This window comes from Ranitomeya imitator, chromosome 1, assembly GCF_032444005.1.
Source record: "Ranitomeya imitator isolate aRanImi1 chromosome 1, aRanImi1.pri, whole genome shotgun sequence".
NCBI lineage: Eukaryota > Metazoa > Chordata > Amphibia > Anura > Dendrobatidae > Ranitomeya > Ranitomeya imitator.
Window position 1 is genome coordinate 334,571,461 of NC_091282.1, and position 288,358 is coordinate 334,859,818.

General features: G+C 43.2%; 1 protein-coding gene across 1 annotated transcript; it reads right to left on the minus strand.

Moving 5' to 3' along the window:
- Nucleotides 1-98,008: 98,008 nt before the first annotated feature.
- Nucleotides 98,009-232,404, minus strand: FAM222A (family with sequence similarity 222 member A). The gene is made up of 3 exons (XM_069759377.1): nucleotides 231,822-232,404; nucleotides 148,705-148,825; nucleotides 98,009-104,430 (listed from the first exon to the last, which is right to left on the minus strand). Exons 2-3 carry the CDS (start codon nucleotides 148,784-148,786, stop codon nucleotides 103,190-103,192), a joined length of 1,323 nt encoding a protein of 440 aa, XP_069615478.1. The 5' UTR covers nucleotides 148,787-148,825; nucleotides 231,822-232,404; the 3' UTR covers nucleotides 98,009-103,189.
- Between the last annotated feature and the right edge of the window lie 55,954 nt (nucleotides 232,405-288,358).

Below are 288,358 nucleotides of genomic sequence, written 5' to 3' on the forward strand. Positions count from 1 at the left end.
CCTGGTCGGCCTGGGGGCTCTGGTGAGGGTTCGGTGACCCCTCCTCAAGGGGGGGGTACTGTTGTGAATTCTGTGGCAGAGCTCCCTCCTGTGGTCACAAGTGGTACTTCGGCTGATTCTCTCTGTGAGCTTCTGTTGGTGGAGGGAAGTGGTACTGCGGCTTCTGAGTTTCCTCCCTCAGGTGATCTGGTGAGGTCGTTAGGTGCTTCTCTACTTAACTCCACCTAATGCTTTGATCCTGGCTTCCTGTCAATGTTCCAGTGTTGGACTTGCTTTTCCCTGGATCATTCCTGTGGCCTGCTGCTCTGCATAGCTAAGTTCTTCTTTGCTATTTGTTTGCTATTTTTTCTGTCCAGCTTGTCTAATTTGTTGCTGGAAGCTCTGGGACGCAAAGGGTGTACCTCCGTGCCGTTAGTTCGGTACGGAGGGTCTTTTTGCCCCCTTTGCGTGGTTTTCTTTAGGGTTTTGTGTAGACCGCAAAGTTACCTTTTCTATCCTCTATCTGTTAAGAAAGTCGGGCCTCACTTTGCTGAATCTATTTCATCTCTACGTTTGTCTTTTCATCTTAACTCACAGTCATTATATGTGGGGGGCTGCCTTTTCCTTTGGGGTATTTCTCTGAGGCAAGGTAGGCTTATTTTCTATCTTCAGGCTAGTTAGTTTCTCAGGCTGTGCCGAGTTGCATAGGCAGAGTTAGGCGCAATCCACGGCTGCCTCTAGTGTTGTTGGAGAGGATTAGGGATTGCGGTCTGCAGAGTTCCCACGTCTCAGAGCTCGTTCTATGATTTTGGGTTATTGTCAGATCACTGTATGTGCTCTGACCGCTATGTCCATTGTAGTACTGAATTGCCTTTCATAACACAGGACCTCCCCCCTCACTGAAAACAGTATCCTCACAGAAATAAAATATATCACAGCAGTGATAATATCCCTTAATTAGCCTCTACAGTAATAATGTCCTACATCCTGGCAGCTTCCTGTAATAACGTCCCCTATCCTTGCCCCCATGTGTCTCATTCCTGGCCACATATGTCTCCATCCTGCTCCGCATATGTACTCCCATCTTGGCCAATGTGTCTCCATACTGGCTCCATATGTCTCCATCCGGCCCTACATATGTCCTCCCATCCTGGCCCCATATGTCTCCATCCTGCCTCCCCATATGTCTCTATCCTGCCCTCTACATGTCTCCATCCTGCCCTGCACATGTATAATCCTGTTCCCTCTAATCTCCTTATGTATGCCTCAATTCTTTCCCATATATATGTCTCCATCCTGCCCCCCCCCCCATATTTTTCCATCCTGAGACCCCATATGTCTCCATCCTGGCCCCATATGTCTTCATCCTGCCCCCCAATATGTCTTAATCCTGCCCTCCCATATGTCTCCTCATATTGTGGATTAAAGCACAAAAAAAACTTCTCATTACTTGGCCGCAGCAGCATCCTCTTCTCAACCATTTGAGGTGCGGACGTGCCAGCACATGACAATGATGTCATATGCTGGTGACGTGTGCGCCGACATCAGCTGCCAGCCTTTCATTGTCTGGCAGTACCTCGGACACACATTCAGTTACTGAGTGGAAGGTCGAATCCTGCCCCACTGAGCGAACTGCCGAATCCTGCCCCTCTCCTGCGCCCCTCTTCACCGGTCCCTATATGCCAGTAAGGGCAGGGGTTCCCATGACTATGTTATTATTATAAGGATTCAAGGTGGATTATTATTATTATTATTATTATTATTATTATTATAACAAGGCACAGGGGGACATTATTTCTGTATGGTGCTATATAACTGCAAGGAAGCATAGGGGACCATTATTACTGTAGGGACACAGAGGGGGCACTATTATTGTGTGGGACACAAAAGGAGAGTCGTATAACTGTACAGGTGTCATCATTGGCATTATTACTGTCTAGGGAGCTGGTTATAGCACTGTATTGTTTTTGCTGAGGTAGGGGAATGTGAGAAGGCTACTGAAAAAGTTGTAAGCCAAAATAGTCTCTCTTACATTTTGTAAGGATGAGTTATAGTTGGATCAAATGGTCATGGTAATCTGGGCCAACTGGAAATGAAAAGGTAAAATTATTGTGTACAATCAGAGAGAATATCCCTGGTGAGAACTTATACAGTATACACGTATTTGATCTGCAGAGCACTGGTGTGGAACTTAATACCATTATATGGTCACTGCATGGTGGTAATATCATTCCTAGTACAGTGGTTTAGGTTAATGACCAGTATTGTGGTATTATCACTACTATGCTGGTGATATTTTGCTATGGTCTTATGGCATTTGTCTGCTATATTGCATTATTATTTTTATGGTTTAATTATTATTAAATCTTATATAGCAATATTATTGGAAATATTGGTCTTGTACTAAATCGTGAATTCCTCCAGGCGGTGTAATATTAGTAATATTATATAATGAAGAGCCTGTAATCCAGAACTAATAACCACATCAATAAAAAACAGTTGTCATATGTAATTTATATGTAGCAGTTTTATGATATGTAGAACATTACAATTTTATAATTGGATTTCTCATGTTTCTCATATTTGTAATGTTTATTTGGTTTCATGTATGCACATTGTTTTTTCTATATGTACATTTTTTCTTGGAATGCCCTTGGACAATTTAGGGAGTTTTTATATTATGTAAGTGCAGCGCCCCAGAGACCTGGTCGTTGCAGTAGTATCGCTCTGCCACTAAGGGGAGTGATGGTACGTCTGATGGCACTAAAGGAGTTCATCTGACCAGGTATCACAAGCACACACTACACTTCACACTCCGGCCACTAGGGGGAGCAAAAGGTTCTATTTATTAGGCCACTCCTCACACTGGTAAAACTAGGGGTTGGATAGGAAGTTAGTCAGAAGCTGATTGGGTTTTGTCCAGGCAACATCCCGTGGCAGGGGGTGTTGCGGGGAAGATTCAGGGGGGTCCCTGTCAGGCGTGGGAACCTGGCAGGTACATAGCGACAAGGCAGAACGTTATGGAGCCGCGCCTGCACTACCTTGCGGCGGCATCTAAAGAAAGGACACGAAGCGAAGGATATTGTGGACAGTGAGAAACGAGATCAAGCACAAAGGAGAGCCAGTAGGAGTCGTGCCCGGAGAACGGCAACATCCTACTTAGGCGCGAAGCCGGTGCCCGGAACACCGAGGAAGTAACTGACTTTATGCCTTACTTCAAATACCGCAGGACAGTTAATTATAGGTTGGCTGTCTACCTTACATCACCTAAGCAGACATAGGGGGCAACCGTGGAGAGGGGCGTCTCTAAGGTCCCGGAAGAGCTACGAGCCTACCCGTCAAACGGGTGCGTCCTAGCCATAACAAACCTGGAGGACGGAGAATAGAAAGAATGAGAAAGAACTAGAAAGAACGAGAATAGAAGTTGTGAGGACTTTCCCGAATGCTCAGCATGGAAGCACTACAACACACAGGCGCTAGTGGTAGGCAACGATTTCCACCTGCAAAGGGAACTCTGGATGTGCCTTCGGACTGGCCGGTCTCAGCCAGCCCTGTTAACAGTGCTCTGGATTGAGGATCCTGAAGTCATCAGTAAAGAGGTAAAGAGACTGCAACCCTGTGTCCTCGTTATTGACTGCACCTCACACCATCGCTACCTACACTACTGGGAAGCCCTGGGGACATACTTCACCTGTGGGAAGGTATACCATCTAGCTGCCATCACATCACCCCAGTGGACCCCAAGCAGCGTCGGTCACCCTGACTGAACACCACAGGTGGCGTCACAAAACCTTGACAGACTCGTATCACCTTTTATTGGACGCCCCTTAGCAGGGTCACGGACCGGGTCCAGCCACCGTGGCATCCCCAGAACTGAGCCAGCAGAGGACCGCTACAGAGTAACCCGCGGCCCTGCGTCTGGGGGCACTCCATAATAAAAATTAGTCAATTTTTTTATCCCTCTGTTTTTATTGGGTTGCTTATTAGTTCTGGATTATTTGTTCTTCTTTCTTTAATTTATTTAATATTATATATGCCAGAAAATCACCCAAATAATTCATTATTTTTGATACCTTAAAAAATCTAAAATTTCCATAGGTGTGGCTCACCATTCTTTGTTTTATTTTTTTTTTTGCATATTATTAATAACAGGTGGTGGGGACAGCAAGGGCCTGTGTGCTTTCAAGACTAGACTATGAATCTAAAAATTAATTTTTTAACATGCCTTTTATTACCATTATTACTCTCTTTTACATGTCTCATGCATTTTCATATCAGTATACCCTTGAGTCACCCACAAGTGATGGCGCTTGTCTTCAACAATGTCTTGTCTACCTTTCCATTTTTGCTCTCTGTTGTCTCTTGCATTATCTGACCCATGATATGTGTGTCTGCTATGTTTCCTGATGTCTACTGTCTCCTGTCTGCCTCTTGACTGTCCTATTCTTGAAAAAAATTGTTAATTCTTCAAATTTGTAGATTTATGCAGAGACCGCAGCCTTATATGTACATTAAAAGACACAGGGGTTGGGGTCTGAGATGTGTCTAAGTCCCAGTAGGATTAGATACATACAGTAATTGCTGTTTTGCTAACTCCATGTCATTTGAATCCCAGCTGCTTGACCTATATTCCTATGCCACTGGGCATGTCAAGTATAGAAGATTGAACTTTCTTTACTTACACTTGTGTGCTGCTTCAGACATAATTAAAGTACAGATTGTTGACCCTTTAGAAGGACAACCTGCACATAGAAAAACAGTCTACGGTGGAAAAGCAAAAATATTAGTAATTACAGGTACTCAGTACACAAGAATCTCCGTTATGCTCCGTGCATACTAGCGTCACTGTCTCTTTTCCTCAAATGGATCCAAACTGACATTGATAACCTTCACTGACTATTTTTAGAAGCGAGAATAGCACTATTTTGTCCTAAAAATAATATAGGAATGTCCACGAGAACCCAGAAAGGAGTGTGAACAGAGCCTACTTTGTATTAATGTACAACTAAGTAATAAAGAGTGAGTATGTAAGTTAACCCCTTCACCCCGAAGCCTGTTTTCACCTTCCTGACCAGGCCAATTTTTTCAGTTCTGACCACTCTCACTTTATGAGTTCATAACTCTGGAATGCCTCAATGGATCTCACTGTTTCTGAGAATGTTTTTTTCCTGACATATTGTACGTCCTGATGATTGTAAACTTTCTTTGATATCACTTACAATTATTTGTGAAAAAATTGGAAATTTGTCAAAAATGATGAAAATTTTGCAATTTTTAAACTTTTAATTTTTATACCCTTAAATCAGAGATGTGTCACACAAAATAGTTAATAAATAACATTTCCCACATGTCTACTTTACATTAACACAATTTTTGAAGCATAATTTTTTTTTTGTTGGGAAGTTTGAAGGGTTAAAATTTGACCAGTGATTTCGCCTTTTTACAACAAAATTTACAAAACCATTTTTTTTAGGGACCATATCACATTTGAAGTGACTTTGAGGGGCCCATGACAGAAAATACCCAGAAGTGACACCATTTTCAAAACTGCACCCCTCAAGGTGCTCAAAACCACATACAAGAAGTTTATTAGCACTTCAGGTGCTTCACAGGATTTAATGGAATGTGGAAGGAAAAAATAAATGTAACTTTTTTTCACGATGTACAATAGCAAATTATATTGTGGTATCGTGTTAGCCAGAAAAATCTATGTGAATATTTTTCTGCCCAATGATGACAAAAGTATTTTCAGAGTGCTACCTTTATTGACTAACCAGAAAATATATCTGAAAGCTTGCAGACATATATTATTTTTTAGTTAGCCAATAACGGTATCACCCCGAGAATACTTTTGTCATCATTGGGCAGAAAAGTATTCATATCAACTTTTTTTCCTCCAATTTTTCCTTTAAACCCAATTTTTTTTTTACTTTCACAAAGGAAACAGGAGAAAATCGACCATACAATTTGTTGCACAATTTCTCCTGACCATACCGATATCCGATATGTGGGGGAAAACGACTGCTTGGCCACACAGCAGGGCTCGGAAGGAAAGAAGTGTCTTTTGACCTTTTGAATGTAAAATTTGATGGCATAATTATAATAATTAGTGGATACCATGTCGTGTTTGGAGAGCCTCTGATGTGCATAAACAGTGGAACCCTTAAACTCCCAGGTGCTTCACAGAATGTTGAGCCATGAAAATAAAAAAAAAATCACATTTTTCCCACATAAAATGTTTTCTTAGCTCCAAACTTTGCATTTTCATAAGGATAACAAGAATAATTGCACCATACAATTTGTTGTGCCATTTATCCTGAGCATGCCAAAAACCACAGTTTGGGGGCACGACAGGACTCGGAAGGGAAGAAATGCCATTTGACTTTTTGATTGTAAAATTAGCTGGAATAATTAGCATACACCATGTCACGTTTGGAGAGCCCCTGATGTGCCTAAACAGTGGAAACCCCCCACAAGTGACAACATTTTGTAAACTAGACCACTCAGGGAACTTAGTAGATGAGTATTAAGCACCTTGAAACCCCAGGTGCTTCACAGAGGTTTATAACATTGAGCCAAGAAAAAGGAAAAAAAAATCAAATTTTTCTCACAAAAACATTTTTAGCTACAAAATTTGTATCTTTATGGGGGTAACAGGAGAAATTGCACCATACTATTATTTTGCAATTTCTCCTGAGCTCGCAAATACCCAATATGTGGAGGAAAACTACTGCTTGGGCGCACGGCAGGGCTTGGAAGGAAAGCAGCGCCATCTGACTTTTTGACTGCAAAATTTGCTGGAATAATTAGAGGACGCCATGTCACGTTTGGAGAGCCCCTGATGTGCCTAAACAGTGGAAGCCCCCCACAGGTGTCTCCATTTTGGAAACTAGACCCCTCATGGAACTTATCTAGATGTCAGGGCAGCACGGTGGCTCAGTGGATAGCCTTGCAGCGCTGGGGTCCTGGGTTCTAATCCCACCTTGGTCAACATCTGCAAGGAGTTTGTATGTTCTCCCCGTGTTTGCGTGGGTTTCCTCCGGGTACTCCAGTTTCCTCCCACATTTCAAAGACGTACTGATAGGGAATTTAGATTGTGAGCCCCATCGGGGACAGTGATGATAATGTGTGCAAAACTGTAAAGCGCTGTGGAATATGTTAGCGCTATATAAAAATAAAATAAAATAAAGATATAATGATAAAGATGTGTGGTGAGCACCTTGAAACTCTAGGTGTTTCACAAAAGTTTATAATGTTGAGCAGTGAAAATTTTAAAAAAATCATATTTTTCCCACAAAAATGTTTTTTAGCCCCCAATTTTTTATTTTCACAAGGGTAACAGGAGAAAATGCACCCCAATATTTGTTGTGCAATTTCTCCTGAATTCACCTGAGGCACAGTGCAAAGTTCAGCACAGCGCTGCGGAATATGTTGGCGCTATATAAATAAAATTATTATTATTAATATTATTAAAGAAAGGAGCGCCATATTACAATACAGATTTTGCTGCACTTGTCACATTAGCAGAGACCCCGAGGTGCCAGAACAGCAGAACCTCCCATAATAATAATAATAATAATAATAATAATTTTATTTATATAGCGCCAACATATTCCGCAGCGCTTTACAAATTATAGAGGGGACTTGTACAGACAATAGACATTACAGCATAACAGAAATACAGTTCAAAACAGATACCAGGAGGAGTGAGGGCCCTGCTCGCAAGCTTACAAACTATGGGGAAAAGGGGAGACACGAGAGGTGGATGGTAACAATTGCTTTAGTTATTCGGACCAGCTATAGTGTAAGGCTCAGGTGTTCATGTAAAGCTGCATGAACCAGTTACCTGCCTAAGTATGTAGCAGTACAGACACAGAGGGCTAATACTGCATAAAGTGTATGAGAACATGATGCGAGGAACCTTTTTTTTTTTTTTTTTTTTTTATTATAAATAGGCCACACAGGGATCGTTAGGTTAATGCATTGAGGCGGTAGGCCAGTCTGAACAAATGAGTTTTTAGGGCACGCTTAAAACTGTGGGGATTGGGGATTAATCGTATTAACCTAGGTAGTGCATTCCAAAGAATCGGCGCAGCACGTGTAAAGTCTTGGAGACGGGAGTGGGAGGTTCTGATTATTGAGGATGCTAACCTGAGGTCATTAGCGGAGCGGAGGGCACGGGTAGGGTGGTAGACTGATACCAGGGAGGAGATGTAGGGTGGTGCTGAGCCATGGAGTGCTTTGTGGATGAGGGTAGTAGTTTTGTACTGGATTCTGGAGTGGATGGGTAGCCAGTGTAATGACTGGCACAGGGTAGAGGCATCGGTGTAACGGTTGGTGAGGAATATGATCCTGGCTGCAGCATTCAGGACAGATTGGAGCGGGGAGAGTTTTGCAAGAGGGAGACCGATTAGTAGAGAGTTACAATAGTCCAGACGAGAATGAATAAGTGAAACAGTCAGAGTTTTTGCAGAGTCGAAATTAAGAAAAGGGCGAATTCTAGAAATGTTTTTGAGATGCAGGTAAGAAGAGCGAGCCAGTGATCGGATGTAGGGGGTGAATGAAAGGTCAGAATCAAGGATGACCCCAAGGCAGCGGGCATGTTGCTTTGGAGTAATGGTACTCCATTAAGGGACTCAATTTTACAAACTACACCTATCAATGAATTCATGTAGGGGTGCAGTGATCGTATTGACACCACAGGTGTGTTACAGAATTTTATACCATTGGACAGTGAAGAAAAAATAATTTACATTTTTACCACCAAGATTGTGTTAGCCCCAAATTTTACATTTTCATGCGGGGAAACGGGTAAAAATGGCATTAAAATTTATCCCACAATTTCTGGTCAATGTAGAAATACCCTATATATGGCTGTAGAGTACTGCTTAGCCACACAGAGTGACAATGAAGGAACAGAGCGCTATTTGCCTCCTGGAGTGCAGATTTTCCTAAAATAGTTTGTGAACTCCATATACAGAGTGCTAGGAAAGCACAATCCCCCTCAAGTGACCCCATTTTGGAAATGTTATTATTATTATTATTATTATATTTTCCAGAAACAAGTAGTGGATATTGCTGAGTGAAACTTGCAAACAGCCATTATAGTGGCCAGTATGTTGTAGTGACCAGTACGTTGTAGTGACCAGTACGCTGTAGTGACCAGTATTTTGCATTGACCAGTACATTATGCCCAGCTCAAGCTTCTGGACACATGCACCCGTAAATTATGCAGGCTCTCATCGCTACAGAAATGCCAAACATGTGGGCACTAAATGTGGTTTAGACACACTAGGGCTCAGAAGGGACGGGGCATTTGGATTTGGAGAGCAGAATTTGCTGAATATCTCTTGAGGAACCATTTTGCTTTTCCAGAGCCTTTGTGCTACCAGTAACGTGGAAGTCCTATATTTTCGTTAATAGATGACAGATGTGAGTGGGGACTTGCTTTTTTGTGGATTATTTAACATTTAGGATCACATTTATCGGGTGCTCAACGCTGAGAACTTACTTTGGGGTTTCCATATAATTCTCCGAGTGACGTGGCAGATGAAACCCCCAAGGGATCCATTCACTACAATGAGGCAGCAGAGTTACTCTAGACTCCGTTTGGCCTCTGTCCAGCATTGTCCTTTTCAGAAGTGCACAGAACTATAGATGAATGACCCTGGTTTTATGCATGCCTAAAAAGACAGACATCGCCGGATCACAGGTCCTATGGCATCCACAGTGACTCAATCTGCCTCATTATAGGGAATCTTTCACCAAGTGGTTCTGTCTAAATCACGTATTTCAGAGATATACATGGAAACCCTGGTGTAAGCACTCAGCACAGTGTGCAGAATAAATGTGAGCCGAGTCTTACTGAGATTTTTTGGAGACACAATAAACAAATAAATAGAAGATGAAGAATTGGTTTTAATTTATTTTTTTATGTCATGGCGCTTTTATACAACAATAACTATTTATAGAAAAAATAATTATTTTTGCATTGCTTACTTCTGAGAGCTATAATTTTTTTTTATTTTTCCGCTGATGGAGCTTTATAGTGACGTTTTCAGCTATACCATTTTTATTTACATTTGTCATTTTGATCGTGTTTTATTGCACTTTTTGTTTGACTGTATGATGATAAAAAAAACTGTTTTAACAGTGTTCATTGAAGGGGTTAGTTAGGGACAGTTTCACAGAGCGGGATGTTCCGGATGTGGTGATACCAAATACGTGTACTTTTTGGTTTAGTTTTTTTTACATAAATAAAAATATTTATTGGAATAACATTTTTTCTTTTTTTTTGTTCTTTATTTGCAGATTTTAAAAAAATATTTTTACACTTTTTTTTTACATTGTCCCACTATGGGACATCATCCTTATATTGACAGATCGCTGATCTGATACTCTGCAATGCAGGACATCAGAGCAGCTTCTCACAGGCAGGGGAGCTCAGTCCCTGTGCGATGCTCCTCGATGTTGTTGTCACTATTGACATAAGAGGGTTTAAACATCTGCAATGGGTGCTAGCATCAATCATGGGCTTTGCTGCAGGTTGTCAGCTTTCACATTGAGATGACACTCACACCCGATCGCCACGGCGCTCATCGTGAGCCTATGCGATTGCGGCACTATACATATACTGAGGTTTGCTGGAACACCCTGGGCAGGACGTTGGTGGGACAGGGTCTGGTCAGGTCGTAGCCACTAAAGTGACATATTTTAATCTAGAAACGTATGCCAGCCCACCGGGTAGCGTACATATTTTCCAAGCAAAGCAGATAAGTTACGTAGTGAATTCCTGTGTTATCTATGGTATGTAGAGGTGTTTCCTTTAATTTCTATCCTGCCAGTTATGACGATAAAGAGTGATCTTTACAGATTACAAGGTATAACCTGATACACTGATGGCGCATTTAGATGTGCTAATAATCCCAGCACAAGTGTTCATGAGAATGCTTGTTCCTGTCTATCAGGCTATGAAAATATGCTGGCATTCACCCAATGAACAAGAGTAACGCTAGTTTGTAGGGTGCAATGATAATAATAATTTTATTTCTAGAGCACCAACATATTCCGCAGCACTTTACATTTTAGATGGGACTTGTACAGAGAATAAAGGATATTACAGAATAACAATAATCACATAAATCAGAAGCCAAAAGGAATGAGGGCCCTTTGTTATGCATAAAATCATCACTATTTGCAAACATGGTGTCCGTGTAAACCGGAGCAGTGCTGCCAAAAACATGATATTCTAGGCACACAAAGCAATCTTTAATATGATTGATTACTCTGAAGTTCTATTGTAGAATATTCACTTTCTCGTTTAAGAATCTGGATTGGCTTATCTATAAGGCTACATTCCCAGGATGAGTATTTGGTGAGCTTTTGATGCTGCAGTTTTTCTGCACCTATTAGCCAACTTAGGTTACTTGCATTCTTTCACTGCATTTTTCTGCATTCACTTCTTCAACTGCGTTTTATTGACTCTTTTTGGTGTCTCGTGTTTTAAGAAAAAAATGTATTGCTTTGAATACATCTTGTTTCTTAGCTCTGTTTAACTTTCTTGATAAAGTCATGTACGGGTTAGATGCATTTATAGGTTGTTTCCGCTACGCAATTTATTAAAAACGCATAGTTACCTGTGGATCCGAAAAATCAAATGCATATTTATAGCAAGCGAAATTGATACAGTGGGTACGGAAAGTTTTCAGACCCCTTTAAATTTTTCACTCTTCGTTTCATTGCAGCCATTTGGTAATTTCAAGAAAGTTCTTTTTTTTCTCATTAATGTACCTCTGCACCCCATCTTGGCTGAAAAAAAACCCAGAAACGTAGAAATTTTTGCAAATTTATAAAAAAAAAACTGAAATATCACATGGTCATAAGTATTCAGACTCCTTGCTCAGTATTGAGTAGAAGCACCCCTTTTGAGCTAGTACAGCCATGAGTCTTCTTGGGAATGATGCAACATGTTTTTCCAAATCGGGATTTGGGGATCCTCTCCAGTTCCATCAGGTTGGATGTGAACGTTGGTGGACAGCCATTTTCAGGTCTCTCCAGAGATGCTAAATTGGGTTTAGGTCAGGGCTCTGGCTGGGCCAGTCAAGAATGGTCACAGAGTTGCTCTGAAGCCACTCTTTTGTTATTTTAGCTGTGTGCTTAGGGTCATTATCTTGTTGGAAGGTGAACCTTCAGCCAAGTCTGAGGTCCAGAGCACTCTGGAAGAGGTTTTCATCCAGGTTATCTCTGTACTTGGCCGCATTCATGTTTCCTTCAATGGCAATCACTCATCCTGTCCCTGCAGCTGAAAAACACCCCATAGCATGATGCTGCCACCACCATGTTTCACTGTTGAAGTTGTATTGGGCAGGTGATGAACAGTGCCTGGTTTTCTCCACACATACCGCTTAGAATTATCACCAAAAAGGTCTATCTTTGTCTCATCAGACCAGAGAATCTTATTTCTCATAGTCTGGGAGTCCTTCATGTGTTTTTTTTAGCAAACTCTATGAGGGCTTTAATATGTCTTGCACTGAGGAGAGGCTTCTGACTGGTGGAGGGCTGCAGTGATAGTTGACTTTGTGGAACTTTCTCCCATCTCCCTACTGCATATCTGGAGCTCAGTAACAGTGATCTTGGGTTTCTTCTTTGTGTGTCTCACCAAGGCTCTTCTCCCACGAATCGATTGCTCGGCTTGGCTGGACGGCCAGGTCCAGGAAGACTTCTGGTGGTCCCAAACATCTTCCATTTAAGGATTTTGGAGGCCATTGTGCTCTTAGGAACCTTGAGTACTGCAGAAATTCTTTTGTAACCTTGGCCAGATCTGTGCTTTGCCACAATTCTGTCGCTGAGCTCCTTGGCCAGTTCCTTTGACCTCATGATTCTCATTTGGTCTGACATGCACTTTGAGCTGTGATGTCTTATATAGACAGGTGTGTGCCTTCAAATTAAGTCCTATCAGTTTAATTAAACACAGCTGGACTCCAGTGAAGGAGTAGAACCATCTCAAGGAGGATCACAAGGAAATGGACAGCATGTGACTTAAATATGAGTGTCTGAGTAAAGGGTCTGAATACTTATGACCATGTGATATTTGTTTTTCTTTTTTATTAAATTTGCAAAAATGTCTGCATTTCTGTTTTTTTTTAAAGTCAAGATTGGGTGCAGAGTGTACAATAATAGGAAAAAATGAACTTTTTTGAATTTACCAAATAGCTGAAATGAAACACAAATGAAAAATGTAAAGGGATCTGAATACTTTCCGTACCCACTGTATGTTGCAAATCTCAAAAACGCATCATGGGTCAGTTTACGCTTTGTAAAAAAAGAAAGCCCAGTGAGCATGAAACGTCTGCACAGTGGCACGTAAATTTTGGCACACCTGGTCAAAATTACTGTTACTGTGAACAGTTAAGCAAGTTGAAGCTGAAATGATCTCTTAATTCCTAAAATTAAATATGGCACATCTCCTTTGTATTTTAGGCAAATATATATATATATATATTTTCATTTTTACATTTTAAAAATTGCATAAAGAAAAATGAACACATTTAAACATTTGGGCACCCTGTGTGGTTAGTGCCTAAAAGAGCCCAAAGGACATGCCAGATAAATAAGATAAAAGGTACAAAAACGTTTTTTGTCCCTTTTATCTTATTTATCTGGCATGTCCTGTGAGTTCTTTTTGGTGTTTAAGGCCCGTTTCACACATCAGTTTTTTGCCGTCAGTCACAATCTGTTGGCTCGACGAATCGACTGATCCGTCGCAGATTGGAAAAAACTGATGCAACGGATTCATTATTTTGATGGATCCGACTAGCAGATCAGGTTAAATTGGATCCAAAATAAATTGGAGCATGCTCAGTTAAAAAAAATGGAATCCGTTGCTGGATTCCATCATTTGACAGAGCCGACGCCCATAGGCTTCCATTCTAGTAAACGACGGGCAGCGGAGGATCCGTCGCTGTCCGTTTTTTGATGTACACAAAAAATGTTACTTTGCCTGTTGTCTCCGGCCGCCGGACAAACAATTTTCGACGGATCCGGCGAACAACGGGTGAAACGTGAGGCCATCCATCGCAATCCGTTGCTAATACAAGTCTATGAGAAAAATCCAGCGGCATCAGTTGCCGGATTCGTTACTTTCAATATTCGACGGATTGTGACTGATAGTAAAAAACTGATGTGTGAATAAGGCCGAATTCGAATGGTCTGCCATTCAAATTACTGGACATAGTCGCCCACATTATTTTATATTTATTTTAAATAGGTGTTCTGATTTGAATTTTGTTTTTATGAGCTGTTACGTCTACTTTCTTTTTGATGTGGTTAGTGCCTAGTAGCATCCCCTCTGAAAGTATCACAGTTTGTAAATGCTTTTTGTAGCCAGCTAAGAGTCTTTCAGTTCTTGTTTGAGGGATTTTCATCCATTCTTTCCTTGGAAAATTCTTCCAGTTCTGTGAGATTCCTGAGTCATCTTGCATACACTTGCTACTTTGAAGTCTAGCCACAGATTTTCAATAAGATTAGGGGACTGTGAGGGCCATTGTAAAACCTTCAGCTTGTGCCTTTTGAGGTACAAGCCATAACCCTAACTGGCTAAGTAATAGAATGTGATAGCAACTGTTTTTCAAGTAAAGGTATCAATATTCTATATAAAATCAAATACAAAATAGATATTGTACATAATATACCGAACTCCTGTTGCTAAAAGAAAAAAAAAAGTGGCAGACCACTCAGAACTTGTATGAAAATCAAAAAAACGTCACCTGGACACTCAAACCTAACAAATATATAATATATAAACAATATACGGTATATATATTATAAAAAAGCCACAATAGCCAAGATTAGGACTAAGCCTTTATTATTATATTTATATTTATATGGCAGAAACGGCACAACAGTGCACGTACTTGGGAATATATAGATATATAGATTAAAAAATATGAGGAATAGACAATATACAATATAAAAAATGAAATAGACAATCCCATGATCTTTATATGCTGCCATATAAATATAATAATAAAGGCTTATTTTTTATTAGTCCTAATCTTGGCTATTGTGGCTTTTTTATAATATATATATATATACATATATATATATATACTGGCTAATTAATATCCGGAACATTGGTCACAGTTATCTGAGCCAAAACAAATCTCCAAGAGTGCCGAAAAAACTTTTAAATTGGCCCTTTTTGTATTTTTAAAGTAAAAAAAAAACCAAAACAACCAATATATATATATATATATATATATATATATATATATTTATATATATATACACAGACAAAAAGTTTGGACACACCTTCTCATTTAAAGATTTTTCTGTATTTTCATGACTCTGAAAATTGTACATTCACGCTGAAGGCATCAAAACTATGAATTGACACATGTGGAATTATACACTTAACAAAAAAGTGTGAAACAATTGAAAATATGTCTTATATTCCAGGTTCTTCAAAGTAGCCACCTTTTGCTTTGATGACTGCTTTTCACACTCTTGGCATTCTTTTGATGAGCTTCAAGAGGTAGTCACCGGGAATGGTTTTCACTTCACAGGTGTGCCCTGTCAGGTTTAATAAGTGGGATTTCTTGCCTTATAAATGGGGTTGGGACCATCAGTTGTGTTGTGCAGAAGTCTGGTGGATACACAGCCGATAGTCCTTCTGAATAGACTGTTGGAATTTGTATTATGGCAGGAAAAAAGCAGCTAAGTTAAGAAAAATGAGTGGCCACCATTACTTTAAGAAATGAAGGTCAGTCAGTCTGAAAAATTGGGAAAACTTTGAAAGTGTTCCCAAGTGCAGTGGCAAAAACCATCAAGCGCTACAAAGAAACTGACTCACACGAGGAACGCCCCAGGAAAGGACGACCAAGAGTCACCTCTGCTTCTGAGGATAAGTTTATCCAAGTCACCAGCCTCAGAAATCGCACGTTAACAGCAGCTCAGATTAAAGAACAGGTCAATGCCACACAGAGTTCTAGCAGCAGACACATCTCTACAACAACAGTTAAGAGGAGACTTTGTGCAGCAGGCCTTCATGGTAAAATAGCTGCTAGGAAACCACTGCTAAGGACAGGCAACAAGCAGAAGAGACTTGTTTGGTCTAAAGAACACAAAGAATGGACATTAGACCAGTGGAAATCTGTGCTTTGGTCTGATGAGTCCAAATTTGAGATCTTTGGTTCCAACCACCGTGTCTTTGTGCGACACAGAAAAGGTGAACGGATGGACTCTACATGCCGGGTTCCCACCGTGAAGCATGGAGGAGGAGGTGTGATGGTGTGGGAGTGCTTTGCTGGTGACACTGTTGGGGATTTATTCAAAATTGAAGGCATACTGAACCAGCATGGCTACCACAGCATCTTGCAGCGGCATGCTACTCCATCCGGTTTGCGTTTAGTTGGACCATAATTTTTCAACAGGACAATGACCCCAAACACACCTACAGGCTGTGTAAGGGCTATTTGACCAAGAAGGAGAGTGATGGGGTGCTATGCCAGATGACCTGGCCTCCACAGTCACCAGACCTGAACCCAATCGAGATGGTTTGGGGTGAGCTGGACCGCAGAGTGAAGGCAAAAGGGCCAACAAGTGCTAAGCATCTCTGGGAACTCCTTCAAGATTGTTGGAAGACCTGTTGTGAATTCTGTTATCGAACTCCCTCCTGTGGTCATGAATGGTACTTTGGCGAGTTCTGTCCATGGACTCCCTCTGGTGGCTGTGAGTGATGCTGCTGCTTCTGAGGTTCCTTCCACAGGTGACGAAGTTTATTCATTGGCTGGCTGCTCTATTTAACTCCACTCAGATCGTTACTCCATGCCAGCTGTCAATGTTCTTGTACTGGTTCAGTTCTCTCTTGGATCTTTCTGGTGACCTGTCTACTCCAGCAGAAGCTAAGTCCCTGCTAGTAATTATTTGTTCATTGTTTTCTGGTCCAGCTTGCTATCATGATTTTGTTTTGCTAGCTGGAAGCTCTGGGATGCAGAGTGGCACCTCCGCACCGTGAGTCGGTGCGGAGGTTTTTTGCACACTCTGCGTGGTCTTTTTGTAGTTTTTTGTGCTGACCGCAAAGATACCTTTCCTATCCTCAGTCTGTTTAGTAAGTCGGGCCTCTCTTTGCTGAAACCTGTTTCATTTCTGTGTTTGTGACTTTCATCTTTACTCACAGTCAATATATGTGGGGGGCTGCCTTTTCCTTTGGGGAATTTCTCTGAGGCAAGGTAGGCTTTATTTTCTATTTCTAGGGCTAGTTAGCTCTTAGGCTGTGAAGAGGCGTCTAGGCCGTGTTAGGTACGCTCCACGGCTATTTCTAGTTGTGTGATAGGATTAGGGGTTGCGGTCAGCAGAGTTCCCACTTCCCAGAGCTTGTCTTGTGTGAGTTTAACCATCAGGTCATTCCTGGTGCTCCTAACCACCAGGTCCATAACAAAGACCATTCCCGGTGACTACCTCTTGAAGCTCATCAACAGAATGCCAAGAGTGTGCAAAGCAGTCATCAAAGCAAAAGGTGGCTACCTAGAATATACAACATTTTTACTGTTATTTCACACTTTTTTGTTAAGTATATAATTCCACATGTGTTAATTCATAATTTTGATGCCTTCAGTGTGAATGTACAATTTTCATAGTCATGAAAATACTGAAAATTTTTTAAATTAGGTGTGTCCAAACTTTTGGTCTGTACTGTATATATATATATATATATATATATATATATATATATACAATGAGCGGTACCATGAGCGTATATACTCGAGTATAAGCCGAGATTTTCAGCCCATTTTTTTGGGCTGAAAGTCCCCCTCTCGGCTTATACTCGAGTCATACTTGGGGGTCGGCAGGGGAGGGGGAGCGGGGGCTATCTAATTATACTTACCTACTGCTGGCGCGGTCCCTGCAGGTGCCTGCTTCTTCCAGCGCTGCATCTTCTTCCTGTACTGAGCTGTCACATGGTACCGCTCATTATGTGATTTTTTTTTTATCGCAGCAAAAGCATAAGGGGCAAGTGACTATATGCAGCATCTTATGGGGCCATAACGCTTGTGCAGCACTATAAGGGGCAAGTGACTATATGGAGCATCTTATGGGGCCATAACGATTGTGCAGCATTATAATGGGGCAAGTGACTGTACGGAGCATCTTATGGGGCCATAACGCTGGTGCAGCATTATAATGGGGCAAGTGACTGTACGGAGCATCTTATGGGGCCATAACGATTGTGCAGCTTTACAATGGGGCAAGTGACTGTACGGAGCATCTTATGGGGTCATAACGCTTGTGCAGCACTATAATGGGGCAAGTGACAGTACGGAGCATTTTATGGGGCCATAATACTTGTGCAGCACTATAATGGGGCAAGTGACTGTGTGGAGCATCTTATGGGGCCATAACGCTTGTGCAGCACTATATGGGGTAAGTGACTGTATGGATGATCTTATGGGGCCATAACGTTTGTGCAGCATTATATGGGGCAAGTGTCTGTATGGAGCATCTTATGGGGCTATAACGTTTGTGCAGCACTATATAGGGCAAATATCTCTATGGAGCATCTTATGGGGCCCTTATTACCCTTTATGCAGGATTATATGGGGCATATTTTAATATGGAGCATCTAATGGGGCCCATCAAACTTTATGGAGCTTTATATTAGGCTCCTGATTCAATATGGATATTTAAAAACACTTAACCTACTGATGTCTCAATTAATTTTACTTTTATTGGTATCTATTTTTACTTTTGAAATTTACCGGTAGCTGCTGCATTTTCCATCCTAGGCTTATACACGAGTCATTAAGTTTTCCCAGTTTTTTGTGGCAAAATTATCAGGGTCGGCTTATACTTGGGTCAGCTTATACTCGAGTATATACGGTATATATATATATATATATATATATATATATATATATTGCCTAAAATACAAACGATATGTGTAATCTTTAACTTTAGGTCATTTGGAGATCAATTAATCTTCAACTTGCTTAAAGGGAACCTGTCACCCCGTTTTTTCAAGATGATATAAAAATAGCGCTAAATAGGGGCAGAGCTGTGCTTTAAATTAGTGTATTTTTGGAGCCTTTATTCCCCACCTATGCTGCGAAATACCTTTGTAAAGTCGCCGTTTTGGGCTGTCACTCACGCTGGTCTGGTCATATGGGCATGGTGACAGCGCTGTTTCTCCCCCAGATCTCCGTTGGTGGCGTAGTGGTGTGCGCATGCCCAGCAGGCGGATCCAGTGCGCAGGTGAAGGAAAAATGCGAACTCGGCTTCAGGAAAATGGCCACCAACGGAGATCTGGGGGAGAAACAGCGCTGTCACCACGCCCATATGACCAGACCAGCGTGAGTGACAGCCCAAAACGGCGACTTTACAAAGGTATTTTGGCAGCATAGGTGGGGAATAAGGGGGGGCTGCTGATGAGCGCATGAGAAATCTTTTTCCAATTTACTTCTGATTTTCATCCGTGTGTTCGTTTTTTTAAGTGTGATGTCTATGTGACATCTATGCGTGATCGGTTTTCATACCATCACATCAAAAATGTGCATGACAAAATACAGTTTGCTACCATTATAATAGAAACGCATCTATAAAAATCGGAAGCCACTTGGATATTCCGCGTGAGATCTGTTTTTTTAGGTGCACGGATACTTGAAAGTAGAGTATGCTGCAATTTTTTTTAGTCAGACCAAGAAAAAAGGGTAATTACACCTACTGGTAATTGTATTTCCAGGAATTCTAAATCTATTTTCTTTATCATTTTTTTACATTTTCCACATCATGACAGCCATTTTTATTCTAAAAAAAATCTTTCGTACTGGTCACTAAACTTTAGTCTCTTTGCACCTTTAAGGCTCATGCAGATGCGTGCATAAATCGGACACATGCTGTCCGACTTTTAATCAAACAGACAGCCTATGGTCAGCTCACTTACCTCTGTTCTTCAATAGTTATATTCACATGAACGATTTTTTCAAGGTCACCACCTGACAGCACACTGGAGGGCGTCCTTCTTATCGATCATGGGACAGGAAACACGAGAGGTTAAAAGGACCCTCCCCCTACCACCCTTTAGTGCTTTTCAAAGTAACACATCTGGATGGATGCAAAAAACAAGGTTTATTCGAACAAAATAATCAATCATACAAATGTTACATCACATGAGTATAAAGATCATACAATAGGGAGGGAACTAATAGTGCTATCAGGATGGATTCCTGGAAATACAATTATCGGTAGGTCTAATTACCGTTTTCCAGGTCACCACCTGACAGCACACTGGAGAAATACCAAAGGAGAATGGTATTTAGGGTGGGACCACTGCTTGAAGTACCTTTCTACCAAAAGCCAATTGAGGCGATACCACATCTAACTTATAATGTTTAGAAAAGGTACTAAGATTAGACCATGATGCAGCCCTGCAGATTTGATCTGCCATAGCCCCCCCTTTCTCTGCCCATGACGTGGCCATGGCCCTAGATGAATGGGCTCTAAGGTTAACCGGGGAACTCTGCCCTTTAGCTTTATAAGCTAAACTGATTGTGGATTTAATCCACCGTGCAATAGTCGGTTTAGATGCTTTTTTCCCTTTATTCAGACCCCTGAACTGAATGAACAAGTTGTTATCCTGTCTCCAGGGCCTAGATAAATCAAGGTACTTGAGTACCATCTCTCTCACGTCCAGATTATGGTAAAATCTTTCTTTTTGGTTTTTATGGAACTGGCAAAATGACGGTAAGACAATCTCCTGATTCATATTAGTATCTGAGACGACTTTTGGGAGAAAAGCCGGATTGAGTCTTAGCACTAGTTTATCCTCAAAGATTTGTAAATACGGGTTCTGCACTGATAGAGCCTGTAGTTCCCCCAACCTTTTTGCCGACGTGATTGCTACTAAAAATGCGGTTTTAAGGGAGAGTTTGTTAATCTCTATGCCCCCTGTTAAGTCCCACAGCTGTTCACATAGAAAATTCAGGACCAGATTAAGATCCCACGGCGGGACCGATCTCCTAATTAACGGTTTTAGCCTCTGGACTGCTCTAGAAAACCGACTAATCCAGGGGTGGGTAGATAGAGGAAATTCAAAAAACACACTCAGGGCCGCTATTTGGACTCTCAATGTACTAGTTCTAAGGCCTTTTTGGAATTCTGACAGCAGGAAGTCAAGGATCTTTGGGATATTTGGTTGGTCAGTATCAACTGTCACCTCCCCGCAAAACCCACAAAATCGTTTCCATATTTTTGTGTAGATAGCTGATGTCACTGGTTTTCTGCTGGCTTGGAGGGTAGAGATGACGTCATCTGAAAGACCTTTCGCCTTCAAGACCTTCCGTTCAGGATCCAGGCCGCCAATTGAAGAGCTCCTGGATTAAATCTCCGGGTCCGGATGGCATACACCCACGAGTACTAAGAGAACTAAGTAATGTAATAGATAAACCATTATTTCTTATTTTTAGGGACTCTATAGCGACAGGGTCTGTTCCGCAGGACTGGCGCATAGCAAATGTGGTGCCAATATTCAAAAAGGGCTCTAAAAGTGAACCTGGAAATTATAGGCCAGTAAGTCTAACCTCTATTGTTGGTAAAATATTTGAAGGGTTTCTGAGGGATGTTATTCTGGATTATCTCAATGAGAATAACTGTTTAACTCCATATCAGCATGGGTTTATGAGAAATCGCTCCTGTCAAACCAATCTAATCAGTTTTTATGAAGAGGTAAGCTATAGGCTGGACCACGGTGAGTCATTGGACGTGGTATATCTCGATTTTTCCAAAGCGTTTGATACCGTGCCGCACAAGAGGTTGGTACACAAAATGAGAATGCTTGGTCTGGGGGAAAATGTGTGTAAATGGGTTAGTAACTGGCTTAGTGATAGAAAGCAGAGGGTGGTAATAAATGGTATAGTCTCTAACTGGGTCGCTGTGACCAGTGGGGTACCGCAGGGGTCGGTATTGGGACCTGTTCTCTTCAACATATTCATTAATGATCTGGTAGAAGGTTTACACAGTAAAATATCGATATTTGCAGATGATACAAAACTATGTAAAGCAGTTAATACAAGAGAAGATAGTATTCTGCTACAGATGGATCTGGATAAGTTGGAAACTTGGGCTGAAAGGTGGCAGATGAGGTTTAACAATGATAAATGTAAGGTTATACACATGGGAAGAAGGAATCAATATCACCATTACACACTGAATGGGAAACCACTGGGTAAATCTGACAGGGAGAAGGACTTGGGGATCCTAGTTAATGATAAACTTACCTGGAGCAGCCAGTGCCAGGCAGCAGCTGCCAAGGCAAACAGGATCATGGGGTGCATTAAAAGAGGTCTGGATACACATGATGAGAGCATTATACTGCCTCTGTACAAATCCCTAGTTAGACCGCACATGGAGTACTGTGTCCAGTTTTGGGCACCGGTGCTCAGGAAGGATATAATGGAACTAGAGAGAGTACAAAGGAGGGCAACAAAATTAATAAAGGGGATGGGAGAACTACAATACCCAGATAGATTAGCGAAATTAGGATTATTTAGTCTAGAAAAAAGACGACTGAGGGGCGATCTAATAACCATGTATAAGTATATAAGGGGACAATACAAATATCTCGCTGAGGATCTGTTTATACCAAGGAAGGTGACGGGCACAAGGGGGCATTCTTTGCGTCTGGAGGAGAGAAGGTTTTTCCACCAACATAGAAGAGGATTCTTTACTGTTAGGGCAGTGAGAATCTGGAATTGCTTGCCTGAGGAGGTGGTGATGGCGAACTCAGTCGAGGGGTTCAAGAGAGGCCTGGATGTCTTCCTGGAGCAGAACAATATTGTATCATACAATTATTAGGTTCTGTAGAAGGACGTAGATCTGGGGATTTATTATGATGGAATATAGGCTGAACTGGATGGACAAATGTCTTTTTTCGGCCTTACTAACTATGTTACTATGTTACTATGTTACTATGATTCTGGTGTAGAACTGGACCCTGTAGAAGAAGATCCTCTCTTTCTGGTAACAGGAGGGGTTCCTCTACTGATAACCTTCTTAACAAAGGAAACCAACTCAGTTTCGGCCAGTGAGGAGCTTTGAGAATGACATTGGCCTTGTCCTCACAGATTTTCCTGAGTGTTCTTGGAATCATTGCCAGAGGAGGAAACGCATAGAAGACCGTTATTCCAGGGTTGTGAGAAGGCATCGATAGCAGCTGGGTTTTCCCAGGGATTTAGGGAGTTAAAGGTTTTGACCTTTGCATTTTGCTTGGCAGCAAACAGATCCACAACCGGCTTCCCCCAACAGTGACAAAGACTTTTGAAGACCTCGTTGTTCAGTTCCCACTCTGTAGGGGATACGCTTTTCCTGCTGAGGAAATCCACCAACTGGTTCTTGGACCCTTCCAAATGCACCGCCGAGATTGACAGTACCGAATGTTCTGCCCATTTGAAGATCTGTTCCGCCAGACCTTGCAATGCCATATGTCTTGGGCCCCCTTGATGCCAAAGGAAGGCTACAGTTGTCATATTGTCTGAAAGGACTTTTACATGTTTGTTTCTCAGTAAGTGTTGCGCAGCCGTTAAGACCTTCCAAACTGCATGTAGTTCCCTGTAGTCCAATGATTTCTTGCTGTCCTTCCTTTTCCAACGACCTTGGAAATATCTTCCTTGAGCATGACCTCCCCAACCTTGCTGACTTGCATCTGTCGTGACTGACACACTCAGGGTTTGAAGCCATGGTACCCCTAGCCGAAGGTTCCTGGAGAGAGTCCACCATTTCAAGGATCTTTTGATCTGGAAAGAGAGTTTCAGCCTCTGATTTAGCGAGTTCTGTTTTCTGTTCCAGCTCATCAGAACTTCATCTCTTCTCTCTCTCTACACAGCCCCAATTGGACAGACCATCCGCATATTTGGCTTTCAGTACCATCTTTATGACGATGACACACAACTATACACATCCTCCCCTGACCTTACCCCTGCTGTACTACAGAACGCCACTGACTGTCTGTCTGCAGTCTCCAAAATCATGTCTGCTCTCTCTCTGAAACTCAACCTCTCCAAAACTGAACTTCTTCTGCTCCCGCCATCTACTAACCTCCCTAAATCTGACATTTCCCTCTCCGTGGGTGGCACCATAATAACACCCTGGCAGCAGGCGCGCTGTCTGGGTGTTATGTTTGACTCTGATCTCTCCTTCACCTCCATATACAATCTCTTGCCCGCTCGTGCCGCTTACACCTAAAGAACATCTCTAGAATCAGACCTTTTCTCACCATGGAAACAAAAAAAACCCTCACTGTCGCCCTGATCCACTCCCGCCTGGACTACTGTAATGCTCTACTAATTGGCCTCCCCCTTACTCGACTTTCCCCTCTCCAGTCCATCCTTAATGCAGCAGCCAGGGTCATCCATCTGGCTAGTCATTACTCAGATGCATCCGCTCTTCGCCAGTCTTACACTGGCTGCCCATTCATTACAGGATACAATTCAAAGTACTTGCTCTCACCCACAAAGGTCTCCACAGTGCGGCACCCCCATACATCTCCTCCCTCATTTCGGTCTATCGGCCTAGCCGACCGCTGCGCTCTGCAAATGACTTTCGATTAAACTCTGCACTAATCCGTACCTCCCGCTCCCGACTCCAAGACTTCCCCCGTGCTGCGCCAATCCTCTGGAATGCTCTACCCCAAGATATTAGGACCATCCACAATTTGCATAGTTTTAGGCGCTTGCTCAAAACACATTTGTTCAGAACGGCCTATCACATTCAGTAATCAAAGTCATGTTATGTTTGTGTGTGTGTAGCCCATTCACAATCTCTGTCTATCCCTCACCCCCTGAAGATGGCTGTACCATCAATGTAAATACATCATTGTAAATACACACCTGTACTTTGTATCTCCCCTACCTCATTGTAGATTGTAAGCTCTCACGAGCAGGGTCGTCTTGTTTCGCTTTAATTATTGTATTGTTAACATTGTTACTTATGACTGTTGTGTTTGAAACTGCGGAATATGTTGGCGCTATATAAATAAATATTATTATTATTATTATCAGAACTCCCTGCTGAAGCTGCAGAGAATGAAACTGGCTCCAGCTCACGCAAGGGATGCAGGCCGTCATTAATCCCAAGATTTTCATCCCGTCTCTGATAGAATTCTGGCCTTGGGAAAAGTGATGGACTTTTTCTATTATGCCCTTTAGCCTGTCTTCTGGTAGGTAGGACATTCTTGTCTCCGAATCTAGCATGACTCCTAAGAATTTTATTCTGGACTTTGGTATTAGATCCGATTTTTTCCAATTTACAGTATGATCCATCCTAGACTCTCTAGTGTGGAAATGAGGGATTGACAGTTGATCCTGAGCTGGCCTACGGAGTCTGCCGCTATTAAAAAGTCATCTAAATAAGGAATTACCATTATATCCAGATTTCTCAGATAGGCGACCACCTCTACCATAAGTTTTGTAAAAACTCTGGGAGCAGATGCCAGGCCGAAGGGGAGACAGCGAAATTGAAAATGGTAGATTTTTCCTTCCATATTTACTGCAAACCGCAGAAACTTCTGGTGACTTAGATGAATGGGTGCATGGTAATTTGAACTCTTTAGATCTAGAGTGCACATTACCATACCCCTTCCTAACAGAGGGATGGTTGACCGAATTAACTCCATTTTGAATCTCTTGTATAACACCCAATTGTTTAGGTGTTTTAGATTTATTATTGTTCTTTATTCTCCAGATGGTTTTATTATTGAGAAGAGATTCGAGTAATGACCTCTGTACTCTTCCTGAGGGGTTACCGGAACAATTGCCGCCATTTTTAGGAGGTCCTGTATATCTGACCACATGGGGGACAACGATTTTAGATGGGAGCTGGAAACTAGGAATCTTTCGGAAGGGAGAGATATAAACTCTATTTTGTATCCCTGGGACACAACCTGTAAGGCCCAAGGACTTGTCATTATTTCCCGCCATCCTTCTAGGAACTCTGCTAGACGACCCCCCACTCTGATGGCGTCATTTTCTCCGGTAGCTAGAAGCCGAACCCGAGTAGCTTGAGTCTTTGGTTTTAAGCCTGCTATCCCTTCCTTTTTGATAACTCAATCTACCCTGTTTCCCTTTACCCCTGTAATCAGGTTATTGATTATAGCGGGGTCTACAAAAGGGCTGGAATTTTTTAGGCTTTTCTTCAGGGAACCCTTTCTTTACATCTGAGGCTTTCTCTAAGATATCATCGAGGACCGGTCCGAAGACCCTGCCCCCGGAAAAGGGTATCGAACACAGCTTATTCTTAGAATGCATATCTCCCGACCAGCTTTTGAGCCAGATAGCTCTTCGGGCTGCATTAGATAGGGATTGACCCCTAGCTGCGAACCTAACTGATTCTGCAGATGCATCTGCCAAAAAGGTGGTTGCCAATTTTAACAGAGGCAGGGATTTCAGAATAGTTTTCCTAGAAGTATTGGCTGTTAATTGATCCTGAAGTTCATCTAACCACAGGTGCATGGAGTGAGCAACCGATGTCGCTGCTATATTTGCTCCAATAACTGCTGATGAACTCTCCCAGGCCCTTTTTAAAACGCCGTCTGCCTTTCTATCCATGGGCTCTTTTAGGTTGGAAGAGTCCTCAAAAGGAATTGCAGTCTTTTTAGACACTTTAGCCAACGGTATGTCTATTTTAGGAATGTCGACCCATTCTTTAACTTCGTCTGGATCAAACAGCAAGCGGAGTCTGAAGTCTTTAGGAATAGTTAGTCTTTTCTCCGCTTCCTCCCATTCCTCCAGAATCATGGATCGGATATGGGAATTTACCAGAAAAACCTTAGAGGTCTGAGAGCGTAAGCCACCAAACATCTCATCCTGAACAGAACAGGATGGCTGAGGCTCCTCAATCTGCATAGAATGTCGTACAGCCTCTAACAGTTCTCCCGTGTCTGCAGCTGAAAATAAATATCTTCTCCCTTTCTCCGGAGGTTCTCTACTTTCTTCCTCCTCCTCTAGATCTGACACGGAAGATGATGAGTCTCCTGATGAATACTCTTCCCTCGTCCTTTTCCTAGATTTTTCTGGAAGTGAGGCCTGAGGAAGTACCAGGCGTGATACGGAAGCCTGAACCTCCTCTCTACTAATGGCTCTCATATTTGTCATAAGAGAAGCCTGCTCCTCTCCTGTGATCCTGCAGGTGCACACTTCACACAGGGGTTTCTACCAGGTATCCTTCATCTTAGCCGCACAGATGGGACACTTTTTATTCCTGCTGGGCTTCTTTAAGGATTTCTCAGGAAAGGAGGCCGCCTATAAGAAATACATAGCGATCGCTAGTATGGTGCTCTTTTTTTCTTTTTTTTTTTAGGGATCCATATAATACAGGGTTCCTGCCCCACTTACTTGGTGCCATGGTCTCCTGCCCCTCTGATCTAGCTGCGTCCTCCATGTTCCTCTGGAGATCGCCTAATGCCCCAGCGCATACCTTTTATTCTGTTCTTCTTGGTGGAGCGCTTTCCTGCCATCTGACCGCTCCGAACTTCCTGCAGCTGCAGAGATGCCACCCGCCCCCCTCGGCCGCAAACCGGAAGTGACGCATGGAAACGCTGTCATCAACAGAGGCTGTCGCCGGGATCGCATGCACCAGGGGGCGCGACGGAAGTTTCGAGAGCCCCCGGCAGTGAGAAGCGATCCTCATACCAGGAGCAGTGCTACACTGGTAGGCAGAGGGACCCTCGGGCGGGTGTCGGCCAGCGAGTGCCTCATGGTGGGAAGGGTGAGGCAAAGCTCCCCGATCCACACCTCCTGCACAGAACAGTCAGTCCTCTCGACCGTTCCTATCCTTAATGGGACAGGAAAAACACTGAAGGGTGGTAGGGGGAGCGTCCTTTTAAGCTCTCGTGTTTCCTGTCCCATGATGTGCTGTCAGGTGGTGACCTGGAAAAAATCGTTCATGTGAATATAACTATTGAAGAACAGGGGTAAGTGAGCTGACCGTAGGCTGTCTGTTTGATTAAAAGTCGGACAGCATGTGTCCGATTTATGCACACATCTGAATGAGCCTTAAAGGTGCAAAGAGAGTTTAGCGACCAGTATGAAAGATTTTTTTAGAATAAAAATGGCTGTCACGATGTGGAAAATGTAAAAAAATGATAAAGAAAATAGATTTTCTATTAATAATAATAATAATAATAATATTTAAACAGTGAAAAATGACTAACCTATTTTCCATCTTTCTAAATATTGTATACAGAGATTGCATAGAAAATGAATTCAAGCCTGATATAAAGAGTTAAAAGATTGAAATTTGAGGCCTGGAATTATTGCAAGTTCTAGACATGTTTAGGAGATGAAAAGAAACCTCTTCCTGATTGAATTTTATCCTCAAATGAGCACAAGCCTCAGCAAAGTGGATCTGTTTGCTTGAGCCTCTCTTGCTCTCAATAGACTGAATCGCCTGTTTAACAAAACAGCAGTAACAAGATGTGAAATGTGGAACAAAGGCTAATTTGCAAGCAACCCTGTTTAAGTCTGATTAACCCTTGAAGGTTGCCAATCAACGCCACAAAATGCTGTTTGAAGTATTAATCTACAGCAGTATGCTTAGTTTTAAATAGCTAACCTTCAAAGCCCTGGTAAGGCCTATTCAACAGCTTCCTTATCTACACACACATGGTCCAGACGCCAGATCCGAAAAACACTTTCTGGGAAACTTCGAAGTGCCGAGTGTTAGAAAACATATGCATTTCACATACAAAGTTAATGTATTTTGTACTTTTACACAAGTGTTTCTTCACAGTCTGCAGTCACCATATTTAAAACATACACTATGCACCAGATTCATCATTTGTGGGGGGGTTTATGTCACTTTCCCTTTTCTGTCTTGTAGAAATTGTTGACTTTTTTGTGACAAATTCTTTAAAATGGTTCACGTATATTGCTCAAAAGAGAAAATGCTCTTTATTTTTGTCTTTAACGTTTTTTACAACTTTTTAGCACAAAAAGTAGCATGTCACGAGAAAAATGTAGCAAAGAAATGTGGGACTATCTTAGACATACTTTACACAAAGTTACTCCAGGGAGAATTGAAATTAACTTTGTGACTGTCCAAAAAAGTTTCAATTGATAAATCAGACAAAACATCGGAAAACACCAAATCCTGTCCATAGTGCCAAACATAAAAAATATCAGGCGAGCACATGCAAAATAGACTTTAAAATAGTGAAAACTAAGAGTTTATTTGAGAGCGTTATTGCCCATTCATCCAGAAGAGCACATTTGAGGTCAAACACTGATGTTGTATGAGAAGGCAGGGCTCACTTGTTCATTTGATGAGGTTGAAGTCAGGGCTCTGTGCAGGTCAATTATGTTCTTCCAAATCAAAGTCAGTCAACCAAGACCAGGGCACAGTCCTGCGGAAACAGAAAAGGGTCTTTCCCAAACATGGAAGCATATACTTGTCCAAAATATATTGGTATGCTTGGTATGCTGAAGCATTAAGATGTCCCTTCACTGGAACTAAGGGGCCAGGTCAATGCCACACAGAGTACTAGCAGCAGACACATCTCTACAACAACTGTTAAGATGAGGCTTTGTGCAGCAGGCCTTCATGGTAAAATAGCAGCTATTAAACCACTGCCAAAGACAGGCAAAAAGCAGAAGAGACTTGTTTGGGCTAAATTACAAAAGGAATGGACATTAGACCAGTGGAAATCTGTGTTTTGGTCTGATGAGTCCAAATTTTAGATCTTTGGTTCCAACCACCGTGTCTTTGTGCAACGCAGAAAAGGTGAACGGATGGACTCTACATGCCTGGTTCCCACCGTGAAGCATGGAGGAGGAGTTTGATGGTGTGGGGGTGCTTTGCTGGTGACACTGTTGTGGATTTATTCAAAATTGAAGGCATACTGAACCAGCATGGCTACCACAGCATCTTGCAGCAGCATGCTATTCCATCCGGTTTGTGTTTAGTTGGACCATCATTTATTTTTCAACAGGACAATGACCCCAAACACACCTCTAGGCTGTGTAAGGGCTATTTGACCAAGAAGGAGAGTGATGGGGTGCTGCGCCAGATGACCTGGCCTCCACAGTCACCAGACCTGAACCCAATCGAGATGGTTTGTGGTGAGCTGGACCGCAGAGTGAAGGCAAAAGGGCCAACAAGTGCTAAGCATCTCTGGGAACTCCTTCAAGATTGTTGGAAGACCATTCCGGGTGACAACCTCTTGAAGCTCATCAAGAGAATTCCAAGAGTGTGCAAAGCAGTCATCAAAGCAAAAGGTGGCTACTTTGAAGAACCTAGAATATAAGACATATTTTCAGTTGTTTCTTACTTTTTTGTTAAGTATATAATTCCACATGTGTTAATTCATAGTTTTGATGCCTTCAGTGTGAATGTACAATTTTCATAGACATGAACATACAGAAAAATCTTTAAATGGGAAGCTGTGTTCAAACTTTTGGTCTGTACTGTGATATATATGTATATATATATATATATATATATATACATATATATCACAGTACAGACCAAAAGTTTGAACATATATATATATATATATATATATATATACTGTATATAATGTATTTTCTGGCATATAAGACTACTTTTTAACCCCTGAAAATCTCAAAAGTCGGGTATCGTCTTATACGCCAGGTGTCGTTTTATAGGGCAGGTGCGGAGTAATCTGCGGTCGCCGCATATTGTGGGGGGAGCAACCCCAATGATGAGGTGAGGGGGCGCCTCACCAGGAAGGTGTAAGTGAAGCAGAGGCAGAGAAGGAGATAATAGGATACAAGGGTGAGCCAGATGACTGAAAGAGGAGTGTTTTTCTAGGCACAGCACCGCTCTCTCTTTTTTGCATACCCCTGGCATCCCAGATGCTGACAGTTTGCTTCACTTACAGCTTCCTGGTGAGGCGTTCCCTCACCTCGTCATCGGGACCACTCCCCCCCACTATATACGTCGACCGCAAATTGCTCCGCACCCACCCTATAAGACGACACCCGGCATATAAGACACCCCACGACTTTTGAGAAGATTTTATATTTTAACCCCTTTCTGCCATTGGACGTAATATTCCGTCCATGTGGGGTGGGCCTTAATTCCCAAGGACGGAATATTACGTCCAGCGCGATCGGCCGCGCTCACGGGGGGAGCGCCGCCGATCGCGGCCGGGTGTCAGCTGCTTATCGCAGCTGACATCCGGCACTATGTGCCAGGAGCGGTCACGGACCGCCCCCGGCACATTAACCCCCGGCACACCGCGATCAAAGATGATCGCGATGTGCCGGCGGTGCAGGGAAGCATCGCGCAGGGAGGGGGCTCCCTGCGGGCTTCCCTGAGACCCCCGCAGCAACGCGATGTGATCGCGTTGCTCCGGGGGTCTCCTACCTCCCTCCCTGCAGTAAGTCCCGGATCCAAAATGGCCGCGGATCCGGGTCCTGCAGGGAGGGAGGTGGCTTACCAAGTGCCTGCTCAGAGCAGGCACTTGGTAACGCTGCACTGCTCTCAGACAGATCGGTGATCTGTCAGAGTGTTGTGCAAACTGTCAGATCACCGATCTGTATTGTCCCCCCCTGGGGCAAAGTAAAAAAGTAAAAAAAAAAAATTCCAAGTGTGTAAAAAAAAAAAAAATATATATATTATTCCCATAAATACATTTCTTTATCTAAATAAAAAAAACAAAACAATAAAAGTACACATATTTAGTATCTCCGCGTCCGTAACGACCCGACCTATAAAACTGGCCCACTAGTTAACCCCTTCAGTAAACACCGTAAGAAAAAAAAAAAAAAAAACGAGGCAAAAAACAACGCTTTATTATCATACCGCCAAACATAAAGTGGAATAACACGCGATCAAAAAGACGGATATAAATAACCATGGTACCGCTGAAAGCGTCATCTTGTCCCGCAAAAAGCGAGCCACCATACAGCGACAACAGCAAAAAAATAAAAAAGTTATAGTCCTCAGAATAAAGCGATGCAAAAATAATTATTTTTTTCTATAAAATAGTTTTTATCGTATAAAAGCGCCAAAACATAAAAAAATGATATAAATGAGGTGTCGCTGTAATCGTACTGAACCAAAGATTAAAACTGCTTTATCAATTTTACCAAACGCGGAACGGTATAAACGCCTCCCCCAAAAGAAATTCATGAATAGCTGGTTTTTGGTCATTCTGCCTCACAAAAATCGGAATAAAAAGCGATCAAAAAATGTCACGTGCCCGAAAATGTTACCAATAAAAACGTCAACTCGTCCCGCAAAAAACAAGACCTCACATGACTCTGTGGACTCAAATATGGAAAAATTATAGCTCTCAAAATGTGGTAACGCAAAAAATATTTTTTGCAATAAAAAGCGTCTTTCAGTGTGTGACGGCTGCCAATCATAAAAATCCGCTAAAAAACCCGCTATAAAAGTAAATGAAAAAAATGTATTTATTTCCATTTTCCCATTAGGGTTAGGGCTAGGGTTAGGGTTAGGGCTAGGGCTAGGGTTAGGGTTAGGGTTAGGGCTAGGGCTAGGGTTAGGGCTAGGGTTAGGGCTAGGGTTAGGCCTAGGGTTAGGGTTAGGGCTAGGGCTAGGGCTAGGGTTAGGGCTAGGGCTAGGGTTAGGACTAGGATTAGGGCTAGGGTTAGGGCTAGGGTTAGGGCTAGGGTTAGGGTTAGGGCTAGGGCTAGGGTTAGGGCTAGGGTTAGGGCTAGGGTTAGGGCTAGGGTTAGGGCTAGGGTTAGGGTTGGGACTAGGGTTAGGGTTAGGGTTAGGGTTAGGGCTAGGGCTAGGGTTAGGGTTAGGGTTGGGGCTAGGGTTAGGGCTAGGGTAAGGGCTAGGGTTAGGGTTAAGGCTACAGTTAGGGTTGGGGCTAAAGTTAGGATTAGGGTTTGGATTACATTTGCGATTGGGATTAGGATTAGGGGTGTGTCTGGGTTAGAGGTGTGGTTAGGGTTACCGTTGGGATTAGGGTTAGGGGTGTGTTTGGATTAGGGTTTCAGTTATAATTGGGGGGTTTCCACTATTTAGGCACATCAGGGGGATCTCCAAACACGACATGGCGACCGATCTCAATTCCAGCCAATTCTGCATTGAAAAAGTAAAACAGTGCTCCTTCCCTTCCGAGCTCTCCCGTGTGCCCAAACAGGAGTTTACCCCAACATATGGGGTATCAGCGTACTCAGGACAAATTGGACAACAACTTTTGGGGTCCAATTTCTCCTGTTACCCTTGGGAAAATACAAAACTGGGGGCTAAAAAATAATTTTTGTGGGAAAAAAAGAGATTTTTTATTTTCACGGCTCTGCGTTATAAACTGTAGTGAAACACTTGGGGGCTCAAAGTTCTCACAACACATCTAGATAAGTTCGTGGGGGGGTCTAGTTTCCAACATGGGGTCACTTGTGGGGGTTTCTACTGTTTAGGTATATTAGGGGCTCTGCAAACGCAATGTGACGCCTGCAGACCATTCCATTTAAGTCTGCATTCCAAATGGCGCTCCTTCCCTTCCGAGCCCTCCCATGCGCCCAAACGCTGGTTCACCCCACATATGGGGTATCAACGCACTCAGGACAAATTGGACAACAACTTTTGGGGTCCAATTTCTCCTTTTACCCTCGAGAAAATACAAAACTGGGGGCTAAAAAATAATTTTGAGGGGAAATTTTTTATTTTATTTTCACGGCTCTGCGTTATAAACTGTAGTGAAATACTTGGGGGCTCAAAGTTCTCACAACACATCTAAATAAGTTCCTTGGGGGGTCTAGTTTCCAATATGGGGTCACTTGTGGGGGGTTTCTACTGTTTAGGTACATTAGGGGCTCTGCAAACACAATGTGACGCCTGCAGACCATTCCATCTAAGTCTGTATTCCAAATGGCTCTCCTTCCCTTCCGAGCCCTCCCATGCGCCCAAACGCTGGTTCTCCCCCACATATAGGGTATCAGCGCACTCAGGACAAATTGCACAACAACTTTTGGGGTCCAATTTCTCCTGTTACCCTCAGGAAAATACAAAACTGGGGGCTAAAAAATTATTTTTGTGGGAAAAAAATTTTGTTTTATTTTTACGGCTCTGCATTATAAACTTCTGTGAAGCTCTTATTGGGTCAAAGTGCTCACCACACATCTAGATAAGTTCCTTAGGGGGTCTACTTTTCAAAATGGTGTCACTTGTGGGGGGTTTCAATGTTTAGGTACATCAGTGGCTCTCCAAACGCAACATGGCGTCCAATCTCAATTCCTGTCAATTTTGCATTGAAAGGTCAAACGGCGCTCCTTCCCTTCCGAGCTCTCCCATGCGCCCAAACAATGGTTTACCCCCACATATGGGGTATCAGAGTACTCAGGACAAATTGTGCCACAACTTTTGTGGTCCAATTTCTTCTCTTACCATTGGGAAAATAAAAAATTGGGGGCGAAAAGATAATTTTTGTGAAAAAAAAATGATTTTTTATTTTTACGGTTCTGCATTATAAACTTCTGTGAAGCACTTGGTGGGTCAAAGTGCTCACCACACCTCTAGATAAGTTCCTTAGGGGGTCTACTTTCCAAAATGGTGTCACTTGTGGGGGGTTTCAATGTTTAGGCACATCAGTGGCTCTCCAAACGCAACATGGCGTCTCATCTCAATTCCTGTCAATTTTGCATTGAAAGGTCAAACGGCGCTCCTTCCCTTCCGAGCTCTCCCATGCGCCCAAACAATGGTTTACCCCCACATATGGGGTATCAGAGTACTCAGGACAAATTGTGCCACAACTTTTGTGGTCCAATTTCTTCTCTTACCATTGGGAAAATAAAAAATTTGGGGCGAAAAGATAATGTTTGTGAAAAAAAATGATTTTTTATTTTTACGGTTCTGCATTATTAACTTCTGTGAAGCACTTGGTGGGTCAAAGTGCTCACCACACCTCTAGATAAGTTCCTTAGGGGGTCTACTTTCCAAAATGGTGTCACTTGTGGGGGGTTTCAATGTTTAGGCACATCAGTGGCTCTCCAAACGCAACATGGCGTCCCATCTCAATTCCAGTCAACTTTGCATTGAAAAGTCAAATGGCGCTCCTTCCCTTCCGAGCTCTGCCATGCGCACAAACTGTGGTTAACCCCCACATATGGGGTATCAGCGTACTCAGGACAAATTGTACAACAACTTTTGGGGTCCATTTTCTCCTGTTACCCTTGGCAAAATAAAACAAATTGGAGCTGAAGTAAATTTTTTGTGAAAAAAAGTTAAATGTTAATTTTTATTTAAACATTCCAAAAATTCCTGTGAAGCACTTGAAGGGTTAATAAACTTCTTGAATGTGGTTTTGAGAACCTTGAGGGGTGCAGTTTTTAGAATGGTGTCACACTTGGCTATTTTCTATCATATAGACCCCTCAAAATGACTTCAAATGAGATGTGGTCCCTAAAATAAAATGGTGTTGTAAAAATGAGAAATTGCTGGTCAACTTTTAACCCTTATAACTCCCTAACAAAAAAAAATTTTTGGTTCCAAAATTGTGCTGATGTAAAGTAGACATGTGGGAAATGTTACTTATTAAGTATTTTGTGTGACATATCTCTGTGATTTAATTGCATAAAAATTCAAAGTTGGAAAATTGCGAAATTTTCAAAATTTTCGCCAAATTTCCGTTTCTTTCACAAATAAACGCAGGTAATATCAAAGAAATTTTACCACTATCATGAAGTACAATATGTCACGAGAAAACAATGTCAGAATCACCGGGATCCGTTGAAGCGTTCCAGAGTTATAACCTCATAAAGGGACAGTGGTCAGAATTGTAAAAATTGACCCGGTCCATAACGTGCAAACCACCCTTGGGGGTAAAGGGGTTAACTGGAAAAGTTGGGGGTCGTCTTATACGCCCAGTCGTCTTATACGCCGGAAAATACGGGTATATATATATATATATATATATATATATATATATATATATATATGCCATGCCTGGAATATGCTATGTTAGAACGTTTAAATAATTGTGTGTCAAGGCGCTATAGAAGTTTTTGCAATGTATGGCTTTTGTCTCAAAGATCTTAATTTATGTAGATTGCAGCTGGGTGGCCCAACATGTGATCTATAATGATACATCATGTGGCATTCCATTATCAAATATATTTAGTGGTGAAATTAGAGGTATGTCTGCTGTATTCCTTTACAGTCTGATTATGAAATAAGTACATTTCAAACTGCGTTTGACAGTGAATTCTTGTCTATTTGCAATATGAACAACTAATTCAAGTGCTGACAACATGTGATTATAATTGGTACTTTATAATTAAAGCTCAGTGTTAAATCTTTGTGCTAAATTATATTTTACTTAATATTAACCAGAATTGGATTAAAATAACAGGAAGACTAAACTTCATAGCTTAAACCCTATTATCAAATAACTTTTCAGATTAAGTTATTTTGTGTGTACATGAATAATAACACTATTTCTAGCATGACATCTATAAAGCCTTTTCACTGTATTTGTTCCTTTTGCTTGCTTTACCTCTAAAGTGCAATTCATTCTGAGTTGATGGGAGGAAACTAGCTACTATGATGTCTCCCATATACAACACAGAGACAGGAATTTCTGCTCCACATCCATTTTTTAGCACACAGAAAGAAGCGCAGCGGTATGGAGGAAATTCTACAACAGTCCTGAGTAGTGTTGAGCATTCTGATACCGCAAGTATTGGGTATCGGCCGATATTTGCGGTATCGGAATTCCGATACCGAATTCCGATATTTCCCGCGTATCGGATACCGGAATCGGAAGTTCCCAGAATTCAAACTGAACGCAGCAGCCAATGAGGAATGATTGGAAGTGTGGGCACATCCTGTTTAGCATGGTGGGCATGTAAGTACTGGCAAGGCTTGGATTGGCTGCTGAAATGATGTCACTCTGCACTATAAAAAACGCTGCCGCCATTTTGCGCTCACTCTGCTGTGATTTCAGTTAGGGACAGGACGCTGTGTTCTAACTGAGGGCCAGTCGAGCTAGCTAATTGCTTTATTTTCCTTTCCAAAGGCTAATTTAGCAAAACGCTGTGTGTTCTTCACTGTTCACCTTGCTCTTGCCTTGCAGTGCTGTTTTAACAGCGTTCTGCAAGGTCTCTGTGTGTGTGTGTGCAGCTCACTCTGTAGTCTGTGTGCAGCCATATACCCGGTTGTATTCAGCTCAGGGGGGGTTCACACTGCCTCACACAGTTGTCCTTTTTTGCTCTTAGTGCAGCCTGCTGCACATTTTTTCTCAAATTTCCTATTAGTGTTTTTCCACCAGTCTCCAGCTCTATTGTGGAAAAACACTACATAGGATAACCTAGAGGGGGGTTTTTGGGCCTTGCAGCGCCGTTTACGGCTGTCTGCACGGTCTCCGTGTGAGCCCAGCTCGCCCTGTAGTCTGTGTGCAGCCATAGCCGGTTGGATTCAGCTCAGGGTTCGTTACTGGCTCATACCTTGAGAAAAATTTTACTTTTTTTCAAATAGTGCAGCCTGTTTAAAATTTGAAAAAAAAAAATTCCTATTAGTGTCTTTCCACTCGTATCCAGCTAAATAGTGGAAAAACACTATATAGGATAACCTAGAGGAGGGTTTTTTGGCCTTGCAGCACCGTTTACGGCTGTCTGCACGGTCTCCGTGTGAGCCCAGCTCGCCCTGTAGTCTGTGTGCAGCCATAGCCGGTTGGATTCAGCTCAGGGTTCGTTACTGGCTCATAACTAGAGAAAAATTTTACTTTTTTTCAAATAGTGCAGCCTGTTTAAAATTTGAAAAACAAAAATTCCTATTAGTGTCTTTCCACTCGTATCCAGCTAAATAGTGGAAAAACACTATATAGGATAACCTAGAGGAGGGTTTTTTGGCCTTGCAGCGCCGTTTACGGCTGTCTGCACGGTCTCTGTGTGAGCGCAGCTCGCCCTGTAGTCTGTGTGCAGCCATAGCCGGTTGGATTCAGCTCAGGGTGCGTTACTGCCTCATACCTTGAAAAACAATTTCCTTTTTTTCAAATAGTGCAGCCAGTTTAAAATTTGAAAAAAAAAATTCCTATTAGTGTCTTTCCACTCGTATCCAGCTAAATAGTGGAAAAACACTATATAGGATAACCTAGAGGAGGGTTTTTTGGCCTTGCAGCGCCGTTTACGGCTGTCTGCACGGTCTCCGTGTGAGCCCAGCTCGCCCTGTAGTCTGTGTGCAGCCATAGCCGGTTGGATTCAGCTCAGGGTTCGTTACTGCCTCATACCTTGAGAAAAATTTTACTTTTTTTCAAATAGTGCAGCCTGTTTAAAATTTGAAAAAAAAAATTCCTATTAGTGTCTTTCCACTCGTATCCAGCTAAATAGTGGAAAAACACTATATAGGATAACCTAGAGGAGGGTTTGTTGGCCTTGCAGCGCCGTTTACGGCTGTCTGCACGGTCTCTGTGTGAGCGCAGCTCGCCCTGTAGTCTGTGTGCAGCCATAGCCGGTTGGATTCAGCTCAGGGTGCGTTACTGCCTCATACCTTGAAAAACAATTTCCTTTTTTTCAAATAGTGCAGCCAGTTTAAAATTTGAAAAAAAAAATTCCTATTAGTGTCTTTCCACTCGTATCCAGCTAAGTAGTGGAAAAACACTATATAGGATAACCGAGAGGAGGGTTTTTTGGCCTTGCAGCGCCGTTTACGGCTGTCTACACGGTCTCCGTGTGATTTAAACTAGCTCTGTAGCCCGATCTGCACCAAAAAAAAAGTTAAGTTCACCAAACACAACTTAACACTTGTGTAGGCCACATTTGAAAAATAATAAAGTTTAGTCCACAATTTACAACATTAGTGTTTCTTACACCTGTTAGGAGGAGCATTTCAGGAATAAGCACACTAAGGCCTTAGTACTTTTCTGCTTATCTTTATCTGTCAACCAAGATGAAGAGAGCAGGGAGTAAGGCACGTGGGCGTGGGCGCGGAGCAGGGAGAGGAGCAGGGAGAGGACGTGGTGATTCTGTGCCTGCTGCGGGCGCCGGTGACTCGTCGTCACTCAGTTTCAGCAGGGAACAGTCCTTCATGCGCAGCTTTGTCGGAGAGCGCTGTGCACCGCTGCTACGTGAAGACCAAATTGAAGCCGTTGTCGGGTGGATGGCAGCTAACGCCTCGGCATCGACTTCAGTTAGTGCCACATCCTCTCAGGCACAGAGCACTGGAGAGCAGCCATCTGTCTCTTCACCACCTGCCAAATTGGCCAGGCAGTCAGAGAGCCCAGGACAGGAGCCGTCTCTACTTCTGTTCTCTGAATCTCTTGGCTTGGAAACAGGGGGCCAGCCAAGCAGCATTGGAGAAATGGAAGAAGAGGCAGTGTGCAGTGATGCCCAAAAGCTTTATCTCTCTGACTCTGAAGAGGCAGGTGGGCCAGTGCCTCCGGTGACCACAGCGCAGTACGCATCTGATGATGAAACTCAGGTGCCGCTTTCTGATGCGTACTGTGCTGCCGAGACTACCCAGGAGGAGCAGTTGGTGGCAGAGGGTAGTGGAGATGATGAGGTCCTTGACCCATCGTGGCGTGAGGAACAGGAAGGTGGTGGGAGCAGCTCTGAGGAAGAGCTTCCCCTTACGGGCCAAAGAGGGAGAGGGAGGGGGAAGACTGCGGAGCCTGTAGCCTCCACTTTGGCACCCGTTAGGAGCCTGTCTCTTTCCAAAGCCAAAAAGGGCGCTCCCAAGACTTGCAGTGCCTGGTCCTTTTTTGACACAGTTGCAGATGACATTTGTTTTGTCAAATGCAAGCTGTGTCATCAGAAAGTAAAAAGAGGTAAAAGTGTCAGCAACCTCAATACCACAAATATGTGGAAACATGTGCGGAACAGGCACGCGGTGGAGTTACAGAAACACAGTGAAGACGTAGGCCAACCAACAGAGGCAGCTACCACCTCTTCATCTCGTGTTGCCTCTTCCTCCACTGTTGTCCAGAGACCTAGTGTAATTCCACCCACAGCACCACCTTCCCAGTCATCCTCACACTCCCAGTCTACTCTACAGCCATCGGTAGTCCAGGCATGGGAGAAAAGGCGGGCATTCTCGGCCAACCACCCCCGAGCACAGGCTCTGAATGCAGGCATTGCCAAACTGTTGTCCCTGGAAATGCTCTCGTTCAGGCTGGTGGAGACTGACAGCTTCCGTGACTTGATGGCATTGGCAGTCCCACAGTACAAGGTGCCCAGCCGCTTTTACTTCAGCAGGCAGGCTGTCCCTGCCCTGCACAGGCATGTTGAGGCAAACATAAAACATGCACTACTGAACGCCGTCAGTAGCAAGGTCCACCTCACCACCGATGCGTGGACCAGTCAGCATGGACAGGGGCGATATGTTTCCCTCACTGCCCATTGGGTTAATGTTGTTGAGTCAGGTACAGATCGTGCGAGTGGCGCAGGACGTGTCCTGCCCACTCCAAGGATTGCAGGAATCCAGTCTGTACGCATTGACTCCTCCTCTTACACCAGTTCCTCTGATTCCTCTCTGCAGGATCCGTCACAGTCCACCTCCACATGGACCCGTGAACGTTTACCTATGACCGACATGAGCACAGCCATGGCCAAACGTCAGCAGGCCGTCTTGAAACTAGTTTCATTGGGGCATCGAAGCCACACAGCGCAGGAGCTCTGGAATGCCATCAAGCAGGAGAGCGATGTGTGGTTACTGCCAGCGAATCTCCAGCCAGGCATGGTAGTGTGTGACAATGGCCGAAATCTGGTGGCAGCTTTGGCCCTTGGCAACCTCACTCACATCCCATGTCTGGCACATGTGCTCAATTTGGTTGTGCAGAGTTTTCTGAGGGACTATCCGGATCTTGATGCCCTGCTGCACAAGGTCCGCCTAGAGTGTGCTCACTTGCGGCGTTCCAGCTTGGCCAGATCCCGCATTGCTGCTCTGCAGCGCCGATTCCGCCTTCCGGAACACCGCATCATATGTGACCTACCTACCCGGTGGAATTCCACGTTACATATGTTGGAGCGGTTGTGTGAGCAGCAGCAAGCAGTTATGGAGTACCAGCTGCATCAGGCGCAAAGAAGTCGCAGTCAGCGCCGATCAGACTTCACAACCACAGAGTGGGCCACTATGAAGGACGTCTGCCAGGTTTTGCGTCCTTTTGATTATTCCACGCGGATGGCAAGTGCAGATGATGCACTAGTCAGCATGACTGTCCCCCTTATCTGCCTGCTTCAGCAAACTTTGCAAGGGTTAAGGGATGATGTGGTGGAAGAGGTGGAGGATGAGGAGTCACCTTTTCCATCAGCTTCTGGAGAGTCAGCGCCACGTGGTTCCTCACAAAGGGGTACGCAGGGGCCAATTTGTGAGGAGGATGAGGAGGAGTCAATGGAGGAGGAAGAGCTCCGTCCAGAGGAGGGAGCGACACAATTGTCCAGTGGTCAGTGTGTACAGCGAGGGTGGGGTGATGACGAGCGGGCAGAGATCATGTCTCAAGCAGGGGACAGCGTTTCTGGGCCAGTTGGCACTCTGCAGCACATGGTGGATTTCATGCTGCAGTGCCTGAGAAACGACCGCCGCATCGACCACATTCTCAACATGCCTGATTATTGGGTGTTCACCCTCCTCGATCCTCGCTACCGGGACAACGTCCAAAACCTCATCCCTGCGTTGACCCGGGAGCGTAAATTGCGGGAGTACCACGACACACTGGTGAATTCCATCATCTTCTCCTGTCCAACTGAGAGGAGTGCTGCTAGTGCTTTACAAAGCAGCTCAGTGCGTCGAGGCAGTGGGGGAGGCTCTGCCCAAAGAGGGAGCAGAAGCAGTGCCTCTGCCCAAGGCAAGCCCAGTATGGCACAACTCTGGCACACTTTTGTGTGCCCGCCCCTAATGTCTACACCATCACCGGCGGCTCCAGTCAGCAGGAGGCAACGGTTCCGTCAGATGGTGACAGACTACATGGCTTGCCCTCTTACTGTACTCCCAGACGGCTCTTCCCCGTTCAAGTTTTGGGTCTCTAAGCTGGATACATGGCCAGAGCTAAGCCAGTATGCATTGGAGGTGCTGGCTTGCCCTGCGGCTAGTGTCTTATCGGAACGTGTCTTTAGTGCCGCAGGTGGTGTACTAACAGACCGTCGCATGCGACTATCCTCCGATAACGTTGACCAGCTTACTTTCCTGAAAATGAACCAGGCCTGGATCTCGCAGGAATTTGCCACTCCTCTGCCTGATTAAGTAATTGGGTGTCATCCAGGTCTCCTGCTGTGTTCATCTTTCTACCACCTGAACTGCTATTCCTGGGCTCCAACACCGCCAGTTGCGGCTCAGAAGTGCAGGCTGCACAGTAAAAACATACGACCCAGTGTTATTGGGTTTCAGTAACGTCAGCTGATCCCCAGCTGTGTAGCCGGCAATGTGTCCTGCGACCGCCACGCTGGCACAACAACCTAAATGTAAGGGAACCTGTCCCCCCCCCCCCCCGTCGTTTGTTACTGAAAGAGCCATCTTGTGCAGCAGTAATGCTGCACAAGGAAAAGGTAGCTCTTTTTTTTTAGCTTTTTGCACACGCAGAACTTAACACTTATAAAATGTGTTCACTGATACCGTTATACCGTCCCGGAGCTGGGACTTTCCTTCGTAATGTGACGCAGCACAGCCGTCATTCCTACCCCCTTGGTGCCATGCGCTGCCTCCTCAGTGTTGTTTTAAGCTGTCACGGAGCCTGCGCTGTTCTGTTATCCCTTGGGCATGCCCTATTTGCGCTGCCTGTCTTCTGACATAATTTGGTGTCAGGCTGGCTGCGCCTGTGCGGCTGCGCTGCCCGAGATCCCGCCTCGCAGTGTCTTCTGATTGAGTCACACTGCGGGCCTGGGATCCATGGGCATGCGCAGTGCATATCTTCCCCTCGGGCTCTCGCTCATTTCCCTCCGCCTTCTTTAGACTGTGCGCCGTCAGCTGATCCCTAGCATGCCACGGCCGTGACACCGCACAGTCTGAAGAAGAGGGAAGGAGGGGAGTGAGAGTCGAGGTTATGCACTGTGCATGCCCATGGTTCCAAGGCCCGCAGTGGGATTACGTTAGACGAGACTGCGAGGTGGGATCTGGAGCAGCGTGGACGCACAGGCACTGACAGCCTGACACCAAATTATGTCAGAAGACAGGCAGCGCTAATTGGGCATGGCCAAGGGCTAACAGAACAGTGCAGGCTCCGTGACAGCTTAAAACAACGCTGAGGAGGCAGCGCACGGCATCAAGGGGAAAGGAATGACAGCTGTGCTGTGTCCCATTACGAAGGAAATTCGCACCTCCGGAACGGTTTAACGGTATAAAGGGACACATTTTTAGTGTTTACTTCGGTGTTTGCAAGGAGCATAATTAAAAGAGCAACCTTTTCCTTTTGCATCCTTAGTGCTGCACAAGATGGCTCTTTCAGCTACAAACGTCTTGGGGGGGGGGGTTAAAGGTTTCCTTTCAACTTGCTCCAATCAGGCTTCGGCCTACACTCTGTTCCTCTGCTCCTCCTGCTGTCCCTGGGCTCTAACACCGCCAGTTGGTGCCTGGAAGTGCTGTGTGCACAGTCAACAGTCGCTCCTCTGTTATTGGGGTTCAGTAACGTCAGCTGATCACCAGCTGTGTGTGCGGCAATACCTCCAATCTGCTCCTCCTGCTGTCCCTGGGCTCTAACACCGCCAGTTGGTGCCTGGAAGTGCTGTGTGCACAGTCAACAGTCGCTCCTCTGTTATTGGGGTTCAGTAACGTCAGCTGATCCCCAGCTGTGTGTGCGGCAATACCTCCAATCTGCTCCTCCTGCTGTCCCTGGGCTCTAACACCGCCAGTTGGTGCCTGGAAGTGCTGTGTGCACAGTCAACAGTCGCTCCTCTGTTATTGGGGTTCAGTAACGTCAGCTGATCCCCAGCTGTGTGTGCGGCAATACCTCCAATCTGCTCCTCCTGCTGTCCCTGGGCTCTAACACCGCCAGTTGCTGCCTGGAAGTGCTGTGTGCACAGTCAACAGTCGCTCCTCTGTTATTGGGGTTCAGTAACGTCAGCTGATCCCCAGCTGTGTATCCGGCAACGTGTCATGCGACCGCCACGCTGGCACAACTAAAATGTAAGGGGACCTGTCCCCCCCCCCCTAGGCGTTTGTTACTGAAAGAGCCACCATGTGCAGCACTAATACTGCACAAGGGAAAGGTCGCTCTTGAAATTATGCTCCTTGCAAACGCTGAACTACACACTCATGTAATGTGTCCCCTCACACCATCCAACCGTCCCGGAGGTGGGACTTTCCTTTGTAATGTGACGCAGCACAGCCGTCATTGCTACCCCCTTGGCACCGTGCGCTGCCTCCTTAGCGTTGTTTGATTCCGTCATGGACCCTGCGCTGTTATGTTATCCCTTGGCCATGCACAGTTTGCACTGCCCGTCCTCTGACATCATTTGTTGTCGTCCTGGCTGCGCCTGTGCGTCCACGCTGCCCGAAATCACACCTCGCAGTGTCGTCTAATGTGATCCCACAGTGGGCCTGGTATCCATGGCAATGCGCAGTGCATATACTAGCCTCTCACTCCCCTTCTTCACGCTTCTTCAGACTAGGCGGCGTCAGCTGATCCCTAATAGCATGCCGCGGCCGTGACGCCGCACAGTCTGAAGAAGCAGGAAGGAGGTGAGTGAGAGGCGATGATATGCACTGCGTATGCCCATGGATCCCTGGCCCGCAGTGGGACTACATTAGATGACACTGCAAGGTTGGATCTCGGGCAGCTTGGACGCACAGGCACTGCCAGCCTGACACCTACATGATGTCAGAAGACGGGCACCGCTAACTGTGCATGGCCAAGGGATAACATTACAGCGCGGGCTCCGTGACAGAACCAAACAACGTTGAGGAGGTGGCGCCCGGCACCAAGGGGGTTGGAATGACGGCTGTGCTGTGTCACATTACAAAGGAAAGTCCCACTTCCGGGATGGTTTGACGGTGTGAGGGGACACATTATATGAGTGTGTACTTCAGCGTTTGCAAGGAGCATAATTTTCGGAGCCACCATTTTCCATGTGCAGTATTACTGCTGTACAAGATGGCTCTTTCAGCAACAAATGCCTGGGGGGGGTTAAAGGTTCCCTTTCAACTTGCTCCACTGCAGGCTTCGGCCTACACTCTGCTCCTCTTTGATTCCCTGGGTTTCAACACTGTCAGTTGCCACCTGGAAGTGTTGTCTACACAGAAAAAACACTAGGTGATGTGTCAGTGGGGTTCAGCACCGCCAGCTGTTCCCCTGCTGTGTAGTCGGCAACGTGTCCAGCACAAGCCACGCAGGCACAACAGAACAAAAGCTGCCACCAGTGCAGGCTTCGGCCTACACTCTGCTCCTCTCCTCCTCCTGCTGACCCTGGGCTCAAACAACGCTAGTTTTTGCCCGGAAGTGCTAGCTGCACAGAGAAAAACACCAGCCAATGTGTTAGTGGGGTTCAGCAACGCCAGCTGTTCCCCTGCTGTGTAGCCGGCAACGTGACCTGCAAACGCCACGCAGGCACATGAACTGAAATTAAAGGGAACCTGGCCCCACCCCCCCAGGTGTTTCTATGTATAACAGCCACCTAGTACAGCAGTACTGCTGCATTTGTACAAGGTGGCTGACTTTTTCTCCTTGCCCACGTGGAACTCAACACGTACAAAATGTGTCTCATTGAGACCATTCCACTGTCCCTGAGGTGTGACTTTCCTTTCTAATGATACGCAGCACCCCCCTTGGTAGCGTTTCCCGTCTTTTGTCATCATGGTTAGCTGGCTGCGCCTGTGCATCCGCCCTGCTAGAAACAACGCCCCTCGTTGTCATATTTATTTTGTCAGCGAGGGTGTGGTTTATGGGCACGAGCAGTGCATATGTTCGCCTGTCTTAACTCATCTCCTTCCGCCTTCTTCAGACTGTGCGGCCTCCTGGCCGTGGTAGGCGATAAGGGATCAGATGAGGCCGCCCAGTCTGGAGCAGGTGTAAGGACATATGTAAGCGGCAAACCTATTTACTGCACAAGGCCACGAATCCCAGCCACGCAGTGTGATTTTTTGAAAACACACTGTGGGTCTGGGATTCATGTCCATCGCTAACCGCAACGGCCGAAATGAAATGAGGTCAGAAGACAGGAAGCGCTCACAGCGCATGGCCAAGGGATCACAATAGCGCAGACTCCTGTACAGCAAATAACAACGCTCAGGAATCTGCGCCCAGTACCTAGGTGCAAATTTTGACACCTGTGCTGCGTCTCCTTAAAAAGACAAGTCACGCCTCCACAACTGTTTGACAGTATAATGGGCTAAATAGTGTACGTGTTTTAGTCAGCGTGTGCAAGGAGCAAAACAAATAGAGCAACCTTTTACTTGTGCAGCATTAATGCTGCACAAGGTGTGGCTCTTGTACCTTGCAACACCTGAGGGGGGTTAAAGGTAACCTTTGAAATTGGTTCAACTAGGCTTCGGCCTACACTCTGCTCCTCTCCTGCTGACCCTGGGCTCAAACACCGCTAGTTTTTGCCCGGAACTGCTAGCTGCACAGAGAAAAACACCAGTCAATGTGTTAGTGAGGTTCAGCACCGCCAGCTGTTACCCTGCTGTGTAGTCGGCATCGTGTCCAGCACAAGCCACGCTGGCACAACTGACCAAAAGCTGCCACCAGTGCAGGCTTCGGCCTACACTCTGCTCCTCTCCTCCTCCTGCTGACCCTGGGCTCAAACACCGCCAGTTTCTGCCCGGAAGTGCTAGCTGCACAGAGAAAAACACCAGCCAATGTGTTAGTGGGGTTCAGCACCGCCAGCTGTTCCCCCGCTGTGTAGCCGGCATCGTGTCCAGCACAAGCCACGCTGGCACAACTGACCAAAAGCTGCCACCAGTGCAGGCTTCGGCCTACACATTGCTCCTCTCCTCCTCCTGCTGACCTCTAACACCGCCAGTTTTTGCCCGGACATGCGAGCTGCACAGAGAAAAACACCAGTCAATGTGTCAGTGGGGTTCAGCACCGCCAGCTGTTCCCCTGCTGTGTAGCTTGCAACGTGACCTGCAAACGCCACGCAGGCACATGAACTGAAATTGAAGGGAGCCTGCCCCCCACCCCCAGGTGTTTCTATGTAAAACAGCCACCTTGTACAGCAGTACTGCTGCATTTGTACAAGGTGGCTGACTTTTTCTCCTTGCCCACGTGGAACTCAACACGTACAAAATGTGTCTCATTGAGACCATTCTACTGTCCCTGAGGTGTGACTTTCCTTTCTAATGACACGCAGCACCACCCTTGTTAGCGCTGCCCGTCTTTTGACATCATTGGTTAGCTGGCTGCGCCTGTGCGTCTGCCCTGCTCGAAACAACGCCCCTCGGTGTCTTATTTTTTTGAACAGCGAGGGTGTGATTGATGGGCATGTGCAGTGCATATGTTTGCCTGTGTTCACTCATCTCCTTCCGCCTTCTTCAGACTGGGTGTCCTCATGGCCGCGGCAGGCGATAAGGGATCAGATGAGGCCGCCCAGTCTGAAGCAGGTGTAAGGACATGTGTGAGCGTCAAACATATTTACTGAACAAGGCCACGAATCCCAGCCACGCAGTGTGATTTTTTGAAAACACACTGTGGGTCTGGGATTCATGTCCATCGCTAACCGTAACGGCCGACATTAAATGAGGTCAGAAGACAGGAAGCGCTCACAGCCCATGGCCAAGGGATCCCAATAGCGCAGACTCCTGTACAGCAAATAACAACGCTCAGGAATCTGCGCACAGCAGCTAGGTGTAAATTTTGACACCTGTGCTGCATCTCCTTAAAAAGACTAGTAGTCACGCCTCCACTACTGTTTGACAGTATAATGGGCTAAATAGTGAACGTGTTTTATTCAGTGTGTGCAAGGAGCAAAATTAAATAGAGCAACCTTTGACTTGTGCATCATTAATGCTGTTCAAGGTGTGGCTCTTGTACCTTGCAACACCTGAGGGGGGGGTTAAAGGTAACCTTTGAAATTGGTTCAACTAGGCTTCGGCCTACACTCTGCTCCTCTCCTCCTCCTGCTGACCCTGGGCTCAAACAACGCCAGTTTCTGCCCGGACATGCTAGCTGCACAGAGAAAAACACCAGCCAATGTGTTAGTGGGGTTCAGCACCGCCAGCTGTTCCCCTGCTGTGTAGTCGGCATCGTGTCCAGCACAAGCCACGCTGGCACAACTGACCAAAAGCTGCCACCAGTGCAGGCTTCGGCCTACACTTTGCTCCTCTCCTCCTCCTGCTGACCCTGGGCTCAAACAACGCCAGTTTCTGCCCGGACATGCTAGCTGCACAGAGAAAAACACCAGCCAATGTGTTAGTGGGGTTCAGCACCGCCAGCTGTTCCCCTGCTGTGTAGTCGGCATCGTGTCCAGCACAAGCCACGCTGGCACAACTGACCAAAAGCTGCCACCAGTGCAGGCTTCGGCCTACACTTTGCTCCTCTCCTCCTCCTGCTGACCCTGGGCTCAAACAACGCCAGTTTCTGCCCGGACATGCTAGCTGCACAGAGAAAAACACCAGCCAATGTGTTAGTGGGGTTCAGCACCGCCAGCTGTTTCCCTGCTGTGTAGCTGGCAACGTGTCCTGCAAACGCCACGCAGGCACATGAACTGAAATTGAAGGGAGCCTGCCCCTCACCCCCAGGTGTTTCTATGTAAAACAGCCACCTTGTACAGCAGTACTGCTGCATTTGTACAAGGTGGCTGACTTTTTCTCCTTGCCCACGTGGAACTCAACACGTACAAAATGTGTCTCATTGAGACCATTCCACTGTCCCTGAGGTGTGACTTTCCTTTCTAATGATACGCAGCACCACCCTTGTTAGCGCTGCCCGTCTTTTGACATCATTGGTTAGCTGGCTGCGCCTGTGCGTCTGCCCTGCTCGAAACAACGCCCCTCGGTGTCTTATTTTTTTGAACAGCGAGGGTGTGATTGATGGGCATGTGCAGTGCATATGTTTGCCTGTGTTCACTCATCTCCTTCCGCCTTCTTCAGACTGGGTGTCCTCATGGCCGCGGCAGGCGATAAGGGATCAGATGAGGCCGCCCAGTCTGAAGCAGGTGTAAGGACATGTGTGAGCGTCAAACATATTTACTGAACAAGGCCACGAATCCCAGCCACGCAGTGTGATTTTTTGAAAACACACTGTGGGTCTGGGATTCATGTCCATCGCTCACCGTAACGGCCGACATTAAATGAGGTCAGAAGACAGGAAGCGCTCACAGCGCATGGCCAAGGGATCCCAATAGCGCAGACTCCTGTACAGCAAATAACAACGCTCAGGAATCTGCGCACAGCAGCTAGGTGTAAATTTTGACACCTGTGCTGCATCTCCTTAAAAAGACTAGTAGTCACGCCTCCACTACTGTTTGACAGTATAATGGGCTAAATAGTGTACGTGTTTTATTCAGCGTGTGCAAGGAGCAAAATTAAATAGAGCAACCTTTGACTTGTGCATCATTAATGCTGTTCAAGGTGTGGCTCTTGTACCTTGCAACACCTGAGGGGGGGGTTAAAGGTAACCTTTGAAATTGGTTCAACTAGGCTTCGGCCTACACTCTGCTCCTCTACTCCTCCTGCTGACCCTGGGCTCAAACACCGCTAGTTTTTGCCCGGAACTGCTAGCTGCACAGAGAAAAACACCAGTCAATGTGTTAGTGGGGTTCAGCAACGCCAGCTGTTCCCCTGCTGTGTAGTCGGCAACGTGTCCAGCACAAGCCACGCTGGCACAACAGAACAAAAGCTGCCACCAGTGCAGGCTTCGGCCTACACTTTGCTCCTCTCCTCCTCCTGCTGACCCTGGGCTCAAACAACGCCAGTTTCTGCCCGGACATGCTAGCTGCACAGAGAAAAACACCAGCCAATGTGTTAGTGGGGTTCAGCACCGCCAGCTGTTCCCCTGCTGTGTAGTCGGCATCGTGTCCAGCAAAAGCCACGCTGGCACAACTGAACAAAAGCTGCCACCAGTGCAGGCTTCGGCCTACACTTTGCTCCTCTCCTCCTCCTGCTGACCCTGGGCTCAAACAACGCCAGTTTCTGCCCGGACATGCTAGCTGCACAGAGAAAAACACCAGCCAATGTGTTAGTGGGGTTCAGCACCGCCAGCTGTTCCCCTGCTGTGTAGCTGGCAACGTGTCCTGCAAACGCCACGCAGGCACATGAACTGAAATTGAAGGGAGCCTGCCCCCCACCCCCAGGTGTTTCTATGTATAACAGCCACCTTGAACAGCAGTACTGCTGCATTTGTACAAGGTGGCTGACTTTTTGTCCTTGCCCACGTGGAACTCAAAACGTACAAAATGTGTCTCATTGAGACCATTCCACTGTCCCTGAGGTGTGACTTTCCTTTCTAATGATACGCAGCACCCCCCTTGGTAGCGCTTCCTGTCTTCTGACATCATTGGTTGGCTTGTTGCGCCTGTGCGTCCGCCCTGCCTGAAACAATGCTCCTCGTTGTCTTATTTTGACTGCGAGGGTGTGATTGATGGGCACGAGCAGTGCATATCTTCACCTGTCTTAACTCATCTCCTTCCGCCTTCTTCAGACTGTGCAGCCTCATGGCCGCGGCATGCGAGAAGGGATCAGCAGAGGCCGCCCAGTCTGAAGCAGGTGTAAGGACGTGTGTGAGCGGCCAAAATATTTACTGCTCAAGGCCACGAATCACAGCACCGCAGTGTGACTTTATGAAAAGGCACTGTGGGTCTGGGATTTATGGCCATTGTTAACCGCACCGGCCAACATGAAATGAGGTCATAAGACGGGCAGCTCTAACAGGGCATTGCCAAGGGATAACACAAGAGCGCAGACTCCTGTACAGCAAATAACAATGCTCAGGAAGCTGCGCCAAGCACCAAGGCGTTATTTGGGACACCTGTGCTGCGTCTCCTTAAAAAGCCAAGTCACGCATCCACTACAGTTTGACTGTAGAATGGGCTAAATTGTGTACGTCTTTCATTCAGCGTGTGCAAGTAGACAAATTAATAGAGCAACCTTTCACTTGTGCAGCATTAATACTGCACAAGGTGTGTCTCTTGTACTTTGTAACACCTGAGGGGGGGTTAAAGGTTTCCTTTGAAATTGGTTCAAATAGGCTTCGGCCTACACTCTGCTCCTCTCCTCCTCCTCCTGCTTCAACACGGGCTCTAACATCGCTAGTTTTTGACCGCAAGTGCTAGCTGCACAGAGAAAAACACACGCCATTGTGTTAGTGGGGTTCAGCAACGCCAGCTGTTCCCCCACTGTGTAGCCGGCAAAGTGTCCTGCAAACGCAACGCAGACACAAAGCTGCCTCCAGTGCAGGCTTCGGCCTACACTCTGCTCCCCCTGCTTACCCTTAGCTCCAACACCGCTAGTTGGGGCTCTAGGAAGACAATCTTTAATAGGCAACGCATCTGGGTTCCAGCACCGCCAGCTGGTTCTCGGCAGTGTTCTTGTCACAGGTACTCCCTCGTGCCAAGCCTGGTTTCAGCACTGTCAGCTGTTTCCGGGTTGTGTCAAGCTCACTGAGACGCCTATGCTTGCCCCGTCGTGGTGCGGTCGGGTTAGCCAACTCCAGGGTGCCTCCAGTTTAGGAGCTTCCTATGTGGGCTGCGTGAACTGGTAGTCAAGGCTGGTTCTGTAGTGCCAGTAGGCCCAGCTCCCCCTGTAGGACTGTTGGGGTTCGGTAACTGCGGCTGCCTCGCGGCCTAGCTGTTCTCTCCTCTCCTGTGGGCCTTGGGGTCCACCACCTGGTTCCAGCACCGTCAGCTGGTTCCAGGCCGAGCCATTGGCTTAGGTGCCTCCTCCTGGGTATCCGAGTTCCGCCAACGTCAGGCGGTCCTTGGTAGTGCTTTTAAGTGCGGGCACCTACAGCTTAGTAACCGGGTTCCAGCACCGCCAGCTGGTCCTCGGTCGTGCCATTGGCTCTTGCACACTGGGGCAACGCATCTGGGTTCCAGCACCGCCAGCTGGTTCTCGGCAGTGTTCTTGTCACAGGTACTCCCTCGTGCCAAGCCTGGTTTCAGCACCGTCAGCTGTTTCCGGGATGTGTCAAGCTCACTGAGACGCCTATGCTTGCCCCGTCGTGGTGCGGTCGGGTTAGCCAACTCCAGGGTGCCTCCAGTTTAGGAGCTTCCTATGTGGGCTGCGTGAACTGGTAGTCAAGGCTGGTTCTGTAGTGCCAGTAGGCCCAGCTCCCCCTGTAGGACTGTTGGGGTTCGGTAACTGCGGCTGCCTCGCGGCCTAGCTGTTCTCTCCTCTCCTGTGGGCCTTGGGGTCCACCACCTGGTTCCAGCACCGTCAGCTGGTTCCGGGCCGAGCCTTTGGCTTAGGTGCCTCCTCCTGGGTATCCGAGTTCCGCCAACGTCAGGCGGTCCTTGGTAGTGCTTTTAAGCGCGGGCACCTACAGCTTAGTAACCGTGTTCCAGCACCGTCAGCTGGTCCTCGGTCGTGCCATTGGCTCTTGCACACTGGGGCAACGCATCTGGGTTCCAGCACCGCCAGCTGGTTCTCGGCAGTGTTTTTGTCACAGGTACTCCCTCATGCCAAACCTGGTTTCAGCACCGTCAGCTGTTTCCGGGGTGTGTCAAACTCGCTGAGACACCTATGTTTGCCCCGTCGTGTTGCAGTCGGGTTAGCCAACTCCAGGGTGCCTCCAGTTTAGGAGCTTCCTATGTGGGCTGCGTGAACTGGTAGTCAAGGCTGGTTCTGTAGTGCCAGTAGGCCCAGCTCCCCCTGTAGGACTGTTGGGGTTCGGTAACTGCGGCTGCCTCGCGGCCTAGCTGTTCTCTCCTCTCCTGTGGGCCTTGGGGTCCACCACCTGGTTCCAGCACCGTCAGCTGGTTCCGGGCCGAGCCTTTGGCTTAGGTGCCTCCTCCTGGGTATCCGAGTTCCGCCAACGTCAGGCGGTCCTTGGTAGTGCTTTTAAGCGCGGGCACTTACAGCTTAGTAACCGTGTTCCAGCACCGTCAGCTGGTCCTCGGTCGTGCCATTGGCTCTTGCACACTGGGGCAACGCATCTGGGTTCCAGCACCGCCAGCTGGTTCTCGGCAGTGTTCTTGACACAGGTACTCCCTCGTGCCAAGCCTGGTTTCAGCACCGCCAGCTGTTTCCGGGTTGTGTCAAGCTCACTGAGACGCCTATGCTTGCCCCGTCGTGGTGCGGTCGGGTTAGCCAACTCCAGGGTGCCTCCAGTTTAGGAGCTTCCTATGTGGGCTGCGTGAACTGGTAGTCAAGGCTGGTTCTGTAGTGCCAGTAGGCCCAGCTCCCCCTGTAGGACTGTTGGGGTTCGGTAACTGCGGCTGCCTCGCGGCCTAGCTGTTCTCTCCTCTCCTGTGGACCTTCAGGTCCACCACCTGGTTCCAGCACCGTCAGCTGGTTCTCGGCAGTGTCTTTTGCTCTTGTACCTTCTGCTCCCCATCCTGGTTCCAGTACCGTCAGCTGGTTCCGGGCAGAGCCTTTGGCTTAGGTGCCTCCTTCTGGGTATCCAAGTTCCACCAACGTCAGGTGGTCCTTGGTAGTGCTTTCGGGCACGGGTACCTCCTGCTTAGTAACCGGGTTCCAGTAACGTCAGCTGGTCCTCGGTAGTTCCATTGGCTCTTGGACCTTCGGCTACCCATCCGGGTTCCAGTACCGTCAGCTGGTTCTCGGCAGTGTCTTTTGCTCTTGTACCTTCTGCTCCCCATCCTGGTTCCAGTACCGTCAGCTGGTTCCGGGCAGAACCTTTGGCTTAGGTGCCTCCTTCTGGGTATCCGAGTTCCGCCAACGTCAGGCGGTCCTTGGTAGTGCTTTTTAGCACGGGTACCTCCTGCTTAGTAACCGGGTTCCAGTAACGTCAGCTGGTCCTCGGTAGTTCCATAGGCTCTTGAACCTTCGGGTAGCCATCCGAGTTCCAGTTTCATCAGCTGGTTCTTGGCATTTTCTCAGCCTTCTTGTACCTTCTGCTACATTTCCAAGTTGAAGACCCTAAAGTCGACGACCCGGAAGACCACCCCGATGACGACGACGACGACCCGGAAGACCACCCCGATGACGACGACGGCGGAGACGACGACGGCTGAGACGACGACGGCGGAGATGACGACACTGGAGACGACGACCCTGGAGACGACGACATGGAAGACCGAGAAGCAGAAGAACAAGAGGCTGCAGAACAAAGAGCAGAAGAACATTAAGCATAAGACTTAATATCAGAGCAAAAGATATTATCTAAATTATATGCAGAAGAAGACTAAGCAGTGTATGGGGGTGAGTCCGTTCCTCCTCGTGGTGCCCCTGGATAAAGCCTGATGCTGCAGGCCAAACTGAACGCGGACAAATGTAACTTTTGTGACTGGCAGAACGGAAGGTGTAATCTTCCAACTTTTATAGATAACAACTACGGGAATGCCTGTCACAAATGAGAATATGATGAAGAAGTAGAATAGGAAGAATAATAACAGTGGAATAAAAAGAATATGTAGAATAGGAAGAATAATAATAGTTGAATAAAATGAATATGAAGAATGTAATAAAAAAAAAAATAGGTAGAAGATGAAGAAGAAGATGAATAAGGTGAAGAAGAAGTTGATGTCAAAGATGCTGATGATGATGAAGATGAAAGTGTGGGAAAAGTAAAAAAAAAAAAGAAAAAAAAAGAAGGGGAAGGGCGTGGAATAGTGAAACATCAATATCTGACAAAATAAAAAAAAATTTACATACTCAATATCTTTTTCACTCCGAACGTCTTAAAAAAAAAAAAAAAACATGCTATTCTATTTGATTGGGCTAAACCTCATTGCCTTTAATGTCTCCGCCACCTCCCACAATACATCCTACATTATTCTTAGTTGTTTTCCTTCATGTAGAATGAACCTACAAGGCAAGAAAGGGTTTATTTTAATTCCGATATTTTGGTCCCATTGACTTGCATTGGGATCGGGTATCGGTATCGGCGATATCCGATATTTTTTGAATATCGGCCGATCCTATCCGATACCGATACTTTCCGATATCGGAAGGTATCGCTCAACACTAGTCCTGAGCTGTCTGGATGTGCATCAACCTTTGGTGTTTCATAAAAGATTTGTTAGAAAGCTCATCTCAATCCCTCTGTGCAGGGGCGTAATTACCGTGGTTGCAGTGGTCGCAACCAGGGAGACACAATCTCCCTGCTCTGCCGCCCGGCCGCTGTGCGGCCCCTGAGGAGGGGGTGGGGGCCCTGTGCTAGCAGTGGGCCCCCTGCATGACATCACAGGGTCAGCTTGATGAGAGAGGGAGCGTTACGCTCCGTCTCCCATCATCCCCCTGTCAGCATCTGACTTCACCAACGCCAACACTGACTGGGGGTAGCGACGACGTCAGTACCCGGCGCCCACTGTCAGGAGATGAGCAGACGCTCAGACCACAACGGGAACAAGGAGACTGCCTAATGGGGGTGCATTATACTATATAGGCTGCCTAATGGGGTGCATTATACTATACAGGCTGCATAATGGGGGTCCATTATACTATACAGGCTGCCTAATGGGGGTGCATAATACTAAATAGGCTGCCTAATGGGGTTCATGATACTATACAGACTGCCTAATTGGGGTGCAATATACTATACAGGCTGCATATGGGGTGCAATATACTATACAGACTGCCTGATGGGGGTGCATTATACTATACAGGCCAATGGGGAGTGCATTATACTATACAGACCTATGGGGAGAGCATTATACTATACAGGCCTATGGGGAATGCATTATACTATAGAGGCCTATGGGGAGTGCATTATACTATACTGGCCTATGGGGAGTGCATTACACTATACTGGCCTATGGGGAGTGCATTATACTCTGCGGGCCTATGGGGAATGCATTATACTATATTGAGGACTATTTGGCACATTATACTATATGGGGGCTATCTAGGGGGCCGTCATACAGTGTGGAGATTACAGCCCCTGATGGGTATAATGGTTTATTTTCTTTTATACATTACAGAACAACGGCAGTATGGGAGATACGGATTAAAGCAGTTTCTACATTGTGGATAAGTTCAGGAGGCAGGTGGCAAAGGAAAAAGTGGCTCATAAGTGGAAAAGGAAACAGATTTTTTTTATATTACTTATTATAAAGTTTCTTAAATTTGCCTGAACTATTGATTTATTCACAGTTTGTTGAAAGCAAAGTTCCAATTTAAAACCATATATTATTATTTATTGTTATAGCGCCATTTATTCCATGGCGCTTTACATGTAAGGAGGGGTATACAAATTAAAAACAGGTACAATAATCTTAAACAATACAAGTCATAACTGGTACAGGAGGAGAGAGGACCCTGCCCGCGAAGCTCACAATCTACAAGGGATGGGTGAGAATACAGTAGGTGAGGGTAGAGATGGTCATGCAGCAGTTTGGTCGATCGATGGTTACTGCAGGTTGCAGGCTTGTCGGAAGAGGTAGGTCTTCAGGTTCTTTTTGAAGGTTTCGATGGTAGGCGAGAGTCTGATGTGTTGTGGTAGAGGGTTCCAGAGTAGGGGTGATAAGCGAGAGAAATCTTGTATACGATTGTGGGAAGAGGAGATAAGAGGGGAGTAGAGAAGGAGATCTTGTGAGGATCGGAGGTTGCGTGTAGGTAAGTACCGGGAGACGAGGTCACAGATGTATGGAGGGGACAGGTTGTGGATGGCTTTGTATGACATGGTTAGGCTTTTGTACTGGAGTCTCTGGGCAATGGGGAGCCAGTGAAGGGATAGACAGAGGGGAGAGGCCGGGGGAATAGCGGGGGGACAGGTGGATTAGTCGGGCAGCAGAGTTTAGAATAGATTGGAGGGGTGCGAGAGTGTTAGAGGGGAGGCCACATATATATATATATATATATATATATATATATACACACATATATATAGTACACAGTTATATTTATTGCTCACATGTGCATGGAAATGTTTTTGTGATTCTCAAAATTGGAGAAAAGTGAAAAAAAATGGATCATTGGAGAATTCATGTTCTGGAAGACGTTTACATCACACTGTCTTTGCATGGTTTGCAAATGGAAATAATTAGTAAAAAAAAAAGTCATCACAATACACATAGAACACCTTGGAGCTTGGAAAGTATTAGCAAAACAGTACAGACCACGCTTGCAGTATATGGTGGTAAGTCCCTAACATGAACATACAACAAAAGAACAAAAAAACAAAAAGCTGAGTCAATAACCACTGAAGTTCATATAAAAATCATACATTTTATTACAAATTCATGTCAAAATGATATTTCAAAATTCAATATGAATATCAAAAAGGAATTCTACAAAATCAAACTTTTTTCCACTGTAATCATATATGTCATGAGAACAGTGTCAATGACTAAATATATCTGCGCATAAATGAATGGCACCCATATATAGCAGGAAAGCGCCAAAACAATCCACCCTTATTGTCTTATATCTAAGCCATTTATCACATAAAATTAATGAAACAATACATCATTAAGAAATCTTACACATATCGGAAATGGAGGTTAGAGCTCTGTCGTTGTGTTCCACAACACACGTTTTGTTACCTCAAGGGGTCACTTACGGAAGCTGTTGCGAAATGGGTAGATTGATTTGAAACATTCCTGCTATATCCTAGTACCATTAATTTATGTCCCGATTTATTTAGTTATTGACACCGTTCTGATATCATATATGGTTATGGTGGAAACGTTTTTTAGCAGCATTTAGCAATTCCTTTTTAAGTCCAATCATGAATATGAGACAATGTTTAATGTGAATTTTTATATTAAAAATTGTAGAATTATACCCTATAATGCCCTTTATAAATTACTTTATTTAAGCCTTAACAACTTTTGTAATTTGCTTGATTATAAAATTCCCTACCATTCTCCATATCCAGCAAGTCCCTATATGTGCTTTTTAGTCTTCATTTCCTCTGATGTTTCGTTTAAGAGGAGTCTCAAATGGGACTTCAAAGGAGGATGGCCCTTAAGTTATTTCTCCAGATTTTTTCACCCTCACTGAAATGGGACATCATGAGAGGACAGCGCTGCAGTCACAGATAAAAGTTTCTGTCACACAGTACCCTGATAACGTCATGTTTCAGGTGGGGTGATGGAGAAGAGATTGCAGCTTCTGTCACCACTATCCCCACCGCATTATTATTACAAATGGTTACTCCTGGCGGGCATGGTTACTTTAAGGGGGCTATCTGGATGCACTATAACCCTCAGTGAAGCACACTGTACATTTTTAGTTTTAGTCTATCCTGTGTTCCAGAACCTGACCAGTCTGAACCTGTTCCTATACCCAAGTCCAATTCTGAATTTGTGTAGTCTGAACTGTGTCCAATTCTGTTATTCTGTCCTGTCAGCGACTCTGAGCCCAGTCCTTGTCAGCATGCGGCGATTTTAGGTGTGTGGCGCCTGCACGGGAAAGCAAACATTTTGCGTTTCCGCGCAGGTGCCGAACACCTCAAATCGCCACATGCAGACACATCCGCATACAACGCATGTCCCTGCATACCCAATGTTAAAGATAGGTACGCAGGGAAACGCTGGTTGCAGCTGGCAGTAGGCAGAGCCTGGGCGGAGATTGACGGAGAAAGAAAGGAACGCACAGGAACGCAAGTCTGAAACCAGCCTTCTATTTGCATCAATAATTTTTTAAAATTTAATTTAATCCATTCTTCCTTCTACTCGTAAAATGTTCCCTGTGCCATTGGCTGCAACACAACCCTAAAGTATGAATGATCCACCCCCCATGTTTTGGACCAGAAGCCGTCTTCTGAACTTCTGGTCATGCGCACTGTGTTTTTGAAGTTGAAGAACCATACACCCAGATTCTGAGGCGCTCTGCGCAATAACGGGAGACCATAAGATGGCTTCCGAGGTGCAGAGGTGCAGTGATGCACAAGATTTTCAGGAACTGGCAATGACAACTGCTCCTCCAAATTATATTATCACATAGGTGTGTGATAATATGGAAAGAGAGCTGACTAGTCTGTGGCAACTAACGCCCCATGGACTAGTCAAAGCTCTAACTAGCATAGGATACACTGACAATATAAATGCTTTTTTAAACCTCAATAGTATACAGGGATAATTAGTCAGGGAATCTACTCATAAATAAGTGAATGCTGCTGGGTTGGAGGGCATGGGGGACCTGACAGGTTCCCTTTAATTGCACCTGTTTGAACTTGTTACCTGTATAAAAGATACCTGTCCACACTCAAATCAATCAGACTCCAACTTCTCCACCATGGCCAAGACAAAAGAGCTGTCTAAGGACACCAGTTATAAAATTGTAGACATTCACAAGGTTAGGGTGTGCTAAAGAACAGTAGGCAAACAGCTTGGTGAGAAATGAAGGCTTCAACTGTTGGCGCAATTATTAGAAAATGGAGGAAACACAAGATGACAGTTAATTTTCCTCTGTCTAGGGCTCCATAAAAGATCTTGCATCTTGGGGTAAGGAAGACTCTGTGAAAGGTCAGGAAACAGAGATAAACTACATAGGAGTACCTGGTCATGGACCTGAAGAGAACTGAAACCACAGTGTCAAACATTACATTCCGGCCTTTCCTATAGTACGCTTGTATTTACTGGTGATGGTTTTTGTCAAGTGCACACGTATGTTTTTAATATATTAAATAAAGGTTATATTTTATGGTTATTTTGGAAATTGCCTTTTGGGGATTTTTCTGTGAGTTGAGTTTCAAGCTACCCTAAGCGTTTATATTATAGACTGTGAGAGACAAACATTACCGTTAGTAACACACTACGCCATCATAGATTAAAATCCTGCAGAGCACATAAGATCCCCCTGTTCACACCAGCGCATGTCTAGGCCCATTTCAAGTTCGCGAATGACCATCTGGATGATCCAGAGAAGGTATAGGAGAAGGTCATGTGGTCAGATAAGACACAAATATAACTTTTTGGTATCAACCTCACTCGTCATGTTTGGAGAAAGAAGAAGGATGAGTACAAAATCAAGTACACCATCCCAACCGTGTAGCATGGTGGGGTATACATCATACTTTGTGGATGCTTTTCTGCAAAGGGGACAGGATGACTGCACTGTATTGAAGGAAGGATGGGGTCATGTATCGCGAGATTATGGTCAACAGCTTCCTCCCCTCAGTAAGAGCATCGAAGATGAGTCATGGCTTGGTCTTCCTGCATGACAATGATTCGAAACACAGAGCCAGAGCAATTAAAGAGTGGTTCTGTAAGACGCTTTTCAAGGTCCTGGAATGGCATAGCCAGTCTTCAGACCTGAACCCAATAGAAAATATTTGGAGGGAGCTGAAACTCAATGTTGCCCAGTGACAGCCCGAAACCTGAAACCTGAAAGATCTAGAGAAGATCTGTATGGAGGAGGGGCTCAAAATCCCTGCTGCAGTGTGTTCAAACTTGGTCAAGATCTACAGGAAACGTCTGACCTCTGTAATTGCAAACAAAGGTTTCTGTACCAAATATTAAGTTCTGCTTTTATTTTGTATCAAATACTTAATGCAATAAAATGCAAATTAATTATGTACAAATCATACACTGTGATTTTCTAGATTTTTTTAGATTCTGACTGTCACATGTGAAGCATACCTACGATAAAAATTACAGAACTCTCCATTCTTTTTAGGTGGACAACAGCGGCAGTGTATCACATACTTATTTCCCCCCACTGTACTTATTGTAAGACATGATTTTGTGCTATGAAGGTGCTGCTTCTGGCACTGTTAGGATGAATGATCATGTTCCAGATCTTGTTTGCAGAAATTTCTGATATTGAAAATCAGTTACATTAATCTGAATGGGGTTGCTCCATATGAAAATGTCAGTTGCAAAAATATCTGTAGCAAAATATGCAGTGTTTAAAACCATCCTTATTCGGCAATGTTGGAAAATATGCCTACCACTAGTCAGGGAGGTGAAGGAGGATATAGAACGTTGCTCAGGAGACAGTGTTGACCGAAAGAACTTTCCATTACATAATATTCTGTGTATCCTATATTAATGGAGCTACATGAACTGCTTTCCCTCATGGGCAGCTGTGGTAGTAACAAATCATTGCGCTGGAAATGTGAGAAGTGAAATGAGCCTCAGTTGCAATCTCTACAGATACAAGTCTTGGTTAGAAGAAGACTTCATGGTGGTCTGGGCCAGGTAGACAAATGGACAACTCCAATCAAAAAGGACTTGAGTTGTAAGATGCTATATATAACTGTACTGTAAATTGTCTACTGATATCTGCCACTGAATGGGTAGTAGCAATATTAGTCTTTAATGGTTAGTACCAGTTTGGTGCTGCAATTTAAACTCTGTATTTCATATATTACAATATACGGTGTGGGCAGCAGGCTGACGTAGTAATGAACTATGGGTCTATCTTCCATCTACAACGGGTTACGGACTTCATTAACTAGAACAAAATGCCGTCTTTTCAGAAGCCTGAATAATAACAAATCTAAACAAATTCCTTCTAAGATAAAACATTCTCTCTAATGAGCAAAGAACCTTCAAATGCATCTGTTTGTCTTAGTGTTAAGCTTTCTTTATTTTCTGCTAGGCCCCGGGCCCTGGTAATGACACACCATATGCTACTCTCTTTAAGGCAGCTGAGATAGACAAGCCCCAGAGTGATAGAGGCAGTGAGTATGTGTGGAGTTTACTACAATTATACTAATGCAAGCTTCTCTATTGTTCAGGCTCTGTATGCTTTGCCAGTGCAGGCCAGGTCAGTATTACTCTGGATTACCCATGTTGTGAGGGATCTAATGCAGTCAGCAACTCAGAGGATTTTTTTTTATGCTGCGGGTATTTAACTCTAGAAAGCTCTCTTTTCTTCTTCTGAGTTTACTGAAGCATCACATTCTGTCATGTACTTGGTACACACAGAAGAGAAGAAAAACACCTATATATGCGAGCAAATTATAACTTTCCCACATTGTTTAGTGAATATATGACCTTAGATTAGCGATCATAATTATTAACTAGCATCGAAAAGTACAGATAACTTCACAGGCATTAACACAACATAACAATGATCCTTGTTCCCAATAAACATTTGTACAATTGCCCCCACATCTACTAAATTTTTTTTATAATACTGGCGGCTTATTACAGTTTGTGGCAGGGTGCCCTGTGCACAAGAATTTACCCTATTCCAGGGAATTCAGATGGGTTCACAACATGAGTCTGTTGTTTGATGGATCTTACAAAGACAGTCTTGTATAAGTGGTGATCGTTTGTGAACATTTTATAGATGGCTCTATGATATCCAACAGCTGCACAGAGTATCAAATTAAGCACCAAGTTTTACTATACAGTTTTGTATAATTGTGTTATAGCTGTCCACTACTTAGATATTGATGATTTATCCCACACACAGTATAATGGCCCCCCACATAGGATTAAGGATAGATCTTCAATACCTTGCACCCCACTGAATAGTTGTGTCAAGCTTTGGTGGCATCCAGATGTAAACAGTATATGGAGCTCAGCTCCATACACAATGTGGTTACCACTCCAGGTACTGCAGCTTAGCTCTTATTCACTTCAACAGGAGCGGAGCTGCAGGACCATAGGATGGACACTACACACTACTGAGCTCTGGTTACATCTGAACTGCTAACAGTAGTGTTGAGCGATACCGTCCGATACTTGAAAGTATCGGTATCGGATAGTATCGGCCGATACCCGAAAAGTATCAGATATCGCCGATACCGATATCCGATACCAATACAAGTCAATGGGACACCAAGTATCGGAAGGTATTCTGATGGTTCCCAGGGTCTGAAGGAGAGGAAACTCTCCTTCAGGCCCTGGGATCCATATTAATGTTACCGCGACGTCATTCCTCAGGTCCTAAATTCCTAGAATGAGGAGTTTAGTGCCTGAGAATGACGTCGCGGCTCCTGATTGGTCACGTTGCGGTCACATGGGCGACCAATCAGAAGCCGCGATGTCATTCCACAGGTCCTAAACGCGCTCATTCTAGGAATTTAGGACCTGAGGAATGACGTCGCGGCATCTGATTGGTCGCGTCGCGGTCACATGGGCGGCACGCGACCAATCAGAAGCAGCAACGTCATTCCTCAGGTCCTACGCGCTCATTTTAAACAAAGAAGCCTGTCGGTTACCCGCGATGATGTCCAGGGGCCGCCGGAGAGGTGAATATATCAATATTTTTTATTTTAATTCTTTATTTTACACCTCACTATGGATCCGATACCGAAACCCGATACCACAAAAGTATCGGATCTCGGTATCGGAATTCCGATACCGCAAGTATCGGCCGATACCCGATACTTGCGGTATCGGAATGCTCAACACTAGCTAACAGCTGATCAGTAGGTGTGTCAGGTTCCCACAATCTAGTATTGATGACCTAAAGATAAACAAGCCCTTGGTGCTAATTAACGTACATGTGCATCAACGCTGGGGTTAGTGTCTGGAAAGGGCTCAGGAGCAGAGTTCCCTCCACACGTGGTAGATGCTGGCTATGTTACATAGACGGTACTTGTATCTAACAGAAGTGGCTGGGGCTGAGCTCTGATTGCTGCTTAAATGCAGACAGGTTTGTCTAATTTTTCCCCAAAGTTTTGTGCTACTGGCAGCAGCAGATTTTGGGGATTTCCCTGTCCAAGTGTATTCAACGTGGTGGAACATTCCTTAGACAACCATTGTAGGATCGCTGCTTCAAACCGGTGCCACAATAGAGTTCAAGTCCTCTTTCTATCTGAAGAGGTAATTTGCTCATTGATAGTAGCATGCCAAGTCATGGGTATGTTTTCCTCTACTTGGCACTCATGCTTGATACTGAATAAACTGAGATGATTTGAAAATGTTGATTTTATTTTTTCATTCTTTGCATATTATTAACATGTCTACCAATCCTGTGATTTCTATAATTCCACAACTCTTCCTTATTGGGGTCGCAATTTCAATGTTGAGGAGTGTGTCCTTTGTAAACAGCACCATATCCATGGGACCTGGGATCTTGACTGTACAGGGCAGAAGATCATGTGTGTACTAATTGCTTTGAGGCAGGGCAGAGACAAAGTGATTGTATGCTCTGAGATTATATCAGGGAGGCATTTGCTGCCATGTGAAGATGGCCATCTGTTTGCAGCAAGGAAAGAGCTTCTCCTGATGTTGGAAAGATGTGAGCCAAGATGAAAAAGGGTATCCGTGACTCATGCGAGCTTCAAATAATACCCCCTTACCATACCCCCCAGCACACAACCTCAGAATTAGCCTATCTTCTGTGACCATCCCCAAATAAACTCAACAGACGTAGGTTGGATTAAATGGCCACAGCAGGCTTTATTAACATTTAATACACAACAATTTAAAGGGAACCTGTCACCTGAATTTGGCGGGACTGGTTTTGGGTCATATGGGTGGAGTTTTCGGGTGTTTGATTCACCCTTTCCTTACCTGCTGGCTGCATGCTGGCTGCAATATTGGATTGAAGTTCATTCTCTGTCTTCCGTAGTACATGCCTGCACAAGGTAATCTTTCCTTGCGCAGGCGTGTACTATGGAGGACAGAGAATGAACTTCAATCCAATATTGCAGCCAGCATGCAGCCAGCGGGTAAGGAAAGGGTGAATCAAACACCCAAAAACTCCGCCCATATGACCCAAAACCAGTCCCGCCAAATTCAGGTGACAGAGTCCCTTTAACAATGAAGTCCCAGAAGGGGATGGTCCTCGAAGCAGAAAACATATAAACCACAAATATCCAAAATCCCACTTTCACCCCAAGTTAACTCTTACCCCCAGCCGCCATGCACCAGCTCGGAGGCAAATAACTAACCTGACTGAACCCCAAACCGATTAACGGGTCCCTTGATTATCCCTTCCATGGGATTGTATAGACCCCGTCCATTATAATTCACCCAGGGGAGTCCAGGACCTCTTGAGATCCCCCCCACCAATCCATCATTTCCCAGTTCCACCAACTTCGAGGACCTTCCCACATGCCACCAACATAAATGTTCTGACTCCTCAAACATTTATGTCCCTCCACACTCTTAAAGCTGTTTCGATGCCATCTTGTATAGCCGAGCACTAAATATCCGTGCCTACCGCGTTCAAATGAACTCCATCCATTCTCAAAAAACCTCCCTCACCTGACTCCAAATCTACATGTCATACTACCACCGCCCCATTCTTTGCCATGAAGCGAGAACCAGCTTTGTTCTCCTTTATCTTTGCTTTATTCACTCCCTGCACTGACCACGCTCCCTGCCATACTTTCCGGGCAATAATATCTGACCAAATTAACAAAACCTTCGGAAACATTGCCCATAGCCTCAACATATCAAACTTAATATCTTTTATTAACTCTCTACAAGGCCTCTTACCTAAATCATTCCCCCCTTAAATGTATAACAACTATATCAGGGACCCGATCCAAACAAACAAAGAGATGAAATTTGGGCAGAAATTGACTCCATACCATCCCCCTTTTACTAATCCACCGCAGGGTTGGTGACTCCCACCCGTCTGGACGAACTGCAGACCGCAATGCAGCGGAGAAGATGAATGAATGTCGCATTAACCAAATTAGCTGCTGACCAAGCTCTGTAACAGAAAAAGAAAAACAACACCCTGTTTAGACCACACATGCTGTTCAGTCTCAAACCAGATTCGGGCAAACATACGACCGAAATCTCTCCGATTCCCAACACCCAATCCTCATCATGACCTCCCCGCCTAGACCCATCCTGGCTGCTTCTGTCGCTGTCTCAATTCTAAAAGAATGTCCGCTGTAATCCACTGCTGAAATGCCCCCCAATTCCAAACAACTCCTGAATATCACAATAAACTGGAAGCAAGACAAAAAAGAGCCTTCCACATGGACCAGCAACGACTCCCCTAATACACCACCACATTTCATAAAATTACTCACGCAAACCACCGGACATAAAGGGGGACCACGAACACTAAACAACACCACTCTACAACCCTTGCCAGTCACATCCGATTTAGAAGAGCGAATAAACACCACCACCCTGTCATCATAAACATCCACTTCTTCCCTCAGTAAGTCCCCTCTGTTAAACCGGGATGGGCTGACCAATTCTCCAAGCTGAAAGGCCCAGAAGAACGCCAATGGGAAAGCTGCGCTAAACAAATCCACCTCCCATTCTGACGAACATACCCCCAATAATTGCCCACCAATAATTAATAACACCTTGTAAGAAACCGGCCGCCTATTATCCAATGTCTTCCACCCCCTCAAGCCCTTAACCACCTGAAGCACCAAAAATGATTTTGTTTCGTCTCTAACACCTCTAACCTTAAAACCAAAGATAAGCCCGCCAAAAACGTATTCAACTTTGACACAGACCAGCCTGACTCCCAAGAATGACCTACCAGCAACAATAGCTTACTCTCATCTTCTATTACCACCCCTAACGATGCCTTCCAAGTTTCCCAAATGTTCCAGGCCTGACCATATTGCTTCTAAGACCTGTCCGACAGTGACCTACAAAACAATTCCTTGACGGCCCGCAGGGCAGGTTCCACAACTCTGGACACTCCAGACCTGACACATCTGATCGAGGTACCAACTCCAGGGACCGATCCCACTGTGATTGAAAAAGAGCATCAGCAACTGGATTAAATGCACCCGCCCTAACTTCTGCTACAATCCACAAATTAAATTTTAAGCTCAAGAAAACCAAGTGCTGTAGTATTTTTACAGCCGCTGGAGTTGCAGCCGATAACATGTTAATAGTCGTCGCCACACCCACGTGTTTGCAAGGAAAATGAATCTTCCTATTTTTCACCATTTTCCCTACAATGCCAAGACCCTGGGAAATAACTGAAGCAAAATCCAATTAGCCAAGAATCCTTGATCAATCCACACACGTGGCCATTCAGCCACCAACCAATTACCTTGAAAATATAGACCATAACCACATTTTTCATCAACACTGATAAAGAAACCCAGAGCGTCCGCATCAACTACTGGCTGAATCCAAATGGATATGCCATTGTACTCATGTAGAAAAATTGACCATACTTTCAAATCCTCCCTCATTTCCTTTTTCAATCTGATAAAATGCACAGGGGATTTCACCACGCCGACGCCAATGATAATCGCCGACAAAAGGCACACCCCATTGTCAAAATCCTGCAAGTAAAATTCAGCTTGCCTAGCAAAGATTGCAAACCACGCAGTTATTTTCTTTGAACTCGCCGCTTTTCCGACCTCTTCCCTTAAAGCCGTTACCTTGTCATCAGATAATCTACACTTCATCGCCATAGTATCGATCTCTATTCCCAAAAAACTCAACAAAGCCACCGGCCCCACCATTTCTTCAGCCGCTAACAGAACCCCAAATCTTTTTGCCACTCTCTCCATTGTATGCAGTAAAATCGAACAATCGGCGACATGAGCCGGACTAATAAACAGGAAATCGTTGAGATAATGTATACAAGAATTCAAACCAGACACATACTTAACAACTCATTCCAAAAAGGTACTAAACATTTCAAAATAAGCGCACAATATCGAACAACCCATAGGAAGACACCGATCTACAAAAAAAAAAACATCCCAAAAACAGCCCGGCAAATGCATGCTCTCAGGGTGCACTGGTAACAAGCAAAATGCTGCCTCTATGTACGTCTTAGCCAGCAACACCCCTTTCCCGCATAACTGAATCCAATCCATGGCTGCATCAAATGACGTGTACAAAACCAAACACAATTGAGGGTCAATCCTGTCGTTCACCGATGACCCCCTTGGAAAAGATAAATGTTGAATAAGCATGAACTTATTGGGCTCTTTTTTCGGAACGACACCAAGTGGTGATATCCTTAAATTACTGAGGGGAGCCACCGCAAAAGGACCGGCCATCCTGCTTAAAGCTACCTCTTTCTGTAACTTATCCGAAACCACATCCGGAAACTGCATTGCTGAATTTTAATTCTTTTTTAGTAACTGAACTTCCTGTTCAACAAACGGGATTCTAAAACCTTCCCTAAAACCGTCCTTCAATAAGACCGCCACCGCTGCATCAGGATACCTATTTAGATAACCCTCCATCTCGCCCAGACGTACCGGCATCTCCCCTTTTTTCAATCGCGTCCCCTTTCTGTTTGCCCCCTCTGAAACATTTTGCCGCCCCATGTGTGCCCCGCATGTTGAACACTCATGCTTGAACTTAGATTTGTTCCCAAATCTACAGGTACCCTCACTGAATGAAAAACACAGTCCCTTCTGCACTGCCGCCAAGTGTCCTGACTGTCCCGAACCCCTGATGCCCCCTTAAAAAGGCAGACCACCCTGACCCACCCTAGATGAGACCATTACCCTCATCCACAAGGCTATATCCTTATGGTTCCACAAAATACTAGACCGAAGCGCCTTCCACTGACGGAATTGCTTGTCATATCTTAACCAACCCTGACCGCCTATCGCATCCATATAGCAAAAAAGACACTAACAATTTTCTCCAATCACGCTAGCCAAAATGGCAAACGCTTGCAGCCAGTTAGAGAAAGTTCTTGGGATTAAACAATATCTCCTTCTTAGAATCCTCTCTCCTCACCCTATCGAGATTAAAGCGCTCTAATGGCAGTAGCGAAAACATTTCAATATACTCCCTTTTCCATATTTTCTCTCTCACCTCTTGCTTCAAATGAGCCCTCAGCGGTCCCTCGAAGCACACATACACCTCACCCTTTGCGGTATCATCCAAATGTATGCATCTTCCTTTTCTTTCTCACCACCAGCCCCCGCACTCTGACCTGATTCGTCTACTGTCTTTGTAACCCCAGACGCCCCACCACCATGCCCTGAAGAAGCTGCACCACCAAAAACTAAATTGCCTGAACCTCCCCCAGCTCCCAATGAGCCCCCTGTACCCATAAACAACCTAGAATCTCCTAGTCACGGTGCTGACAGTGACACCCCTCTTGTAAACAACAGACCCCAACAACATAGCTAAATCCCTGAGACCATTCATTATTACCCCCATGCACCAGAAAATGCCTCCTGACCCCTAAACGTAGAGGAAGATAAGCAGAGGTTAAAAGAAGGAACATGATCACTCTCACCTGGCTGCCTGGGTGCTGTGAATCCAGCAGCCAAAGAACCCAATCCTGACTAAGCTGCTCTGCTCCCATCCTGGAACAATTCACAGATAATTCCGCAGCTCCTGGGTCTCCCTGCCTGCCAGGCAGGAAGTTTCCCTAAGAAGTTGCTGGTTGTAGCTCCAGTATCCTGCAGCCAGAATTGAGATTGATCCCTAGCCTCCTATAGTGGGGTCGCAGCGTGGCTGACCGAGGCAGCCGGTTTCTGCCCACATCCTCCTGGTGTCTTGTGTGCAGCCCCCCTCGGGCCAGAGCTGCGCTGCATGACTTCCTCCCGCACTGCCACCGGCAACTCGCTGTTAACAGAGCCAGCTGCCGTCCACTACCTTCCTGACGCTGAGGGGCCACTGGGTAAGGCCCCCGCCTCCTAGACTCCTATGTTCCTCTCTGTTGAGCAGGCCCTGCTGCCGTGCAGGTGCCCGCCGCTCCAGGTCCCGACATCCTCTGCTGCGATGACTCCGATGAGAAGGAGGCCAGCTCCCTGATGTAGGCCCCGCCTCCTAATTGGATTCCTCCCGGCCATGTGACGTGACACCGCCAGCCTGCGGCCTCCGTCTTTAACCGGAGGGTCCAGGTCCCTGGAGGGGCTCCTGATTTGGCACCGGACCCAGGGAGTGACATCGGGACTTAAGCGTGCCAGAGGCCTAGACCTCCGCTGCCAGCGTCCTTCTGATGGAGCCTGGGAAGCTCCGGCCACTGACCCTTGCAACAGACTACTGACCAATGTCTGCAGCCATTCTGTGCCCTGAGTGCCCGCCGTGTTACTCAATCATTGCAGCAAGGCCTCCACCTCCATCACAATGCAAGGTACTCTGCAGTTTCTTATCTTGACCGGTGGGTACCTAAAATGTTTGCCCCACTAATATGGCCTCTTTTAATATCGTCCCCTTAATCCCACCTCTAACCCGTCCTACCCCTCCTACGCCCATGACCTCGTCTCTGCCCTCACTTCATGCACCATAAACCCCATAATCTCTCTCCTAACCCTGCCAGCTTCTATATTCCCAACGTCACTCGTCATGTCGGCCTCCCTCGAGGGGCCGAGGGCCCAGTGCAGCCTCTCTTATCCATGAAACACAGACTCTGCTTGGATCAAAATCCTTGGCCCAACCACCAGGTCTCCAGATTAGGGCTAATTGCCTCATATATGCCTATTGACGGATGAGTAAAACTGACCTTAGATGCAGATGTAACAGGTGACAATTTGAGGCTGGTGGGCGAAGTGCTATGCAAAACACTAAAATGAAGTAAGTTAGGAAAAAGACCCAAGATAGGGAGGTGTGTGTTGTTGCTGTAATGTTAAAGTGAGTCTATCAGCCCAAAATGACAGTATAAACTAAACACATAGCCATGAAGGGGATATAGCCCCTATAAATATTGCACCTTTAGTATTCTAATTGCTGCCTCGGTTTTGCAGAAACTAAAGTTTAGTCAAACATACTAATTATGGTGCTTTGTTCACCCTTGTTGTGGCCAAGAGGCTCAGTGCACTTTTCCACGCACGGGATTGGCATGCCCCTGCCCCCCTCTCTAATGATTGACCTCACTAGTTGACTCAGCTTTCCCTGCAGTGAGGGAGATGGGTACATGCAAAACCAAAGGGCAGAATAGTGCACTGAGCCTCCTGACCACACCAAGGACACACCGAATATGTAGATTGTCATGCAGATTAGTGTTTGACCCACAGCCTTGAACAGCTCATGTACATATTAAAAATATGGATTTCTCTGGAATAGAACATTGAATCGCAGATATCAAGGTATCATTATATTCAGCTTCCTAAGAACTATATGCCCATATAGACAGCTTAGGAGGGTTGATCCTACTGACAGACTCCCTTTAACCCCTTTACCCCCAAGGGTGGTTTGCATGTTATGGACCGGGCCAGTTTTTACAATTCTGACCACTGTCATTTTATGAGGTTATAACTCTGGAACGCTTCAACAGATCCTGGTGATTCTGACATTGTTTTCTCGTGACATATTGTACTTCATGATAGTGGTAAAATTTCTTTGATATCACCTGCGTTTATTTGTGAAAAAAATGGAAATATGGCGAAAATTTTGAAAATTTTGCAATTTTCCAACTTTGAATTTTTATGCAATTAAATCACAGAGATATGTCACACAAAATACTTAATAAGTAACATTTCCCACATGTCTACTTTACATCAGCACAATTTTGGAACCAAAATTTTTTTTTGTTAGGGATTTATAAGGGTTAAAAGTTGACCAGCAATTTCTCATTTTTACAACACCATTTTATTTTAGGGACCACATCTCATTTGAAGTCATTTTGAGGGGTCTATATGATAGAAAATACCCAAGTGTGACACCATTCTAAAAACTGCACCCCTCAAGGTTCTCAAAACCACATTCAGGAAGTTTATTAACCCTTCAGGTGTTTCACAGGAATTTTTTGAATGTTTAAATAAAAATTAACATTTAACTTTTTTTCACAAAAAATTTACTTCAGCTCCAATTTGTTTTATTTTACCAAGGGTTACAGGAGAAAATGGACCCCAAACCTTGTTGTACAATTTGTCCTGAGTACACCAATACCCCATAAGTTAAGGTAAACCACTGTTTGGGCGCATGACAGAGCGCCATTTGACTTTTTAATGCAAAATTGACTAGAATTGAGATGGGACGCCATGTTGCGTTTGGAGAGCCCCTGATGTGCCTAAACATTGAAACCCCCCACAAGTGACACCATTTTGGAAAGTAGACCCCCTAAGGAACTTATCTAGAGGTGTGGTGAGCACTTTGACCCACCAAGTGCTTCACAGAAGTTTATAATGCAGAACCGTAAAAATAAAAAATCATTTTTTTTCACAAAAATTCTTTTCGCCCCCAATTTTTTATTTTCCCAATGGTAAGAGAAGAAATTGGAACCAAAAAGTTGTTGCACAATTTGTCCTGAGTACGCTGATACCCTATATGTGGGGGTAAACCACTGTTTGGGCGCATGGGAGAGCTCGGATGGGAAGGAGCGCCGTTTGACCTTTCAATGCAAAATTGACAGGAATTGAGATGGGACGCCATGTTGCGTTTGAAGAGCCACTGATGTGCCTAAACATTGAAACCCCCCACAAGTGACACCATTTTGGAAAGTAGACCCCCTAAGGAACTTATCTAGATGTGTGGTGAGCACTTTGACACACCAAGAGCTTCACAGAAGTTTATAATGCAGAGCCGTAAAAATAAAACAAAAATTTTTTCCCACAAAAATTATTTTTTAGTCCCCAGTTTTGTATTTTTCCAAGGGTAACAGGAGAAATTGGACCCCAAAAGTTGTTGTGCAATTTGTCCTGACTGCACTGATACCCCATATGTGGGGGGGGGGGAACCACCGTTTGGGCGCATGGGAGGGCTTGGAAGGGAAGGAGCGCCATTTGGAATGCAGACTTAGATGGAATGGTCTGCAGGCGTCACATTGCATTTGCAGAGCCCCTAATGTACCTAAACAGTAGAAACCCCCCACAAGTGACCCCATATTGGAAACTAGACCCCCCCACGAACATATCTAGATGTGTTGTGAGAACTTTGAGCCCCCAAGTGTTTCACTACAGTTTATAATGCCGAGCCGTGAAAATAAAAAATCTTTTTTTTTTTCCCACAAAAATTATTTTTTAGCCCCCAGTTTTGTATTTTCCCAAGGGTAACAGGAGAAATTGGACCCCAAAAGTTGTTGTCCAATTTGTCCTGAGTACGCTGATACCCCATATGTTGGGGTAAACTCCTGTTTGGACACACAGGAGAGCTCGGAAGGGAAGGAGCACTGTTTTACTTTTTTCAACGCAGAATTGGCTGGAATTGAGATCGGACGCCATGTCGCATTTGGAGAGCCCCTGATGTGTCTAAACAGTGGAAACCCCCAAATTATAACTGAAACCCTAATCCAAACACACCCCTAACCCTAATTCCAACTGTAACCCTAACCACACCTCTAACCCAGACACACCCCTAACCCTAATCCCAACCCTATTCCCAACTGCAAATGTAATCCAAACCCTAACCCTAACTTTAGACCCAGCCCTAACTGTAACCTTAACCCTAACTGTAGCCAAAACCCTAGCCCTAACCCTAGCCCTAGCCCTAACCCTAGCGGGAAAATGGAAATAAATACATTTTTTTAATTTTTTTTAATTTTTCCCTAACTAAGGGGGTGATGAAGGGGGGTTTGATTTACTTTTATAGCGGGTTTTTTAGCGGATTTTTATGATTGGCAGCCGTCACACACTGAAAGACGCTTTTTATTGCAAAAAATATTTTTTGCGTTACCACATTTTGAGAGCTATAATTTTTCCATATTTTGGTCCACAGAATCATGTGAGGTCTTGTTTTTTGCGGGACGAGTTGACGTTTTTATTGGTATAATGTTCGGGGACGTGATAATTTTTGATCGCTTTTTATTCCAATTTTTGTGAGGCAGAATTACCAAAAACCAGCTATTCATGAATTTCTTTTGGGGGAGGCGTTTATACCGTTCCGCGTTTGGTAAAATTGATAAAGCAGTTTTATTCTTCGGGTCAGTACGATTACAGCGACACCTCATTTATATAATTTTTTTAATGTTTTGGCGCTTTTATACGATAAAAACTATTTTATAGAAAAAATAATTATTTTTGCATCGCTTTATTCTGAGGACTATAACTTTTTTATTTTTTTGCTGATGTTGCTGTATGGCAGCTCGTTTTTTGCGGGACAAGATGACGCTTTCAGCGGTACCATGGTTATTTATATCTGTCTTTTTGATCGCGTGTTATTCCACTTTTTGTTCGGCGGTATGATAACAAAACATTGTTTTTTGTCTCGTTTTTTTTTTTTCTTACGGTGTTTACTGAAGGGATTAACTAGTGGGACAGTTTTATAGGTCGGGTCGTTACGGACGTGGCGATACTAAATATGTGTACTTTTATTGTTTGTTTTTTTTTATTTAGATAAAGAAATGTATTTATGGGAATAATATATATATTTTTTTTCATTATTTAGGATTTTTTTTTTTTTTTTTTACACACTTGTAAAAATTTTTTTTAACTTTTTTACTTTGTCCCGGGGGGACAATACAGATCGGTGATCTGCCAGTTTGCACAGCACTCTGACAGATCACCAATCTGTCTGAGAGCAGTGCAGCGTTACCAAGTGCCTGCTCTGAGCAGGCACTTGGTAAGCCACCTCTCTCCCTGCAGGACCCGGATCCGCGGCCATCTTGGATCCGGGACTTTCTGCAGGGAGGGAGGTAGGAGACCCCCGGAGCAACGCGATCACATCGCGTTGCTGCGGGGGTCTCAGGGAAGCCCGCAGGGAGCCCCCTCCCTGCGCGATGCTTCCCTGCACCACCGGCACATCGCGATCATGTTTGATCGCGGTGTGCCGGGGGTTAATGTGCCGGGGGCGGTCCGTGACCGCTCCTGGCACATAGTGCCGGATGTCAGCTCCCCCCGTGAGCGCGGCCGATCGCCTATGACGTACTATTCCGTCCGTGGGAAGTAAAGCCCACCCCACATGGACGGAATAGTACGTCTAATGGCAGAAAGGGGTTAAACTTTAGTTTCTAAGAAGAGGGGCAGTGAGTAAAGCACTAAAAGTGTGATTTTTATAAAGGCCGTATCTAATGATGGTGCAAGTCGATAGGTGATGAGAGACTCCCTTGGTAAGTGTATTGGTAGCGGTGATGGAAACTTAGTAATGGTATGGTTAGTGGGGAAGTGGTCAAAACCAAATTTTTTGAGAGGTAATATATTGGAGTCAAGGATATGAATGCACACATGGATTCTTCATAGCCATAAAACATATCAAATTGAAAAAATGTACTGCAAACCGCATTGGTATGCTATAAAAAAAACTTTTTTAATGTATGCAATTTCTTTTAGATACAATTTCAACAAGTTCATATTTCATATATTAATCCATATACAGTTGAAATGTACTTAAAGGGATTTGCCCTGAACAAAGTTAACTTTAATCAACACTTTAATCAATGGCTCTTGGAATGATAAGTTCCACAATTTGATGTATTAAAAAAAATGTTACTGTGCTGAGATTATCTTATATATGTGAACCTGCTGTGTACTGTGTAATGGCTGTGTCTAAAGGTACCTTCACACTCAGCGACGCTGCAGCGATACCGACAACGATGCCGATCGCTGCAGCGTCGCTGTTTGGTCGCTGGAGAGCTGTCACACAGACAGCTCTCCAGCGACCAAGGATCCCGAGGTCCCCGGTAACCAGGGTAAATATCGGGTTACTAAGCGCAGGGCCGCGCTTAGTAACCCGATGTTTACCATGGTTACCAGCGTAAACGTTAAAAAAACAAACACTACATACTTACCTTCCGCTGTCTGTCCCCGGTGCTCTGCTTTCCTCTGCACTGTCAGCGCCGGTCAGCCGGAAAGCAGAGCGGTGATGTCACCGCTGTGCTTTCCGGCTGGCCGGCGCTGACACAGGATGCAGGAGGAGTGCAGAGAAGCACAGCGCCGGGGACAGACAGCTGAAGGTAAGTATGTAGTGTTTGTTTTTTTAACGTTTACGCTGGTAACCAGGGTAAACATCGGGTTACTAAGCGCGGCCCTACGCTTAGTAACCCGATGTTTACCCTGGTTACCAGTGAAGACATCGCTGGATCGGTGTCACACACGCCGATCCAGCGATCTCAGCGGGAGATCCAGCGACGAAATAAAGTTCTGGACTTTCCTCAGCGACCAACGATCTCCCAGCAGGATCCTGATCGTTGGTAGCTGTCACACATAACGATTTCCTTAACGATATCGTTGCTATGTCATAAAAAGCAACAATATTGTTATGTGTGACGGTACCTTTACCGTACAGGGAGGTAATCAGATCATACTACAGCTCCAGGGCAGCGGGGAAGCAAAAGGATATACAGACAAGACAGCATAGATCACAGCTGATTCTCTTTGAAGTAAAACATTTCTTAAAAACAAGCAGTGAAATGTTTTGCCTCACAAAAAGAATCCGCTCTTGTCTTTTGCTGTAGTGTCTGTATATTCCCTTTTATTTATCCCCCCTGCCCAGGAGCTGTAGTATGATTAGACCATGTTCCTGCACTATCAGACACAGCCATCACACCGTACACAGCAGGGGCACATTTATAGGATTATCTCAGCACAGGAACCTTTTTTTTAAACACATCCAGTTGTGAAAATTATCTTTAATCCAAACTCTATTTGATTAAAATGTACTTTGTGCTTGAGAAAACTCCTTTACTACTTGAGAAAGGGGACTTTGCATTTGGAGCTGGCTTTCCCGGTGTTTGCGTCATGTCTTGGAGTCTGGATCTTAGATTGGAGGTATTTGTGCCAAAAGAAAATTTTTACAATTGCGAAACAAGGATTAAGGACATTTCATCTGTATATGGCAATATACAAACTATGAAATTGTTATTGAAATTGTAATTAAAAGAAATTGCATAAGATAAATAGTGGGGTAGTGGCCCTTAGGTCTCTTTCACACGTCCGTGTCCCCTGTACTTGTGACAGTTTTCACACGTACTGGAGACATGTACACACATAGACCCATTCAAATGAATGGGTCTGTGCACATGTCAGTGTTTCCATGGACCATGTGTCCATGAGCAAAACATGCGGACCTGTCAATTTTTTCCCATCAGCACGGATGGCAAAACGTCCAGCACATGTGCACATGGAGAACACACATTGATGTCCTCCATGTGACATGCATTGGCACCGGGGAAGAAGTGTTACAGTAAGCGCTGTTCACCGGTGGCTGGTGCTGAAGCAGACTCTCATCATTCTCCCCTGGGCTGCCGACGAGCAGAGGAGAATGATGAGCGTTATAATAAAGTGTGAACGACAGCAGGTGGGGCTTTTGGGACTCTTACCTCCATCGTCCGACACCTGCTGTCGCTAATAACAGTAACCGTAGGTGCGGATGATTGGGGTATTCCATAGCCACAGGCTGCGATCTAAGGAAATATATGAATGAAAAACCTAACGTGGGTTCCCCCTATTTTCTTGAACCAACCAGACAAAACTCACAGCTGGGGACTGCAACCCTCAGCTGTCAGCGTCTGCAAGGTTGGTTATCAAGAATAGAGGAGTCTCCCTGCTGTTTTTTTAATTATTTAAATAATTTAAAAAACGGCATGGGGTCACCCCATTTTTCACAACCAGCCCTACTAAAGCTCACAGCTGGGTGCTGCTGTTCTCACACTGGTAAGTAGCCATTGATATAGATCCCCAGCCTTAAAACAGCAGCCCGCAGCTGCCCAGAAAAGGCGCATTTCCCGGCTCTTCCCACTTGACCTGTTAAAGGGACACTGTCACCTGGATTTGGAGGGAACAATCTTCAGCCATGGAGGCGGGGTTTTTGATTCACCCTTTCCTTACCCGCTGGCTGCATGCTGGCTGCAATATTGGATTGAAGTTCATTCTCTGTCCTCCATAGTACATGCCTGCGCAAGGCAAGATTGGACAGAGAATGAACTTCAATCCAATATTGCAGCCAGCATGCAGCCAGCGGGTAAGGAAAGGGTGAATCAAAACCCCCAAAACCCCGCCTCCATGGCTGAAGATTGTTCCCTCCAAATTCAGGTGACAGTGTCCCTTTAATGGTGGCAAGTGGAGTAATATTTGTGGGGATGATGTCTCCTTTCAGGTAACATCAAGCCCACAGCTTAGTAATGGAGAGGTGTCTATAAGACTGCTGAGAGCGCAGCATCATTCACTAGAGGTGACATCATTGAAGCTGGGCTGAACCGCCGTGACCTCAGGACCGTGGGAAAAAGCCGGCGATGATGTCACCACTGTTGAATGATGCACTCTCAGCAGCTCATTCACCAGTGGTTTTCAGTCGGGACAGTCGCAACTTGGCAGCATCCTTGTTGAAAACTATAGTGTGTCCGTAAAGTCATGGTGCACTTTTGACCAGTCACTGGAAAGCAACAAAAAACTATAGAAATGTGAAATCTGCTCCAAATAAAAGAAAAACTCTGCCAGTTTCATAGCTATTCGGTGCAGTTTGATGTGGGCTCCATTTGTTGCCCTACACACATCCAAATAATAGTGAAGTTCTTGCCACACACGGGTAAGGATGTCTAGTGGAGTGTATAACATCTGTGATTCTCTGTTTTAAGTGATTAATCTCATTGATAAGTTCAATGTACACATGTTGCTTCACATAGCCCCAAAAGTAAAAGTTTTAGGGTGTCAGATACAGGGATCGTGGTGGCCATGGCTTGACAGAACCCCTGCCTATCCACCGCCGGGGGAATGTTCTATCCCGAAACTCACAAACAATGGTGGCGTAGTGTGGAGGAGCGCCGTCCTGTAGAAAGATGACACCTTCTGGAAATTGTGGCACTGCATACAATTCCAACATGTCAAGATATGTGTTTGCTGTCACAGACCGTTCTGTGAAGAAAAATGGGCCTTTCAGCTTATCATGTAACATAGTAACATAGTAACATAGTTAGTAAGGCCGAAAAAAGACCTTTGTCCATCCAGTTCAGCCTATATTCCATCATAATAAGTACCCAGATCTACGTCCTTCTACAGAACCTAATAATTGTATGATACAATATTGTTCTGCTCCAGGAAGACATCCAGGCTTCTCTTGAACCCCTCGACTGAGTTCGCCATCACCACCTCCTCAGGCAAGCAATTCCAGATTCTCACTGCCCTAACAGTAAAGAATCCTCTTCTATGTTGGTGGAAAAACCTTCTCTCCTCCAGACGCAAAGAATGCCCCCTTGTGCCCATCACCTTCCTTGGTATAAACAGATCCTCAGCGAGATATTTGTATTGTCCCCTTATATACTTATACATGGTTATTAGATCGCCCCTCAGTCGTCTTTTTTCTAGACTAAATAATCCTAATTTCGCTAATCTATCTGGGTATTGTAGTTCTCCCATCCCCTTTATTAATTTTGTTGCCCTCCTTTGTACTCTCTCTAGTTCCATTATATCCTTCCTGAGCACCGGTGCCCAAAACTGGACACAGTACTCCATGTGCGGTCTAACTAGGGATTTGTACAGAGGCAGTATAATGCTCTCATCATGTGTATCCAGACCTCTTTTAATGCACCCCATGATCCTGTTTGCCTTGGCAGCTGCTGCCTGGCACTGGCTGCTCCAGGTAAGTTTATCATTAACTAGGATCCCCAAGTCCTTCTCCCTGTCAGATTTACCCAGTGGTTTCCCGTTCAGTGTGTAATGGTGATATTGATTCCCTCTTCCCATGTGTATAACCTTACATTTATCATTGTTAAACCTCATCTGCCACCTTTCAGCCCAAGTTTCCAACTTATCCAGATCCATCTGTAGCAGAATACTATCTTCTCTTGTATTAACTGCTTTACATAGTTTTGTATCATCTGCAAATATCGATATTTTACTGTGTAAACCTTCTACCAGATCATTAATGAATATGTTGAAGAGAACAGGTCCCAATACTGACCCCTGCGGTACCCCACTGGTCACAGCGACCCAGTTAGAGACTATACCATTTATAACCACCCTCTGCTTTCTATCACTAAGCCAGTTACTAACCCATTTACACACATTTTCCCCCAGACCAAGCATTCTCATTTTGTGTACCAACCTCTTGTGCGGCACGGTATCAAACGCTTTGGAAAAATCGAGATATACCACGTCCAATGACTCACCGTGGTCCAGCCTATAGCTTACCTCTTCATAAAAACTGATTAGATTGGTTTGACAGGAGCGATTTCTCATAAACCCATGCTGATATGGTGTGGTATGTATCAGGCCATACCACACATTCACTTTAGGGGTGTTACGTTCATACTTAACGTAGGCATGAGGATGTTCAGCAGCCCTTATTCGAACGTTATGGCGATGAACATGTCAACAGATATGTAAGGTCGCCTCATCGCTAAACACAATCTTCTGCAAAAATCTTGCGTCATTGTCAATCTCATGAAAGATATCTGTAGCAAACACACATGGTTTGGGTCTATTCACCAGTTTGATAGCATGCAACAGCCGCAATTTGTACCCCGTAAAACAGAGAAGTTTCTTTAACACCTTATGAACTGTACTCTTACTTAGGTGTAATTGTCAAGCACACACACACAGATTTTTAGGGCTCCTTAGGTAGCTATCCCGTATAGCCTCTACAGACTCGTCACTGACTGATGGCCTACCAGAACGGGGTTTCTCCACTAAACTGCCGGTTTCGTTCAACTGCTTATCCCGAGTAATGTTATTCCTATGTGGTGGCGCTTCGTTATAAACGTGCCAATATTCACGTAGCACATTGGTCACGGATTCAAATTTAACGAGCCACAGAACACACCGAACTTTCCTCTGTACTGTCCACATCTCAACTGGCATGGAAAACCACACAGCTGGCATAAGCTTGTGGTTGCATGATGTCACAGACCTAGCAGTGTATTAATCAGAGTTCAGTTTATCAGGGGTTAATCTGACTGGGGGCTCAGCAACAGCTTAAATGGGTCTGTATGTTGCCCCAGACATGGATTACAGCGTGAAACAACAACAGACAGGTATGGTATATTGTTGGTTTATTATTTTACTTTTATTACAGGAGATCGAGGGCCTCGGGAATTAGGTATTTCAGTAAGTATGGCTTGATTTAGAATATTAAAGTAGTCGTGTAATTTTTTCAAATAAAGGGTTTTATATTTACTGTTTATTTATTTACAAACAATACAACTATAGGATTAGTAATGGATGGGTGTCTTATAAACGCCTCTCCATTACTAAACTGTGGGCTTGATGTCACCTGAAAGGTGACATCAACAAACACAAATATTACCCCACTTGCCACCGCTACAGGGCAAGTGGGAAGAGTCGGGCAAAGCGCCAGAAAAGGCGCATCTAATAGATGCTGCGGGCTGCTGTTTATAGGCTGGGGGGCTATATCAATGTCCCCTTACCAGTCTGAGAATAGCACCCCCCAGCTGTGAGCTTTAGCAAGGCTGGTTGTCAAAAATAGGGGGGAACCCATGCCTTTTTTAAAAATTATTTATTTAAATAATTATAAAAAAAACAGCGTAGGGACCCCTCTATTTTTGAAAACTTTGCAGATGCTGACAGCTGAGGCTTGCAGTCCCCAGCTGTGAGTTTTGTCTGGTTGGTTCAAAAAAAATAGGGGGAACCCACGTCGGGTTTTTCATTCACGTATTTCCTTAAGATCGCAGTCGGCGGCTGTGGAAAACCCCGATCATCCGCACCTACTGTCACTGTTATTATATAAATAAGGAGGGCGCATGGAAGCTCATTAAAACAGATATGAGTATAACTTTATTAACAATAATAAACACACATAAATACATGCGACTGTCACATATTGACAGTGCAGACACAGACACAACAAGTAAAAGACACCAGAAAAAGTTGGGTCTACTGCATACAACTAGTAAACATGACACCGCACAGTAGGGTATAGTAAGGTGCTGGCAAGAAAAAGATCCCCAATAACGTCTCCTCAGCAGTTCAAATCTCATGTGAAATAAATATTGACTATAATGTGTAAGTAGCTGGAGACTTTCACCCACACTAAGTGCCTAACATGAGCCACTATAGAAGTAAGGGGGGGAGAGAAATAATGGGGGACCAGAGTCTCACCTCACTGCAGATAGGCCGCTGTACACGCCCCGACGCGCGTTTCGCCTAGCTTTCTCAAGGGGGTAGTATGCTCTATTCGTGCCCATAAAACCTTTTATAAAGTGTGTAGATTGAAGACAGCTGTCCGGTGCCAGATTACCGCCGTCAGCATCCGGCGCATGCGCGCGCTGACCTCAAGGGTCCATCCCCCCCTCGCCCGGACATATCCGGCTTCAGGAGCCGGCGGGCACCAGCAGGTCCCGCCCGCGCCCGCTGCAGGAAGTCGCCGGAGGAGAGAGGGCGGAGCCCCGACGGAAGCGCGCGCACGCGCACCACGGCTAGGGTTCGATGTAACCTTGGCACCGCCTCCCATGTTCAATGTAACTGAGCAATCGCAGCTTCCGCAGACATGGGGACGTAACCTCGCATTTAAGAAAAAGTCCATAACATAGAGTGGTCCATATCTAGTTCAGTTTTTTTCCCATGTGAGCCATGTCTGCAGGGAAGCGAGCAGGGAGACATCTTTGCGTAAGTGCCAGGTGCATAGTTGGATACCACGGCTCCCATAGACGACCACAGGCAATTCCATTTCCACATTCCATTAGTGACTAGATAAATGCCATAAGTCGAATACGTATCGCCAGTCTAGTGGAACATATCAAACACCGGAGAGCAATGAACAACCTAAATTTAAAACATGAAACAAAAAACATATAAAACAAATGAGCATTAAAAACATAATTAAAATGCAGGGAGAGGGAAGAAAAGGGAAACAAAGGGGTGATGACGTCAAAAGGTAACTGAACCTTAAACGCATATACATATTTATAAATAAGGACCAAAATTGAGGGCCTCATTAAGCCCAGCGGGCCTAACGGTGCCAAGAGTGACAATCCACATAACTTCCCGTTGTGCCAGCAATTTTTTTATATTGCCACCTCTAATACCAGTGTGTACGGCATCAATCCCTCTAACCTTAAATTCTTTGGGATCACAGTTGTGTGCCAATCGGAAATGCCTAGGAATCGTTTTGAGGGTTGATACATCATCTACTGTTCTAGCTGCACAGATGTCCCTAACGTGCTCTCTGGTCCGTATTCTCAATTCCCGTGATGTTAGTCCCACATATATAAGGGAACAGGCACATGTAGCGTAGTAAACTACATTCTTAGTGCCACATGAAATGTATTCTCTGATATTGAATATTTTTTGGTCAACAGAACTAAAGGTAGAAGTTTGGTACATATTCACGCATGCCACACAGTGACTACATTTAAAGAAACCTTTTTTGGGGTGTGTACTACCAAAAAAGTTTGGGGTCGGAGCAACATAATGACTTTTAATGAGTAAGTCGCTCAAATTTTTAGAGCGACGGGGAGTCATGAGAGGTCTATCGGTGAGGAAGGGTCTCAGAGAGGGCTCCGCACTGAGAACAGGCCAATATTTAGTTAAAATATGGCGCATATTATCCCACTCGTGGTTGAATACCGAAATGAACCTTATATTTTCTTCCTTTTTGTCACTTCTTCTTTTTTTATGGTACAGTAGAGAATTCCGAGACACCGATTTAGCCCTGTTATAGCCATTTTTTATGCACCTTTTACTATAACCGCGCTGCTCAAATCGCCTCTTCAAATCTAGTGCTTGATTTTCAAATTTTTGGTCCGTTGAGCAGATCCGCCTCACCCTTAGAAACTGTCCAACCGGGACGGCCCTAACTGTGGAATGACTATGTGCAGTGGTAGCATGTATTAATGAATTGACTGATGTTTCCTTACGAAAGACATCAGTCTGGATGGTAGAGGCTAAATCCACCTCCAGACTAATGTCCAAAAAATCAATTTTCACTGCATCATGTCTGTACGTCAATTTAATATTAAAGTTGTTATCATTAAGCATAGCCATGAACTCATCCAGCTGCTGCACCGTGCCCTGCCATAAAAATAAAACATCATCGATATAGCGTAACCAGCACAGCACATGGTCAGCGGCCCCCGCCCCCGAAGCACCAAACACCAACCTCTCCCAGAAACCCAGGAAGAGGTTGGCGTACGCGGGGGCACAGGCCGCACCCATGGCTGCGCCGCGCTTCTGATGATAAAACTGGTTTTTAAAAGTAAAAAAATTATGCGTGAGGGCAAAGTGCAGCAGCTCCAGGATGAGTTCACACAGTGGGCCGTCCAGGTTGGAGGTCTCCAGGAAGAAGCGGACCGCTCGGACCCCATCCTCGTGACTGATACACGTGTACAACGTCTCTACGTCCGCAGTCACGAGGATGGTTTCCTTATCCACAAGGAGGCCGTCAACCCTCGCAAGGACGTCCGTTGTATCCCTCACATGTGAGGGCAATGTCTCTACAATAGGTTTTAAGTAGAAATCGATAAATTTACATATAGGGTCACACAGACCACCTATTCCAGATACAATCGGACGTCCCGGTGGGTTGACGGCGTCCTTGTGGACTTTGGGAAGTAAATATAACGTCGGCACCTTCGGGCACTGCACTGTGAGTCCTTCCAGAACCTTTTTATTGATAATACCTGAATCGAAGGCTTTAATTAGGATCTTTTGGAGCCGTGCGGAGAAGGACACCATCGGGTTATAGCCTAATTTCGTATATATCTGGCTGTCCCGTAGTTGTCTAAATGCTTCTCGTTCATATTTAGTAATGGGCCAGACCACGATGTTCCCCCCCTTATCTGCCGCCTTGAACACCACATCGTCCAACGATTGTAGTTGGCGTATCGCTTCCCTCTGTTTATTGGTTAAATTATCATAACGGCGGCGTGGGGATAAAGTTTTTAATTCATTAGAGACTAGTTTAGTAAATACCTCCACCGCCGGGCAGAGTGATAAGGGAGGGAACCTCGTGGATCTGGGAAGAATAGTACTGGGAAACACACCTTCATCCTCTGGGGTCTGTTCGTCCAGGAGTTCCTCCAAAATGCGTATGGTGTCCCTCTCCGCAGGGCCCCAACCCTCCAGATCATTCATACCCCTACAGTGCAGTTTCTTTAGGACCAATTTTCGTGAGAAGAGATGAAGGTCTTTCAGTGCTGTAAAATAGTTGAAACCATTAGTGGGAGAAAAAGAGAGGCCTTTACTCAGTACCTCAATCTGACTATCAGTTAATATGTGATCAGATAAATTAATTACCTGCAGACCTCCCTGAGACTTGTTCCCCACCGATATCCCCTCTGATCCCTTCTTAGCGTTTTGTCTGGTGTTCATTTTCCTACTGGTCCCACTCCCTGTGGCTCCGTCATTTGAGGCTTCGGATCGATTTTTAGTTATAGTCTGTTGTGTCTCTTCTCTCGTTGATCTGACTGAGGCTGACCGGGACCGTGATCGAGACTCATTTCTATAAAATGGGCGTGACCTTTCACCTTGATTTCTCCACTTATACATCTTGTTCTGATTTTTATCATTAATATCCCGTTGGAATTTTTTTGATTTCGTCAACTGTATTTCCTCCGCCCATTTTTGTGTCTCCTCCTGTACCTCCACATTAAACTTAATGAGGGCCTCAACAGGCATATCCCTCTTTATGTTACTTTGTAACTCCTCCATTTCTCGTTCAATATTCTGGAGGGATTCAGCATTCATTTCTTTTAATATCTGCATGAAGCCAAATGAACATACATTTGCGTGACTCTCCCATCTATCCCGAATATCAGAACTTTCGACTGGGAATGAGGGGAATACCTGTACCCGTAGTCCCCTTGGTATTAAACCCTTCTGCAGATATTTGTCTAAGAATGCATGATTCCACCATATTTTAGTCCTTTTATGAGTAAGATCCTTAAATTTGTTAGTCATCTCCACAAGACCCTTATCATTCACTTCAACACCTGCAATACTAGTGTCCTTACAAACATCATTCAATTGCGAGAGCCATGCTCCGTCGCGGGCTCTGAAATCCATGGATATAGTACTGGAACCTACTGTGAGAAACACAGACAACAATATGAGTCTCAAAATTTCCAGTTTCATTTTAGTGACCGACATCAGCCACAACCATCATAAATACTTCCATATGACAAATATATATAAATAAGGAGGGCGCATGGAAGCTCATTAAAACAGATATGAGTATAACTTTATTAACAATAATAAACACACATAAATACATGCGACTGTCACATATTGACAGTGCAGACACAGACACAACAAGTAAAAGACACCAGAAAAAGTTGGGTCTACTGCATACAACTAGTAAACATGACACCGCACAGTAGGGTATAGTAAGGTGCTGGCAAGAAAAAGATCCCCAATAACGTCTCCTCAGCAGTCCAAATCTCATGTGAAATAAATATTGACTATAATGTGTAAGTAGCTGGAGACTTTCACCCACACTAAGTGCCTAACATGAGCCACTATAGAAGTAAGGGGGAGAGAGAAATAATGGGGGACCAGAGTCTCACCTCACTGCAGATAGGCCGCTGTACACGCCCCGACGCGCGTTTCGCCTAGCTTTCTCAAGGGGGTAGTATGCTCTATTCGTGCCCATAAAACCTTTTATAAAGTGTGTAGATTGAAGACAGCTGTCCGGTGCCAGATTACCGCCGTCAGCATCCGGCGCATGCGCGCGCTGCCCTCAAGGGTCCATCCCCCCCCTCGCCCGGACATATCCGGCTTCAGGAGCCGGCGGGCACCAGCAGGTCCCGCCCGCGCCCGCTGCAGGAAGTCGCCGGAGGAGAGAGGGCGGAGCCCCGACGGAAGCGCGCGCACGCGCACCACGGCTAGGGTTCGATGTAACCTTGGCACCGCCTCCCATGTTCAATGTAACTGAGCAATCGCAGCTTGCGCAGACATGGGGACGTAACCTCGCATTTAAGAAAAAGTCCATAACATAGAGTGGTCCATATCTAGTTCAGTTTTTTTCCCATGTGAGCCATGTCTGCAGGGAAGCGAGCAGGGAGACATCTTTGCGTAAGTGCCAGGTGCATAGTTGGATACCACGGAATGTGGAAATGGAATTGCCTGTGGTCGTCTATGGGAGCCGTGGTATCCAACTATGCACCTGGCACTTACGCAAAGATGTCTCCCTGCTCGCTTCCCTGCAGACATGGCTCACATGGGAAAAAAACTGAACTAGATATGGACCACTCTATGTTATGGACTTTTTCTTAAATGCGAGGTTACGTCCCCATGTCTGCGCAAGCTGCGATTGCTCAGTTACATTGAACATGGGAGGCGGTGCCAAGGTTACATCGAACCCTAGCCGTGGTGCGCGTGCGCGCGCTTCCGTCGGGGCTCCGCCCTCTCTCCTCCGGCGACTTCCTGCGGCGGGCGCGGGCGGGACCTGCTGGTGCCCGCCGGCTCCTGAAGCCGGATATGTCCAGGCGAGGGGGGGATGGACCCTTGAGGGCAGCGCGCGCATGCGCCGGATGCTGACGGCGGTAATCTGGCACCGGACAGCTGTCTTCAATCTACACACTTTATAAAAGGTTTTATGGGCACGAATAGAGCATACTACCCCCTTGAGAAAGCTAGGCGAAACGCGCGTCGGGGCGTGTACAGCAGCCTATCTGCAGTGAGGTGAGACTCTGGTCCCCCATTATTTCTCTCCCCCCCTTACTTCTATAGTGGCTCATGTTAGGCACTTAGTGTGGGTGAAAGTCTCCAGCTACTTACACATTATAGTCAATATTTATTTCACATGAGATTTGGACTGCTGAGGAGACGTTATTGGGGATCTTTTTCTTGCCAGCACCTTACTATACCCTACTGTGCGGTGTCATGTTTACTAGTTGTATGCAGTAGACCCAACTTTTTCTGGTGTCTTTTACTTGTTGTGTCTGTGTCTGCACTGTCAATATGTGACAGTCGCATGTATTTATGTGTGTTTATTATTGTTAATAAAGTTATACTCATATCTGATTTAATGAGCTTCCATGCGCCCTCCTTATTTATATATATTTGTCATATGGAAGTATTTATGATGGTTGTGGCTGATGTCGGTCACTAAAATGAAACTGGAAATTTTGAGTGTCACTGTTATTAGCGACAGCAGGTGTCAGATGATGGAGGTAAGAGTCCCAAAAGCTCCCACCTGCTGTCATTCAGACTTTAATATAACGCTCATCATTCTCATCTGCTCACTGGCAGAGCAGGGGAGAATGAGGAGTTGGCTTCAGCACCTGCTGCCGGGGAACAGCGCTTACTGTAGCGCTTCTTCCCTGGCAGCTGTCCATGTGGTACTGATGCGGCACTCAGATACCACACATAGTACACACACTGCAGGATGAGTCTGTGTATAGAAGAGGAGTAATATACATTGCAAGATGTGGCTGAATATAGAGGTTATGAAAAGAGCAATGTACTGCAGGATCCGAGGGAGTGATGTACTACTGGAGGAAGCTGTATATAGAGGCGCTGAGCAGTGATATACTGGATGGGGCTGTGTTATAAAGGAGTTATGTACTAAAGCATGTGGCTGCATATACATGAGAGGAGTGATGCAGATTCAATTGTGACAGTATGTGCAAGCCAGCAGAGCTAATCAGATCCCTGCTTGGAAGTCTTAACAACTGATAGAGTGGCATAATAAGGCAGTGTCATCGAGCTGATGGAATTGCGCTGTACGTGTTTGGAGAGCAGGTACTGCAAGGACAGATGGCAAAGATGAACACTCCTTATTGGAGCCGAAGATTGTGGTATTTTTAATTCTATTTAATTTTCTGTGTGAAGAGAAGGCAACACTGGATAGACAGTGAAGTGAAGATGACATTGCATTTGGTGGATTTCGAGGAGTGGGGACTCTTTGGGGGGCCATATACTGTATTTTGTGGATTATAAGACACACTGGATTAGAAGACACACCCCAAATTTTGAGGAGTAAAATGGGAATTATTTTTTAATAAAATGGTGCTGCATCTTATAATCCACTTTCACAGTAGCTTACCTGGGGGGGGGGGGGGGGTTCCGCCTTTGGAGCGGGGTCCCAGGTGACAGGGTTGCTGCTGCAGGAAGCTGGCAGTGGTAAAAGAGATTCTGCAGGCCCCAGGCTGGTAGGAGGTTGAGTTTGGCGGGACGGGGGCAGCGCCGACATTTAGTGGAAGTCCAAAGCCCCTGCAGTTTCCAGCTTTTCATAGCGTTGAACTCAGGGAAAATGGCACATGTGTGATTGAGAGCTTGGGAGCGGAGATATCATTCTGCGCTTGCGCTGCTTCCAGGGGCTATTTTCATCATGGTGTCCATCGCATTTTCCTGGAGTGCACCTCACTCCACCGCAACCAGTAAGCTACATTCGGACTATAAGATGTACACCCATTTTAAGACAGTTTGGGTAAAAAAAAGTGCATCTTATAATACAAAAAATACAGTACATAGGAGGGGACAGCGTAGGGTCCATAGATTGAGAAGTGACAATGTGGCAGTTAGGGCACATTCCCAAAATCAGAAAGTAGTAGTGCTTTGGACGCAGCACGCTTGCTATGTCCAAAACGCTGCATTCTAATCAAGCAGGTAAATTTGCATGTGTTCACTAAACCACGCGGATTTACCAGATCCAAATACATTCTATTGTTGAAATTTCTGTTTCAGAGACAAGCATCTCCACAAGAGAAATTGGCATGCTGCTGCTCGTAAACCTGCTCCGTATGTCAGGTGATCCACAGGTGAGCACACGTATATAGTGGACACAGGATTTCTAGAAATCCCATCCACTATGCTGTCACATCTGACTGCATAAATACGCGTCAAAACCGCTGCAATTCCTGATAGTGAGCACGTACCCTTATAGTTCATAATGGAGGACAGTGTGAAAGCAATATTTTATGCATCTTAAGAAGCAACAACATTCCCTTGTGAAGGTCTCTCCATAGAGTTGCACATGTGGTCTCCTAACCAAACTCCAGCTATCATTGCATCAAAGACAAAAGCAAAACTTTTTGCTGAAGGGAAGAGACCTCCATTCAAGCTTATTTCGCACTCTTGCTGTGCACCATGATAGCTTTTGAAATCTGTGGCATCAATGGCACACTGATCTAAAGGTACCGTCACACATAGCGACGCTGCAGCGATACCGACAACGATCCGGATCGCTGCAGCGTCGCTGTTTGTGTGACAGCTCTCCAGCGACCAACGATCCCGAGGTCCCCGGTAACCAGGGTAAACATCGGGTAACTAAGCGCAGGGCCGCGCTTAGTAACCCGATGTTTACCCTGGTTACCATCCTAAAAAGTAAAAAAACAAACGCTACATACTTACCTTCCGCTGTCTGTCCTCGGCGCTCTGCTTCTCTGGTCTGGCTGGGAGCGCCGGGCAGCCAGAAAGCAGAGCGGTGACGTCACCGCTCTGCTTTCCGGCTGACCGACGCTCACAGCCAGAGCAGGAGGAGAGCAGAGCACAGCGCTGGAGGACAGACGGCTGTAGGTAAGTATGTACTGTTTGTTTTTTTACTTTTAGGATGGTAACCAGGGTAAACATCGGGTTACTAAGCGCGGCCCTGCGCTTAGTTACCCGATGTTTACCCTGGTTACCAGCAAAGACATCGCTGAATCGGTGTCACACACGCCGATTCAGCGATGTCTACGGGGAGTCCAGCGACGAAATAAAGTTCTGGACTTTCTTCCCCGACCAGCGATCTCCCAGCAGGGGCCTGATCGCTGCTGCCTGTCACACTGGACGATATCGCTAGCGAGGACGCTGCAACGTCACGGATCGCTAGCGATATCGTCTAGTGTGACAGTACCTTAACTCTTGGGATTATCTTGTCGTGTGGCATAACAAACAGTAGTCATTCTCCGCTAGACTTCATCCCAGGTACAGTTACAGCTCAGCGTTACATTCATTTGGTCATGTTGCACATGCTACTGTGAACAGCCTGTGGGACCTAAATGTGCTACCATGGCCTGCAGCATCTCCAAACTCGTCATTAGTTCAGCACATCTGGGACGTCATTGGATCGCAATTGCAAAGTAAGCTCCCTGCAGTTGATATTGAGTATTTGTGTGTACAAGCACATTCGTAGTGGCCAAACATTCCCCAGCCATTAATATCCTCAATGACAGCATGCCAAGGTGTGTAAGTGCATGCAAGCCTGCACGTGGTGCTCATACTCAATAACAAAGGAGACACTGACAATGTTTGTATATATATATATATATATATATATATATATATATATAATACACACACACACACACACACACACACACACAGTACAGACCAAAAGTTTGGACACACCTCATTTAAAGATTTTTCTGTATTTTCATGACTATGAAAATTGTACATTCACACTGAAGGCATCAAAACTATGAATTAACACATGTGGAATTGTATAGTTAACAAAAAAGTGTGAAGCAACTGAAATTATGTCTCAATCTAGATTCTTCAAAGTAGCCACCTTTTGCTGTGATGACTGCTTTGCACACTCTTGGCATTCTCTTGATGAGCTTCAAGAGGTAGTCTTCCAACAATCTTGAAGGAGTTCCCAGAGATGCTTAGCACTTGTTGGTCCTTTTGCCTTCACTCTGCGGTAAAACTCACCCCAAATCATCTCGATTAAGTTCAGGTATGGTGACTTTGGAGACCAGGTCATCTGGCGTAGCACCCCATCACTCTCCTTCTTGGTCAAATAGCCCTTACACAGCCTGGAGATGTGTTTGGGGTCATTGTCCTGTTGAAAAATAAATGATGGTCCAACTAAACGCAAACCGGATGGAATAGCATGCCGCTGAAAAATGCTGTGGTAGCCATGCTGGTTCAGTATGCCTTCAATTTTGAATAAATCCCCAACAGTGTCACCAGCAAAGCACCCCCACACCTCCTCCTCCATGCTTCACGGTGGGAACCAGGTATGTAGATTCCATCCGTTCACCTTTTCTGCATCGCACAAAGACACGGTGGTTGGAACCAAAGATCTCAAATTTGGACTCATCAGACCAAAGCACAGATTTCCACTGGTCTAATGTCCATTCCTTGTGTTCTTTAATCCAAACAAGTCTCTTCTGCTTGTTGCCTGTCCTTAGCAGTGGTTTCCTAGCAGCTATTTTACCATGAAGGCCTGCAGCAGAAAGTCTCCTCTTAACAGTTGTTGTAGAGATGTGTCTGCTGCTAGAACTGTGTGGCATTGACCTGGTCTCTAATCTGAGCTGCTGTTAACCTGTGATTTCTGAGGCTGGTGACTCGGACAAACTTATCCTCAGAAGCAGAGGTGACTCTTGGTCTTCCTTTCCTGGGACAGTCCTCATGTGAGCCAGTTTCTTTGTAGCGCTTGATGGTTTTTGCAACTGCACTTGGGGACACTTTCAAAGTTTTCCCAATTTTTCAAAGACTGACCTTCATTTCTTAAAGTAACGATGGCCACTCGTTTTTCTTTACTTAGCAACTTTTTGCTTGCCATAATACAAATTCTGGCACTCTATTCAGTAGAACTATCAGCCGTGTATCCACCAAACTTCTGCACAACACAACTGATGGTCCCAACCCCATTTGTAAGGCAAGAAATCCCCCTCATTAAACCTGACAGGGCACACCTGTGAAGTGAAAGCCATTTTTGGTAAGTACCTCTTGAAGCTCATCAAGAGAATGCCAAGAGTGTGCAAAACAGTCATCAAAGCAAAAGGTGGCTACTTTGAAGAACCTAGAATATAAGACATAATTTCAGTTGTTTCACACTTTTTTGTTAAGTATATAATTCCACATGTGTGAATTCATAGTTTTGATGCCTTCAGTGTGAATTTAGTTTTCATACTCATGAAAATACAGAAAAATCTTTAACCCCTTCATGACCAGGGGATTTTTCGTTTTTCCGTGTTCGTTTTTCGCTCCCCTCCTTCCCAGAGCCATAACTTTTTTATTTTTCCGTCAATTTGGCCATGTGAGGGCTTATTTTTTGCGGGACGAGTTGTACTTTTGAACGACATCATTGGTTTTAGCATGTCGTGTACTAGAAAACGGGAAAAAAATTCCAAGTGCGGTGAAATTGCAAAAAAAGTGCAATCCCACATTGGTTTTTTGTTTGGCTTTTTTGCTAGGTTCACTAAATGCTAAAAATGACCTGCCATTATGATTCTCCAGGTCATTACGAGTTCATAGACACCAAACATGACTAGGTTATTTTTTATCTAAGTGGTGAAAAAAAATTCCAAACTTTGCTAAAAAAAAAAAAAAAAAAATTGCGCCATTTTCCGATACTCGTAGCGTCTCCATTTTTCGTGATCTGGGGTTGGTTGAGGGCTTATTTTTTGCGTGCCGAGATGACGTTTTTAATGATAGCATTTCGGTGCAGATACGTTCTTTTGCATTTTAATGCAATGTCGCGGCGACCAAAAAAACGTAATTCTGGCGTTTCGAGTTTTTTTCCCGCTACGCTGTTTAGCGATCAGGTTAATACTTTTTTTTATTTGATAGATCGGGCAATTCTGAGCGCGGCGATACCAAATATGCGTAGATTTGATATTTTTTTTATTGATTTATTTTGATTGGGGCGAAAGGGGGGTGATTTAAACTTTTATGTTTTTTTTATTTTTTTCACATTTTTTTAAACTTTTTTTTTTAACTTTTGCCATGCTTCAATAGCAGGGACAGCACGATCGGCTCTGCTACATAGCAGCGATCTGCTGATCGCTATGTAGCAGAATTGCACGTGTGCTGTGAGCGCCGACCACAGGGTGGCGCTCACAGCGACGGGCAATCAGTAACCATAGAGGTCTCAAGGACCTCTATGGCTACAATGGAGACGCATCGCCGACCCCCGGACATGTGACGGGGGTCGGCGATGACGTCATTTCCGGCCGCCCGGCCGGAAGCGGTAGTTAAATGCCGCTGTCTGCGTTTGACAGCGGCATTTAACTAGTTAATAGGTGCGGGCAGATCGCAATTCTGCCCGCGCCTATTACGGGCACATGTCAGCTGTTCAAAACAGCTGACATGTCCCGGCTTTGGTGCGGGCTCACCGCGGAGCCCTGCATCAAAGCAGGGGAGCCGGCATCGGACGGTATAGTACGTCCGATGCCGGTAAGGGGTTAAATGAGGTGTGTCCAAACTTTTGGTCTGTACTGTATATATATATATATATATATATATATATATATATATATATATATATATATATATATATATATATATATATATATATATACATACATACATACACACACACACGATTATGGCTTACAGCCAATGAAAACCCAAACGTCATGTCAGCAAATTAAGATGCTTTTATAACACCAGCTTGAAAAATGATTTTGAAATCCAAAGTGTTGGCCTATTAAAATGCATGTTCAGTAAATGCACTCAATATTTGGTCAGGCTCTTTTTCATCAATTACATCAATGCAGGGGTGCATAGAGGTGATCAGCCTGTGGCACTGCTGAGGTGTTATGGAAGCCCAGGTTGCTTTGATCGCAGCCTTCAGCTCTTCTGCATTGTTAGGTCTAGTGTCTCATCTTCCTCTTGACAATACTTCATAGATTCTCTATGGGGTTAAGGTCAGGTGAGTTTGCCGGCCAATCAAGCACAGTGATACTGTTGTTTTTATACCAAATATTGGTACTTTTGGCAGTGTTGACAGGTGCCAAGTCCTGCTGGAGATTAAAATTTCCATCTCCAAAAAGCTTGTCAGCAGAGGGAAGAGTGAAATGCTCTAAAATTTCCTGGTAGACTGCTGCGCTGACTTTGGTCTTGATAAAACACAGTATGCCTACACCAGCAGATGACATGGCTCCCCAAACCATCACTGATTGTGGAAACTTCACACTAGACCTCAAGCAGCTCAGATTGTGTGCCTCTCCACTCTTCCCCCAGAATCTAGGACCTTGAATTCCAAATGAAATGCAAAATTTACTTTCATCTGAAAACAACACCTTGGACCACTGAGCAACAGTCCAGTTCTCTTTCTCCTCGGCCCTGGTGAGACGCTTCTGGCATTGTCTATTGGTCACGAGTGGCTTGACACAAGGAATGTGACACTTGTAGCCCATGTCCTGGATACATCTGTGTGTGGTGGCTCTTGAATCAATGACTCCAGCAGCAGTCCACTCCTTGTGGATTTCCCCCAACTTTTTGAATGGCCTCTTAATCCTTTCAAGACTGCGGTGATCCCGGTTGCTTGTACATCTTTTTTCTACAATACTTTTTCCTTCCACTCAACTTTCCATTAATATGCTTGGATACAGCACTCTGAACAGCCAGTTTTTTTTTTTTGTTTTTTTTTAGCAATGACCTTTTGTGGCTTACCTTACTTGTGGAGTGTGTCAATGACTGCCTTCTGGACACCTGTCAAATCAGCAGTCTTCCCCATGATTGTGTAGCCTACTGCCACAGACTATAGGACTTTTTAATTGCTTAGGAAGCCTTTGCAGGTGTTTTTTGTTAATTATTCCAATTTACTGAGATAATGACTTTTGGTTTTCATTGGCTGTAAGCCATAATCATCAACGTTAACAGAAATAAACACTTGAAATAGATCACTCTGTAAAGACTCAATATGAGTTTCACTTTTTATATTGAATAACTGTAATAAACTAACTTTCTATATTCTAATCTTGTGAGAAGCATCTTTGTATATCTATCTATATATCTAGAAAAACAGCACTTCCTAAATGCGTGCAAAACTCCTACAAGGAAACTGACAAAGTTTTCTATAATCGATCTAAACATAGGAAAAAAGGATCCTTCCTTTTTCACTATTTTGAATGTGCTGCCTGCTTTTTTGGATTATATATATATATATATATATATATATATATATATATATATATATATATATACATACACATACATACATACATATACACATATATATATACACACTTTTAAAATTAATACTGTATAAATCATTACAAGGCAGCTTACCTCTGCCTCTTTAAGCACATAGTAATACACTTTTGGGCTCCAGTGATTAACTAGAATGTGTAAATTCCCAGTTTGCTGACCTGAGATAGCATGCTGACAAATTGACTATTTCATAGCTCTTAAAGAGTAAAATGATTAAAAAGTAAACATCATTTATAATCTCAGTAGATAAATTGCACTTTTAATAAACTATACAATAAATACAGAAATCTGCAATGAGAGACTTGAGACGCACAGTTCAAATAAAATTTCAGTTTTACTCTGGGAAATCGACATCAGAAAGTACATGTCCATCTTTGAGCTTTTGATTTCTTAAGCAATTGTAGTGCAGACTGTTGGATTCACAGTGGCATGTTATAGAAGAGAGCAATCCTTTACCCTACACAGTTCTGTTCATGTTCAATGCAGTGATATATTGCCAAACTTGAAATTCTCAATTGTTACAGCCTGGTGGGGGGAGGGTAAATAAATAAAAGGCTTAATATTTATATATAAATTACTCATTGTTCATAAATATGTTTTTATTTCCGATTAAATGAGATGCAGATGATGAAACAAAATGTCAGAAGTTCTTTTACAACAGAATGTTAAAAATGAATTAAAATAAATATTAGAGGATGAGGGTTTATATTAGATGAGATTTGTAATTAGAAATTAAAATGTAGTACATTGACAAAGCAAAATTCCTTTAACTTGGCATCAAACAGGGAGTATTACAGTTGCGTCATATAGAATTTGGTGCAAATTCCGTCATATTTCACAGAAGAATGGCATGCATGGTATGCTTAGTTTCCTATCCCGGCGGACACCTTGGGCTTTGTCGTATGATAGATGATAGAAGCAATTACACAGGGTACCCATAATGCAAATGTGAACAGAATTGCTAGTTAGGGTAAAGCTGTGTGAATGCACCCAGTACACAAGGCCTAGAATCCCTATGGGTTCATATTCTTTTTTTTGTGCCTTTAGCTGGGTTCACATTGTGCTTTAAGGTACCTTCACACATAACGATATTGTTAACGATATCGTTGCTATTTGTGACGTAGCAACGATATCGTTAATGAAATCGTTCTGTGTGACAGCGACCAACGATCAGGCCCCTGCTGGGAGATCGTTGGTCGCTGAATAAAGTCCAGAACTTTATTTCGTCGCTGGACTCCCTGCTGACACCGCTGGATCGGCGTGTGCGACACCGATCCAGCAATGTCTTCACTGGTAACCAGGGTAAACATCGGGTAACTAAGCGCAGGGCCGCGCTTAGTAACCCGATGTTTACCCTGGTTACCATGCTAAAAGTAAAAAAAAAACCAAACACTAGATACTTACCTACAGCCGTCCGTCCTCCAGCGCTGTGCTCTGCTCTCCTTCTGTACTGTCTGTGAGCCGGAAAGCAGAGCGGTGACGTCACCGCTCTGCTTTCCGGCTCACAGCCAGTACAGGAGGAGTGCAGAGAAGCAGAGCGCAGCGCTGGAGGACAGACGGCTGTAGGCAAGTATCTAGTGTTTGTTTTTTTTTTACTTTTAGCATGGTAACCAGGGTAAACATCGGGTTACTAAGCGCGGCCCTGCGCTTAGTTACCCGATTTTTACCCTGGTTACCGGCATCGTTGGTCGCTGGAGAGCGGTCTATGTGACAGCTCTCCAGCGACCAAACAGCGACGCTGCAGCGATCCGGATCGTTGTCGGTATCGCTGCAGCGTCGCTTAATGTGAAGGGGCCTTTACCCTCATGTCAGTGACTCCATCGGAGATTACTTTTGAAGCCCTAGAAAAAGGGATTAAGGCCATTGACTGTAATGATGCAAACAAAGTCACTGTGTGTGCCGTCAGACACCATTTTTTGGCAGTATCCGCCTATTAGGCGGGCCAGTCTTGGACCAGAAATAAAGATCGCAAAGCTGCGAGTTGTATTAATTTTATAGATTTATTTTGTTTTAGATTTACTAAATTTCTAGTTATTTCAGAGCATATAATAATCTTGCACATGTTCTGTTACAGCCATGTTCAATGAATTAATTGATGCCACATTAAAGGAATTAATTGCAATGTTCACTGTTAATTTTAATATAACAAATTCAATATAAGATTTTGGCACATGGGTCAATGTCGTCTGTTTTTAATGCCTTTCTTCTTTAGGAGCAAGTCAATAGACATTGTAATAGGTACATTATTTAAGAAATGTACAGAACGGCACAGCATACTCTTATACACTTGTAAGACATGAAACCATGTGCGTAAAAAAATATTAAATCTCATTTAATTTGCCAAGTGTGTTTTAGTGAACTGATGTGTGGCATTTAATGACACCCATGTGCAGGAGTCCTTAGTAAGACAAGGAATACTGGTCCCCAGAAATGCTATATCTGTCGTACTACTACTACTAAATCAATGGTACTTAAGCAGCAATTGCAAACAGTCCTTGCGTGACGATAATTTTTTTTTATTTTTTCGTCTTTTTTTAAGACTATTTGGGCAAAGTCAGAAAACTATGTTCATCTGATTATGAACCTATTGAGATAAATAACATCTACAGTTATAAAGAGAGAGTGAGCAGAAAAGCTTCTGTATCAAAAGTACCAATGCAGAGTGAAGTTGGTGCATACAAGCTGTTAGTACCAAGGATTACGAGTCTTAAAAGTTCAAAAGACTATATAAATGATCAAAAAGAAATTTATTGCAGAAGAAATGAAGCAACCCAGGGTTTAACAAGATCCTTAGGCAAGGTAGTCAATGAGCCTATAAATTCATGTGTCTCTTTTGGGTCAATTAATGTTGTATGGTCGATTTAATTTAAAAGAAAATTCTCCACTATTATTATATAGAACTATCTTCAATATCAGACAGGTAAGGCTCCAACATCTCCAAGTGATCAGTTGTTACGTCTGATACTAGCTCGATGGAAGCAGTACAATTCCATGCTGTTTTAGTGGCTGCTGCCCAGTACTGCAGATCAGCTCGTACTCTCTTCAATAGGAGCAGATCTGCAGCAACCAGCCACAGCCACTAAACACTGTGTGTATAGCTATGACATTAAGCTCGGACAAGCTGTTTTTATGTCTTATCCGAAGTATGTATCATCAATATAAAAGTACTGAACAACCTCTTTAAACGGACTCTGTCAGCACAGAATGACTGTTGAAGCCAAGTATAGGCGCTCAGTGCATCATAGTGGGGTCCATTATTTAAATACACCTTCCCACTTGCTTGTTTTCCCATCTGTCTCCACCCCTATCCTCTTTTTTGATTGACAGCTCTAGCTGCATAGAGCCAGAGAAGGGTGGAGATGGATAAAAACCAGGAAAGTGCATTTAAATCATTGGCCCAACTGCGAATCGTTGAGCACTTGTACTTTGTCAGCACAGAATGACTGTTGAAACCGAGTACCCTTTAAAAGAACAAAAAAGTGGTTTATGGAAAAGTCATTTGGTGGCTGAATAATGAATCATTGGATAAATATTCAAATATTTCTCTGGTGAATAATCTTTCCACCAACATTTTAGTTGACAATGGCCTTTGGAGTTGTTCAATGTGGCCATACATATTTAATTACACCAGGCAAGTAATGGGTATATCTGGACATCATAGATGTGGTGGTTACTCCCTTTGAGCCAGGAAAGCTATATTACACATTGGCCATTTATTTAGTTTGCTACTACATTTTCCCTGGGGTGGAGATCCAACCATTTCAAATAGGTATTTTAATGAAGACCACCCCTTTTCAAAAGGATGCAGCTAATTCCCTTGTGTTGGGCTTCACTTGCCCCCTTAATATCAACTATCACAGTGGGCTGCTGAAGATGCACAGATGAATGGCTGATCATGTAATGGATGGTATTGTTGTATTCACCAGAGTAGGAGCTTCTGCACTCAGATACAAAGCTGCTTTTATTGAGTAACATTTTTTTCCACTTTGATAAGGATGTGGGATTCAAACATGGCTGAAATCTACAATCCTTAAAATGTTCCCATTGAGGACTATGCATACACAGTGGGAAAACTGGTGACCCCTCTGGTGTAAAAATGTTTTTTTTTTTTTTTTTAAATCCCAAAAGAGAGCCAAATTCACAGATTAAGACAGTAAGCACCACAACCATCTTAATTCCTTACTTCTTGACCACTCGAAACAATAGCATACGACAACTGAAAATCAAAAATATATATGAATAAGAAACATAAATGTGAATAGTATTAAGTCTATTTTCAAGCATAGAGAGCATGGGATATGAGGAAATGTTTTCAGTATTTTTGTATAGCAGCCAACAAGTAAATTATACAATAATATTACACTACAAAAATTATATTCAAGTTTTCAAGTTCTTTTTGTAATTTTGTGTGTATTTTAAATATCCTCCTGTGTTCACTTCTACATTTTTACTAGTGCAAGTCATGTACTAACAGAAGAAAAGAAATTCACGTTAACAATTTTTGCTTAATTATCCCATTTTCTGCCAGATAATGACAGAACCAATTTTTTTTTTAATCAGTTATGTGACATTGGTAAGATTATATAGATTTTTTTATTTTGGATAATACATATATTTTTGTTTTTTTTAGTATTTTGTTTTTTTTAGAGCAAGAGATTTTTTTTTTCATTTGTTTCCAAAATAGCAGCAACTATGAAGCTTTCGCCCTCATTCACATTCTTTGCACATATTCCTGTTGTTAAAGTTTGAATTTACAGGGTAAAAAGCATCACAGATCCAGTGGAAACATAGTAAAATGTCACAATAAACTGTATAAATAAATGAATCCTTTCACTGCCACACCTGAAAGGCATTGTGGGTAAGTTAGGCAGCTGAATTAGTTAAAAAAAATCAATTAGGTCTGCAGAAAGATAATGATCTAGCCAATTTTTTTTTCACTGAACTACTTTTTTTTACAAATTTAACTTTAATGAAATAAGATAACTATTTGAATCTAGGACTCGGTCATTATCTTCCTAATCTCCTGGGGTTAGTTGGCTTCGCCTTGTTCTTTAATCCATGCCCTTGGAAATGGAGGTATTGAAATCACACTTATGAAAAATAGATATGAAAGAACAGCATTGAGAAATTACACAAAAGCGTACTTCTATTGAATGCACTCTCTGGATTTAGTATCAAAGTGGCTGTTTTCCTGTTTAAGAGAATATCAGTATACTAGGACTAGTTGTATGAATGCAGCACGGTTCATTTCTAAAAATATCTGTATGGTCCTGTACGTCAAAACCCATAAATATATGAAATCACCGTGTGGCCTATTTATAATAAAAAAAAAAAAAAAAAAAAAAAAAAAAAAAAGGTTCCTCGCATCATGTTCTCATACACTTTATGCAGTATTAGCCCTCTGTGTCTGTACTGCTACATACTGGTTCATGCAGCTTTACATGAACACCTGAGCCTTACACTATAGCTGGTCCGAATAACTAAAGCAATTGTTACCATCCACCTCTCGTGTCTCCCCTTTTCCTCATAGTCTGTAAGCTTGCGAGCAGGGCCCTCACTCCTCCTGGTATCTGTTTTGAACTGTATTTCTGTTATGCTGTAATGTCTATTGTCTGTACAAGTCCCCTCCATAATTTGTAAAGCGCTGCGGAATATGTTGGCGCTATATAAATAAAAATTATTATTATTATAAATCACACCCATGTAAAATCTGCAGATTTTGGCTGAACTGGATGACAACCTTATGTATATGGGGACCTAGCAACCTCTCCAATTACTGCAAATTATGCATATTGGATTTCAAGATGCCATATTTTTGGAGGACAAAAGCCATTTCCAAAGGGTATCTAAAGGAGATTTATTCCGCTCTCCTCTTTTATAGTTAAATGGCCTTTGTGTGCACAAAATGACTGTATAGACCAAGTACAGGCTCTTGGTGTGGCCAAACGGGTCAGTACACCTTCCCACTTACGGTACTTATTTTTTTATCTATTTCTGCCCCCTCCTCTTCCCTGATTAAAAGCTCTGGCCTTACCGGAGCTAGAGATGGATGGGAAACAAGAAGGTTGAAGTTGCACTGTTGGTGTATTCATTCATTTTGTGCTCTTTTTAATGTGGTAGCAATTAGGTGAACAAGCATATGAAAGGTTTAAGGAATCATATACATGTCGTAACGGATGTTACTGTAAGTGTTCAAGGCACTAATGTTCCTTTTTATCTAGAAGATTGTAATTTTCGTGAATTAGCCTGAATTTGACATTTTGATGCACTTACTTTTGGCATCACAAACAGCTGAAAAACACAGACGCCTTCCCAACTGCAGGGTGGAAAAACTGAGATCAGCTCATCCTTCAACTGCATGTTCCATAATTAAGGACGTTGTCTAACACTGATGACCTATCATTAGTATAGATCATTCATGCCTGATCAGTGGGTTTACGGCACCTGGAACCCCTGCCAATCAGCTGTTCCCAGTGTCGTCCAGAACTGCTCAATTACAGAGTTGCATAGCGCAGCTCCGTCAGAGTAATTGCCACGACCGGGTTCTGCACATCCACCCTCTATTGATTTGAATGGCCACTGCAGAATTGATGGAGCTGCGCTGTGCCGCTCCATAACTGAGCAATTCCAGCCAACATCGATAACAGCTAAAAAAAATTGGTCAGCAATATTAAAGTAGTGGACAACCTCTTTTTGCTCTCGCTGACCTTCTCACCTAAGTGGTGAACTTTATCTTTCCTTTTACTATACTGGAAACTTGTTCTAAGAGGTTTTACCAATTGGAGAAAGTCATCATTGTTTCATTCATTGAGTTAGGATTTCTATATTAGTCAATCTTGCTGTAGATTTTTTTTAAAGGCAATATAAACCACTGAAATGTATCTCATGTCAGCTTGTATTTTAGTTGAAGCTTTTTTTCCTGCTATTTTCCACTGGAAGCCATTGTGCCGCTCACTCGACATGCTGTGATATAGCCCTTGATTACATTATTGGTCATCTCCTTAATGGCTTTTCTACTGAGAACTTCCAGTGGATTATATTGCCTATGAGCACATCAAATAACTATGGTACTTGCTTTATTTAACGGTGTCATGTTATGTAGTCCTCAGCCTTAATTATATGTGGTCAAAACAGATTTTTAAACACAGTAACTACATTGTGCTAGCGGTTCTTGAATTATGTTACACCGAGTTCTGATGCAAAATCTTCAAGTAAATTCACGCTGAAGTCTCCAAGGCTTAAAAATAATACGCTGACCAGGTAACACGTAGAATGAATTAAGGATGCGCATCCAATGGTTTTAGAATGGAGACCATGTCTATTAAAAAGTAAAGCCGTGTCTCAATGAGGTCAGGATAGTTGGCAGTGGAGGGATTACAGAAAAATCATAACAGATAATAACCGTTACAAAAAAAAAAAAAGGGGGGGTACCAAATTTATCATTAGCCTTTACTGCTACAGTGGGGAGAAATGCTGCTGCATTCAAACTCATTTTGAGATTTTAAATAAAAACAAAACAAAAAAAAAAACCAAGATGCCAATGATTGCATTGAATCACTAATAAAATAAACCGGGTTTGCATTCAGTACAAGTACAGCCAATATCTCTTTCATAGTAACGGCATAAGACATGGAATAAAGAACCTGAATTTTGGACTGAGCCGTTCTCTTCAATTTACTTGCAAGATAACAAAGTGCAGGAGCAAAGACAGCATGACCATAGCAGAAATATAGAAACCCTTTTGCTGCCAGAATTCTCATTACTATGCACTCTGACTGCAAAGTAGGAAGGGGTGGCTAGCTTCACCTCTGCCATCTGCACTGTAAAAACATGCCTTCTTATGGCTAAGTAGCATTATCTAGTGTACTGAACCAGTGTTGGCCACCTTTACATAGAAAAGAGGAAAGAACTTTATCTGTATATGGGCAGGCGGATGTGGGCATGCTGATGATCAAGAAGCCTTGGCACAGACACTGTTTCATAACCCTTGCCAAGCATCTGCTCCTTAATACAGGGTGGGTGAATGTCATTGATGAGATACTCCAAAGACTGAAGGCTACTGCTAAGAATAGAGGTATTGCAAAGGGTCTTGCTGGGGATGCTGGTTAGTCCATCAGATGGATGTACTCCCAAATCCCTGTGACCAATGGCAAGTTCCTGCGGATTGTAACAGTCACTATTGGGTGTGACCAAGATACTGTTCCAAGGAGGGGCAAAGTATTGACCAACAGAGAAATTGCCATGCATGCCAACACAGTTCAATGGGGAGGAGCTGACTTTCTCAACGGCACTAGCAAGAGTATAAGGACGTGACACTCCTGGACAGACTTCAGGTGACTTGCTGATTGCTCCTCCTCCTCCACTGCCACTACTGTATATCCGAAGTTGCTGCTGCTGTTTCTGTTGCCAAATAAGGTAGTCCATGCCATCCTGGTAAGATCCAGCTTTGGCTACCAATGGGGCAGACCCCAATGCCAACTCTGTGCCAGACCTACAGTCTTGCAGGACAGTGCCTGTATAAGCCACAGTGCCACCGGTCATAGCAGTAAAACCACTGGTCATTCCCTGCTTAGCTGGACTGGAGTTAGTAACTACTACACCTTGACAAGCTTGGTGAGAAGCCTGAGCCTGGCACTGTTGGTTGATCTGGTAAATGATGCTTTGAATAGAAGGTAAGTTGGACTGCTGGAGTGTTAAATTTCGACCTGTTAAAGGAATGACTGAAGTTGCCACTGTTACATTGGGTGGCACTGGTGCATCCATCTGTTTATGATTTGTTAAATAACTCAATTGTCCATTGCAAGGTTGGCCTTGTGTTAAAGTGCTTGACATGGGGTAAGGAGCAACACCAACCTGTGCAGAAGAAATTTTAGTCCGTTTTCCCTCTACATTCTTTACCACGCTTTTACTAGATGATTTAACAATAGCAAGAAGGCCTTGGTAGCCACTTGTGTGTATTGGGTAAGGGCTATAACGCTGGCCTGTAGTGTCATAGCCATTTACAGTCCTATTTAGGTGCTTGTGCTGGGGAACCCTGATGTTGGTGGGGAAGATCTTGATAGTCAGTGGGCTGTTCGCTACTTTTTGTGCGTAGGCATCTAGTTCGGCTGGGCTTGGGTATCTTGCAGTCTGTACTGGTGTAGCAGTTTCACCTGAAACAGAAGAGAGAACTGTTATTTTTAATATATTGTCCAGTAAAAAGACAAATGGAAATACAGGCTTATCTAGACTACAATGATAAAAGGGGTTTGCTACCCCATTTTTGTTCCAAAAATTGACAGTGTGGTCTATATAAAAAAAAAGAAAAAAAAGGAGAACATATCCTCATTTACGGATTCCTTGTCACTCCTCCATACCACTGCTTGGGTACCCAGCTCATCTCCTGGCATCACTATAGAGGAGCACTATGAGTATATACATTTTTTTTACTCCTAAAACACACTGATTGCGTTTAAAGCAAGTCTGCCAACCTCCAAAATGCCAGTTAAACTGCATAAACATTTCTATAGGGCCTATAAAAATCATACCAGGCATAGAACCTTTAAATTAATATTTTATTCAATATGTAAATGAGGGCGCTAAGCTGCACCCTTGATGAGGCCTATGCATTGGTGCACCGGGCATTCTCCGATTTGCACATTAAAGCCAGCCCCATATCTTGATTGACAGTGCTATATTGGTCATAGTGAATGTTGTCTAAAATCAGTTACACACACTGGCATTATCCAAGTCTCAGTACAGGCATGCATGCAATGTGGCTGTGGGAGTGCTGACGCCTGGCCCCTGCCTGTTTGCGGCAGCCACTTGATGCCCCCGTAAGTGTAGCGATCTAGTGGCTTCAGTAAGCAGGACAGGCGTTGAAGTGAGCACGTCACAACGCCCTCTCCTCCTTATGGAAGCTGCTTGATCTGTGGGCAAAGACAGGAGGGAACCAGGTATCAGAAAGTGCTACAGTGTGTGCATGCTCACTGATATTTGGAGCACGCTGCTGCTCTCCTCCAGAGTCAGTGTGCAATCACATACATGCAAACTAAATTTTAGACAGTGTTTGCTCTTACCAACTGAGCACTGTCAATCAAGGTAAAGGTATTGTCACACTCAGCAACTTTGCAAAGAGGACTACAACAATCCGTGACGTTGCAGCGTCCTGGATAGCGATCTCGTTGTGTTTGACACGCAGCAGCGATCTGGATCCCGCTGTGCCATCGCTGGTCGGAGCTAGAAGTCCAGAAATTTATTTTGTCGCCAGGTCGGCATATATCGTCATGTTTGACATCAAAAGCAACGACGCCAGCAATGAGCATAGGGCCCCTAGATGTGTGGGATCGGTACACTCCGGCTGTTTGACATGGAGCTAACAACCAGCGAAAACGAGAAGTGAGTCGCCGTTACGTCCCTGGATTGCTCCTGCATCGTTCTGGAGTTGTTGTGTTTGACGTCTCTACAGCGACGCTCCAGCGATCTAGTTTAGGTCGGCTCGTTGTCTATATCGCTGCAGCATCGCTGAGTGTGACGTTACCTTAAGGGACTAGCTTTAATATGCAAATAGGAAGGATTAAGGGTGGATAAAGGCATAGACCATGCCAAGGGTGCATGGAAGGGACATCAATTGCACATTAAATAAAGTTAGATTTTTCAGCAAATATTAAGTTAAAATGTAGATGCCTAGTGTGATTTTTATAGGTGCTATGTCCCTTATATAAAGGTTTATGCCGTTTAATTGGCATTTTGGGGGGTGACAGACTCCCTTTAAATTTAAAATAAAACATGGATAATCCATTTAACAATTTCATCTTGGCTATCATAATGATAAATTGCCTATAGAATTCAACCATAATATATTTTGTTTGATAGATCCGGAATACAATGAGAAAGAAGTGGAGAAAGTTGGAAAAGTGAAGATGGATGGATGAGATATTGAAGGAGGATAAGTGCAGCAAAGTCCTACAGACAGCAATTACTGATGGATACATTAGGATAACAAAGTTATGTGGGGGAAATGTAAAAGTGGATACAAAATGAAGCAAGAAAATTTACATTAGGAGGTATTGATGGTTTATTGGAAAATAGGTGATAACAGAAAGGAGAAAAAAAAGCAAAAATAAAACAGGTAAACGAGTAAAGACAGACTGGAGGAGCACAGAAACAATTAGATCGAATAAAGCCATAATAGGTATAAGCGTTGCCTTAAGGCCTCATTACAGTCATTAGAAAACTTCTATCATTCAAACAGATTAAACATTCCCCAACTATTTAAGAAAAGCGTAAAAAATGCCAAATGTAGAATGTTCCACGATGCATTGTTAATGATTATAGCTGTAAATTGTGTCTAATGTCTTGTGTCTTCAAAAAGAGAGCATTTTTGATTACTAAAAAAAAAGTCCATATTTTGTGAGATGGCAGTTAATAATTTAATGACAGGGGAGGAAAGAGCTGTCAGCTCAGAACACGTTTGTCTCTATTCTTCTGTTAAAAGAGACAAAAAGAGCCTTAGAACTGTGGCATTTGGTTCCACCCAAAGTACTTGGGGAGACAAAAATGACTGAACCGCTGTCGTTAAAAATCCCCTATAATTAATGAAAAATCTGTAATTTAAAATTTAACCTATTTAAGTCAGCCAGTAAGAAAATGTAGCGATGCAGAGAGGGTTAACTTGGCTCTAGTTGCTAAATATTTTCATTGTTAAAATTAATTTGCGGTGCGGTGCAATATAAATTAAAAAAAAAAAAAAAAAAAAAGTGTCACAGCCTGTCCTCAAAAAGATTACTCCGATGCCTCATGCACACTACCATATTATAAAACTCCAGTCTATTTGTAGATTGTGAGCCCTCGCGGGCAGGGTCCTCTCTCCTCCTGTACCAGTCGTGACTTGTATTGATTACGATTATTGTACTTGTCTTTTATTATGTATACCCCTCCTCACATGTAAGGCACCATGGAATAAATGGCGCTATAATAATAAATAATAATAATACAAGCTCCCTTAGATGTTACTGGACCTGTTGTGCCTCTGTATACAGCTAATTTAAAAAAAATAAATATATTTTTCTTGGAGGTCTACATAAATAAAGAGAATATCTTTCATAGTATTATTAGGGAGGCATTCCCCAATTGCCAGAAGCAATGCTTAGAATATTTTTGTAATATGTTACCGCATTTTCATAAAGGTATCTGTTTCTCAGGACATTCGATGATTTTGGGTTAATGCTGCACAATACTTGGTTGCCATGTATTACAAGGCTTTATATCAGCTACTGTAATGGGCTTCACATTCTAAATTATTCTTGTATACAGGATAGACTGTATTATACATTGGAAACAGATTCGCCTTAATTGGTACATATTTCAAGCGCAGATACAAGATGGGGAAAAAAAAAAAAGGCCTGCCGCAATAATGAAAACAAATAAGAAGAATAGGATGAGGTTTAAATAAGAACGGATCTCGACCAAACTTCCAAAAATGAATACAGCACTTGGCTAATGTTGTCATCAGTTTTAGGAAGTCTTCTTTTGTCTTCTCTCTGCTTACGATGCAAAGATGAGTGCTTATTGTTTCCCTATAATACAAGCGAGGATAAAAAGCAGCAATAACAATCTCAATCAATCTAATGATCCTTTTGAGATTCAGAAGTGGCTCTGGCTTGCTGAATAAAAGCTTCTCTGTTTTTTTTCCCTTGCAATTTTGTGTGTGTATATCTATATATACTCTATCTATATCTATCTATCATTGTCTAATGGTCACTTCCGTCTGTCTGTCCTTCTGTCATGGTTATTCATTCGCTGATTGGTCTCGGCAGCTCCCTGTCATGGCTGCCGCAAACAATCAGCGACGGGCACAGTCCGATTAGTCCCTCCCCTACTCCCCGCAGTCACTGCCCGGCGCCCGCTCCATAATCCCCTCCACTCACCGCTCACACAGGGTTAATGGCAGCGGTAACTGCCTGCGGTGTAACGCACTCCGTTACCGCTGCTATTAACCCGGTGTGTCCCCAACTATTTACTATTGATGCTGCCTATGCAGCATCAATAGTAAAAATATGTCATGTTAAAAATAATAAGAAAAACAAAAAACCTGCTATACTCACCCTCCGCCACCTTTCCTGCTCCTCGCCACGCTCCCGGGACCGCTCCATTGCAAGCGGCAGCCTCCGGTTCCAGGGCTGGTGTGCGACAAGAACCTGCCGTGATGTCACGGTTATGTGACCGCAACGTCATCATAGGTCCTGCTCACACCAGCCTTGGGACCGGAAGCTGCCGCTTGCAATGGAGCGGTCCCGGGAGCATGGCGAGGAGCGGGAAAGGCGGCAGATGGTGAGTATAGCAGGACTTCAACGGGCCTTCGGAAGGTGAGTAAATGTTTATTTTTTTTTTTTTTTTAAGTCTCTATACTACGTGGCTCTGTACTGGGCAACATACTACGTGACTGGGCAATATACTACGAGGACATGCATATTCTAGAATACCCGATGCGTTAGAATCGGGCCACCATCTAGTCTACTATATAATTGTCTAAGGGGTACTTCCGTCTGTCTTTCTGTAATGGTTATTCGTTCGCTGATTGGTCTCGGCAGCTGCCTGTCATGGCTGCCGCGACCAATCAGCGACGCGCACAGTCCGGAAGAAAATGGCTGCTCCTTACTCCCCACACTCACTGCCCGGCACCCGCATACACCCCTCCAGTCTGCCCTCACACAGGGTTAATGGCAGCGGTAACGGACCGCGTTATGCCGCGGTGTAATGCAGTCAGTTACCGCTGCTATTAACCCTATGCAGCGCCAATAGTAAAAACATTGAATGTTAAAAATAATAAAAAAAATAAAAAATGATTATATACTCACCTATGCCGCCTTTCCTGCTCCTCGCGATGCAACCGGCACGTTCTGGTCGCACGGATGGTCTGGCAGAAGGACCTGCCATGACATCATGGTCATGTGACCGCAAAGTCATCACAAGTTCTGTGCGCCTGCGCAGAAAGGACCTGCCGTGACGTCACAGTCATGTGACCGCGACGTCATCACAAGTCCTGTGCGCCTGCGCAGAAAGGACCTGCCGTGATGTCACGGTCATGTGACCGCGACGTCATGACAGGTCCTGCACGACAAGGACCTGCCGTTACGGCACGGTCATGTGACCGCGACACGGTCACGTGACCGCGATGTCAGCAAACCCTGGGACCGAAAGATGCCGCCTGCACCCCACACATGCGACAGTGCTACAACGTGCCTGCGGAAGGTGAGTATATGAATATTTTTTATTTTTTTAACCTGTGTTATACGTGGCTGGGCAATATACTACATGGGCTGTGCAATATGCTACATGGCTCTGTGCTGTATACTACGTCACTGGGCAATATACTACGTGGCTGAGCAATCTACTACGTGGCTGGGCAATATACTACGTGGACATACATATTCTAGAATACCCGATGCGTTAGAAATCGGATAGATTATATATATATATATATAATTTTTTTTTTTAGAAAAAGATCTTTTGGTGTGTTACTTAAACCTCTATTATAATCAAGTTCATCATCGCAACAGAGTAAGAAAAAATAAACTTTTTGTGTTTGTCTGCATTCTCACTATTTTGTCAAGTGTTCCCTAGCTCCAGTCCTCAAGAGTCACAAACAGGTCATGTTTTTGAGATTTCCTTAGTATTGCCCAGCTGATAACTGGAATACCTACACAGAAAATAATTCCATCACCTGTGCAATACTAAGGAAACCCTTAAAACATGATTTGTTGGTGGCTATTGAGGACTGGATTCGGTGAACACTGATTTTATCCTTAAAGGGGCTGTCCAGGACATTAAATTTGATAGCCTATCCTTAGGATAGTTTATTAACATCTGTTTGGTGGGCGATATCCGGCACCCCCATCAATTAGATGTTATCAGTACCGACGGCAACCAGATGTGCACAGATGCGAAGAATTACACAGCTCCATCAACTGCATAACAGCCGCGGCTGGTTACTGCAGATCTGCCCTTATAGATTTGAAAAGATGGCAGATGAGCCTTGGCCAATATACAGTTGACAGAACTGTGCTGTGCAGCTCCACAACTGAGCACATCTGTCCAACGCTGACACAGAGAAGATAATTGACGGATGTGTCGGGTGTCAGATATACATAAAAAATCTGTTATTTTATAATCCAATCCTGGCTTTGGCAATAGAAGAGCATACGTGAATCAAAGAGTTTACTATTATTTTTGTATCAATTTTCATTTTAGAAGAGACATACTTGAAAAATAAGGGAATTCTTTGACCTCTGATCATAGGCATGGTGGATAAGGGCAAAACATAAAAAGCAAATCTGGATTCAGCAATGCAACATGCTTGAGTATAGATATACATCCTAAAATCTGATTACAAATGATGCAATTTATTACATAAAAGTATTTTTTGTGGACATTTATATGGAATATATATTCATGAATATCATGTGCATTTGATTTTTCTGTGAATTATTGGCTACCAAACTGCAATTTAAAAGTGGATGTCTCGATGTGACCACGAATACTAGGTACTGTGAATTCTGTTTTAACATGGGTCATTAGCACTGATGTATTTCCTTGTTTTAATATTAAATCATTCATGAATGTGTGTGCGCCTTTAATAAAGAGGCATCAATATCAGTTACATATTCCTGGTTTGCTGACTTGTGATAGGACACCTAAAAACAAATGCTATAGTATCTTTCATTTTAACTCTGTTATTTATGAATATGTTCCACTTGATCTAGGTTTCCTTTTAACATTTTATGAATATTTTTTCCCCAAAGTTTTGTCCACCAACGTTTTAGTTGAGCGTTTTCCTATAGTTTTTGTGATATCTTTTTTGCTGTTTTTTGAGATCTTTGTCATTTCTTTAAGCAAAAATTTCCTGCATCTTTTGAGCTTTCAAATGTACTTGTATTGTAAAGTACAGAGCTTATTCCAAGTAGAAAACACCAGAAGGCCACATTCAGTATTTGGTCATTATTTTACACTAGATGGTGGCCCGATTCTAACACATCGGGTATTCAAGAATATGTATTTATGTATGTATATAGCAGCCACATAGTATATAGGAGCCATGTAGTATATAGCAGGCAAATACTACCTGGCCTGTGCTATATACTATGTGGCTGGTATATACATATTGTAGAATACCCAATGCGTTAATACAGGCCACGCAATATATAACAGTGGGCACGCAGTATATAACACAGCCCATGCAGTATATAGCAGCCACACAGTATATTACACAGGCGACATAGTATATAACACAGGCCACGCAGTATATAACACTGGCCATGTAATATATAGCACAGCCCACGCAGTACATAACACAGCCCACATAGTATATAACACTGCCTATGTAGTATATAGCAGCCACGCGGTATCTAACACAGCCCACGTAGTATTTAGCAGTGTGGGCACCATATTCCTGTTAAAAAAAAATAATTAAAATAAAAATAGTTATATACTCACCCCCTGGGATCCAGCAAAGCTCCGGCGATACGCGCACGGCTGCCGCGCATCTTCCATTCCCAGGATGCATTGCGAAATTACCCAGATGACTTAGCGGTCTCGTGAGACTGCCAAGTCTTCTGGATAATTTCGCAATGCAACTCTGGGAACGGAAGACGGCGGCAGGCGCGAACGCATCATCGGACGACGGAGGGTGAGAATAGCAGGTTTTTTGGTTTTTTTTTAAATTATTTTTATCATTAGATCTTTTTACTATTGATGCTGCATAGGCAGCATCAATAGTAAAAAGTTGGGGACACCCAGGGTTAATAGCAGCGGTAACGTTACCTGCGGCATAGCGCGGTCCGTTACCGCTGGCATTAACCCTGTGTGAGCGGTGACTGGAGGGGAGTATGCGGGCGCCTGGCACTGACTGCAGGGGAGTAGGGAGGGACTAACCAGACTGTGCCCTTCGCTGATTGGTCTCGCCAGCTGCCTGTCATGGCTGCCGCGACCAATCAGCGACGCAGGATTTCCGTCGGAAGTACCCCTTAGACAATTATATTATAAGATAGATAGATAGATAGATAGAGTACTTGTAAGCCAAAATCAGGAGAGGAAAAGTATAATAGAAACACGTCACCACTCCTGGTTTTGGCTTACAAATACAGATGTGAAATACTGACCAAATACTGAACGTGACTGAAGAATGGGCACGTTATTTTTAATTGCTTGGCATTTTTAGAAACTTGATGTGGTTAAAAGACGTTCAAAAGCCTGAACATATGACCAGGAAATTTTTTTTCGATAGAAACTCATATGTTCATTTTTTTGAGCTTTTTCTGATAACATTTTGTTCAGGTGGATTCAGCCACAGAAACTGCTTGAAAAACATACCTTTAGAGTGTCCTGCACAGAAAAAAAAAACAAAAAAACGGATAATCCAAAATATATTCTTATATTCATTTCCAAATTAAGTTTGTCACAAAACAATATTGCCGTAAATCTACATATGTTTCCATGGGCCGGATTACGTCCGGATTAGCTGCGGATTGAACACTTCGTACAGCTGCAACGTTCAATCCGCAGTGTCCAGATGTTGCAGCATAGTGGAGGGGATTTTATGAAATCCCGTCTCCAGTATGTATGCGAACACTCATCCGGCGGCCCTGCGTTTCCAGACATGCGGCGCATCTTTTTAGACCGCAGTATGTCTGTTTACCTTGCGGTGACGCTCTGTCTCCTTAAGGTAAATAACAGTCCTATGTATAGGGTGCGGCGATTCCGGATGTGTTCAATGAACACATCCAGAATCACCGCACATACAGGAGGGGGTGTTGCTCTGGGCAGAGCGGGTTTCTGCGCCGATAATAGGGCTCGTGGGGACGTACCCCAAAGCACACAATTCATACAGGAAAAATGTAAAGCCGATACATTAGGATAGAAAAGCTAAATATAAAACTATGTAGTGGACCCAGAGTGGGATACCATATGGATAACATATGATAAACATAGCCCATATGTAATCTTAGAGAGAGTAGCGGGCACCATCATATTTTTTAGGATAGTAGCAGACCCTCTTGTCTTCAAGGTCCTTGAACTGCTCTGGGTGTGCTACATGATAAAAAAATATATATATATTAGAACTCGTTATCATCTATAAGATTACATATCAATGGCCATAAATGTCTGTCAATTAACTGGAAGATAGGTGAAGGATTTTCTGAAGAGCTATCCATATATGAGGTGATCTAGCACCACGATGTGATGAAACTAACTAAAATAAGGTGCCCATATAGTTTTCTTGCATACAGGCTTCTTATATTTTTTTCTGCATCATTGTATGCACCATCTGTGAAAAAGCATTACACCTTGAGGAGCTACTAGCCATGAGTGGTGTTAGGGTATGTGCACATGTTGGGGATTTTGCTGCGGATCTGCAGCGGATTGGCCACTACGGATTTGCAGCAGTTTTCCATGAGTTTACAGTACCATGTAAACCTATGGAAAACAAAATCCGCATTGCATATTTTGCGGAAAAAAACGCGCGGAAACGTAGTGTTTATTCCGTAGCATGTCAATTCTTTGTGCAGATTCCACAGCGGTATACACCTGCTCCATAATAGGAATCCGCAGGTGTAAAACCGCAGGTGGAATCCGTATAAAATCTGCAACAAAAAAAACAAACAAACAAACAAACAAACAAAAAAAAAAAACCGAGGTAAATCCACGGTAATTCCGCCAGAAATCCTCAGTGCGGTTTACCTGCAGATTTACCAAAATCAGTCCAGAAAAATCCACAGAGTAATCTGCAGCATGTGCACGTACCCTTACTGATAGCGGGGCAGGTTCACTCCATAGTTGCAGACAAGTAACACATGGGCTACTTGCACATTGAACAAGTCTGTAGGAGCATGTTCACACACCACCAAGAAACTTGAAGACACAAGAGCACAGTGAGGCCAAAATTGTTTTTTTTCTCCATCTTTTGACTAGCATTTGCTTATTACTGTGATTTTTTTTTTTTTTTGCAACAGAGTATTTTTGGCCTCACTGTGCTCTTTTGTGTCTTCAAGTTCTTTGGTGGTGTGAACATGTTCCTACAGACTTGTTCAATGTGCAAGTAGCCCATGTGTTTCTGGTTCTATAATTGTTTTCTTGTTTCTACAAGACTGGGGAGTTCACCACTCCTTATGGGTCATTGGCACTAAAGCTGTTCCATCCAGCATGTCCACATGGATATTCCCTCACTGAACCCTGCTTATACAGGTACTATACAGATGATCAGGTTTTTAAATAAATCAGATAGGGATTATATACATTAGTTAGGACTGCTCTATAAGGGTATACCTTGACGATTGGTGGAGCAGCTTAGTATACATTTTTTTTGCAAAAAAACGTATCAACTAAATACCGTTTTTTTCCCCTTTTCCATCTTTTGACTAGCACTTGCTTATTACTTTGATTTTTTTTTTTTTTTTACAACAGAGTATCTTTGGCCTCACTGTGCTTTTTTGTGTCTTCATAGTTGCAGACAAGTATAGCGTGCACAATATATAAATACAACAAACCTTTCTGTAGCAGAAAAAACATTGACTTTAATAACTACCGGTATATGACTTATCTCTATACACATAGGAATCTACATAAATTTCCATCTAGCGGGTAACACATTTGCGTCTAAATTTAAATAAACGAACACCAGACTGGTAATTTAAGGTTTCAAGGGAATGCAGTCCAACAACACAAACCTCATTTTAACCCAGACAAAATAAATTGAATGTAAAATACATTATAGAACTAATTTCATGGGTGTTTAACCCCCTCCAAAATACACAAAACGTCATTTATGGAGTAAGAAAAATCAGCATTTTTATAATAGACCCCCAAAAAGCACTGTACAAGCAATTTTACAGATGATCAACAAAATTAACACTTAGTTTGTCAAAAGCTGTTCAATCCAGATTTTATGGCCAGCAAGATTTGTTTTTTTGAGAAAATGATTTGTGAAAAAATATATTTTATATTTCCTCTACGTAGTAAAAACGATTTTCCCAGCAACTATATCATTCATATTATAGATTTATTATTTCCTTCTTTGTTCAAAATGTACATATGTACATTTTTTGTTACTATATTGGACAATATAGGATGTGCAATTCTGGTGCAAGTTTTTCATCATGATTATTGTGATATCATTTAGATGACTTTTTTTTTAGTTTGTTAGATAACAAAATATTCTGGGTGGAGCAATAAAAAACGTGTACACTTTTGCAAACATATCCTGTTGAATCAATGCATTTAAAATAAAAATGGAGGCAACTATCAATAGGATGAGAGATAATGACTATATCTACGGAGGATCCCAAAGGTCAGACCCCCACTAACCAAGCATTTATCATCGATTATGTGAATCGGTGATAACTTATAGTAGGTGGGATAAATACAGTATGCAAGAAATTTTTATATTTTAATATGCAGGTTTTAAAAGTAAGCCAAAATGGATATGGACGGACCAGTAAAAGACTCCTGTGCTCTACAGAACCTAATCTGGGGGTCAGTTGAAGAGTTAACTACCGTACTTTGAATAGCACACAGGACTTATAAGTCTGCGTCACACTAGCAGTACAGTACTAGCAGTAAGTATTTTACATTAGTATTTGTAAGCCAAAACCAGGTGTGGGTGATAAATACAGAAGTGGTGCATATGTTTCTATTATACTTTTCCTCTATTTGTTCAACTCCTAGTTTTGGCTTACAAATACTGATGTAAAATAATGACCTAACACTGCTAGTGACAGCAGCCTAAGGGTTTTCCAAAATCTTTATAGGCTATCCTATGGATAGGTCATCAATATAATATTGTAGGGGATTCGACACTTATCACCCCCAATCAGTTGTCACCAATTTCGCTAATAGCTCCATACATTGTTTAGTGGCTGCAGCTGTTTACCCCAAATCAGTTCCTCTGGGGCAACACCCCGAAATGGGTGCCTGCAAATAGACAGACATTCTGGCTTGGCTTTTATCCTAAGGCTTGTTAAAGGGTCGATTGTGACTTGTAGGCTACGTGCACATGTGCAGTATTTGCTTGCAGACATTTCTGTAATGTTTCTACATCTCTTGGCAAGAAAAATGCTGTGGATTAGTGCATTTTTGTATGCGTATTGTACAGCAATGAATTTTTTCTAGCTAAAGATATTTAAAAAAAATTTTGTGATGTAACTTCTTGGTTCAACCCCCACCTTTTTCATGCTGATGCAGTGGTATCAGGGTAATGGGATTAGGGCTTGGTGTCAGCAGCTGTCATTGACACTTGGCTCTAGGCTTAAGGTACCATCACATTAAGCGACGCTGCAGCGATATAGACAACAATGCCGATCGCTGCAGCGTCGCTGTTTAGTTGTTGTGTGGTCGCTGGAGAGCTGTCACACAGAGCTCTCCAGCGACCAACGATGCCGAGGTCCTAGGGTAACCAGGGTAAACATCGGGTTACTGAGCGCAGGGCCGCGCTTAGTAACCAGATATTTACCCTGGTTACCTAAAAAAAACAAAAACAAACACTGCATACTTACATTCCGGTGTCTGTCGCGTCCCTCGCCGTCCGCTTCCCGCACTGACTGAGAGCCGGCCGTAAAGCAGAGCACAGCGGTGACGTCACCGCTGTGCTTTACGGCCGGCGCTCAGTCAGTGCGGGAAGCTGACGGCGAGGGACGCGACAGACACCGGAATGTAAGTATGTAGTGTTTGTTTTTTTTTGTTTTTTTTTAAGGTAACCAGGGTAAATATCGGGTTACTAAGCGCGGCCCAGCGCTTAGTAACCCGATGTTTACCCTGGTTACCAGTGAAGACATCGCTGGATCGGCATCACACACGCCGATTCAGCGACGAAATAAGGTGCTGGCCTTCTAGCGCCGACCAGCGATGTCACAGCAGGATCCTGATCGCTGCTGCGTGTCAAACACAACGATATCACTATCCAGGACGCTGCAAGGTCACGGATCGCTATCGTTATCGTTAAGTTGTTCAGTGTGAAGGTACCTTTAGTAATGAAAAGGTGTCAGCCCGACACCCTCATTGCTAAGCTGATAGGTGAACACACACAAACAAACCTACACACACACACAAACACACACTGTCACCAGCCTATGTAGGAGCTTTAACAGAATGAACTTACATAGGCTGTATCCAGACAGCAACTGTTACTTTTAAAGAAAAAAAAATTGCGTGGGCTCCTGCTTAATTTTAATAACCAGCAGAGGGAAAGCAGACGGCTGATGTTAATATTCTGGGAAGGAGCCAATAGCCATAAAAGGTACCCAGGCTATTAATATCAACTCACAGCTGTTTGCTTAGACTTCACTGGCTAGTTTACAGGGGGACCTCAAAAAAATTGACATAGGGTCCCCCTATAAAATGTAACCAGCAAAAGCTAGGCAGACAGTTGTGGATTGATATTAATAGCCTAGGAAGGAGCCATGGATATTGGCCCCCCAGAAAAAGACGCATCTATAAGATGCGTCAAATATGATGTTTAGCCTCGCTCTTCCCACTTGCCCTGTAGTGGTGGAAAGTGAGATTCAAATTTGTGGGGTTGATGTCATCTTTGTATTTTCAGGTGACATCAAGCCCACAGGTTAATGGAGAGGCATGAATAAGACACTTATGCATTACTAACTCCACAGTGAAATTGTATATAAACACAGACAACCAGAATAAAGTCCATTATTTGAAATAATGACAGACTCCTTTAATAATCTTAATTAAACCACACTCGCCGACCACCTAATCCATAGACGCCAATGTCTACTGCAACAAAAATGAAAAACTATAAGGGTATGTGTCCACTGTCCAGATTCATGGCGCTTTGGGCGGAGCGGAAAACCCGCTCCATCCAAAGCATCGCCCCCTTCTGTACGTGCGGTGATTCCGGATGTGTTCATTGCACACATCTGGAATCTCCACACCCTATACATAGGGCCGCCGGATGAGTGTTCACACGCATAGTGGAGACGGGATTTCATAAAATCCCCTCCACTATGCTGTAACATCTGGACACTGCAGGTTGAACGCTACGGTTGTACGCAGCGTTCAATCCGGATGTAATCCAAACCGTGGACACATACTCCAATATTCCTCACTTGTCTGCTGAGAAGATAATCCATAATGTCACATGACGATCTATCTTGATCACTTTGAGAGCAGTCACATCATTAATGACGTAAAGACAGCTGGTGGTACACTGACAGGAGGTAATCGCTCCCGTAGTGTATCACTGGAGTTTATCAGCTGATGTGAGTGTTCTACACGTGAGATTGCCGTAGGACACTCGGGATTACCTGGACTACGGCAAACAGATTAGTATATGCTGGTTTATTATTTTACATTATTTCTCGGAGACCAGGGCATCAGGGATTTGGTGTTAGGTGATTATAATGTTTTTATATTTTTATTTGAATATGTATGTAACTTTACTTTTTTTTTTTAAAACTGTGGGGACATGCGTAAGCAGATAAGACTACATCTTCCACCAGTGGCACTTGCCGTCACTGTTATCTGTGACAGCAGATATAGCTCGATGAGAGCAGTAGTCTCATCAGCCCACGCCTGCGGGTCAGTCACAGCTGCGGAGTCACGCTGACATCTGACAGCATGATACCGCAGCTCTGACCGATGGTCTTACTGGCGGTAGTGTTACCACCGATAAGAACTACTGCAACAGTGTTTCCCACGTTGTCACACAGATGACAGCGGGGAAAAACACTATAGGAAGACTATGAAACACAAAACAAAAACTCAGCAAATCCACCATCATTTTTATACCGGCATTTTTGCTGCAGATTTGACTGACCCAATTGAAGTCAATGGGTGAAAAACGCTGCAGAAACACAAAGAATTGACATGCTGCAAAAAAAAAAAAAAAAAAAAAAAAAACAGTGCAAATACTTAAGGAAATTTACTTATCACGTGCACAACACTTCAGGATTGTCATTGAATTAGCTTGCATAAGGATTCCATATCATTTTTGGCCCATTTCCGTGTGGAAAAAACGCTGCAATAAACACAAAAAATGCACTGTGTGCATATAGCCTTAGGAACCCTGCTTCCAAAAGGTGGCACTAAAGCTCAAGTCCTCTTGCTTTTTGAAGAGGCAGTTTGCATGCTGGAAATTAAAGAAATTGATGTGCACAACCGAGTAGCAGCCATTAAACATTGTATGGAGGTGATAACACCTGATCTGTGAGGGTGCTGGCTGTCCGACCCCCACCAATTTGATATAACGTCATCAATAGGAAAGGCCTGTCCAACCTTTATAACTGTGAACCAGGATACACTGCTGAATCACGGTCACCATCTCCCTCTCTCCGCCAGCCAGTCACCCTACAACCATGTCAGAAGTTATGAAGACATACTCAGATTGATGTCTACCGTACTTCTGGATAAATAATTACAATTGACAACTCGTTTTTTCATTTTTTTTGCCTTTAAGTACACAAGGCACAAACAAAACCTCTTCTTTTAAACACAGTCAGGAAAAATTAATGCATAAATAAGATAAATATTTTGGAAACCAGCTACAACTACTAATCCTTCACAAGTCCAGGTGTGGACTGAGCAGTCACAATATAAGTACTAGTGCTTTTGCTTCCCAAGTACCAAAAGTACCAATGGAGGATAGTTTCTCATATCACTTGACCCCCACTCTGACCCCCTTCTGAGATGCACATTAAGGCTCCAGTATGTGCTATAAAATAAAACTATATTGATAGCGTTGTTTTCTTTTTTTGTTTTTTGCATCTGTCACAATTACACTAACTGAAAATGGCTATATGCTAGCAGCTTTTCTTTGAAAGTGCATTCGACATCTTTACTTGTACTGGTATTCTGGCGAGATTCATTATTATCCTGCTGTTTGGCCCAAGAACCAGATTTAGAGTTCAATTCGGCCACATACGTTAAGTGCCAAGTGGATGACATCCAGCTGTTCAGTGTTCAGGGCGAGCAGCAGGATCTCTTCCTGCATTAGAAGACTGCTACGCAAGGCATACAAAGCAATTTTTATTGTCAGATACAGCAAAAGATCAGATATTTCCGAATGATCTCAGATCCCTTCACTGGATACGTACAGCTCCGCTTTTTCACGTTATAGCTTGCTGATAATGTGGATTTTCATACTTTTATTCAGTTTGCAATGACAGAATTGCTTCAGGGACTCGGCCTACTGCCATCTTTCATGCATAATTTCAGTCTTCTTAAAACACAGATCTGCAAACATTTTTTTAAAGAGAATTTGAAAACCTTGAAGCCTTTGCTTTTAATCATTAATCATACATTCACGCAGATATATACTTGTACTGAACACATCTATCAACCTAATACCTTGTGCACATAAAATATTAGTATTGTCATATTCTAACTGCTGTTACTAGCAATAGATCTACTAATAATTGTTTTACAGTATATTATGGAATAGAAGTGAGATTTTAGATAGGCAGCCTCAGTCTGGTCCCAGGACAAGCAGGCAGCCTCAGTCTAGTCACGGGACAAGCAGGCAGGGTCAGTCTAGCCGCAGGAAAAGCAGGCAGGGTCAGTCTAGCCGCAGGAAAAGCAGGCAGGGTCAGTCTAGCCGCAGGAAAAGCAGGCAGGGTCAGTCTAGCCGCAGGAAAAGCAGGCAGGGTCAGTCTAGCCGCAGGAAAAGCAGGCAGGGTCAGTCTAGCCGCAGGAAAAGCAGGCAGGGTCAGTCTAGCCGCAGGAAAAGCAGGCAGGGTCAGTCTAGCCGCAGGAAAAGCAGGCAGGGTCAGTCTAGCCGCAGGAAAAGCAGGCAGGGTCAGTCTAGCCGCAGGAAAAGCAGGCAGGGTCAGTCTAGCCGCAGGGCAAGCAGGCAGGGTCAGTCTAGCCGCAGGACAATCAGGCAGAGTCAGTCTAGCCGCAGGACAATCAGGCAGAGTCAGTCTAGTGGCATGACAAGCAGGCAGCCTCAGTCTAGTCGTGGGACAAGCAGGCAGGGTCAGTCTAGCCGCAGGACAAGCAGGCAGGGTCAGTCTAGCCGCAGGGCAAGCAGGCAGGGTCAGTCTAGCCGCAGGGCAAGCAGGCAGGGTCAGCCTAGCCGCAGGGCAAGCAGGCAGGGTCAGTCTAGCCGCAGGACAAGCAGGCAGCAATAGGATTTAGTCACAAGCCAAGCAAGCAGCCCCCAGTCTAGCCATGGGACAAACATGTAACCTTAGTCTAGCCATGGGACAAACATGTAACCTCAGTCTAGTCACGAGATACACAGGCGGCCTCCGTTTAGTCACAGGACAATCGGGCGGCCTCAGTATAGTCACAGGACAATCGGGCACCTCAGTCTAGTCACAGGACAATCGGGCAGCCTCAGTCTAGTCATGGGATAAGGAGGAAGCTATAGTTAGTCACAGGACAAGCAAGCAGCTTCAGTTTAGCCAGCTCTAACAAGGTTTATTGAAGTAATTAGCACATACAACAGAAAAGTTTCGGTATGTTTTTTCTACTTAATATAGTACTTAGTAATTACATACAGTAAAATAATTGTAGTCCCAAATGCTGTTTATGATACATAATAATGGCTGCTATATACACATTCTAAGACCATGGCTCCAGTCTTATTACATGACCTAAACCATGTCTTATCTATCATATGACGCTTTATTGTTCCATATAAGCAGATACAATGAAACATCCCTATATGCACATTCTACTGCACTATTTACTAATGGAAAAAAATTTGCCTCTAGATGCGTGACTGACATTTACATGCTTTTGCATATTAACAGAAGATTATGTATATTCAAATACCAGAACCTGACAAGATTTACCTTGCAACTGAAAGTAAACGGCGCCTCAAGGGCAGTGTGAGGTCAGGGGGGCACTTCAATTTATTAAGTGTTCAAGAACAGAAGAATGTGTGATGCTACAGTACCATGAAAGTCGTAGATCAATTAATGGAATCTTAACATATAGCACCAGTATAATTGTACTTTATAAATAAATGCTAGAACTGATCATCCACTAGAAGCGTTGCTAATTGAACAGAAAGAATACCATCATGATGGGCCGCAGCACACTCCATTAAATCAATGTTCTACGCTAGTTACAGGTGTCTGAAACAGGAACCTCTATTAACCAGTATATTAAACTCATTTAGCTACGGCCTTTAGAGTAAAATTTTATGCTGATGGAAATTGTAATAAGATCTTTCAGTGTGGAAAATAATATGCAGTCATTTCAATGAAATGTGGCTGACATGCTACAGACTTTATATTTTCTTTGTATCCAGAATTTGGTAATTCACAGAAACTCAGAAGCAAGTACAAGAGTTATCTGCTGTAATAGATGTTCAATAATCCTATAATGGAACTCAGTGACTATGTATGTATGTATGTATGTATGTATGTATGTATGTATGTATGTATGTATGTATGTATGTATGTATGTATACACATACATATAAACATGTATACATATATACACACGCACTGCATATTATACAGCTAAAGGCTATAGGCAACATTCCGTGGTGAGATTTCTACATCTTTTGAGCAGTATTCCAGAAACCTATATCCTAGGGATATGCCATTACTGCCATTATCGACAGGGCAAAGAACACCATCAAAATCTATATCTGTTGCCCAAAGTGAGAACAGTTTTGAAATGAAATTGGTGTCTAGTAGCAAATTGCTGTAAAGTGATATCTCAAAAGACTATTATTTTGGAAATCATATCTAGACGCAATGAAAAAAGTCTACTATACGGTAAACTAGCTTAAGAAATAGACATTTAATGAACTAAAGTTACCAGTTACAGTGCTCAGCACAAATGAGTACACCTCCTTTGAAGAGTAAGATTTCAATTAGTATCTCATAGAACATTTTTTTTAACTCTTAACATGAAAGCAAGTTTAATATAACTTTAATTTCAAAATATTCAGTTTTATTCATTTTAGTTGATGGAAAACTGAATGCACCTCACTCAAAAACTACTTCAACTAGTATTTTGTATAACCTCCATGATTTTAAGGACATCATAAAGTCTTCTAGGTATGGAATGAAGTAGTTGACGACATACTGCAACATCTATCTTTTTCCATTCTTCAAGAAAAACTTCTTTTAGAGCCTGGATGTTGGATGAAGAGTGATGCTCAACTTGTCTCTTCAGAATATCCTATAGGTGTTTGGGTTGGAATCTAGATCCTTAGATGTACTTGGTCACTGAACCACTTTCAGCCCGTGTTTCTTCAGAAATGCAACAGATGTATGTTTTGGATCATGGTCATGTTGGAAAGGTGCATGTCTACAAAGGGAAAATGATTTTTTTCTAAATGCATGATATCCACAGTGAAATATAGCGGTGGCAGTGTCCTTATGTGGGGCTGCATGATTGCTGCTGGTGTCAGGGAGCTACATTTCATTGGTCATGAATTCACAGGTGTACTGTTCTATATTTAAAGAGAAGATGCTACCATCACTCCATGCCCTTGGAGACGTGCACTTTTCTAACATGACAATGATTCAAAACACACATCTATTGTATTTCTGAAGAATAGGTGAAAGTGATCCAGTGGCCAAGTATGTCTCCTGATCTAAACCCAACTGAAACCCCTATGGGGAATTAAGAGACAAATTGAGCATCACTCTCCATCCAGCATCCATGCTCTAAAAGAGGTCTGAAGAACGCAAAAAGATAGATGTTATAATAGGTCTCCAATTTGTTCATTTCATGCCTAGAAGACATGGTTATCCCCTTCAAAACCATGGAGGTCATAAAAAACTACACCCCACATTAAAAACTTATTACATCAACTAGTTTGAGTAAAACTGAAGATTTTGTAATGAAAGTTATGTTATTACTCTGACCTTCATGTTTTAGGTTAAAAAAATGTTCTATTAAAAAAACAAGTCTTGTTAAAACTTTGGAAGTGTTTTCATATTTAATGATATATCAATTAAAATCTTACTTTTCAAAGAGGGTGTATTCATTTATCCGGAGCACTATCCATAGTTACGAAATGAAGGTTGAAAAACAGAATGAACAAAAAACAACGCAAGATCCAAAAAAGAGGTCATAAAATGCTTTGATCTGACCTTTGCTTACCATTCTTCTAAAGTTGAACTCCAATGCAAATAAACATCTAATCTTGTAAATATAATTGATACATTACTTTATAATTAGTGCGAAGACTATGACATGGGCAGAATGGTGGCTAGGAGGATAGAACCGTTACTTTACTGCTCTGGCCTCATGAGTTTAAATAGCACGGTGGCACAGTGGTTAGCACTGCAGCCTTGCAGCACTGGGGTCCTGGGTTTTAATCCCACCCAGGACAACATCTGCAAAGAGTTTGTATGTTCCCTCCATGTTTGCGTGGTTTCCTACGAGTTCTCCGGTTTCCTCCCACACTCCAAAGACATACTGATAGGGAATCTAGATTGTGAGCCCCATCAGGGACAGTGATGATAATGTGTGCAAACTGTAAAGCGCTGCGGAATATGTTAGCGCTATATAAAAATAAAGATTATTATTATTACTAACAAGGACCACATCTGAATGATCTCAATGTGTTTCCACCCCATGCCCCAAGGAATGAAGGGGAGTTCAGTTAGCGCTATATTAGCAAGAATAATAAATAAGAGAATTAAATCATGTAAGTATGCATTTAGTCAAAATGAACTCGAGAAATTTTGAAGCACATACCACTTTTTGGAAATAATGCTGGGGCTTCATTGCGATTTTGGCAGTTACATATGTTGCACAACCAAAGTCCACTGTGCACCACTGCTGCAATGCTGCTTGGTGCAAGATCAGGTTGTGACTCACAAAGCACCATGACAAGCAACTTGCAAAAAATGTAACTGTTCTGAAACAGTGGCATGCAGCATTTTTTGGAAATGTGTCTTATTGTGACCAAAGTCACTGTGCAACCCCAACCTAAAAGAGAAGACTATCAAATTCAGGAAGAAAAAAAAAAGATAAAAATTCAGTTCACCCTTTAGATGAATTTCCTTATGAGTCCAGGAAATCTTGAGCAGGGATTCTTGTCTCTGCAAGACGCCTAGAGATGCACATATGGAAAACTTAATTTTAATAGTATTCATTTAAAATAATAATAGGCTATAAGACATACACAAACCGGATATACTGGAAGGAGAGCGCCTGTATAAACTGTACGCGTTTCGAACACACAAGTGCTCTTAATCTCAGTGAGACTAAGACTAATTGCACTTGTGTGTTCAAAACACAAACAGTTTATACAGGCGCTCTCCTTCCAGTATATCCGGTTTGTGTATGTCTTCTAGCCTATTTTTATTTTAAATGAATACTATTAAAGTTAAGTGATTTTATCTCAGGGAGTTGAATTCCCTTTTTTCCACATGTGCAAGACTATCAAATTCCCTTCTTGTTCTATGGATTCATCAGTAAAATACACTATGAGAGCATGTTTGTCCCCCTTTGGTACACCAGAAACAGGCCATTTTTACTGGCTCACCATAAGCTTTAAACATATTACAATGTTTTATTCTATAACAGCAAATGACGATTGTGCATTTGGAGTAAGGCAAACTTACTCTATATTGGCCACGGTTTTTACGATTTCTCTCCTGTTATTAACGGACACTTCTAGAAGTAGCACAGGTGACTGTTCTGGTGATTTCACTACACAGTGTTTGCATTGTCCTTCATTGTGTAATGGTTGTCCTTGGCTGAATACCCAAATCTCAATTAATGCGACACTAATTAGCTTTGTGACATTTGCAAAATTTTAATTAAATAAAAATCTCAATTGAGCCTTGTAGTGTGATAAAAATACTTAAAAGAGAATAAATACATCCTCCTGGACTCCAACCAAAACGTTAATAGGCTGCGTACATGGCACTTGTGGGGATTGGACTTGTGGAAAAATAAGGACATGTTCACGACTCCGCAGAAAACTCTTTAGGGCAAGTAACTTAAAATGTTGATCTATATTTATAACTGGATATGCAATTGTTACATTTGTCCTACAGAATAATAGTTTTAAGTTTCACGTAAGTGAAGCTTAGAAGGTAACATAGTAACATAGTTAGTAAGGCCGAAAAAAGACATTTGTCCATCCAGTTCAGCCTATATTCCATCATAATAAATACCCAGATCTACGTCCTTCTACAGAACCTAATAATTGTATGATACAATATTGTTCTGCTCCAGGAAGACATCCAGGCCTCTCTTGAACCCCTCGACTGAGTTCGCCATCACCACCTCCTCAGGCAAGCAATTCCAGATTCTCACTGCCCTAACAGTAAAGAATCCTCTTCTATGTTGGTGGAAAAACCTTCTCTCCTCCAGACACAAAGAATGCCCCCTTGTGCCCGTCACCTTCCTTGGTATAAACAGATCCTCAGCGAGATATTTGTATTGTCCCCTTATATACTTATACATGGTTATTAGATCGCCCCTCAGTCGTCTTTTTTCTAGACTAAATAATCCTAATTTCGCTAATCTATCTGGGTATTGTAGTTCTCCCATCCCCTTTATTAATTTTGTTGCCCTCCTTTGTACTCTCTCTAGTTCCATTATATCCTTCCTGAGCACCGGTGCCCAAAACTGGACACAGTACTCCATGTGCGGTCTAACTAGGGATTTGTACAGAGGCAGTATAATGCTCTCATCATGTGTATCCAGACCTCTTTTAATGCACCCCATGATCCTGTTTGCCTTGGCAGCTGCTGCCTGGCACTGGCTGCTCCAGGTAAGTTTATCATTAACTAGGATCCCCAAGTCCTTCTCCCTGTCAGATTTACCCAGTGGTTTCCCGTTCAGTGTGTAATGGTGATATTGATTCCCTCTTCCCATGTGTATAACCTTACATTTATCATTGTTAAACCTCATCTGCCACCTTTCAGCCCAAGTTTCCAACTTATCCAAGGTAATGTCCAATATTTTCTAAAAATGATCAATTCAAATAATAAAATAACCTATACTATCAATAAAGATAAAATGTATGATCTAGGTATACACAGTTGTATCGTCTACGCTGGATACGAATCGTAAAAACTATCAGTGTTGAGAAATATTAATTTCTTCAGGTTTTCAGCCTCTGCATATAGGTAAGTTTATTACTATTTAGATCAGCGCAGTTCCAACTCTTGGCACCATTAGGGATAAGTTATTTAAAGTAGGGTCGAGCAAAACAGATCGGCCAATTTCAAAAGTCGCCGAATATAAATAAATAAATATATATATATATATATATATATATATATATATATATATATATATATATATATATATATATATATATATATATATATATATATATATATATATATATATATATATATATATATATATACATACATACATATATATACTCGAGTATAAGCCGAGATTTTTGGGCTGAAAGTGCCCCTCTCGGCTTATACTCGAGTCACGGTAGCGATGTGGTCGGCGGGTGAGGGGGAGAGGGCGCTGAGGAATACTTACCTAGTCCCAGCGATCCTCGCACTGTCCCTGCCGTCCCACGGGCTTCTGTGCTGCAGCTTCTTCCCCTCTTCAGCGGTCACGTGGGACCGCTCGTTAGAGATATGAATAGGCGGCTCCACCTCCCATAGGGGCGGAGCCGCCTATTCATTTCTCTAATCAGCGGTGCCGGTGACCGCTGATAGAGAAAGAATCTGCGGCACCGAAGACCAGCTGTGACAGGAGGGGACAGCGCGAGGATCGCCAGGACTAGGTGAGTATGTTATATTCACCTGTCCACGTTCCAGCCGCCTGGCGCCGCTCCATCTTCCCGGCGTCTGCGCTCTGACTGTTCAGGTCAGAGGGCGCGATGACGCATATAGTGTGCGCGGCGCCCTCTGCCGATCAGTCAGAGCGGAGAGACGCCGGGACCGGACGCTGGGAGCTGCAATCAAGAGAGGCGAGTATGTGTGGTTTTTTTTTATTGCAGCAGCGGCCATGGCACAGATTTATGTGGAGCTCTATGGGGAGATATGAACGCTGCAGAGCACAGTATGGGGCAGAGCTATGGGAGACATGAACGGTGCAGAGCACAGTATGGGGCAGAGCTATGGGAGACATGAACGGTGCAGAGCACAGTATGGGGCAGAGCTATGGGAGACATGAACGCTGCAGAGCACTATATGGGGCAGAGCTATGGGAGACATGAACGCTGCAGAGCACTATATGGGGCAGAGCTATGGGAGACATGAACGGTGCAGAGCACAGTATGGGGCAGAGCTATGGGAGACATGAACGCAGCAGAGCACTATATGGGGCAGAGCTATGGGAGACATGAACGCAGCAGAGCACTATATGGGGCAGAGCTATGGGAGACATGAACGGTGCAGAGCACAGTATGGGGCAGAGCTATGGGAGACATGAACGCAGCAGAGCACTATATGGGGCAGAGCTATGGGAGACATGAACGGTGCAGAGCACAGTATGGGGCACAGCTATGGGAGACATGAACGCAGCAGAGCACTATATGGGGCAGAGCTATGGGAGACATGAACGGTGCAGAGCACAGTATGGGGCACAGCTATGGGAGACATGAATGCTGCAGAGCACAGTATGGGGCAGAGCTATGGGAGACATGAACGCTGCAGAGCACAGTATGGCACAGCTATGGGGCAATATGAACAGTGCAGAGCACTATATGGCACAGCTATGGGGAAATAATGATCTATTTTTGTTTTTGAAATTCACCGGTAGCTGCTGCATTTCCACCCTAGGCTTATACTCCAGTCAATAGGTTTTCCCAGTTTTTTGTGGCAAAATTAGGGGGGGGGTCGGCTTATACTCGAGTATATATATATATATATATATATCCCCCAGACACAGGGCCACAAGTTCTCGGTACCGGGCCTCTCTGGTTCGGTTCTGAGGCTGTCACAGTGGCTAGACCCAGTCCACGACCCTGCTAAGGGGCGTCCAATAAAGGTGGTACAGTCTGTCAGGGATTCGTGACACCACCTGTGGTGTTCGGTCAGGGTGACAGACGCTGCTGTGGGGTCCGCTGGGGTGATGGAATGGCAGCTGGATGGTATACCTTCCCACAGGTAAAGTATGTCCCCAGGGCTTCCCAGTAAGGTGGATGGTGATGGTGTGAGGTGCAGTCAATAACAAGGACACAGGGTTGCAGTCTCTTTACTGAAGACTTCAGGATCCTCAATCCAGAGCACGCTTAACAGGGCTATCTGAGACCGGTCGTTCTGATGGGCACATCCAGAGTTTCCTTCGCAGATGGAAATCGTTGCCTACCACTAGCGCCTGTGTGTTGTAGTCCTACCCTGCTGAGCATTCGGAATAGTCCTCACAACTGCTGTTCTCGTTCGTTCTTTCTTTCTAATTCTCTCTCTTGTTCCAGATGTTACTAGTTTCTCGTCCCCCAGGTATGTTATGGCTAGGATGCACCCGTATGACGGGAAGGCTCGGAGCTCTTCCGGGACCCTAGAGACGCCCCTCTCCACGCGTTGCCCCCTATGCAATATTGTGTGTGTGTTTTTTAACCATTTCATACAATTGGATTAATAATGGATAGGTGTCATAATTGACGCCTCTCCATTATTAATCTGGCTTAATGTCACCTTACAATAGCAAGGTGACATTAACCCTTCATTACCCCATATCCCACCGCTACAGGGGAATGGGAAGAGTGGCCAAGTGCCAGAATAGGCGCATCTTACAGATGTGCCTTTTCTGGGGGTGGCTGGGGGCAGATGATTTTAGCCGGGGGGGGGGGGGGGGGCAATAACCATGGACCCTCTCCAGGTTATTAATATCTGCCCTCAGTCACTGGCTTTACTGCTCTGGCGGAGAAAATTGCGCGGGAGCCCACGCCAATTTTTTCCGCGATTTAACCCTTAAATTTAATAGCTACAGCGCCCAAATCATTAGTAGTGCGTAATATGCAAAAAAAATGGGGATATGAGATGTTTACTGTATGTAAACCATGTCTCATATCATGTCGGGTTTAGGAAGGAGAAATGAAAAGCCGGCAATTGAATTACCGGCTTTTCAACATTATCGCGCTGAAGTAAATATAAATATATAGATATTTCCCAATGACTTGCATTGGGTTTCGTGTTTCGGCTGATCCCCCGACCCCGACTTTTCAAGATAATCGGCCGATTTCACTCGACTTTTGAGAAAGTCGGGTTTCGCGAAACCCGACTCGACCTCAAAAAATGAAAAGTCGCTCAACCCTAGTTTAAAGTATTTGCAACTCATTGACTGGTGCTGCATGCCCTTCATCGCTTACCTTATGGAGTGATATACTTTTTAGAGCAGATCTGCCTGGTATTACAGCTCTGCTCCATTCAAATGAATGAGACAGAGCTGCAATACAAAGAACAGCCTCTATTGTAAGCATGGGTGTGCTGTACGGAGCAATGTAAACAGTGAAATAGTTAAAAAGATACAGTACTACATCACTACAGTATCTATAAAGTGATATGCATTTACCCAAAAGAGTACATATTATAGAACCAGCTCATCGAGCGGTTTTGGGGTCTTTGGAGTGAGCAGGTTCCCTTCCATGACAGTTGCACTAAAGCTGCATGTACATATGACTCTGGCATTCTTCAATGTACTTCATTGGACTGTGGCAACAGAACATGAAGTTGCACCCGAAACATATTAGACCAACGTTGGCCGAACATGCAGATAACAATGAGTTCATTGGCCATATAGGAGAGCCCTGGACAATTGTTTATCAGGGAAGTTAAGGTTCCGAAGATTTGTTTTATTTTGGACTGTTGATCTCCTGGAAATAGGTCACTGCTAGAGAGGTCTGGCAGCGGCTTTCCCATAGAGAACACAGGATTGCTCGGCAGAGTGAGCAGTATATGGGAGAGACGGCCAAGATAACTGCCAGACGAACAAACAAGCCATCATTTGGCTGTCAACTAACTAAGGTGTAAAGTTTCACTTCTCTATAATAACAGACCAATAAGGCAATGCCATTTTTTCAGATATTTACAATAATCATGCTCATCTTCCTTGGCCTAGAGTTGATCACTGATCAATTTGAAAAAAAACAAAAAAAAAAAACAGGTCCATAAACTTGAACCTATAATCAAATATACCCTTGCTCTGATTTTGTAAGAAGAGGCTGGCAATTTCATGTATATGGGGTCCTTCGGACGGTTCCAGCAAGCTTCATTGCTCCCCTTACCTTGTACTTATTTTGTGAACAGGTCTACAAGACCGAGAAGTCATTGTATCCAGTTAGAAAGTACAAGGGTAGCTTTTCCTCAGAATTTTAAGAGGTAACATCCTTGCGCAATACTTGTCAAGAGCACATACAGTATCATACCCACTTTATCTGTAGGCCACACCACTCCCAGCATCTCCAAGGGATTTAATTAAAATATTTGCTTTTAGCCGAGATCTTTCTTAACCTGCTGAGCAGCTGTTTGACTTCATGGAATGGACGCTTGCTGTTTGTCATCACAAAAGAACTTTCTGGTTCAGCAAAACAGGAAGTGTGGTGTGCAAAGAAATGATCCGCTCCACTGAGCCCCGTTCTGGATACATTTACATATAAGTTCTGATAAAGGAAAATACGGTAAGGCCTTGCTTCTTTATTAATGTCTTCTTCCAAATTTGGCTTTGGAAATATTACAAAGGTTAGTCAGAAGCAAAAAAAAAAAAAAACACATTAATTGTGCCGAAATAAAATAAAGGTTTTGCGCCAAATACATAACAGGGCCATGAAAGTCACAGTGACCCTGTGTATTACATATCACTGTGGAAATTGAATAAAGGGGTTAAGAGAACAGTAAATATTCACACACAAAATTCAGGAACTTCTGCTCTACATAATGGCTTGTGACAAGGCCTCTCTGAGGGCTGAGGGCAGAATTTCTCATTGAAGACTACATAATGTTATAATGAAACCTATCAGAATCCAGCTATCACTTATATTGTGGGCTCAGAAATGAGAATTTGCTACTGACTTAAAAATGAGTACATTAATGTCATTTTTTCAAAGTGCATTTCAAAGCAGCTAAAGGTTGCAGCAATGCTGGAATAAGTTCCATTGTCATATATGCAACATATACATCTCTGATGAAAAATTCACCCACTTCCAATACTGAAAATGATGAATTTTTAACTCTAGTTATATATTTTTATATACCTATAATAAATTGTACGAGTCAAACCTCAAGGTACAATATGATATCAAACTTTATTAGAGTTAAAACATGACAAAAGACAATGATGATGGTGATAAATACCAATGAACAGGCACCATAGACCTGAGGCACATTAATTATAAATCTCTTTGCTACCACATTATATAGATCTCCCGTACGTTAGCAATCCATTACGCCAAGTGGCATGGTAATCTTGTATCCCATACTTAGATATCACAAATGTGGCATGAAAAGACATACACAGTAAGTCACGGTGACTTCCCCAGGAAGAAGGCACACGCGGCCGAAACGCGCGTAGGGGCTCTGGCACCATCAGACCTGAGGTAATGTAATGCGTGACTTACTGTGTATGTCTTTTCATGCCACATTTGATTACCATGCCACTTGGCGTAATGGATTGCCAACGTACGGGAGATCTATATAATGTGGTAGCAAAGAGATTTATAATTAATGTGCCTCAGGTCTATGGTGCCTGTTCATTGGTATTTATCACCATCATCATTGTCTTTTGTCATGTTTTAACTCTAATTAAGTTTGATATCATATTGTACCTTGAGGTTTGACTCGTACAATTTATTATAGGTATATAGTTTGGTTTGTACGGGACCGGCAGGATTTTATTATCCTCTGATGGTCACAGGGTTTAATCTGCATTTACCCTGTGTTGTGTTTGTCATTTTTGGTAATTACCGTATATACTCGAGTATAAGCCGAGATTTTCAGCCCATTTTTTTGGGCTGAAAGTCCCCCTCTCGGCTTATACTCGAGTCATATACCCGGGTGTCAGCAGGGAAGGGGGAGCGGGGGCTGTGTAGTTATACTTACCTGCTCCAAGCACGGTCCCTGCAGTCCCTGGCTTCTCTGGCGCTGCAGATTCTTCCTGCACTGAGCGGTCACATGGCACCGCTCATTACAGAAATGAATAGGCGGCTCCACCCCCATAGGGGAGGAGCCGCATATTCATTGCTGTAAATGATTGGTGCCATGTGACCGCTCAATTACAGGAAGAAGCTGCAGCGCCGGGGAAGCCAGGGACTGCAGGGACCGCGCCGCAGCAGGTAAGGGGAGCGCAGCGCTATAATTACCTGCTCCTCGCTCCGGCTCCGTCTGCAGCGTCCTCTAGCAGTGACGCTCAGGTTAGAGGGCGCTGTGACGTAGTCAGTGCGCGCCCTCTGCTGAGCGTCAGTGCTGGAGACGGAGCCGCAGAGGAGCAGGTAATTATTGAAAGCGCCGGCGTCCTGAGAAGAGAGGTGAGTATGTGATTTTTTTTTTTTATTGCAGCCGCATTCTATATGGCACAGCATTATAAGGAGCACCTATGGGGCCATAATCAAAGGTGCAGAGCATATATGGCACAGCATTATAAGGAGCATCTATGGGGCCATAATCAAAAGTGCAGAGCATATATGGCACAACATTATAAGGAGCACATATGGGGCCATAATCAAAGGTGCAGAGCATATATGGCACAACATTATAAGGAGCATTTATGGGGCCATAATCAAAGGTGCAGAGCATATATGGCACAACATTATAAGGAGCATTTATGGGGCCATAATCAAAGGTGCAGAGCATATATGGCACAACATTATAAGGAGCACCTATGGGGCCATAATCAAAGGTGCAGAGCATATATGGCACAACATTATAAGGAGCATCTATGGGGCCATAATCAAAGGTGCAGAGCATATATGGCACAACATTATAAGGAGCATCTATGGGGCCATAATCAAAGGTGCAGAGCATATATGGCACAGCATTATAAGGAGCATTTATGGGGCCATAATCAAAGGTGCAGAGCATATATGGCACAACATTATAAGGAGCACCTATGGGGCCATAATCAAAGGTGCAGAGCATATATGGCACAACATTATAAGGAGCACATATGGGGCCATAATCAAAGGTGCAGAGCATATATGGCACAACATTATAAGGAGCATTTATGGGGCCATAATCAAAGGTGCAGAGCATATATGGCACAACATTATAAGGAGCATTTATGGGGCCATAATCAAAGGTGCAGAGCATATATGGCACAACATTATAAGGAGCACCTATGGGGCCATAATCAAAGGTGCAGAGCATATATGGCACAACATTATAAGGAGCATCTATGGGGCCATAATCAAAGGTGCAGAGCATATATGGCACAACATTATAAGGAGCATCTATGGGGCCATAATCAAAGGTGCAGAGCATATATGGCACAACATTATAAGGAGCATCTATGGGGCCATAATCAAAGGTGCAGAGCATATATGGCACAACATTATAAGGAGCACCTATGGGGCCATAATCAAAGGTGCAGAGCATATATGGCACAGCATTATAAGGAGCATCTATGGGGCCATAATCAAAGGTGCAGAGCATATATGGCACAGCATTATAAGGAGCATCTATGGGGCCATAATCAAAGGTGCAGAGCATATATGGCACAGCATTATAAGGGGCATTTATGGGGCCATAATCAAAGGTGCAGAGCATATATGGCACAACATTATAAGGAGCATTTATGGGGCCATAATCAAAGGTGCAGAGCATATATGGCACAGCATTATAAGGAGCACCTATGGGGCCATAATCAAAGGTGCAGAGCATATATGGCACAACATTATAAGGAGCATTTATGGGGCCATAATCAAAGGTGCAGAGCATATATGGCACAGCATTATAAGGAGCACCTATGGGGCCATAATCAAAGGTGCAGAGCATATATGGCACAGCATTATAAGGGGCATTTATGGGGCCATAATCAAAGGTGCAGAGCATATATGGCACAGCATTATAAGGAGCATCTATGGGGCCATAATCAAAGGTGCAGAGCATATATGGCACAGCATTATAAGGAGCACCTATGGGGCCATAATCAAAGGTGCAGAGCATATATGGCACAGCATTATAAGGGGCATTTATGGGGCCATAATCAAAGGTGCAGAGCATATATGGCACAACATTATAAGGAGCATTTATGGGGCCATAATCAAAGGTGCAGAGCATATATGGCACAACATTATAAGGAGCACCTATGGGGCCATAATCAAAGGTGCAGAGCATATATGGCACAGCATTATAAGGGGCATTTATGGGGCCATAATCAAAGGTGCAGAGCATATATGGCACAGCATTATAAGGAGCATCTATGGGGCCATAATCAAAGGTGCAGAGCATATATGGCACAGCATTATAAGGAGCATTTATGGGGCCATAATGAACGGTGCAGAGCATATATGGCACAACATTATAAGGGGCATTTATGGGGCCATAATCAAAGGTGCAGAGCATATATGGCACAGCATTATAAGGAGCATTTATGGGGCCATAATCAAAGGTGCAGAGCATATATGGCACAACATTATAAGGAGCACCTATGGGGCCATAATCAAAGGTGCAGAGCATATATGGCACAGCATTATAAGGGGCATTTATGGGGCCATAATCAAAGGTGCAGAGCATATATGGCACAGCATTATAAGGAGCATCTATGGGGCCATAATCAAAGGTGCAGAGCATATATGGCACAGCATTATAAGGAGCATCTATGGGGCCATAATCAAAGGTGCAGAGCATATATGGCACAGCATTATAAGGAGCATTTATGGGGCCATAATGAACGGTGCAGAGCATATATGGCACAACATTATAAGGGGCATTTATGGGGCCATAATCAAAGGTGCAGAGCATATATGGCACAGCATTATAAGGAGCATTTATGGGGCCATAATCAAAGGTGCAGAGCATATATGGCACAACATTATAAGGAGCACCTATGGGGCCATAATCAAAGGTGCAGAGCATATATGGCACAGCATTATAAGGAGCATTTATGGGGCCATAATCAAAGGTGCAGAGTATATATGGCACAGCATTATAAGGAGCATCTATGGGGCCATAATCAAAGGTGCAGAGCATATATGGCACAGCATTATAAGGGGCATCTATGGGGCCATAATCAACGGTGCAGAGCATATATGGCACAGCATTATAAGGAGCATTTATGGGGCCATAATCAACGGTGCAGAGCATATATGGCACAGCATTATAAGGAGCATTTATGGGGCCATAATCAAAGGTGCAGAGCATATATGGCACAACATTATAAGGAGCATTTATGGGGCCATAATCAAAGGTGCAGAGCATATATGGTACAACATTATAAGGAGCATTTATGGGGCCATAATCAAAGGTGCAGAGCATATATGGCACAGCATTATAAGGGGCATCTATGGGGCCATAATCAAAGGTGCAGAGCATATATGGCACAGCATTATAAGGAGCATTAATGGGGCCATAATCAAAGGTGCAGAGCATATATGGTACAGCATTATAAGGAGCATCTATGGGGCCATAATCAAAGGTGCAGAGCATATATGGCACAGCATTATAAGGGGCATTTATGGGGCCATAATCAAAGGTGCAGAGCATATATGGCACAGCATTATAAGGAGCATCTATGGGGCCATAATCAAAGGTGCAGAGCATACAGTGGGGCAAAAAAGTATTTAGTCAGTCAGCAATAGTGCAAGTTCCACCACTTAAAAAGATGAGAGGCGTCTGTAATTTACATCATAGGTAGACCTCAACTATGGGAGACAAACTGAGAAAAAAAAATCCAGAAAATCACATTGTCTGTTTTTTTAACATTTTATTCGCATATTATGGTGGAAAATAAGTATTTGGTCAGAAACAAACAATCAAGATTTCTGGCTCTCACAGACCTGTAACTTCTTCTTTAAGAGTCTCCTCTTTCCTCCACTCATTACCTGTAGTAATGGCACCTGTTTAAACTTATCAGTATAAAAACACACCTGTGCACACCCTCAAACAGTCTGACTCCAAACTCCACTATGGTGAAGACCAAAGAGCTGTCAAAGGACACCAGAAACAAAATTGTAGCCCTGCACCAGGCTGGGAAGACTGAATCTGCAATAGCCAACCAGCTTGGAGTGAAGAAATCAACAGTGGGAGCAATAATTAGAAAATGGAAGACATACAAGACCACTGATAATCTCCCTCGATCTGGGGCTCCACGCAAAATCCAACCCCGTGGGGTCAGAATGATCACAAGAACGGTGAGCAAAAATCCCAGAACCACGCGGGGGGACCTAGTGAATGAACTGCAGAGAGCTGGGACCAATGTAACAAGGCCTACCATAAGTAACACACTACGCCACCATGGACTCAGATCCTGCAGTGCCAGACGTGTCCCACTGCTTAAGCCAGTACATGTCCGGGCCCGTCTGAAGTTTGCTAGAGAGCATTTGGATGATCCAGAGGAGTTTTGGGAGAATGTCCTATGGTCTGATGAAACCAAACTGGAACTGTTTGGTAGAAACACAACTTGTTGTGTTTGGAGGAAAAACAATACTGAATTGCATCCATCAAACACCATACCTACTGTAAAGCATGGTGGTGGAAACATCATGCTTTGGGGCTGTTTCTCTGCAAAGGGGCCAGGACGACTGATCCGGGTACATGAAAGAATGAATGGGGCCATGTATCGTGAGATTTTGAGTGCAAACCTCCTTCCATCAGCAAGGGCATTGAAGATGAAACGTGGATGGGTCTTTCAACATGACAATGATCCAAAGCACACCGCCAGGGCAACGAAGGAGTGGCTTCGTAAGAAGCATTTCAAGGTCCTGGAGTGGCCTAGCCAGTCTCCAGATCTCAACCCTATAGAAAACCTTTGGAGGGAGTTGAAAGTCCGTGTTGCCAAGCGAAAAGCCAAAAACATCACTTCTCTAGAGGAGATCTGCATGGAGGAATGGGCCAACATACCAACAACAGTGTGTGGCAACCTTGTGAAGACTTACAGAAAACGTTTGACCTCTGTCATTGCCAACAAAGGATATATTACAAAGTATTGAGATGAAATTTTGTTTCTGACCAAATACTTATTTTCCACCATAATATGCAAATAAAATGTTAAAAAAACAGACAATGTGATTTTCTGGATTTTTTTTTCTCAGTTTGTCTCCCATAGTTGAGGTCTACCTATGATGTAAATTACAGACGCCTCTCATCTTTTTAAGTGGTGGAACTTGCACTATTGCTGACTGACTAAATACTTTTTTGCCCCACTGTATATGGCACAGCATTATAAGGAGCATTAATGGGGCCATAATCAAAGGTGCAGAGCATATATGGCACAACATTATAAGGAGCACATATGGGGCCATAATCAAAGGTGCAGAGCATATATGGCACAGCATTATAAGGAGCATTTATGGGGCCATAATCAAAGGTGCAGAGTATATATGGCACAGCATTATAAGGAGCATTTATGGGGCCATAATGAACGGTGCAGAGCATATATGGCACAGCATTATAAGGAGCATTTATGGGGCCATAATCAAAGGTGCAGAGCATATATGGCACAGCATTATAAGGAGCATTTATGGGGCAATAATCAAAGGTGCAGAGCATATATGGCACAACATTATAAGGAGCACCTATGGGGCCATAATCAAAGGTGCAGAGCATATATGGCACAGCATTATAAGGAGCACCTATGGGGCCATAATCAAAGGTGCAGAGCATATATGGCACAGCATTATAAGGAGCATCTATGGGGCCATAATCAAAGGTGCAGAGCATATATGGCACAGCATTATAAGGGGCATTTATGGGGCCATAATCAAAGGTGCAGAGCATATATGGCACAACATTATAAGGAGCATCTATGGGGCCATAATCAAAGGTGCAGAGCATATATGGCACAGCATTATAAGGGGCATTTATGGGGCCATAATCAAAGGTGCAGAGCATATATGGCACAGCATTATAAGGAGCACCTATGGGGCCATAATCAAAGGTGCAGAGCATATATGGCACAACATTATAAGGGGCACCTATGGGGCCATAATCAAAGGTGCAGAGCATATATGGCACAGCATTATAAGGAGCATCTATGGGGCCATAATCAAAGGTGCAGAGCATATATGGGGCACAGCATTATAAGGGGCATCTATGGGGCCATAATCAAAGGTGCAGAGCATTATATATGGCACAACATTATAAGGAGCATTTATGGGGCCATAATCAAAGGTGCAGAGCATTATATATGGCACAGCATTATAAGGAGCATCTATGGGGCCATAATCAAAGGTGCAGAGCATATAAGGGGCACAGCATTATAAGGAGCATTTATGGGGCCATAATCAAAGGTGCAGAGCATATATGGCACAGCATTATAAGGAGCATTTATGGGGCAATAATGAACGGTGCAGAGCATTCTATATAGCACAGTTGTATATGGAGCATCTATGGGGCAATAATGAACGGTATGGAGCATCTATTTTTATTTTTGAAATTTACCGGTAGCTGCTGCATTTTCCACCCTAGGCTTATACTCGAGTCAATAAGTTTTCCCAGTTTTTTGTGGCAAAATTAGGGGGGTCGGCTTATACTCGGGTCGGCTTATACTCGAGTATATACGGTATATATTTTTAGTATCATTAAACTTTTTCAATTTTGTATAATGCAAGGCTATGTCGACATGTTCAGTAATCATCTATTAGAACGTATCCTTCAACAAACCAGCTAAAAACAAAAAAAAAAAAAAATATGATTTCAACTGGATCCATTTTTTTTTTTTTTTTTTAACATTGAAGTCTATGGAAAACAAATCCGTTAAATAGCCATCCAATGTTCTCCCATTTGAAAGGGATGTTTTTTGCTTACTGGATCTGTTTCAAATGGAAGACGACAGAAGACAGATGGCTATTCATCAGATCCGTTTTCCATAGACTTCAGCGTTAAAAAGATGGATCTAGTTGAAGTCCGTTTTTTTAGCCAGTCAACAAAGTTGTACCACACAACTTTTTGTCAACGGATTGCTGCAGGATGTTTAATGGTAATGAATAACTACTGGCTATGTGAACATAGCCTTAGAGAAAAGGATGTTGAAATAAGTAAACCAAATCGTGCTCATTGTATAACATATACTGACTCACAGGCAAAATAAATGGTATGGCTTCAACGAACTCAGGAAATGTGTAGGTTGGATCCTTTATTTGGATTAATTTGCCTATTAGGGCTCATGATCCGTCTTGGCAATTCAAGTCTATGGATGTGAGAAAAGGTTATCCATGTGCCTTAGACCAGTTTTACGTAAAAGTGAATGTTTGACATCAACAGCCTCAGAGACATGCATGAAGTTGTTGAGTTTTGATTACGAGACCAGCGGTCAGTCCGGACATTGAGGTCTGTACTTAGACCATGAACGTTGGATGTTAGTATTCTGATTCCATATTCTACAGCAAAAATGACCTAAACAATGTCCTGTATTCTTTTAATCTACTTTAAGCATTTAGACGCATTTTGTAATGGTGCATATGACGTTTTTCCTAATGTGAGAAGGATCTGCACCTTTAAACTGGTCCAGGCAGCAGACTGTGTACACATCATTTTGCATACGTCTGCTCAGCACAAACGAGGCAAGACACGTTATTAGCCCTGACTGGTGCAACAGCACAGCTTGTCATATCGTGTTATAGTCCTAGAGGCCAACACAAATCCTAAGCGAGCAGCTCAACAGACTGGTTGTAAGCTTTATTAACCCTTATATAAGCAGGTTCTTGTAAGCATGCAGGATGCACAGGGATACTGTATCCATTTATATCAATTTCATCCAATCCAAACGCACAGCTAAGGTTCTGTTCACAATTCTTTTTTTCTTCTTATATCAGATATGCACATCAGGAGTGTTCCCCAACATATTCCTCCAGGAAATGCTATTGCTTGGGGAAAAAGATTACATATACATTCATTTGTCCCTGTATCATAGAAAAGCATATTAGACTTTGCTTTACTATACAGTGAGTAAAGGGATAAACCGCCCCAATAAATGCCAGAAGGGCACTGGTGTAGCTGCATGCATGGGGGTCTGAACATGCTGGAGGTAAGTGTTGGGGAGAATCCTTTGATGTAGCTTAAAATGAGATGTGAATCTTGTGTACATAAAGATGCAAAAATACACATGTAAATGTTAAGGAGAAACATTTCTCCGTCATCCCATTGAAGAACACTAAAGGCTACAATAGCAGAGAACACCACATTATTTAATGAATCTGTGTCCCTTTAACTGCAGACCGCTTTTAGTAGACGGTTAATTTTTAGCCTTTTTTATGCTTTCTCCATCTGTTGGCTTCTCAGGCACAACCCTTGACCTTTAGGGACCTTATGTTCTGTCGGAACAAAAATAAACTTTTCAGGTGCACGTAACTTGGATGCAAATTCTCAGCCTTGTCGTTGTGACGTCAATTCACCCAGCATAGTTTTTTTTCATTTTTTGTTAGACTATAACTCCTACTCTGCAAACATAAGCCGTTAAAATAAGATTAATTTGCAATCAATTCCCTACGCCCCCACCTTCCCGCCAGTGCTGAAGCGGTTAATGATGGCGCGTATGCTAAACGCTCTCTTTCAAATTACATTTTCTAACGCAGGCTTGTGTGTCTTTAAGAGACAAATGAAATATTAATAGAGAGAATATTTGCAGATCTGTCTCTTAAATGACAGTACAGAGGGGGGTTTAAACCTGCCTCCGGCGAGCCGCAGGGCCCTTCCAATCCATTTAATGCGAGAATTCTTTTTCTCTGTCTGACAGAAGCGCTGCTCCTTTCTCCGGTTCTGTAATGCTGACTTTGCTTCTGTGTCCGTCGATAAAGAAGGGGTTAAATGGAAGAAACTTGTTTGTTTCACAAACACTTTCACCTTTCACATTTGATACGGATTCTCCCCGTCATTGTGCAATCACACAGCAGAACGCTGATCTGCGTAATACATACCAAAATCATACTTTATAGCCTCGGCCAAAACTTGCGATTTGCTTCTATGCAAGCCATGGAATGGATCCACTAAATTAGGCCCAAGTTCAGAACCAATTATACTACATGAGACAAGTTTGTGAGAGCGTAGAAAAAGAAAATCGATGACATTCTCCAATGGCTACAATTCTATTTTATATCTTTAAGATATATTGGATTTCAGACGCTTCCCGATTCATCAATATACAGATGCCCGACCAGCTCGGTGGAGGAATAAAGGCATACAGTACATAAGTGACATTTAATTAAAACAGAAGCCGCTCCTCTCCGTTGAGCAGAGCAATACAGGAATGAATTTGGCCGCACAGATTTGCAGATGATGATTTATCTATAATTTAAATACGGCTCCTGCCGTGCAGTCAGCCGCGAGAACCGGGATAGATATGCCGGAGAGGTAGTTTATTACTCTGTATTGCGTGGTTGGTTCATGTGGTGGTTAGGGGGTTAAACCTGTCTGACCATGGTTAGAAATGAGAAATTGGCTTATCAAAGCTTCTGATTAGATCACAATAAAAACAAAAGATTAATTTAGCATTTGCCAAGGAACAAGAGATCTGGAATGATGGACGTGCCCATGAGAGAGTAGCAGTCTTGTCGGAAACTCATTCATTAGCTACCGTGGGCACCAGACGCTTGGATTTGTACTCGTTGGGTGCATGTATCCTGACAACATTAGGGCATTAAATGATTTTAATGGCCCTTTTAAACAGGCGTATCTCACTTAAGCTGGTTACACACCAGCATTTGGCTGGTCTGCGTATGGCTGCATACATCCTCCCTTAAGCTCTGCCTACTTCCGAATGCGTCCTGCATGCCTATCTTTAATACTGGGTACGCAGGAACATGCGTTGTATGCGGATGCGTTCGCATGCAGCGTTTTGACGTGACTGCCGATCGCCCGGGAATGCAAAAAGCTGCGCTCCCGTGCAGTCGGCGGGCACGTCAAAACGCTGCATGCAGACGCATCCGCATACAACGCATGTTCCTGCGTACCCAGTATTAAAGATAGGCATGCAGGATGCATTCGGAAGTAGGCGGAGCTTAAGGGATGATGTATGCAGCCATACGCAGACCAGCCAAACGCAGGTGTGTACTTAGCCTTACACATGCACAGAGTAAGACTTAATACGATCGTTCTGTGGGCAATGAATATTGTTCCCGTCAGCACTTGTTGACAGGATGATGTGCTTCAGTGAATGCTTATTTTAAGCAAGCTTAAAAATTATTTCACCCAAAGAATGAGACTTTTCAACAGGAATGCTCTTTCCCAATTATCAGTTTGTCTAAATGTGACATTAGCAACAAAAACAGGAGAAAAATAGTAGTCTACCAATGCTACATCACAGTATAATGCAAGCGAATGGGGTCATATTGCAACCAACAAGGTATTGTGACAAACAAGTTGTGATGAAGGTCTAACACTAGAATCCTTCTACAATATACCATGACGACATACCGTATTTTTCGGACTATAAGAAGCACTTTCCCAAAGAAAATTTGGGAGGAAAATGGGGGGTGCGCCTTACAGTGCGAACACAGGCTTACCAGGGGGTTGCAGCAGAGGTGTGGCGATGCTGCAGCGGTGGGCGGTGCAGAGTGCACCTGAGCAGGGTCCCTTCTTCAGGATGCCGGAGGCAGAAATGTGGTGGTGCCAGGGCCCGGAGTCCACGGTGAGCAGAGTGCATCACCGGTTTCCCTGCGGCCATCTTCCTGAAGCCATGGGCCGCCGGAGGCTTCAGGAAAATGGCCGCTGAAGGCCGCGCATGCGCAGATTGAAATCTCGGCGGCACTCAGCTTCCGGAAAATGGCCCCTCGGAGATCTCAATCTGCACAAGTGTGGCTTCAGGCGGCCAGTTTCCTGAAGCCTCCGGCGGCCCACGGCATTAGGAAGATGGCCGCAGGGAAACTGGTGATGCACTCTGCTCACCATGGACATCAGGCCACAGCGCCGCCACATTTCGTCCGCTGGCATCCTGAAGGGACCCTGCTCAGGTGCACTCCACACCGCCGCAGCATCACCACACCTCTTCTGCCAACGGTATCTTGAGGATGGGACCCTGCTCCAGCTCTGCCTCACCACCAACACGGGAACCCGCAGCATCGCACCCTGGGACTGCAGCATTGCCGCACTTATGCCGCCGCTGGCATCCTGAGGAAGGGACCCTGCCTTCTGTTACCCCCCCGCTGTACCACCGCCAGCTCTCAGGTAATATACCTTAGATTCAGACAATAAGACGGACCCCCATCTTATATAAAGATCTTTTTTCTGCTATTTTCCGCCCCAAAATTTGGGTGCGTCTTATGGTCCTGTGCATCTTATAGTCCAAAAAAAAAAAAAATAGGGCTGTATACGTTATGGAAACTAATAAAAGGCTAATGAGGTAAACCGTAGGGCTCTTTCAGATGAGTGTATTTTTGGTCAGTATGTTGTCCAAGTACCAAATACACTGCACGTCGACAATGCAAGTGATTGGTCTGTGTGTAAAACAAATACAGTTGCAGCGCAAATTATTCTGATCCGTTTTTCAGATCAGACTTGCCCATTGAACTTAAAGGGTGCATTTAAAAAAATGAATGCCAGACACACATTACCTGTGTGCCATCTGTTTTTAAGTACCGTAATTCATTGAAATTATTAACATAGAAAACTGCAGTTGCCTTGTAAAAAATTTTGATGTATAAAAACTGTTCACAGATTTCATGCAAATGTAAACAAAATGGACATAATCTAAGGATAAAAAAAAAAAAAAAAAAAATCTTTTTCTGGGTGAGATCTAGCCAATATGTTCCCACTATGGGTTTTTAGCGAGTTTCTGATGCTGCGTATTTTCGCTGTGCAAAAAATATATTGTCTTACAGTTCCAGCAAAGTGGATGGGATTTCTAGAAATCTCACGAACACTGCTTTTTCATAGGCTGTGTAAACTGACCTGCAATATGTGTTAATTTCTCTTGTGGGTAAGTCGCTTTTATGTGCTTATTTTCCACATAGAATTGCATTAGATACAGAAAATGAATAGGTAAACGTAATCATGTAGTCCGCACATGATTGTAGCAATAACGTTTTGTCAAAGCCCAATACCATGAAGTGTCAAAAACAAAAGCAGCTATACTTAAAACATGATTAAAAAAAAAAAAACATGATTAAACCGCACTCAAAAACGCAATGAAAAAAACCCTGCAAGTAACCATTTACCTTTAAAGGATGGCATTATAGCCTAAGGTAATGTATGAGACTAAGTAGAGATGAGCGAATCTTTTGAAATCTTCACCAAATTTACCCCCAAAAAATTAGATTTGCAGTGAATAAATTAGAGCAAATCACAATGCTGGAAAGCCTGTAATTGGTCAGAAAATACACATGGGGAAGTGACAGAGAACCTCATCTACTAATAGACAATTATATTAAGGGTCACTTCCGTCTGTCCTTCTGTCTGTCGAGGATATTCATTGGTCGTGGCCTCTGTCTGTCATGGAAATCCAAGTCGCTGATTGGTCGTGGCAATGGTCGTGGGCGTTTTGCCACGACCAATCAGCGACAGCCATAGTCTGGCAGCGAAATGGCCGCTGCTTTACTGCCCTGCAGTCAGCACTGAGCGCTCACAAAGGGTTAATGCCCGCGGTCTGTTAACGTAGCTATTAACCCTGTGACCAAATTTTTACTATTGATGCTGCATATGCAGCATCAATAGTATAAAGATCTAATGTTACAAATAATAACAATGAAAAAAAACAATATACCACATACCTGTGCAATACACTACGTGGCTACGTTATATACTACGTAGCTCTGCTATATACTATGTACGCTTTGTTATATACTACGTCACTGTGCAATATAGTACATAGCCTGTGCTATATACTACCTACATATTCTAGAATACCCGATACGTTAGAATCGGGCCATCATCTAGTTAAACATAAAAACTTACACTTTACAAGCAAGAGAGGACTCCACTGATCATAAGAACTTACAATATATGGAATAGAGTCTTATCCAGTGACTGTGGCTATTGAAAATCACTCTGCCATATAGGCTGTGCTCCACTGGGAAACGCAGATCTGTGATGGGCCAGGCAGTGACCACAATGTACAAGGTATGATAACTGGTAAAATGTCATAGCTGCAGGGCATTATGGGAAACCCTGTGCGACAATACAAGATGAGGTTAGTCTGCTCTCGGATGCTTGAGCAGTGTGGGAAATTGTATTGGGCAACTTTTATACTTCTAGTCTCTAAAATCTCAGGAAATTTGACAGAAACTTGATCCTCCACGGATCGATCCGCTCATCTCTAACTGTAGGGAATCTCTTAAAGCCCTTTATTCAATAAGTACGGTACGTAGTGCGATTTTCCAGTCATATAAAGAAATAAAAATACATTGTAAATGGCACCTAAAAGCACAAATGTATAACTGTGCCGTATTTTACTACCTGTACTGTAGAAAAAATAAAGTATAGAAGATTAATTAATCCTTATTTAGTATCTCCACTGGAGCCTCCAGTCACTGACTTGATAACGGATGTAAACCCAACCTAAGCCGAATGAAGCAGGATTCTGTCTGTCTGTCAAAAAAAAAAAAAAATCAGGTGTCTGTTTTCTGTCAAAATTCCTGCTTGTTTTGACACTTTTCAAAACTCTAGTGAGGTTTAGAAAGGGTCTAGAAAAGGGGGCTTCACATTGAAGAGTCCTACATTTGGTCACAAAACATGAGTTCACGCTCTACAGTCAGCAAACCATGAGGTGACGCAAGGACATATGTCTCACCTCTAGCTAAATGCGACATGTTCCAAGGCCGCTGGGATCAAGTTGGAGCATCTTCTGCCTGTCTGGTCTACTTTTAAAGCTGTCTAAATATTAAACACTAATAATATAGGCTATATCCTATATTATGTTTTTAAAGCACCACTCCAGCTTTTTTTTTTATTGCATCACTGGAGTGGTGCCACTAACATAAGGTCCCTGACTCTAGTAATATACTCAACAGCCAAAGTCTTCAGCTTTTCCCAGGACCACTATGGTTCCGAGCTACCATCTTGAGACAGCAACTTTTGACTGACTGGAAAGTCAGGAGTTCTAGTCAGAAGCTCTCAATGCAAGTCTATGAGAACCTCGTTCTGGTTCTCAGACACCCAGCAAACACTAGAGCGTTTCAGCAGAAGATGACCGTAGCGGCGCCGATAACAGATGAAGATGGTTGCTAGTGAGTATAAAACTAGGGTCAGGAAACCGAAATGAATGGCGCCACTCCATCAGCCAAATAAAAATTAAACGCTGGAGTGGCGCTTCAAGCAATAACATGTTGGCAAAAAAAGTACATAAACACAATATGAAATGAATAGAAATATAGCACATACATTTTAATTCAAATATTTACCCAGAATTTTACTTTACCATATACCAATTGTTAAAGGGGAGAAGAAAAAAAGCCCGTGTCGATAATAGCCAAGTGGTTAGCCACATGACACTGTCTTGATGTTACAACTTTGCTGCATAAAATTAAGCCATTACTGTTCTCCCCTCCATTACCATCGCACTTTAATATTTAATGTACCGTATTTCTTGCTCCTCGGCCTGATTTATGGTGAAGTTACACATGCTCTGATTACAGGAAGCCAAATAATATCATAGGTACTTATTTCCAACAGTTTAACCTTCATTAGTAGACGCCTGTCGCAGGCTGGTAATAGATGTCCTGTAATTCTCAGACACGTGATAAACAGACATGACAGTCAAGCCTCTTTAGTCAGGAGGTAATCTGCATTATAAACCCGGCTTGACCCACACTCTTATTTTCAGGCCATTGGAACTGGTCTCTAAATCCGGGCAATGACTCGCCTAAGAAATGCGAGGGGCACAGGACTGGAGCAATTTATTATTTATCAACCAGCAACACACTTTTCTCTACAGAAGCCATTATTATTCATATTTGAACGCTCTGCATTGATGATGTATACGCTTTTTGGCATGGTAGGAGTTAAAAAGCACACATAATAAAGAGAGTGGGACAAGGAGTGAAATCACCCAGAATTTTAGACAAAGGAAGCTGTATTAAAATAGAGGCCTATTGAAATAAGTGAAAGGGCCTTATCAGACTCTGTCATATCTCTCACTGAGCTGGTGCCACTGGATATGGAAGACTTTCAGCTCAAAGCCTCGCTGCTGCATTTAGGCGGCTTAACCACTTCGGCACTGGCGGAAAAGAAGGAACAAAGATGAGAATACGTCCTAAATTAAAGATCAAATTTTTGTAAATTGCCGTAGTTTTCTTTTATTTTTTTATCTTAGCAAATTCTTTAGAGTCATGTTCACAGCAAATGGAAATTAGTAAATTGGAAATTATGACTTCTAACATTCGTGATCAGTATTGTAAAAGGAGTATCCAACAACCTATCATTCGAAAATATTGTTTAAAAAAAAAAAAAAAAACACACAAGGAAAAATAAACATATAAAGTAAATATGTATAAATCAATCTAATTTTTCACTTACACTTTCGAGGCTCCAGCCCCTTGTTTGAACATACGAGGTGCTTTACTGGAGGGTTCTGGGTTCTTTGAAGACAGGCCAACATGGTTACAGGGACTTATGGTCACCTAGGCAGATGGTCACACTGCAAGAAGACATTAATGACATTGGTTAATACGTTACTGTAATCATATTCCATTTTTCAATATAAAGGGAAAGTAAAAAAGAAAAACATTAGAGTCAAAGAAACATTCATCTTTAAAACATAGGATCGTCCCTGGAAATTAGCGGCTGCTGGCAATTTTGAGAACCGCAAATTGAAATCCCACAATATGAAGCAGCAACATGATCCGCTGACAGGAAAAGTCTGCTGCATGTTATTCACAGCAAGGGGAGATTGCAGCCATCTCCGTCCGTGACTGTGAAAAGCCCTCTGTTACTTGCCACATCAATTATGTGGCTGCAATAAAGTCATCTATATTAGAGGAATAAGCAGCTGAAATATTTACACAGGGAAGAAAGGTCCTTTATATATTAAAGCTTCTTACCTACTTTTCATTTTCCGTAGATTTATCCATTTTACTTAAATAATTGTTGAACTTTTATTCAAAAAAAACGTTCTGCTACTACCAAAGTAAATATCTCCATGACCTCTTTTTTCTACATTCATAAGATTCTGTTCAGGCAAGTCTTATCTGTTGGTACTTTCACACTAGCGTTTTTTGTAAATCCGTCACAATGCGTCGTTTTGCAGAAAAAACGCATCCTGCAAAAGTGCTTGCAGGATGCGTTTTTTCCCCATAGACTTCTATTGGCGACGCATTTGCGACGGATTTGCACACTTCGCATCCGTCTTGCGACGGATGCGTCGTGCTTTGGCGGACCGTCGGGAAAAAAAAAAAAAACCCTACATGTAATGTTTTTTTCTCCCGACGGACCGCTTTTTCCGACCGCGCATGCGCGGCCGGAACTCCGCCCCCACCTCCCCGCACCTTACAATGGGGCAGCGGATGCGCCGGAAAAATGCATCCGCTGCACCCATTGTGCAAAGCGTTAAACGCTAGCGTCGGAATCTCTCCCCGACGCATTGCGACGGGGAGATTCCGACGCTAGTGTGAAAGAAGCCTAAAGGATCAAGCAAGGCTACATAGCCCAGCCCAAATTGTAAAAAAATAGATACACCTGATAAATGCTGCGATCCAACTACCGCAGCACTACTAATCATAACCACCGGAGGGAGCCCAAGAGCAGAATTCACAACACCACACGTCCCGTCCGTCGTGCACTGGATCAGTTGTGTTTTGGCGGACCGTCGGCACAAAAAACGTTCAATGTAACGTTTTTTTGTACGTTGCGTCCGCCATTTCTGACCGCGCATGCGTGGCCGTAACTCCGCCCCCTCCTCCCCAGGACAGATTGGGCAGCGGATGTGTTGAAAAACTACATCCGCTGCCCACGTTGTGCACAATTTTCACAACGTGCGTCGGTATGTCGGGCCGACGCATTGCGACGGCCCCGTACCGACGTAAGTGTGAAAGAACCCTAACCCTAAATTTAGCCCCAACCCTAACCCTAAATTTAGCCCCAACCCTAACCCTAACCCTAATTTTAGCCCCAACTGCTCTTCTCCTGCCAGCCGGCAGATGGCAACAGATGGCGGGCGCACTGCGCATGCGCCCGCCATTTTCTTTTGCCAAGAAGACCAGGAGGAGCAGCAGGAGGATCCAGGGACACTGGCAAGTATAATAGGGTCCCCGAATCCCCCTATTTCTCTGTCCTCTGATGTGCGATCACATCAGAGGACAGAGAATTACACTTTGATTTTTTTTTTTTTGCGGTCGCTGGTAAACAGTTAATTACCGGCGAACGCAAAACGGGTCGGTAAAACCGACCCCGATCATGTTCTTTGGGGTCTCGGCTACCCCCGGCAGCTGAGAACCCAAAGATTCTCCCGGTGCCGGCCGGCGGGCGCACTGCGCATGCGCCCGCCATTTTGAAGATGGCGGCACCCACGAGGAGCACCGGGGGAGATAGCCCCCGATACTCACCTATCTGGGACCCCTTTTCTCTGTCCTCTGATGTGCGATCACATCGGAGGACAGAGAAATTGGAAAGAAATCGCGTTTTTTTTTGTTTTGTTTTTTTGCGATCGCCGGTAAACGGTTAGTTACCGGCGATCGCAAATGCTGGGTCGGTAAAAAAAAAACCCGAATCATGTTCTCTGGGGTCTCGGCTACCCCCGGCAGCCGAGACCCCGGAGGAAATCCGACTCTGGGGGGGGCGATATTTACTTTTTCCACAGCACCGTTAATTAACGGCGCTGTGGTTTAAGTACCCTTAGCGGCCGCCGTTAAAAGGCGTATCGGCGGTCGCTAAGGGGTTAAAAGAGCTAAGATGACACATTTCCTTTGTATTTTAGGCAAAAGAGTCATTTTTACATTTTAAAAATTACAAAAGGAAAAAAAAATCTCCCTAGGAGATTTGTGTGCTCAGATACATTAACTTTGACCAAGGTTTCAGACCTTAATTAGCCTGTAAGAGTAGTATCTTCCCACGGTGAGTATAAGCTGCAGGTTGGGCACTGCGTACATCCGCAGTGTCCAGCTGTTACAGCATAGTGGATGGGATTTTAAGAAATCCTATGCCCTCTATGCGTGCACCAACACCCGCGATGACTGACATGTGGCACGTCTTTTTAGACCGCAGCATGTCTGTTTATCTTGCGGAGGCGCGAGCCTCTGCAAGATAAACATCACCCATATAATGTATTGGACGCAGTGATTCTGCACGGTTCAATGAACACATGCGGAATTGCCTGCGTTCAAAAGCCAGTAGCGCTTTGGACGCAGCAGATGTGCTGCCTCCAAAGCGCTGCCGATTACTGATCATGGGCACATACCCCTTAGAGTTAAGGCTTGTTCACAATCATCATTAAAAAAGACAAGATGATGCAAATTTCTCAGCTTTATGAAAACCCAGCCTCTAACCTTGTGCCAAAAAAAACAGCAGCCATGAGTTCTAAGCAGCTGCCTAGCGCTCTGAAAATGAAAATGGTGGAGGTCCACAAAGCAGGAGAAGGCTATAGGAAGATAGCAAAGTGTTTTTTTAAAGTTGCCCTTTCCTCAGTTCAAAATGTAATTAATAAATGACAGTTAACAGGAACGGTGGAGGTCAAGATAAGTTCTGGAAAACCAAGCTAAATTTCAGTGACCGCTGCTTGTAGGATTGCTACAGAGTCCTATTAAAACCTCCGCTTGAGTGCAAAAGTCCTTCAGAAAGATTTAGCAGACTCTGGAGTTTTGGAACATTGTTTTACTGTTCAGAGACACCTACACAAATATGGTGTTCGTGGAAGAGTTGTCAGAAGAAATGTCTCCTGGGTCCTCACCATAAAATTCAGTGTTAGAAGTATGCAAAAGAACATCTAAACAAGCTGGATTCATTGTACGTAATCATGCTTTGGAGTTGTGTTGCAGCCAATAGGAACGTTTTCACAGGTAGGGGGAAGAATGGATTCAATGAAATATCAACAAAATCTTGACATAACACCATCTGTTAAAAAAAAAAAAAAAAAAAAAAAAAAGCTGAAGTTGAAAAGAGGATGGATTCTACAAATGGATGATGATCCTAAATTCAGCAAAATCCACAATAGACTACCTAAAAAGGCACAAGCTGAAGGTTTTACAATGGCCCTCAAAGTCCCCTGATCTGAACATCATTGAAAATCTGTGGGTAGACCTCAAAATAGCAGTACATGCAAGACAACCCAGGAATCTCACAGAACTAGAAGAATTTTCCAAGGAACAATTGTTGAAAATCCCTCAAACAATAACTGAAAGACTCTTGGATGGCTACAAAAAGTGTTTACAAGCTGTGATACTTGCAAAAGGGATGCTGCTAGGTAAAAACCATGCAGGGTGCCCAATCTTTTTTGCATCATCCCGTTTTCAGTTTTGTAATTTTTAAAATGTAAAAGAATATATATATATATATATATATATATATATATATATATATATATATATATATATATATATATATATATTTATTTTTTTTTTCCAAAATACAATGGAAATGTGTCGTATTTAACTTTTTAGTTCTTTTAGAGATAATTTCATATTCAGTTTGCTTAACTGTTCACAATAACAGTAATTTTATTTTGACCTGGGGTGCCCAAACTTTAAGGCTAGGGTCACATTGCGTTAGTGCAATCCGTTTAGCGCTAGCGGATTGCGCTAACGCAATGTTTTCTATGGGGCTGCGGTCGGGGTCGCGGTAACGTCCCCGCTCTCGCAGATCCCCGATCTGCGAGAGCGGGGAACGGACCGCGGGCGCGCCTCGGACGCTGCAAGCAGCGTCCGCGGCGCGTCGCTAGCGCGTGCCGAACATGGCACGCGCTAGTGAAGCGCGTTCCCATTAGCGTGAATGGGCGCGTTAACGGCCGCGTTGCACGGCGTTAATTTCGCCGTGCAACGCTGTCCGTTTAACGCGGTCCCATAACGCAATGGGAACCCAGCCTTACAGGCCACTATAATAGCGGTCTACAAATATCTGAAGGGATGTCAGTGTGGAGGGATCATCCGCATTCTCATCTGCATATGGAAACACGAGAAGCAATGGGATGAAACTGAAAGGGAGAAGATTAGATATTAGAAAAAGCATGAGGCTGATCAATGAGTAGAACAGGCTGCCACGAGAGGTGGTGAGATCTCCTTCAATGGAAGTCTTCAATCAGAGGCTGGACAGACATCTGTCTAAGATGAATTTTGTGAATCGTGTGCTGCATTGAGCAGGGGGTTGGACACTGACCATAGAGATCGTCTTCCAGCTATAACATTCTATGATTCTCTTTAGGGTGACTATAAGATAAAAAACGAAAACCTTACATAAAAAAAAAAATATCACAAATTTATAAATCTAGTACATTAAACATAATAAAAGTCTGAATTTGTGTAAGTCCAAGTCCGTCTTACCATGCAACAGCCATGAGTGACTGGCATGAAGTTATATACAACCATGTACAGAACTTTTAACTTTTAGTATAGTTCAAATTTATATATGCCTTGATCGATCAAGGTGTATAGCTGATGAGGCCATTCTATCAACACAGTAGATATTTACTTCAGCTTCTGACACAGCAAGAAATTGTTCTACTGTCCTATAAGAAAAGAAATGTTGCCTGTAATTTATACAATGTATTAGACCGTAGTGATCATTATGAGGAAGTGGATCAGTTGCATCAAACCATCCCTATTTTATCTGCATCCAGATTTCTGATCCGATCCCTTTCATCAATATGTTAATAATATACAGTAAAAGATTATCTCATAGAGAGGAGCATATTTAGAAAAAAAAAAGTGAAGGCTTCAGCAAATTTTTCAAAAAAATTAAATCCATGGTGAATCGAATTTCAAGTAATGAGAAGAGTAAGGCTACTTTCACACTAGCGTTAACTGCAATCCGCCTCAATGCATCTTTTTGCAGAAAAAACGCATCCTGCAAAAGTGCTTGCAGGATGCGCTTTTTTCCCCATAGACATGTATTGACGACTGATTGCCACACGTCGCATCCATCGTGCGACGGATGCGTCGTGCTTCTGCGGACCGCTTTTTCCAACCACGCATGCGCGGCCGGAACTCCGCCCCCACCTCCCCGCACCTTACAATGGGGCAGCGGATGCGCCGGAGAAATGCATCCGCTGCCTCCGTTGTGCAATGCGTTAAACGCTAGCGTCGGAATCTCTCCCCGACGCATTGCGACAGGGAGATTCCGACGCTAGTGTGAAAGTAGCCTAACACTCAGATCTATCGCAGCCTTAGTATTGTCAGTGACCTCCAGGTATATGGCTACGATGGGTAAATGGATGGAAACTGTATATTATCCAGCGCTCATGAATATGGAGGACTACATGGCATTAGATTTACCAGCCCTCAAGCGATAATCTCCTGCTGATAAAAGTGCTTTTATCAACGCTACAACAAGCAGAAGAGTAAGTGACAAATCTCTGGAATCAGTGTCTCTTCTACATCATGTTGCTCTAGATACCCTTTATGGTCAGAATTTTCACATCATAAACATTTACAGCAAATCTTTTAGAGGTTTAAAAATATTATGCAGAAATTATAAACATACTTAACAATCTGCTCCATGGTGATACATAGTATATGTAGCAGAGCGGAGTATGTTTCTTAGCATTGGAAAAGCACAGATATCAAGTCGCTATGACAAATTTGGCTCTGCTACATCTGTATTTCTTTTAAACCACCTGTGCCGTAAAATCAGTTCACTTCTCCCGGCTCAGCTTGCCGCCACATAGAATGTCTGATGATAAAAAGGCAGGTATTTTTTATTTTTACGATTCCGGATATTGTTGTGAAACAGTCGTTCCTGATTTGCTGAACCAAATGCTTTAACCCTGCTGTTCTGTTCGGTCTGGGGAGACCTATTTTGAACTTTGGTATTTTTTGGGGTGTTCAAGATGAGGTTCTGAAACTTGTGGTTGATTGACTTAAATGAGGATGGGTCGGTCGGCCACGGGTTTCAGAGCCGCATCTTGAATATTTTAAAGAATATTGAAGTTCAAGGTCGGTCATTTTTGACCAACAGAACAGCAGGGTTAATAATGCATAGAGACATCATGGCTAAGTGGCTTATTTGAGGGAGGCAGGTGGGCGATGAAAGGACATCCCAGTTGAACCCTCTCAGGACAGAGTTTTGCATCAGCTGATGGGGCGTGAGATATACAGTGTCCCAGTACTTAGCATTAAATTAGTCCTCAGCACTAGGATTAATTTGGGATCAGGAGGGACCCATTTAGTACAATCTGCCACAGCTTTAAGGATAAGCACTGCATACAATTACTCTTTTCTCTCTGTGTTTTCGTGCATCTGTTATGGAACTTATTCCGTTTATTTGATAGAGAATTGTTGGCACTGCCGTTATAGTATAGCGATGGACACCAAATTGTGACCGTACATGAAAATGTCCTCCCCTTGGTACAGCCCCACATTACACGTGCGGTGTAAATGGGCGTCATCATCATGATAACTTTTTCCTTGTTTTATTTATCGATCACTTTTACGCTTATTGATTTCGTAATATACTCGTTGGACCTTTGTTTTTCCGATACAGAGCCCCAAATCCCCTGCTTTCCTTCACAGCTTATCACGTGGACGAGATTAGGAGCTTGCAGCAAACAGATTTATGATTGAGTTAAAGGACTGACTGTCCGGCCTCATGGTTTTTTTTAATTTTTTCTTTAAGTTTTTTCTCAACCCAAAAAATTGCGTCTTTTCTGTTGCTCATATGTCTTCACTTCTTGGGTTCCACTCTGGTCTCCATATCTTCCACATGCTTATGTCAAAATATCATTGCTGGATGCAAAGATAAAGAATGAGGGACCAGGTAAAGTGAATGAGATTTTTTTTTACCACTTTAGGCTTAATTTTTTTTTAATTTTTTAAAACAAAACACTTTGTAATATCTATCTAAATCTTTCTCTTTTTGGACTTTTATATCTATTGGGTGGTCCTCCTTGGCATTTTTTGTGTAAGTGTGCATACAGACACGGCTGTCAGTCACTTAGTAGGACCACCCACTGGACTCCTAAACATAGAAAGACCAGGGGTTTGGATGAATAAAATACAAGCTGAACTGAATCTTTTCCCACAAAATCGTAAAATCAATCTGTGCTCCTCTTCCTGCTCATGGATACAGCTGCAGTTACAATATAACAGGTAATTGATCTACACAATTTCAAAGTAGCGCCATCATATTCCGTAGCGCTTTTCAGACCTCATTATTATCAGTGTTCCTATTTCAATCCCCTACGAATAGGTCTTTGGAGCATGAGCGAAAACCAGAGAACCCTAAAAAAATCCACGCAAACACCGGGAGAACATACAAACTCTTTGCTGATGTTGTCCTAGTTGGGATGTGAACCCAGGACCCCAGTGTTAACCACAGAGCCACCATGCCGGCCTTAGGTTGTAGACCTAAGATGTTTTGTGATCTTTGCAACCTGAAAGAAGAAAACGCTGAAAGGCCATTGGTGTCATAGGAAGTCCACAAGTTCTACACGTGACATTTTGTGAAGTTATCACATGCCCTCACCTCCCTCAGCCAAGATATGGAAGCATTGGTTGCTTCTTTATTCCATGTTCTCTGGATTTGAGGGATGCTATAGAAATGCAGTCATGTGTTCTTCATCAGAGCCCTGTATGCTCTTGTGTTCCTCTGATCCTCTCTCCCTCCCCCCTGTGGCTCTTCCTCTCCATTCTTCGCAGTTCCTCCCCCACTCTGCCCCATCAACTGCAGATTTAGTTATGCATAGACAACTGTAGCAGAAAATCTAATTTGATGATTAGCAGAACTGCCAGGATCACTTCATGTCAAGAGATGCTATCTCTCTGCTTTCTCACTGATTAATCCCTCTCACAAAACAGCTGCAATGAACTTGCCCCTAAGGGCTGATTGTAGCCATCAATGTATCTTCAGCATGTCCTGGCTATCGAGCACTGCAAAATGAAAGTCTCCCCGTAGTCTCCTACCCTTTCGGGTAATGGCATAGCCTCTTTTGGTGAACTATCTCATATGCCTCATGTTGAACTGACCTTGATTTCTCAATCACATGCTTTAAAGCATGTCGTAATAAGTAATATTGATGATGATCCTTCTACCGACCATTTACCTGTTATTTTCTGACGTTAACATCGCAGTGTCACAGGGAGTTTTGCGCCCTACATTAATATAATAGCATACATATAGTTTCAACCCAAACATGTTTGCTTAGGATTTAAGACTTGTCCTGAAATAGTAACTGCTTCCCCGGTTCACCCGTGTGTTCAGCCAGACCAAACACTTGTTATATCACTAGGGGCAAAATGACAAGTGGTTTCCAGACAATTCTGATGCATTCTGCCTGCGGAACAATAACAGGATCGGACAGGGAAAAAAGAACTGGTCTGATCCCTCTTTCACCCAACAGTAGACCTCTACAGGGTGTAAATCCAGTGAAATTTAGATTGCCAGCAGATTGAAAATGGTGAAGGTGATACATGTGACTTCTTATCGGTAGGAGCACAGAACGCGAACTACCCCAAATTAACCAAGAGAAAAAGGTTCAACACTCCTTGTGGTGTTGAAGAGAACAATATTCAATGGTGCATTCCAGTTAAATAACATTTCATTCTACTTTAGATCTTCATCAGACAGATTGCCATGTAGAAGAATGGAGTATAGATCAAGCACTGAATGAGACCGACGTGCACGGACACCCCATGGAGTGTCCAATCTTTTTTTTTTTTTTCTCACATTGAAAACAGAGGCGGCAGGGCAGTTTTTAAAGAAAACCTACACATTAAACATTCAGTCAAATCTGCAACATGTCAGAGCAGGAGGAGCCGAGCAAATTGATGTATAGTTCAATAGAAACATATTCAGTATTGTTATTGCTATTGTTTGTTTTTCGAGCACCATTGATTCCATGGTGCTGTACATTCAAAATACAAATATAAATTACAGCGAACAAAAGGAATAGTAACAGATGGGTACAGAGGAGAGAGGACCCTACCCTTGTGGGTTTACATTCTACAGAATAATCGGAAAGAAGACCGGAGGTTTCAGCAGCTCCGGTGTTGGTCAGGCAACAGCTCCGTAAGTGGTGAGGTGACAGCAGAGTCATTGTAGGCTGGCAGAAAGAGGATACGTTCGGGTAATTGGGAGCCAATGAAGGGCTTTGCAGAGGGGAGAAGCAGAGGAGTAGCGAGGAGGAAGGTGGATTAGTGGGGCAGCAGAGCTAAAGGTACCTTCACATTGAACAACTTAACAACGATAACGATCCGTGACGTTGCAGCGTCCTGGATAGCGATATCGTTGTGTTTGACACACAGCAGCGATCTGGATCCTGCTGTAACATCGTTGGTCGGAGCAGAAAGGCCAGAACTTTATTTTGTCGCTGGATCTCCCGCAGACATCGCTGAATCGGTGTGTGTGACGCCGATTCAGCGATGTCTTCACTGGTAACCAGGGTAAACATCGGGTTAGTAAGCGCAGGGCCACGCTTAGTAACCCGATGTTTACCCTGGTTACCATTGTAAATGTAAAAAAAAAAAAAAAAAAAAAAAAAAAAAACAGTACATACTTACAATCCGGTGTCGGTCCCCCGGCGTCAGCTTCCCGCACTGACTATGAGCACCGGCCGGCCGTAAAGCACAGCAGTGATGTCACCGCTCTGCTTTACGGCTGGCCGGCGCTGACACAGTGCAGGGAAGCAGACACCGGGGGACAGACACCAGAATGTAGGTATGTACTGTTTTTTTTTTTTTACATTTACAATGGTAACCATGGTAAACATCGGGTTACTAAGCGTGGCCCTGTGCTTAGTAACCCGATGTTTACCCTGGTTACCAGGGGACTTCGGCATCGTTTGTCGCTGGAGAGCTGTCTGTGTGACAGCTCTCCAGCAACCACACCACGACGCTGCAGCGATCGGCATCGTTGCCTATATTGCTGCAGCGTCACTTAATGTGACGGTACCTTAAGGATAGAAAAACCTAATCTTTGACTTGAAGGGAATTTGTCACCCCAATTTTTGCCTATAAGATATGGCCACCGCCATCAGGCGCTTATCTACAGCTTTCTGTAATGCTGTAGATAACTTTCAGGATACATCAGGGGCTTAAGAAAAACAGGTTATATTATACTCCCCCAGGGGCAGTTCCGGTTCAGTTAGGTCCGATGGGCGTCGCGGTCCGGCACCTCCCATCTTCATACAATGATGTCCTCTTTTTTTGCTTCCTGCCGTGGCTCCTGCGCAGGTGTACTTTCTGCCCTGTTGAGGGCAGAGCAAAATACTGCAGTGTGCAGGCGCTGAGCCTCTGACCTTTCCCGGTCATTACTAGTCATTAAATATACTCTAACTTACCATAGTCACAGCTAAATGGGATCTCTGAACTGTGAACTTTAGAAACAAATCAGTGTATTTTACCTGGTCAGTTTCATACTCGTGACTACAAGCACTTGATAAACATATTTTAAGTTCGAGAACACATTTATTTATCCTGTGATTGTGTGTATCCAATGCGTTGCCCCCTCACCATAGCTTCAGAGTCTTTGGGAATCATAATTCTGTATTAAAAAGTTCTAATAGCTGTCAACACCAGAGATTGGCCCCCTATAACCTCTCTCATGGGATAAAATGCATGTTCTTTTAATTTGTTTTCAATAGCGTGAAGGAGATGAGCAGCTGTCAGACACCACTGGAACTACTTTTTATAAGAGAATGAATATACAAGCATTGGACAGCTTAATATGTCGGAGTGATCCACCAGGTGAAATCAAGTGTTTATTAGAGGAAGTCGAGTGCCCAGTTGTTAGCCATTTGTCTTTATTTCTAAAGAACGCCTCGCCCGGATCAAAAAATTGCATGGTAAACTTCTGCAAGTGTAATACATTTTGCGCCAAATTGAAGGTAACTCCTCCTTATTAAATCGTTGGTATACCGTTTTCTTGGATTTTCACTTCTTTTTTTTTAATTATTATTATTTAGCACTATGTGCTGTAACCTCTCTTCTATTAGAGGTCAGGATTATTCGTCAGTCATTAGTCCTGAGGACACTATAATTTGCTATTTCCGTCTGAGCGGCTGCAGTCTTCTTGTGCCTGGGTTAGTGGAGTTAATGGCTATATATATGTTCATGCATGCTTGTTTGGAGGAACGGAAGCAAATTCATTTACTACTGAACGGTGGAAGAGCAGTTGCCTGGAGGCAGGCTTGCATTGTTGGCAAATATGTTTTTTATTCAGATAGAAATGGTTGTAGGCTTGTACTGGGAATACTGTGCGCGTCTGTACACATTTACGGGGGGCGTATTTTTATCACACTGATTGGGGTGAGCTGCCCTAGATCAATATGTGCTATTGACAGTTTCCATAATGTGCTTTTATTGCATGTATCTCTTATCTGAGCATCTATAGGAAACACATGCTGGGTCATAATGACAAAATAGTAAAGGTATACAGAATTGTGTATGCATCTGACTGTGTGTAATGTTTCAATACATCATTTTTTTTCTTCTACAGTATGTAGTCATATTCCCATTTTTCTACTATTTTGTATCCTATTATATTAGCTACAGAATATCTTAATTGCATTTATCAAAGTGAGGCGCAGCTACAAAGAACAGACTATGACCAGGCACCTCCTTCTCACATCCTAGTGGGAAGTTTTGACACTAAGCTACATAATGACAGTAATTATTAAAATGTAAATACAGTTGCAAACCGCATACTTGTGGTCAAGTGACATCCGTGAAACCAGAATGTGGAGTCAAATCCCAACAGTGTGCATATTACACACCTCTAGGGTTCGGTAAGCTATGGGGCATGTCAAAAATGTAGAGTTGGACAACCCCTGTAAAGGGCATCTTTCATCAGGTTTTTGCTGCCTAATATGAGGGCAGCATAATGTAGTGGTAGATACCCCTAATCTAGTGATATAGAAGCAATACTGGGCTGCTTGGGGTAGTTTTGATATAATCTCCTGCTGATAAAAACAGTGCTTTTAACTAGTGGACTAGTAAACCTGCTGCCATGTAGTACTCCATATTCAGGAGCTCTGTAGTGCCCTTCCCCCACCAGTGATTGGCAGCTTTTTGCCAATCAGTGTTGTGGGTGGGGTTATATAGAGCTCAGCTTTTAGAGAACTGCTAGATCTGCACCAGATAAGTGATTTTATCAAAACGAGTGACATATTTCTGTAATCAAGATCTGCTCCCCCACATTATGCTTCTCACAGATGGAATAGCAAAAACCTTGGGAAAGATTAACTTTAAAGAATAACCATCACTTTAATTTTTTTCTATAAATCAATGGTATTTGCGAAAATAAATAACTTTGTAATATCTCTCATATCAGAAAAATCTTGTTCTTTTTCTACCATAACGGATCATTTTCAAAATTCCCAATTGTCTGGTAAAATCTGTATTCAGTGAAGACAGTCTAACATCACTGTATGTGTAAATAGTACAGAAAGCTACCGTACGTTAAATTGATTAACCTTGTCAAATAAAGGCAACAATATGTAAGGTTGTATTAATCTGCCACTTCTAGCAGGGCTGTGAAGTCGGAGTTGTAGAGTCGGTGTTCATTTTGGTGGAGTCTGAGTCGCAGTTGAAGTCGGTATACAATGGACGGACTCCGACTGCTAAAATATATGAAAAACTGGGTACAGTAGTTCAGGATGTGCTGTAAATGTTTTCATAAGAATTTGGGAAAGTTATGAAATGTCCTATAAATGTCTCTTCTGTTCCTGATCTAAGAATCTCAGCTTTTAGTTGAGATGAATCTGTGCTGCACTTTATGTACATGCTCAGTAGTGAGGCAGGCAGGGACGTATTTAGAGTTTCTGCTGCCCTAGGCACTTTTAGTGCTGCCTCCCCCTTTGGTGAGTATGACACTATCGGCAGGGACTTTGGCAAGAATCACTGATGTGAAAGTCGCCTTTTGCAGCAGATTGGGCAGTTTTTCTGCATCTACCACGTAACGGATCACTTACAGCAACACTGCGTTTGGCCTCACTCATTCCCTATGGGATTTGCCGCACTTGCCGTGATCTGGCAAATGTGGTACCATACCTTCCAACTTTTGAAGAAGGGAAAGAGGTATAAAGTTTGTGGCGCGTGTAGTGCGCCGCGGCAACTTTTAGGCCACACCTCTTTTAGGCCACAGATGCAAAAAAAACTGCCTGATCTGCTGCAAAAGGCTACTTTCACATCAGCGATTCTTGCCAAAGTCACTGCTGATAGTGTCATACCCACCAAAGGGGAGGCAACACTAAAAGTGCCTAGGGCAGCATAAACTCTAAGTTCATGCTCATATCCCCCCCCACATGTATGCATGGATCATCTCCCATCCCATCCCATATGCATGGCTCATATCCCCCCTCTCCTGTGTGCATGGCTAGTCTCTCAACCCTCCCGCTCCTGCTCCCATCTTGCATGGCTCGTCTCCCCGTCCTCCTTCATTCCCCCTGTCTACTGTCCCTCATACTCACTTTTCCCACACCGCGCCGAACATACCTCTATCTCTGTCCCGACTCACGGCGCAGCACCTTCCTGCGTGAGCGGTCACGTGGTACCGCTCATTAAGGTCATGAATATGCCCATATTCATGACCTTAATGAGCGGTACCACGTGACCGCTCACTCAGGATGAGCTGCAGGCGCTGAGACCAGGCATCGCTGGAGCAGGGTGAGTATGACGTCTTCAAGGAGGGTGGGAGGCAGGCAGGCGGCCGGAAGGTGACCCAGGACTTAAATAATAATAATGATAATAATAAAAAACTTGCTCAGGTGCCAACCCCCCCCCCCCCCCATTGTCCCGCCCTAGGTACGTGCCCTCAAGTGCCTAGTGGCAAATATGGCCCTGGAGGCAGGGCTGTGGAGTCTTGGAGTTGAAGTCCGAGATATAGTTTTATAGCAAAATATTCAATATCTTGTAATGCAATCGTTTTATTTTCTGCTAATTTTGGGCTTGGGACTCGAGTGCTATTAGTGACAGCCTTTACTGTATGTCTGAACAGACCAGTATATCATCAAGTAGGACTGCCCATTAGACCCAGAATGAGTAATTTAATAAATTAAAAAAGATAGCAAGTTATATTGAATATTTTCCCATGGCAAAATATATCAGCTTGCTTAGCCCCATCTGCTTTGACATGTCTATGGATTGGACTGCATGTTAAACCTTATAGGGTTCCATAAGTAGTACAAGGTCAGGCTGCCGACTACTGCCCTGATGCTCTGCTCACCTATCGCTGCATCCTGGTCCTCCGCTTGCCGCATCCCAGAACTCTTGCCACATCTCCGTATCCCTTGCCATTGCACATGCTGAACACTAACACTGAGTGGTAACATGAGGAAACTGTAGCTCATGGTGCCGCTATATACTACTACAAAATGACGTTTTGCTCCCCCACAGCTGTGAACTGGACACGGGGTGTGCCCAGCTCACAGTTGGAGGCAGGCACAATGCAGGAGATGCGGATGATCATAGTCTCCTGTGCTCAGACACTTATACACCAGCAAATAAAAATGGCAGCTACAGCAAAAATTTATAAAAAAAAATAAATAAATTAAAATCGTGCATTTCATTTTGTATTAGTAATTATAAAAATAAAAAATGCGATACATTCCTTTTAAAGAGGTTCTGTAACCAAGTGAAAAGTTTTTGCTGCTCCCCTAAGTATTCCATATCTTTTTCTTTTGTAAATCCACCATACAGTCCCAGAGATATGGGTCTTTTTAAGTTGTGCTGTTTTTTATGGTCTTTGCGTGGCAGACGCAGAAAAATAAAAGCTGTATTCTCAGTAGAGGAACAGCAATAAAATAAGCAAAAAAATGGCCACGCTTGTCCTGGTGAAAGGTCTCCTTTAACCTTCATCCGGCTGAGTAGGTACAATTGTAACTATTCTGTTTTAAAATTGCAATAACTTTTTTTTTTTTCAAAAAAACCGTAGAGGGCTGAAATTTCGTGACATCTCTGCAGTTTTGGTCCAGAATATATTGGCCAAATTTCAATAAAATATATATGAAAGTACAATTGTACCTCTGCAGCCTGTTAACTTTCGTCAGGCTGCATAATTTTACAACGTTAAGTATCACAAGTTAATGCTCACTTTAGCTTGTGCTAGGGCGAACTAAGTTTTCTTTGACTTTTGGCGAGCCATGGATCAGATCCAGTGGACGAATTCCTGAGTTATCTCGTCTTCGTTCACATAAAAAGTTAATTAAAAAAAAAAAGTGTATGAAAAGGAACAAATGAGCAGCGCTTTAGCCGCCACCGTACTGCAAGCTCCTCCATTTGCCTTTGAGAGAGAGCAGGAGGACAGATGGAATTTAGACAGGCGTTTAGAGTAATTACTCTGTAACGAGGATTTTGTTGTGAAATTAGTATCTTAAGGAGGTGGTGCAGATATCTTTCAAAGGATGAATACCTCATTAAGAATCTGAATAAAGGGGATAAAGGAAGTGCTGGTTTACAATTGGAGCCCGGGAGACACCTGCCTGGTTTTAAATAACAGCTTTGTCCTTCGGCTTTTAAAACTTGTATCAATTTTGCTGAACTGCTTTGTTTAAGTGATACAAATCGCTTGTGTTTTGCATACGGTGGAAAGTCTGTAATTCTAAAAATGTATGTCACAGTGAAATTAATGCTTCTCCTAGCAAGCTTCCATTACATAAATACAAATCACAATGTTTTTCCTTCTTACACCCTTAATAATACTGTAGTCTACTTAGTAACGTCGAATGATGACAGGTAATTATACTGTCGTTACCCTTTCCTTGCCGTAATAGTAGCTGGCCGAGGTATATTCTTTAAAACCAAGGTTCACAGAAAGGTTTTCTTCTAGCACTTTATGGCTGAGATGTGTCATCTCATCGGAATATCTATAAATTATATTAACTGTGTCATATAGTGGATAATACCGTGTCGTAGCGTTATTACAACTGTTCAGCCATCCAAAATATTTATGCAATTTCTTGTTTCGATTGGATTGAAAGTTTGACACTTGTGCTGACAATTATACATTGTTGTCAACTAAATTATTTAGAAGGAGTAACTATGACCCTCGACTCCCAAACCCCCAAGCAAATTTGACCCGTCTGCTCTGTTCTTCCAACAATACAAGCCTATTCTATGGGAGCCTTGCTTTCCCGACAGCAGATGTTGGGGGGGGGGGGTGGGGGGGGGGAGGAAGGGGGAAGTCTCTGTAAGACATTCCTCTAAAGTCTATAGTATAGACGTACAGTTGACAAATGGTCTAACAGTGGGTAGGATCCACTGGTAGAATCTAATGGGGCAGGGTCCACTGATCTAATGTCTAAAAGCTACTTCAGTTACACAATGGGTCACATGTATTGATAAGGTTGATTATGCTCTTGTATGTGTGATACATTATTGTAAGACCAAATTGTAGGTCATTGTCCATTTATCTGATCATTGCTCACAATGTAAAAGATTTTTAATAGCTGAAACCTATGGGCAATGTAAAAATTGTCCACAAGCCCTTATAATCCTGATATTCTCCACTGTATCTTTGAGACATCAGAATATAATGTTGACCACATTTCCCCTTTTTAAAGAGGTTGACCAGCGTTAGAACAAAATTGTCAGGTTTTTCTAAGAACAGCACCACGCCTGTACACAGGATGTGAGTGGTATTGCAGTTTGTCCTCATTCATTTTAATAGAGCTGAGCTGCAATAACAAACTGTGGACAGATATGATTCACTTCGTAGAAAAAAAAAAGCCGCTACATTTTTCTAATTGTGGATGACCCCTAGAATGCATGACGTCTAAAATATACACATTCACATAACCCGGGCCTTTTAGGCATTTGTGCAAATCATAGAGGAACTCCAATAAATGAACGTTTACAAGTTTATTTCAAAATTGCAAAGTAAGATGGAAAATGCACAACATTGTAATTATAATTGTTTGCGAAAGTAGCCGTGAAAAACAAAATTTGTAGGTTAGCGATGACGGAGCTATTGTTGCTGCAGATGGAGTTCCTGTGTGTCGGACATGGTTTTCGAAAGTATCCACCTATTTGAGGCAGGCACCAAAATGTGGCTGAATGTGTTTTGGTGCCTGCCTCACATAGACGGATACTGTTAAAAATTGCGTCCGATAGATCACAAAGTGACACTGTCTGCATCATGTAAATCACGGGCTCCATTAGCGCAAATATACAAATCCACTTTTTCAGGACTTCAGAAGTAAGCCCAGTGGCGCCACTTACGAATGAATAAAACGTGATGTGAACATAGCCTTGGTTGAACACTTACCACTATATGTGAACTACTTGATTCATTTCTTGTGCTCTTGTAAATATACTCATACAGTATTTGCACATCTGTCAAAACTTTACTATATGAGACAATACAGAAGTGCATAGACTATTGGGTGTACACATCTGCCCAGTATTTCTCCCCTGGTAACTTTGTCTCGTGATACTATACTGTTGCACAAAATTCAATTACGGTATCTTTGTAAATAATGTGTTAATATATCTTATTGTGTATGTACTGTTACAAGCATTTCAGGGTGTGAGACATATTTTGCACTCAACATATTAAACTGTGTATACTGGAGATTGTAAGGCTGTGTGCACACATTGTGTTTATACCATGCAGATTTGACACAAAACTTGATGGGATTCCTGAGGCCAGCAAGGTGACAATCCTGGACTCTCATGCACACATTGCTTATTTGTGATTTGCAGAATGGTGCAGATTCAAATCCTTTTTTCACCAATTGGCGTCAATGAAGTCAATCAAAAATGCTCTAGAAATGAAGGTATAAAAATGATTGTGGATTTGTTGTGTTTTTATAGCATTTTTGCTCAAAAAATGCAGGGGGGTTAACAAAAGGAATAGGGGAGTATTATCTATAACACACACACACACCCCCACCCCCACATTTGGATGTTAAGTGCACGCACGGTGTGGCCAAGAGCCTAAGTGCACTATTTTGGACAGCGCTGACTTGAAGTGAGTCCTGTTGGTGCGCTGAGCCTCTTAGGCCTCTTTCACACTTCAGTTGTTTGGCGTCAGTCACTACTGACATAGTGACGGATTGACGGATCCGTCACAATTGTTGAGAAAACGGTTCTAACGGATCCGGTTTTTTGACAGATCCGTTACTTGGGGGTTGTCTGGGAAAAGGATCTACTTTTTGGAGCATGCGCAATTGAAAAAACGGATTGGGGCGACGGATCCGCCGAAAAACGGTTGCGGCGGATCCGTTGCCCATAGGCGGCCATTCTATGGAATGGCGGTCGCGACGGATCCGTCGCTATCCGCCATTTCGGCGTTGACAAAAAACGTTTCAATGTCCGTCTAGTTTCAGAAAACGTCCGCCAAATTTCGACGGATCCGTCGCATGGCGGATGGAACGGACAACCATCCGTCACAATCCGTCACTAATGCAAGTCTATGGGAAAATAACGGATCCGTCAAAAAAAATTGACGGATCCGTTATTTGAGGAAAATGGCGGTTTTAGACTGACGCCAAACAACTGAAGTGTGAAAGAGGCCTTAGCCATGACAAGCGTGCACTAAACACTCTATTAAGCTTGTTTGATTAAACTGCAATTTCAAATATGCCAAATAGTTATCAGTGCACCCTTTTCGTGGCCAAGAGACAAACCTGTGCTATCAATCACCAGTAAGGGAGGCTGGGACATCCAAAACCAGTGGGTGAAACCATGCACAAGAGCCTCTTGGCCACATCAACGGTGCACCAAGCACACTGACTAGCAGATCTGATTCCAGGTTAGTTTTAGGCAGAATGAGAAAGCAATTGAAGCAAAAAAAAAAAAAAAGTGTGGGCTTGGTTTTGTTTTGTTTTTTTTTGTTTGTTTTTTTATGTGGGATATGTCTCTTGAAAAGCTGTTCTTGGTTTATCGTCCATTTGGGCTAACAGACTCCTTTTAGCAAAGTTGTGATTTAACACCTACTTCCATTGACAAATGTTAAGCATATTTATTCTAACATTTAATATTAGAACGTCCTGTTATACTCTGCCAGAACATTTAGGGTATGTGCATACGTTCAGGATTTCTTGCAGAAATTTCCTGACAAACACCGGACATTTCTGCCAGAAATCCGCATGTGTTTTTTTCGTGCTTTTTTCCAGAGCTTTCCCAATGCATTAAATAGCGGGGAAAAACGCGAAAAATCTGCAAAATTAATGAACATGCTGATTTTTTTTTTTTTTATTACCGTGATGCGTTTTTTTTCACGGGAAAAAAAACGTATCATGTGCACAAAAATTGCAGAGTGCATTCTAAATGATAGGATGCATACGTATGCGTTTTTTGTGTGTTTATAAAACGCAAAAAATCCTGAATGTGTGCACATACCCTTAGATTTGTTTCAGAATGTGTCCTTCTATAAATCGAAGGTTGCTGAACATAAGGACTATCTAAATAATATAGTTAATTATGTCTAAGATGGAATCTAAATCTGGGTCTACAAAGATTCTGTCTATACATAAATGTAAAATTGGATAGGTCTTGGTCGCACAAATGTATAATTCATACATTCAGTTACATGTTCAATACGCCGTGTTCATATTCCTATATACCGTAAGAGATAAAAAAAAAAAAAAAAAAAAAAAAAAATAGCAAAGCAGTCAACATGACAGCACTCGTGAAAAAAATACATTATCAAAATCAGTATGATGTTTTTGCCGTATTTAATGGCTATCATATGACCTATCCTTTCCTGGCTTAAATTTGTGGGTATGATCAACCAGATGTAAACAAAGCTTTGATGTGTTCACACTTCCCAATGGTGCCGTTAAGCGACTTCCGATGGGCTACATCCAAGCTGATGGGCAGTCACATAATACCTGTTTAAACAGGCTGACCACTCGTTGATGTGCCCAGAATGAATATTAATAATGCTCATTCTGTGCGTACGATGAAGGATGATAGATTGTGGACGGAAGGATTGTAAAGGATGATGTGCTGCCGAGAACAATGAATATTAAGTTTGCTTAAAAATTCTCACCCAACTAGGAAAGCAATTTGCTTAATTGTCAAGTGATTGACTGCCTGTTTACACAGGCCGATAATCTGGAAAGGAATGTTCCTATTAATATATCAGCACATCTAAGTGGGCAATTAAGATTTTGTGGTGTATTATATGTACATAAGCAAATGGATATAGAAACATTTGAGATGGAGATATAGAAGGTATTGGGGAGGATGAATAGATTGGTAGCAATGAGCATGCATAGATAAAGACATTTAAAAAGGGAGAAGATCCAAAGAGGTCCGAGCTGCAGTATGATGTCATTTCTAATCAGACATTTGTAATTATACATTTTTTATAGTTTTCTATTACTACTGACCATTGCTCATTTATGGCATACAAATCTTGGCTCGGCCCATCAGCTATAGCAGAACAGGAATATATATATAATTTCTCATTATATGTGTGCACTAATAGTGGGCACAGCAGAGTTCTCTCTCATTAACCTTCTCACAGGAGGGCACTTTAGAAGGTATTTGTTGCAGGTCCCTGCCCACCCAATGATGCTAAGGAGTGTTTATCTACAATTACTCCAGTCTTCAAATGTTTACTTTAACACAAATTGCTCAGGGTTATCCCAGTGCTGACTGTCAGGGACGAGATGGAAAACTAGCGACATTAATCATAAAGGGCCACTAATATAACAAATAAAGTTATGGGAATGTTCGTATTTATATTCAGCATATATACTTGTTTAGATGAAATATATTTATATACTGTATGATCGGCATGTTATGGCTACAATTAAACAATATTTATGCTACTACAGACCTAAACTATGCATTAAATACAAGTATTGGCAGGAAGCCGTCTATATACTGTATACATAGAATTTCTGCAGGCTCAGAGCTTTAGCACAGACTATTATTCACATTGCCAAATGCAATTACAGCCACGACCATTTTATGTAAAAATTTGAATTTATATTTTATTTTCCAATATGTGTATTCTCAGCTGCTGTACGGAGGATGAAATCAGGTCTTACGGTAGATGAAATGACTATGCTAATGACCGGATGAAATAAAACATCTATAATAGTATTTCAGTATATGGTATAGTCCTTCTGATATACTGTTATGTTGGGGGTCACACGACCGTAGAGCCTTTCATCCAGGCTAACCGCGTAGATTATGCTAATCACACTCCGTTTAATATCTGATCAGACGGTGATCAGTGTGATCCGATTCTCTCCAATGAGAAGATGGAGAAAGAAATGTCTCCACCTTGTTTCATGGCAGAGTGCAATCCTAGGAAGAAACTCCGGCATGGTGCTTTTTTTTTTTTTTTTTTTTTTGGGACCAAACCCACCCTTGAAAAAAAGTTTGAAAAAAAACATTTTACAAATTGACACAATGTCTAAACGCTGCTGAAAATTAGTGATGAGCGAGTGTGCTCGTTCGGGTTTTCCCGGGTGTCCGAGTATTTGTTAGTGTTCGGAGATTTAGTTTTCATCGCGGCAGCTGAATGATTTACAGCCATTAGTCTGCTTGATTACATGTGGGGATTCCCTAGCAACCAGGCAACCCCCACATGTACTCAGGCTAGCTACTAGCTGTAAATCATTCAGCTGAGGCGATGAAAATTAAATCCCCGAGCAGTCATGAATACTCGGAGGTCACCCGAGCAACGAGTACACTCGCTCATCACTACTGAAAATCTGTCAAATTTTTTTTATGTACAAGAAGAATCACTGAGTTTGGGAGAAAACCAAAGTACTCAAGACCACAGTGCTAACCACTGAGCCACTGTGATGCCCTATATGTATAAAGTAAAGGTCATGAAAATATTTGTTTCACATCATCAGTGTGGTAATTAGGACCACTTCCAGCATATATTAGGACTTATGCCGATGTTTCTGTTATCGTCTTCGTAGTAATGAGTGTAATCTCCCCTATAGTCTGTGGAGTGGTGTTGCCCCTATGTATGCGTTCACCAAGCTTTCCAGATTGTGTACTGTAACCTACCTAGTAATCCTGAGATATGGGGTGGGCATATATATATATCTTTTCATCTCATGCCTATCGGAAAGCTGGACCTTCAGCGACATGGGTTGTTATCCAGTCCTAGAAACCAATAGAAGAGCTTGTTAACACACATACAGGTCCTTCTCAAAAAATTAGCATATAGTGTTAAATTTCATTATTTACCATAATGTAATGATTACAATTAAACTTTCATATATTATAGATTCATTATCCACCAACTGAAATTTGTCAGGTCTTTTATTGTTTCAATACTGATGATTTTGGCATACAACTCCTGATAACCCAAAAAACCTGTCTCAATAAATTAGCATATTTCACCCATCCAATCAAATAAAAGTGTTTTTTAATAACAAACAAAAAACCATCAAATAATAATGTTCAGTTATGCACTCAATACTTGGTCGGGAATCCTTTGGCAGAAATGACTGCTTCAATGCGGCGTGGCATGGAGGCAATCAGCCTGTGACACTGCTGAGATGTTATGGAGGCCCAGGATGCTTCAATAGCGGCCTTAAGCTCATCCAGAGTGTTGGGTCTTGCGTCTCTCAACTTTCTCTTCACAATATCCCACAGATTCTCTATGGGGTTCAGGTCAGGAGAGTTGGCAGGCCAATTGAGCACAGTAATACCATGGTCAGTAAACCATTTACCAGTGGTTTTGGCACTGTGAGCAGGTGCCAGGTCGTGCTGAAAAATGAAATCTTCATCTCCATAAAGCATTTCAGCCGATGGAAGCATGAAGTGCTCCAAAATCTCCTGATAGCTAGCTGCATTGACCCTGCCCTTGATGAAACACAGTGGACCAACACCAGCAGCTGACATGGCACCCCACACCATCACTGACTGTGGGTACTTGACACTGGACTTCAGGCATTTTGGCATTTCCTGCTCCCCAGTCTTCCTCCAGATTCTGGCACCTTGATTTCCGAATGACATGCAAAATTTGCTTTCATCAGAAAAAAGTACTTGGGACCACTTAGCAACAGTCCAGTGCTGCTTCTCTGTAGCCCAGGTCAGGCGCCTCTGCCGCTGTTTATGGTTCAAAAGTGGCTTTACCTGGGGAATGCGGCACCTGTAGCCCATTTCCTGCACACGCCTGTGCACGGTGGCTCTGGATGTTTCCACACCAGACTCAGTCCACTGCTTCCTCAGGTTCCCCAAGGTCTGGAATCGGTCCTTCTCCACAATCTTCCTCAGGGTCCGGTCTCCTCTTCTCGTTGTACAGCGTTTTCTGCCACATTGTTTCCTTCCAACAGACTTACCATTGAGGTGCCTTGATACAGCACTCTGGGAACAGCCTATTTGTTGAGAAATTTCTTTCTGGGTCTTACCCTCTTGCTTGAGGGTGTCAATGATGGCCTTCTTGACATCTGTCAGGTCGCTAGTCTTACCCATGATGGGGGTTTTGAGTAATGAACCAGGCAGGGAGTTTATAAAAGCCTCAGGTATCTTTTGCATGTGTTTAGAGTTAATTAGGTGATTCAGAAGATTAGGGTAATAGGTCGTTTAGAGAACCTTTTCTTGATATGCTAATTTATTGAGACAGGTTTTTTGGGTTATCAGGAGTTGTATGCCAAAATCATCAGTATTAAAACAATAAAAGACCTGACAAATTTCAGTTGGTGGATAATGAATCTATAATATATGAAAGTTTAATTGTAATCATTACATTATGGTAAATAATGAAATTTAACACTATATGCGTGCCAGTTGTCCATTGTTTTTGGAGGATTCACATCCCTTCTGGTCTCTCCTGTTCGCTGTGCTTTTCTTCAAAGATAAGTCCTGGCTTTGGTTTTGCTGTCCACCTGCTGTGGACCTTATAGTTCTGTGCATTTTTCATGTTTTGTCTTGTCCAGCTTTGTTGTGAAGGATTTTTTGCAGCCTAGCTGTGTCTCTGAAGATGCAGATATACCCTCCATGTCTTTAGTCAGATGTGGTGTTTTGTATTTTCTGTGGTGGATATTTTCTAGTGTTTTTTATACTGACCGCATAGTACTCTGTTCTATCCTTTCTTTTTAGCTAGTATGGCCTCCTATGCTAAATCCTGATTTCATGTCTGCGTATGTTATTTCCCTCTCCTCTCAGTCAATATTTGTGGGGGGCTGTCTATCCTTTGGGGATTTTCTCTGAGGCAAGATAGGTTTCCTGTTTCTGTCTTTAGGGGTAGTTATTTCTTAGGCTGTGTCGAGGGGTCTAGGGAGCGTTAGGTACCCCCCACGGCTGCTTCTAGTTGCGCTGCTAAGTTCAGGGTTTGCGGTCAGTACAGGTGCCACCTTCTCCAGAGTACGTCTCATGCTGCTCCAAGGCCACCAGATCATAACAGTGTGGCCATCCGTCACGATCCGTCGGCAATACAAGTCTATGGGCAAAAAAACGCATCCAAAACGACGGATTGCGACGGATGCCAAACGACGCAAGTGTAAAAGTAGCCTTAGGGCTAGGGTTGGGGCTAAAGTTAGGGTTAGATTTGGGGTTAGGGTTTGGACTAGAGTTGGTATTAGGGTTAGGGTTGGCATTAGGGTTACGCTTAGGGTTGTATTGGGATTAGGGTTAGGTTTGAGGTTAGGGTTGAGATTAGGATTAGGGGTGTGTTGGATTTAGGGTTTTGATTAGGGTTATGGTTAGGGTTGACATTAGGGTTGTTTTGGGGTAAGGGTTGTGATTATCGTTAGGGTTAGTGATTAGGATTATGGATCGGGTTGGGATGAGGGTTAGGGGTGTGTTGGGGTTAGGGTTGGAGCTAGAATTGGGGGGTTTCGACTGTTTAGGTACATCAGGGGGTCTCCAAACACGACAGCCAATTTTGCGCTTATAAAGTCAAATGGTGCTCCCTCCCTTCTGAGCTCTGCCGTGCGCCCAAACAGTTGGTTACCCCCACATATGGGGCATCAGCATACTCAGGATAAATTGGACAACAACTTTTGGGGTCCAATTTCTCCTGTTACTCTTGTGAAAATAAAAACTTGGGGGCTACAAAATCTTTTTTGTGGAAAAAAATTTTTTTTTTTATTTTCACGACTCTGCTTTCTAAACTTCTGTGAAGCACTTGGGCATTCAAAGTTCTCACCACACATCTAGATAAGTTCCTAGGAGGGTCTAGTTTCCAAAATGGGGTCACTTTTTGGGGGGTTTCCACTGTTTAGGCACATCAGGGGCTCTCCAAACGCGACATGGCGTCCGATCTCAATTCCTGCCAATTCTGCATTGAAAAAGTCAAACGGCGCTCCTTCACTTCCAAGTTCTGCGGTGCGCCCAAACAGTGGTTTACCCCCACATATGGGGTATTGGCGTATTCAGGAGAAATTGCATAACAAAATTTATGGTTACATTTCTGTTTTTACACTTGTGAAAATAAAAAAATGGTTCTGAATTAAAATGTTTGCAAAAAAAAAGTTATATGTTCATTTTTTCCTTCCACATTGTTTCAGTTCCTGTGAAGCACGTAAAGGGTTAATAAACTTCTTGAATGTGGTTTTGAGAACCTTGAGGGGTGTAGTTTTTAGAATGGTGTCACACTGTTATTTTCTATCATATAGACCCCTCAAAATGACTTCAAATGTGATGTGGTGCCTTAAAAAAAAAAAAAAAAAAAAAAAAAAAAAAAAAAAGGGTTGTAAAAATGAGAAATTGCTGGTCAACTTTTAACCCTTATAACTCCCTAACAAAAACAAAATTTTGTTTCCAAAATTGTGCTGATGTAAAGTAAACATGTGGGAAATGTTATTAACTATTTTTCGTGACATATCTCTCTGATTTAAGGGCATAAAAATACAAAGTTTGAAAATTGCAAAATTTTTAAAATTTGCACCATATTTCCGTTTTTTTCATAAATAATCGCAAGTAATATCGAAGAAATGTTACCACTAACATGAAGTACAATATGTGATGAAAAAACAATCTCAGAATCAGCGGGATCCGTTGAAGCGTTCCAGAGTTATAACCTCATAAAGTGACAGTGGTCAGAATTGCAAAAATTTACTCGGTCATTAAGTACCAAATTGGCTGTCACTAAGGGGTTAAAGATCATTTCATCTTCAACTTGCTTAACTGTTCACAATAACAGTCATTTTGACCATGGGTGCCCAAACTTTTACATGCTCCTGTGAGTCTCCTCTTAGCCTTCTTTTTGGCAAGCCATCAACATTCACGGATCCTTTACCGTAATTGTTCCTTGTAGGACACACTTTGCAGTACACTCACTTTCCTAGTAGCTCTTTTCTGTACTTGCTCCAGCTTTTCGATGTCTTTTTTAAAATATGGTGCCCAGAACTGGACACAGTATTCCAGTGGGCTGACCCCATGACCAGATAAGTCTTGGGTAGTTCATTTTGGATATGACTTTTTTCTGGTGGTTTTCCATTAGGTTATCTTATAGGCATTACAAAACTCGAATAAAAGTACTTACTAAATGTTGCAAAGTTAAAAAAAAAAAACCTTAACATTTCTATAAACATGCATGAAATTCATGCAGGTTTTTTTAAATTATTTTATTTTTTATTAAAAGCATTTAAGTCTTGTAGTCATGTTGTATACATGATAAAAAAAAATGTCAGAAATGTTGTCTGTCATTAATTTGAGGGTAAGACTAAGAAAATATTTAAAATCAGCAGAAAGTAGAATATCATAAAAGCCTGTGGTAAAACTCTTGAAGGCAGGTGATGGAAAGGTCAGAGGCCCGGCGCCTGCGCACTGCAGTACTTTGTCTGCCCTCAACAGGGCAGAGCAAAGTACGCCTGCGCCGGAGTCGTGGCTGAAGATCAGAAGAGGACGTCTTGTAATGAAAATGGAGGCACCACAGCGGACCGGAGACACCCATCCGACCTGACCAGCAGCGGGACCGCCCCTGGGTGAGTATAATATAACGTCTTTTTCTCCTCTTTCAGGTAACATCGGGGGCTTCTCTACAGCATTACAGAATGCTGCAGATAAGCCCCTGATGCCGGTGGGCTTAACTCACCCACGATTTTCGGGGCGACAGGTTCCCTTTAAATGTCAGCTAGTAGGTATTGCTCCATTCATAGAACTTTAAAGAAAAAAGACCTTTCACAGCATTTTTCATGTTTAACTGGACACACAATGTAATAGTGGCTGGAGAGCGTTATAAACTTTAATATATTGCTGTTGCAGATATATTAGTAATAAAAGTATGTCACCCACTAAGTTACGTTTTGTTAAGTCCAAATGGGTGTTATCAGATCGCAGTATATACAGGTCCTCCAGTATAAACACTCACTTGGACAGTAACTAAACTTAACTCGTTAGCCATCAAATACTTTTACTGCTATCACCGCAACAGAGGTGGAAAGTAAGAAAAAAAAATAAAAATAGCGTGTTTTATTCCTCTCTGCATCCACTAGTCCGGCTTCACAAGAAAAATTTGGAAAAAAGTGCTCTTTAAATTGTTTACAATGAACATAATTCTTTACAATTGTCGCAAAGAAGTTTTGGATAAACAATCACTTGCTTATTTATTGCTGGGGGTGATGCTGCCAAATTCCACCCCTCACAAGCCCACCCAATGTGAAGAATACTTTATTACTGCCTTCTCTAGCACTGCACAAATTCTTGGAAATAAACTACAGTACCCCAGATAGTCAGACTTCTAACCAGGATCCACATTATTAAGCATGTTCTAAACACACATCTCTTTCAACAGGCCCATCACTTCACCTTATTAATCTATTTCCCGTTCCAACTACCTAAATTTTGCTCAGACTCTGGTCCCTTCCATCATCTACCTCCACACAGTCTATTCACTCATTAGCATAATCTTGCGATCAGAACCCTCACCCTCTTGATAATTGTTGAACTGTGTGTTACACTAATGTCCACCATCGTCTCTAATCGTCCCGTCTGATTTGGAAAGTGTGCTGGAATGTTTTGGTATTATTATTTTAATAATAATAATAATAATAATAATATTAGCCAATTTGGGCCAAAAGCCTATATGGACAGGAAATTAACCACATCAATATATTTCCCAGCATCTGCAGCAAGCAAAATGCAGTATTACATTACGTACGCCCAAATTAAATGGGTCCATTCATTTTGTGGTGGCTCTCTGGACGGTCCTCACTAGGTAACCCTCCCTTTAATTGCTCTTATATGAAAGCCAACCACTCTAGGAAGTCTGTATTCAATTTGATCAGACAGCAGGACCACAGAGCAAAGACCAACCCCCACTATCTGTATGGGTTTGCTCACACCACATTTTTCGGTCCCAGTTCTGTCCGTGAAAAAAAATAAAAATAAAAATGGACAGCACTTGGACCCATGCTATTTGATGGGGTAGTGCATTCGATTGATTTTGTTCACTGACGGAATCGGTGTATGCAAAAACAAATCAGCATGCACTAATTTCTTCTGTAAATTGGAAGGTATTCGCCCATTCAAATTTATGAGCGAGTTAAATTAAAAAAAAATAAAAAAAAAAAAATTTGAGTATCATATGGAGCCACAGTGTAGCATCTGGTTTTTACGGATGTATTGCAATTCTGAAACACAGGAAACCATAAAATGATTAATTGCTCCTACTGTAAAAAATAAACAAAGAAAGTTACACAAGGATGACAAGTGAGGAAAAAAAAAATATATCTACTATATAATTGTCTAAGGGTCACCAGTCTTTCTGTCTGTCCTTCTGTCTGTCACGGAATCCAAGTCACTGATTGGTCTCGCCAGCTGCCTGTCATGGCTGCCGTGACCAATCAGCGACGGCCACAGTCCGATTAGTCCCTCCCTACTCCCCTGCAGTCAGTGCCCGATGCCCGCTCCATACTCCCCGCAGTCACCGCTCACACAGGGTTAATGCCAGCGGTAACAGACGGCGTTGTGCCGCGGGTAACTCACTCCGTTATCGCAGCTATTAACTCTGTGACCAAGTTTTTACTATTGATGCTGCCTATGCAGCGTCAATAGTGAAAGGATCGAATGTTAAAAATAATCAAAAAAATTATATACTCACCTTCCGCTGCCTTTCCCGCTCCTCGCAACGCTCTGGTAACTGTTCCATGCAAGCGGCAGGTTCCGGTGGCAAGGATGGTATGCGACAAGGACCTGCCATGATGTCACGGTCATGTCACCGCGACCTCATCACAGGTCCTGCGCTACCAACCCTGGGACCGGAAGCTGCCGAGTGCACCGCACACAGGCGACATGACTACAAGGGCTCCCTCGGAAGGTGAGTATATGTTTATTTTTTAACCTGTGACATACGTGGCTGGGCAATATACTGCGTAGCTGGGCAATATACTACGTGGACATGCATATTCTAGAATACCCGATGCGTTGGAATCGGGCCACCATCTAATATAAATGTATATGTATATATATGTGGCATGGTGATTAACATGGATATACTTATACTATAGCCTGTTCTAAAGTATTAATGTGATCGGCATACCTCTGTGTGACATCTCACATTAAATTAATAACTATGTATGTATATCATTCCTTATTTCACTGCCTCATGTGATTTGTGTATATGAATGACACAAGTACCTACTGTATACGTCGATTTGGTTATTGTTACTCTTTTACATGATACTGTTGTATATTTTTGATACTATGTACTGATTGATTCTATTAGTTGGGTATGCATACGTATGTTAGACATAACATGGTGATTAATGTGGCTGTGCTTACTTCATAACATATTTGTGACATCTCTTTTATGCCTGAATGTGTCTTGTGTCTTCGCTATTTTTTCTTATGACACTGCAGAAAACTGTTGCTGATATTATGTATATGGTGTTTGTGGAATTTTTGTTTTATCATATTGTCCACGTGTAATCACCAATTGCCACATCTTTTTTTTTTCCTTTTTATGCATATATACAGATATTGTGGCTTTAAAGGGGTTGTCCACTACTTGAACAACCCCTTCTTGATCAAAACGTTTGGCCCCCATAAAATAAAGTCTATAGTCACCTTCCGTGCTGGTGCTGTTCCCACGGTGTCGGTACTTGCTGTCTCGATGCTCTCGTGTGGCTGTTGTAACACTTGATGCCGGTGCCTAATCAGTGCTGGCGTCACTGTCTCTACATTCAGGCAAATCAAATATTAAAGAGGAAGTCCGGGCTGCAGCTGATCTCAGACTTCCTCTTCCTGTTCAAATCGACAGGAGGCGGGGACAGTGACACCGGCGCTGATTGGGCGCCAGTGTCACAACAGCAGCACGGGAGCCCCAATACCGTGAGCGCAGACACCGCAGGATTGGCGCCAGTACAAACTGGTGCATTCCTGCTATGCAGTCTAATTCATGGTTTTATGGGGGCTAAGTGAGGAGTATGAGAAGTTGTCCAAGTAGTGACAGCTTCTTAATCTTTGTTTAAATAAAGTTTTTTATTTTAATTTTATCTGTCCTTCATAGTAGGTTATTCTTTCTTGGTATTTTCAAATCATTAGTCCTTGCTATCTGGGGGTAATTTGCATTTAGTGGAAAAATTCTTCAAAAACTTATTAAAGAATGCTTCAGCTCATTCCAGGTAAACGAACAAAAATATCTAGGCAGCCACAGGAAGCCCAAATCTGCTCAACCGCTTTCTATATCGGGCAAGTTTTTCCATCCTAATGCACCTCTAACAAGTTACAGATCAGGTCGCCCTTCACTTAAACAAAGTGTGTGGTTCACCTCAAGCTGCAGCATAACCTTTTAATTCCATTGACTCTATCCACTTGCCCAGCCTCAATTAAAAATACATAAGGGTATTATTTATTCAATAAGACTTACTTATGTGAAATATAATCATAACGTCTCAGCAGTCCACAGAGGATGAAAAAGGCTTTGTGCCAAGGTGGGAAGGACAGATTGTGGAAGTTTAAAATGCCTGCTGCCAACATTTTTACCCAACAGCGTAGAATACATTTATCCAACAAAGATCTGGTCCATAGTCTGATCACAACTTCGGAAAAAAAGTCACATATCAAATTTGATCGTTCAGATTTGCTAGAGAATTCGGTATACAGAATATTTAGCATTTAAAAACACTGTACAATTTAGACTTTTTTTTGAACATATGTTATATTTTTCAAAGCATTCTTTTGCAATGGGATTTTTATTAGCACTTTTGTATCTTAAAAGTCATCTATCACTGTGAAAGATTTTCTTGTAGGTCACATTGAAATCAATGAGGCGGTGGATGAAAACTAATGTCATTCATTGCATGTGTTTTTCAAATCTGTCATCCCATTGACTTCAATGTAATTTTAAGTGGGCAGTTTTTCATCACTTCTGTTTCATTAGCAAAAAAAAAAAAAAAAAAAAAAAAAAAGATTACGGGTACAGGACAGAATAGGAATATTCTACACTGGGTGTCGGGTAACAAGTAATGAGCACATTCTGATGAGAAGCTTCCAATCTTAGCTCTGTTCACAAGTCCATTATCGGTTAGAACGGATCAAACAGCAATCCATTAGCAAAAAAGTTGTGCAGACAACTCTGTCCTACTAAAAAAACGGATTTCAACTGGATTTTTTTTTTTTTTTTTTTTAACATTAAAGTCTATGAAAAACTGGTCAGTTGAATAGCACTCTATTTTGTTTTATTTCAAACTGATCCAGTAAGTAAAAAACGGATCCTTTTCAAATGAAAGTAAAACTGATGGCTGTTTAATCAGTTTTCCATAGACTTAACCCCTTCACCCCAAAGCCTGTTTTCACCTAAGTGACAGGGCCAATTTTTACAATTCTGACCACTGTCACTTTATGAGGTTATAACTCTGAAACGCTTCAACGGATCCTGGTGATTTTGACATTGTTTTCTCGTGACATATTGTACTTCATGATAGTGGTAAAACTTCTTCGATATGACTTGCATTTATTTGTGAAAAAAACAAAAATTTGTCGGAAATTATGAAAATTTAGCAATTTTCAAACTCTTAGTTTTTATGCCCTTAAATTAGAGAGTTATATCACATAATATAGTTAATAAACAACATTTCCCACATGTCTGCTTTACATCAGCACAATTTTGGAAACAATTTTTTTTTGTTAGGACGTTATAAGGGTTAAAAGTTGACCAGCGATTTCTCATTTTTGCAACAAAATTTGCAAAACCATTTTTTTACGGACCACCTCACACTTGAAGTGACTTTGAGGGGTCTATATGACAGAAAATGCCCAAAAGTGACACCATTCTAAAAACTGCACCCCTCAAGGTACTCAAAACCACATTCAAAAAGTTTATTAACCCTTCAGGTGCTTCACGGGAATTTTTTGAATGTTTAAAAAAATTGAACATTTAACTTTTTTTTCACAAAATTTTTACTTCAGGTCCAATTTGTTTCATTTTACCAAGGGTAACAGGAGAAATTGGACCACAAAAGTCGTTGTACAATTTGTCCTGAGTACGCCGATACCCCATATGTGGGGGTAAACCACTGTTTGGGCACATGGCAGAGCTCGGAAGGGAAGGAGCGCTATTTGACTTTTCAATGCAAGATTTGCTGGAATTGAGATCGGAGCCCATGTCACGATTGGAGAGCCCCTGATGTGCCTAAACAGTGGAAACCCCCACAGGTGACACCATTTTGGAAAGTAGACCCCCTAAGGAACTAATCTAGATGTGTGGTGAGCACTTTGAACCTCCAAGTGCTTCACAGAAGTTTATAATGTAGAGCCGTAAAACAAAATTTTTTATTAATTTTCACAAAAAATGATCTTTTTGCCCCAAATTTTTTATTTTCCCAAGGGTAAAAGGATAAATTGTACCCCAAAAGTTGTTGTGCAATTTGTCCTGAGTACGTCGATACTTCATATATGGGGATAAACCACTGTTTGAGCGCATGGCAGAGCTCGGAAGGGAAGGAGTGCCATTTGACTTTTCAATGCAAAATTGGCTGGAATTGAGATCGGACGCCATGTCGCATTTGGAGAGCCCCTGACGTGCCTTAACAGTGGAAACCCCCCACAAGTGACCCCATTTTGGAAAGAAGACCCCCTAATGAACTTATCTAGATGTGTGGTGAGCACTTTTAACCCCCAATTGTTTCACTAAAGTTTAGAATGTAGCATTGTGAAAATTAAAAAATCATTTTTTCTTTCCACAAAATGATGTTTTAGCCCGCAATTTTTTTTTTCCCAAGGGTAACAGGAGAAATTGGACCACAAATGTTATTGTCCAATTTGTCCTGAGTACGATGATACCCCACATGTGGGGGGGAACCACCGTTTGAGTGCATGGCAGAGCTCGGAAGGGAAGGAGCACCGTTTGAAATGCAGACTTAGATGGAATGGACTGCAGGTGTCATGTTGCATTTGCAGAGCCCCTGATGTACCTAAACAGTAGAAACCCACCACAAGTAACCCCATATTGGAAACTAGACCCCCCAAGGAACTTATCTAGATGTGTTGTGAGAGCTTTGAACCAACAAGTGCTTCACTACAGTTTATAACGCAGAGCCGTGAAAATAAAAAATATTTTTTTTTCCACGAAAATGATATTTTATCCCCTATGTTTTTATTTTCCCAAGGGTAACAGGACAAATTGGACCCCAAAAGTTGTTGTCCAACTTGTCCTGAGAACGCTGATACCCCATATGTTGGGGGGAACCACTGTTTGGGTGCACGGCAGAGCTCGAAAGGGAAGGAGCGCCATTTGAAATGCAGACTTAGATGGAATGGTCTGCAGGCGTCATGTTGCATTTGCAGAGCCCCTGATGTACCTAAACAGTAGAAACCCCCCACAAGTGACCCCATATTGGAAACTAGACCCCCAAAGGAACTTATCTAGATGTGTTGTGAGAGCTTCGAACCAAAAAGTGCTTCACTACAGTTTATAACGCAGAGCCGTGAAAATAAAAAATATTTTTTTTTTCCACGAAAATGATATTTTATCCCCTATGTTTTTATTTTCCCAAGGGTAACAGGACAAATTGGACCCCAAAAGTTGTTGTCCAACTTGTCCTGAGAACGCTGATACCCCATATGTTGGGGGGAACCACTGTTTGGGCACACAGGAGAACTCGGAAGGGAAGGAGCCCTGTTTTACTTTTTCAAAGCAGAATTGGCTGGAATTGAGATCGGACGCCATGTCGCGTTTGGAGAGCCCCTGATGTGCCTAAACAGTGGAAACCCCCAATTATAACTGAAACCCTAACCCCAACCCTAACCCTAGCCCTAGCCCTAACCCTAGCCCTAACCCTAGCACTAATGGGAAAATGGAAATAAATACATTTTTTTACATTTTATTATTTTTCTCTAACTAAGGGGGTGATGAAGGGGGGTTTGATTTACTTTTATAGCGTTTTTTTGGCGGATTTTTATGATTGGCAGCCGTCACACACTAAAAGACGCTTTTTATTGCAAAAAATAGTTTTTGCATCACCACATTTTGAGAGCTACAATTTATCCATATTTTGGCCCACAGAGTCATGTGAGATCTTGTTTTTTGCGGGATGAGTTGACGTTTTTATTGGTAACATTTTCAGGCAGATGACATTTTTTGATCGCTTTTTATTCCGATTTTTGGGAGGCAGAATGAACAAAAACCAGCAATTCCTGAATTTCTTTTAGGGGGGGCGTTTATACCGTTCCACGTGTGGTAAAATGGATAAAGCAGTTTTATTCTTCGGGTCAGTACGATTACAGCGATACCTCATTTATGTAATTTTTTTTAAGTTTTGGCGCTTTTACACAATAAAAACTATTTTATATAAAAAAATAATTGTTTTTTGCATCGCATTATTCTGAGAGCTATAACTTTTTTATTTTTCTGCTGATGATGCTGTATGGCGGCTTTTTTTTTGCGGGACAAGATGACGTTTTCAGCGGTACCATGGTTATTTATATCCGTCGTTTTGATCGCGTGTTATTCCACTTTTTGTTCGCCTGTAAGATAATAAAGCGTTTTTTGCCTTTTTTTTTTTTTGCGGTGTTCACTGAAGGGGTTAACTAGTGGGATAGTTTTATAGAGCGGGTCGTTACGGACGCGGCGATACCAAATATGTGTACATTTATTGTTTTTTTTTTTTTTTACATAAATAAATGGATTTATTGGGAAATGTTTTTTTTTTTTTTTATTTGGGGATTTTTTTTTATTTTTTTTTTACACATTCTATTTTTTTTTTTTTTTACTTTCTAACATTGTCCCAGGGTGGGACATCTCTGTATTAGATCAGATCGTTGATCTGACACTGTGCATAGCACACTGTCAGATCAACGATCTGACAGGCAGCTTAGCTGGCTCTCCAGCGCCTGCTCTCAGCAGGCGCCGGCTAGCCAGGTCACTTCATGACCCGGAAGGAGTCCGGCGGCCATCTTGGATCCGGGGACTCCTTCCGGGTCACCGGAGCAACGCGATCTCATTGCGTTGCTCCGGTGGGAGAGCGCAGGGAGCCCCCGTCCCTGCGCGATCCCCCTCTATGCCGCTGTCACTACTGACAGCGGCATCAGAGGGGTTAAATGCCCGCGATCGGCGATAGCGCCGATCGTGGGCATTGCTGCGGGGTGTCAGCTGTCATATACAGCTGACACCCGATCACCGCGGCGCTCAGCGCGAGACCGCGGTGATCGATGCGCCGTACTAGTACTGCTGCTGGCACTAATGCAGTGCCGGCAGCGCAGTACTAGTACGGCGCATGGCGCGAAGGGGTTAATGTTAAAAATTTTCCATAGTACCCCATCGCAGATTTTTAATAATACTGTTCTTCTCATGTAATTCAAGTGGATTTTGCCACCCCTAGACTACAGGGCGAAGGCTCAACCACAACCCCTGCAGCCTCAATAGTTATGCCTACTAAACTGACGAACAGAAACCTTGCCACAATGGGGGAAAACATAGCAGCCTCTATAGAGACAACTGTTCCATCTCATTCAGTACGTTTTGAGAACGAAAAATGTGGCTGATACATAAATAACAAAAAGGAGCATGTTCTGCTGTCTATATCTCCACATGCACCACCACTCAGAAAATATTTTGCGTACTTCCATTAGTGGTGATTGTTTCTTTACACTGTCCTAAAAAATCCATTGAAAAGGATCTACGGTATCATGAAGGATAGAATCCCCACTGGTGGGATGGCACCCACTAAAAAGCTTGCAGATCACCCAGCATATGCAAGGAATTGTACGCAATATATAAAATAGCTCAGGTCTCTCAGATGGTTGAAATCAAAATTACGCTAAATTAGGAGAAGTGACCCCCTCTTTACTAATCACAGAGGTGGGCCGATTACATCATGGATCATTTAAATCATAGTTTTATCAAAAACCAAAATCAACAACCCACCATACCTATTAACCCCTTCATGACCCAGCCTATTTTGACCTTAAAGACCTTGCCGTTTTTTGCAATTCTGACCAGTGTCCCTTTATGAGGTAATAACTCAGGAACGCTTCAACGGATCCTAGCGGTTCTGAGATTGTTTTTTCGTGACATATTGGGCTTCATGTTAGTTGTAAATTTAGGTCAATAAATTCTGCGTTTATTTGTGATAAAAACGGAAATTTGGCGAAAATTTTGAAAATTTCGCAATTTTCACATTTTGAATTTTTATTCTGTTAAACCAGAGAAATATGTGACACAAAATAGTTAATAAATAACATTTCCCACATGTTTACTTTACATCAGCACAATTTTGGAAACAAATTTTTTTTTTTGTTAGGAAGTTATAAGGGTTAAAATTTGACCAGCGATTTCTCATTTTTACAACGAAATTTACAAAACCATTTTTTTTAGGGACCACCTCACATTTGAAGTCAGTTTGAGGGGTCTATATGGCTGAAAATACCCAAAAGTGACACCATTCTAAAAACTGCACCCCTCAAGGTACTCAAAACCACATTCAAGAAGTTTATTAACCCTTCAGGTGCTTCACAGCAGCAGAAGCAACATGGAAGGAAAAAAATGAACATTTAACTTTTTAGTCACAAAAATTATCTTTTAGCAACAATTTTTTTATTTTCCCAATGGTAAAAGGAGAAACTGAACCATGAAAGTTGTTGTCCAATTTGTCCTGAGTACGCTGATACCTCATATGTGGGGGTAAACCACTGTTTGGGCGCACGGCAGGGCTTGGAAGGGAAGGAGCGCCATTTGACTTTTTGAATCAAAAATTGGCTCCACTCTTTAGCGGACACCATGTCACGTTTGGAGAGCCCCCGTGTGCCTAAAAATTGGAGCTCCCCCACAAGTGACCCCATTTTGGAAACTAGACGCCCCAAGGAACTTATCTAGATGCATAGTGAGCACTTTGAACCCCCAGGTGCTTCACAAATTGATCTGTAAAAATGAAAAAGTACTTTTTTTTCACAAAAAAATTCTTTTCGCCTCAATTTTTTTCATTTTCACATGGGCAGTAGGATAAAATGGATCATAAAATTTGTTGTGCAATTTCTCTCGAGTACGTCGATACCTCATATGTGGGGGTAAACCACTGTTTGGGCACTCGGCAGGGCTCGGAAGGGAAGGCGCGCCATTTGACTTTTTGAATGGAAAATTAGCTCCAATTGTTAGCGGACACCATGTCGCGTTTGGAGAGCCCCTGTGTGCCTAAACATTGGAGCTCCCCCACAAGTGACCCCATTTTGGAAACTAGACGCCCCAAGGAACTTATCTAGATGCATAGTGAGCACTTTGAACCCCCAGGTGCTTCACAAATTGATCTGTAAAAATGAAAAAGTACTTTTTTTTCACAAAAAAATTCTTTTCGCCTCAATTTTTTTCATTTTCACATGGGCAGTAGGATAAAATGGATCATAAAATTTGTTGTGCAATTTCTCTCGAGTACGTCGATACCTCATATGTGGGGGTAAACCACTGTTTGGGCACTCGGCAGGGCTCGGAAGGGAAGGCGCGCCATTTGACTTTTTGAATGGAAAATTAGCTCCAATTGTTAGCGGACACCATGTCGCGTTTGGAGAGCCCCTGTGTGCCTAAACATTGGAGCTCCCCCACAAGTGACCCCATTTTGGAAACTAGACCCCCCAAGGAACTTATCTAGATGCATATTGAGCACTTTAAACCCCCAGGTGCTTCACAGAAGTTTATAACGCAGAGCCATGACAATAAAAAATAATTTTTCTTTCCTCAAAAATGATTTTTTAGCCTGGAATTTCCTATTTTGCCAAGGATAATAGGAGAAATTGGACCCCAAATATTGTTGTCCAGTTTGTCCTGAGTACGCTGATACCCCATATGTGGGGGTAAACCACTGTTTGGGCGCACGGCAGGGCTCGGAAGGGATGGCACGCCATTTGGCTTTTTAAATGGAAAATTAGCTCCAATCATTAGCGGACACCATGTCACGTTTGGAGAGCCCCTGTGTGCCTAAACATTGGAGATCCCCCAGAAATGACACCATTTTGGAAACTAGACCCCCAAAGGAACTTATCTAGATGTGTGGTGAGCACTTTGAACCCCCAAGTGCTTCATAGAAGTTTATAATGCAGAGCCGTGAAAATAATAAATACGTTTTCTTTCCTCAAAAATAATTATTTAGCCCAGAATTTTTTATTTTCCCAAGGGTTACAGAAGAAATTGGACCCCAAAAGTTGTTGTCCAGTTTCTCCTGAGTACGCCGATACCCCATATGTGGGGGTAAACCACTGTTTGGGCACATGCCGAGGCTCGGAAGTGAAGTAGTGACGTTTTGAAATGCAGACTTTGATGGAATGCTCTGTGGGCGTCACGTTGCGTTTGCAGAGCCCCTGATGTGGCTTAACAGTAGAAACCCCCCACAAGTGACCGCATTTTGGAAACTAGACCCCGAAAGGAACTTATCTAGATATGTGGTGAGCACTTTGAACCCCCAAGTGCTTCACAGACGTTTACAACGCAGAGCCGTGAAAATAAAAAATCATTTTTCTTTCCTCAAAAATTATGTTTTAGCAAGCATTTTTTTTTATTCACAAGGGTAACAGGAGAAATTGGACCCCAGTAATTGTTGCGCAGTTTGTCCTGAGTACACTGATACCCCATATGTGGGGGTAAACCACTGTTTGGGCACACGTCAGGGCTCGGAAGTGAGGGAGCACCATTTGACTTTTTGAATACGAGATTGGCTGGAATAAATGGTGGCGCCATGTTGCGTTTGGAGACCCCTGATGTGCCTAAACAGTGGTAACCCCTCAATTCTAACTCCAACACTAACCCCCCCACACCCCTAACCCTAATCCCAACTGTAGCCATAACCCTAATCACAACCCTAACCACAACCCTAATTCCAACCCTAACCCTAAGGCTATGTGCCCACGTTGCGGATTCGTGTGAGATATTTCCGCACCATTTTTGAAAAATCGGCGGGTAAAAGGCACCGCGTTTTACCTGCGGATTTTCCACGGATTTCCAGTGCTTTTTGTGCGGATTTCACCTGCGGATTCCTATTGAGGAACAGGTGTAAAACGCTGCGGAATCCGCACAAAGAATTGACATGCTGCGGAAAATACAACGCAGCGTTTCCGCGCGGTATTTTCCGCACCATGGGCACAGCGGATTTGGTTTTCCATAGGTTTACATGGTACTGTAAACCTGATGGAACACTGCTGCGAATCCGCAGCGGCCAATCCGCAGCCAAATCCGCACCGTGTGCACATAGCCTAATTCTAAAGGTATGTGCACACGCTGCGGAAAACGCTGCAGATCCGCAGCAGTTTCCCATGAGTTTACAGTTCAATGTAAACCTACGGGAAACAAAAATCGCTGTGCCCATGCTGCGGAAAAACTGCACGGAAACGCAGCGGTTTACATTCCGCAGCATGTCACTTCTTTGTGCGGATTCCGCAGCGGTTTTACAACTGCTCAAATAGAAAATCGCTGTTGTAAAACCGCAGTGAAATGCGCAGAAAAACCGCGGTAAATCCGCAGCGGTTTAGCACTGCGGATTTATCAAATCCGCAGCGGAAAAATCCGCAGCGGACCAGAATACGTGTGCACATACCGAAACCCTAACCCTAGCCCTAACCCTAGCCCTAACCCTAACCCTATTCTAACATTAGTGGAAAAAAAAAAATTTCTTTATTTTTTTATTGTCCCTACCTATGGGGGTGACAAAGGGGAGGGGGGGTCATTTATTATTTTTTTTATTTTGATTACTGAGATATAAACTATCTCAGTGATCAAAATGCACTTTGGAACGAATCTGCCGGCCGGCAGATTCGGCGGGCGCACTGCGCATGCGCCCGCCATTTTGGAAGATGGCGGCGCCCAGGGAGAAGACGGACGGGACCCCGGCTGGATCGGTAAGTATGATGGGGTGGGGGGTACCACGGGGGGGGGGGGAATCGGAGCGCGGGAGGGGTGGAACGGAGCACGGGGGGCTGGAATGGAGCACGGGGGGGTGGAACGGAGTGCAGGGGGGTGGATCGGAGTGCAGGGGGGGTGATTGGAGCACGGGGGTGATTGGAGCACGGGGGGAGCGGACAAGAGCACGGGGGGGAGCGGAGCACTGGACGGAGGGGAGCCGGAGCAGTGTACCGGCCAGATCGGAGGGCTGGGGGGGGGCACATTAGTATTTCCAGCCATGGCCTTTGATATTTCAGCATCGGCCATGGCTGGATTGTAATATTTCACCCGTTATAATAGGTGAAATATTACAAATCGCTCTGATTGGCTGTTGAAAGTGAAACTGCCAATCAGAGCGATCGTAGCCACGAGGAGGTGAAGCCACCCCCCCTGGGCTAAACTACCACTCCCCCTGTCCCTGCAGATCGGGTGAAATGGGAGTTAACCCTTTCACCCGATCTGCAGGGACGCGATCTTTCCATGACGCCACATAGGCGTCATGGGTCGGATTGGCACCGACTTTCATGACGCCTACGTGGCGTCATGGGTCGGGAAGGGGTTAAAGGTATTTTATATTCCTTTTTATTATAGGAAAGTCCTCTATAGCCCAATTTACGGTACTTTTGTAACATTTGTGGATGCGCAAAAGGTTTTTTACAAAACAGTTTGCACCGGCAAAGTAGCAAGAAAAATTCAGGTTAAACACAACGCAATGGGGAATACTTATCAATACTGTCTAATTCTCAGACAGGGCAATCTTAGACTCGCCAGTCCCAGTGGATCATGCGGGTTTGATAAAGCCGGTAGATTTCTAGACTGTCTATTCTTATGTTATACCACCTATTAGTTGGCTTCCTTTGTGCTAGAAACATGTGCCACAATTCTGGTGCTTGACCAGACATAGTAAGTCACACCATTTTCGTTGAAGTCACAAACCCTTGTCGGACAAGACACAGAAAGATTATAGAACACAATAAATTTGGGGTAGTTTTTAGAGTAAACGGCTCCAGAATTCGAGAGCATTTAGCTTAAGTAATCTTACCATGAACTAAATCAGAGGTGATGCCCTAAATCTGTGCAGCCAGTGCATTATGTAGAGTTTAATTTTTTAGACCATGATATTCCACTAACTGATAGGATGCCTGCTGCCCTATAAAAATGAGGAAATTTACTACTTTTTAACCTGTCCATTTTTAAATACTATTAGGCTAGTCCTTTAAAACAAATAAGTGACTGAAGAAAGAAGTGTGGAATGACTGTCACAAGGTTTGAAGTGTACTTGGCGATGCCATGTTTAACATTCCTCTGCCCATTTATAAGCACAAAAAGGAACAAGCCTCTTAGCAGGGCCTCATTATTAATTAAATGTTAATCTAAAAAGCAATTTACGCTGGTGCTCTTATGACACGCGAGACTACATTAACACATCTAACTTTCATGGCTAGATTTTCCCTAACAACCAAACCTGTTAAATGCTTTTATTTAAAAATCACAAACTTCATGTGTCACTTCAGTGTTCGACATACACAATTGCATTTCAACATATAACTGGCAACAATTTCTATATATTTTATAGACGCAGCTTGCTGTCACACCGGTGAAGCAAAGTATATGGCACGTAATAAAGTCTCGACAGATCTCAGTGTATTGCTCGTCATCTTGCTCTAGTTACAGAGCCTATATTTTTTTTTTTTTTACATTTTACACACAGATGTTTAATAAACTATGAATTATGCTGGATTCAGAATTGCTGTTTTTTCCCCTCTGACAGCATAAAGCAGTAGTAATGTATTATGGTAATTGCCCAACTGCTTATCTAATATGGCAATGTACTCTGTGGTATGGTGGTTGTGTTCTCGGTAGAATATCATCTGGATACCAGCGCTACTATTCGAAGTGAGTTTGAACTCTTGAATTATAATATTCCCTGACTCTTAATAAAAACTAGGAAATATATGAATAAAAACATCAATGGTGGAAATCAAGGGAGAATATAAAAAGATTTTAGAAATTACCTTGAATTGACTCATCACTGAGGGGTTCAAAACCATGGAAGAGAAGGACTATCTTGACCCTGAAATAACCTAGCTTGAAATATTTAAAGAGAACTGCAATCTTTCCTGACATGTCTGTTGTAGTAAATATCTGAACTCCTTAAACTCGACATGAAATTATATATTCAAATTGCCACTTCTGAGAAAAAGAGGACTTAAACTATATAGGGCCACCTATATAGTTCGTAGTATTTTCGTAGTATTTCAATTCGCAGACACGGTGTTTCAGGCTGTTGGCCCTCGTCAGTGCGAAGCATGAGAACTGATTTGGCTAGGTGAGGCTCTGGACTGGGGGTCCAGAGGAGCATTGCATGGCGAATAAGCCTCCTTACCTTGACAAGCCAGCTGGTATGTCACTCCATAAGGAGAAACATTACCCCTTAGACCCCATGAAATTATAATTCTAGATCACGGGTTTCATTCCATAATTTAGTTGTGCCATTCCACTGTTAGTTATTTTTCTAAAAAACGTAAACGTTAATCGACATTTGGATAGTACCATTCACCCTTGGAGGTAGGTATGCCCCAGCAGTGTTTGACACAAGCTGCACCGATAGGAAAGTATAGTCAATTCCAACCGATAGCACCGGAGGATTCAATTATTTTAAAACATTTTTTAGTAGAAATAACAGATGAACAGCGCTGTTTAATGTTTTAAAAAGTATTCTCCTTTTATATGTTTAATTACGGATCATCCTTTGCAAAGTTCAAAACTTTTGTAAAATACTTCAGTACCTTAATTTGTAGCCTTCTCTCCCAAACGCTAAACTGCAATGCTGTTTTACCTTCCTGGTTCCAACTCTGTAAGACTCTGCTTTCCACTACTGCTCCATTTATAATCTGTAAGGGTGTCCGCCTCTAGTAGGCATACACTCGCGAAAATGATGCACGTCAGAGCGCACGTTCAATCTGCTGTTACCATTATAGTCTATGTCCCATCATCCAAACCCTGTTATGCAGGGAGTTCGGACGGGGCCACCGAATGCAATGTGAAAGCACTCTTAGCTAGACTTTTCTGGTCTTAGCACAGGACAGGGAGCAGAGTGGCTCAGACAGGGAAAGTCTCATAGTAAATAGAGTATGGAATCTTGCTGATCTTGTACATTGCAGTATGGTGTTTGGAAGAGAAGGAGACAATAACATAATGACGTATATTACAAAGATTTAAAACTTTCATAATTAAATTAAAAAGGGTGCACCAGTGTTGCAATATTATGATAAATTCAAATAAAAAAGGTAAAATGAGCAGAACTAACAGTTTGTCTAAAGGGATCCCATCAAGCAAGTCATGCTTGCCCATACCATGAGCAGAATGAATAGCAGCCTAGCTGCACGAATGCTGACAGGTATATTCTTAGAAACGATCCAACTTTGCAGAGAACGCATACTTTGAAGATCCAGCCAGGTAAAATAGCTGTAGACTAAAGTATTGCTGCAGGTGATTGACCGACCTCTCCCTATATACTCAGTGCTGGGAAGGGCTGACCGAGTGGGACCGGACTAGTTTTGTCTCCAGCTATGGAGAATATTCTCAGAATTTAGGGTAATAATATATCTGTCACAAGGGTGTCACGCCCCCATGAAAGACCTGGAGTTAAGACGGTCACGAAGGATAATGAATCACAGGTCTTTAGGGATCGTGTAATTTGTGTGCCATATTAAATCGATTTGGTTTCTTCTAGTGCTAAAGAGGTTAACGACCCTTTCTATGCTGATCAGAAACATACAGTTCCATTTCAGCTGCTTCTGATCTGGTCATTACTTCTTCCTATAAAAACTTGTCAGACCTTCTTGCACCTGCCGGTGTAAGATTCTCTTCCTGTGCTTATGTGCTCAAGCTAACTGCTTGGAGCAGATTTCTGTGGTTTGCTGTAGTATGTGTGTTTATCTCCTGGTCCCGGTTCTAATTTAGTTTATTCCTCCCTGTCCACATCCACCTCTCTATTGTTGTTTAGTGCTTTGGTATGATAGAGGTTGTCTGTTATCCCCATCTTCTCTGTGTCTTGTTTACCTTTCTGTCCTATGCCTCATGGAGTGGGGAGGGGACAGATCAGGGTTTACCAGGAGCATAGTAAGGCGGGAGACTCGGCCTCTCTACCTTCAAGAGTACCCCTGGGACAGGGATAGTTCGGGTCTCTGTTCCAGGGACAGTTTGATAAGGAAGTGGGACCTCAAAGACAGTCTCAGCGTGACCATACCAGGCTGCAATTGTGGAGCCAAGTGGTAAGTCATGCCGCCCTCAGTTTGGACCTGAAGGGGTGTGTGTTTCCACTGTTCCAGGTGGAAACATACTCATTTACAAATAATTTTGAATGTTCAATAAACCCAAAAAGTGTTGGAATAGATGTTTTCTTCAACCACAATTTTACTGGGCAGATTTAAAAATGCCAGTTATTGATACTTTCCTGTAGCATGATGCCAGAGCTCCAACCTTACTCCATTCATTCATTATCTCCAATAACTTTCACTCACAAGGCCTTAAAAGGTTACCACACTGTCTCATCTCAATTATCATATTATTCTCCTGTCATTGCCTGGCATCATTCCTCATTTTCTTCTTACCTCCCATTCACCATTCCAGCTCTTCCTCTCCATCTCAGGTTTCTTTTTCGCTCCACACTCTACTTTCCATTTTGACATTTCCGCATCTGTGGTTCATACCCTTTCTAGAATATTTATATTTGACAACAATACAGATACATTAGCTGAATTAAACTTCTCATTCTGAACACTGTATTATTTATTCTGACAGTGCTGGCTCTCAAGAAATTGTAGCGGGGGTACGTGGAGCAAAATAAATAGTTTTACACCATTTAAATTGCTGTTGACCTGTGACATTTTTTGACAGTGTGTTTTATAGAAGCAGAACATCCGATTCGTCAGTGGCTAATCATTTAGTGAAAAGTAACCAAGTTTTAGCAGTATAGTCCTCAACTGTTTCTCCAAGGATCGAGTGGGCTAAAAATAAAATTTTAACTAACACTTCTCTGTATGGTTCAAGTGTGGCGTTCCCATGCTAGGAATTCACACATTTAAATAGAAACTCCGAATTGCCCACACTGCAGTCTTACTGCTCCAAGTACATGAGACCCAAGAGGACAAACCCAAATGGTGCAGTGTTCATCCCAAACTGGGGCTGTATGAATGAGGCAAACAGTATGAAGATAGTCATCACATTTTGCATGCACATATTATAATTTTTCATACAGTAAAATTTCTAAAATGGAAAAAAAAAAAATCCTTGAAACTTGTTTCAGGTCTATGGTCAGCAAAATAAAAAAAAGCTTCATAAAAAGGTTAATGGAATTGGTCACCAGGGTTTTGCTTCCCTATCCGAGAGCAAAATTATGCAATAGCAGATAAACTGACTGCAGTGATGTGTCACTTACTGAGCTGCTTGCTGTAGTTTTGATAAAATCACTTATCTGCTGCAGATTTACCAGTTCTCTAAATGCCGAGCCCTGTGTAACCCCGTCCACACCACCGATAGGCAGATATCTGCCAATATGCGGTGTAAGTGGGTTTATACATTGCTTACAATTATGTAGGACTACCAGGCAGCAGATTTTTTTAGTCCTGTAGTGTCAATCTCCTGTTGATAAAAGTGATTTTATCAAAAGTCCAGCACACAGCTCAGTAAGTGACACATTGCTGGAATCAGAGTCTTTCATTATGCCACTTTCAGATTAGGTGGTAAAATCCTGGTGACAAATTGCCTGTCAGGGAGAACTTCCGAAAACAATAGGTCTCCCATTGTAATTATTAATTAAGGAATCCTATTGAGTGCCTAATGAAAATGGTCTACACACACCGCGATCGCTATATATTTAGGGTTTAGTCAAGCAACAAAGATGTGATCACCTCAAATCTGCAGGTTCTTGCGTAGTTCCATGATGGTCAACTTTGCTACAGAAAAATGCAACTCTTCTATAATACAGTAAAACCAGCTAAAAAATAAAATAAAAACTGAAAACAAAGCAGTTAGGAAAAAAAAAAAAAAAAGACAAAAACCAATGTTTTCATGTGGACAAAAATGAAATAGGATGTGTGAATGTGTCCTTACTTTTCGCATCAGTGGTAAAGGTTTTGAGTCGGTTAATCTTTACGGTCGGCAGTAGGATACAAGCACTGATTAAATCGGAAATGTTACCTTTAAAAAAAAAAAAAAATCTCTAATGTCTAACCTGAAGAAAAAAAAAGTCTAGAAATTCGATGCACTATTGCCCTTATTAAATTAATACAATGAGTTCCTTATTGAATATTCTGAAATCTATTAGTAAAATGTGTCTTATCTGCTGCTTCAGATGTTTTGCAGAGGTCTGTGGTTTTATTAAACAGGAATAAGCATGTTTTTGATGGACCACTTCTTTCTAAACTGTTTCGATTAATGAATCTCGGGTTAGCAAGCATTTTCTACAGCGTCTGGCAGTTCCTGGACTGCGCTGTTATCCAGCAGCATTTGGAGAAATTGTAAGTCCACCTCTCCTACAGTAGACTCTCTAGCCACATTTCAGATTGCACAAAGCAATGAAAGTAAATCAATGCAATGGATTGGCTTTAATACAGAGACAGCAGACAGGAGCCATCTGCTTATCTACCAGATAGCACACAAGAGACTTCCATTTAACCGTTTTTCTGCCAAAATGGATTTGCAACCTAGGGATGCAACTCAGCAAATGTGAGTCAATCTGTCCTAAGCAAGTGATGGTACAAAATGAATTCTCAAATTGCAAAAAAAAAAAAAAAACACAATTGAAAGCTGAAATGTATTGTTCCCAGTGCACATATTACACATACAAGTTCATCTTAAAATACAAATAAGATACATTCGGTACAGAATCAAAGCCGAATCATTTATTCCAGGATAGATATGAGAAATATTATATTATATATACATACACATTATACAGTTGTGCTCAAACATTTACATACCCCCGCAGAATTTTTGCTTTCTTGGCCTTTTTTCCAGAAAATATGAACAACACCAAAACTTTTTCTCCACTCATTGTTAGTGGTTGGGTGAAGCCATTTATTGTCAAACTACTGTGTTTTCTCTTTTCAAAATCATGACAACCCAAAACCACTAAATGACCCTGATCAAAAGTTCACATACCCTGGTGATTTTGGCCTGATAACATGCACAGAAGTTGACACAAATGGGTTTGAATGGCTACTAAAGGTAACATCTTCACCTGTGACCTGTTTGCTTGTTATCAGTGTGTGTGCATAAAAGCTGAGTGAGTTTATGGGATCCAGACAGACTCTTGCATCTTTCATCCAGCCACTGATGTTTCTGGATTGTGAGTCACGGGGAAAGAAAAAGAATTGTCAATGGATCTACGGAAAAAAAAAAAGTAGTTGTGGTGATAGAGATATAGAGATATATATATATATATATATACACATATACACACACACACACACACGTCTTGGGTTATATGTGTGACTAGTGATAATGTAACATCTGTCCTGAAGGCAAGTCGCACCTAGGTGTTAATAGGTACTTCCTTGGGACTAGTAAAAATTGTGTCTCCACATCTCACTAGGAGGTCTAGCTAGGGCCAAGAAGGTAATATTTAGCACCTCCTAGGTATTGGAGGGGAGATGCTAATTGCGGCCTGAGGGTACCTATTCCTGAGAACCTTTTCACAAGTGTCTCAAGAGAAAAATATTATATTCATTAATAGCGCGGCGGTGGCCAATCAGAAAGCCAGCAATTATGATATTAACCTGGGGGGCCGGTCTAGAAGCCTGACCTCAGACCAAAGTTATAAATTTAGGCTGCAGACAGAATGGTGTTCACATGATGGGGCAGCCTGAGAAGCTGGTGTGATCCAATCTACATTTGTCCTACCCTCAGGGAGCAGAAAGTAACTACCAGTTAGATAATTTCTGTAAGCTCTCTTTATTTTATACTGTTTTGCATAAGTTGTATGTCTTTTTATTATCATTTTTATACAGTTTTCTTATTGTAAGCATTGAACCTTTTGTTATTAAAGTATAAAACTTTAACAAGTTGAACCTTGAATGTTCTAAGAGAATCCATAGCCTAAGGTGTGTGAGCCTTATGAGTGATAGACATTACTAGTATTAATAGTCTGGGACTCATCGCTCGTGTAGTCGGTGGGTGGTGGCAGCATGTATGAGCGGGTGTGTGGCCTGGGTCGGTGTGTGATTTATGCTCCCATTACAGCATAGGACAGAGGTTGAATGCTGGACCGAGAGAGGGGAGATAGATAACCCTTGCAGGCACAACCCCTGCAGGCACAACCCCAAGTCACGTGTGAGAGCGGACACGTGACGAATTAGTGACACCACGGAGAAGGGATCCGTGACAGTAGCTGAACTGTATAAAGCAGGAAAGATACAAAAAGATGTCCAAGGAATTATTAATGCCAGTCAGCAGTGTTCAAACTGATTAACAAATGGAAAAATCAGGGGCTCTGTAAAAACAAAACCACGGTTAAGTACACCAACAAAAATGTCGTCCACAACTGCCAGGAAAATTGTTAGGGATGCAAAGAAAATCCCATTAACATCGGCTGACATAGAGGACTCTCTGAAAACTAGCTATGTGTCTGTTTCAAGATGCACAATAAGGAGGCACCTGAAGAAAAATGGGCTGCATGGTCGAGTCGCCAGAAGAAAGCCATTACTGCGCAGATACCACAAAGTATCTTGCCTACAATACGCAAAACAGCACAAAGACAAGACTCAAAACGTCTGGAGCAAGGTAATGTGGAGTGATGAGACAAAAATTGAACTTTTTGGCCACAACCATAAACATTACATTTGGTGAGGTCAACAAGACCTATGATGAAAGGAACACCATTTCTAATGTAAAGCATGGCAGTGTATCACTGATAGTTTGGGGATGTGTGAGCTACAAAAGGCGCAGGAAACTTGGTCAAAGTTGAAGGAAAAATGAATGCAGCACGTTATCAAACTACTGGAGGCAAATCTGCACTCATCAGCCCGAAAGTTGCGCATGGGACGTACTTGGACGTTCCAACATGACAACGATCCAAAGCACAAGGCCAAGTCGACCTGTCATTGGCTACAGAAGAACAAAGTGAAGGTTCTGGAGTGGCTATCTCAATCTCCTGACCTCAATATCATTGAGCCAATGAGATCTCAAGCGTGCAGTTCATGCTAGACAGCCCAGGAATTTCCAGAAACTGGAGGCTTTTTGCCAGGAAGAGTGGGCAGCTTTACCATGTGAGAAACCAGAGAACCTCATCCACAACTACAATAAAAGACTTCAAGCTGTCATTGAAGTTAGAGGGGGCAATACTCTGTATTAAGAAATGGGCTATGTGAACTTTTGATCAGGGTCATTTGGATGTTTTGGGTTGTTATGATTCAAAAAGAGAAAACACAGTAGTTTGACAATAAATGGCTTCACCCAACCACTAACCATGAGTGGAGAAAAAGATTTGGTGTTATCCTCCATATTCTCTGAAAAAAGGCCAAGAAAGAAAAAATTCTGCCGGGGTATGTAAACTTTTGAGCACAACTGTATATACATATACACACACACACACACACACACAATTTTAGACATCAAACTACCATATAAAAAGAAACCTATGTTTTCAGCGATCACCAGTATATTTTTAATTGACTCAAAGCAAGGATATGAAGACAGAACTTCCACATATCTGGTAAGTTCTACGCCACTTCAGCACCACCACTCTGATAGTCCTGATGATCTTTGTTGTAGGCCTTGAAGTGATAACTTCCTAATGATACCTACATGGTTGCTACAGCCAATTCCAGTACTCAGTGCTACTGTACCATTCATGCAGGGTATCACCGCTGATATCAGTGATTGGTTGCAGCGGTCATGTGCGCATTATCACTGAAGAACAGTTAGAGAATTTTCATAGAATAAATATTCAACACTTAATCATAAGATACATGGTTAAGTGTCCAATTGTTCATCAGAATGGGAATCCCAAGTCCTCTCTTCCTCCCCCTGCACAACTGCAGTCCGGATAAGCTGGAACTGAGCAGTAACTCATAGTATGGCAGTGTATTGTATAGGTGCTTGCTCCCCAGTAAGAATGCCAAGCTTTAATAGCGAACCCATGGGTTCAGTCAGATGTCAGGTTTTGGCGTACGAGTCTTATCTGTGTTTGGGGCTGTTCATACTTCCTTTTACTTTATGCGGTTTGAGTAGTCAAAAACAAAATCAAGGAAACATTTCTCACCAATTCAAGTCTATGGGTCCTTGGGGGGGGGGGGGAAACAAAAAAAAAAAAAAAAAACGTATGCCATGTGTGCTGTCCATATTTCACAGAAGGTTTACCTGAGAGACCTTCATCAGGTTTTTTTTGCACAAGAAGAACTGATGAAAATGATGGTTAAAACTGATACTGACCGAACACTAATAATAATCTGATTGAAAAAAAAAACTGATGAAACTCAGAATGCTTTTAAGTATGAGAAAAACGCAATGGGATTTATAGAAATCTCATGCCCAACGTGATGTTTTTTAGCCATATAAACTGATCTGTGGAGTACTGCATTTTTTGACATTTGCAACATGTCAATTTCTCTTTCCTTGTAGTTGTATTAAAGGAACCTGCCAGCAGGATTGTGCACAGTAACCTAGAGACAGTGTCAGGTCGGTGCCATTGATTACAGTAATACCTTGGTTGATGAAATCCGTCTTGTGGTTGTTTAATCTTCATTTGTAGTTTTCAGTTAACGATATGCTTGTGCTTCGAGGTGGCCAGTAGGGGGGGCTTTATGCTTTGCTCTGCTTACATATCCACCTGTATGGCTTCTGACAGGTCAGGGATCCCTCAGTGACCTGCCCACTATTACATACTCATTATACGTACTGAAAATACAGATTACACAACAACCACAAGACGGATGTCATCAACCAAGGTGTCATTTTAATCAGTATAACTGCGCCAACCTGACACTGTAGGTTACTGTGCACAATCCTGCTGACAGATTCCTTTTAAATGCGGAAAATCTGCAGGTAAAAGTGCATATGCATTCTTAGTGTGTTTCTCTTATGGAGATGCACTAAAAGTATATGTAATCCACACATGACTATAGATAAAGGCTTGTCAAAGCCAAATACCAGGAAGTCTCAAAATCTAAGCAGCTTAAATTTAAAACATGGACAAAAAAAAAATCCAAAAACTGCAGCATAAAAAAAAAAAAAAAAACACGATAAAAACTTACTCAAAAACTCAATGAAAAAAACTCTGCAAATAACCTAATGGGTATATAAATTCTGTAGAGAATCTGCTATATCAAAACTCAAACACTCATCATGGGAACAGCCTTAAGAAGGAGTAATTTTTATTGAGGGACAAGCCACATACCACTACTTTCCAATGCAAAAAAAAAAAAAAAAAAAAAAAAAGTGGACAGTTTCCTTTTAATGCCCCAGAGAATTGAGAAGAAAAAAAAAAAGTGAACAGATGGTCCGATAAATTTAGACAAAATGTAGCATGTTATACTATTATTATTATTTATTGTTATAGCGCCATTTATTCCATGGCGCTTTACATGTGAGGAGGGGTATACATAATGAAAACAAGTACAATAATCTTAAACAATACAAGTCATAACTGGTACAGGAGGAATGAGGACCCTGCCTGCGAGGGCTCACAATCTACAAGAATACTAGAAAGATAAAGGCCATCCTGCCAACAGGGGGGCAACGCTAAATGAAGATTCTCAACATTTCTCAAGCATCAAAGGTTACCATCAAATTTGACCAGTTCTCTTCCCTTAAAGGGGTTGTCCGGTCAAACCGTTACGTCTGCTGTTACTCTGTGTGACTGCAGAGTTATGGATCCCCCAGTGCATTCAATGTGTACTGCGGGGATTTGCCAGTTTCAGAGCCAGAACCGGAGGGTATTAGTTATATATACTCCCCGGCCAGTGGGCGATACCTCGCTCTACACACACTGGTATGGAGCCAGGCCGTGCCTTCTAGTCAGATATACCCACTGGTGGGATGCGTCACTAGACGGGGCCCAGCCTTGGCTCAATACCAGTGTATGGAAGCGAGGCCGCAGACTTATTGGTTTTGACCACGACAACTCCTCTTAAAATAAAGCACGGAATACGTAGAACAGGTCTGACTAGTTGTACACACACACACAGGTGAGTTGACAGATATATGAAGTGTTAATGGGTATTTGACACATGTTGATGTCATTGTTTTCAATTACCTTTGTTCATCTATATCTACATATCAAAAAAATCCAATTTTATGAAGTTTATGGTATACTTCTGAGTGGACGTGCCCCAAGATGAATGCACTCCTCCATACCTGGATTATGTTTCCTTGTAAATTCCCTTTGAAATGCAATGTTCTGGCAATTAAGGTACCTTCACACATAACGATATCGTTAAGGAAATCGTTATGTGTGACAGCTACCAACGATCAGGCCCCTGCTGGGAGTTTGTTGGTCGCTGAGGAAAGTCCAGCACTTTATTTTGTCGCTGGACTCCTGCTGACATCGCTGGATCGGCGTGTGTGACGCCGATTCAGTGATGTCTTCACTGGTAACCAGGGTAAACATCGGGTTACTAAGCGCAGGGCCGCGCTTAGTAACCCGATGTTTACCCTGGTTACCAGCGTAAAAGTTAAAAAAAAACAAACACTACATACTTACCTTCCGCTGTCTGTCCCCGGCGCTGTGCTTCTCTGCACTCCTCCTGAATCCTGTGTCAGCGCCGGCCAGCCGGAAAGCACAGCGGTGACGTCACCGCTCTGCTTTCCGGCTGACCGGCGCCGACAATGCAGAGGAAAGCAGAGCGCCGGAGGACAGACAGCTGAAGGCAAGTATGTAGTGTTTGTTTTTTTAACGTTTACGCTGGTAACCAGGGTAAACATCGGGTTACTAAGCGTGGCCCTGCGCTTAGTAACCCGATGTTTACCCTGGTTACCCGGGGACTTCGCATAGTTGGTCCCTGGAGAGCTGTTTGTGTGACAGCTCTCCAGCGTCCAAACAGCGACGCTGCAGCGTTCGACATCGTTGTCGGTATCGCTGCAGCATCGCTTAGTGTGACGGTACCCTTAAGGAAGCAGTGGGTAAGAGTAATAAGGTAGACACCTGCAGCTTTCCCAGCAGGTCTTTTCAACCAGAGACTGGCACTGTATGTCATGCAAATTTCCATGACAACTCACAATATTCATCTGGCCTAAAGGGGCATTAAACTTAAAGACGGCCCTATCTACAAGGACTGTGCAAATTGATGCAATCTGTTTCAAGCACTGGAGAAACTGACTTTTTCCACTCTTTAATCACGATCAACAATTTATTCCACATATCTGAATGAATTTAAATGAAGCAAATTTTTTAATATATTTTGCACTTTAGGCTAGGGTCACATTGCGTTAGTGCAATCCGTTTAGCACTAGCGGATTGCGCTAACGCAATCTTTTTAACGGGGCCGCGGTAACGTCCCCGTTCTCGCAGATCCCCGATCTGCGAGAGCGGGGAACGGACCGCGGGCGCGCCTCGGACGCTGCAAGCAGCGTCCGCGGCGCGCCAGGAAACACCGGTGCGTCGCTAGCGCGTGCCGAACATGGCACGCGCTAGTGCTGCGCGTTCCCATTGCCAGGCGTTAACTTCGCCGTGCAACGCTGTCCGTTAGCGCGTTCCCATTAACGCAATGGGAACCTAGCCTTAGTGTGCCTGCTTTTTAAGGCCAAGTTCACATTAGGCATTTTTGCTGTGGATTCAGCTGCATTTTACAGTATCAGCAAAGCCTATGAGAGCTCAGAAATCTCATGCACACACAGTTTTTTTTGTCATCAGTATTTTGTGCTTTGAATGGTTTTTGGGACATAGAGCATGTCACGTCTTTCAGTGTTTTTCACCCATTGACTTGAATGGGTTGTGGAAGAAAACTCAGGAAAAAAAAAACCCACACCAAAAACGCAGGTATCATGTTTTGCTGCATTTTTTGTGCCAAAACATGATTCTAAGGAATAGGACTTTTTTCTTCAACAGCATACACCCAGAGACAAACCTAGCATGCCAAAATTGCCGGAAAACACAAAAAAGCAGTGAAAAACCAAGGAAAAGGTTGAAAACGCTTTGTGTGAACTTACCCGAAGTTTTAATCTGAAATACCATAGATATTGAAGAAGTTCATGAGAGTAAATCAGTCCTATATTCATTATACAATTTTTTTTTATACACACATATATACATACATATACCATACCTAAAAATATTATTTGCATCACATTCCTACAATGAGTATTTGGAGAATATTTCAGGTTGCAGATTTTCTCTACAAATCATGCAAATTGGGTGACTCATTTTTTTCATTGCGTTTTTATCTGGTTATGACACTGCGGTTAGTGTCATCTGGGGACAGTGATGATCATGTATGTAAAGCGTTGAGGAATTAATAGTGCTATATAACTGAGCAAAATAAATACTGACGTAAAAAAATTAACCAAATACTCAGTGTGCACGTGGCCTAAAATGCTGCGATTTGAAGCAGGAAAAATATGCGTCAAAAAAAAAAAAAGGGATCAAAAACTCATGTGCACACAGCTTAAACAAGGGGTTTTTCTCCTAATATATACTTTGTATATGGACATAAATAAACCGCTTTGAGTTGAGGAAAAATTATTGTAGTGCTTTATGCCACTGTACAGTGAAAAAAAATAATATCAATCCAATTTTATATTTTTCAATGTGTGCAACATTTTTATGACTAAATTATTGGGGAAGCACAAAATCTCAAAGGGAACCTATTAGTTTTGGCCGATATACGTTACGGCCATCACCTTTCAGGGCTGATATATGGCATTTAAAGAATGCTGTATATCTGCCTTCAACCTGACCTGCAAGAGCATAAAAATAACTTATTATACTCACCTGTGGGGCGGTCCGGGCCGATGGGTGTCACCATTCTTGGTCCAGCACATCCCTCCTTCTTATGATCCCCGTCCTCCTGCTTGCTTCGTGTCACACTCCGGCGCAGGCGCACTTCTCTTCCCTGTTGAAGGCAGAGCAAAGTACTGCAGTGCGCAGGCGACGGAAAAGGTCAGAGGCCCAGCGCCTGCGCACTGCAGTACTTTGCTCTCGACAGGGCAGATAAATACGCCTGTGCAGGAGTGCGATGCCAAGGAGACTGTGGATGAGGCTGGGACGCGTCATCCATGAAGCAAGGAGGAGGGTGGCGGTGATAATACGAAGATGGAAGGCGCCGGACAAAGACCAGCAACACCCATCGGTCCAGACCACCCCGCAGGTGAATATAATAAAAGTTATTTTTCTTCTCTTGCAGGTTGGGTTGGGGCAAATATACAGCATTATAGAATGCTGTACTTCAGCACTGAAAGGCGATGGTTGCAACTTATATCGGCCAAAACTGATGACAGGTTCCCTTGAAAACTAAGAGTCTGAGCTCACACTCTTTTAGATACCAGCTTACCAGCATAGTTTTTAAAAGCAGAAGTAACTTCAGGAAAACGCTGCAAGTATTTTTTCTAAAGCCTCTTAGTTGTTTAATTTTCCTTCTCAAATACAGTTAGGTCCATATATATTTGGACAGAGACAACATTTTTCTAATTTTTGTTATAGACATTACCACAATAAATTTTAAATAAAACAATTCAGATGCAGTTGAAGTTCAGACTTTCAGCTTTCATTTGAGGGTATCCACATTAAAATTGGATGAAGGGTTTAGGAGTTTCAGATCCTTAACATGTGCCACCCTGTTTATAAAGGGACCAAAAGTAATTGGACAGATTCAATAATTTTAACCCCTTTCTGACATCGGACGTACTATCCCGTCCATGTGGGGTGGGCCCCTATGACCATGGGCGGGATAGTACGTCCAGCGCGATCGGCGGCGCTCACGGGGGGAGCGCCGCCTATCGCAGCTGACATCCGGCACTATGTGCCAGGAGCGGTCACGGACCGCCCCCGGCACATTAACCCCCGGCACACCGAGATCAAAGATGATCGCGATGTGCCGGCGGTACAGGGAAGCTTCCCGCAGGGAGGGGGCTCCCTGCGGGCTTCCCTGAGCCCCCCGCAGCAACGCGATGTGATCGCGTTGCTGCGAGGGTCTCACCTCCCTCCAGCCCCGGATCCAAGATGGCCGCGGATCCGGGTCCTGCAGGGAGGGAGGTGGCTTCACAGAGCCTGCTTAGAGCAGGCACTGTGAAGGCTGCAGCGCTGCATGTCAGATCAGTGATCTGACAGAGTGCTGTGCAAACTGTCAGATCACTGATCCATGATGTCCCCCCCTGGGACAAAGTAAAAAAAAAAAATTTCAAATGTGTAAAAAAAAAAAAATTAAAAAAAATATTCCAAAATAATGAAAAAAATAAAAATATTATTCCCATAAATACATTTCTTTATCTAAATAAAAAAAAAAAAAAAAAAAAACAATAAAAGTACACATATTTAGTATCACCACGTCCGTAACGGCCCGACCTATAAAACTGGCCCACTAGTTAACCCCTTCAGTAAACACCGTAAGAAAAAAAAAAAAAAAAAAAAAGAGGCAAAAAACAACGCTTTATTATCATACCGCCGAACAAAAAGTGGAATAACACGCGATCAAAAAGACAGATATAAATAACAATGGTACCGCTGAAAACGACATCTTGTCCCGCAAAAAACGAGCCGCCATACAGCATCATCAGCAAAAAAATAAAAAAGTTATAGTCCTGAGAATAAAGCGATGCCAAAATAATTATTTTTTCTGTAAAATAGTTTTTATCGTATAAAAGCGCCAAAACATAAAAAAAATGATATAAATGAGGTGTCGCTGTAATCGTACTGACCCGAAGAATAAAACTGCTTTATCAATTTTACCAAACGCGGAACGGTATAAACGCCTCCCCCAAAAGAAATTCATGAATAGCTGGTTTTTGGTCATTCTGCCTCACAAAAATCGGAATAAAAAGCGATCAAAAAAATGTCACGTGCCCGAAAATGATACCAATAAAAACGTCAACTCGTCCCGCAAAAAACAAGACCTCACATGACTCTGTGGACCAAAATATAGAAAAATTATAGCTCTCAAAATGTGGTAACGCAAAAAATATTTTTTGCAATAAAAAGCGTCTTTCAGTGTGTGACGGCTGCCAATCATAAAAATCCGCTAAAAAACCCGCTATAAAAGTAAATCAAACCCCCCTTCATCACCCCCTTAGTTAGGGAAAAATTAAAAAAATGTATTTATTTCCATTTTCCCATTAGGGCTAGGGTTAGAGTTAGGGCTAGGGTTAGGGCTACAGTTTGGGTTGGGGCTAAAGTTACAGTTAGGGTTTAGATTACATTTACGGTTGGGAATAGGGTTGGGATTAGGGGTGTGTCAGGGTTAGAGGTGTGGTTAGGGTTACTGTTGGGATTAGGGTTAGGGATGTGTTTGGATTAGGGTTTCAGTTATAATTGTGGGGGTTTCCACTGTTTAGGCACATCAGGGGCTCTCCAAACGCGACATGGCGTCCGATCTCAATTCCAGCCAATTCTGCGTTGAAAAAGTAAAACAGTGCTCCTTCCCTTCCGAGCTCTGCCATGCGCTCAAACGGTGGTTTCCCCTACATATGGTGTATCATCGCACTCAGGACAAATTGGGCAACAAATTTTGGGGTCCAATTTATCCTGTTACCCTCAGGAAAATACAAAACTGAGGGCTAAAAAAATAATTTTTGTGGGAAAAAAAATTGTTTTATTTTTACGGTTCTACATTATAAACTTCTGTGAAGCACTTGGTGGGTCAAAGTGCTCACCACACCTCTAGATAAGTTCCTTAGGGGGTCTACTTTCCAAAATGGTGTCACTTGTGGGGGGTTTCAATGTTTAGCCACATCAGGGGCTCTCCAAACGAAACATGGCGTCCCATCTCAATTCCAGTCAATTTTGCATTGAAAAGTCAAATGGCACTCCTTCGCTTCCGAGCTCTGCCATGCGCCCAAACAGTGGTTTACCCCCACAAGTGGGGATATTGGCATACTCAGGACAAATTGTACAACAATGTTTGGGGTCCATTTTCTCCTGTTACCCTTGGTAAAATAAAACAAATTGGAGCTGAATTAAATTTTTTGTGAAAAAAAGTTAAATGTTCATTTTTATTTAAACATTCAAAAAATTCCTGTGAAGCACCAGAAGGGTTAATAAACTTCTTGAATATGGTTTTGAGCACCTTGAGGGGTGTAGTTTTTAGAATGGTGTCACACTTGGGTATTTTCTATCATATAGACCCCTCAAAATGACTTCAAATAAGATGTGGTCCCTAAAATAAAATGGTGTTGTAGAAATGAGAAATTGCTGGTCAACTTTTAACCCTTATAACTCCCCAACAAAAAAAAATTTTGGTTCCAAAATTGTGCTGATGTAAAGTAGACATGTGGGAAATGTTACTTATTAAGTATTTTGTGTGACATATCTCTGTGATTTAATTGCATAAAAATTAAAAGTTGGAAAATTGCGAAATTTTCATAATTTTCGCCAAATTTCCGTTTTTTTTCACAAATAAATGCAGGTACTATCAAAGAATTTTTACCATTGTCATGAAGTACAATATGTCACGAGAAAACAATGTCAGAATCACCAGGATCCATTGAAGCGTTCCAGAGTTATAACCTCATAAAGGGACAGTGGTCAGAATTGTAAAAATTGGCCCGGTCATTAACGTGCAAACCACCCTTGGGGGTAAAGGGGTTAAATAAAATGTTTATTTTTAGTACTTGGTTGAAAACCCTTTGTTGGCAATGACTGCCTGGAGTCTTGAACTCATGGACATCACCAGAAGCTGTGTGTCCTCCTTTTTGATGCTCTGCCAGGCCGTCAATGTGGTGGTTTTCAGTTGCTGTATGTTTGTGGGCCTTTCTGTCTGAAGTTTAGTTTTTAACAAGTAAAATGCATGCTCAATTGGGTTGAGATCAGGTGACTGACTTGGCCATTCAAGAATATTCCACTTCTTTGCTTTAATAAACTCCTGGGTTGCTTTGGCTTTATGTTTTGGGTCATTGTCCATCTGTAGTATGAAGCGACGACCAATCAGTTTGGCTGCATTTGGCTGGATCTGAGCACACATTATGGCTCTGAATACCTCAGAATTCATTCAGCTGCTTCTGTCCTGTGTCACATCATCAATAAATACTAGTGACTCAGTGCCACTGGCTGCCATGCATGCCCAAGCCATCACACTGCCTCCGCCGTGTTTTACAGATGATGTGGTATGCTTTGGATCATGAGCTGTATCACGCCTTCACCATACTTTTCTCTTTCCATCATTCTGGTAGAGGTTGATCTTGGTTTCATCTGTCCAAAGAATGTTCTTCCAGAACTGTGCTGGCTTTTTTAGATGTTTTTTAGCAAAGTCCAGTCTAGCCTTTTTATGCTTGATGCTTATGAGTGGCTTGCACCATGCAGTGAACCCTCTGTATTTACTTTCATGCAGTCTTCTCTTTATGGTAGATTTGGATATTGATACGCCTACCTCCTGGAGAGTGTTGGTCACTTGGTTGGCTGTTGTGAAGGGGGTTTCTCTTCACCATGGAGATTATTCTGCGATCATCCACCACTGTTGTCTTCTGTGGGCGCCCAGGTCTTTTTGCATTGATGAGTTCACCAGTGCTTTCTTTCTTTCTTTCTCAGGATGTACCAAACTGTAGATTTTGCCACTTCTAATATTGTAGCAATTTCTCGGATGGGTTTTTTCTGTTTTCGCAGCTTAAGGATGGCTCGTTTCACCTGCATGGAGAGCTCCTTTGACCGCATGTTTACTTCACAGCAAAACCTTCCAAATGCAAGCACCACACCTCAAATCAACTCCAGGCCTTTTATCTGCTTAATTGAGAATGACATAACGAAGGGATTGCCCACAACTGTCCATGAAATAGCCTTGGAGTCAATTGTCCAATTACTTTTGGTCCCTTTAAAAACAGGGTGGCACATGTTAAGGAGCCGAAACTCCCAAACCCTTCATCCAGTTTTAATGTGGATACCCTCAAATGAAAGCTGAAAGTCTGAAGTTCAACTGCATCTGAATTGGGTTTTTTTTAAATTCATTGTGGTAATGTTTATAACCAAAGTTAGAAAAATGTCGTCTATGTCCAAATATATATGGACCTAACTGTATATAACAGTGGTGGCTACCAAGTGGAATCCACCAGAATAATAAATAAGTCAGTTCTCTTAGCTTTACAGCTTTTTAAAGACTGAAGTGGTTAAAAGAAGTTACAAAAAAATGGGTAAAATGCACAAGTAGTCATTTGGATGTTGCTGTGCCTATGTTCATTCTTTTTGGTGTCTTTATAGCAAATATTCAGGTAGTTACAAGGAATATCCGCCTAAAAAAAGACATTGTGTGCACATACCCTAAAGAGCTCAGTGTGCAGACGTTCCGGAATTTAAACCAATATTGGAGTAAAGTATCGCCAGCTCATAGCTGATGTACTTGTCATTTTCTGGCACATAGATCGGCAAAGATGAGCCCAATTTAATGAGAGGTGCCCCTTACTCCAGCACAACCAATTAGAAGACTTTGAATATTAACCGCTGGTTTTATATTATGTCTATAGCATTTCTTCACTTGCCACAACACTTCTATCTGCCCCATTGTGCCTCTCCACAAGGGCTGTCATTTTTCTGTTCACATGTACATTAAATCACCGAGGCCTTGTCTTGAGAGAGGGGTGATCCATAGGAAATTCAGGAGAGCAGCGGACGCACATGCTATTTATTGCAATCGTGTAAACAAACTCTCAATGAAAAAAAGTTAATGACCTGTATCTGACAAGAGCCTGCTGGGAATGTTTTAGAGCAGTGAGGATACCTTCGCTAAGCAGAGAATCTCTCGCATTATACACACACTGGGCTTCTAACAAAAGGCCCGGCATGAAGCGCCTACAGGAAATAATGGATTCCAGAGAATTATTTTAATCAAAATAAGTCAAAAGTCTTAGTAGACAGGAAAGCAGATTTCTCAACGTGTCAGACATCACAGGTGACACTTTCCTTATTGATCAGTTATGTCCCAAATGATACAGCACTTAATAATAATAATAATAATATTTATTGTTATAGCGCCATTTATTCCATAGCGCTTTACATGTGAGGAGGGGTATACACAATAAAAGTACCGTATATACTCGAGTATAAGCCGAGATTTTCAGCCCAAATTTTTGGGCTGAAAGTGCCCCCCTCGGCTTATACTCGAGTCACGGTAGCGGTGGGGTCGGCAGGTGAGGGGGTGAGGGCGCTGGGGTATACTTACCTAGTCCCAGCGATCCTCGCGCTGTCCCTGCCGTCCCACGGGCTTCGGCGCTGCAGTTTCTTCCTCTCTTCAGCGGTCACGTGGGACCGCTCATTACAGAAATGAATAAGCGGCTCCACCTCCCATAGGGGCGGAGCCGCTTATTCATTTCTCTAATCAGCGGTGCCGGTGACCGCTGATAGAGAAAGAAGCTGCGGCACCGAAGACAGGAGGGGACAGCGCGAGGATCGCCAGGACTAGGTGAGTATGTTATATTCACCTGTCCTCGTTCCAGCCGCCGGGCGCCGATCCATCTTCCCGGCCGGCGCCTCCATCTTCCCGGCGTCTGCGCTCTGACTGTTCAGGCAGAGGGCGCGATGACGCATACAGTGTGCGCGGCGCCCTCTGCCTGATCAGTCAGAGCAGAGACGCCGGGAAGATGGAGGCGCCGGAACGAGACGCCGGGAGCTGCAATCAAGGGAGGTGAGTATGTGTTTTTTTTTCTTTATTGCGGCAGCGGCGGCACAAATTTATGTGGAACATCTATGGGGCACAGTGAACGGTGCAGAGCACCGTATATGGCACAGCACAGCTATGGGGCACAGTGAACGGTGCAGAGCACCGTATATGGAGCACATCTATGGGGCACAGTGAACGGTGCAGAGCACCGTATATGGCACAGCACAGCTATGTATGGGGCACAGTGAACGGTGCAGAGCACCGTATATGGCACAGCACAGCTATGGGGCACAGTGAACGGTGCAGGGCACTGTATATGGCACAGCACAGCTATGGGGCACAGTGAACGGTGCAGAGCACCGTATATGGCACAGCACAGCTATGTATGGGGCACAGTGAACGGTGCAGAGCACCGTATATGGCACAGCACAGCTATGGGGCACAGTGAACGGTGCAGAGCACCGTATATGGCACAGCTATGGGGCACAGTGAACGGTGCAGAGCACCGTATATGGCACAGCTAGGGGGCACAATGAACGGTGCAGAGCACTATATGGTTCACACCTATGGGGAAATATGAACGGTGCAGAGCACTATATGGCACAGCTATGGGGAAATAATGATCTATTTTTATTTTTGAAATTCACCGGTAAATGCTGCATTTCCACCCTAGGCTTATACTCGAGTCAATAAGTTTTCCCAGTTTTTTGTGGCAAAATTAGGGGGGTCGGCTTATACTCGGGTCGGCTTATACTCGAGTATATACGGTATAATAATCTTGAACAATACAAGTCACAACTGTTACAGGAGGAGAGAGGACCCTGCCGCGAAGGCTCACAATCTACAACGGATGGGTGAGAATACAGTAGGCGAAGGTAGAGCTGGTCGTGCAGTGGTTTGGTCGATCGGTGGTTACTGCAGGTTGTAGGCTTGTCAGAGGAGGTGGGTCTTCATGTTCCTTTTGAAGGTTTCGATGGTAGGCGAGAGTCTGATGTGTTGTGGTAGAGTGTTCCAGGGGTGATACGCGAGAGAAATCTTGTATGCGATTGTGGGAAGAGGAGATAAGAGGGGAGTAGAGAAGGAGATCTTGTGAGGATCGGAGGTTGCGTGCAGGAAAGTACCGGAGACGAGGTCACAGATGTATGGAGGAGACAGGTTGTGGATGGCTTTGTATGTCATGGTTAGGGTTTTGTACTGGAGTCTCTGGGCAATGGGGAGCCAGTGAAGGGATAGACAGAGGGGAGAGGCCGGGGAATAGCGGGGGGACAGCTGGATTAGTCGGGCAGCAGAGTTTAAAATAGATTGGAGGGGTGCGAGAGTGTTAGAGGGAAGGCCACAGAGCAGGAGGTTGCAGTACCGTACTTATAGAAACACTTTAAATTTAGTCATTTCAGTATTAGTGGGAGTTGACTTAGAGGAATGACCTCGATTAAGCTGTATTTTAATGAAAAATTATTTTGCCGCACCAATGTGAATCCGTACTTTATGTGGAGTCGATATCACAACATTTACCAAACGTGGACCTTAATCCTATAACCTTAAAAGGGGTTGTCCGCTACTTGGACAACGCCTTCTCAACGCCCAATGTTTGGCCCCGCAAACATTAAAAGCCCTTATACTCACCTCCCGTGCTGGCGTCATTCCAGTGGTGTCGCCACTCCCGTTCCCGGGGCTCACGTGATGTTATTATGCTACTTAAGCCCTATCAGCGCTGGTGTCACTGTCCTCACCGTCGTAAGTATATTGTAATCAAGAGGGAGCTGCAACTGGATGCTACTTCCTCTTGATTACTGATACATCTGAAGACAGGGACAGTGATGCCCGCCTGATTCGGTGCAGGGCTCACATGTCATAACCGCATGTGAGTGCCATCACCGCTGGAACACCACCAGCACCGAAGGGGAGACATACTGATAGGGAATCTAGATTGTGAGCCCCAATGGGGACAGTGATTATAATGTCAGTAAAGTGCTATGGAATCAATGGCGCTATATAGGTGAGTAAAATAAGTAAATATAGGCATTTTTATTTTCACTTGGCCAAATATTGGGAATGAGAAAGGGTTGTCCTAGTAACAGAAACCAGTTAAATAGAAAAAAGTAATACATTTTTTTGGGTCAGGGAAAGTTTTCGGCAAGCGCTGCCATTTTACCAAAACCGAATTATATTCATTGTTAGAATTATATTCTGTGTACGATTTAAATACTTGAAGTCACACGTCGATTACCTTCTCTTCCTGCTTCACTAAATCTTCAGTGCTTGCCGAAAATTTGGCCTGGTCTGCAAAACCAAGGGAATCTGTCACCTACTTTTTCATATATAAGCGTCGGCCACCGCCATCAGTGGCTTATCTACAGCATTCTGTAACGGATAGGTGATAAATGTGTAATCCCATAGGTCTCACCATTGGGTCTCCCAGTGATCACAAAAAGGATGGTGGGGGGGGTTCATTTAAATGAAGTGGTGGTCACATGCGTACTACTGTTCTATTATTGGGTTTCCATCAGTCCCATAGACAATGAATGCAGTATTGCGAATGCAGGACCACCACATTGCTCCATTCAAACATTGGCATTCTCATACACAGCAGGTCCTTGAGGTACCCACAGGGATCCTATGGACAGTGTAAGATTACGCTACCTGAGTGTGTTGGGGAACACTTGCTTAGCAGCAGGATAAACACTTCAGGCACGATATCTCACACATAACAGTCTTATTTGGTTTATTACACATCATAAACCACATGATGTACAGTCCATTGTGTTACACAGTTCATAGAACCTCACAAGCACCAACAGTCTGTATAGTACCTGACGGGAGCTCCTGCTCCACCTGCTGACTCCTTGTCAGTCGTCTCTTCCGGGTAAGCTGCCTCACAGGGATCACCAACTTGCCTGGGCGGCACACATTAGTCAGTCCAGACCCACCGAAGGACTGTAGCTTCCCCACACAGTAGCTGTCACTGGCTCTGCAGATCCCGGTCCTCACCTCGTGTTATTCAGGGATCCGGTCCTACTCCCAGGACCTCCCAACACCCAGGTTACACAGGATCACACAGGTGGCCAGTCCGGGTACTATTCAGGACGTCCATCCCCAGCTGGGACTGTCCAATACCCAGGCCACCAGTAGCAAAGTCTCACCATGTGCTATTCAGGATTCCTCCTCCCAGGAAATCCAACACATACTTCAGGACCTTCAGACCATGTGACCCACACCCTGGTCACATTATATACCCTGAAACCACACCCCTGGGTGGGAGTGTGGATGTGTGGCTAGTCTGTCCCGCCCATCTCACAACTAGCCTAGCAAGTCACCCTTGCCTATTATACAACACTACACCAACTGTTGAGGGACTACAGGTCCCAGAATACCCACATTACATCAGACTTACCACGCAGACTCCCTCTGCGACACATATCGGCCATCAATCACATGACCAGTCACTGTTTCATCACAATTATGTCTCCAAGTGCAGATGCAGCGCCCCCTGGCTGTAACATTGGTCACTGCACCACGACAGTGATAAATGTAGTCAGTGATCCAACCAATAGAAGGGGATTAATCTTGTGATGCTAGTAGTAGAATTTCTTAAGTTTGAATCATAAAAAAAATATCACAATATTCATTGACACCGAGCCGTAAACAAAAAGCTTTTGGATCATTAATGGTCATGTACGGTAAATACTATGGAAAGTATCACGCCCATATATCCTTGGAATTGGATGTCACGTGCATTAGATTTTTTCCTCTAAATTCACAGAATACCTTGCCAGTTGCCACTAGTCACTTGTAGTAATTTCAAGAGTCAGTGAGCAGTACAATGGTTAATCCATTAGGCTGCCCTCTTCAAAATTAAATTATACTCACCTAGCCAAGTAGGATAAAACTGATTAACTATGGATTGCCATCACTTAGCAACCTAGAAAAAACTGCAACAGCGCACCCCCTCCTTGTGAAACACCAGCTTGATCCTCACTCTACGGGTATGCTCACAGCTGCGTACATAAAGCCGCCAGAAAAGTTGGAGTGTCAGGCGAGTGTCATGCGTTTCTCACCTAGCATCCATATGTCATGCAAGTGCTATGCGGGTGCGCATTTTTTCCCCCTCACCCAAAATTCATATGACATGCGAATCCAATGCGTTTTTAACATCAGTTTTTGCATATAGTAATTCTCTGTCATTTCAATTTTATTAGTTGGAAAACTATATTTATAATCTGCATACAAGATAAAGAAATATGTCAGTGAGATACATAATCAGTGCTTTGCGTGTGTAGTTTTCTGCACTTGTATTTAGCAAATAAATAAAGGGGGAAAAAAAAAAAATGGTGTGGGGACCAACTTACCTTATTTTTATTAACCAGCTGAAGGAAAAAGCAGACAGCTGAGAACTGGTCTTTATTGCCCCTTTTCAAGACTATTAACATATCAGCTCACAGCTCTCTACTTAGTATTTACTAATAATTAAAAAGGGGGGATCCCCCCCATCCAAAAAATGCTCTGTGGTCCCCCACTATTTTTACAACCAGCAAAGGCTAAGCAGACAAATTTGGGCTGATATTTATAGGCTGGCAAGGAGCCATGGATATTAACCCCCTCTCAAACAACACTAGTCTAGAGCTTAGCCTGCGCGATTATGTATTTCAGAATGAGGGGGTCCCGGTAAAAATCGTGCGCTGGAGCCCATCAGACTCTAGATACACCGCTGCAAGTACAGAATAATAAAAAGTACAAACAAACTTTCCTTTCACGAAACAATATTCACTTAAAAAAGGGACTTGGCTATTTGCAATATAGTTTAAAATATATTGGTTCCTAAGGGCTTACAATCAAATGATTTTAACCTAGGTTCAGAGAGATTAAAAGATTTTCTTTAAGGTCATGTAGCTACTGAGTAACTGAAATCCAGCCACTTCAAAGACAGCAAAATCACATTGCCTTAATGAAAGATCTTTACACAGTTTACTAAAGGCTAAATGTATCAAAGGGTAAGACACTAAAAACAGAAGCTGAATAGGGGGATAATAGATCACTTCACAATTCATCCCAATATAAATATTTCTTTAGCTGGCAAACAGTCAAAATGGCAGAGAGCATTTGATCTAATCTGCTAGGCTACATTCCCAAGATACGTTTTGGGTGATTTTTTTTATGCTGCATATTTTCGAAAAAAATGCAAGTAAACCATTTTACTTAATAGGTGCAATAATGGTGCAGAAAATCTGCAACATCAAAAACTCACCAAAAGTGGGAACGTAGCCCTAATGTCCGGACCGAAAGGCACATTCAAAAGTGCCAACTCTGCCCATTACACACCTGCAGATATGCACTTGCATGTAGCCTAAAACAGTTTTACAGTTTGTCATCACGTCAAAAAGTGGATAGTTTTAAGACTTTCCTGAATAGCACCCTCAGAGACACGCCACAGAGCACCCTCAGTGACACGCCGCAGAGCACCCTCAGAGACACGCCACAGAGCACCCTCAGAGACGCCGCAGAGCACCCTCAGAGACACGCCACAGAGCACCCTCAGAGACACGCCACAGAGCACCCTCAGAGACACGCCACAGAGCACCCTCAGAGACACGCCACAGAGCACCCTCAGAGACACGCCACAGAGCACCCTCAGAGACACGCCACAGAGCACCCTCAGAGACACGCCACAGAGCACCCTCAGAGACACGCCACAGAGCACCCTCAGAGACACGCCACAGAGCACCCTCAGAGACACGCCACAGAGCACCCTCAGAGACACGCCACAGAGCACCCTCAGAGACACGCCACAGAGCACCCTCAGAGACACGCCACAGAGCACCCTCAGAGACACGCCACAGAGCACCCTCAGAGACACGCCACAGAGCACCCTCAGAGACGCCGCAGAGCACCCTCAGAGACACGCCACAGAGCACCCTCAGAGACACGCCACAGAGCACCCTCAGAGACACGCCACAGAGCACCCTCAGAGACACGCCACAGAGCACCCTCAGAGACACGCCACAGAGCACCCTCAGAGACACGCCACAGAGCACCCTCAGAGACACGCCACAGAGCACCCTCAGAGACACGCCACAGAGCACCCTCAGAGACACGCCACAGAGCACCCTCAGAGACACGCCACAGAGCACCCTCAGAGACACGCCACAGAGCACCCTCAGAGACACGCCACAGAGCACCCTCAGAGACACGCCACAGAGCACCCTCAGAGACACGCCACAGAGCACCCTCAGAGACACGCCACAGAGCACCCTCAGAGACACGCCACAGAGCACCCTCAGAGACACGCCACAGAGCACCCTCAGAGACACGCCACAGAGCACCCTCAGAGACACGCCACAGAGCACCCTCAGAGACACGCCACAGAGCACCCTCAGAGACACGCCACAGAGCACCCTCAGAGACACGCCACAGAGCACCCTCAGAGACACGCCACAGAGCACCCTCAGAGACGCCCCCTTGGAACACACCATAAAAATTTGCAGTAAATAAAAGCCCATATCGCCAGAACAGTATAGCAGATTTAAAAAGCAAACTGGACAGTTTGACCAAATCATCCTTAAAAAAATATGTGACCTTTTTTGCTCATTGATTGGGTGATTTCCTGCTCTTTGGTGCGTTCTTCTTTCCATACTACTAGCCAATCTAAAACGGATTTAAGCATTACAAGATTCAGTGGATTATCAGGGCCTGTTGGACAATAACAGGTTGGTGACGTGTGATTTCATCTTATCAGGAAAGAAGTCACAAGTCAAACAGAAGCCATAACCTTTACATAGTCATCAGTAAGCAGTTTTAATAAACCTGGTGTCACATAGTTCCGAAGGACTCCACACAGCTTAGAACGATCATGTGTTCCCTGTTAAGGTACCGTCACACTAAGCGACGCTGCAGCGATACCGACAACGATCCGGGTCGCTGTTTGGTCGCTGGAGAGCTGTCACACAGACAGCTCTCCAGCGACCAACGATGCCGGTAACCAGGGTAAATATCGGGTTACTAAGCGCAGGGCCGCGCTTAGTAACCCGATGTTTACCCTGGTTACCATCCTAAAAGTTAAAAAAAACAAACGATTCATACTTACCTTCCGCTGTCTGTCCTCGGCGCTCTGCTTCTCTGTACTGGCTGTGAGCACAGCGGCCGGAAAGCAGAGCGTTGACGTCACCACTCTGCTTTCCGGCCGCTGTGCTCACAGTGAGTGCAGGAAAGCAGAGCGCCGGGGACAGACAGCGGAAGGCAAGTATGAAGCGTTTGGTTTTTTTACTTTTAGGATGGTAACCAGGGTAAACATCGGGTTACTAAGCGCGGCCCTGCGCTTAGTAACCCGATGTTTACCCTGGTTACCAGCGAAGACATCGCTGAATCGGTGTCACACACGCCGATTCAGCAATGTCAGCAGGAGATCCAGCGACCAAATAAAGTTCTGGCCTTCTAGCTCCAACCAGCGACATCACCGCAGGATCGCCGGGTGTCAAACTGAACGATATCGCTAGCGAGGACGCCGCAACGTCACGGATCGCTAGCGATATCGTTTAGTGTGACGGTACCTTTAGAGCTGCTGTCAGAACATACTAAATACAAGATAGTCCTGTAGGGTAGGTTCACACAAGCATATGAAAAAAATAAATCGTTCAGGGTCTATACAGAAGACGTGGACAATTTGTTTTTCCTAAATTGTCATCCGTATACAATCCATTTTTTACCAAAGCTACGAATCATTTACAGGATCATATATACCTTCCAGTGTTTCAAAATTAAAATGTAGCTGTAAAACTGGATATCTATACTGTGGCTCCGTATGACATCCAATTTTTTTTCCCACACCATAGACTTGAATGTGTGAGTTTCATCCAATTTGCAGAAGAAATTAGTGCAACGTCGATGCATTTATTTTACAAATTTTCTCTGCATCATGTGCATTAAAGGGAACCTGTCACCCCGTTTTTTCAGATTGAGATATAAATACTGTTAAATAGGGCCTGCGCTGTGCGTTACTATAGTGTATGTAGTGTACCCTGATTCCCCACCTATGCTGAGAAATACATTACCAAAGTCGCCGTTTTCGCCTGTCAATCAGGCTGGTCAAAGTTAAATTAAAAAAAATAAAAAAAGCAATAGACAGTTCATGGTAACAATTTGCAATGCATTTGCAGGTAACAAAGGGAATGTGTGATCAGAAATTGATTTTTTTTGTTTAAATCAAGACTTTTTTTTCCATATCACGATCTGTAAAAATAAAATTAGAAATCTTGCAATTTTCACACGGGCCACCGGGGCCGTTTAAACTCTAACTTTCTTTTATTATAGGCTGACTCAGAACATATGCTTTGTATTGCCAACCTCCAAAAAAAGAAAAAAAAAAAAAAAAAAAAATTGTGGACAACTGGACTCTATTTCATGGATGGAGTGAAATTTTTACAGACATTTGACACGTCCCCGAAAGACCACACTCCAAAATGACCAGAATAGGAGCCACAGAGGATACTTAGAATTACATTACAGGACAGGAGAAGCGGTACTGTGCAGGGATATATTAAATGCACAGTGGCGCAGTGGTTAGCACAGCAGCCTTGCAGCGCTGGAGTCCTGGGTTCAAACCCCACCAAGGACAACATCTGCAAAGAGTTTGTATGTTCTCTCAGTGTTTGCGTGGGTTTCCTCCCACATTCCAGAGACATACTGATGGGGCTCACAATCTAAATTCCCTATCGGGGACAGTGATGATAATGTCTGTAAAGCGCTGTGTAATAGGTTAGCGCTATATATACTTAGAATATATACTTAGATATATATACACACACATATACATACACACGTATAAGCCGACCCCCCTAATTCACAAAAAACTGGGAAAACTTATTGACTCGAGTATAAGCCTAGGGTGGGAAATGCAGCAGCTACCGGTTAATGTCAAAAATAAAAATTGATACCAATAAAAGTAAAATTAATTGAGACATCAGTAGGTTAAGTGTTTTTGAATATCCATATTGAACCAGGAGCACCATATAATGCTCCATACAGTTCATGATGGGCCCCATAAGATGCTCCATATTAAAATATACCCCATATAATGCTGCACAAAAGGTTAATAATGGCTCCATAGAAACATTTGCCCCATACAATGCTGCATAAAGGTTGATGGCCCCATGAGATGCTCCACACATTATGGCCCCATGAGATGCTCCATACATTATGGCCCCATAAGATGCTCCTCATATATGCCCCATACATTTGCTCTATTTGCTGTTGCTGCGATAAAAAAACAAAAAAAAACAAAAAAACACATACTCTCTTCGCTCAGGCCCCCGGCACTTAAGATATAGTCACCTTCCATGTTCCATCGCTGCGCGCTGCTCTGTCTTCTATCCTCGGCACTGACTGTTCAGGCAGAGGGCGGCGCGCACACTAATCGTGTCGTCGCGCCCTCTGACCTGAACAGTCACAGCCAGAGGACGGAAGACAGCAGCGCGCAGCAATGGAACGTGGAAGGTGACCATCGCGCAATGCTCACCCGATATACTCACCTGCTCCCGGTGCAGTCCCTGGCAGCGTCTCACTGTTAAATGGTCTCCGGGAGCCGGCGGCATCTTCCTGTGTTCAGCGGTCACGTACCGCTCAGAGTAATGGATATGCGTCCATATTCATTACTTTAATGAGCGGTACCACGTGACCGCTGAACACAGGAAGCGCTGCCCGGAGACCATGGGACATGCAGGGACAGCGCCAGGAGCAGGTGAGTATATCACAGCCGCCACTCCCCCTCACCCACCGACACTAACTCGAGTATAAGCCGAGAGGGTCACCTTCAGCCCAAAAAAGTGGGCTGAAAATCTCAGCTTATACTGGAATGAAAGGAAAAAAAAAAAAATAAAAAATAAAAATTATATATATATATATATATATATATATATATATATATATATATATATATATATATATATATATATATATATATATATATATATATATATATATATATATATATATATATATATATATATATATATATATATATATATATACATATACACACACATACATATACACACAGTACAGATCAAAAGTTTGGACACACCTCATTTAAAGTTCTTCTGTATTTTCATGACTGAAAATTGTACATTCGCACTGAAGGCATCAAAACTATGAATTAACATACGTGGAATTATATACTTAGCAAAAAAAAGTGTGAAAAAACTGAAATTATGTCTTCTATTCTAGGTTCTTCAAAGTAGCCACCTTTTGCTTTGATGACTGCTTTGCACACTCTTGGCATTCTCTTGATGAGCTTCAAGAGGTACTTACCAGAAATGGCTTTCACTTCACAGGTGTGCCCTGTCAGGTTTAATGAGGGGGATTTCTTGCCTTACAAATGGGGTTGGGACCATCAGTTGTGTTGTGCAGAAGTCTGGTGGGCACACGGCTGATAGTTCTACTGAATAGACTGCCAGAATTTGTATTATGGCAAGCAAAAAGCAGCTAAGTAAAGAAAAACGAGTGGCCATCATTACTTTAAGAAATGAAGGCAAGTCAGTCCGAAAAATTGGGAAAACTTTGAAAGTGTCCCCAAAAGCAGTTGCAAAAACCATCAAGCGCTACAAAGAAACTGGCTCACATGAGGACTGCCCCAGGAAAGGAAGACCAAGAGTCACCTCTGCTTCTGAGGATAAGTTTATCCGAGTCACCAGCCTCAGAAATCACAGGTTAACAGCAGCTCAGATTAGAGACCAGGTCAATGCCACACAGAGTTCTAGCAGCAGACACATCTCTACAACAACTGTTAAGAGGAGACTTTGTGCAGCAGGCCTTCATGGTAAAATAGCTGCTAGAAAACAACTGATAAGGACAGGCAACAAGCAAAATAGACTTGTTTGGGCTAAAGAACACAAGGAATGGACATTAGACCAGTGGAAATCTGTGCTTTGGTCTGATGAGTCCAAATTTGAGATCTTTGGTTCCAACCACTGTCTTTGTGTGATGCAGAAAAGGTGAACGGATGGACTCTACATGCCTGGTTCCCACTGTGAAGCATGGAGGAGGAGGTGTGATGGTGTGGGGGTGTTTTGAAGGCACAAAGTTGTATGCAAAATTGAAGGCATACTGCACCAGTGTGGCTACCACAGCATCTTGCAGTGGCATGCTATTCCATCCGGTTCCCATTTAGTTGGACCATCATTTATTTTTCAACAGGACAATGACCCCAAACATACCTCTAAGCTGTGTAAGGGCTATTTTACCAAGAAGGAGAGTGATGGGGTGCTATGCCAGATGACCTGACCCCCACAGTCACCAGACCTGAACCCAATCGAGATGGTTTGAGGTGAGCTGGACCGCAGAGTGAAGGCAAAAGGGCCAACAAGTGCTAAGAATCTCTGGGAACTCCTTCAAGATTGTTGGAAGACCATTGCCGGTGACTACCTCTTGAAGCTCATCAAGAGAATGCCAAGAGTGTGCAAAGCAGTCATCTTGCTCCCTCAGCTCTGTAGCTGCTCAGTACTGATACTCAGTGCAGTGCCATTTTTTTTCCTGCTCCTTCATTGACATTTTGGGATTTTCTTCTCCCAGAGAAACCACCAAAGTTTCCTGCACCCACTAGCTCATCCCACCTGCCTCTGGTTACATGACCGTGACATCAGGTCAGGTCCTTCAGGTCCACTAGCGCTCAGCTTTTCCAGGCTTCCACGCTGGGCTGGAGCCACACTCTGGTCCTGTCACTAGTGTTTATTTACCTCATAGTGGTACCAGCCGAGGACAATGACTGGTGAGTACGATGGATGGGTCCTGTCCTGTTTGTACTGCGCATGGAAGCCTTTTTAGCGCTGGCCCAGTAGAAACTTCATGAGTGTGGGGAAGATTCATGGTTGGTGCTTTTTTTCTGCCGGATGCTACAGACGGAAGAGAAAAATACTGGGTTTTTACGGACTGTCCATAAATATGCAGATGGTTGGCAACCATGATTGAATCATCTAAACGACCTTGTTCACAAGGCATTGTGAACAGAGTGGAAGCTGGTCAGATGGGATATACAAGCTGAAAGGTGGATCCTGTGTTATCAGTTGTGTATAACGGTGTTACCCGTCATTGGCATCCTGTCTTATGATAATGAGGCTTCTGAAAACTCTTCCCGAAAGGAGAGGAAGTATGACTCAAATAGTGGCGAGTGTGAAACGAACATTTTTTTTTTTTCTTTTAAATACTTAATGATATGGAACAAAAAAGGCCAAAAATATTCAGTAGATCGAACGCTAAAAACTGGTGTAAACCATAGGTCGTTTTCGGATAATAACATTCCCTATGGTAATCCAGCAATCCGAAACATGGATTAGAGAGACATCAATGCGTTACAAATGGTAAACATACCATGTTATGTATTACTAATAAAAAAAGCTGTGCAATATATCACACCAACTAATTAAAAGGGGTTTAAAGTACGGTTGATAAGGACACGTCTCAAGTTTTTATCAACGTGTCATTGCCCTCCATTGTCTGTCCTGGCGTCTAAGCTTTTAGCAAATGGGTTAAAGTTAGCCTTGTATGTGGCTGCTAGATTTACATAAAGAGCCAGTTACTGTTGCAAGCACCCGATGACAGAAGGAAGGAGTTATGTATCCGTAAGACAGAGGGCTGACATTGCTGTCAGGTTATGCACAGCACCAGAGGTAACACTCCAGTTGTTTTGGAACTGAAATCTCAGGTTTTAAGAATAACAGAAGGGGTCGGGTGAAGATGTGCTTAGAAAATGCCATCAGCAATATCAGTCTTCATAAGAAGTGTTGTACAGACCCTAGATGCAGGGGGCCACATTCCATATAGAAGGGGTCAGGTGGGCTGCAATTTATATAAAAGGGATCAGGTGGGCTGCAATTTATATAAAAGGGATCAGGTGGGCTGCAATTTATATAAAAAGGATCAGGTGGGCTGCAATTTATATAAAAAGGATCAGGTGGGCTGCAATTTATATAAAAGGGATCAGGTGGGCTGCATTTCATATAAAAGGGATCAGGTGGGCTGCATTTCATATAGATGGGATCAGGTGGGCTGCATTTCAGAGAGAAGGGATCAAGCGGGCCGCATTTCAGAGAGAAGGGATCAAGCGGGCCGCATTTCAGAGAGAAGGGATCAAGCGGGCCGCATTTCAGAGAGAAGGGATCAAGCGGGCCGCATTTCAGAGAGAAGGGATCAGGTGGGCTGCATTTCATAAAAGGGATCAAGTTGGCTGCATTTCATATAGAGGGGGTCAGGTGGGCTGCAATTCATATAGAAGGGGTCAGGTGGGCTGCAATTCATATAGAAGGGGTGGAGGCTGGGGATGGGACACCTATATATGGATTAAGATGCCACATATTCATGGAAAGATGTATCAGTAAGGAGGCTTCTGGTGAATCGCCGCACTCATAAAAAGGTCTTAATTTACATAACTATCCAAGAGTTCCATTAAACACAAGGTCATAATCTTTTACACGCTTTTCCCATCAATGACTCGCAGAGGACAATTTGCAGGAAAATCTTTAGCACAAAGGCTAATTTATGCATATTTTTCTGGCAATATGAGCAATTAGCAACAGACAACTACCAAAATTGGAATAGATGTTTCCACTCTCACTACTATTATACAGAATACAAAGAATCCCCTTCACATATCTGATTGTGTTGGTAATACAATAGCGTAGTAATAGGTTGAAGGACTACTATAAGGATAATTACTGCAATGCAAAACAATTCAAGCATCTGAAGACACAATATAATTTATTCCTTGACAACAGGGTCAGACATTTAATTTTATGAAGTCCAATATTTTGTTTCCCTTGGAGATAAGCGGTGCCAGTAGTGTCTGGCAGCCAGATGTATGCAAGGTCAGGATGATAGGGCTTATTTATGGGGAGTATGGGGATGAGGGCTGTTGTCTGGATAATCTTGTCTGTCAAAATCCGGCAAAAAAAGGACGCATGCGTCGCAAAACTATGCGTTTTGCATGCGTTCTTGTTTGCGTTGCTTCGCCAACGCAGCCCCGCACAACGCAAATGTGAACGTAGCTTAACTGTGCTACTGCTGCCAGTGTTGCTTCAAAGACAACATACTTTTCACACGTTCAGTATTTTACCTCAGTATTTGTAAGCCAAAAATCGGCAAAGGAACAGTCAGAGGAAAAGTATAATAGAAACACGTCACCACTTCTGTATTTATCACCCACTCCTGGTTTTGGCTCACAAATACTGAGGTAAAATACTGACCAAATACTGAACGTGGCCTTAGAGCAGCGTTCTGTGACCGGTCCCCAGCAGCTTCTCCCCGCCACAGATCTCTTGGTGTGAGAATAGGGTGAGATCTGTCAGTCAAAGACATTGAGTCGGGCACAGGCCACCGGGGACCAGCCACGGACTGATCATCTGAGACTCTTACGCCCCGGACGTCTCTTCACAATAGGTTTTGAATACGTACACTCCATAAATGGAATAAAAACACTTTAAAAAAAAAAAAAAAAAAAAGCATGAATGGAACATGATATCTTGCTTAAAGACAGTTTGATGAGGGTTTTTATTAAGACAACGCTGAACTGGCGACTTTTTCAATAATAATCCCATCTGATATTTTTTTTGTTACTTGGAAAAGCGCCAGTACGGCATCGAAATGCATTGTCTTAATAGAACCCTCATCAAACCGTCCTGCAGCAAGGAATCCTCTTCCATTCGCGCAACCTATTAAATTTTTTTAAATATTTTTTTTTTACAGAGACTTTACCGCAGCCACGAGACAGCAGCAGCTGGAACTTTCTAAAAACAGGGGCACCAAACCATCCCCTAGGTGAGCAGCGCCTTTTTCATTTATTCTCCCTCCCTAAATAGGGTCACCCTACTGTGTGCACTCTCCCACAGCTTACTATATATTGAATATATACATGGATGCAATAATGCAGCTACGCTATTGGTTCATTCACGCTGTCCGTGGTTCAGGCAGCATGAATCAGACAGGCTCCCAAGAATCTGAACAAATTATGATCATTTTAACAAGCACAGTATCACATACATTGCGGAAAAGGCCTCTTTTTCCCCTGGTAGACTCCACTTCACCAAGAAAAAAAAAAAAAGGAAAAAATACTTTCCAGACTGTTTTCACTATGTAAACATTATAATAGGTCATCCGAGCTGAAATACCTAAAGTACCTGCCTGTGGCAATCATTTCCACATCATCACACTGATGAGCTAGAGGTCAACCATGTTAATGGAAAACAAAAGAATTAAACTGCAAATATTAGATTATTTTAGTCTTGATCTACAAATCTCTTTCCTCCGCTTCCTATATGACTTGGTGACCTCCATACATTAATGTGGGTTTAGATCTCGCTTTTCTATTACCGGTATATTCCTGTATAGACTAATAACTAGGAACGCATGGCAGACAAGTGTCTGGATTACTGAAGTTCTCAAACCCAATAATTACCGTTCCTGACCTTATAATTTTTTTCTGATACAAGTTTCTAGAACATAAGATACTGATTAAAATGATTACTATATAATTCCATCTTTTTATTCAAAGATCCCATTCTGCATTATTATCCACTGTAAGATATTATACCTTTCCCATATCACTGTTCATATAACATCCTATAAGGGACAAGCTTTAGATATGTAATGTTGTACTACTGAAGTGTGAACAAGGCCAATATTAACTTTATACCTTCCAAAAAAAAAAAAATTATATATCTACTATATAATTGTCTAAGGGTCACTTCCGTCTGTCCTGTCTGTCTGTCATGGATATTCATTGGTCGCGGCCTCTGTCTGTCATGTAAATCCAAGTCGCTGACTGGTCGTGACAAAAACAGCCATGACCAATCAGCGATGGGCAGTCAGTGCCCGCTCCATACTCACCTCCAGTCAGCGCTCACACAGGGTTAATGGCAGCGTTGACCGCAGTGTAACGCATTCGGTTACCGCTGCTATTAACCCTGTGTGACCAATGTTTTACTATTCATGCTGCCTATGCAGCATCAATAGTAATAAGATCTAATGTTAAAAATAAATAAAAAAATCGTTATATACTCACCGTCCGTCGGCCCCCCGGATCAGGAACCAGCCTTTCCCGCTCCTCACGACGCCCCGGTGACTGCTCCATGCATTGCGGTCTCGCAAGATGATGACGTAGCAGTCTCGCAAGACCACTACGTCATCATCTCGCGAGACCGCAATGCACTCTTCAGACCGGAGCGCGCGAGGAGCGTCGGTAACGCCTTCGATCCGGGGGCCAACAGAGGGTGAGTATATCACTATTTTTTATTTTAATTTTTTTTTTCAGGGATATGGTGCCCACATTGCTATATCCTGCGTGGGCTGTGCAATATACTGTGTGGCCTGTGCTATACACTACGTGGCCTGTGTTATATACTGCGTGGGCTGTGCTAGACTCTACGTGGCCTGTGTTATATCCTGCGTGGGCTGTGCTATATACTAAGTGGCCAGCCGTGAACAATCAGCGGCAGGCGCAGTCCGGCCGCGAATTGGCGCGGGATTTGAACCACGCTTCACTAATTGGTCACGGCCGGCTCAGGTGTATCCAATGCACTATTCTAAAATCTTCATAAATAAACTGCATACATATTCTAGAATACCTGATGCGTTAGAATCGATACATACCTGAACCAACTAAGGGTGTGAATAAGATGTCTAGAGTTTTCCTTGAAGGCAGATATCAGTAGGAGAAAAAAAAAAATGATCAGGCTGTACGTTTTCAATATGCCTGATCCTTTGTTCTTAAAGTGAACTCATCACCATGTCTAAAATAGGCAGCTTTTGGTATTTTATTCTAGCTGCTCCCATGACTATTCAATTTTTTGGATATTTTTTTGCATGGTACTAAAGATATGGTCCCTGTTACGTAGTAATAATTTTTATGATCTTTACTAAGAGGGTGTTATCATAGGGTAATAATGCAGATCTGCCTAAAGACACGCCTCCAGATAATCTTAGCCACGCCCTCTTGCAAAAAAAAACAAAAATTAGAACCAAATTGAAAGTTCCATATCTCTAGAACCATTTGGTAGATTTAAAAGATACAAAAACTCAGGGGAGCAGCGGAAAACAAATAAGCACAAAAACTGGCCAATTTATACCTGAGGGGCGATCAGCACCATTCCAGGCTTTTTCCCTTTGACTCAAGGAGAACACTATGCTCACTTGGCCGAGTTGGGGTCAGTTTTGTATGGAGTGGGTCATGGGAGACGTGACCCAACCTTACGATTGGTTGAAAGCCATTTAGAATGTATAGTCAGCCTAAGGCCATATTCATAGAAAGCTAATGGACCAATAAGTCGATTTTTTGAGGTTTGGGTAAAAAAAAAAAAGCAACCGTGGGAGTTCAGATGCTTAGCCGGGTAAATTTGGTGTCAACCTTCAAGCCAATCATATACTCAGCATATGCTTTATAGAACTCAATTTCTAAACTATAGGTTCACTAAATAGCAATTTCAGTTTATATGGATAGTTTATGAGGGCTAGTTGGGTATGTTGCCAAGTACATACACGTACAGTTAACGATCCTGCATATTAGCAAGCTGAACAAATACTATACGCACAATATAAATCCCCTATAGCCGTTCACCTTTAGACCATTTAAGAGTTAACGCAGATCCCCTCTCCCAGGATTCTCAGCCTCCTCTTGTTTGGAAATGGTTACTAGGCCATATGCCATTAAGCCCTTTCATTTCCTCTCCGCCTTGTTATCTGTTTGGAGGTTGAAAGGCAGAACAGAGTTTTATTGTGTCTACCTTCATAAGCAAAACAAGGGCAGACAAAAGAAGGAATGACCCATCTGCAGGCTCATCAAGATGCCTACTAATCTGACGGTTCCCATTAAATCTCCAGCTAAGCAAACACAAACTAAACCCATCATGGTAGCTATTAGCAGAAGAAGAAACGCAGGACTATTAAGACAGCATACAGATGTCACTACTAACAATGCGGACACCTAAATACAGAGTTTAGAAGAGAAATAAAGCGTTGATATACACATCTGGCTACACTGTATATAGAAATATTCCGGTTCTGGAGAACATCATCCCTATACAAGTATATAACACAGGGATTCTCTTCTGGAAGAATTGAATTTTAGGATTCGATATTTCCTGTTTCCATCCCAGCACAAGGTATCAGCAGGGAAATGCAACATCCAGACGATGAATTCACTTATATGGAAAGAGTCATCCATTAAAACTTATTGACCTTCTGAGAATGAACAGATTAAAACACACCTAAAGCATTATTTGAACCCAAAACTGATCTTTATACCCCGCCATGGAAAATAGGGACATTAACTACAAACTGTAGCTCCTCGCTGTCAATCATGAAAGGCAGAGTCATGTCATTCACAGTTGAGGGTCTCCGTGAGCTACACCTCTGTCTCTCCCTAAGGGTAGAAAGTTTTTTTTGTTTGTTTTTTTAGAAACAAAAAGGATTCAGAATAGGAATATATGCCATATAAGACTATACAGCTTTACCGCCGTTATAATTAGCTGAAAACATAAATATAGTCATAGCCTGGCCATCAGCCAGTCATCAACATTTATGTAACCCGACCTGTCAAAATGCCATAATTTACGATTTCCACTAATAACACGTAAACTGAAAAAAAGTGCATGCTAGGACTTTTGCCGCAGCTGGAGAATGACATTACTTACACACAATTCTTCTCGCACCCCATTTGCCCATTTCCTTTGATGTGCGAGGACTACCTGGAGACCATTCAGACCAAGGTCAAGGCCACCACAGTAATAAATCCATTCCATTTGTTTCATAGATTCACAGGTTTCTAAAGAATATTCTCACCCATAAACTAACTTCCTAGCCTCATGGCAGGAAACTGCAGACCTTTTTTTTTTTTTTTAACCACTCAACAGGTGGGAAGGGCATTGAAGTTCACAGTCCATCCCTTTATCCACTCACTGCACATCTTAGGGATGAAGAACAGAACGTCATGTGCAGGATGATGACCCATTGCCATCCACCAGGGATTAGCAGTGGTGTGTCATGGATAAACCTGACATGGCACAGATGGACCTAAAATGTAATTTTTTTTGTGTGTGTAAATTACTTACATTTCATCATTTTACTCCCCTTACTATAAATTACACATTGTTACACTGAAAAACAGGATGAAAAGGCACAAAATATATTGATATTATCTAATACAAACTAATTAATCCTTTTCACTAGGGGACAAAATGTAAGAAAGAAAAAAAAAAAAATTATTTCCCCAAAATAATAAGAACAAGGTAAATATTTGCCGAAGAAAAGGAACAATAAAAGAATTTATATTAAATAAAAATATTTAAAAAAAAAAAAAAAACACATTTTAATGCTAAATGCAAAATAGTAAAGTATGATTATGTCCTGAAGAGGATTATTTATACAGGTGCAAGAACAACATCAAATGATTACCAGCAGCCCTGAAACAAAACCAGAGGAAGAAAAACAACATAGAAATCCGGGTTTATACACAACTATGATCAAATCAGCACAAGGGTCATACATTCAGACAGTACTAAAATTGACATCTATTCTGTCCTTGACCCTCCAGGAACAGGGTGAACACTATAATCCCCATCATATTTATCCGACTTGTTTGATCCTTTATTTATAGACCTAGTTTGCATGGGAGAACAATTCAAACGCAGGCATAAAACCAAACAATGCAAGATCAATTGTCATTTAAGGCGAGACATTCCTCCCTCCTCATACACAAAGATACTGTCTCAATGTGTCTTGTGAGATGGAAACTGAGTCATCTCAACTTTCCAGAAGAAGGACATTAAATGGCTTCAAGCCACCACTGAGAAGTTGACAGGCGCGCAATGATATACAACACCATCGCCTTTGCTCGCAAATATTTACATTTTCTTCTATAGAATGAGAGTTCAGCAAAGATTACAGCAAATCCCCAGCAATAAATCCTATGGGACAAAAGGCCTAATGACCTGCCCCCTTCTCTGCCACCATTCAGCCCTGGTAGAAAGGATCCAGGTTTTTAAAGATAATATAAAGTGCGACAAGTCTAGGAAATTATCTTTTTTTTCTCTATTTTACAAACACACGTCTATCTATCTATTATATATATATATATATATATATATATATATATATATATATATATATATATATATATATATATATGTATATATATATGTATTTAGTGTAAATATTACAATAATTGAAGATCACAGACTAGGAATAAAGTGGCATCAGCAGGTTCTTACAATCACAGTATTAAAATATCAATAAAGGCCCAGTCCGTCATTGTTAGTTTTGTTTACTGTAAGTGATATTTGTGTTTTGATTTAACCCCTTCTCATGTACAGCACCATGGAATCAATGGTGCTTTATAAATGATAATTAAAAATATTCCCAGAATTATTATTATACATTGGAGCGATACGTATCAATAATAAAACCAAACCTAAACACAGGAGTTCAGAAGAGAAAAAAAACGAAGATGTTTCCAATAATTCTACACAGATGGATAACGATTAAGATAAAGTAACCGGCATTCATAGGAAGATGATCGCTGGGAGGAAAAGCCACCATCTGCTCTAATGTTCTCAATGGGGAAATATTTACCATAAATCTCCTTTTTTCCTGCGTTACTGCCTTTGATCCAGGAAAAAGAAAGTCTTCGCAGGACTCTTAAAACTCAATCCAAGCCATAGGGTCCTGGACTATTCCTGGGGACGCAGAGGAAGCATCAATCGTCTGCGGGGCCGGACAGTAACCCGAGATAACCCAGAGATACCCAGGACCGAGGCGGGAGCTGCAGGAAGCCTCCGAGTAATCTCTTCACCAGCCGGGGGCAGCGGGAAAACAATAACAAAATGAATGGAACTGTTCACAGGAAAGGTCTTTGTTATCACGGCTCTTGTAAACTCCAGGCTGAGGACAGAAGTGATCCGCGGAGACGGAGGAGGTGGGAGCCGCCGCCGCTGCTGCAGATAATAATAAATATTACCGGGAGAAGTGCAGACCGTGCCGCGACCCCGAGCTGCAGACGAACAGTGTCCTCTCCCGGGCGCTACATCCCCTCGCGGACGGCTGGCGGCCGCTCCTATCCTCGCGGGGGCTCAGCGGCAGGTTGCCCACCGTGCAGAGTGATGGATGAGCCGGATGGATGGGCGCCCGTGCAGCAGCGGCTCGGCCACCGGGTCCTCTCTGCTGCTCTGCACGTCGGGAACTGACGGGGAAGCAGAACGCTGCTTCTGTCTCTGCGCCGGTCGCCACGCCCCCGGCACGCCTGCACGGGAATAGCGGCCAATAGGCGATGAGTACAGGGAGTGGGCGGGTCAGCGGTGGGCGGAGAGGTGGGAAGCTTTTCAGCACTGGGAACTCTCAATCTTGTTTGATGCTGCTGTAAGTACTGTACAACAAATGCTGTGTAATAATATGTCCGGTGTGTGCACACATATATACGGTATATATACACCGTCTACACACACATATACGGTATATACACCGTCTACACACACATATATACGGTATATATACACCGTCTACACACACATATACGGTATATACACCGTGTACACACACATATGTACGGTCTATACAGAGTGCACACATATATACGGTATATACACCGCGTACACACACATGTACGGTCTATACAGAGTGCACACACATATATACGATATATACACCGCGTACACACACATATGTACGGTCTATACAGAGTGCACACACATATATACGATATATACACCGCGTACACACACATATGTACGGTCTATACAGAGTGCACACATATATACGGTATATACACCGCGTACACACACATGTACGGTCTATACAGAGTGCACACACATATATACGATATATACACCGCGTACACACACATATGTACAGTCTATACAGAGTGCACACACATATATACGATATATACACCGCGTACACACACATATGTACGGTCTATACAGAGTGCACACACATATATACGATATATACACCGCGTACACACACATATACGGTATATACACCGCGTACACACACATGTACGGTCTATACAGAGTGCACACACATATATACGATATATACACCGCGTACACACACATATACGGTATATACACAGTGTACACACACATATATACGGTATATACACCGCGTACACACACATATGTACGGTCTATACAGAGTGCACACATATATACGGTATATACACCGCGTACACACACATATGTACGGTCTATACAGAGTGCACACATATATACGGTATATACACCGCGTACACACACATATGTACGGTCTATACAGAGTGCACACATATATACGGTATATACACCGCGTACACACACATATGTACGGTCTATACAGAGTGCACACATATATACGGTATATACACAGTGCACACACACATATGTACGGTCTATACAGAGTGCACACATATATACGGTATATACACCGCGTACACACACATATGTACGGTCTATACAGAGTGCACACATATATACGGTATATACACAGTGCACACACACATATGTACGGTCTATACAGAGTGCACACATATATACGATATATACACCGTGTACACACACATATGTACGGTCTATACAGAGTGCACACATATATACGGTATATACACAGTGCACACACACATATGTACGGTCTATACAGAGTGCACACATATATACGGTATATACACAGTGCACACACACATATGTACGGTCTATACAGAGTGCACACATATATACGGTATATACACCGTGTACACACACATATGTACGGTCTATACAGAGTGCACACATATATACGGTATATACACCGCGTACACACACATATGTACGGTCTATACAGAGTGCACACATATATACGGTATATACACCGCGTACACACACATATGTACGGTCTATACAGAGTGCACACATATATACGGTAGATACACCGCGTACACACACATATGTACGGTCTATACAGAGTGCACACATATATACGATATATACACAGTGCACACACATATGTACGGTCTATACAGAGTGCACACATATATACGATATATACACAGTGTACTCACATATGTACGGTCTATACAGAGTGCACACACATATATACGGTATATATACACCGTCTACACACACATATACAGTCTATACAGAGTGCACACATATATACGGTATATACACCGCGTACACACACATATGTACGGTCTATACAGAGTGCACACACATATATACGATATATACACCGCGTACACACACATATGTACGGTCTATACAGAGTGCACACACATATATACGATATATACACCGCGTACACACACATATGTACGGTCTATACAGAGTGCACACATATATACGGTATATACACCGCGTACACACACATGTACGGTCTATACAGAGTGCACACACATATATACGATATATACACCGCGTACACACACATATGTACGGTCTATACAGAGTGCACACACATATATACGATATATACACCGCGTACACACACATATGTACGGTCTATACAGAGTGCACACACATATATACGATATATACACCGCGTACACACACATATACGGTATATACACCGCGTACACACACATGTACGGTCTATACAGAGTGCACACACATATATACGATATATACACCGCGTACACACACATATACGGTATATACACAGTGTACACACACATATATACGGTATATACACCGCGTACACACACATATGTACGGTCTATACAGAGTGCACACATATATACGGTATATACACCGCGTACACACACATATGTACGGTCTATACAGAGTGCACACATATATACGGTATATACACCGCGTACACACACATATGTACGGTCTATACAGAGTGCACACATATATACGGTATATACACAGTGCACACACACATATGTACGGTCTATACAGAGTGCACACATATATACGGTATATACACCGCGTACACACACATATGTACGGTCTATACAGAGTGCACACATATATACGGTATATACACCGCGTACACACACATATGTACGGTCTATACAGAGTGCACACATATATACGGTATATACACAGTGCACACACACATATGTACGGTCTATACAGAGTGCACACATATATACGATATATACACCGTGTACACACACATATGTACGGTCTATACAGAGTGCACACATATATACGGTATATACACAGTGCACACACACATATGTACGGTCTATACAGAGTGCACACATATATACGGTATATACACAGTGCACACACACATATGTACGGTCTATACAGAGTGCACACATATATACGGTATATACACCGTGTACACACACATATGTACGGTCTATACAGAGTGCACACATATATACGGTATATACACCGCGTACACACACATATGTACGGTCTATACAGAGTGCACACATATATACGGTATATACACCGCGTACACACACATATGTACGGTCTATACAGAGTGCACACATATATACGGTAGATACACCGCGTACACACACATATGTACGGTCTATACAGAGTGCACACATATATACGATATATACACAGTGCACACACATATGTACGGTCTATACAGAGTGCACACATATATACGATATATACACAGTGTACTCACATATGTACGGTCTATACAGAGTGCACACACATATATACGGTATATATACACCGTCTACACACACATATACAGTCTATACAGAGTGCACACATATATACGGTATATACACCGCGTACACACACATATGTACGGTCTATACAGAGTGCACACACATATATACGATATATACACCGCGTACACACACATATGTACGGTCTATACAGAGTGCACACACATATATACGATATATACACCGCGTACACACACATATGTACGGTCTATACAGAGTGCACACATATATACGGTATATACACCGCGTACACACACATGTACGGTCTATACAGAGTGCACACACATATATACGATATATACACCGCGTACACACACATATGTACGGTCTATACAGAGTGCACACACATATATACGATATATACACCGCGTACACACACATATGTACGGTCTATACAGAGTGCACACACATATATACGATATATACACCGCGTACACACACATATACGGTATATACACCGCGTACACACACATGTACGGTCTATACAGAGTGCACACACATATATACGATATATACACCGCGTACACACACATATACGGTATATACACAGTGTACACACACATATATACGGTATATACACCGCGTACACACACATATGTACGGTCTATACAGAGTGCACACATATATACGGTATATACACCGCGTACACACACATATGTACGGTCTATACAGAGTGCACACATATATACGGTATATACACCGCGTACACACACATATGTACGGTCTATACAGAGTGCACACATATATACGGTATATACACAGTGCACACACACATATGTACGGTCTATACAGAGTGCACACATATATACGGTATATACACCGCGTACACACACATATGTACGGTCTATACAGAGTGCACACATATATACGGTATATACACCGCGTACACACACATATGTACGGTCTATACAGAGTGCACACATATATACGGTATATACACAGTGCACACACACATATGTACGGTCTATACAGAGTGCACACATATATACGATATATACACCGTGTACACACACATATGTACGGTCTATACAGAGTGCACACATATATACGGTATATACACAGTGCACACACACATATGTACGGTCTATACAGAGTGCACACATATATACGGTATATACACAGTGCACACACACATATGTACGGTCTATACAGAGTGCACACATATATACGGTATATACACCGTGTACACACACATATGTACGGTCTATACAGAGTGCACACATATATACGGTATATACACCGCGTACACACACATATGTACGGTCTATACAGAGTGCACACATATATACGGTATATACACCGCGTACACACACATATGTACGGTCTATACAGAGTGCACACATATATACGGTAGATACACCGCGTACACACACATATGTACGGTCTATACAGAGTGCACACATATATACGATATATACACAGTGCACACACATATGTACGGTCTATACAGAGTGCACACATATATACGATATATACACAGTGTACTCACATATGTACGGTCTATACAGAGTGCACACACATATATACGGTATATATACACCGTCTACACACACATATACAGTCTATACAGAGTGCACACATATATACGGTATATACACCGCGTACACACACATATGTACGGTCTATACAGAGTGCACACACATATATACGATATATACACAGTGTACACACACATATACGGTATATACACAGTGTACACACACACAGTGGCGTAACTACAAAGTTATGGGCCCCGGTGCGAACTTTCAAATGGGGCCCCCCCACCAAAACATTTTCCACCCAAATCCACATCCTGCCCATGCTCCTGCCCCATCCGTCTCCGCATTCTGGCCCATCCGTCTCCGCATTCTGCCCCATCCGTCTCCGCATTCTGCCCCATCCGTCTCCGCATTCTGCCCCATCCGACTCCCCATTCTGCCCCATCCGTCTCCGCATTCTGCCCCATCCGTCTCCGCATTCTGCCCCATCCGACTCCCCATTCTGCCCCATCCGTCTCCGCATTCTGCCCCATCCTACTCCCCATTCTGCCCCATCCGTCTCCGCATTCTGCCCCATCCGTCTCCGCATTCTGCCCCATCCTACTCCCCATTCTGCCCCATCCGTCTCCGCATTCTGCCCCATCTGTCTCCACATTCTGCCCCATCCTACTCCCCATTCTGCCCCATCCGTCTCCGCATTCTGCCCCATCCGTCTCCGCATTCTGCCCCATCCTACTCCACATTCTGCCCCATCCGTCTCCGCATTCTGCCCCATCCGTCTCCGCATTCTGCCCCATCCGACTCCGCATTCTGCCCCATCCGACTCCGCATTCTGCCCCATCCGACTCCGCATTCTGCCCCATCCGTCTCCGCATTCTGCCCCATCCGACTCCGCATTCTGCCCCATCCGTCTCCGCATTCTGCCCCATCCGACTCCGCATTCTGCCCCATCCGACTCCGCATTCTGCCCCATCCGACTCCGCATTCTGCCCCATCCGACTCCGCATTCTGCCCCATCCGTCTCCGCATTCTGCCCCATCCGACTCCGCATTCTGCCCCATCCGACTCCGCATTCTGCCCCATCCGACTCCGCATTCTGCCCCATCCGACTCCGCATTCTGCCCCATCCGACTCCGCATTCTGCCCCATCCGTCTCCGCATTCTGCCCCATCCGTCTCCGCATTCTGCCCCATCCGACTCCGCATTCTGCCCCATCCGTCCCCGCATTCTGCCCCATCCGTCTCCGCATTCTGCCCCATCCTACTCCCCATTCTGCCCCATCCGTCTCCGCATTCTGCCCCATCCGTCTCCACATTCTGCCCCATCCTACTCCCCATTCTGCCCCATCCGTCTCCGCATTCTGCCCCATCCTACTCCACATTCTGCCCCATCCGTCTCCGCATTCTGCCCATCCGACTCCGCATTCTGCCCCATCCGTCTCCGCATTCTGCCCCATCCTACTCCACATTCTGCCCCATCCGTCTCCGCATTCTGCCCCATCCGTCTCCGCTTTCTGCCCCATCCGACTCCGCTTTCTGCCCCATCCGTCTCCGCTTTCTGCCCCATCCGTCTCCGCATTCTGCCCCATCCGTCTCCGCTTTCTGCCCCATCCGTCTCCGCATTCTGCCCCATCCGTCTCCGCTTTCTGCCCCATCCGACTCCGCTTTCTGCCCCATCCGACTCCGCTTTCTGCCCCATCCGTCTCCGCATTCTGCCCCATCTGTCTCCGCATTCTGCCCCATCCGACTCCGCATTCTGCCCCATCCGACTCCGCATTCTGCCCCATCCTACTCCACATTCTGCCCCATCCGTCTCCGCATTCTGCCCCTTCCGTCTCCGCATTCTGCCCCATCCGACTCCGCATTCTGCCCCATCCGTCTCCGCATTCTGCCCCATCCGTCTCCGCATTCTGCCCCATCCGACTCCGCATTCTGCCCTATCCGACTCCGCATTCTGCCCCATCAGACTCCGCATTCTGCCACATCCGTCTCCACATTCTGCCCCATCCGTCTCCACATTCTGCCCCATCCATCTCCACATTCTGCCCCATCCATCTCCACATTCTGCCCCATCCATCTCCACATTCTGCCCGTCTCCATATCTCACCAGAACAGCAGGAACCGGAATCTGATACCAGAGAACACGAGCTGCACACAACCAGGACTGAGCTGCTGAGAGCTGAAGGACCTGTGGTGACGTCATCGTCATGTGATCAGGAGGCGGAGCTGATAAATGGTGAAAGACCTATGATAGTGATGACGTGACCACAGGATCTTCAGCTCTTCCTTTCAGATCAGGCGTCGGCTGCTGATCTGATGTGTGCGCCCGGCAGGTCAGGTGGAGGGCAGGTCTGTCTGTTGCCGTGCGGGACGAATCACCTGCACGGCAACAGTTTTTAACTTTTTGCTGGTGTCGGCGTGCATCTGACCTGCCGGGGCCCCTGACTACCCCGGGCCCGGTCGCAATGGCGACTGCTGCGACCGTGGTAGTTACGCCCCTGCACACACATATATGGTATATACACCGTGTACACACATATATAAGGCATATACACCGTGTACCCACACATATATACGGTCTATACAAAGTGCACACACATATATGGTATATACACAGTGTACACACACATATATACGGTATATACACCGTGTACACACATATATACGGTATATATACACCGTCTACACACACATATACGGTATATACACCGTGTACACACACATATGTACGGTCTATACACAGTGCACACACATGTATACGGTATATATACAGTGCACACACATATATACGGTCTATACACCGTGTACACACACATATATACGGTCTATACACAGTGCACACACATGTATACGGTATATATACAGTACACACACATATATACGGTCTATACATATACGGTATATACACCGTGTACACACACATACATACGGTCTATACAGAGTGCACACACATATATACGATATATACACAGTGTACACACACACATATACGGTATATACACCGTGTACACACACATACGGTATATACACCGTGTACACACACATATGTACGGTCTATACAGAGTGCACACATATATACGGTAGATACACCGCGTACACACACATATGTACGGTCTATACAGAGTGCACACATATATACGATATATACACAGTGCACACACATATGTACGGTCTATACAGAGTGCACACATATATACGATATATACACAGTGTACTCACATATGTACGGTCTATACAGAGTGCACACACATATATACGGTATATATACACCGTCTACACACACATATACAGTCTATACAGAGTGCACACATATATACGGTATATACACCGCGTACACACACATATGTACGGTCTATACAGAGTGCACACACATATATACGATATATACACAGTGTACACACACATATACGGTATATACACAGTGTACACACACACAGTGGCGTAACTACAAAGTTATGGGCCCCGGTGCGAACTTTCAAATGGGGCCCCCCCACCAAAACATTTTCCACCCAAATCCACATCCTGCCCATGCTCCTGCCCCATCCGTCTCCGCATTCTGGCCCATCCGTCTCCGCATTCTGCCCCATCCGTCTCCGCATTCTGCCCCATCCGTCTCCGCATTCTGCCCCATCTGTCTCCGCATTCTGCCCCATCCGACTCCCCATTCTGCCCCATCCGTCTCCGCATTCTGCCCCATCCGTCTCCGCATTCTGCCACATCCGACTCCCCATTCTGCCCCATCCGTCTCCGCATTCTGCCCCATCCTACTCCCCATTCTGCCCCATCCGTCTCCGCATTCTGCCCCATCCGTCTCCGCATTCTGCCCCATCCTACTCCCCATTCTGCCCCATCCGTCTCCGCATTCTGCCCCATCCGTCTCCACATTCTGCCCCATCCTACTCCCCATTCTGCCCCATCCGTCTCCGCATTCTGCCCCATCCGTCTCCGCATTCTGCCCCATCTTACTCCACATTCTGCCCCATCCGTCTCCGCATTCTGCCCCATCCGACTCCGCATTCTGCCCCATCCGACTCCGCATTCTGCCTCATCCGACTCCGCATTCTGCCCCATCCGTCTCCGCATTCTGCCCCATCCGACTCCGCATTCTGCCCCATCCGTCTCCGCATTCTGCCCCATCCGACTCCGCATTCTGCCCCATCCGACTCCGCATTCTGCCCCATCCGACTCCGCATTCTGCCCCATCCCGACTCCGCATTCTGGACCATCCGACTCCGCATTCTGCCCCATCCGACTCCGCATTCTGCCCCATCCGTCTCCGCATTCTGCCCCATCCGACTCCGCATTCTGCCCCATCCGACTCCGCATTCTGCCCCATCCGACTCCGCATTCTGCCCCATCCGACTCCGCATTCTGCCCCATCCGACTCCGCATTCTGCCCCATCCGACTCCGCATTCTGCCCCATCCGTCTCCGCATTCTGCCCCATCCGACTCCGCATTCTGCCCCATCCGTCTCCGCATTCTGCCCCATCCGTCTCCGCATTCTGCCCCATCCTACTCCCCATTCTGCCCCATCCGTCTCCGCATTCTGCCCCATCCGTCTCCGCATTCTGCCCCATCCTACTCCGCATTCTGCCCCATCCGTCTCCGCATTCTGCCCCATCCGACTCCGCATTCTGCCCCATCCGACTCCGCATTCTGCCCCATCCTACTCCACATTCTGCCCCATCCGTCTCCGCATTCTGCCCCTTCCGTCTCCGCATTCTGCCCCATCCGACTCCGCATTCTGCCCCATCCGTCTCCGCATTCTGCCCCATCCGTCTCCGCATTCTGCCCCATCCTACTCCACATTCTGCCCCATCCGTCTCCGCATTCTGCCCCATCCGTCTCCGCTTTCTGCCCCATCCGACTCCGCTTTCTGCCCCATCCGTCTCCGCATTCTGCCCCATCCGTCTCCGCATTCTGCCCCATCCGACTCCGCATTCTGCCCCATCCGACTCCGCATTCTGCCCCATCCGTCTCCGCATTCTGCCCCATCCGTCTCCGCATTCTGCCCCATCCGTCTCCGCATTCTGCCCCATCCGTCTCCGTATTCTGCCCCATCCGACTCCGCTTTCTGCCCCATCCGTCTCCGCTTTCTGCCCCATCCGTCTCCGCATTCTGCCCCATCCGTCTCCGCTTTCTGCCCCATCCGTCTCCGCTTTCTGCCCCATCCGTCTCCGCATTCTGCCCCATCCGTCTCCGCATTCTGCCCCATCCGACTCCGCATTCTGCCCTATCCGACTCCGCATTCTGCCCCATCAGACTCCGCATTCTGCCACATCCGTCTCCACATTCTGCCCCATCCGTCTCCACATTCTGCCCCATCCTTCTCCACATTCTGCCCCATCCATCTCCACATTCTGCCCCATCCATCTCCACATTCTGCCCCATCCATCTCCACATTCTGCCCGTCTCCATATCTCACCAGAACAGCAGGAACCGGAATCTGCTGCTGGTTGATACCAGAGAACACGAGCTGCACACAACCAGGACTGAGCTGCTGAGAGCTGAAGGACCTGTGGTGACGTCATCGTCATGTGATCAGGAGGCGGAGCTGATAAATGGTGAAAGACCTATGATAGTGATGACGTGACCACAGGATCTTCAGCTCTTCCTTTCAGATCAGGCGTCGGCTGCTGATCTGATGTGTGCGCCCGGCAGGTCAGGTGGAGGGCAGGTCTGTCTGTTGCCGTGCGGGACGAATCACCTGCACGGCAACAGTTTTTAACTTTTTGCTGGTGTCGGCGTGCATCTGACCTGCCGGGGCCCCTGACTACCCCGGGCCCGGTCGCAATGGCGACTGCTGCGACCGTGGTAGTTACGCCCCTGCACACACATATATGGTATATACACCGTGTACACACATATATAAGGCATATACACCGTGTACCCACACATATATACGGTCTATACAAAGTGCACACACATATATGGTATATACACAGTGTACACACACATATATACGGTATATACACCGTGTACACACATATATACGGTATATATACACCGTCTACACACACATATACGGTATATACACCGTGTACACACACATATGTACGGTCTATACACAGTGCACACACATGTATACGGTATATATACAGTGCACACACATATATACGGTCTATACACCGTGTACACACACATATATACGGTCTATACACAGTGCACACACATGTATACGGTATATATACAGTACACACACATATATACGGTCTATACATATACGGTATATACACCGTGTACACACACATACATACGGTCTATACAGAGTGCACACACATATATACGATATATACACAGTGTACACACACACATATACGGTATATACACCGTGTACACACATATATAAGGCATATACACCGTGTACACACATATACGGTATATACACCGTGTACACACATATATAAGGCATATACACCGTGTACACACATATACGGTATATACACTGTGTACACATATACGGTATATATACACCATGTACAGAGTGCACACACACACATATACGGTATATACACAGTGCACACACATATACGGTATATACACAGTGCACACACATATATACGGTATATACACAGTGCACTCACATATACGGTATATACACAGTGTACTCACATATATACGGTATATACACAGTGTGCACACATATATACGGTATATTTACACCGTGTATACTCACATATATATATATACGGTATATACAGAGTGCACACACATATATACAGTATATGCACCGTGTACACACATATACAGTATATACACAGTGCTCACACATATATACGATATATGCACAGTGTACTCACATATATACGGTATATATACACAGTGTACACACATATTTACGGTATATATACACCATGTACTCACATATATATACAGTATATACAGAGTGCACACACATATACACAGTATATACACCGTGTACACACATATACAGTATATACATAGTGATCACACATATATACAGTATATACACAGTGTACTCACATATATACGGTATATATACACAGTGTACACATACACGGTATATACACAGTGCACACATATATACGGTATATACACAGTGTACTCACATATATACGGTATATATACACAGTGTACACACATATATACGGTATATATACACCGTGTACTCACATATACAGTGGGGCAAAAAAGTATTTAGTCAGTCAGCAATATTGCAAGTTCCACCACTTAAAAAGATGAGAGGCGTCTGTAATTTACATCATAGGTAGACCTCAACTATGGGAGACAAACTGAGAAAAAAAAATCCAGAAAATCACATTGTCTGTTTTTTTAACATTTTATTTGCATATTATGGTGGAAAATAAGTATTTGGTCAGAAACAAAATTTCATCTCAATACTTTGTAATATATCCTTTGTTGGCAATGACAAAGGTCAAACGTTTTCTGTAAGTCTTCACAAGGTTGCCACACACTGTTGTTGGTATGTTGGCCCATTCCTCCATGCAGATCTCCTCTAGAGCAGTGATGTTTTTGGCTTTTCGCTTGGCAACACGGACTTTCAACTCCCTCCAAAGGTTTTCTATAGGGTTGAGATCTGGAGACTGGCTAGGCCACTCCAGGACCTTGAAATGCTTCTTACAAAGCCACTCCTTCGTTGCCCTGGCGGTGTGCTTTGGATCATTGTCATGTTGAAAGACCCAGCCACGTTTCATCTTCAATGCCCTTGCTGATGGAAGGAGGTTTGCACTCAAAATATCACGATACATGGCCCCATTCATTCTTTCATGTACCCGGATCAGTCGTCCTGGCCCCTTTGCAGAGAAACAGCCCCAAAGCATGATGTTTCCACCACCATGCTTTACAGTAGGTATGGTGTTTGATGGATGCAACTCAGTATTCTTTTTCCTCCAAACACGACAAGTTGTGTTTCTACCAAACAGTTCCAGTTTGGTTTCATCAGACCATAGGACATTCTCCCAAAACTCCTCTGGATCATCCAAATGCTCTCGAGCAAACTTCAGACGGGCCCGGACATGTACTGGCTTAAGCAGTGGGACACGTCTGGCACTGCAGGATCCGAGTCCATGGTGGCGTAGTGTGTTACTTATGGTAGGCCTTGTTACATTGGTCCCAGCTCTCTGCAGTTCATTCACTAGGTCCCCCCGCGTGGTTCTGGGATTTTTGCTCACCGTTCTTGTGATCATTCTGACCCCACGGGGTGGGATTTTGCGTGGAGCCCCAGATCGAGGGAGATTATCAGTGGTCTTGTATGTCTTCCATTTTCTAATTATTGCTCCCACTGTTGATTTCTTCACTCCAAGCTGGTTGGCTATTGCAGATTCAGTCTTCCCAGCCTGGTGCAGGGCTACAATTTTGTTTCTGGTGTCCTTTGACAGCTCTTTGGTCTTCACCATAGTGGAGTTTGGAGTCAGACTGTTTGAGGGTGTGCACAGGTGTCTTTTTATACTGATAACAAGTTTAAACAGGTGCCAATACTACAGGTAATGAGTGGAGGAAAGAGGAGACTCTTAAAGAAGAAGTTACAGGTCTGTGAGAGCCAGAAATCTTGATAGTTTGTTTCTGACCAAATACTTATTTTCCACCATAATATGCAAAAAAAATGTTAAAAAAACAGACAATGTGATTTTCTGGATTTTTTTTTCTCAGTTTGTCTCCCATAGTTGAGGTCTATCTATGATGTAAATTACAGACGCCTCTCATCTTTTTAAGTGGTGGAACTTGCACTATTGCTGACTGACTAAATACTTTTTTGCCCCACTGTATATACAGTATATACAGAGTGCACACACATACTGTATATACAGTATATACACCATGTACACACATATACAGTATATACACAGTGCACACACATATAGGGTATATACACAGTGTACTCACATATATACAGTATATATACGGTATATATACACAGTGCACACACATATACGGTGTATATACACTGTGTACACATATACAGTATATATACACCGTGTACACACATATACGGAATATACATGGTGCACACATATATACGGTATATGCACAGTGTACTCGCATATATACGATATATATACACAGTGTACATACATATATACAGTATATATACACCGTGCACACAAATATATACGGTATATACACAGTGCACACATATATACGGTATATACACAGTGCACACATATATACAGTATATACACAGTGTACTCACATATATATGGTATATATACACAGTGTACATACATACATACGGTTATATACACAGTGCACACATATATACGGTATATACACAGTGTACTCACATATATGTGATATATACACAGTGTACACATATATACACGGTATATACACAGTGTACACAAATACGATATATATACACAGTGCACAAATATATATGGTATATACACAGTGTACACACATATACAGTAAAGTATATACACACAGTGTACACACATGTATACGGTTTATGCACAGTGAACACATATATACGGTATATACAGGGCCGGTTTTAGACAAAGTGGGGCCCTGGGCAAAAGTTTAAAGTGGGGCCCCAGATGCTCACATATTGCGCAATCAGACAGAAACATTTCTGTTGTATTTACATGCGCTGAGTTCAGGCCACTAATCAAGCTTGATCGACAATGTTGAAGTCATTCAACGCTTGTTTTTCCCTGCCTCTTTACATCGGCTGAGGAAGAATGATGGCTACAGATAGTCTTCAAAACAAGACAATGCAGGTCCCATATAGTACATATAGTATAATGCAGCACCCCTCATAGAGTATAATCCAGCCCCCTCAGAGTATAATGCAGCCCCCCACACAGAGTATAATTCAGCTGCCTCAGAGCATAATGTAGTCCTCTCAGAGCATAATGCAGCCCCCCTCAAAGTATAATGCAACCTCTCAGAGTATAATGTAGTCCCCTCATAGAGTATAATGCAGCCCCCACACACACAGTATAATGCAGCCCCGTCAGAGTATAATGCAGCCCCCTCAGAGTATAATGCAGGCACCTCAGAGTATAATACACCCCCCCAGACACACAGTATAATGCAGCCCCTCAGAGTCTAATTCACCCCCCCACACACACACAGTATAATGCAGCCGCCACACACACCACATGCAGTATAATGCAGCCCCCTCAGAGTATAATGCAGCCCCACACACACAGTATAAAGCAGCCCCCTCAGAGTATAAAGCATCTCCCTCAAAGTATAAAGTAGCCCCAACACACAGTATAGTGCAGCCCCCACACACAGTACAGTGCCGCCCCCACATACACAGTATAGTGCACGCTCCCACGCACACAGTATAGTGCTGTCCCACCACACAGTGTGATGCAGCATCCCCACACTCACAGTATAGTGCAATCCTCCCACAAACAGTATAGTGCAGCAGACACACGCACACACTAGAATGCAATCACACATACACACAGTATAGTGCAGAAGACACACACACAATGCTTACCTTTCCTCCTCGTTCCCCCATGCTCTGGCTTGCTTCTGCACTCTGCAGAGCGTCTCAAGTCCCCTGCTGGCACACGCTAAGTCAGAGGCAGAGGGAGAGTGATGGGAGAGGGAGAGTCATGTAATGCTCTCTCCTCCATCATTGCATCTATGATGCCGATAAGATGAATGCGGGGAGGGGTGGCACCGGACACCTCGTACTCACAGGCCCCATAGCGGCCGCGTGGTGTGCCGCTATTAGCGGCATGCCACTGGCTGGGGGCCCGTGGAGGAGCGGGGAGCCTAAGAAGTTGCCTGGTCTGCCTGCATCTAATACTGGCCCTGAGTATATACACAGTGCACAAACATATACGGTGTATACACAGTGTACACATGTATACAGTATATACACAGTGTACACATATATACAGTATATACACACAGTGTACACATATACACATTTATATACAGTATATACACACAGTGTACACTTTGTGTATTCAGTATATCCACACTGTACATATATACAGTATATACACACAGTGTACAAACAGCGCACATATACACAGTATACATGGAACATACACAGTGTACACTGTAAGGAGGCTAATGGCCACGCAGTCGGTGGCAGTTATATGTCACAGAGATGGCTGCGCTCTGTGATGTAACCAGAAGTATCTTCTTTAGTGTTATGAACATTTATACTTTGTTTTGCGTGATCTTTATAAACCCACATGAACTTTTAAAGGAACAAACCTCCTGTTTTCCTCCTGTTGCACCCGATTGAGTACAATCCCTACAATTGGTGTTAGACATGAGGGCAGCGTTCCCAGCAGAGAAGTTAGACTGCTAAAGGAAGGACTGCATGTCCTGGGTTAAGTCTGTCGCAAGCCAGCAAGCATCGCCAGACAAAATGGAGGACCTGTTGAAACACCTGGTCCAGTTGCAGCAGCAACAGCAAGAGACCAAGAGGCTGTTGTTACAGCAGATCTAGCAGAGCCAGCAGGAGCAACGACAGCAGATGCAGCTTCTGGCAACCGCCATCCAAGGCAGGATGAGTGCCTCAACCCCAGATCCGGCTGATGATGCCCATGTCCGGAAGGCTGTAAAATGGGCTTTGCAGAAAATGACTCCCGGGATGATGTTGAGGCCATCCTGACAGTGTTTGAAAGGGTCGCCGGGAGGGAGAAACTCCCGCCAGAGCAGTGGGCAGAGGTACTGGCGCCATACTTGATGGGAGAACCCCAGAAAACATACTATGATTTAGCTTTGCAGGACACTAAAGAGTATGGCAAGCTAAAAACTGAGATTCTTGCATGCTTGGGGGTCACAATGACTCTCAGGGCACAGCGGGTTCACAGTTGCGCGTTTCACCAGAACAAATCACCGCGCTCCCAAATGTTTGACCTATTGCACCTGGTCCAGAAGTGGCTGCAGCCAGAGTCCTCTACGCCTGCGCAGATGGTAGAATACGTGGTGATGGACCGCTTTGTGCACTCCCTGCCGAGCCCCGTATAGACTTGGTTTGCCCAGAGTGATCCCCGGAATGCTGATGAACTGATCGGATTGGTCGAGAGATACCAGGGGGTTGAAGGTTCCGTGGGAAGGCAGCCCACTCCATACTGGGGGTCCCAACAGAGGGCGGAGGCCCAAAAGGGTGTGGAGCTCCCAAGGTCCAAAGGAGCGGGGGAGGTGGTGCACAAGGTCCCTATGGGTGATGTTATTAGCTGGAGGTGCCATGGGCCAGGACATATAGCCTCCCGTCGTCCCCTGACCCCCAACAGATGGACTTCAGCATAGGACACTGTAGTTCATATTATGCATATCTGGCCTGCAGTGTGAACTCTCCAACCATCGAGGGGCCTCAAGCGTGTCCCGTGAGGGTGAACAGTCAGGAAGTTATGGCACTACTAGACTCCGGGAGTTTAGTGACCTTTGTGATGGCCACATTTTCTCTGTAACTGATCCCTGAGAAAAAGGTTGGCGTTCGGTGTATACATGGTGATGCTAAGGACTATCCTATGGCCAGAGTAGACATTGAAATGGCCCACGGTACTGAGTCCCATGAGGTCGGAGTCATCTGAGACTTGTTGCACCCTATAATTATAGGCCGGGACTTTTGTTTATTTTGGGATCTATGGGGGAAGGGTTCTGAGTTCTTTGGCGTGAAAAGGGAACCAGTGAACCCTAATAAGGTATCACCACACCCAGAGGCAGATGGGTTTCCCTTTTGTGTCCTTGTGGGGGATGAGAAGGAACTGTTCCCTGTGTCTGGTATTCCGGAGTTAGGGGTTACCTGTGAGAATTTTGGGGCTACCCAACATAGGGACCGAACCCTGAAAGAAGCCTTTAACAATGTCACTGTCATTACTGGGGTTGCCGAGGATCTGGTGGCTGACACCATGTTTCCCTATTTTATGATGAGTGGGGAGTTGTATCAGGTCACAAAAGTGAGGGAGGAGCTGGTGGAACAGTTAATATTGCCGGGCCCCTATAGACGGAAGGTGTTGGACATGGCCCATTCACACATCTTGGAGGGACATCTGGGAGTGGAAAAAACGCAGGAATGGATTGTGCAGATATTCTATTGGCCTGGGTGTCACCAGGAATGATTAAACTTATGCAGGTCCTGCCCTACATGCTAGTTAACCGCCCCACCTCTCACTTTTGGAGTACCCACGTGCCATTGCCCATCATCGAAGTGCCATTCAAGAGAATTGCTATGGACTTGGATGGTCCCCTTGTGAAATCTGCTTGTGGGCATCAATATATATTGGTCATCCTGGACTATGCCACACGTTACCCTAAAGCAATTCCCCTGAGAAACTCCTCCGCAAAAAGTATAGCCCGCAAATTGGTCCATGTCTTTTCCTGGACAAGTTTACCAAAGGAGATCCTGACCGACCAGGGAACACCTTTTATGAGTAAGGTGATGAGGGAGTTGTGCAAGGTCCTGCAAACCTCCCAGTTGAGGACTTTAGTGTACCATCCTCAGACAGATGGCCTTGTCGAAAGGTTCAATAAAACACTGAAGAGCATGCTGAGAAAGGCTATATAAAAGGACGGTAGAGACTGGGACTGTCCCTTGCCATATCTGTTGTTCTCCATCCGTGAGCTTCCAAAGGCATCCACGGGGTTCTCGCCATTCGAACTTCTGTATGGTCGTCATCTGCGAGGTCTCCTAGATATAGCCAAGGAAATCCGGGAAGCTGAAGTCACACACCACAAAAGCTTCATCGAACATGTGGCACTGATGCAGCCGAGAATTGTGAAGGTTATGCCGATCATAAAAGGACACCTCCTCCAGGCACAAGAAGCTCAGGCCAGGGTCTACAACTGCTCAGCCAGAGTGAGTGTTACACCCACGGGGCGTGGTGATGAATAGTGGGACTCACTAGTTCTGGTGGCCCCTGACTTTAAGAAAGAGTTTATTCTCCAAACAGATGCTTCAGATGTTGGCATGGGAGCAGTCCTTTCCCTGGAGGTACACGGGGAGGAGCACCCTATTCTCTACCTGAGTAGGAAGCTGTCCTCATGTGAGAGGAATTACTCGGTTGTAGAAAAGGAGTGCTTGGCCATAAAGTGGGGGGTGGACACATTATGGTGGGGTACTACAATAGCTTCATCCTGAATTCGCCATGATGGCCCTTACTGATCTCTTTAACCCCTTTACCCCCAAGGGTGGTTTGCACGTTATGGACCGGGCCAATTTTTACAATTCTGACCACTGTCCCTTTATGAGGTTATAACTCTAGAACGCTTCAACGGATCCCGGTGAGTCTGACATTGTTTTCTCGAGACATATTGTACTTCATGACAGTGGTAAAATTTCTTTGATATTACCTGCGTTTATTTGTGAAAAAAACGGAAATTTGGCAAAAAAAATTAGAAAATTTCACAATTTTCCAACTTTGAATTTTTATGCAATTAAATCACAGATATATGTCACACAAAATACTTAATAAGTAACATTTCCCACATGTCTACTTTACATCAGCACAATTTTGTAACCAAAAAGTTTTTTTGTTAGGGAGTTATAAGGGTTAAAAGTTGACCAGCAATTTCTCATTTTTACAACACCATTTTTTTTAGGGACCACATCTCATTTGAAGTCACTTTGAGGGGTCTATATGATAGAAAATACCCAAGTGTAACATCATTCTAAAAACTGCACCCCTCAAGGTGCTCAAAACCACGTTCAAGAAGTTTATTAACCCTTCAGGTGTTTCACAGGAATTTTTGGAATGTTTAAATAAAAATGTTAAGAGGTTAACAAATTGCAAGCTTTCGAGACTACACAGGTCTCTTCATCAGGCAAAGACTAAAACAAATTCTGAAGAATCACATATTTATGCACAACATAGTATAGAAAAAAAAAAAAAGGGGGAAAAAAACCATGGATAAGCCAGGTGACATGAAGCAGAATTACCATGGGTGATAAACAGTTACGTCCACCCATGGTAATTCTGCTTCATGTCACCTGGCTTATCCATGTTTTTTTTTCCCCTCTTTTTTTTTTCCTTTTTTTTTTTTCCTATACTATGTTGTGCATAAATATGTGATTCTTCAGAATTTGTTTTAGTCTTTGCCTGATGAAGAGACCTGTGTAGTCTCGAAAGCTTGCAATTTGTTACCATCTTTTCAGTTAGCCATTAAAAGGTATCAACCACTGAGGACTCTCAATTCTAAATATTTTTCTATCCACTGGCTAACACGGTACCAAGATATATTTCTTTCCTGTAAATAAAAATGAACATTTAACTTTTTTTCACAAAAAGCTTACTTCAGCTCCAATTTGTTTTATTTTACCAAGGGTAACAGGAGAAAATGGACCCCAAAGGTTGTTGTACAATTTGTCCTGAGTATGCCGATACCCGACATGTGGGGGTAAACCACTGTTTGGGCGCATGACAGAGCTCGGAAGCGAAGGAGCGCCATTTGACTTTTCAATGCAAAATTGACTGGAATTGAGATGGGACGCCATGTTGCGTTTGGAGAGCCACTGATGTGCCTTAACATTGAAACCCCCCCACAAGTGACACCATTTTGGAAAGTAGACCCCCTAAGGAACTTATCTAGAGGTGTGGTGAGCACTTTGACCCATTAAGTGCTTCACAGAAGTTTATAATGCAGAACCGTAAAAATAAAAAATCGTTTTTTTCACAAAAATTATCTTTTCGCCCCCAATTTTTTATTTTCCCAAGGGTAAGAGAAGAAATTGGACCACAAAATTTGTTGTACAATTTGTCCTGAGTACGCTGTTACCCCATATGTGGGAGTAAACCACTGTTTGGGTGCATGGGAGAGCTCGGAAGGGAAGGAGCGCCGTTTGACTTTTCAATGCAAAATTGACAGGAATTGAGATGGGACGCCATGTTGCGTTTGGAGAGCCACTGATGTGCCTAAACATTGAAACCCCCTACAAGTGACACCATTTTGGAAAGTAGACCCCCTAAGGAACTTATCTAGATGTGTGGTGAGCACTTTGACCCACCAAGGGCTTCACAGAAGTTTATAATGCAGAGCCGTAAAAATAAAACAAACATTTTTTCCCACAAAAATTATTTTTTAGCCCCCAGTTTTGTATTTTCCTGATGGTAACAGGAGAAATTAGACCCCAAAAGTTGTTGTCCAATTTGTCCTGAGTGCGCTGATACCCCATATGTGGGGGGGAACCACCGTTTGGGCACATGGGAGGGATCGGAAGGGAAGGAGCGCCATTTGGAATGCAGACTTAGATGGAATGGTCTGCAGGCGTCACATTGCGTTTGCAGAGCCCCTAATGTACCTAAACAGTAGAAACCCCCCACAAGTGACACCATTTTGGAAAGTAGACCCCCCAAGGAACTCATCTAGATATGATGTGAGAGCTTTGAACCCCAAGTGTTTCACTAGTTTATAACGCAGAGTCGCGCAAATAAAAAAAAAAATTTTCCACAAAAATTATATTTTAGCCCCCAGTTTTGTATTTTTCCAAGGGTAACAGGAGAAATTGGACCCTAAATATTGTTGTCCAATTTGTCCTTAGTACGCTGATACCTGATATTTGGGGGGGAACCACCGTTTGAGCGCATGGCAGAGCTCGGAAGGGAAGGAGCATCATTTGGAATGCAGACTTAGATGGATTGGTCTGCAGGCGTCACATTACGTTTGCAGAGCACCATATGTACCTAAACAGTAGAAACCCCCCACAAATGACCCCATATTGGAAACCAGACCCCCCAAGGAACTTATCTAGATGTGTTGTGAGAACTTTGAACCCCCAAGTGTTTCACTACAGTTTATATCGCAGAGCCGTGAAAATAAAAAATCCTTTTTTTCCCACAAAAATTATTTTTTAGCCCCCAGTTTTGTATTTTCCCAAGGGTAACAGGAGAAACTGGACCCCAAAAGTTGTTGCCCAATTTGTCCTGAGTACGCTGATACCCCATATGTTGGGGTAAACCCCTGTTTGGGCACACAGGAGAGCTTGGAAGGGAAGGAGCACTGTTTTACTTTTTCAACGCAGAATTGGCTGGAATTGAGATCGGACGCCATGTCGCGTTTGGAGAGCCCCTGATGTGCCTAAACAGTGGAAACCCCCCAATTATAACTGAAACCCTAATCAAAACACACCCCTAACCCTAATCCCAACAGTAACCCTAACCACACCTCTAACCCTGACACACCCCTAACCCTAATCCCAACCCTATTCCCAACTGTAAATGTAATCTAAACCCTAACCGTAACTTTAGCCCCAACCCTAACCCTAACTTTAGCCCCAACCCTAACTGTAGCCTTAACCCTAGGCCTAACCCTAGCCCCAACCCTAACCCTAGCCCTAACCCTAGCCCTAACCCTAGCCCCAACCCTAGCCCTATCCCTAACCCTAGCCCTAACCCAAACCCTAGCCCTAACCCTAGCCCTAACCCTAGCCCTAACCCTAGCCCTAACCCTAGCCCTAACCCTAGCCCTAACCCTAGCCCTAACCCTAACCCTAACCCTAGCCCTAACCCTAGCCCTAACCCTAATGGGAGAATAGAAATAAATACATTTTTTGCATTTTTTAATTTTTCCCTAACTAAGGGGGTGATGAAGGGGGGTTTGATTTACTTTTATAGCGTTTTTTTTAGCGGATTTTTATGATTGGCAGCCGTCACACACTAAAAGACGCTTTCTATTGCAAAAAATATTTTTTGCGTTACCACATTTTGAGAGCTATAATTTTTCCATATTTTGGTCCACAGAGTCATGTGAGGTCTTGTTTTTTGCGGGACGAGTTGAAGTTTTTATTTGTAACATTTTCGGGCACGTGACATTTTTTGATCGCTTTTTATTCCGATTTTTGTGAGGCAGAATGACCAAAAACCAGCTATTCATTAATTTCTTTTGGGGGAGGCGTCTATACCGTTCCGCGTTTGGTAAAATTGATAAAGCAGTTTTATTCTTCGGGTCAGTACGATTACAGCGATCCCTCATTTATATCTTTTTTTATGTTTTGGCACTTTTATACGATAAAAACTATTTTATAGAAAAAATAATTATTTTTGCATTGCTTTATTCTGAGGACTATAACTTTTTTATTTTTTTGCAGATGATGCTGTATTGTGGCTCATTTTTAGCGGGGCAGGATGACGCTTTCAGTGGTACCATGGTTATTTATATCTGTCTTTTTGATCGCGCGTTATTCTACTTTTTGTTCGGTGGTATGATAATAAAGCGTTTTTTGCCACTTTTTTTTCTTTCTTACGGTGTTTACTGAAGGGGTTAACTAGTGATATAGTTTTATAGGTGGGGTCGTTACAGACACGGCGATACTAAATATGTGTACTTTTATTGTTTGTTTTTTTTTTAATTTAGATAAAGAAATGAATTTATGGGAATAATATATATATATTTTTTTCATTATTTAGGATTTTTTTTTTTTTTTACACGTGTGGAAATTTTTTTTTAAATTTTTTTACTTTGTCCCAGGTGGGGACATCACACATCGGTGATCTGACAGTTTGCACAGCACTCTGTCAGATCACCGATCTAACTTGCAGCACTGCAGGCTTCACAGTGCCTGCTTTGAGAAGGCTCTGTGAAGCCACCTCCCTCCCTGCAGGACCCGGATGCCGCGGCCATCTTGGATCCGGGCCTGGAGCAGGGAGGGAGGTGAGCAGACCCTCGCAGCAATGGGATCACATCGCGTTGCTGCGGAGGCCTCAGGGAAGCCCACAGGGAGCCCCCTCCCTGCGCGATGCTTCCCTGTACCGCCGGCACACCGCGATCATGTTTGATCGCGGTGTGCCGGGGGTTAATGTGCCGGGGGCGGTCCGTGACTGCTCCTGGCACAAAGTGCCGGATGTCAGCTGCGATAGGCAGCTGACACCCGGCCGCGATCGGCCGCGCTCCCCCCGTGAGCGCGGCCGATCGCGCTGGACGTACTATTCCGTCCTTGGGAAGTAGGGCCCACCCCACATGGACGGAATAGTACGTCCATTGGCAGAAAGGGGTTAAAGGGATGAAATTGGTAATGGTCAAATGGTCTGAAGAGGCAGAGACGGCATTTCAAGAAATGAAAGGGGCTTTGTGTAAGCATCCGGTTCTGGTGGCCCCTGACTTTAAGAAAGAGTTTATTCTCCAAACAGATGCCTCAGATGTCGGCATAGGAGCAGTCCTTTCCCAGGAGGTACACGGGGAGGAGCACCCTATTCTCTACCTGAGTAGGAAGCTGTACTCATGTGAGAGGAATTATCCGGGCGTAGAAAAGGAGTGCTTGCCATAAAGTGGGCGGTGGACACATTACGATACTATCTGGTGGAACGTAAGTTTAAATTGGTATCCGACCATGCCCCACTCAGGTGGATGAAGGAAACAAAGGGTAAAAATGCTATGGTCACCCGCTGGTTCTTAGCACTGCAAGATTTCAACTTCCATGTAGAACACAGAGTAGGGAAGCTACATGGTAATGCCGATGCCCTCTCAAGAATCCCTTGTCTGGTAATAGAAAGCGCCAAGCCCCATGGCTTTAGGCAAAGGGGGAGGTATGTAAGGAGGCTAATGGCTGCATAGTCAATGGGAGGTATGTGTCACAGAGAAGGCTGTGCTCTGTGATGTAACTCTGAATATCTTCTTTAATGCACATAAGCACTAAGAGGTTCATTTGGTGCACCTGGTACCGTGTTGCTGGTAGCTATGAGAGATGAGCGGGTCTGGCTACCCACATACCTCACCTCTGTGTGTGATTACAGCCTATATAATGGAGGCTGTTGTTTGGCACATGGTCTACTGTATGTGTTGGGAGGGAGAAGGCCTCCTGTGTGTTTGGCTTCAGACCGAGCATGAGTACTGGACACTACTCCAGCCTGTGTTCCCACAGGCCTGGTGGAGCAGAGCCCTGCTATGGACATTTATACTTTGTTTTGCCTGTTCTAAAGGCTGTTTACTTTCTGTTTTTGCTTCTGGGTTTATGAAGCAAGAATCCCACATGAACTTTTAAAGGAACACGCCTCCTGTTTTCCTCCCGTCGCACCCGAGTGAGTACAATCCATACAACACATATATACACAGTGTATACCTTTATGCAGTATATACGCACAATGTACACATATATACAGTATATACACAGTGTACACATATATACGGTCTATACAGTATATACACAGAGTGTGCGCGTATATACAGTGGGGCAAAAAAGTATTTAGTCAGTCAGCAATAGTGCAAGTTCCACCACTTAAAAAGATGAGAGGCGTCTGTAATTTACATCATAGGTAGACCTCAACTATGGGAGACAAACTGAGAAAAAAAATCCAGAAAATCACATTGTCTGTTTTTTTAACATTTTTTTTGCATATTATGGTGGAAAATAAGTATTTGGTCAGAAACAAACTATCAAGATTTCTGGCTCTCACAGACCTGTAACTTCTTCTTTAAGAGTCTCCTCTTTCCTCCACTCATTACCTGTAGTATTGGCACCTGTTTAAACTTGTTATCAGTATAAAAAGACACCTGTGCACACCCTCAAACAGTCTGACTCCAAACTCCACTATGGTGAAGACCAAAGAGCTGTCAAAGGACACCAGAAACAAAATTGTAGCCCTGCACCAGGCTGGGAAGACTGAATCTGCAATAGCCAACCAGCTTGGAGTGAAGAAATCAACAGTGGGAGCAATAATTAGAAAATGGAAGACATACAAGACCACTGATAATCTCCCTCGATCTGGGGCTCCACGCAAAATCCCACCCCGTGGGGTCAGAATGATCACAAGAACGGTGAGCAAAAATCCCAGAACCACGCGGGGGGACCTAGTGAATGAACTGCAGAGAGCTGGGACCAATGTAACAAGGCCTACCATAAGTAACACACTACGCCACCATGGACTCAGATCCTGCAGTGCCAGACGTGTCCCACTGCTTAAGCCAGTACATGTCCGGGCCCGTCTGAAGTTTGCTCGAGAGCATTTGGATGATCCAGAGGAGTTTTGGGAGAATGTCCTATGGTCTGATGAAACCAAACTGGAACTGTTTGGTAGAAACACAACTTGTCATGTTTGGAGGAAAAAGAATACTGAGTTGCATCCATCAAACACCATACCTACTGTAAAGCATGGTGGTGGAAACATCATGCTTTGGGGCTGTTTCTCTGCAAAGGGGCCAGGACGACTGATCCGGGTACATGAAAGAATGAATGGGGCCATGTATCGTGATATTTTGAGTGCAAACCTCCTTCCATCAGCAAGGGCATTGAAGATGAAACGTGGCTGGGTCTTTCAACATGACAATGATCCAAAGCACACCGCCAGGGCAACGAAGGAGTGGCTTCGTAAGAAGCATTTCAAGGTCCTGGAGTGGCCTACCCAGTCTCCAGATCTCAACCCTATAGAAAACCTTTGGAGGGAGTTGAAAGTCCGTGTTGCCAAGCGAAAAGCCAAAAACATCACTGCTCTAGAGGAGATCTGCATGGAGGAATGGGCCAACATACCAACAACAGTGTGTGGCAACCTTGTGAAGACTTACAGAAAACGTTTGACCTCTGTCATTGCCAACAAAGGATATATTACAAAGTATTGAGATGAAATTTTGTTTCTGACCAAATACTTATTTTCCACCATAATATGCAAATAAAATGATAAAAAAACAGACAATGTGATTTTCTGGATTTTTTTTTCTCAGTTTGTCTCCCATAGTTGAGGTCTACCTATGATGTAAATTACAGACGCCTCTCATCTTTTTAAGTGGTGGAACTTGCCATATTGCTGACTGACTAAATACTTTTTTGCCCCACTGTATAGTATATACTCACAGTGCACACATATACACATTTATGTACAGTATATACACACAGTGTACACACATATACAGTATATACACACAGTGTACACATATACACAGTATATACACACAGTGTACACATATACACAGTATATACAGTATATACTCACATGGCACACATATACACATTTATATAGAGTATATACACACAGTCCCTTAGGGTACTTGAAGGTGCGATTGTCTGATCACTTGTGATATATTCAGCAGAAATCATGTCACAGGTGCGGCGATGGGTGCATGGAATGACCACGCATTTTAAATATCTGTCAGAGATTGAAAACCAAAAATCCAAATAGCAGAGAGGGGTCCAAATCATAAATATCGAAGAAAAGAAAAAACCCTAAAAAAACACTTTTATTAGATACTATTAAAACCAAGACAGTAAAGGTATACACGCCAAAATTAAAAAAAGAGATAAGTTTTATATTATACTCTGTAAAAGTGCCAAAATTTGGGAAAGGGGTATACAAATATATAGTTTATTATAATTAGGAAAAAGTTGGTCAAATACCAAGATAACTAACTAAATATCCCTCAAGGAGCCCTGCCTTACCGGGGAAGTTGGCACCCTAAATATTTATGAAATGATGCTCCACCCAACATGGACAGACCCATGTACTGCACTATCGTGCACTCTACCACTTCAAAAATGTGCAAGAATATACAAAACATATGCAATATAATTATGAGTAGTTCGCAGAGACAGTATTTGGGGACCTAATAGTATGATAAAATATATTGCAGTATATACAATAATAAACCCCCGAGTAAGATGGAGCGCTTGATAAGGTCAGAATTCAAAACACGTGTCAGGGTGCCTAATGGGGGTGCTTTATACTGTACTGGCTGCCTAATGGGGTGCATTATACTATACAGACTGCATAATGGGGGTGCATTATATTGTACTGGCTGCCTGATTGGAGTGCATTATACTATACAGACTGCCTAATGGGGGTGCTTTATACTATACAGGCTGCCTAATGGGGGTGCATTATACTGTACTGGCTGCATAATGGGGGTGCATTATATTGTACTGGCTGCCTAATGGGAGTGCATTATACTATACAGACTGCCTAATGGGGGTGCATTATACTATGCAGGCTGCCTAATGGGAGTGCATTATACTATACAGACTGCTTAATGGGGGTGCATTATACTATGCAGGCTGCCTAATGGGGGTGCATTATACTACACAGGCTGCCTAATGGGGTGCATAATATTGTACTGGCTGCCTAATGGGGGTGCATTATATTGTACTGTCTGCCTGATGGGAGTGCATTATACTATACAGGCTGCCTAATGGGGGTGCTTTATACTGTACAGACTGCCTAAAGGGGGTGCATTATACTATACAGACTGCATAATGGGGGTGCATTATATTGTACTGGCTGCCTGATGGGAGTGCATTATACTATACAGGCTGCCTAATGGGAGTGCATTATACTATACAGACTGCCTAATTGGGGTGCATTATACTATACTGGCTGCCTAATGGGGGTGCATTATACTATACTGGCTGCCTAATGGGGGTGCATTATATTGTACTGGCTGCCTAATGGGAGTGCATTATACTATACAGGCTGCCTAATGGAGGTGGATTATACTATACAGACTGCCTAATCGGGGTGCATTATACTATAGAGACTGCCTAATGGGGTGCATTATACTATACAGACTGCCTAATGGGAGTGCATTATACTATACAGACTGCCTACTCGGGGTGCATTATATTATAAATACTGCCTAATGGGGTGCATTATACTATACAGACTGCCTAATGGGGGTGCAATATACTATACAGACTGCCTGATGGGGTGCAATATACTATACAGACTGCCTAATGGGGGTGCATTATATTGTACTGGCTGCCTAATGGGGGTACTTTATACTATACAGGCTGCCTAATGGGGGGGCGTTATACTATACAGGCTGCCTAATGGGGGTGCATTATACTATACAGGCTGCCTAATGGGGGTGCATTATACTATACAGGCTGCCTATTGGGGGGTGCATTATACTATACACACTGCTTAATTGGAGTGCATTATACTATGCATGCCTATAAGGAGTGCATTATACTACACAGGCCTATGGGGAATGTATTATACTATACAGGCCTATGGATAGTGCATTATACTATTCAGACTTATGGGGAGTGCATTATACTATACCGGCCAACGAGGAGTGCATTATACTATACAGACCTATGGTGAATGCATTATACTGTATTGAGGACTAGGGCAGCTGTACAAGGGGGAGACTCGGGACATTATTCAATGTTAAGTGGGCACTTATTGTTATAGGGGAACTCAGTCTACTGTGACTATCAAAGGGGCACACAGGGCACTATTACTTTCTAGGGAGAAAAATGTTTGCACTGTTTTCTAGGGCACTTGCTCCCAGCATTACTAAATTCTAGAGCAGTATTTCCCAAACTCCAGTCCTCACGGGCCCTGTTGTGAATTCTGTGGCTGAGTTCACTTCTGTGGTCACAAGTGGTATTGCAGTCTCTGGGCTTCCTCCCTCAGGTGTTTTGGTGAGCTCGTTGGCTGCCTTGCTATTTAGCTCCACCTGAGTCTGTCTTCCTTGCTCCTTGTCAATGTTCCAGTGTTGGATCTGAGCTACTGCATCTTTCCTTGGGCCTGCTGCTCTGCTAGATAAGTGCTTCTAGTTTGTTTTCTGTTTTTTTTCTGTCCAGCTTGCTATTGTCTTTTGCTGGAAGCTCTGAGAAGCAGAGGGGTGCATCGCCGTGCTGTTAGTTCGGCACGGTGGGTCTTTTTGCCCCTTTGCGTGGTTTTCGTTTTAGGGTTTTTTGTAGACTGCATAGTTCTCTTTGCTATCCTCGCTCTGTCTAGAATGTCGGGCCTCACTTTGCTGAATCTATTTCATTCCTACGTTTGTCTTTTCATCTTGCTAACAGTCATTATATGTGGGGGGCTGCCTATTCCTTTGGGGTATTTCTCTGAGGTAAGTCAGGCTTGTATTTCTATCTTCAGGCTAGTCAGCTCCTCAGGCAGTGCCGAGTTGCATAGGTAGTTGTTAGGCGCAATCCACTGCTGCTTATAGTTGTGTGAGGATAGATCAGGTACTGCAGTCTACAGAGATTCCACGTCTCAGAGCTCGTCCTATTGTTTTTGGTTATTGCCAGATCTCTGTATGTGCGCTGATTACTGCACGCTGTGTTGCCTGATTGCCAGCCATAACAGTACAAGGAGCCACACCAATGATTCCCAATAGAGGGAAAAAAGAAATCCTGACATCATTTTTTTTTCTTAGCTCTGTCTTCAGTCTTTTTTTTCCCCTAGACATTAGAGTGCTTCAGGACACAGCTGTGGACATGGATATTCAGGCTCTGTGCTCCTCAATGGATAATCTCGTTGTAAATGTACAAAAGATTCAAGATACTATTGATCAGAAATCGATGCTAGAACCAAGAATTCCGATTCCTGATTTGTTTTTTGGTGACAGAACTAAGTTCCTGAGCTTCAGAAATAATTGTAAGCTATTTTTGGCCTTGAAACCTCATTCTTCTGGTAATCCTATTCAACAGGTTTTGATTATTATTTCTTTTTTGCGCGGCGACCCACAGGACTGGGCGTTTTCTCTTGCACCAGGAGATTCTGCATTGAGTAATGTTGATGCATTTTTCCAGGCGCTGGGATTGCTTTACGATGAGCCTAATTCAGTGGATCAGGCTGAGCAAAATCTGCTGGCTTTATGCCAGGGTCAGGATGATGTAGAAGTATATTGTCAGAAATTTAGGAAATGGTCAGTACTCACTCTGTGGAATGAATCTGCACTAGCGGCTTTGTTCAGAAAGGGTCTCTCTGAAGCTCTTAAGGATGTAATGGTGGGATTTCCTATGCCTGCTGGTTTGAATGAGTCTATGTCCTTGGCCATTCAGATCGGTCGTCGCTTGCGCGAGCGTAAATCTGTGCACCATCTGGCGGTACTGCCTGAGAGTAAACCTGAGCCTATGCAGTGCGACAGGACTATGACTAAAGTAGAACGGCAAGAACACAGACGTCTGAACAGACTGTGTTTCTATTGTGGTGATTCTACTCATGCTATTTCTAATTGTTCTAAACGCACTAGGCGGTTCGATAGCTCTGCCGTTATTGGTACTGTACAGTCCAAATTCCTTTTGTCCATTACCTTAATGTGCTCTTTGTCATCGTATTCTGTCATGGCGTTTGTGGATTCAGGCGCTGCCCTGAATCTGATGGATTTGGATTATGCTAAACGTTGTGGATTTTTCTTGGAGCCTTTGCGGTGTCCTATTCCGTTGAGAGGAATTGATGCTACACCTTTGGCCAAGAATAAGCCTCAGTACTGGGCCCAGCTGACCATGTGCATGGCTCCTGCACATCAGGAAGTTATTCGCTTTCTGGTACTGCATAATTTGCATGATGTGGTCGTGTTGGGGTTGCCATGGCTACAAACCCATAATCCAGTATTGGATTGGAACTCTATGTCGGTAACCAGCTGGGGTTGTCAGGGAGTACATGGTGATGTTCCATTTTTGTCTATTTCGTCATCCATTCCTTCTGACATCCCAGAGTTCTTGTCGGACTTTCAGGATGTATTTGAAGAGTCCAAGTCTGATGCCCTACCTCCGCATAGGAATTGTGATTGTGCTATCGATTTGATTCCTGGTAGTAAATTCCCTAAGGGTCGTTTATTTAATTTGTCCGTACCTGAACACACCGCTATGCGCAGTTATGTGAAGGAGTCCCTGGAGAAGGGACATATTCGCCCATCGTCGTCACCATTGGGAGCAGGGTTCTTTTTTGTAGCCAAGAAGGATGGTTCGCTAAGACCGTGTATTGATTACCGCCTTCTTAATAAGATCACTGTTAAGTTTCAGTATCCCTTGCCATTGATTTCTGACTTGTTTGCTCGGATTAAGGGGGCTAGTTGGTTTACTAAGATTGATCTTCGTGGTGCGTATAATCTGGTGAGAATCAGGCAGGGAGATGAATGGAAAACGGCATTTAATACGCCCGAGGGTCATTTTGAGTATCTGGTGATGCCGTTCGGACTTGCCAATGCTCCATCTGTTTTTCAGTCTTTTATGCATGACATTTTCCGTGAGTATCTGGATAAATTCTTGATTGTTTACTTGGATGACATTTTGATCTTCTCAGATGATTGGGAGTCTCATGCGAAGCAAGTCAGAATGGTTTTCCAGGTACTGCGTGCTAATTCCTTGTTCGTGAAGGGATCAAAGTGTCTCTTCGGTGTGCAGAAAGTTTCATTTTTGGGGTTCATCTTTTCCCCTTCTACTATCGAGATGGATCCGGTTAAGGTTCAGGCCATCCAGGATTGGACTCAGCCGACATCTCTAAAAAGTCTGCAGAAATTCCTGGGCTTTGCTAATTTTTATCGTCGCTTCATCTGTAATTTTTCTAGCATTGCCAGACCATTGACCGATTTGACCAAGAAGGGTGCTGATTTGGTTAATTGGTCTTCTGCTGCCGTGGAAGCTTTTCAGGAGTTGAAGCGTCGTTTTTGCTGTGCCCCTGTGTTGTGTCAACCTGATGTTTCTCTTCCGTTCCAGGTCGAGGTTGATGCTTCTGAGATTGGTGCAGGGGCGGTTTTGTCACAGAGAGGTTCTGGTTGCTCAGTGTTCAAACCATGTGCTTTCTTTTCCAGGAAATTTTCTGCTGCTGAGCGTAATTATGATGTGGGCAACCGAGAGTTGCTGGCCATGAAGTGGGCATTCGAGGAGTGGCGTCATTGGCTTGAGGGTGCTAAGCATCGCGTGGTGGTATTGACTGATCATAAGAACTTGACTTATCTCGAGTCTGCCAAGCGCTTGAATCCTAGACAGGCCCGTTGGTCGTTATTTTTTGCTCGTTTTGATTTTGTGATTTCATACCTTCCGGGCTCTAAAAATGTGAAGGCGGATGCTCTGTCTAGGAGTTTTGTGCCCGACTCTCCGGGGTTATCTGAGCCGGCGAGTATCCTCAAGGAAGGAGTCATTGTGTCTGCCATCTCCCCTGATTTGCGGAGAGTGTTGCAGAAATTTCAGGCTAATAAACCTGATCGTTGTCCGGCCGAGAAACTGTTCGTCCCTGATAGGTGGACCAGTAAAGTTATCTCTGAACTTCATTGTTCGGTGCTGGCCGGTCATCCAGGAATCTTTGGTACCAGGGAGTTGGTTGCTAGATCCTTCTGGTGGCCATCTCTGTCACGGGATGTGCGTGCTTTTGTGCAGTCCTGTGGAATTTGTGCTAGGGCTAAGCCCTGCTGTTCACGTGCCAGTGGGTTGCTTTTGCCCTTGCCGGTCCCGAAGAGGCCTTGGACACATATTTCGATGGATTTCATTTCTGACCTTCCCGTTTCTCAAAAAATGTCGGTCATTTGGGTGGTCTGTGATCGCTTTTCTAAAATGGTCCATCTGGTGCCCTTGGTTAAATTGCCTTCCTCCTCTGATTTGGTGCCTTTGTTCTTCCAGCATGTGGTTCGTTTACATGGCATTCCTGAGAATATTGTTTCTGACAGAGGTTCCCAGTTTGTCTCGAGGTTCTGGCGAGCCTTTTGTGGTAGGATGGGCATTGACCTATCTTTCTCCTCGGCCTTCCATCCTCAGACTAATGGCCAGACCGAACGAACCAATCAGACCTTGGAAACATATCTGAGATGTTTTGTTTCCGCTGACCAGGATGATTGGGTGTCATTTTTGCCGTTGGCTGAGTTCGCCCTTAATAATCGGGCCAGCTCGGCTACCTTGGTCTCTCCATTTTTCTGCAATTCTGGGTTCCATCCTCGTTTCTCTTCAGGACAGGTTGAGTCTTCGGACTGTCCTGGTGTGGATTCTGTGGTGGAAAGGTTGCAGCAGATCTGGACTCAGGTAGTGGACAATTTGACCTTGTCCCAGGAGAAGGCTCAGCTTTTCGCTAATCGCAGACGCCGTGTGGGACCCCGACTTCGTGTTGGGGATTTGGTTTGGTTATCTTCTCGTCATATTCCTATGAAGGTTTCCTCTCCTAAATTTAAACCTCGTTTTATTGGTCCGTATAGGATTTCTGAGATTCTCAATCCGGTGTCTTTTCGTCTGACCCTCCCAGACTCCTTTTCCATACATAATGTATTCCATAGGTCATTGTTGAGGAGATACGTGGCACCTATGGTTCCATCTGTGGAGCCTCCTGCCCCTGTTTTGGTGGAGGGGGAATTGGAGTATATTGTGGAGAAGATTTTGGATTCTCGTGTCTCTAGACGGAAACTCCAGTATCTGGTCAAATGGAAGGGTTATGCTCAGGAAGATAATTCCTGGGTTTTTGCCTCTGATGTCCATGCCCCAGATCTTGTTCGTGCCTTTCATGTGGCTCATCCTGGTCGGCCTGGGGGTTCTGGTGAGGGTTCGGTGACCCCTCCTCAAGGGGGGGGTACTGTTGTGAATTCTGTGGCTGAGTTCACTTCTGTGGTCACAAGTGGTATTGCAGTCTCTGGGCTTCCTCCCTCAGGTGTTTTGGTGAGCTCGTTGGCTGCCTTGCTATTTAGCTCCACCTGAGTCTGTCTTCCTTGCTCCTTGTCAATGTTCCAGTGTTGGATCTGAGCTACTGCATCTTTCCTTGGGCCTGCTGCTCTGCTAGATAAGTGCTTCTAGTTTGTTTTCTGTTTTTTTTCTGTCCAGCTTGCTATTGTCTTTTGCTGGAAGCTCTGAGAAGCAGAGGGGTGCACCGCCGTGCTGTTAGTTCGGCACGGTGGGTCTTTTTGCCCCTTTGCGTGGTTTTCGTTTTAGGGTTTTTTGTAGACTGCATAGTTCTCTTTGCTATCCTCGCTCTGTCTAGAATATCGGGCCTCACTTTGCTGAATCTATTTCATTCCTACGTTTGTCTTTTCATCTTGCTAACAGTCATTATATGTGGGGGGCTGCCTATTCCTTTGGGGTATTTCTCTGAGGTAAGTCAGGCTTGTATTTCTATCTTCAGGCTAGTCAGCTCCTCAGGCAGTGCCGAGTTGCATAGGTAGTTGTTAGGCGCAATCCACTGCTGCTTATAGTTGTGTGAGGATAGATCAGGTACTGCAGTCTACAGAGATTCCACGTCTCAGAGCTCGTCCTATTGTTTTTGGTTATTGCCAGATCTCTGTATGTGCGCTGATTACTGCACGCTGTGTTGCCTGATTGCCAGCCATAACAGGGCCCCACGGGTCATGTTTTCAGGATTTCCATAGTCACCATCTGTAACTGTGCTGTGATCTCTTATATGTTCTGCAGGGCTGGTATTTACCACTGACCATATGGCGGTAATATCAATGTTGCTCTTTGTATAGAGATTATTTTCAGCAACAGCACGGTCATCTGCTGAGGTTCTCCTCCACTATTAGGGTGCGTCACCCAGTTGTAATCAAGGTTACTTGGTTAGGGACCCACTCAGAAGCTTCGCCCCCCCAAACCAAAACCCTAGCTACGCCTCTGCTGCTTACTATTGTACAATATGGGTAAGCAGTACCAGTATTCTGTGACATGTATGTATTGATGCCCCTATGTTTATATGCAATTTGTGCAAGATTGGTCATTTATGTGTGGGAGCTATTCTTAACATATGTGAACTGCTAACCTTGCCCTTTAGTAGATCCACCTTCCTCATTGGTACTTGATTCTTCTCTTTTTCAACTTTATTTTTATATCGTATTTATTTTTAAACTTGGGCAACAAAATTTTTGGATATATTTTATATATGTGTAAGTAGTTTGTGAATACCTTTTGGTATTCTTATGCAGGCATTAATAAAAGTATAGTTTTTAGTGGTTTTTCTTTTCTTTGGTATTCGCTGTCAGAGAGAACAATTGTGAGAGGAGCGAAGCTCCATCGGAAATTGTTAAAGGGAATCTGTCACCTCAAATTGGCGGGATATGTAAATGCCTTTTTTCCGGTCCGATGGGCGGCGTTTCGTCTTCATTTCTCCACCTCATCCGTCCTTGTTGTTCGTGAATTAGAGTACTTGTCCTCCATAGTTCACGTGTGCGCAATGCAATCTTTACTCGCCCATGCGCAGTATGCTTTGCCCAACTGCGGACAAAGCCAAAAACCATTGCTGTGCATGCGTCCGCGCACTATGTCCCGGAAGTTTTTCACTGTGTTCTGGGCCATAGTGCACGGGCGCATGCACAGTAATGCTTGTCGGCTTTGCCCGCAGTTGGGCAACGCATATTGAGCGTGCGCGAGCGAAGATTACATTGCGCACCCGCAAACTGTGGAGGACAAGTACTCTAATTCTCGAACATATTGCGGACAACAGGGACGGATGGGGTGGAGAAATGAAGATGAAACGCCGCCCATCGGACCGGAAAAAAGGCATTTGCATATCCAGCCAATTTGAGGTGACAGATTGCCTTTAAAGGTAGGTTCTGCCTGTAATATACATCAGTGATCTGCCAAGTTAGGGGCAAGATCACCCTGTGAGCCCACTCCATACACCCGCTTCCGACTTGCACCATACATGTATGTTGGATGTCGTGAAGGGGTTATTCCCCCCTGCATAAAATAAAAGCATATCTTTTTTATTAGTAGTACCAGAAATCTTCAGAACTTTCTTTGCTTCTGTAAAAGTTTGTCCTAAAACTAGATCAAATTTTCACACACATTCTAAAAGTACATAAAGAAAACCAAGTCAAACAAACAAGTCAAGAATATTAGGAAAATAATCCAACATCATATGTCTGCGAGTGCATGGTTGGGGGACCCATCGGACATTGAGCCAACAATGGCGTTCAGCCCATTTGCAAATCAAAGGCTGAGCTGAAATGTAGGCCTCAGCCTCTGATTCAGAACCGACGGAGCAGGCGACCTTTTCCAAACAGTCTGACTTTACCTCTTGATCCACCAAGGCCACTAGCATCCAACACTTACTGTGCCCGGATTATTCGCGGTTGGGTATGCCGTATCAGAGCCCTATGTGCTCCATCCACGCTCTCCAATCCGACATGTCTTCTCGCTCTTGCTTCTCCAATTTACAACTCACAAATGGTGTAATCTTTTCTGTCTCCTGATGCCCGTTGTAAACCCGCCTTTCACTAGGAAGAGTCCTCTCTGACTCAGCGTCCCATTTCTTGATTGTCTCTGCCTGTTTCCCGGGGCCACACCTCACTAAGTGGATTTTCTCCTTCCATCTTACTCTGTGACAATGGTCACTCCTCACTGTGGGCTGGCACTCTCAGTTTCGGCACCCCCATCTGCAGACATATCTCTTAAAGGACTGGCCATCACTTTGCGCCTTGTTCCTTCTAAGCCCACAATGGGCAGGTCCTCCTTGATGCTTCGATATAGAAGATGCTAAGCACAGCCTAAATAGGGGAGGTGCACAGTCACAGGGGCCCAAACCTGAACGTATACAATATAAAGTGACTAGCACACTCCAGGGTGTTGTGATGCAAAAAAGTGGGGATTTATTACATACAGTAAATCACAAACGTTTCGGTCGATACTGGACCTTCATCAGTGTGCTAGGTATAATTGTATACTTGAATGGCCCCAAAAACAATAGAATACTCGGATTTGCATCAATCAGACATGCTGGAAAAAAAGGGCAACAAGCCGGGAGGAAACAGAACCAGGCTGGTCAACTGACGGTGAGTCAGAATAATAGGTGGCGCTGAGGCTTAAAAGAGCTGTCAGTACCCCGGGACACTGGGGATAAATGCGGTATCCACCGCTAATAGAGTGTGTGTCACACACTCTATTAGCGGTGGATACCGCATTTATCCCCAGTGTCCCGGGGTACTGACAGCTCTTTTAAGCCTCAGCGCCACCTATTATTCTGACTCACCGTCAGTTGACCAGCCTGGTTCTGTTTCCTCCCGGCTTGTTGCCCTTTTTTTCCAGCATGTCTGATTGATGCAAATCCGAGTATTCTATTGTTTTTGGGGCCATACAAGTATACAATTATACCTAGCACACTGATGAAGGTCCAGTATCGACCGAAACGTTTGTGATTTACTCCTTGATGCTTCATGACACTCACTGCCATTTTGTAGTACTTATTTGACTTCACCTGATGACTATGCCAATTGTAAAGCGGCGCAGAGCGATAGCCGTGGGCGAGGCGCTCGTTTTCAGCATGCCAAAACATTACATGAAAATGTTGGTCCTGGCTGGGTGTGTGGACTTGTGCTGTGAGGGCTTTATACCCGTGCAGTCCACATATAGCCTGTGTTTCGGGCTTGCCCAGACCAGATGTTGCACAGTTCAATGAGGCAGACCACCATTCAATAATAAACTCTTTACTGAATTAACTTGGTAAGGGTTATATGCAAGTGATAGCAGGTACAAAGTCTTATCATCGTTTCCTTTACGGTATGAAGCATTATTCCACACAGTTTCCTTCCTCTGCAATATACTCCAGGGTCTCAGTCCTACCAAGGCCTGTTACCTTCTACGTTACAAGTTCAAGGTCTCGTGGCTAAGCATCCCATCCTAGGACCTATCTCTGCAATGCCACTCTGTCTCTTTCTGTTAGTTTTTTTCTGGATTGCACTATCCCTTTGTCTTGGTCTCCTCCCACTGTAAGGCACCCTTTTTGCAGCTCTGCTCATGTTGCACTCCAAGCTCTAACTCCGCTTTCTAGTAGGAAGCAGTCACTCTCCCTAGCACTAACCCTCCCTGTGGGCTAGTTCCAAACATTAACTCTATCTTATCCTGCAGTGAACTATCTACATTCCTATACATTACACTACTTATCTTATAACACTATACCTTGCATTATCACATCCTACATTATCTTAACAATACTTATCACATTCTATACAAAATACATTACATGACACAGTATTTATAAAAGATGTATGACACAATCCACACACAGCGTGATTGGTGTCTTCAAAGGTAGGAATGCGACAGCACAGTCCGCCACCGTTACAAGTGGAAAAAGTGTGTGAACATTTGAGTTCAGTACAAGCTCTCTGTACAGCAATACCAATGGCATCCACCGGCCAATCAGAGGCCAGCAGCTGACATCGCTGTGTCGGTGCATGGCTGTTATGTCATAAGCCGCCACGCATGTACCCTGATGTCAGCTACTGGCCTTTCATTGGCCAGCGCCTGGCATTGGTATTGCTGTGTAAAGAGCTGGTCTCTGCTAGGCAATAACTTTCAATTGAATGTGTGTCCAAGGACGCACAATCAATTGAAATAGCATGCTGCCATCGGTGACCTCCTGGCCCGAACTGCGGTCTTACTACTGGATGACTACATTACTCTTGAATGGAGACCTGGATGGGGACATTACTACTAGATGGGGACATTACTATAATATGGGGACCTTACTACAAGATGGGAACATTGCTACTAGAAGGGAATTAGTACAAGGGGTATTGGTACATGGGGTATTAGTACAAGAAGCAGACCATGATGGGGCATTAGTACAAGATGGGGACACTGCTACAAAATGGGGAACAGGAAACCTATATATAAAAATGATATAGCCAATAATATGATAAAAAATATATAAATCTTAGTGAAATACAATAAAAAGAGGTAATTGAGAGGAAATATTGAGCAAACTATGGCAACAAAGGCCAGCAGGGAGAGATATGCAACTGATTTACATAGGATTACACACCAAGTAAGTATACCAATATAGGGTAAGGCTGGAGTCACACACAACTTATAAAAATACGGTCTGTTTTTTACAGACCAAATATGCAGAAATGTTCCCTGAACAGTGATCCGTATGTCATCCGTAGGCAAGGTGTGGCTGCGTATTTTGCGCATGTAAACCTCCATATGTCATCCGTATGGCATCCGTACGGCGAGATTTTCTTGCCGGCTTGCAAAATGGACATAGAATGGGTCCATGGGCTCAAATATTCGTGAAAACATATATGCAGTCTATATATATTTACAGTACAGACCAAAACTTTGGACACACCTTCTCATTTAAAGATTTTTCTGTATTTTCATGACTATAAAAATTGTACATTCACACTGAAGGCATCAAAACTATGAATTAACACATGGGGAATAATAATAATAATAATAATAATTTTTATTTATATAGCGCCAACATATTCCGCAGCGCTTTACAAATTATAGAGGGGACTTGTACAGACAATAGACATTACAGCATAACAGAAATACAGTTCAAAACAGATACCAGGAGGAGTGAGGGCCCTGCTCGCAAGCTTACAAACTATGGGGAAAAGGGGAGACACGAGAGGTGGATGGTAACAATTGCTTTAGTTATTCGGACCAGCTATAGTGTAAGGCTCAGGTGTTCATGTAAAGCTGCATGAACCAGTTACCTGCCTAAGTATGTAGCAGTACAGACACAGAGGGCTAATACTGCATAAAGTGTATGAGAACATGATGCGAGGAACCTTTTTTTTTTTTTTTTATTATAAATAGGCCACACAGGGATCGTTAGGTTAATGCATTGAGGCGGTAGGCCAGTCTGAACAAATGAGTTTTTAGGGCACGCTTAAAACTGTGGGGATTGGGGATTAATCGTATTAACCTAGGTAGTGCATTCCAAAGAATCGGCGCAGCACGTGTAAAGTCTTGGAGACGGGAGTGGGAGGTTCTGATTATTGAGGATGCTAACCTGAGGTCATTAGCGGAGCGGAGGGCACGGGTAGGGTGGTAGACTGATACCAGGGAGGAGATGTAGGGTGGTGCTGAGCCATGGAGTGCTTTGTGGATGAGGGTAGTAGTTTTGTACTGGATTCTGGAGTGGATGGGTAGCCAGTGTAATGACTGGCACAGGGTAGAGGCATCGGTGTAACGGTTGGTGAGGAATATGATCCTGGCTGCAGCATTCAGGACAGATTGGAGCGGGGAGAGTTTTGCAAGAGGGAGACCGATTAGTAGAGAGTTACAATAGTCCAGACGAGAATGAATAAGTGAAACAGTCAGAATTTTTGCAGAGTCGAAAGTAAGAAAAGGGCGAATTCTAGAAATGTTTTTGAGATGCAGGTATTATATACTTAACAAAAAAATGTGAAACAACTGAAATTATGTCTTATATTCTAGGTTCTTCAAAGTAGCCACCTTTTGCTTTGATGACTGCTTTGCACACTCTTGGCATTCTCTTGATGAGCGTCAAAGAGGTAATCACGTCGCACTTGCCTGCCGATTAGGTTCCGTCTATGGATTATCTGGTTCTCTGATCCTGGCTTGGTTTTTGACTTCCCTTTCGGTTGTTCCCTCGGCTCTGGTTATACCTGCTCGGTTTCCTGTCACCCGCTTGTACCCGGTTACTATTCTGCCTACACGCTTGTCGGTGCCCCAGCCGGTCACCCCCCCCATAGTACCCTCAGTGCTCCGCTGATTGCTTTGGGAGCTCCAGCGGCTGGCAATGTCCCGGCCCCTTCTCCTGCGATCATGTGCCGCAGGTCTTGCACATCTGCGACCGTGCTGTTCTGTGTCTACAGGTGCTGTCTACCCGCCCCGTTCTGCGCTGTGTGGGACTCATTTCTGGACCTGGACAGGTTGGTCACGGGGTCCCTGACAGTTACAGTATATTCTACTTTTTCTTTTTTACCTTTGCAGAATAAATGCGTCTATTAGGCTACAGCATATGCTGCTCTTTGCTTACAGACACCCATGATGCTTTGTATTTTTAATCCATATTTTATAATCATGGTCAATACTTTTGGATTATGAATAATGTTTTGATTTTACAAGTGCTGTGGCTTTCTTTTTGGAATTAGCTCAAAGCATTGTATAGTAAGAGGTCCAGCTCTGAAATTGCAAGTTTAACAGGGCCTCAACTAAGTCAGGATAGGGCCTATGACTGGAAGGGAGTCGGTAAGGGGTTAACAAAAATGTGGGAAACTTATGGGGCTGCCTCAAGTGGTTGGGGGAGTAGTGGCGCTTGTTATAAGAGAGGTCAGTTGCACCAATGGACCTTTCAGCCATCTTACCAGATGCAAGCCCACCCTCGCACCCTTCCCTGTTTTTTTCTAATAAAAAAAAAAGAGGGATAGACATTTACTTGTGTTATGTTACATGTTAGTAGAATGTTGTAACTGCTCGGCAGTTCTCCTCCATGCCCGGTTATGTTTATTTTGCAAGGCTCGCTGTTGCTGCTTTTTGCTTACAGGCACCAATGATACTTTGTATATTTAATCCATATTTTATAATCATGGTCAATTCTTTTGGATTAGTTATAATGTTTTGATTTTACACATGCTGTGGCTTTCTTTTTTGAATTAGAGGCTGCTTTTAGCCCAAAGCATTGTATAGTAAGAGGCCCAGCTCCGAAGTTGCAAGTTTAACAAGTTGTCAAAGTTTGGCGGTTCTCTTCCATGCCCAATTATGTTTATTTTACAAGGCCCGCTGTACAGCAGCAGTTGTCCTTTTTTGCTTTGTCCATGTGAATGGTTAGAATTAAGAAGAAATGATCATGGTTGGAGATTAGTTGTTTTTAATTTAGTTACAGTTGTTGATTAAAAGCTGTGGCCAGCCCATTTAACCCACAATTGCGTTTGGTGTTTTTATTAAGATATAATAGTTGAAAGCAGCCCAAAACAGTTAGAGAGGAGGTGGTGTCTCACACTCCTTGAAATCCTAGTGTTCTGGATCTACCAGTTCTACGATTGTTATAGAACTGGGTGGACATTCTATTGTGAGCTGCAGCATTTTTTTGTGTTCAACTTGGTTAATTAGCTGCTGTTTAGTGGTCTCTGTGACCCCGGTAACTCAAAATATATTCCATGTAACTATTAGTCACGTGTTCAGAAAAACTATAATGTGTAAAAGTCCCAATACATATAAGAAAGCGGACTGTCAGATGATTGTTCAGCTAACAGGTTTCTCCCCATACTTCCCCATCGACATGATCACTCAGTTTGTCTGAGTTCTCCTGTATTCTCTATCAGACAGTGGCAGCCCGAGGAGTCTAATCTTTCAGACAACCAAAGGATACACCATAGGAAAACTCAATAGATCAGATCCTTCTCACTCTGAACATGCCTCGAGCAGTCAGGAAGCTCCCAAACAAGGTAGACAACCAGTCGATCCCTCTCAAATCGGTGAGTTTAGGTGACTTCAGTCTAATGTGTTTGGAAACCTTTAACCTTATGCATGAATGTCTATACTTTCTTGCGGGACTTAAAGGTGAAGACCAGGGTTTTGAGTCCTATAGGACCTATAGTGATTCTGACCATCGTCATCACATTAAAGCAGGTAGGTCTGTTTTCTATTATGTAGGCAAGCACCAGCACTACCTTTGAATTATCCTTGTGAAAAATATTATTTTCAGCTATACAGCTGGCAATTGGGACTCAAGGGTAAAAAATGTATAAAATAACTTCTGATACATCTCCCCGGGCTGTCTGAACCTTTGTATCAGATATCTCCCTAATACTTTTAACCATTATTTTTTTACTCACTTCCACGTTCTTCAGAACATCTTTGAAACAGAGCTCTCTGTTGTGTTGTATAAAGCAGGAACTTTGTTGCCCACACTTTACAGTTTGTGCATTGTGTTCCATTCTTTGGCTATGTTGGAAAGCTGTGTAATTAATCTACTAATCTTTTGGTACAGTAGTTCTTTCTGAGATTTCCCCTGAGCCTCCCACCCTTCAGATTCAGAGGATGACCTCTTGGTCTAGCACTTTTCCTCCTTTGAAATATGCTTCCATCCTATCTATTCTTTTTTTCCTGCAGGGGAAGCAATTGCTATTAGCAGCCAAACAGCAATAAAACAAAATTACCAGGTTTCCTGTTGTAAAAGTAAAGCCAGGAATTTATCACCAATTCACAATAAAGGGACAATAGTTTGAAATTCTTTTCAGAAGCAGAGATTTAACCCCTATAGAGCTGGACAGTCCTAAGCTTTGAAAGATAGATGGTAGGATAATGGCAATTTACATTATTGTTACAGGAGCACTTATACAAAAATGCTATATTTACTATTGAAATATTGTATTAAATATTAATGTACGTTAATAAAGGTTTTGTAATTCTATTAGGGTTTTTTATTCACTGAATTTGTTTTACTCACTCATATAACGCTGTTAACTCCAGTGCTTTGAGAAAGTCTTTGAGTGTGGGAGGAAATCCATGCAAACACGGAGAGAACATACAAACTCCTTGCAGATATCATCCTTGGTGGGATTTGAACCCAGGACCCCAGTTCTGCAAGGCTGCAGTGCTAACCACTGAGCCACCGTGCTACCCAACTCACATAGCCAGTGTGCTTGGCTATTTTGCTAACTCCCATAGAAGTGAATGGAGAGAGACACACTCATTTTTCTGGTCAGGCCAGGAAAGATCAGATCAGGTTTATGGCATACCCACAGAATACTGACAACCCCTTAAGATTGTTGCATGATTGCTTCAAAGTACCCAAATGTGGACCTCTTCAAAGAATGTTCTGTGATTAAAGCCTTCAGAATCCCAAAACCAAAATGTCTTCCAGAAGAAACCGCAAAAGACGTAATTGTGACTTTCAAATCAGCCCAAATACGAACTGATCTACCTGCTTTATCAAGGAATGCCATGAAACTCTCAACTCCATATGAATCTATTCTACTTTTCAAAGACCTTTCTAAGACAACAATTCAACTACAACAAAAGCTATACTCTATGCAGGAATAAAGTATAGTTGGTACCAATCAGCGACATTGCAAGTACAATCTGGAAAAAATCCCTCGCTATTGACTTTCCTGATAAAGGTCTAGATCTCCTTCGCCAACTGAAAATTCCCATAAATCACCAATATTCTCGCCCTACATGATGTAATAAATACCTGGAATATAAACATCTATATAACCCAACATCTGGATAGAAAGCTTTTCTCTTCTTTTTGTGCAGAAATTGGATTATCAAACTGGATTTGAATTATAGGCTATACACGTGGAAGGAATATGACACTGGAACAAGTCGAAATTAATTTACTGCCCCACCTGGATTATCCCTCTGTTTAAAACACGGTATTTTCCTTAGATTACAGTTTACTCTTCATCAGACTTTTAACCATGTGATATTACATGGATTACACTCGTCAAGCCTGGATTACAACTAGTTATATTTTCCTATTTAATGGAATGAATGAAAACAATATTTTTGTGGGCTCAAACATCTGTTCACTTGGATAATGGAAACTTAAAACCGAACATTCCCCCCCTCCCAGAGTCAAAATCATTGAATTTCGACCTTTTTTGCATGAGTCCCCCGCAGATTAGCTGTCATTACTTTTTTTTGTCTTTCCAACATGCTTTCTTTTTTTTCTATTGTTGCAGGATATTTTAAGTTACTGTTACTTATAATTTATTGTTACAATGGTACCTTTGTCTCCTCATCTGTTTTTACAGGTGTTTCCCCTTTCTGTCTTTCCCTTGTTTCTTTTTCCATTTTCCCTCCTACCCTAAGGCTACGTTCAGATTAGCGTTTCCCGACGCTGCGTCGGGCGACACAGCGGCGACGCACGCGTCATGCGCCCCTATGTTTAACATGGGGGACGCATGCGTTTTTCTTGTTGCGTTTTCCGACACGTGCGTCGTTTTTGACGCTAGCGTCGGACGCAAGAAAATGCAACAAGTTGCATTTTTCTTGCGTCCGATTTTCGTCAAAAAACGACGCACGCGTCGCAAAACGCAGCGTTTTTTTCGTGCGTCATGCGTTGCGTCGCCGACGCAGCGGCGCGCAACGCTAATCTGAACGTAGCCTAATAAAGTTTTATCCCCCACCTTGTTTCCCCATCCCTCCCCCATTCTTATCTCTAATCTTCCCCTTCTTTCCTTTCTTTAAGGTAAATGTTTTGAAGGTTAATATTCCTTTGTGTGTATTGTATTCCCCTCCCCCTTAAAAATTCCAATAAAAATAGTTTGACAAAATACCAAAATGTCCCTTAGGCTCTATTCACGTTTATACCACTCAGTAATGATGTCCATCACATTTCTATCAGAGATTCTAGTATGGAGCCATACAGCTTGACGATTCTGGTGAACCATAATAAGACTACTGTGTACACCGATTTAACCAGTTTCAATAATATTTTAGATGTGCTTATGCTTATAGTTCTCTATATAGCCTACAAACAAGGTTTCATAATAAAGCAAATATAAAGGGCTTGGGCCTTATACGGTACTGTTATTAAAGGGGTTTTATGAACAAGATGCATCTTTATAAAAGGTAACAGATCCCACCTGGTCTGGTTTCTGAAACCTCAAAATTAGCTGATAGAAAAGGACCACCCACACACACATCCATAATTATATTGCACCCAAGGCATTCATTTTAAGGGCTGGCTGTTACCAACTACTTTGTACAGAGCCAAGCCATCAACCAGAATGGCTGGGAGCCAAAGTTTGTCAGTAGTTATTCTCTAAGACATAGTCCCACTCATTATTATATCTCATCAAGACATTGCTTCCACAAATGTATTTACACGTTGGAAAAACAGAAGCAGAACATTAGTCAGTACAAATAAATAATGTATGCTACACTGATGAGCAAAAGGGTAACAATGTTTGGAACTTTTTACTTTCAGGCTCCATATCTCCCCATCCATTCCTGCTGTGAACCGGAGAATACCTTCATTTTATAGACAGTCATCTTGGCTATCTCATACATAAATTTTGACTTGTAACTATTTAGCATATGATTAGGTATGCAGATTCTTGTCATGTCACTGCATTGTTACTGTTTTATTCCTAAAAATTTAAATTTAAAATTGTATTATTTTGTTAGTATTTCGCAAAACACCTTTGGCTTTCAACACTGCCTGACTCCTTCTGGGCATACTCTTAATCAAATTCAAGCATATCTCAACCTAAATCTGATCCCAGGTTTCTTCTACACGTTCCTAATGTTGGTGCATACTGGTATACTCGCTTGAGTATATATACAGATTTTTTTTCAACTCTAATGTATGAAGTAGCTCACCTTATAGGATACTCGCATATAGCTCATCATTGAGGCCACCATTGATCCTGGTCCAAGTATCGAACGCCTTTGGCTGCGAAAACAACCTCATATCATCAGGCTTCCACCAAAGAAACTTGACAATTCCTTCAATTTCTCGATCAGTAAGCCCCTTTTCCCTTGTTTCTTCTAGACCTATTTGCACTCATCAGAGCCAAGTCTATTGAATTTCATCTCAACACTCCAAATCTCCCGTTTTCAATCTTCTATTGTCTGCTTTTTATACTTTTTTGCAAACTCGAGCTGACGCTTCTTCTGATGATATTGAAGTCGAGGTTTCTTCACCTTTTTTTCAGGCCACCATTTCAGACTTGTATAACGTGCTTTGTACGGTGCTTGCATGGATGTCTGTGATCTCACTTTTAAGAAGTATATGAGTTACTTCCAGTGCTGTATTTGTCATTCCAGAACTGATAGACCTTGTGATGAACCGACTTGACTCCAATATTTTCCTCGACGTCCATCTCTTGGCTTTTGAATGATTGGACAGACTTAATTTTATATTCTTCCACCTCTCATGGCACCTACATGATGCAGTTTGGCAGTTTTAAATGGCCAAGATAATTGTCTATAAAATGATGAGAGTCTCACGTTTGAAGCAGTAATGGATAGTGAGATATGGAGCCTGAAAGTCTAAAGTTCAAAATATTGTTACCCTTTTGCTTGTCAGTGTATACTAATATACTAATTTAAAGTCTGTGTATTTAGTAGATAATGCTTCTGTTGCAATCTAGAGTGTACAAGATTAGATTGGACCTGCTGTAATTAAAACACCTGTGGCTAGGAGGCGGAGTGCACGATCAGAAGGCTAAAGAATACATTTCAAAAACCTGACCGGCACATCCAAACATAGACTAAGTATGAACAGGTGCTGAACCTAGAGTCGCCAACTCGTATATAGTTAAGTAAATAAGGCAGCACACTGCAGCGCTAGAACATGCAAACTTGAAATATGAAATTTGAACTGCATTACTGCACTACAAATATTAAAAATGAGAGCGTTTAGTGCATAAAAATGGCCAATTTTATGTGTACCTGGTAGCCCCTTTACGGCATCTCTCTTATACCAGGTCCTAAACTTGCCTTACCTCGCTGAGAATAAACGTCTCCATCTGAATGGGTACATGTGAAACCTCTTCCTAGACTAAAATTCTCTCTCTCTCTCTGTGGAGGGGTATAGGACCTGCTGTAATTAAAACACCTGTGGCTAGGAGGCAGAGTGCACGATCAGAAGGCTAAAGAATACATTTCAAAAACCTGACCGGCACATCCAAACATAGACTAAGTGTGAACAGGTGCTGAACCTAGAGTCGCCAACTCGTATATAGTTAAGTAAATAAGGCAGCACACTGCAGCGCCTTCTGATCGTGCACTCCGCCTCCTAGCCACAGGTGTTTTAATTACAGCAGGTCCAATACCCCTCCACAGAGAGAGAGAGAGAATTTTAGTCTAGGAAGAGGTTTCACATGTACTCATTCAGATGGAGACGTTCATTCTCAGCGAGGTAAGGCAAGTTTAGGACCTGGTATAAGTGAGATGCCGTAAAGGGGCTACCAGGTACACATAAAATTGGCCATTTTTATGCGCTAAACGCTCTCATTTTTCATATTTCTAGTGCAGTAATGCAGTTCAAATTTCGTATTTCAAGTTTGCATGTTCTAGCGCTGCAGTGTGCTGCCTTATTTACTTAACTATATACGAGTTGGCGACTCTAGGTTCAGCACCTGTTCACACTTAGTCTATGTTTGGATGTGCCGGTCAGGTTTTTGAAATGTATTCTTTAGCCTTCTGATCGTGCACTCCGCCTCCTAGCCACAGGTGTTTTAATTACAGCAGGTCCAATACCCCTCCACAGAGAGAGAGAATTTTAGTCTAGGAAGAGGTTTCACATGTACCCATTCAGATGGAGACGTTTATTCTCAGCGAGGTAAGGCAAGTTTAGGACCTGGTATAAGAGAGATGCCGTAAAGGGGCTACCAGGTACACATAAAATTGGCCATTTTTATGCGCTAAACGCTCTCATTTTTCATATTTCTAGTGCAGTAATGCAGTTCAAATTTCGTATTTCAAGTTTGCATGTTCTAGCGCTGCAGTGTGCTGCCTTATTTACTTAACTATATACGAGTTGGCGACTCCAGGTTCAGCACCTGTTCACACTTAGTCTATGTTTGGATGTGCCGGTCAGGTTTTTGAAATGTATTCTTTAGCCTTCTGATCGTGCACTCCGCCTCCTAGCCACAGGTGTTTTAATTACAGCAGGTGCAATACCCCTCCACAGAGAGAGAGAGAGAATTTTAGTCTAGGAAGAGGTTTCACATGTACCCATTCAGATGGAGACGTTTATTCTCAGCGAGGTAAGGCAAGTTTAGGACCTGGTATAAGAGAGATGCCGTAAAGGGGCTACCAGGTACACATAAAATTGGCCATTTTTATGCGCTAAACGCTCTCATTTTTAATATTTCTAGTGCAGTAATGCAGTTCAAATTTCATATTTCAAGTTTGCATGTTCTAGCGCTGCAGTGTGCTGCCTTATTTACTTAACTATATACGAGTTGGCGACTCTAGGTTCAGCATCTGTTCACACTTAGTCTATGTTTGGATGTGCCGGTCAGGTTTTTGAAATGTATTCTTTAGCCTTCTGATTGTGCACTCCGCCTCCTAGCCACAGGTGTTTTAATTACAGCAGGTCCAATACCCCTCCATAGAGAGAGAGAGAGAATTTTAGTCTAGGAAGAGGTTTCACATGTACCCATTCAGATGGAGACGTTTATTCTCAGCGAGGTAAGGCAAGTTTAGGACCTGGTATAAGAGAGATGCCGTAAAGGGGCTACCAGGTACACATAAAATTGGCCATTTTTTTGCGCTAAACGCTCTCATTTTTCATATTTCTAGTGCAGTAATGCAGTTCAAATTTCGTATTTCAAGTTTGCATGTTCTAGCGCTGCAGTGTGCTGCCTTATTTACTTAACTATATACGAGTTGGTGACTCTAGGTTCAGCACCTGTTCACACTTAGTCTATGTTTGGATGTGCCGGTCAGGTTTTTGAAATGTATTCTTTAGCCTTCTGATCGTGCACTCCGCCTCCTAGCCACAGGTGTTTTAATTACAGCAGGTCCAATACCCCTCCACAGAGAGAGAGAATTTTAGTCTAGGAAGAGGTTTCACATGTACCCATTCAGATGGAGACGTTTATTCTCAGCGAGGTAAGGCAAGTTTAGGACCTGGTATAAGAGAGATGCCGTAAAGGGGCTACCAGGTACACATAAAATTGGCCATTTTTATGCGCTAAACGCTCTCATTTTTCATATTTCTAGTGCAGTAATGCAGTTCAAATTTCGTATTTCAAGTTTGCATGTTCTAGCGCTGCAGTGTGCTGCCTTATTTACTTAAAAGCAATGATCTAACATATGTTGGAAACATTTTTGCAGCCGCTCTATTTGGTTGTTATAAATTATTTCCAGTGTTCATTGCTTTGATGTATAATAACATGAAGACAATCCTCTGAGCAAGGTCAGAGTCACTTTGTTTGGGACTATTGTGGGTAGTATAACTAGAACTCTTGTTTTAAACAATTCTATTATTTTATCATTCTGTAAAATATATGAACAAGCTGACCATTGAACATTTAAAATGAATGGCACCTGCAAACTTGAAAGTGAAATCAAAGGAAAGAATACATAAAACATACTGTACTTGGAGAACTTCTAATATAACCGCTTTGAATGTAATTGCAGACAAAATGTTGATGGGGATTTTCTGTGTTGGGCTACTCATTTTTATATGCTTTATTAGGTTCCTATCAAGTGTGACTGTCAACTCTGAACTGTTACCTTCGATTAAAATGTACAGTCCCAATTTATTTCAGTATTTATTTATGCATTAATTATGCATTGTTTCCACCCAAGAAAGCTGCAGTTCTTGTGCAACAGGAACTGTAATCTAGAATGTGAGTGTTCAAACTTCCAGAAGTCCCAGCAGTCTAAGGTAGCTTCATTAGAAAAAAATGCTTTATTGTAGTCCTTTTCAGTTTAATCCCTGTTCTTCATGCAAAGTTATTTTCTCAGATTGTTTGTCAGATTGTTTAGAACATCTGGAAGAATGTTTGACCAAAGAAGAACAGGTGAGCGATACCATGAGTCCTGTGTCATGTCCTCAGTCATCATCAAAGAGATTGGGAATGGGATCACTCACAATTTTGCCTAAGAGCAATGCCACGAATAATGAATGGTAACTAAACATCATCCAAGAGGAACTTCTCCCAACAATCCAAGAGCAATTTTGTGATGAACAATGCGTTTTTCGGCTTGAAAAAGCAAAGTGTCACAAGGCGTGGGAACAAAACATTGACATTTTGGGTCCATGGCCTAGAAACTGTTGCCCAAATCTTAATCACATCAAGAATCCTCAAAAAATAGGTGGATAAACAAAAACACAGAAATTGTAATAAATTCCAAGCTCTGATTAGACAAGAATTTGTTGTTATCATTCAGGATTTGGCCCAGAAGTTGATATCTACATGTAAGGAGGAATTGCAGAAGTATTGAAAAATTAGGGACATCACTAAATATTGAGTTTTTGCATAAAATTGATGTATTTATCAATAAAAGCTTATAAACAAATGAAATGCTTATAATTGTACTTCAGTAACCTTAGAAACATCTGACTTAGGACTCTTTAAGACTTCGGTGATTTTTTTTTTGTATGCAAAAAATGGTCAAAGTTTCAGCAATGTTTTTTTATCGAACGTCATCAGAGTTTTGTCAGTCAATTTTTACCATCAGAGTTTGGTCAGAGTTTCAGAGTTTCATCAGTTTTTCTCAGATGAAAAAAAAAAACTGATGGAGATTTCTCAAGATTTTTTTCTAAAACAGTCTGTGAAAAATGGACAACATATGGATGGCATCCAATTCTGTGTGATTTTTTTCATGGACCCATAGACTTGAATTACAAATTTGATTCAACGCTGGGATCAATATCAGGCAAGATTGTGCTTTTTTGCAGCCCATTCGTTATGAGGAAAAACAATCTGACATGTGAACTACCTCACAGACCAGTGCTCCCCAACTCCAGTCCTCAAGAGCCACCAACAGGTCATGTATTCAGGATTTCCTTAGTATTGCACAGGTGATGGAATAATTGCCTGTGCAGGTGATATAATTATCACCTGGGCAATACTAAGGAAATCCTGAAAACATGACCTGTTGGTGGCTCTTGAGGACCGGAGTTGGGGAACACTGCCATAGACGATCATAGACGATTGCTGTATTTGAAAAACATGTATAGCGCTTATCGTATTTTTAAGATTATAAGATGAACTTTTTTCCCAAAAAATTTTGGGGGAAAATGGTGGTGCATCTTATAATGTGGATATACCTTACCGGCTGCAGTGGAGCAGGGTCCCAGGGTCACTGCTGGAGGAGGCAAGAGTGGAGGGTTGCTGCAGGTTGCAGGGTGGGATGAGGGGGTGCTCATCCCAGCCTGTGGCATGCATCAACACTCCACTCTTGCCTCCTCCAGCAGCGGCCCTGGGACCCCGCTCCACCTCAACCACCACTCCTGCTAAGCAGTAAGACACATGGATTATAAGAAGCACCACCATTTTATTAAAGTTTTTTTTCCTATCTTTCTCCTCAAAATTTGGGGTGCGTCTTATAATCCGGTGCATCTTATAATCCGCTAAATACGGTATATGAAAAACTGGTCTGGATGGTTCCTAAAAAGCAATCTTTGGGGAAACCAAAATTTGTGTCAGTCTGAAGACTTTTCTTCACAACTGTAAACATCTGAGTTTTCAATATTTGTAACCCGACAACTAAAGCTTGCAATTATTTGTAACAAATTACTCACTAGCCTAATGAAGCAAGCAGACAGCTATTGGTTCATGCCATGTAGCCAATCTAAAATTTGAATAATTGAGGATGGCATGTTATGTTTTATATAGTCTTTGAAGACTTAACATGAGTCATTAAATTCAATAGAGAAAGTGTCTAGGTCCATTTTTTTCTATGAAAAAAATAGAAAAAATAATTCATAGATAGAAAACATACCCCAAATTATCTCGAATGTATGTAAATTAAAAGTATTAGAAATAATATAGTAATTTAAAATAAGCTTCCATAAAACAGGAATTGCTGCAGTTATTTGATAAATGAATTATTGTGTTTGATCATTGCATTGAAGCCGTTTCTATGAAGCCAGTCAGAAAATAAACTACTGCATTTTTAACAATTAAAGGATCTTTGAAGTCTTAATAGAAAGCAATTCTAATACAGATCATTGAAATCCTTCCATTTTTTTGGGAAGACTAAAATAATGCTAGTGAACTTTAATATCTATATTGTTTTTTACATGAGAAAATTTAATAATTTTTCCTTGTCTGAGGGTTAGTATATTCATATTAGGAAGGGTAGAAAGTAGATGTAAGAATCCGAAAATAGATTTAAAGATCAACATGTGACTTTTGCTTCTACAGTTCCAAGTTTTAAAGACACAATATGAGATACTGTTGTGAAAGCATTAGGCTACAAACTAATCAGAAATCTTTTTGGATATCCCAGAGCAGTATAATTAGGGAAGAGCAAACATCCTCGGTGATACTCGGATATCACTTGAGTATCTGGGTGCTCGGATGCACTCGTTACTTGGCGAACATTGAGCGGTCATTGATCTAAACCTCTAATCCGTGCCCCGCATGTGTGGCCTGTTACACAGCCAATAAATATGTAGGGATTGCCTGCAAATCACTGTAATGCCGTAGTCATCTTGATTGTGGCAATACTGTGATTGGCTGGCCGTGTGACATCATCAGCTGGGCACACTGACGCCATTGCACAGCTCTGTGACAGTTTGTATTGGAGGGAGAGAGTGCTTGCCTAGGCCTGGATATGCATATAATGAATCAGGGTCCTGTAGTGTTGATACTGGTGCTGAAGCTGAGCCATCATACTATTAGCATTTCTAATGGCTAATAGTTTGTTTTGCTGTTCGTATCACATACATTCTGAATTTAGTCTAGGGAGGGAGAGAGAGTTACACGAGCAGAGTCTATGGCAGAACACAGTCTGAAGGCTGGGATTAGGGTTCTGCAGTCCCTTGCAAAATATATAGCTGTGGCTTTTTTGTGTGAAAAAATGTAATGTATTATGTGATCCATAGAGTGTTATGTGCTTTGTGGTACATTTTGGTATTATCTAACACTCCAAAAAGTGTTGATATTTTTTTCTGGGTTTAATTACTCACCCATAGAGTATTCCGCGGGCATGGGTACATTTTTGTGATAGCTAACACTCCAAAAAAGCGTTAAAAAAAGTTTCTGGGTTAAATTTCTCACTCATACAGTATTCCGCGGTCTGGGGTACATTGCTGTGATATCGATCACTCTCTGCCCTGATCGGCAAGGGGCCAATCCTAAGAAATGGATTCCAGAGGCTGAAAGTGCCTTTGTATCAATATAACAGGCCTTCTCCTCAACTCCTGTGCTGCATCATCTGGACAATAACAAGCAGTTCTTTCTGGAGGTGAATGATTCTTCCTCAGTGGCTGGAACCGTTCTTACCCAAAAGTCTTCATCCAGCAGCATAGTGACCTGCAGCTTCTTTTCCAAGATCTTCTCTGCTCCAAAATGCAATTGATTGACGATCAAGAACTGCTGGTTATAAAACTGGCCCTGGAGGAGTGGAGATTTTTGCTGAAAGGGGTTCTTGTACATTTATTGATATCTAACCCTCCAAAAAAGTTCAACATTTTTTTTCTGTATTAAAATTTTCACCCACACACTATTCCGTGGTCTTGGGGTACCTTTCTGTGATATATAATACAAAAAGTGTTTAAAAAAATTGGCAAAGGTTACATTTCTCAGCCCTACACTATTCCGTGGCCTGGGGTAAATTTCTGTGGTATCTAACTTTCCAAAAAAAGTTCAAAAATGTATCTGGATTCCATTAGTCATCCACAGAGTATAACATGTTCTGTGGTACATTTTATTGGTATATAACCCTTCAAGACAATGATAAAAATGTATCCATTTTATATTGCTCATTCATAGAGTTTTACTTATTCTTGTATTGATTTCAGTTGTATATAAGCCTCCAAGAAATTGTTCAAAAATGTATCGATATTTTATTACCCATCCATACAGTATTATGTGTTTTTAGGTACATTTTGGTGGTATCTAACCCTCCAAGAAATTGTTCAAAAGTTTTTTGGTATTATATTGCTCATGCATAGAGTATTACATGTTCTTGAGTACATTTCAATGGTATCTAACCTGAAAAAAAAATGTTCAAGAATGTATCTGTATTATATTGCTTATCCATTGAGTATTACATCTTCTTGGGTGCATTTTGGTGGTATCTAACCCTCCAAAAAGTTGTTCAAAATTTTATCAGTATTATATTGATGATCCATATAATATTACATGTTCACGGATACATTTTCATGGTATATAACCCACAAAATAAGTTGTCAAATTTTTTCGGTATTATATTGCTCATCCATACAGTATTATTGGGTACATTTTCATGGTATATTTAACACTACAAAAAAAGGACAAAACTGTCTGGATTCAATTACTCATCCATACAGTTATTCGTGCTGTCTGTTACATTTCATTGCTATAAAAAACTTTAAAAAAAATGAATTTTTTTTTGTTGAATTAATTATTGATCCTTACAGTATTATGTGCTTTCTGTTACATTTTGGTGTTATATAAAAATCCAAAGAATCTTGAAAACATGTTTATGGATTCAAGGGTTCAACCATTTACTGTAATGCGGTTCTTGCTACATTTCGCTGGTATATTAAACTCTAAAAAAACCTTCCAAAAATGTTTATATATTCAATGATTCATGCATGCAGTTTAATGTGCTTTGTGTAAAAACTACGCTGATCTAATTTTTTTTTAAACTGCTTGGCATGGTACAGTTCACAAAATATTTTTTGTCAAAAAAATTACTATTGTCATTTATACTGTAGAACCTGCTTTGTGTGAAATGTTTTTGGTTTGAAATAAAAACCAAATTTGGTCTGCTACAGGTGCACACTTTCTTAATATTTTAATGAAGCCATCCAGTTGTTTCCTTCAAGGGTGTATAGATGACCCTGCTTGTTATTTTTGGAAGGCTTTGCATTCTGCATAACTTTTAGGAGTGTAGGAATACAAGAACTATACTTTACTTACAATATTGGAATGAGGTAGTACAGTTAGTGCCTTCAAGGTTGTATGCAGAAGCGTATCTAGGTTTACTGGCTCCCAAGAATTCATTTGATGGCCCTCCAAACACATCACATGTGCAATGTGCACACTTAGTCACCTGCCGAAGACCTGTTCAGTCTAATTCAATGTTCAGTGAAAAACTGAGAGGAGGAAGAAAATCTAGTTGTCACTTGATCGTAAGTATGAAAATCGCCGGCATGAGAGAATCCTGACAGCGTACAATGCACACTGTGAGA

Coding starts and splice junctions, on each gene's coding strand:
- FAM222A (XM_069759377.1), bottom strand. CDS start 148,786: ATGTTGGCCTGTCTTCAAAGAACCCAGAACCCTCCAGTAAAGCACCTC. Junction 104,431..148,704: donor GGGGCTGGAGCCTCGAAAGT/GTAAGTGAAAAA, acceptor CTTCTGTTTCAG/GTGAAACTGCTACACCAGTA.